Source organism: Tubulanus polymorphus, chromosome 6 (genome assembly GCF_964204645.1).
Source record: "Tubulanus polymorphus chromosome 6, tnTubPoly1.2, whole genome shotgun sequence".
Taxonomy (NCBI): Eukaryota; Metazoa; Nemertea; class Palaeonemertea; order Tubulaniformes; family Tubulanidae; genus Tubulanus; species Tubulanus polymorphus.
The window spans coordinates 8,221,350-8,509,707 of NC_134030.1; the positions used below are offsets into that span (position 1 = coordinate 8,221,350).

Below are 288,358 nucleotides of genomic sequence, written 5' to 3' on the forward strand. Positions count from 1 at the left end.
TTTCTAATGACAGCCGTACGAGTACACCTGTACTTGTATCTTTACTAAGCGAAATCGTTTTTCTTTTTTAATACAATCGATGACAATGAACGCCAACTGGAATATCTCGTCAACATGCATGCGTTCGGAATTCATCACCAGATAAGGCGGGTCCCCCCTTTTTTGTCATTTAGCCTATCCAGCAAAAAAAAAAAACCAATTACGTAAAAACTGGTACGAGCACAATGACAACAATAGACGTTGGGCTGATTCGTCTCATAATAGTATTATCGTCGCCATAGTTGCTTAAAGTCTGTTCGGAAAAAAAGACGCTTTTGACGAATAAACGAGTCGGCAGAACAGAGACGTTCATTCTCATCGGCTTCGGTTTGTAATAATGAAAAAAAACAACCAAACAAACATATCTATGAACAGCGCGACATAATGAGTAAACACGATTTCAAAAGCCGGTCAACGGTTTTGTTTTCAAAGTGAGCTTCGTAGTCGGTCTGGTTTGATTTCGTTCACATCATTGTTTTGGAAAAAAGACACACTACGATACCCAGTTGCCCTAAATCACATCTACATGCGATATTAGTGTTCTCAACAGCATCGTCTTTGTCATCATATACCCACGCTAAAAACCACCGAAAAAACCTCAATTCAATTAGGACGTCAGAGACCCTGTGACTTAAAACCGCAGACCGGCTTCGTTACTACGGGGGGGGGCCCTGAAATAAACAGCGTAGCTGTCTTATAACTGTTATGATAGCTTCGTTTTCCTTTAACAGCTGAAAAAATCTTCTCATCATTTCTTTCCTCATTCGCATAGCGCAAAACATAGACAAAGGTTTTCACAAGTTTCAGATAGTGCCGCATATATATACGTAAACATATATATATATATATATACTCGTGATTATGCATGCATACTTGCCCGTAAATCCGAAATGATATGTAACAACATTAAGGTGTTCTCTGCCGCTGTATTCCAGAAGCTTCCGGCAGACATTTTTCGACATAAATCATTCGGCCTAGCGTTTATAAATCGTGCGTGCCGTGCCAATAGAATCTGTCACAACCTGACCTCGTTGGGTCGCGCGGGAGGCGGTCGTGATTTTCGCTAACCGCTCCGGTTCATTAACATAACGGCCGGCCCATTTTCGAATAAGGCTCGGCTGATGAACATTAGTTGAACATAAGATTTATACGCGGCAGAACAGTAGTGTAAATAACGCATTATTGACAGCTACACGGCAATGATATGTTAATATCGGTGAAACGAAAGGCGGAGCGAACGACTGGCTCCGCCCATTTGTTTCCACGGGGTATCATCACATCTGGAATCGATATAATAAGTTCTCATAGGGATGAACGTGTGTGTAACAATGTGTGTAAGTCAGTGGCAATTCATTTCTAATCATCGATACAACAATTTACACTAAGATACAAATCAATTGAGCGATATTTCGCGATATGAGCGCATTCAGTCGATAAAAGGTAATTTCATGCAGCCAAGAAGGCCGAAAACTTCATCGAGGGCTACATTCTTTTTACATTTATTCTCAGGCTCACGACCATTCATATCAGATATTTCGCTATACAGAGCCACGAAATCTCAATTGTGTAAAATAATAAAGAATAATTGTAGTAATTGTTAACAAATTGACAAAACTGAAATATACAGCTTTCATAGAAAAACTGCAATAGTCATTTAGTAGCAATCACGGGAATAGAATACTAAAATCTAGTAAATGCTGAATCTTAATGTTGTATACTGCACAGAATACAGGCAGCATTGCGACTACAATAGTGCCCCCATCACATGAAATGGATTCACATAAAATGTCAGAGATATCATTATCATTCTATATTTCGCCATCGCATTCATGGCCATTTAAGACAATATTTGGTCATATAAAACATAAAAAACCTTTAAAAAGCTTAGAATGACGGGTTTCAACTATCAGTTAACAAATTCTAGAATTTTAAGGTTGCCCTTTTTCATTGCCTCTGAGTAATATGCTGGAATTGGCAAGTTTCTGTGAAGGGTACACCAAAATATGGCTAGGATACCTAACTTAAATCATCATAAGAAAAATTCTCATTCGATTTCCTAAGCGAGGAAAAACTTCCTCAAGGCAACCGAAAACTTGGTGAAAAATATATCCGACGTACCCGACAGCGGCTTGAGAGGATACAACGAAGAAGTTTCAAATTCCAAGGAAGGAAACTTGTCTTGGAACACGATGAGGCAGATGAAATAGCAGAAGAAATAGGAGTCGTACATAGAAATGCCGGACTGTTTCGAAAAGCGCTTCCACACGCATGGTAAGAAGAACTGTGCATGTGTCCTTGGAGAATTGAACAAATACCACCATATAAGAATAAAGCTTCAACGACAACGACCTGTACAAAAAAACTGACGAGAAAATGAAAATTTTCAGTCAGATACCTAAAGATCAATTCATAACATCGTGCTGTACCATCGTATCATCGTTTCTTTAAGAAATGTGTTGATAGATCATTATTATTAGATTATTCGACCACCTACAATAAAAACCATAGAAAAAACCTTTTTTGACCTCGCTCAAAGCAAAATCATTGGTCGATTGTGTTGTTGAAAGCAAAGTTAACCACAAAACTAAGTGGCTATAACTGCTTAAGCGAGGGGAGGTCGTTCCACGAAATTTCAAATCTTATCTTCTATATTCCGGTCAAAGGAAAGAACGTTTTCCCAAGTTCTTAGCTTTTAAAACCTGGGAACTTGTTAACATTCACTCTTCTAATATCTCAACCATGCTGAAAACTTTACTAACTCATAAACTAACCCTGTAGTCAATCATATGCATTTGACACTATTTTAGAAGAAAGTGCCAAATCAGCAGAGGTTGTAGAAACTGTGGTATTCGTGTACATTGACATTACTTTGTCAGTTGCAGGCTTGAGATATTTATGTGGTATTTACAATCATTATGGCAAAGCAAAATAAGAGATTATACATAGTGTACTTGGGAGATGAAACAGTTCTTAGTTTCTTAGATTGTTAGGGTCTCCCCCTTCACCCCGTAATGCATGGATGGATCTAGGGTGATCATCATAGTGCATATTTAGAAAATGAAACATTCCTTAGTTTCTAAAGATTGTTAGGGTGTCCCTTCACCCGTCCTGCATGGATGGATCTAGGGTCTCATTCAGAGAGGGTAACGCCCCCAAATTAGGACACGTCGTATAATCGAAGGAGCCATCCGGACAGCTCATTCCAAACCATTACGGTAACTCAATTTTGGAAAACAAGCTTATGAATCTAAATCTAATTTAGGTATCAGATCAATATTTTTAGTTTTCCCGTGAAATTTCAGGGCTACTCGACATTTTTAGGGGTACTGAATGCAGTTCAGATAGCGCACAACACCAGAATTCTATTCTATACTATACAGTTACTAAACAGTTCTTCGAAATCTTTCTTACAGTTTTTCTAAATCTATCTTATTTCCAAGATAAGGAACACCATTAGAATCTAAGTCTAACAAATCAAAGTGTCTCCGACTCTTTGTGAGCAGCTCAGTCATGTCATAACAGCTAAAAAAAATATAACATCACGTGCTTTACACCAGAATTTCAAAACTTGCACAAAAATATCGACAATTTTGATGACGAACTCGGATGTGCTAAGGCATTTATTCAAAACGAAATGCAATTCGGCGAGTACAATACAACATGGTTCACTCCACAATCGAACAAACATGTCGATGATTCTTTCTTTATCATATTAAGTACATACCTATAACACTGTTGTCTCTTTCACACCTTCTACGCTCATTCAGCAAACAATTTAACCTTACAAATACCGTATCTGTTCTCAGTACGTGCTGCACACCGCATCCAATTTTCAGTTATAGATTACCTGGTGTATTACTCTCAACCCGGTGCGCGCAACCGATATCTGTGTCTCCTAGCGTTCGATTGCTCCAATTAATTTTGCACTTTTAACTCTTAAAGTCCGACGGGCTATAATCACCTAGCTTCAAATATCCGATAATGATAACCGGAATCGTTTTTTTTCTCGAAATTCACGTTTCTTCGACCTCGTTGAAATGCTATACCCCGAGTCCAGACATACTTAAAGACACAATAAAGCTCTAGATAAAGCTCTACTCAGCGTCTCAGCGTCGACCGGCCAACCCGGACCCGGTTCTATTGCTAATCATTAATCGTGACCCAAAAATTTTTGCGCAATACGATACACGCACACACAATGCACGGCGAACAACGCCGCACTCCGCCGCCGTGCAATCAGTTCATCTCGGCGGTTATTTTTTGAATTTCGAACAAACGAAAAATGAACAAAAAATCCCCTCGATTTTGAACGGCCGGTATAAAATCGAAACCAGGGGGAGGGGGGCCGCGGCGAGACGCGGCATCGATAGTATATGTAACACAAACTGGAATAATCAGAGCGAAAGAATCTATGATAGAATTTATTAGAATCAGATGTTCTGTCTGATGTTCTGAACAGAAATCTTTTTTCAAGAACGAACATCAAAATTCGACAATATCTGGTGCCCTCCCTTACTCAAGGTTTCACAGGAACGCCCTGCCCTTACTGTTCCTTTTTACATCTAACCCTCTGGAAATCGGCCGTCTCCGATCAAAAATCTGATGCCGTAGTTCCGTTCATGACTTGATGTCAATGTTTTCTATCACTGAAAATGTTTTATATCATCAATTACAAAATTGCCATCCAAAATAGATAGGGTAAATCTATTGATAGTATAGATTATGCCGACATAAGGGTAAATTTTAAGTAAATAGTTTTTATGGACAGAGACCCCCAACTCCCTACGAAAGTGTACAGCATACAGCGTATATAGAGAAAACTGATATGTTATAGCACTGCAATTCTGATCTGTAATACCAGATGAGCGACGTGAAATATCTGATTTTTCGATACGAGCAGAAAAAACTGAAATACAAAAGTTAAAAAACACCTTTAAGCCGATGACAATCGCTTCTCATATCAAACGTGATGGAACATGCGCGCGCCCGCGCAAACCGACAACATTATCAACGAAGGTATATTGCCATGGCAACGGAAAACAGAAATCGCTGGTTGGCTGCTTCGAGTGCGTTGACAACTTATTGCGGATTGATACGATCAAGGAACATCAGTTCATCAACATAACGTAACTTATAATACTTCAAATCAGTCTCGTCTGAATAGGTCGCAGGGTGTTGCTAATGCAGGGTGCCCACTTTCCGCCCGTTTACAAATCCGTTCCCCCACCCCAAATTTTCCCAGATTTTCCCATGTGATTATACAAAATTCCCGAATGAATCAGGGCTGCCCAACCTCTAAAAAGTGCTATCAGTATTCGAATTTTTTTTGGTAACATTTCGGATTGGAATATGAACGAAAATATTCAATCAATCAGTAATCAATCAACAGTAAGACCATCAGTAACATCTTTCATTTTTCTGTACATGAATCAAACAAATCAAATCAGTATTTCTCACGATGTAAAATACTTACAAATACTGAAAATCAGGAACAGTTGACAACTGTAGAGAATCGAGAGAAATTTCTAGGTTTAACCATGGACTCTAATAAAATGTTTTTATAGCCATGGTTCAACATAGAACATGTTACAATTCATTCATTTCTCATTGAATCAAGTATCGATAAAGAAACATGTGGTCATTAACATTATCTGAAATCCCATCTGAGTTTTCCAGATTTTTGGTAAAATTTGTCAAGTTCCCCAAGTTTTCTCTGTTTTTTTCTGCCCCCCCCCCCCACATTTTTCAGGTCAGTGGCCACTCTGTAATGCATTTAGGGTGGCAGTAATTGGAGTCGAGAATGACCAATAGATAATGGACTTATCATGAAAACCCAAGTGGCTTTAATACCAGTTAGCTGTCATCATGTTTTCTCTTTTGAATTAAGAACGTTTCGATCAATTCAGGCCCGTATTTCAAAGGGGGGTTCTAGGAATTGGGGACGGACCCCACTCATCGATAGTCAGCCCTAATGTCAGTTTGATGAAAATTTTAGCATCAATCTTGCATAATTCACTCATAGGTGCCACTTTTTGTGAGTTTTCCTTTAAAACTTCCCTCACTCATTTGATTCAATTGCAGGAAAATGAAGCAGAACTTGGCTTCCGTTTTCATTCAGGTGTGCCAGAAGTCATTAAATTGCTTCTCTTTCAGGGCTGGCAACCTCTGAAAAGTGCTATCAGTAACAAATTGAATTCCATTGAAATATGAACGGAAATAAGTTCACATCTATCAGTAATCAACAGTAAAACCCTCAGTAACATTTTTCATATTTTCTCTGTGTATCAAACAAATCAGTATCAGTATTTCTCGTCATGAAATAGTAACAGATACTGAAAATCATGAAGTTGGCAGTCTGCTCTTTGTGTTTGTCAATGTCATATGACGCCATGCACTTATACTGAGTCCAATTTCGTCATTTTTCAACCTCCCCCCTGAAAACAGCTGGCTACGGGCTTGTAATTAATTTCATGATGTCAATCTACTTTCCGAATTCTTATTTAACGCTTGATGAAATCACCGCAGTATTTGAATTTCATTTGTCATCATGGAACAACAATAACCAGCGCGCGCGATACGAAACGAAAACAATGAGAAACGAAAACAATGAGCACCGTCAATTATTCAAACCTAATGTATTTTACGCAATATTCAAAACAGATGGCAGCATAGTCTATGTATACAGACACAATAAACAAGATATAAATAGTTGATTTAGTCATTGATGATTAAAAACTGTGACCTAAACCGTCAACGACTTTTTATAGAAGTACTAATTTCTAGAATAGAATCGAGATCTTTATAGATCATAGACTAGAAATTTCAATACAGCCGACGCTGACCAGGGGCAGATCTAAGCTATATTGCACTGTATTCCAGAATAAAGTCAGAAAAATGAGAATAACGCATTTTCTAGAAGTACCGGTACCTAATCTAACAGGTCCAGAATGCCTTCCAATACACGGAAAATTAGTTATTTTTCAAACTTTTCTCAGGGAGGAACCCCAAATCCCCCTTTAATGAGCTTCGCCGCCGGCGTATATCATTGAGCGATAATTTTGAGGAACATAGTCAAATCCATCGGCTGGATCCATGCCTGAGACGATGAAGACGATGTAACACCTGGCCCCTCCGTTCGTCTGACCGTGGTCCACTACATTTATAGGCTACACCGCAATTATGTAGATTCCAAGCTGACCAATTTAGACGAGAAATCCAAACAATAATCAAGATAGAACCACAGAATCTACACTCGATCGAGATTTCAAACTGAATCCAACTGGAACCTAAGGCACCGGTTTTAAAGACTGGTATTAGCTTATCTTTAACCCGAGGGTTAACTCAATCGAAAATGAATTAAGTTAGCCCCCGGGTTAAAGTTAACACCAGTCTATAAAACCGGGCCAAGGAGTTTAGGCTAACTAGGAATGCTTAAGCCTTCGGTCGAAATTAACAAAGCAATACTTACCCTGGCTAAATTGAATTTGACTTAAATTTCAAAAAACCTCGCGACCTTCGGCAAACCCGAATTTTCTTGGAAGAAGCACTCTCGAGATAATCGGAAAACGACAGACAATTAACAAAACGTTACAACGGTGCCAAGTAAGTACCATCGTAGCATCCATCGTCGACGAGACAATAATTCAGGGAAAAACCGCAATGCCATAAAAGTTTGTTTGCAAACGACGACAACGGCGGATGCCGCAAAACTGTAGTCGTAGCAACAACAACTACAATTGTTGTTCCAACAAACCGCAAAAATGAAACAATCGTTTTGTCTTCCGCGAAGGAGTTCGATGTACTTTAGAGGGGGGAAAAATTCTTCATGGATACAGCGGGTTGAAACGAGTAATGTGGGAGAATCGAATGACAAAATCATTGGAAAAATCGGATATTCTGGATTCGAAGCAACTTTTAACATTATTGAATCCATTCTAAGTGAAATCGATGAGTGGTCAAATGAATCTTATCATTTCGGCGACTTATTTGATAATATTCGCATCAGGAAGGCTAAAAGATCAAGTTCATCTTTTTACCGACGAATAACTTGGCATATCGTTGTGCCATCTGGTGTGTACCATTTCGGTAAGCGAGGATCTGCCGAGGAATGAGTAACACTCGGACTGCTTCTACATTTCAATGAGATGTACCGAGGGAACCGAGGATTCAAATCCTGGCAGGATCGCTAGTGGCACCGGGTTTACCGCGCTAGAATTTCCTTCTAAATTCTAATCCGTTCTTTTCCGATTAGTAAATCGATTTTCAGCGAAATCTGTATCACACACTGAGCGACAAAGGGAATCTTAGTATCCGATGACTGGTTTGATAGTCTTCACATTTGGAAGCCTAAAATTCAAGTTCAAACTTCATCGAAAATGAACTGATTTTTTACAACGAATGACCAGTGTTTTGCGGTGCTATGTAGAGGTGCCGGTATCACCACTAAAACAAATCATTAATGAACACTATGCCAAACTGAAGAAAAAATGCCAACTTGTTTGATGGCTCTTATTGGTAACATACATATCCAGTGTCTGGATTTTAAAGGCGCCAAAAAATTCTGTTCGAAGTTGCTCTAAATGTGTTTTTAAGATTTTATACCATTCAAATCCTCTTTTCTAGACACCACTTTAATCAACACGAGATAAGACGCCTCGATGAAATACTGGAGCAATTTTTGCGATCCACCCACACACTTCACGGACGAGAAGGGGGTTAAACTATTATTAAAATCATTGAATTACTAACAACATTGTACGTGTACATAGCAGCAATTCGACATACCTTCGAATTCGAGACGAGTCGATTCCATCTCATCTGTACACAGCTCACATTTTCCACATTCCACATTCCGCAAGGTGTCTATAAAGTGTGTACTAACAGTCAGCACAGTTACTTCAAAGAATTTTTCATCACGTTGATACGGGCCGTTGACTCGGAGGCTATCGTATATCCTGCTGACAATTGAAATCAAGACATCATTTCGTTTTCAAAACAAAACATAACATTTCCCCTCAAACGCTCATCCCGATTAAAATCTAAACCTAATAAAGAGTTTCAAAAAGCAGTTTCTTAAAATCAAGTCAATAGTTCAATCATATTTGCGAATTAGCTGAATTTTTTACCTCCCTCAACCCTCTTAGGGTGTTCCGAGTTCTTTTTCCGGATTAAGTGGGAAAGGTCAATGCTATAGAGCAGAACAATCGACCCAAAGACTCTGTCGCCACCTGGTTTGACGAGACCATTGAACGATGGTTTAAATCCGTTCTCAGCCACATTTTCCCGCAGTAAATTGTCTATTATGTTCTTCACCATCCTTTCTATTTTTTCTTCTTTTACTCTCCTTTTTTTTGCTTAATTCTTACTCTACGGGAGTGCTCGCAGTGGCGGCCTTTCGGCATAATTGATATGCCCTCATGTGAAAGCCTTCTCGATCTTCTACAGGCGCGTTTGAAGCAATGTTTTATTGCTGCGGCCAAATGCCGATTTTGGATAGATTCTTAATATTGCCGCGGCGAATTGACTTAATTTCTTCAAAAACGTGGTATTCAAAGAAAAAAAACATCATTTAGTAAATTATTGCCAATAGATGCACCAATAAGTGAATGACAACCCTTTACATACAAGAACCTATCAAGAGTATATTTCACTTTGTTCTAACCAGGGTATCAGGGTATATTTTTTTTACCCGTGACACAAAAAAATTGTATTGATGCCTTGAACAGTATCACATTGTAGACAATAAACAATATAACATGAAACAAAATATTAAGGATCAATAACGATATTTTGGATTTGAATAAATCGATAATTCAATTGAATTGACCGGCAACCAGTCCAACCCCGATATAGCCTATCGATAATGAAATGCACATGCTCTCGAAAAATTATCCTAATTTATCAACCAAAAAGAGAAGATAATTGAATGCAGCATATCCATACAGCCAATATATAAGTATCATGCATATTACGAAGATGACCATAAGCTTACACAATTGAGCAAGTTCTAACCAATGAAATGAAATTAAGGGCTTCGATTTATGGTGAAATAAACTAAAATCATCAGCAGAAACCTTGGCAGGCCAGCTTGCTACCATTAATAAGATCAAAACAAAGCCATCTATTTTTGCCTTAACAATCTAAACATTGTTTTATCAACAGCTAATATAAGCTTAGTCTTAAAAACAATTCTCAGTAATTTTCTACCAGGCATTTCTACCTCTGGAATTATTACCAGTAGGCCTAGATCTCAACTTGCAGTCAACAGGGGTGGATCCAGGAATTAAGGATACTTCCTAAACCAATTGCATGGTACATGGAATAGAGTGTACAGTAAGAAATGAAGCCTTGTAGTAGGGGTATGGAGATCCTCCCGCAAGAAAATTTAGATTTTGAAAACATCTATCATTAGCATCTCACATGATTCTATACACATTATATGATGGGAAGGGCCTAATTTCATGAAAAGTACAACTCAAATTGGTGCTTTTATTGTAATTGGATCATGCATTCAATGAAGGACAACTATTCAAAGTTAACCATTCTATGCTTTAAAAATATTTCATAAAACTGAGCTTGTTGCAACAGAAAAAATAGGGGGAGCTCAGACCCCTGAATCCGCCCATTAGCCTCCTCCCTGTGTGACCGATCTAAAAATTGACACTGGACCAGGCTTTTCAGTCATTGATAGGTCTTAATAAAATAAGTTGACAAGTGAAATTAGTAGCCAACTCTGCTGACCTAATGATCATTAAGTAGGGCATGCATGCCATGTTCGTTCGATGATGTTGTGATGCACGAACAATGCCGAAAAAGTAGAGTATTCTCCGAGGCCATTCTTTCCAGTCAATACAACAATTGTCACAACATCTTTTGTGATTCACTCATTCAAAACTGTGTTATGCCTAAAGTCCGAGCACAAATCGAATGGACGCTGACTCACTGGTCAGTTATCGGACACTCGAACACGTGCTCGACCCGATGAGAGGAGCCTCACCACACGCGCCACGCACCAAACTGACACTGACAGTCGGTCAGTGAGTGTAACTAAGAGGCCTTATCAGTGGGCCTAAACTTAAATACAAGCCGCATGGGCATGACCTAACAGTCGGCGATAAGCCTGAATAATCCAGAAATTTTAAAAGTTGAAAGAATTACCGTAAACTGCATCGTTACACAGCCGCCTAAAGAAAACAGACCAGCGTTAAATCAGAAAACCGCGCCGTGATCCATTTGAAGCGGGAGACATGACTCAGAGAGCCGCTTTAGGAGAATTGCTAACAAATCAGTAACACCTTTGCATAGCGTCTGAAATTGACTTGATGATTATGCTCTCTCGCTATTACACAATAATACATTGGATATCGTATGTATGAATAATATGAATAAAAGTAAAAACGTTGCGTAAATAAGTTCAAAAGCGAAATTATAGTAGTACAGTCGGTATTTCAATTCTCCTTACTCGGCTCGCACTAGGTTAGGAGGCGGAGCTACAGTGTGATTGGCTCAGGACCGTGAATGGATGACGTCATTTTACTACGTTTACTACGCCGAGAAGAATGGTGTTCCAAGCAATGCGCCAGAGATCGATGGTTCGAATCCCATGTCGATTCTATTTTTAATCGCAGATAGCACAATCGTTGTCATATTTCTTTTCTGTTAAGTCAAATCGAGAACAAATTGAGAACAAATTTGAAATTTTTGTGATACACTTTCGCATATCTTTATTTCACAAATCACTATTTTACAATGTAGGCCTATGTACATTTTACAGTGTGGCCCTTGACACAAAATTGTTAATTCAATAATTGACATGGTTAATTCAACATCAAGGCCATGGAGAGGAAAAAATCTTCTCAGAAAATAATATCCTACTCTAATTTTCAAACAATCGAAGGAATTGATTTTGATGCGTAGTACTTACTAGCACAGTGAATTCTAATCTGTCAAAAGATGGATGACTCTTTTTGAAATAAAAAAATGCAATTTCAGACTTGTATATTACAAGTGACATAGGGTACATATCAGAATGCAGGGGCTTGAACACCCCTGGATAGGTTCCACTTCATGGTACAGTAAACCACGCATAAGTCTTATTAGGATAAGTTGGATATCAAAAAGTTCATTCTCAAAATCTCATTTTAAATCTTACAGTCCAAAACATCGATTACTGCTTATCATTTGGGACCATAAAAATTCATCCGACTTGCAGCAAATCCGACTAAAGTCATTTTCTTGAATACTAATGAACAGATGGACTCCAAATATTGACCGGATTAGACCAAAATCTGGATAAAGCCGATGCGTAGTAGACCCAACTTTATTGCTAGATTGGTACGACATAAGTGAATGTTCTTCAGTAAATTATATATCCCTACCCCGGCACTAAGTTTTCCTGATACTTGTATCATCCAGCTTACTGATGACAAAAGACAAAACATTACTTCAACTCCACTGTCAAACGATAACCAAATTAAAATGTGGACAATATGTATATATATATTCATATTATGGTATTCACACATAAAACTTCATTCCCGAAATTTACATCAATATCATATATTTTCATATATACAGTATTTTTCCATTATTTCCATTACATTGAACAACCATGTACAGATGAGATGTATGAAATACCATCGTCGCTCTCAAATACAAGTTAGATCATGCACCTATTAAACCTGAGCGTACCATATTCGAGTGAAGTCGAATCAGCTGCTAAGTGTCAAATTCATGTACAATTATTACATGCAGGAGGAAGAAACAACTTGTTGATTTTGCGAATTTCTTATCATCAAGGGGTAAAGCATTCGCTTTGATATTGAGGCATATATCGAATTGTCTTAAAAGGTATTTCTTGGTCCAACGAAATCATAAATTCTTAAAACAATACAGGGACCAGTTTCGACTTAAACTCAATGTGAGTTGACCTCAGGGTAGCTAAAAATCTAACTTCCAACAGTTACTAGTGGCGCTCCTGGATGCTTTATCTTCAATATTTCCAGTATGGCACTCCAACATCCCAAAAAATGGTGAACTGTATTCAAAATTATGACAAGAAATCAATCGAATTAAATCATCGACCGCGGAAGCCATTTTCTTAACCAGTAATGTTAGGTATTCGTCCTAATTTCAGCCCAGCCCTACACTATCTTTTAATAACGTGACTTTTCATATAGGACACACTTATTAATCATTCACATTTACCCACATAAATACTATTTCTGTACATTATATATATACATATACATCAATTAATACATTATTATTATAGTCAATATCAGTTTATAGTTTAATTTGCATTGATTGTGTTTTTTCACCAGTGTTTTCGTCGCTACGATATCTTGCTTAAATCTAATCGGCTACATATCATCAAGATATTCCTAAAATTGACTTGCATTAGCAGTCATTCCACACTACCTAAAACACATACAACTAACACCCTTTTTATAGGCACCACTAGTATTCTAGTAGCTACACTAAGAATCAATGTACACAAATGACGCACAATTCATTAATTACACAGACAATATTTCACCAATTTCTACCCATTTTCCCCAAGGTGCATATGTTATCTTATGAATGAAATAATCAACCTTATGTTCATGGTATTATTCCCATACCACAGCATCATTTAATCAATAATCATTCCATCATAAATTTCTAATGAAAAATAATTGCATTAACAAGACTGTCCTGGCAAAATTCTTAATCAAATTTTGATGACAAATATGTAGGTTGAAATAGTAGCTGCGAAAATGAACCCAGAATGAAATACGACAGTGATTGAATGTACCGTCATACATACCCCGATCATGAACATACAACAGTATTTTTTTCTTTTCACCTCTCATTAATGAATGGAACATAGAATGAAATACTGGCACACTTGATGGCCTAACAAAACATTAGGTCACTTATAGTGAAAATCAGTTCTTGCCATTCTCACTCAAAATATGGTATACATTTCACCGAAAATTGATTTAATGATGAGAAAAGTTGATTATCTAATTATATAAAGAAATTCAAACGCAGTAACCTAATGCCACAAGCGATCCTGGCAGATTATCAATGAATCCTCGCTTCCCTCAGTAGCGTTGCCGGTATCCAATTGAAAAGACGAGGCATACTCTTTTTTATGAATTCATGTTACTCATACCTATCTACTTGATGTACTAATCTAAACTACAATGACAGGGTCCCTACAGATCCCTTATTCCTGGATATAAAGAGTTTGAAAGGGGAAAATTTCAAATTTTGATGAAGTGTCAGCATTTTCCATTTAGAAGACATTTTCTAAGAAATCAAGGAGTTGTAAGGACCCTGAAAGGTACCATTACTGTGATTACCAGCAGTGTATAGTATTTGTACTTAGGTATATTCGTTCAGGTTCACTCGGGAGTTCTATTCATAAGATATGATATTCATAGGATACAAAATACAAACAGTTCAATTAATAGTTCTGATTTTTTCACTTTAGACTTACTCAGTCTTGAAACTAATTTACAATATTACTGTTATGCGCTGATACTTCCACTACACCTTATGTATCGTTATCTTCTCAATTCATTTCACCGTCCAAAAAATCAACCTTAAGCACCCATTTTCACGCGTCTAAAAATCCATTAATCGATAACATGAACAAATTAGAAGATGTATCACTCGATCAATAATATTTACATTGAGCAATGATTCGAATGAAACATAGGTGGTGCCACAAGTATATTCTACAATCATCAAAAACAGTACACGCCCAGGAACCACAAAAAGGCATTTTCTTCCCTAATTAAGACATGAGAAAATCAGGTGGATGCAAGAAGGCCACTGATATCGGTGATTGAAGCGTTAAGAAGAAAGCAAACTTGATTTTGCCATTCGAGTTTCTGGCGTTGAAGCAAAACATCAACGAGCAAATATAAAACCTGGACGAAATCTTATTTTATCACACACAGGCAATAGCTTCGAACAATTTCTCGTGTTCTCTCTTTGATATTAGGCTTGTAGTATCTCTAGTAATGTATATCATAAGCAAGGCACAATAAGAAAGTACGGTACATTCCGACCAGAAATATTTCTCATTATGTCATTTACATTTATTAGCAAACTTTAAGCACCCCTGATGTGCTTTATGTTCAAAATTTCAATAAATACCTTTGTTTTAAGTTCTAATAATAATTACCCTTCAAACTCGATGTCGATATTATTTTGTAATGTTATTCTAGCTCTCATACATCTTCCATCTGCATCAAGTTCACATTCAAATTCACGTTCAAATTCTGTGAAACTAGTCTGATGGGAGAACGATTACTTACTGAGATCACTTCCGGTTGTTACAATACTGTCGTAAAGGTGTCATTTCAGGTGTTAAAAAGATCGCGCGATAAACCTATGATACGTCGAAAACATGAGCGATGAAAAATAGTTACTATAATCTTTATAGGTAAGTAATCGTTTTCGGGACAGAGATGTATTTGATGATGATGATGATGATGATGATGATGATGGCGACGGCGACAATGAAAAACGAAGGAAGCTGATGAACGAAGTTTATACAGACTCAACAAAAAATATGTACATATATTCAGGCCTTAATCCTTTTCGTGAAACAAGGCCCTGAGGCTTAACTGACTTACTTTTCACGAGTTTTAAAGGTTATATACCATAAGGAGGTATAACATAATGCCAGCCAACTGCAAGTCGACTTTGGTTGGCGATTTGCTCTTGACCATCAATATGGACATTATCGGTACGTCCATGACGTCTTAAGGCGCTATGCATGTAATATACATCAATACAATAACAACTATAATTATGTCACTATAAAACCGAAGACCTTGCTACCAGTTGAAAAATGGCTGCCGTTAATGAAAAGCTTGCATTTTTTGTAGACTAGATTTATTTCATCTAATTACATATGGTTGAATATAATCTGTGCAATGTGATACCACAACCCGCATGTCATAATTATACAGTTCCCTGATAGAAAAAGAAGAATGGACAGTCGACCTCTGCTCCATCCTATCTCTAGTGGCAGTTAACAGAACATTAAATACAAAGGAGTATCTTAACTACCGGGTACACGCATAATTGTAAGTCATGCTAAGCAATCTTGCATTCATATACAAAATATATATTATACATGGGGATACATGACCCGGCATGTGATGTAATATACTCATCATACGAATGGATGGTAGTGATCTAGAATATCAATAGCACTATACTTAACTCATGTAAGATTATAATCGAAGCATATTAACTTAAAAAGCCTTAGCATAGCCTATACATAAAAAAAATTTTCGATCTTCAAATTTATCATAATATATCGATCTTATTACATCTCGCGAAACCATAAGCATTTCACAAGTTTAGTTTGAATATTTACAAGCTTCGTTTTTTTTTTGTTTCTAATATTTTTCTTAATGCTCAATGACGTACTGAAAAAATATATGTACTTTTTGTATCTACATTACTGGCACTTTAAAAGGGTCTGAATGCAAAATATATTCGTTCCTCAGTCTACCCTATGTACACTTTTTTGAAAGATGATAGGTTAAAAACATTTATTTTCAGCTGGCATCAAGGTCGACAGGAGAACTTCATATTCGAAAATAAGCAGGTTTAAAAAAGATCGTGCTAATGTATTCGTCGTTCATTTTCATATGGAAGTCTCAGATTTTCAAATGCATGTCGTTAAAAGCCTAGATAGTTTATCCCCATCCTTGAACAACTTAACATTGTATAAATGTATTATTCTGGCATAAAACAGCACAGTAGTACAGAGAGAGAGAGAGAGAGAGAGAGAGAGAGAGAGAGAGAGAGAAAGAGAGAGTTTCAAACATTAGACTGAAGCTGAACAGCTTGTAGCCTAACTGAACAATATAATATCAAAACATTTCAGTTAACAACCTTTCGATTTTCGATGAATAATCTTTAATGTAAGTGGTCCTCACTTTAAAAACACAATCGGTTGCAGATCTTTCGTAGAATATTCACAGCAGTCGCCGAGAGACATTATCTTTTGAGTAAAACAAACTAGGGGTCCAGGGACACCATGCCCACTTGGGAAGTGGTTTCAAATGCTCAACAATCTAACAATTTCAATATTCAACACCCTCTGGTGACCATATACAAAAACCAATGACCTTGAAACTCAATACAATCATAAAACATGTCAGCAGCTACGATTTTGTAATTGATTGTGATAACAAACAATGCCTCGTTGACAATTTAATATGGAAATACTAAGTTATTCTACTATTCAACGCCCCCTGGTGACCATATTCAAAACCCAATAACCTTGTAACTCACCATATTCATAGAACATGTCATGAACTACAACTTTGCAATTGATGATGGTAAGAAAATATGCCTAGGTACCAATATAATAAGGAAATACCAGGTTATTCTACTATTCAACGCCCCCTGGTGACCATATACATTAACTAATGTCCTTAAAACTCACCATAATCATGGAAGATGTCATGAGCTACAACTTTGCAATTGATTACGGAAACAAAATATGTATTGGTACAAATATAATATAGAAATACTAAGATATTGTATTATTCAACGCCCCCTGGTGGCCATATACAAAAAACAATGAACTTGAAACTCACCCCAATCATAGAACACGTTATACGCTACAACTTTCTAATTCATTGTTGTACCAAAATATGCTTAGGTATCAATATAATGTCGAAATCTTTTTCCCACCTACAAATAAGTACTAATGACACCAAGATGGCCGCCAATTGCATCATAATTGGCGGATCAAAAATACCTGTCTCAGGTATAAAACATCCCTTTACAAAGAATACCCATCACAAATTGCAATGAGAAATGGCAAACCAGTAGGAAGCTACAGGACCTAGAATTCTGGCCAAATTTGACATTTTTGGGCACTTAAAAGGTCATAGGACGGCCATCTTAAGTCAGATGGACCCAATTTTTCTTATGCTGATGGGCCCTTGGTAGATTCAAATATAATCGAAAGATCAAGGTAAATGATCAAAGCCTCTTCAAAATTTCCCTCGTAAACTTCGAAAATGTGTAAAAAGTGCTTTTTTTGGCGAACAACAATGGCTGCCAGTCGGCCATCTTGAATCTGACAGGGCCAGTTTTTGGGCTGAAGATGTGTCTAGGGTAGATACATGTATAAACCAAATATCAAGACATTACCTTGAAGCGTCTTCAAAACTTCCCAAAATAACTGGATTCCGTCTACGGACGGACGGACGACGGACGAAAAATGAACGCAATAGCCCGCTGGGACTTAAGTCCCAAGTGGGCTAAAAATGGCACAAATTTATGATTGAAGACCGAATAATTCATCGAAATACTGTATGTATGTTGGTGAAAAGAGACTCCCACAATAATGACGAAAAATAAAGCCAAAAAATGTTTCCTTGAGCTAGTAGTCTATTCAATGTTTCGACTAATAGTCATCTTCAGGTATTGTTGGCGATGAGTATTATTGTGGGATTCTCTTTATATTATCGTCACAACACGGATATAGTGCGCGATTAATGGTGAACTGTATGCTGGCTTTAAAAATTCTGACATCATCAGAATTTAGTGTATTAGGTCATTTTCACCCCGGCCTAACCGATCAACATAGCGGAAAACTTAGATAAAAAGAAATATTTTCATTAAGTACAATCATCACTGCATACATTCATACATACTAACTGCATTAAAAATTAAACACTAGAATTAAAACAAATAAACCAATCGGAAAAGACGCTAAAACGCTTCATGGCAACAAAATTACATGAAAATTCAATAATAACAGGTGTATACGCAGTGTAACTCCAATTCTTTCATCGTACTAACTCATCCTGCATGACTAACTGTGGGTAGGCAGACCAGTCCATCTAGTGGTGTCCAGATCAGCCACTTTCTGCTACTGTTTCACCCGACCTACGAAGCTACGATTAGCAGCTGTTCCTCATTCGAGTCAATGAACTTTGTTTTATTGCATTTCGACGCTGTGAATGATCACATCCATTAGCTGACCACGTAAGCCAGCCGTGTAAAATGTTTGCATCGAAATCGCAAGAATAAAACCGAAGTTCCGTGGTGCTTGAAATTTGTCCCGTTCCAATCAGTCAGACGATCACAATTCGCTATTATCTTACTAATCCCTGAGTGAGAGTAAGCCGGCTGTATGAACGAGCTGCGGCACATCAACGACCCGGGACGCAGTCACCGCGTTCTGCACGCGCGGCACCGGGATACAACCAACCTACTCTTCGTCTTCTACTATGCGCTCCGTCGATGCTATATACAACCCGACGACTGTATCCCCGTGCCCTGAGGCTGACGCGCACGCACACGCTTAGAAGACATTACACAGCTTGTATAGCTGTTCGTCGGTCTGTGAGTTACATGACAGATTCATTATTGTTGCCGCGGCCGATTCGCTGCATAGACTGAAACACCGAGTCACTGATACCCATGTTGCTCTGTCCGGCGGCGGCTCCATTCAGTACCGCGATATTGCTTGACGATTCAATCACCACGTTTTGTTTTAGCGGCATCTGAGATTCGTGCGTGCTCGTGAACGGCGTCATTTGCGTTTCGGTGCGATTCTGTTCTAAGGCTGGTCCCCACTCGGTCGTCGGTTGACTCAAATACTTTATACGCTGGAAAAAATAAAATTTCCGTTGAACTTAGAACAAATTCTACATTACCAAACTAGAGTAGGGAAAATAGAAAATAGAATAATGTATCCGACATAGTAGTCTATTCTACAACAACAAACTAGACAAAAATTTCTAATTGCCTATTGCTCAGAATTGTGAAGGAGTTTCGGGTATTTCCCTCAAATTAAAGGAGTTTCAAGCACCTTTTTATAAGTATTTTCCATAGAGAAGTTAAAATTCATAGAGACCTTGATAATACATTATTGCTAAATCAAAATATCTACACAACTCAATTCCTACCTGCCAAATTGAATATTCTTTATTATCAAAGGTGGCAATTTTGTAGATGGCGACAGCAGGAATGGGCATGATAGTAGTGATTGAGATCATCCAACCTAAAGCGTCTGCCCACACCGGATAAATGTGGTCGCCATATTTTGACGGTTTGAAATCGATCCATGTGAAGATCATGATGAACTGCAAATGACGAATGCAAAATAAGTTAATACCGAAATTGAAAACTAGGAAAGCCTATGTTAGCTTGGTGTTGTTCACATTTTGGTTTTGTATTCATAACTCATTAAATTTTGTAACATGAAATCGCACCTCAGAGGACACTGACAGGGACTTATATAATCTTCTATAACTGTATCAGATTAGCTATTTGAGTAGCTCATACCTTGATACACTAATATTCATAAATTCAGACAACCAATATAAGAAAATTAATGGGAGTTCAATTACCACAACCAATGGAAGCATTTCAGCAAAAGACTAGTCTTTAGCCGAAACGTTGCTCAAATTATACGTTTCTATTCATAAACTTTACAAATTTGGCCGAATCATTGTGGGATTTCTTTTGTTTATTCATCATACATGGATATTGGGTATGTTCCTGACTTATCAATGGAAGCATTTACAGTTTAGAGGATATCTTACTAATATCAGGGCGGGAGTGATGAATTTCCAGCAGTACTTCCACCAGGGGGTAATATTCATATCGATCATCTCATTGATATTTCCATAAAACCTGTTCACACCTGGAAATCAAATATTACGAAATTTAACAACAGATGCAATGAAACAACAGGGTCCCTACAGATCAGTCATTCCTGGATATAAGCATTATTTCGGCGGTTTTGAAATTTTTGGGTTGGGTAAAAAAAATCCTGGTCCCAAATACTTGTATATTGATTTCTTAGATGTATTTGGGACCAGGTTTTTTTTAGAAATTCTAGGTGCAATCTACTGTATCACTATAGAATAACTAGACAAAAATTTCTAAATGCCTATGTTTTTCTCAAAATTGAAGAGTTTTAAAGGAATTTCAGGCATTGTGCTCAAATTAAAGGAGTTTCAAGCATCTTTAAAAGCAGTTTTTAAGCAATCAAGAAGTGTTAGGGACCCTGAACGAACACCGACAACTAACAGTAATACATAAAATCATCACAGATATGCGAGATTTGTGCTAACAAGGAATAAATTTATATCTTTATCGTTAATATACGTCGCTTTTCATTTCGTGGCAGAATCAACATCAAGCTGAACACATACCGTAAACCCAGGCTATCACCATACATTCAGTGAAACCAATAAGCAGCACGGAATATGTCGCGCAATAATTGTCCATCAGTTGTAACATATACATTCCTCCCTGAAATAAAAAGAATTAATTGAATACCTGCATCAATACATTCTTACCCATGAATGTCAGCTCATCGAACAGTTTTAGTCTGTAAATGCAGATGGCAGCACTTCCTATATACAGTTTTTTCATCCATCGCATATTCAAATCATTAAAAATTCAAACATAACAGCAAAAATGCTTGTTTATATACATGTTTATATACTGCGAGCCAGACAAGTCGTTTTAGAATGTAAGATTCAGAGTACCAGTATCGATCTTAGAATATCACGTAGGTCGAGGACTGGTATTATTGGTCTGGATCCTGGTAAGAGTTATCTGGTGGACAAATACCATGGTTATAATACAATTTTAATCGTCAAGTCAACTATCCACTGGTTAACGCTAAACAACATTTGAGCAACTGGCCCCTGAACATGTTTTGAAGGAATAATCATTTAGACGAGAACTCATGATTTCCAAGTATTGCACATTCAAATACAAATATAGCATACCCTCGAACAGCAAGTCAGACCGAGTAAGAAGCAGCCGAAACATATACAAGCCAGTAAAATCTGTGAGCGGCGTCCTTTACGCAGGTGGGTATGAAATGTGTCTACGATAGTCGTATGAACGGTCGTGACAACAGCAAACTGAAGAAAAGAGATACAAATATATGATTAACTTCGACTTACTGATCCGTCACACGATTATCATCGGTATTGAAATTGAGGGTTATTAGACAAGATAAGATGAATAGGAAACAAGCCACAATAGGAGACGACAGTTCTCAGGCTCAGGCTCATACTCCAAAATTGCCATACATTAGTTCCCAATGCATTTTGGATATGCTGTATCTAGGGCCAATAGTAAAATTTTGTCAGGACAATTTTTTGAATTTCGACCCGCTGTTCACTGTTATGAGGTCATCTACAAGTTCACATCGCTGAAAAACAGTTTGAAGAGTCTAGTTCTGCCACTAGGTTGGGCTCATTCTTTGCACTGAACAACTAGACTCCCGTACTAACATTATACCAAGTTTCAGCAAGATCTCCCCCCCTATTAACAAAACTAAGTCCCTGAAAGACAGAAACACAAAACAGACGGTACGAAAATAAGGGTCTCACATTGGAAGCCCGAGAACCAAAAGAAAACAATTGTCCATCATTAGAAAAATTCTCTATATAACCTATGATTAATCGCATTAAGATACAGCTTCCAACAAGCAAAAAACCCCTTCTTTACATTAAAAAAATACAATTTGCCCAGCTGCCGAAACACGTATCACACTTAAGTGCGCGAGCGGGAAGTTAACATATTGCGGAAAAACACTTTTGAAATTACCAATGCCTGCTGATCTCAGCATTTAAAGAAATGACGTATTCATGTTTCATTTCGATTACAAATCATAATTTACCTGTGTACCCATTCCAAGTGTTAGCAACATGGCAAAGAATATAATTGCCCAGAATGGCGATATCGGCAGACGCGTTACGACTTCTGGATAAACAACAAAAGCAAGGCCAGCACCTGAAATCATCCAAATAATTCAATGCTTCATCTAGACTTCAAGGATAGATGTACTTAAATATGTAAGGAAATATGTTTAAACATAGCTTGTTCACTAAAAAAAAGCTAGAAATTCAGGCCAGGACAAGCCAAAGCTTATTAATGAATTTTCTCTGTATTTCTTAAAAGATTTAACGGAAACAGAACTCAAGCTTTGTTTTATGCCTTAATGGTATAGCCTCACAGTGAGGATTATGTTGTGACAGGTGGCAGTCTAGATATAATATCAATCATAAATTGATGGATTATCAGAAGATATACCGACGGTTCGCTCGGGAATAAATTGCTGCATTATATCAGCATTTACAGATTTCCCTATTGATAGTATGTTGAACGTGCCCTGCAGTAGAAATTCAACCGAGTCTAACTAACCTATACAATTATCGAGTGAAAATAATGATCAAATAGTTTCATGCAGGGCACGATTTTATATCTCAAAATCTCAATGATATTAATCCTGTGCCTGTGTTAGTACATAGTAAAATGTAGTGTTTTGTTTAAACCTCCCACTCAGAGCCATATGCGATCTAACTAAACCCATAGATGCATACAATAACAAATCAATTCATAGGGCAACGCCTACACTTCATTATTCACAAATAGTATTTTTTCAAGAAAAAAATAAATGACATCACACATAGAAACATAGAAATTCCAAGCCAATTACTAATAGACGAACAATTTTGCACCATGTCTCCACGTCAACAAATACGCTGAACATGTAAAACACAATCATTCAGAAAGGAAGACGAAATATGAAATTAGATTTTCTGATATGTTTTTTTCTTAGAGCCGCCATAATCTACATATGGCGATGAATTGATCACAGAGAGCAACAGTTGTACACCTGTTTCCATTGTACAAATATATATATATATATATATATATATATATATATATATATATATATATATATATATATATATATATATATATATATATATATATATATATATATATATATATATATATATATATATATATATATATATATATATATATATATATATATATATATATATATATATGGCGAGTGTCTACCCACAGAGAACAGCGTAAACACTATATTTCATAGGCTTTAAAGAAAATCATCCAGCCTCGAATAAAAAAACAATTTAAGAGGCATTAAAACTGACCTGCCAGAACTATAGTAGTGAATATTTACAAGTAAAGGGATATCAGCGTTTTAGTCTCGTGCCCAAAAACACTAATAGAAAGGACAGGCGTTAGGACTGTTGGGCCAGGTACACAATTATGTCTTAGATCAAAAAAATATGTTTCTCAGAATCCTTCAGACCATGAAAGTCCATATGAAATAGTATTTAGTTGTGAAAAACTAGCACTACAATGCATATTTACCATCTTTGGCGACATCTTTGATGCTGACACCGAGTTCATTAGCCATGAATCCGATGATACCGAATATGACAAATCCGGCGAATATACTCGTCAAACAGTTGCCGAGCGACACGACCAGTGAATCCCTAAAAAAGATATATACATATTCTTCGGTCATAAGATTTTCAATTTTACAGAGAAAATGTAGATGCACCAAACATTTGATGATATGAATTATTCAGGTGCGCATGCAATCAACCAAGACTTGTTCGCATTAATTGAATTGATATCAAAAGAGCAACAATCAAAAATTATTATAACATATGGCGATATTAGCCACGCAGAACAGCAATAATTAATTTCTATTTTACGCCATGGTATGAAAACAGGTGAGTTGTTACTATTGTTATTTGGAATGGCAAAATAAAAATAGCTTCACATGGAAATATGCAGCTTAAATTTTCCATGTTGGTATAAAGGCATGTGTATCGATATAGGTTGGATCTGGTTACATTTGCGAATTAAAATAGGAATTATTTGAAAATGAACTGATTTTATACTTGAGGAGTTCGTTTTTATTCACAAATGTGGAACTGGGTCCCGATTCATATATAAACTTATGTACGATCACGTCGAAATCAACCTTGGATTTAATGATTACAATAAAAAATCTATATACACGAAAATCAAAAGATGATTGAAGATCGCAATTACGGAAGGACCTTGGATTGGATTTTTTTTAATTAATAATATAGGCCTGTGCCAACTATAAAACTGTTGCCAGATCGTAGTTGTTATCTGCAGATCAATGTAGATCTAATCTTGAGAACAGTCAGTTTAGTCCTCTAGAAGAGTGACAGACATTGTTGCAATATCGATTGCCTCGTGAAATTTAAAAATGCCGGTGTGCAACATTCGAATCGACCAAATGAAGCTAGAAACCTTTCAGTAATAAAGTCTACTAGCATCAAAATACATCCTCAATAGGCAGGGTTTCAAACACAATGACAACACTTGATTCAGTCTAATCCGCCGAGTGCGAAGATTTGCCGCAATTAAACTTGCGGTGCATATCAGATGTATCATTGTATAATTGTTGAGACAATCTCACGGATAATCTTTAACTGGAAAATCCCAGGCTAAAAAAGAGCAGAATTTCTGATTGGCTGATAATGGCATCATTTAGGCTGCGTATATACCTGCGCACACGGGCTAGTGTGGCAGGGATTAGTTCTATTGCAAGTTTTAATGCCATCAGGTTTGAATTCCTGCCAGGGGGAGTATGGTCAAAATAGAGCAAAAAGATAAATAAATGTTTTTCTGTTTGTGTCACTTCAATGATCGACTATTAACTCAAAAACCAAAATAGCAGAGTTAAAACGTATCGATGACCATCGACGGTCACATACCTGAGGCAGTTGTTGTGGAATTTATTGAAGCTGGCCAGAGTGATCAAACCTCCCCAGCACGGGGACAGTGAAAAGAATATTTGTACAGCTGCATCACCCCAAACCTGGAAAGTAAAAAATCATATCAATGTCATAAAATCTACAAAATAATCAAGAGGTGGCGGGTTCTAATTCAAGGATGTATTCGTTCTACGACCATCGATATAGGCACTTCTACCTACATGCGGACAGATGTTCATTATACAAATCAATACAAGTCAACTTTGCGTTGTATCAAAAGGCATACATGTATATGAAATAGGTAAAATATTGACTATATCAAATCAAACGAATAGATATTATAACGATAAAAGAATATTACACTCGTTTTTCGGGATCTCTTTCTCTTTTGAAATTTTTAATGAACTTTTTTTCAATTTCAATGAGAGTAGGCTGAATGCTGAATACGATAAAAATGCGCATAGATTTTTATGGCGCATAAATCAAATAAATTATACACCAGTTTTCAGTATCAGATGAGAATAACTGCTCATGAACACAATACAAAAATCATGAAATCTATAAATTCTTATCATGAAACAGGGCTTTGTCATCACTTTCTCCCGAAAAATATTTTGCGGAAATGAATTCGATTTTTTCCGGTCGACGACAAGGGCGCCACGAACTGTAAAACGCACCTTTGCACTTTTTAATCGGTGCCATTCCGGAGTGAGGTAGAATAGAATGCCATCGACGCATCCCGGTAATGTTGCGCCTCGTACGAGCAACGCAATCAATACGATATACGGAAAGGTAGCTGTGAAATAGACCGCCTGAAAATATAAACAAAACAAAATTTAACAATCGGGTTCGTTCAAGTTTCGTTTTTTGAAAGTTTTCCAAATGGCTTTACGCCATGAATCAATTGGAAAATATCCAAATGAGAGCTAGACGACCTTCTGATAACATGACTATCAAATAACGATAGTGTACATAAAACGTAGGTAAAAATAGACACCGATTTGACCTGTGGTACTCGGAGCAAAAAAGATGTACAAAGGTCAATAAATACGGTGAGAATCCACAAATTCCACATTAATAATAATATTTACTACCTTATCTTGTTTTGAATTCATCGGTGACAGACTAAAGGTCGTTTGGGCCGTCAACACTTGAGGTTTGAAATAACCCTGGGGTATCGTGCACAAACACTGATAAATCAACTAAGGGGATGGTAAGGGCTCGGTTATTATATAAAGATTATTTTATCTGAGCTCAATATTATCAAAACTGTAATATCTTAGAGTTAAGGCACCAGAAAGAAACTGAGACTGGCGTTTACGTTCAGAAGTGGATAGAAATGAAAACCTGAATGGGAATGGAAATACCGACCTTGCCAGCTGATTTGATGCCTTTTATCAGACAAGCCCCGACGATCATCCACGCCAATAACAAACACAAGACTAGTTCCCATTTAATGCCGCCGAGGTCGTGAATTCCGGGCGTTATATCCAATACATAATTACTGAAAAATTCAACAGAAATTTTAGTTAACATCATCATATTAAATATCTCGTGTAAGTTTTGAGACTCGAACTCCTTAGTCCTGATTTCCTTTGATTTAAACCGCAATCAAATCGTGAGAACAGTAGAATTGGGTGGCCTATATCATTTGACTAGCATTTTCCATGACCATTCCCCGACATGCGTGTTATTTTCCATAATTACCAGTCAAATACGTAAGACATAGACGGAAACTATTTGATTTCTATGCGTGATTTAACTATCTCAATAAGTTTCCCTGATTCTTAGCTTTTTTCTTCTTTTAAAAAATTCCCCGACTATACCTGACTTTCTTTAAAGAGAAGAAAATTCTCTGACTCTTCCCCATTTTCCATGTACAAAAGTGACCACCCTGAAGAACTGAGCACCAAGCATCCCTTAATCTTTCCGATAACTTACTGGAAATACTCATCGGACGGACTCGTCAGTGATTTCTTCTCTTTGCTGGCGACGTCTTCGATTTTAGAAAGGTTTTGAACCAGCGTGTAATTGTGTAACCCGTACTCGGCGACCGTGTAACAAGTTCGATTATACCACGTTCCATTGTGAGTGGTACAGTTTTTCTCGAACGACAGACCCAATAAATTACATTCTGCAATACGAAACATAACATTATTCATGAAGCGGAGAATTCAAATTCATTAAATCTCCATTATCTGATGATGACTGAACAGAATTTTTATATATATACATAATAGAAGACATGTTTCAGTTGCTCCGATCACAGGGCATTTTACAAAAATTTGCAATATTGGCATCCAACCTGGCTTCTCTACTATACCCTCCCTAGTTGGGTCACACTGGCCAACTAATTGCAGACGCATGCAATGAACTAACTATACATACCTGGAGTGTTCCAGTGGTTTTCGCACGTACTCCACGGTACGCCCGGCAGGTTAGAGAATGAGGCGAACAAATAAAACAGCGTCCAAGCTATAATCATATTATAATATATTCCTACGAAAAACGACACTAAAAACATTCCCCATCCTATACCTGAAACGAGAGAAAAAAATTTTAGATATTTTTTTATGTGTGTCACTAAATTCTTAAGCGGAGGCTAATTAACATTAGGGCGAATGGGACCATGAGAAAAGATATTCCAATGCAGTCACTAGGTCTCTCTGTATGGTTGTTTTTTCTAGGGTATCTAAATTCATTACTGCTTTCTAGGAAATACTTATGCCGTCAGTCAGTCAGACAGACATATAATAGCATCCCATTCACAAATTACTACAGATTTTTTTTTAATGGCATTAGCTGAATGAAATACATGTATGTTCATAGTAAGAATTGTGCCAAACAGGCTAATGCCGGGTAACCTAATTCAGCTGATAAATAAAAGTATTTTGCTCGACTGTCTGTACGAGGCTACCCCAAGATTTTCGAATACCTACATTCAAGTCTAACCTGGAGATGGGTATTGGAAGGATATAAGGAGTTTTGAAGGGGCATTAAAAACGAAAATTTCAAATTTCAAGGAAGTGTCTGCTTCCCTTACACATCCCAATTACAGTAGACTCCGCTAAATCGGTGCTGTTTATCTCATTAAACCATGAATTCAGTGGTTTTATCAACAATTTCTATCCTTTACACCACTAAACTCAGTTTCAAATTAGGTAACCGCCTAATTGGGTTAAAAAAATCCTGGTCCCAAATGTGCCAATTTAGACATAGTTAACTGTAAAAGTGTGCAAACATTGCTAAGTGCCCATTTCTCAAAATTGAAGGAGTTTTAAAGTAGTTTCAGGGAATGTACTCAAATTAAAAGAGTTCCAAGCACCTTCCAAAGCATTTTCCATGAAGAAGGGGTTTCAAAGGAATGAGGGAGTCTCAGGGACCCTAGCAAAAGAAATTGAGACTGGATAAATGATAGTCATAGGCATACACAACGGGCACAGGCAGCCACTCCAATGTAACCGGCAGCCGCGAATCTTTTAGTAAAAGTGCCTTATAATAGCGTACTGATAACGTATTTCATTTGCAAGAGGGAAAGAGGATAATGGGCTTTATGCGAAATGACACAAATACGGTACGTTCGATCAGTAAATCAATAAAATCTATCCGCGTTTAGACAAGAAACATCCTCGATTTAGATTATTAACGGAAAGTTATTACATGGATGAACCGACACATACAGTGGTCGTGTGCCATCTCTCTTTGTCACAGCTGTTTTCACTAAAACTACGGGACCCATCCACATACCATTTATATATTTCCAGCTGTATGTAAGTGTCATTGATCGAAATATGAAATTCACATCAATCGAAAATCGGCCATCGGAAACCCTTCCCACTATTATTAACATCACAACCATCTCAAAATTGCCAATTTTCAAATTTCACTTAAAAACGCAGTCAGTCCTCCAGTCTGTGTTTTTCGGCTAGTACCTGTGAGAATTTACGGCACTATAGGCCTACTCTAGCAAGTCAAGCAAGGAGCACACTTTTCTAAAATCAGTCATGCCTGTTCTGGTCGAGATGATAGGAATACAGAGGGGACTAAAATCCACTGGAAATACCATCGATCTAATAATGATGATAATAATATTAATGTAGGCCTACTTAATATAGCCTTAAAACCAGCAAAGCCACTCAGAGCGCTTTTCATCTATTAATGTCTCTGTCTAAAAAGTGGGCATTTTAGCTGCTTCCTAAAATGAACGATGAAGTGATGATGCAAAGGCCAACAGGAATGTTGTTCAAAAATTTTTGGGCAATGTCGGAAAACCTGACGTTAGATGCCGGGTAAACGTATACACGCATATATTTAAAAAAAATAGCTGTGTTTAAGTGTGAGTCGGACATTAGTAAGGGATTTAACGTTTAATCTGAATCTAATACCGCGTTCGTATTGATCAACAACTACGATGCACGTTTTACAGACACTAGGCATGTTCGCTGTCTGTCTCATATGTGTGTGTGTGTGTGTGTGTGCGGAGACAACTGCGCAGTAAACATTACACGACATGACGTCAGTACGCCTCATCATCATCATCGTCTTCGTCACCCGTATGACAGAAACAACAACAACAATAATAGACCTTCTCGTCTTCCTCTTCACCCATACCGTCGCTGCCACCGGTTAATACGATTACGACTAACGACACGCTGCGCGCGCGCTTTTAAAATCGACAGTAATCATTCATCGATCGACCGGAGTCGCGGCGAGCGGATATTGATTGAATCTCGCAGCGTCTTAACTTTCTTCTTCTTCTGCTCGTGGGATTGACGTTGGCACGTCGCCCGCGCTCTCGTCATCAGTTTACTTATTCCGCCGACGCACGTATATCGTGACGGCCGAATAAAAACACGTCTGGCAGACGTCGGTTATCGATGGAAAATCGATTCGAGCGATCAGGTTTTAATAAACATAAACAAGAGCCCCACGGGGCACAATGGCCAGCCTGTCAGATTTGCTTTTTATAAATGATGTAATCTGTGGGTTATATCTATCAATATACACTCCCTGCTCAATATCATTTACATAGTAAAATCGTGTGTTAACACAGACAGCAGGAACGAATGTAATATAGAAATACTAAGTTATTGTATTGTGCAACGCCCCCTGGTGGCCATAAAAAAAACCAATGAGCTTGAAACTCACCTCGATCATAGAACATGTCATGAGCTACAACTTTCCAATTGATTATAGTAGCAAAATATGCTTAAGTATCAATTATGATGTGGAAAAACTTTTTTTCCACCTACGAATGTGTACTGATGACCCCAAGATGGCCGCCAAGTGCGTCATAATTGCCTGGTCAAAAATACCCTCTCGGATATAAAAGATCCCTTTCCAAAGAATAACCATTACAAATTGCAATGAAACATGGCGCACCATTAGAAAGCTACAGTACTCAGAATTCAGGCCAAAATTGACATTTTTGGGAACAAAAAAGGTCACAGTACGGCCATCTTGAGTCCGATCGACTCAATTTTTCACATGCCGATGGGCCCTCGGGGGATACAAATATATACGAATGATCAAGGTTATTGATAAAAGTGTCTTCAAAATTTCCCTCGAAAACTTCAAAAATGTGTAAAAAGTGCTGATTTTGGCGAACAACAATGGCTGCCAGTCGGCCATCTTGAATCTGACAGGGCCAGTTTTTGGCCTGAAGATGTGTCTAGGGTAGATACACGTATAAAACAAATATCAAGACATCACCTTGAAGCGTCTTCAAAACTTTGGAACTCTCACGAACTATCTAGATGGTTATCTGTCGACCTCAATAGCTTCAAGACCCATCTCAAAACAACTTTGTTCCATGCAGCATACCATTAACTCTTGGAAAGCGAATTGTATTTAACATTTTTTGGCAGAATAAAATTTGATAGAATTTGCAATTCGGGCACATGGCTAATTAGCATATCAAGATATATACATATCATACACCCGATTTGGTAAAACCTTTTTTTCGCGAACCTTGCGCAATTGTCAAGGATGAATTTTCTGTAGAGCAAATAAAAATTCCTCCCAAACACCAAATCAACTAAAGATTTCATAGAAATCGATCTTGAAATACAATTTTAAATCTTAAAATAAAACCCGGAAGTAAAACAGTAGACGATACCGCGGATTCACGTGAACACCTGATTTCTGTAAACGAAATGTTGGTTGTGACAAAATTGTTCAGACGGTTTTAGGTGGTAATAAGTACGGAAACGTAACGACCATGGTCGACTTATTCGATGAAATCAGGCCTATGTGATATCCAAATTTTGACTTTTTTATTCTCCAGACCTCCCTGATATAGAAATAAAAAATTTTGGTGGTACGAAAGTGCAATCACAGCGCCGACGGGGACAGAGCCGTGTCAGAGATCGGCGGAGTGAAAATTGAGGTGGACGAACACGAAGAAGTAGGCTATTGCGCTACTTGAATCACGAAAACTCCTGGCGCGGCCCCGACGCTTTTCGTTGATTAAGTAATACAAATATCATGCAATGGGTGTTCACAATCTACCGCTGGTATTTACCGGATTTCAATATCACTCCAAAATTCAAAGAAACCTTGAAATATCGAACCGGAACACTTCCGGTACTGTAGATATCCGCGGCTGCCCAACCGGGAAACTTATTTGTTTCAGTAGATATTGATAGGATCCATCATCTTCACCCGTCAAGGGATTCGAACCCACTAAGCTAAAGCCATGCCAGAATCGGGTCGGGCCAATCACAGCGCTTGTAACAAACCACATTAGGCTTCTGTGGAATTTCCCAGTAAATGGGCCAATCAGCGAACACGTAGCGAACGCGGAAGTATTGTCGCGTGTTGATACATGACGTCATGCGCAAAAGCGCCAGTAATGAAATCGCGAGAAATCACGTGAACAGCTGCTGATATTTTCAGATAAACCAATCACAGGGAAGACACAACTTCCTGATTGGCTGATAAAAATTGAAATTTTCCCGATTTAACTTTCGTGAAAAATGCAGAAAACATTTTTATGAGACCCTATTTCAAAATTCTGCTCGCTACGATTCCGAGAATGGATTACGCTTAAATACGTGATTTGTTCGAATATGCCCTCACTTGGCAAGCAAAAGAGCCTTTTGCGTGGAAACCATGTCATTTAAATTCGCTCCATTTGTATAGTAATAGGCTCAGCCTACGGCTGGCCTAACTAGACAGAGGGTTTCGGGGGAGATTTTCTGAACCAATCTAGCCGTAACAAGATTCAAGGCACGATCGCGCGACGGAGATTTGGATCGGGACGAATTGGCAGGGATCAGGCCCGAGTCAAATTTGGTCCGTGTGCGCGTTAAACATGTTAACCATTCTTAGGATACTTAACAATGCTTAGACAAAGCGAAATGAGTCATTTCTGGAACCCACACGCAATAATCTGACCCGTGCTAAAATTTGGCTTGGGCCTGGTTGGGTCAAATTTGGCACCCATGTGAACAGTTGTTCCAGGCCTTATTTGGCACTTATGATAGCGGCTTTACATCGCAAAGAGCTGTCAAATTTGGTGAACTTCTTACTTTAGGAGGGCGGGGATGAATTCTGAGATTTAAACTGTTTTCATCAGACTTATCGGAAATAGAATTAATAGATAACATAACATCGAAAATTTGAATACACAGAACTGCATGTCATTTTAGCAACGTGTATCAAATAATCGGAAATGCTTTTGTCCTTCGCTATGGCAATTAGTCAAATAGAACTAATTCATGCTGGTCATAATAAATTATCAATTATGTGAACGTGAATGTTTTTCATGCCAGCATCGACGCATTGAAATGCTTTTTTTTGAAGATGTGAAATTTCGTAGTCATCCTAGCACTTAATGAATAAGAATCAAAAACATGAATTGAGCACCAAGGCCATAGGTTTTTTATCATCACCTCTTTCTTACTTCATAGCTTGAAAGAAGGAATGCTCGGGTTGGCCAGTTGGAAACAGCTCTATATATAGTTATCTTATCTAGGGAACTATGTTGTTGTGATGTATTACCTATATATGTATGACATACATAGCATGTAAACAGTCTGCTGCTGCAGTGCTGTTCACCTCACACGTACATTTATACCTACCGGATCTTGCCAGGTAACGGAACAAGCTACAAGTTCTAAACTCGCGAAAGAAAAGTACACACACAATTCCCACCATTACAAGTTGTTTGATAGCAGTAAATAGCATATCATAGCTGCATTATTATCAAAACCTGTAGTACACCCTGGGTCCTTGGAGAATCATACCTGTAATATGTAAACGTACTTCGAGAAGATTGGGAGCTACTGACCTTGGAAAAGGGGACTGATTTTCCATATCGTCACGACGCCTAAACTGGCATACTGTCCGAACGCCAACTCCATGAAGAATAAAGGAACTCCTGCTAAGGCCAACATGATTACGTACGGAATCAGAAACGCACCTGAAGCATCAAACAAGAAAAGATATGTCAGTCGAAAATCGAGCTGGGGGCCGATTGCTCAAAAGTTGGTTATCATAGTTAACTGGTGGACAAATTCCATTATAACAATGCAAATTCAATTGCCACTGTGGCATTCATCCACTGGTTAGCTCGGACCAAATTTGAGCAAACCTGCTGCCCTTACAGATAAAATATCATCCCCCCCTGGATAGAACAGACGCTCTCAATGATTTGATGAGCCGGTTTTGCTCTAAAATCATATATAACGCACCTCCTCCGTTGCTGTAGCACAGGTACGGAAACCTCCATAGATTCCCGAGTCCGACCGCGTAACTTAGACATGACAGTAAAAAGTCTAGTTTTCCCGACCAGTTTCCGCGATCCTTGTTTTCGTCCCCGCTGAGATTCGAGCCAGTGTCCGACACGTTGTCGTCGTTTCCAGGCGTTTCAACGTTGTTGATATCATGGTTTGCTTTCGGGACTGCATCAATTTCACCCTGAAATTATACGAAATCAATATTCACAGTCGAGATACGAGTATACATAGGGTGTGACAAGAGAAGATACGCCAATTGTGACTATGGTATACTGTCACTAAGGCGTTGACTATGATTAATATCAGAAATACATATTTTGTTAATATAAATAAGGCATTCTAAAATTCAAGCAGCAGTCATTTTCTTATCAACTTTGAAATAAAGTTCTCGCATGGCTCAAATACACAACTCAGGGGCCAGTTGCTCAAAAGTTGGTTAAAGATAACCGGATAAATACCTTGATAGTAACAATGAACTTTTAATTGTCGCTCTAACCAACTTTTGAGCAACTGGCCCCCTGCTTATGAACATGAAGCGAATGAATGAGTAGATAGTGTATGGGTTACCAAAAGGGTGTTACATATTCCTGTGGTGAAGAAAAACTATCAGGCCACGTACTAAATTGCAACGGTTTTATGTTCTCCCAGTTTGCAAGAGGTTATTCATATTCGCAACTTGTATTTGCCTGTTCACGAATATGAAGTTTATGCATATAGGCCCCTAATAAAAAATACTATGCATATTATCACTATGCAAAATACAAACTAACAGACTTAGCAGCTTTTTACAAATACGCCTACGTAATGAACCAAACCATAAGGTGCTCTGCATATCAGTTACTAAATATGTCATATCTTGGGTTACATAACTAATGAGCAGGCATGTATATTTCAATGCAACAATGAAATGACCTGCAAACAAACGTCTGATCTAGACTGAAGACAAGTTTGCCTGAGTCAAAGTTGAGACTAATTAATATATGCTAAGCATCATTATCATTCATCTACCCGGAATTAAAAATTCTCTCTGGAAACCATAACAGTTATAAAGGTACACATGGCTGTAAGCCAGAATAAAAACAATATTTGCCGAGACCTAGACAGACAAAAATGTAATAAATACAATGTAGACAATGACTATATATGCGATTATCGCTGTAAACTAGTCAAAAGTTCATTCAATTTTTCTACGGTTTGATACGACCATCCTGAATGATAGAATATCATAGAAAAAACAATATATTTCATAGTTCAGGTTATCACAGATACCCGGACCCTGTTACAGAGTTCAAGGTTCCGATTTGGATCGAGATTTCATTCAGCGAAAATGAACGACAACTCCAACCTCAAGAGAATAAAATCCAACTCACAACTGCGGAACTGGATCAATAACTATACAAGCCTGGTGGAGGTGAGGGGTATACCGCATGAACTGGATCCGGATCAAAAACTAAATACTTAGCGATCACAAAATCTTGACTATGAAACAGGCCCGTGACCAAGAATTTTTAGAGGGGCAGTTCTATTTCAAGAAAAAAGGGCACTTTTTCACCATAAAAAGGAGCACATTCCTACTAAAAAAGGACAGATCTTAAAGACGAGTACCTGAGTCAATAATTTGAGAATGGGTTACTCTTTGTTTTCCAAAACCATGAAAATTATATCCAAATTTTTCAAAACATTTTTCGCACCGACTTTTTGGAAGGCACTTCGTAACAAAAAAATATGAGGGGTTTGTTCACTAGCCTGAACCCCCTGTCAGCTTGGGCCCGAGAAAAAATGTTTTTCATATAGTCGGCAAAGACATATTTCCACCAGTTACTAATAATTGAGATAAGGACATTCGTACACAGCTGACAGTTATCCCATACCAAATTTGAGCAAATATCAGGCTAACAGACCGATAACATAGTCGCCCCTATATTATTAGTAGAGAGTTATTTCAGACAGGAATTGGTTAATATGGCCGCGTTTAATAAATATGATTACTAATTACCAACCACGTATCTATTCTACTGATAATAAATACTGAACTTTTCAATGTTGTCAATCCCGGTTTGTTTACTGTCACTATATCTCAGTGAAGAAGACTCGTAAACAAAATCAAAAATCTCCACCCAAAAATAACTATGAGAGTAAGGCTAGATAGAAACTACAAATGAATTATTCATCAACTCACCGCGTCCGGAACTTTTGAAAACGACACACCCTTACTGATGGTAAGCGATGCCCGGCGCGTGGACGGTATAGCGATACCTATAGACTTCGACATCGTCGCTCCGATATTCAATTCATTTTCGGTCAAAGCTAAGCAATTCGTACGAACGAAAACAACGCATTACTTAAAATACGACTCGGTTTTCTCTAAAAATACACCTATCAGTTCATGTATGTCCGCACTAACAGGTTTGCGAATAACCTTTCACCAAACACTGGCCACTTGATCATAACTACCGGGAGTACTTCACGCTGTGGTTACGTCTCTTGAGAAGAGATCTTTTTATTCGCTAATTGAATCAATTCACCCCCCAAAGATGTTCTCGGCGTATTTGTAAACAGACTCCTCCGCTAATTTCGAGTGAAATCCCAATTACGGATTAAATTGATTTCCCAGTTTGAAGCTAATACGTCTCAGCACCCTTTAAACTCATTCACAAATAACTGGCGAGATACCAGTTATCATCAAGTTAGTGACCCTTATAAATATAAGCGCTTAATATAGTAAAAGATTAAAAACTTTGTCACGCCACCAGGTGATAAAGTTGTGAGTGTAAACAGTTCATTGATCTCATAGTCAGAAATATGACCTATTGAGATAGCTCATTCTTACCCGCCAATCAAAACTGAACTGATAAGCAACGCACTTTGGGTACTAAGAGGGAAACACACTTGGCCGTCTAACGGCAAGAAGCAAATAGGAGTGTAGAAGAAATGAATGAAGAACTGCGTAACCTAATCTGTAATACGCCATACTGAACCAAAAAACCCATTCACATCTAGATCTAACGCATACTTGAGTTCATTCATGGACTTTTACTTCTTTTTTTTGTAACCGCAACACGCCCCCTCTAACATTCAACATTGGTAGATGATCTCTTAATGAGAGTGTTGATAAGTCCTTTCAGTTGTTCATTCGCAGGTTCAGTTATATTTATCGCCACAGGTCTCATTTGACATGTTCAGTTTAACGAGTGGACTGGAAGAAATGGTCCGAATATTGAATAGGCATTGGGGCCAACCTTGTTTTTTAAAATACATTAAAATGCATGTGGACGAGTCTGATTTTAAAGAATTCTATGGGTTAGGTAGGGCCACCAGAAGGTGCTTTGTGGAGACCCAACATATACTCTTTTTCCCTGATGTCTGACCAATAGAAAAATGAAGGATACATCGCTGCAGGTTAACTCCCGATGATAAATCAATTGGAAGAATGGTAATTAAGTGTGGTATAATGGAACAGGGCTTTGAAACGATGCTGAACCCGCATGGAATCATTTTTTCATATATCCGTAACGTCATTTCAAATGAAAAAAGAACGCAAATCAAAACTTGCGCAAAAATAGCGGGAATAAAGATTGATGTCACGATGATGAGAAATGACTGCAGTCTGACGCAGTTACAGGTCACCGTGATCGATAATCTGCCGTCGCAATGATTTCTTCTTATTGGCGCGATGCCAGCCAGCTCTCTAAAATCAATCGATTTCGTACTTGCGCGGCAATATCAATCTTGATGCACCCATCGTTGAATGGCAAGATGGCGATGCTGTCACAGAAACAATTATTCTCAATCGGAATAAACTTAGGACCTAATTGTGTCTCAGGTGAACTTTTCTTGGCATACAAGAAGGTATGTCGTCGTCGCCTTACAATACAGATCACAAGCGTTTTCATTATTGTGGCGAAATATTAATTTCCTTTCAAACGTTTGAAACGATTCCCGCAGACGTGGAATTCCTTAACGATACAATAGAAAATTGGCTTCTACCCAAAATACAATAACATTCCTCTAAACCCGAATGTGACCTTATGTATGTATAGCGATATTTGGCCCCCTGTAGTTTTGAAAATATAGTAAGATTATTATGAAAACTGTTAAAACGCAACCATCAAGCTGAAGAATTTTGACAACTACGATCGAGACAGTGAGACAATAAACCAGGCAAATTCATGTTGTCAATCAATCGAATGTCAAAAATATTTATATAATGTTTGAATGTCGAAAACTCACTGAAGGAAAAATAGATCACGTTCAATAGATTGCCAGGCGAAATAGTTTCGCCCGGCAAACTTATTTTATGATTTTCATAATGATTATCGAAAACGAGCAATTCGCGGAGACATCTTCAACAACAACCTACCTCATTAGCTACATCATATACCAGTTTATACTGGGCCATACCACTACAATTATTGAAGCCACACGTTATCCGAGCAATAACAAAAGTTTGAAAAGTTGATGTGAAGTGGAGACGACGACGACGTATTGAGGTACCATCATTCGAACATATTTTCACAGCGCGCTGCAGGGTTTCCAAGAATTGTCCCTTGCGGTAACAGGTGTCACTGTATACGGGACATTTTTACCATAGATTTATTACATTTATATAGTTAGCACGGCGACAAAACCATATCAGCTGTCTACAGACTACTTCCATACATAGACACGGGCCGGCGGCTGATGGAAAAACAGGCCACGCTGAAAAACTGATATAACGACTGAACGCAACACTACTGCCAGAAGTTTGCGCAAGACAGTAACAATTATGCCGGAAATTTCTGTCTTCGAAAAAACACTGTCACGCTGTATCACTATTTAAATATGGTAAATCATAGCAAATAAAGAATATCGTAATAGAAATCATGAATATACGTAAAATGTCAAGTTATCCTAGTTTCCCATTACAGACGCAACATTATCCATTTACCAGAACGAAAATGTCAGACGGGGATAAAAAGTTTCAAAATGATAATACACGCAGCAGTGAGACCAACTGCTGCTTATTAGTATTCTTCGCACGAGGAGCAGGAAAGAAGAATATCTGTTCACATCTACGAGATGAGGGATGGGAAGGGAGAGAGTTCGGATGGATGGATGGCGGGCTCGTTTTCTTGCAAACACTGCATTACATCTAGCATAAAATATCAGCGCTCCTCCGCAGGCAAACATGCAGACATAAATACTTATTCCCCCACAGACATGTTACTTTCTAAGTTCACCTGACAGAGGAAACATACTTTTTTTCGGTTGCGTATGTATGTATGTATGTATGTTGGTAGGCAAATTCTGTCAAGTACATAGCAACTGGATTTGTTTTCAAAACCTCTCAGTTCAGTGGGAAAACAACGATCGATCTCACTTCTTCGCAAAGTTTAGTCGAATTCTCTTCACATTGCACTCAACGCACTAAAGTGGCCTCAAACTTATTCTCGACTACTAACTCAAAAAAGAAAATTCAACAAAAGAGCTTTAAAAATCAGCGAAGGGATGATAGGACGTTAAATAACTTAGCTTTCAGGACCGTTGGTTCCTGGATAATTCCATGAAATGAGCAGCACCAAAACCTTTATATGAATATGAAATTAAGACTGTTTTCAAATCTTTGTAAATGATGTCCTTATATGATCAGTTTAACAAGTGGTATCCATTTTCGTTCAATCATTTAGAGAGAGAGTTTCTATGTCACTTTATGTCAAAGAATACATGAAAGATCGAGCATCATGTGTACTTTACACGAAGATGACGCATAAGGTCATTAATAGGTCACGTCGATAAACAGTAAAATACAGTCGATCCCGCTTGTTTCACAGTATTCTCAAGAAAAAAACAGGTACGGTACAAGTATGGTAGGAAAAAGCATGTTTTCATCCATGTGGACCAATGAAATGCTATCTAAAATCCTATTTCTTTAGGTAGCAGGTTCAAACTCGACTACATGAACTGCTGAAAGTGCAATGACATGATCATTTACAAGAAGAAATTGGTGATAAATCTTGCTCAGACCAGTTCATAAGGTGTTCTGAGCTTATCACTAAGAAAACCACACTAAGGGATTGTCATCTAAAATGGACAAATAGTAGATATCAGGAATTATCTTTGTTTGGTCAATGACCAATACGACTAGCTCAGACAGGCCTGGTGTTCTTAGCACTATAAACTAGACATAGCATTGTTAACGGCACCAATAATATTGAATCAAGAAGAATTAAGTAAAAACGTTCTCCAATCTTCATTTTGAAAAAGAATGACCATCGAATAAAAAAGAAGGATATTAATTTCAGAAGAAAATCCTCTCTTACCCCTGGCTTTAATACAGCCACAACATAAACCATCTGCAATGATTCAGGCATCTTGTCAACACTCAGCGATCTGATAACGTTTGAGTTTTCTTTTAGATGAAACTGTTCGATTCAAATTTAATAATAGACGTTACAGTATCCGAGTAGAGTAGCCGACTGTAAGATGTCTGCTACGACGACGACGACGACCGCTTGATCCGTTCTGATCCAGACAAGACAAACCGCCGCGTCCTTATTGAGTTCTGAATCCATCAGTCCAGCGTACGTGCGCAGCATTTCAATCTGGGATTATTCAGCGCTCTAAGACAGCAGCGCCAAAACACCGGTCCGCTGTCATCAGGATTTTCTTAATTTTCTACTGATTGTGTGCGATAAATTCAATACCTGTGTATCCTCCCTCGACAGGGATTCGAACCTGATGGCATCGCTACACTCAACCACGACACGAACCCCTGCCACAGGAGACCCCGTGCGCAGCATTGCAGCAAGATAACTTTCGGTGCTAATCAGATTGCTCATTGTATAATCGCCGAGGTAAATTTTACGGAAGAACTATAAATGGGAAAACCCGGGCTAAAATAAAACAGAATGTCTTATCGGCTAATAATGACATCATCTAAGCTGCGCGTGCAGCTGCGCACGTGGTCTAGTGTGACAGGGTTTTATACCGTGGCAATCTGTATGTCATCAGGTTCGAATCCTTGCAGGGGAGGATGATACCTGTGGGATATAGCCACTATATAAAACATCATTTGCATGCTATTGAAAATCTCAACCACAAGACAATAAATCAGTATCCTGGACTTGGTACAGTCAAACCGTTATCGCCGGTACAGCCAAACCATTATCGCTTGAAAATTGTTCAGATTTCGTTATATCAGGGTTCGTAGTGTGTACATGACCAATCTCATTTGACGACTTTCTTGACTCCAATTCCAGGGCTGGTACATAATGTCACGCTTAATGCCAGGAATCCTGACAACTACCAGGCATTCATTATCTAATCAGTGGATTAGTAACAGTGAACTTGTATCTTGTATCTGCAGATGAGAACTAGTGCCTTATGCCGTTCAAGGACCAATGACAATGATTTAAGGAGCCTGATTCCATGATGCTCAAGGCCTTGAATTGACCGATTCCCATTTATGGATTCGAAAACTTTTTTGAGAACCTCGACAACGGCTATGAACCCTAGAGTACCATATAGCCACTATAAAACATTGCTTGCACGTAATTGAAAATGTCAACCAGCACAAGACAAAAAAGCAGTACACATGTACATTCACACTATTGTCGCTTGAAAATTGTTCTTTTTTTTCTTAACAGGTTTTTTCCTATCCATGTTTATAGTGAACTGAATTTCATCGTCCAGGACTATCGTCGCACAGATTCATTTCATGTTTTTAAGATCAAGAAAAGCAGGTTGTTAAAGGCGCCACGTACAAAATTCTATTACTTATTTACCGAAACACGCCACGAAACTAATTTTCAACACCATTTTTCTTTCATCTTCTGTTTCTTCCTTTTCAAATCGAGACATTGCCGTTTCCTAATTTCAATTTAGAATGGATTTCATTTTCGCGAACTGCAAGCTGTTTGTCGAATTGCAAACGACTTTCGAAAATGAATTTGAAATATGAGATATGTAATATGCGCCACCTGTGTTCAATGGGATGACATTTAGATTTATCTGCGAACATACAGGCCACCACTCCTTTCAACACCCACAGCACGGTATTTAAAAATAGAGCCATTAAGATTCCTAGATTTAGGGATATTATTTTCTCGCGAGCATCCGGCAAGTTTATCGCAAATCCAACCAATAAATAAATCAATACATCAAACCAGTCACCGCGCACTGTCAAAGCCCTGCTACTCCGGTTGACCCGAGCACAATCACCAATAGCCAGCGCCAGTCCAATCAAGTCACAGATGGTGACAAGATCAGCCACACGGAGCTGTAGTCGACTTACGCACTTCTGCTATTCTACGATTGTTTGAAATTACAGGGTTCAAGTCGTGCGCGGGTTGTTTTTCTATGCAGATTTCCTCTCATATCATTGCGTTCAAATGGGCTTTATTTTTAAAAAATTACATGAAGCTAACAAAACTTGACAATTTTGATCAGTTTCATAGGCTAAATTTCTAGGAAAGAACACCGATATAGTTGCAAAGAGCTGCAGGGTTCTCAATTATTTTTCTATTCATTTATTGAGCTTTTCTGTATCAGGGGCCAGTCGCTCAAAAGTTGGTTAAAGATAACCAGCGGATGAATACCATAGTATTGTAATCATATATCATAATAAAGTTACCGTACTTGTTTTCCTCTTAAACTTTTTACACTTTGTGTGCTTCAGTCCGCAAGGAATCTAGATACAGTAAAGAGTCTTTTAAGTGGAATTGAAGCATCGTAGGCCAACCTGAGCCCGGCCTAAGAAAGTAGATTTCCTTAAAATTTTCACTCTATCTTCAACAAGGTCTATAGTCGACTCAGTGAAAGATTGTTCCTCCAAGAAACCGTAATTGGAAATCAATGCAATCTAGTTTATTAACTACCATATAATATTGAGGTCACAGGCTAATCATGAATCGGTATTCATGAATACCTGGCGCGTAGTCGTAGTAATCGTGAGTAATAATTTTTCCAGGAAAAATTCGATCGAATACGTAATAACATAGCTAGTCACTGAGCACCACTCAAATCACACTCCGATTCACCTCGTAGAATCAAAGTCTGAGAAACACGTCCTAATAAACATAAAACTTCTTTTTTCCTAGATGTCCTAGATTTCGCCGGTAATTTGTTGACAGTCGTTACTGTTGGCTAGCGAGGTTTGTTTATTGAATGATCGCTACCACCTTGAACAAGAGAGTAGCTAAGGCTAAAATGACTTTTTTAAGGTTCATTAAGTAGTAACATGTAGTAAGGCCGAGACCAAAGGAAGCTCTATATGATAGCCTGGTAATAGTAAGCACTTTTGAAAGGCAAAAGTGAGAGACAGTGTTCTTTCGTCTTCTTAATTCAATAAATCGTAGATCTTCAAACTTACAATGTTAAACACTGGACTAGCTAATTTGGGATATCAAAAGTCTTTAAGTAAATACTTTGATGGCACTTTTTTGAAAATTTTGTAAACAGTGAGCACTTTATAAGGGCCCTACTTTTACTAAAAGCGCTTTGGAAATTCGCTATGAACATGACTCCCGCTCTTAGAAACAACCAACAGCGTTGACAAGAACGTGACATATCAAGTAGGCCCATAAATAGGATAGGTTACAGTCCCTTTCAGAGTTTGATAAATCAATATATATCAATGATAATAATCTAGTAAAAACGTAAATATTCAGAAATCTGATGACAATGATCAGCGGCATAGATCATAATACAGCCTGCTCCACTCGCTCTCATCGACATCAGCGATGACTGGCATTGATGAGAGCCTGGCAATACCCGAGAGGCTGTGTATATAGAAACATCTAAAGATGATTGTTGTGACCCTGGAGAAGCGTTATGGATGACTTACACGTCCGATATACTATATTTTCTAGTAATGAATAACTTCCTGCATCCGTATCACCATAATATTACACGTATTTGGCAGTACGCCAATAAAAATCGATTCTCCACCACGCTCAGCAGACTTTGCTCACTCGCTAGAGTAGCGTGGTCTACATTTCAAACCGATAAACTCAGTTTACTACGAGGAAATACTTACATTAACCATAATGTACGTAATTTCCTTCTTATCGTCCGGCTTATGTGTCATCGTGAAATTGATAAAACGTCGATTAAACAGTATATTTCACCGAATTTAGTAACGCATTTTTAATAGTCAACACGACTGCAGTGTAACGTAGAACTCGTATGCTATAGCGCCATCTATCCCCATGTAGTGCTCTGCAATTGAAAGCGTGAACGAATTAATTGTATCTTATCTGTTATTTCAAATCTAACAATTTTCAATTTCATAAAGTGCGTTTCCTATGCGTTTTTCAATGTGTGTTATTCCCCTCACTTTGGAATGTCTTGTGCACATTCGTATTGAAACTAACAATACAGTTTGAATTTATTTGACACATTCCCGCCACGAATTTTTCTTATGAATGGAATCACCGCGTGACGTCATTTACTACTACACGTCGCCCAGTTTTTCACACGGCACGAAAATACATATAAGACTAATCATTTTGATAAAATAAATACTAAAATATAAAAGTTAGGCTATATTACACGTAATATACTTATTGATTAATTGGTCGTACTTATTTGATGCAAGTAAAAAATATGTATTTATTACTTATACTAATGGCAATGCCATCCTAACATCTAGTTGTCGTGGCCGAGTGGTTAAGGCGATGGACTAGAAATCCATTGGGATCTTCCCGCGCAGGTTCGAATCCTGCCGACAACGGAAATTTTTCGTATAATAGTCTATTCTTTTAATTTAGTTATGGATTCTCCCTGCATCATTGGGGGTTGGGCCCTTTTTACAAAGGCTACAGCGTATTAAATCACTCTCAATTTGTGAAACTTCTCTGAACTAGCGGGGGTGACGCATATTTTGGATTTGGGAAATTTGATAGGTTCCACATAGCTTTTCATAACTCTCACCTAGGCCTGGATACATTGATGAAAATTTAGTTATCACTGACACCAATAGGCCTAGATAAATTATGTTCATTTTGATAAAATGTAATGTACAAACACTATTATCAGTAGTAATGTATAAAATAATAAATTGCCATAGTACCTTGCGATAATTGTTACCATGATATTCATCGCGTCGTTGGCTTTCTTTTTTGCTTTCACAGCGGAGGCTTCCAAAATCTCAAAAAATGTGAGTAAATAACGCTTAATTAAACTTGTATACTTATTTTGTTTTTGACATCTGCGAATTTCACGACGTTGCCACTGGCACAGTTTTCAGATTTGAGTCAAAATTTTGAAGGAACGATAACCATCGAAGATGTGAGTAGAAATCAATATTTTCACATAAAATAATAAATTGCCATAGTACCTTGCGATAATTGTTACCATGATATTCATCGCGTCGTTGGCTTTCTTTTTTGCTTTCACAGCGGAGGCTTCCAAAATCTCAAAAAATGTGAGTAAATAACGCTTAATTAAACTTGTATACTTATTTTGTTTTTGACATCTGCGAATTTCACGACGTTGCCACTGGCACAGTTTTCAGATTTGAGTCAAAATTTTGAAGGAACGATAACCATCGAAGATGTGAGTAGAAATCAATATTTTCAATTTTTTTTAAATAGAATAATTCCAAACAAAAACTAATGATGATCATTCCTTGTTCAAGCAATAAACGTTCTTCTTCACTTAACACAAATCTCATTAGCAAGGTAATTTTATAGACCATTTACTATGGGGGAGCGAACTACGGCAAAGCTAAAATAGAATACGATGGTGCAACAAAACGTTCCAAAATATCCGATATCAATCTTGAAAATTCGGTAGGCGTTAATTACAGACCAGCGCAAATAAATGATTTTAACGAGGTTAGTAGAGAGTTAAATGTAGAATATAGTAATGAAATCGAGCCAACACTCAAATTACTGGAATTCGTTTTTTTAACTATAGGATGTCGCTTATACATTGGGTGACGGTGACGATACTTGTAAAAGGGATACTGATTTATTGCCGTGGTACAGTGATCTGAATAAACCATCGTCAGCCGGGCCATGTTCAACATCCGTTGATGGTAGCGAATGTTCTTTCGAATGGAAGAACGGAAAATGTAAAGCTTCGGGGAAACGGCGCTTCGTTTTTTTCCTTCTGATCGGGCAAAGCATATAATAGTTTTAATTTCTTTCCTCATGCAGATGAGTACAGACTGACGATGGATACATCTACGGGTCTACCGATCGCTTCCGAAATAACGACGACGCAAGGCCAAGCATTCAATCTCTTCCAAAGAAATATCAGGTTTTGAGCGCTACATATTTTTCTTATCAAATATATACGCCATGTACTTGAATATACCCAAAACTGGGTGCTCTCTTCTTTCCAGATACCGCGTTGATAAAACTGGTAGCGATAGGATGTTGCAAATACCGTCTACTTGTGCCACGATCGATAATTAGAAATAAATAAATGTCTGAAAAAATCTACTACCGTATAGGTTTTCTTATGATCTTTTCATTTGGGTCGTGTTATGTTCTACGTCCATTCTCCGTAGTTCTTGGGTCCACATTAGTAAGGCCAAAGCAAAAGTGGGTATAAAAGTGACAATTGCGGCCCTTGCCAATCATCCAAGTCCCAAATAATAATATTGGCATAACACATAATTGCCCAAAAAACCAATCTGGGATACCAAGTCAAATTTAAGTTTGAACACTTTTTAGTATTTTCTTGTGAAAAAAGTAGGCAGTTTTTTTAAGGGCCTTCATCATCTTTCTTAAGAAGGAAGCACTTACGAAACTCACCTATGAAGCTAGTTATAATTTACCCGATGGTTTGGATTGAATGCGACATCGCTGACGAGACCTCAAATGAAGGAGGGAAGGCACTGGAGCATTCGTAGCAGTTATTTTCTACTTTGAGGATATATCACTACTTACAAATACAGTCAAGGAAGTAACACATCATTTGTTTATGATATCATCTATTCATCAATGGATATCTATGGTCACACAAATTTTGAATGACGTACAATTATTCACTTCCAACATTTTTTAAGCATTCACTTTTTGACAACAGATTCTCTGTGAGACCTCTTTCCTTTTGCCTAGACACAGTACGCAGAAAAACATCTGTACGCCTAACACTCACTGTACATGTACTGAGCATGTGACTGGCATCACCCCAGCAATAAATAGCGTAAACAAAATGCAGTCAAGGCTATTGCTAAAAAATATACACCAGTGGAAAAACTGATAACTTGACATTTTAGTATTCATTTTGGCACTGAGATTCTACTAAGTCTATTCGAATATAGCCGAAAATGATTTACTGTTATGAATTCCGGTCACAGCAAATAAGACATTAGAGAGCGCAGACTAATGGTTCCAACTGTCTTTGCTCCAAAAGTGTCCCAATCAGGCTTTTTCAACCAGTTTTCAAAATCAATCTAACCCTATTCGCATAATTGCAATTGTACAGCTGTCAAATAAGTCTTAGTACATCACAGGTCTGCCAACCTCTGAAAATCGCTTTCAGTAACAAAGTGACTTATTTTCAGTAACATTTCATCGAATATGAAAAAGTCTTCAAATTAATCAGTAATTAACAGTAAGACCTTGGGTAAAATCTTTCATATTTTTGTACACATCAAACAAATCAGTATGAGTATTTCCCGTTATGATATAGTAACAAATACTGAAAGTCAGGAATAGTTGGCAGCTCTGTCTGGGTTAAAATGAGTAGCTTATTGATGTTATTTGAAAGACCCACTGGCTGCTGGCCTTGTTACATTAAGTGATGGTTTCATCATAGCTGGGTTTGTGAGAAAGTTGAGACATGACCAGCCTTTATCATGCAACCAGGTCTATATACTCGTATACATGGATACATTCACTCATGAAATAAGCTCCTACTGATTGTTACGTTTTTCAGCTATCAACTTGATTTTTTCAACACAAAAAAATTTAAACATATCTTTACTAACATTACAAAATGGTTACATAGAACAATTCCATACTTAACACAGTAGAGAAACTATCTTTTTTTACAAAACAATTACACGGATGGAAGGTAAAACTTATTCTACTTTCATATTACATACCGGTTAATACTTAAAAATGCGTATACTACGAAGGGGTTAAATATATACATATTCAATGGACGGTCCCCATCACAGCTTCTCAAGTAAATCTAAGAAATGGACTTTAATGTGAACATGTACAACAAGATTCTGCTGAAAAGTTGGATCTGAATTCAGCGATATCCAAGTCCAACTTGGATGATATACACAACACATTTCGAATATTCTCATGCCCTTATAAGTTCTTTCATAAATTTCCTTTTATACCAAGGAGTGTTTCTTTTCTAGAGTATTCACAAATGCAATTGATTTTCAAATGGCTTTCCACGCTACAGCTGAACCAATGACCCGCTCCGAACCGGTTCTAGTGGTTAAATAGTTGCGTTACATAAACATTTTATATAAATTCTATTACAGGTTTTGGCACAATTTCAAAACATTTTCGCACGAACATTCCCGATCAATATAGCAGAGGAAAAGCGATATTCTACAACACCAAATTCATTCTACATCCAATCTACATACATTCAAACTGACGTTACGAAATCATCCTTCAAGATTAATAAATAACTAACGCTACTTAAAACTAAATAATCAACAGTTCACATGGATCAGTTTTCGAAAACCAGACAACAATAAACCCAAGGTTATTGAAATGGCCAGACGTGGCTATTTCTATAATTCACTTGTAAAGGTGCAACTGTATGTGTGCCACCTTGCTAAATGAAATTGACCACAGGCCAAAATCGACAGCACATGTACCGGTGAATTTATCCTGGTTCCATAAATCAGCGCTTAGATCTAAGGCCCTCATTCAGGCCAATTTTACAATTTAACACCAGTCTAAGAATTTAAGATGATCACAAAGTCCTGACTTTGCAACTGGGCCCAGAAACCCATTCTGCAATTGTGGGTTGTCCAATTTTCTACTAAAAAAATCATCAAAAGTGTAAGTAACACTTTAAACCAGATCCTAATTCAATTATTCAGTTCGGTGTTACAAATTTGACTCGTTTACAAATCTTTTTATCCTCAATCATAATAACTGTGGAACTAGGAGCTAATCATTATACATGACCACTGGAACAACATTTTAAGTCGAACATTGAAAGTTTTACAGCGGAGACAATTCGAAAACGAAACAGCTTCGACTATCATTAGTCAGTTGGACTTGGTGCTGTTCATGTCGCCTTTCACTCTTCCGATCAATCTCCAAATATCAGCGTATTCACGATTTTTTGAACGGTAATAATTTATGAGTCCGAGAGATACCCGAGTCTTTCTCGCACAGCTGCCGTGCGCTGAACGTAGATACACCGATCCCGAACGCGGCGGCTAGTACGAGAATTTTCGTGCTCAGATCGCCTTTCGCCGAATTCGATGACGGCGACGCTCCTTGTTCCTGAAAAATAAGTCAAATAGTGATACTCGTGAGAAAACAACAACTTAAAACTACATACACAACAAAATACTAATGTAGACGAAAAACAGATAAAACATGCAGAGTTCGATCTAAGGAATGAAAGCCACTTGCCCGGGGGCAAGCATATCTGAAATTTTGCTTGCCCCCTCCAAAAGCTACTTGCCTTACACAGGCAGTCCGATTGGACTGGTGGCACTTAATCATCAGTGTATCGAGTAGGGAAAAAGCTTTGACATAAAATTGCACTAGGCCGGGGGCAAGTGATAATGATAACCTACTTGCCCTGAATATACTTGTCCTGGGCATTCGGACGAGTGCCTAGTAGTTAGATCGGACCCTGACATCGCCATCTGGATTTATATACTGACCTGAGCTCGTAGGAATGGCATCCCTTGCCTCGAAAAAAATCGAAATGTTGAAGACATGGTTTTGTTGGCAATTAGTGTCCGTAGTACGTGCACTAATGAAATCCTCTCCGTATAATTAGGTGTGGACCTTCCGTCTTTTCCACAACGACGCACTTTATAGTCTATACGCTACTGCTAGCTGAAGAAAATAATGAATCTTTATTAGATTTCCAAAAATCAGACCCTCGGCAAGTTTGAATGGATACAAAGTGACCTCTGGCGCGCCGCCAGAGCGTGACATGTGCGTGTCTACGTAACAGCACTGTGTCTGTCTATTAAGTAGTACAGGCAATAAAATGACTTTAATTGAATTGGAATAAAAGATTCGACCCGCCGGTACTTTTAATCGGTGTTTTATATCACTTACCTCAAATTTCAACTGATCGTGAGTGCAGCCGCAGCTTACGTGATTAATTTACACAACACACCAATCAGTCCAAACAAATACAAAGATTTTTCCTTCTTACAACATGTACAATTACTTAACCACGACCCAAGGCCGCCCAAAGTCATGTGGAGTCTTGAGTTATAAACGAAATGAAATGACGATATCAATACGAATTTTTTCAACGATGCTGGATATGTAATCATTCCCTTTATAGCTTTCACATAAAATATCATATCAATAAATTTTGCTAGTAAATTAGGCAAAAGATAACTCATTTTGTGATGAACAAGATATCACGTTTCATTGAAATATTTCGATTTTTATTTTCGATCACCTGTATACACGCGGCGCCTGATCATGGTTCGGCCGAAATTCGAGTGGTGCAAACTCGAGAATCAAAGAGGTCAATCCTCGACCGATATTTATTGATAAATTCCCCCATAAATTCCTTTACACGACACTCGATTCATACTGATTAATGACGATATCGTTTCAAGGTTGATCGTAAGTTATATTTACTAATTTAGTGAGCTCATTTTTTAATCTGATTTCACTCTTTTTAAGCTATAGACTGATTAAACTGTTAAAAACTAGTAAACGAACAAGTTAAAAATCTACAAATTCAATTTTATTTCCAGCTTTTTTGCATCAATCTAAATCTAAGATAAAGAGGCAGGTGATGTTTTTTGCCAAAGTGGCATAATTCCAGTTAATGCTTTGCCGACAACTGGTTCTGACGAGCCATTGATACCACGGCCCGCGCACACTGAGACTCAAGAGAGTGAGGTGCGCGACTATGTAGGCCTCTACTAACTTGAGTCTAGACTATTCCACAGGCTATGGTATATATAAAATAACTTACGTTGAGTTGTTTGTGAGCGTCGTTAGCCCCCTTGTTATTTTATATATACTATACACATTGTATTAACAGATTATCGTTTTTACATTACCTACAACTCTGATAGTGATACGAGCCCCTGTGGACTATTCAAAGCCGAAGGTGTGGAGATCAGCGTTAAAGAAAATGAGTGGACAACAGTATTTTAACCCAGGCCAGCATATTGCTAGCATCTAACCCTATAACCCTATCACTGGCTGTGGCTCTAAAATCAACCCTCAACCTAAACGTCTGGACCCGTATCCTATGAAAACCCAAAATAGAATGAAATAATGTCATTATTATCTTATTATATAAAGATATCGGCAAAATGGCTTTAGGCCAAATTATTGCAGCATGGGCAAAATATCCACTTTCTAGATAAGATGAAATTAGCACTCTTTTTGTCAGTTTAGTGAATGATTTTCTGAGTAGAGCCGTATAAGCCTACCACAAGATTGCCGTTCTTATGTCATGATGACCTTTCAATTTCCTGACCGACAAGTTTCAAGTTGCAAAAATTAGAAAATGTTTGAACATATGAATATTTTGAGATTGAGATTGAATTTCCTCATAAACAAGAGCTTTAAAAGATTGTAGAGACTGCAGTTTAGGTTTTCTTCATTTTGTATCTAATCATATTTGAATACCAGACATTGTTACGGTTCCCTACAACTTGTTTGGGGTTTATGGTTAGTATTTAGCCGGTTAAATTCTAGACTAACCATAACCCTAATCCATAGAAGCCTTACATGAGCATCACATAGCTGGAAGGTGACCTAAACTGCAATAAGACGGGTGTATTAATGACGCATTTATTTGTCCAATCATTTTCAAATTTTTTGAGTCGGATCTTTTCTCTTTCCAGAGATTCGATATCTCGTCAGGTTTTATGGCTGAACCGAAGACGCAACACAATGTGAGCTTCAGCAGCTCGGTGAATACTGTCGAATCGGACGGACCGAGCGAAAGAGGAAGATCTTCCAGAAAAAAGGATATTACATTCGTAAGGGTCGCAGAGCGTTCGGCGTCAAACAACCGTAATCATGAAATGTTCTTCCCGAAAAGCAGCCACATTCACGTTCCGCACCGGAATACGCGCGAAGGTAATTGCGACAAGATCACTCGATTCGCCAGTCCGACGCGGCACCAGGTGGAAACCGAGGTGATCACCCGCGTGCCGCAGTCGTATCTGACCAGTCTTTCAGCGGTCGTATCGTCAAAAAAAGTAGTCAAGCGACGCGCGTCGAACGATACCCAGGATCCCGACGCGAACGATCAGAACGTCAGCTTCGCGTCGAGTAGCAGCAATAAGTCGTGCGAATCGGATCAGACGCCGGCCGTCGATTACTGGGACGGACGCCGCGGGCAGAAAAAATACCAGAGCATGCCGCACACGATAATGACCGAGCGATTGCACGCGTTGAACAAGAAAACGCAGGAGATCGTCAAAGATCGCAAACAGCGACAGAAAGAGTTCCAGAAGGAACTGTACGACATTCGTGTCGGCAAAGCGTACGATCGCGACCGGCAAATATCGCACAGTATCAGCACGGAATCGTCGCCGTATCGGACTCCGGTGAGCGGCAGCGCGGCGTGCAGTCGCGAACTGCTCTGCTCCCCGGCGCACGTTTCGAATAAAACGCCACCCGACACATCCAATCATCGGCGCGACATTCCGACGCCTCCGCTTAGTTCAACGCCGAATTCGAACGCTTCGTCGAACGCGCGTCGCCAGTTTTTCTCGTCGACACCGGAGATGGCGGCGTCGAAAATCTACCAGTCGTCATCCGCGGTCGGTCACGCATCGAACAAATCGAGTAGCCTCGACGCGGTGGTCGCGACGCCGGTCGATAAAACTGCGATCACCGGCAGCGGTAATAGCGTCTCGTCGGTCGGCGCCAAAGATCCGCGTATTAAAGTCGTCGTAACGACCGAGCACTGCGTCGATAAGAAGACGGATTATTATCGACTACGCGACCGCTACGATCCGGCGGAGGTCGAATCGGACGCGACGACGCGAGCGATGAACGATATGAGACTGACAAGCGACGATCGTCTGAAAACGCCGACGACGAATAACGTCGCGAATAATCATTCAACGGATTCCGACCATCCTCCGCACCAGCAGCAGCAGCAACGCGCTCAATCTCCTAACAGCAATAATAAAAAATCGCTAAGCGCCACGATTAGTAACTTCATACGTAAAATGTCGCCACATTTGCGACGCAAAGGCGGCAAAAACGCGGCGTCCGAAACAAGTGATAGCAAGAAAGACGACGTAGTTTCGGCGAAGGCGACGGAAAGCGATTGTTCATCATCGGTCAGTATCGGCTCGAGTCAGTCGGGTAGCCCGGCCCGTAGTAATAGCAGTAGTAGTAATAAGCCTAGTCGCGGCAAGAAAAGTCCGCTGTCGTCTCCGATCCGTAAACTGATACCGACCGGTAAACGTTCGACGGCCAGTAGCGATTCGGCGACGGTTATAACGACGGCGTCGGACAAGAAACCGGCAACGTCAACGGATTCGTCGTCGTCTTCCGAGAAGTTGAACACTTCGGCGGACAGCGCGACGAAATTGATGCTGAAAAGCATCGGCGACAACGCGGCCGCCGATAAAAACGTTTACTCGCATTTCAAAGAGAAGCACCGCTCGTCGCCGACCGAAATGAAACAGCAGCAGCAGTCGCAGCAGCTGAGCTCGCCGTTACGCGCGACTGATCAGTCAACATCCCATCAACAAACTGGCGCGGCGATGACTGCTGCTGTGAACTGTGGCGCGGCGACCGGTAAACCACCTCCTCACAGTTTGAACGTCCGTAATGTGTCTGTGATGACGAAAAAATTGGTGCATAGTAATATATCGACTGAGTCTATTGGTGATTGTTCACTCGACATAAACATGATGGGTAAGTATCTGATCTGTTTAGATAGCTTGATTGTTTAGCTCAACTTTTCTGTATTAGACTCCAAGGGCCAGTTGCATAGCCACGGCTTAGACTTAAGACTAGTGACCAACTTTATACTTCTATAGCCAGTCTAACAACTTAAGATCAGTCTTAACATTTGAGACAACTTTTGCATTTAAATCACGACTGTGCAACCAACCTCAGGAGCCAGGACCCATATTTGAGTTAGCTCTGATCATGGACTCTAAAAGAGTCCATGCCCTGTCCTAAAAATTCTTTTTTGATGAGTTAACTCGATCTCAACTGCAGACTCGAACTTATAACTATAGAACTGAACTGGATCCAGCAGCACAGATAAAGCTTAGACTTAAGCCCTTCAACAAGACTCAATCTAACCTTTTATTTATTTATTGATTTATGAACTTAAAAATCTTGACTGTGCGAACATGTCTGGATATCTGATTTGAATGTTAGTAGCGGTAGTTAAGTTCCTTTTATGTGGATTGTATGAGAACAATAATGAAATCGGCTTTATGGGAAATCTGACATGCTCGTGCGCATTAAGATAAAAATCTGGATCGAATGGAAGATTTAAAAAATTGACAAGATTTTATCATGCCGGCGTATGTGTCATCGGAGATATTTGATGTTGGATCAGTCGAGGCAACATGATTGATGTCGACTCGACAGGATTTGATACGAGATTATTGACGAAAGATATGAAATTATTCTCGTCTATGTAGAAACGACCAAAATAAGAATATATCAATTTAGTTTCGTGTTCGTTAATGACAGGCGCATATGGTATATATGTTAAATGGTACTTCACACAAGAGATGCTACGATCGTTTTCGAACGTTTGTAGTCGTTTTCATTTTCCCATCTCCCGTCGTAAAATGTCAATTACGTCTAGATTTTCGTATCGCGCGACGTTTCGTAAATCGTCGTCCTACGCGAGACGCTAATTCGATTAACCCTCGTTCATAGTTTACATTCTTTCATCTCCAGTCGTATAATGCGTAACATGTCCTATAAAATGTCTCGTGACAGCTGCTAGTTGACCATCGGACAATTAACTGTGTGTGTGTTGTGGCCGATTTGTGTATTATCGGGGATCGACCGATGATTCAGTGGTCCCTATGAGATTCATCGGGCCCATCTGTCGCATCGGCGTTATTATTGCGTAAGCCCTCCCGGGTTCGTGGAAGATCAGTTAAGGCAGTGTTTTACATTTCCGATTTGTTATTACGTTGTATGAATCACTGGCGGCAGTAGTTCGTGTACGGCATCTCGTGCTATTTTGTTAATAATACGACTTGTAGATATTTAAAAAAGATTTTCAAGAAGTGAATCATGACTTTATAAAAACTTGTGCCTTGTTTTCGACAAATGGATTTGAAAATTACCTAGTAGCCCGTGTATGCAATTTTCTAACAGGGTCCCTTCAACTCCCTGATTCCTTAATAAGTCCTTCTAAACAGAAAATGCTGTTAAAGGTGCTTGAAACTCCTTTAATTTGAGGAAAATACCCAAAACTCCATCAATTCTGGAAAATAGGCAATTAGAAATTTTTGTCTAGTTTACAACTGTACAGTAAACTTAGATCGATGCAGTCGGGACCCGGATTTGTCTTTACCCAATTATGCATGTAACAACTCGATCGCAGCTTTTATCATTTAGAAGGGCAAGATTTTAAGTAGAATTTTTTTGAAAGTTTTTGGAGGTGAAATCAGCATTTATTGAAAATTTTGAAAAAATTTGCCAGTATTCAAAGCCGCGAAAACTCGGACTCACAAGTGACGCCGCTTATTTCCACAATACTAATCGCAGTGACGCGAGTCCACGATGAAAAATACCGAGAAAATCCTTCTCCGAAAACTGATTAATCATTACGCAATGAGATTATTCATGCTTGAATTGTGGCGTTTTTAATCCGCGATGATTTTATTATTGCGAATCATGAATCGCTCTCGGGAGTGCAGTTTTGTAAGTTACCCCAGTGTGGCTGATGCACACACGCAGCTGTCAGCAATGAATATATATCAACATGACTCATGCTGAGATGAGAATCTATCGATTTTCCGAGGCTCGCGCTCGCTCGCGTGTTGGTTTCGTAAATATCGATCGTAGCCGCAGACATCAACCTCGCGTCCAACCTGTGGAGTTTGATTCTCTCCATGATCACCGCTAGATGGCAGCACTTAATACGCTAGCAGAATCTCGGTATGGTTTCAGAATCAGACGCGGATGTAGTAGGGGTGTTGAACGTACGTACGTACGCACGTGTGTTAGTATCAGATCGGTATCTATGACTCAGTCGACATGCCGGTGTACACTGGATTATAATATTGTTGAAATAAAAAATAGAAGAAGAGTTCTTTATTATTATGAATCGGACTGACGAACGGAAAACGTATTTCTCATCGACTCATTCGTAAGGACTGAAATCCGGCGCCGTACGCTACAGCTGTTCTTTCGTTCAGATACAAAGCCAAGGATTTTACTTACATAGATATTTACGGAAAAAGTTGTTCACGTTTTTGAAGGAAAAAACGACATCGATGTCGTCGATAAAGTGTTACATGCAAGGCTGTCTTCAGAGGACGTGGAGATGGACCTGTTGTGGTTCGCAGCGATATTGCTGCCTGTCCTCGTCCGCCTACGCCATGAAAGGTATGGTAATTTTTTTCATAAGCTATATCTGATGTTTTTCATTCTTGCCTCTACTCGATTCCGATTATAGGTATTTGGATTTGTATGTATTCCTTTTGTCGTATTTCCCGATGAAAAATGATGACTTTTTTTCGCCCGGATATTCTTTTGTTGTCTGATGGCTCGGGAGGTTTGTCTCGCGCACACACTCTCGAGGGAATCGATATTCAGGTAACAGCGATGCGTCATTGGTTTATGTCTTTCTCTCGCACTGACGCTTAATTCTCCCATAATGCAGTAATACTATGTCCAAGGACGACTTGACCTGAAGACGACCACGCATTCTGTGTAGTAGATGCTGCAGTGTAATACATTTGATTAATTCGATGTTTCTTTCGACCTGAAGATTCCGTGTGCTATGTGTCATTGGTTTATGTCTGTCTCGTACTGACGCTTAATTAATGCTCCCGTAATGTTGTATAATTACTATGTCCAACGACAACCGTTCTTGACCTGAAGACGACGCTACTATTCCGTGTAGTGAATGACGCTGCTGCTGCAGTGTGACACATTTGATCTATTCAATGTTTCGACCTGACGATTCCGTGCGGTGAATACTGAAGAGCAAGAGATTTGATCTCGTATTCACAGTTCCTGATCTGAAGATGAATGGTTCTTCGTAGTGAATAATGCTGAAGAACAACTAATCTGATCTTAAAATATGAGTCCCACAATCACAAGTTCGAAAGAGATTTTAAAACATCAAAACTATAAAGAATTTATTAAAACCTCGAATTTTCGGTTTTATCCTAAAAAACCATTCTCAAGAGAATGAATGAATTCACTCTTGAGAAAGGTTTTTAGGATTCGAGGTTTTAATGAATTCTTTATAGTTTTGATGTTTTAGAATCTCTTTCGAACTTGTGATTGTGGGACTCCTATTTCATTTGTCTCTCGCGATTTATTGCGTAGTTTTATCACGTAATCTGATCTTCGTGTGTTCCTGTATTAACAGCAATCAGCAGCTCCAACTGACTGTCTCGTCACAGAATGTACATTCATATTTGGATATATGATCGATATGAAGTAATTTTTATGCTACAATATAAGTTACATGTCAACAATACATGTGCAGAGCGCTTAGCCTACCTGGAGATCAGGGGATAAGTCTGAGAATTTTGTTTAAAAAAAGAGCTAAAAATCAGGGAAAAGTTGGAAATTCTGTGAGATTGCTTTATCACAAGTATAATCAAATTTCTATCTATGTCTTACATATTTGGTTGCGTTGATCGATTGGATTCATAGCAGATCAAGTCAGAGAAAAGAATGTGCATGTCAGGCAATTGTCAGGGTTAAAGCAAGTCAAATAAAAGTAGCCAACCTGATGTGTTTTTTGGTTTTATGTGGTTAACTGTTAGCCAAGTGGCTAAAAAGCTTTCGGCCCTTCACAGGTCTTGTCATCAAGGATTGATGGATTCAAATCCGTGTGGTGGCTGAGTGGCTGAGTTCTTACACAGTCTCTGCATGGCACTGCAGAAAAAAAATCCTGAAATAGTAGAGCAGAGCCCAGTTCCATAACGACTTTAATAAAAAAGCAGTCTTAAATCTTTGAGATTGGTCTTAAGTTGTTAGCCATAGAGGACAAAGATGGCGTCAGACTGGTCTTAGGTCTAAGCCATGATGTACAAGATCTCGGGCTGGACGAACAGTCGTAACTCCAAAAGTAGCCTCAAACCTTAAGACTTAGAATGGCTAAAACTAAATTGTCATACTCTTGTCTAAGCCATGCATAGTCTTGTCAAAGCCATGAATATGCGACTGTCCCAAGCAGTACCTCCCTGGGTAGAGGGGTACTTTTTATACAATAAACAGAAATATCCATCAGATTTGTATGATAGATTTGTACATTGTTCTCTGTGGCTGTTGTTGTATAATGATATAAGCCGCTGTTACTGTGAGTATTATCATCGGTTGATTGCGCACCGTGTATCGTTCATTCATCAGGATAGGTCAGTTGTCATAATCTTCTGTTCAATTAAGCATTTATTGCTAGCCGATTGAACTAGTCATAACCTCTGAACTTGATGCTTGAGGTTGGCAAAATTCAGATTAATCCATATCCACCGATCGATGATTAGTTTAGCCAAGTTTTTGCTCTGATGTCGTCGCTGTTCTTGCGTTGGTAGAATCAGTTGAAAATTGGATGAGAAAGATTCGGTATCGCAGGATTTGATTGCATTCATAGTGATAGCTTTAAGTAGTTTTGGTTTTGTCGCACATATCCAGTAGAGGGCCACTCTGAGAATAACTAAATCGGCACATCCAAACAAAGCATTCGGGGCCAGTCGTGGCTCATAATGGTTGCAGGGTTCATAGCAGTCCTTGTAAGTCCTTAAAAGTTTTGAAATGGGAATTGGGAATTCAAGGCCTTGAGCAACGTGGAATGGGCTCTAAAATTCCTAAATCATTGTCATTGTCCTTGAATGGCATCAGTCATTAGTTATCATGTGCAGATCCAAGATTCAAGTTCACTAGTACAGCTCTTAAAATCTATTGATTTAATATAGGAATGCCTGGAAAATGTAGATGTCAGGATTTCTGGCGTTAAGCATGACGGTTAGATATAAGTTTCGGAATCTGAGTAAAAAAAAAACCTAGAAAGTCATTAAATGAGATCGGACATGGACACCATGAACCCTGTGGTTGTCCATCGTGGTAAAGCCGAGGACACACTGGGCGATTTCGTTGGTTTAGACCGGTCTAATTTGGCACGGGCTAAAAGAGCGAACCAGGTCCGGACCAAATTTTGGACAGGTCTTAATATGTGTGTGGACAGTAACTGGTACCAGGTCCTGTCTGACGAAATCGCCCACAACCCAGTGCGTCTGATGCTTAACTTCATTTCTGGTGAACGGGAAATGATTTGCACGGCGAAGTCCGATCAGAATTTCATGCTTGCAGTTCGCCTATGTCGCTGAACGTATTTCAAACGCACAATGGTAAAAAGGATCTAGTTGAAACGCTTCAGACGAGGATAGAACAGGTAATAAATAGTTTTTAATAGCAGGTGTATACGAAACGATCATTCATATACACGGCCCACGGTTGCTGTTGCTGCCACGCACATTTTGCTTACACTTTATGCTCAACGTTCCCCGCATACCTTCAAAGTAAAAAACGAACCGAAGCAAAAATGACGAAGCAAGATTTTATTTTCAGACTATTCTCTGATGATGAGTGATGAAATGTGTATCTGAATTAAGCGCTAGTCTGTGTATATCGTGTATGATATAGCTGAAGGAATCGGCGTTTTTGAAAACCGAGAAAATGCGGTGAAAGAAGTGATTATTGCCCCACACTCCTTGTGACTAATGTGTACAGGGGTGGGAGCACAAAGAACACATTTTCCCACGCCCTTTTGAAAATATGATGGCAATTTTTTCGGGGCACTTTTTCCAGTGGGATCCTAATAAGACCTTGGGGATGCCCTTTTGGTTTCTATATGGTCCCATCAAAGTTAGCCCCTGGATCCGCCTTTTGGAGTATGTGGTTAAAGGTAGCAGTCAAATGCCCGGGTCTACGGTTTCTGGGTTTGATACAAGGGGAGAGAGTTTGATAATTCAGGGATGAAAATCTTCCGACCATAGACGGATTTCCGACCTTTTCTAACATTTTATTTATTCCTGAGAAAAGTGTAAATCACCTCTATCGCGGGCGTCACATCGGAGCGCTCCGTAGTTAGGAGTGCTCCTTAAGACGGTTTTTGGCAGTTGTTAGCACAACTGTAGAGTCGGAGAAACCAATATGGCGTCTCATTCAAAAAGCGGCTCTAATTCAGGCCCAAAGTATTAACATTTTGACCAAAAGGAAGTAAGTTTTTTGGCTAAAAGTTACTGATTTTTGTTCCCCAAAAAAATTCTTTTTTTTTGAAAATATTTTCCGACTTTTTCAATATAGGCCGTTTTCATCCCTGATAATTGATGAAGAACTAATTTTGATTCACAGTGGGTCGTCGAATTCAATTAAAATGACGGTGATGAATTCTTTAAAATGTGCATTATTTTTCTTTCCGGGGGAGGGTGTTGCTTTTCTGTCTTAGATAGTATAAACCACTTTATATAACAAATTGCTTAGATTAAATTAGTATTTACTTGATACTAAACAATGCTTAATCAAAGCAAAGTGGGTCGTTTCCGGTACGAGTGGCGATTCAAATGCCGGCTCGTGCCCATTTGGTACACGTGTGAACAGTTGTTCCGGGCCAAAAACGCTCTCGTGATAGTGATCGATATTTTTGACTCGATATCATCGTACTCGCTAACTATGCCACTTATGATGAAAAAACATCTGAATATCAAATATGTTTTAATCTCCCAGGCATGTAGTTATCAAATATCAGATCGATGTTTGGATGTTTGTTCGATTACATTCAGCAGTAAAGTACGTACGTGCGTTGTTCGGATATGATGATTATAAACTGTGCACCTGTTACACAATCATTCCACAATAAACCCAGCCTCTAGAAATCGTTACAAACAGCAGAACTAAACTGTACACTGTGTCCAACTCATTTATGAATTTCCAGCATTTTCATCATGATTAAGTTCTATTTCTAATCATGAGTGAATGGACACGGCGGCGGCGTGTGAATTAATGAAAAATATTTTGATTGATTACATGATTACAAAATTCCTGTTGTGAATCAACAGAAAAAAATCTGTTACCCCGTTTTTCACTTGATTTTTCAGTATTTCCTCATGATTAAGTACCTTTTCTAACTACGGGCGAATGAATTTAGAAAAAATTATCTTTTGATCGATTAACCCTTTCAGTGTTGGCTAATTAATACCCTATAGTGCTGAAGATAATTTGAAAATTCTGAAAAATTCCACCCTAGTGTGTTGAATAACGGGAATAGCACTATAGTGCGTCTACACCCTGGCGCGGTATATCGTTAGTTACTAATATTTCGCTATGTTTGATAGGTGCTGCCATCTTTCAAGAGAGATAATTAGTAATTACTAATTAAATCAATACACCGCAGTGCGGTGTACTAGCAAAATCCATCACTGATTCGTACGCCGCACTGAAAGGGTTAAACAAGCATTTTCTTCGTGCAAATTTTCCTCTTATGAATCGGAAGAAAAACTTCTTTCCCCGTACAATAATAATGAGGCTTGTATAAAAAAGCAATGAAGGGCTCTTCATTGGTATATTACTTTACTCTCTAGGGCGTTCAATACGACATAATTAAAAACCTGTTGAATGAATCTAAGTTGAATATTTCGACATGTTTCCATTAGCTATTAAAGATTTCACCTCACGCTGACGTTGAGCTCCGATTTAGAGTCTTTATATTCATTCTTTCTCACATTAATGAACCCTGCTGATATCTGATATACTGATATAGGGTTAAGTCGAGCGAAATATGTCTCATGATTACAAGTTTTGCCACAGATAGATGTATATCACGAAAAATGTCGGATTATTAGGACTACGGACTCAAATTTAGATGATTTCATTTCATAGATCAAATGAAAGTAGTCGATTCCGATTGTTCAGCGCTCCGTGAATCTGTGTATGAGTTTTACCTATTAGCACTCAAGCCGCCCGCATCCCCCTCCGGCCTATGAGCACGCCCAAATCCACCCTAAACTTGACACCCAAGAAGTCAGAATTCTGTACAGAAATCAACATCTTCCTATTTGAAATGCTCTAGTATTTGGAGTATGCACGTGACAGATCCGAGCGCTCAATTATATCCAAGTAAGTCTGCATAAATATCAGGGGTAGAACTAAAGGTCATGATTTTGGTGGCCCACCTCATCGAATCTTATGATATCATATGAAAGCCTTGACTATTTACTACAAAATAACATGAATTTGTAAAACATGAAAATCAACTAGAAATGAGCTATTCTGTATCATGATAAATGTGGATTTTCCTATGAATTTTCTGAGGTGTAATAGACACTAGATTGTGAAATTCCTGAGTGCTAATTGGTTAACAGTTGTGTTGTCAGTAGCGCATTCACAGCACAGGTAAATTTGTTAATGACGTTATATTATCAGATGGGTATATTGCCATGGTGTTTGTATTGATCGCGTTACCAACCAGGACGGACGGTACTGTATACACTGATGGTGTGTGGTGTCCGATGTAGAAACGGGGACTAACGTTTCTCTCAATCTCTCTCTCTCTGTTGGAATTCAGCGCGAGGCTGATTGACGTCAATCGCGTCGGCGTAATGAATATTCCCCGAACGTACGTACGTATCGGTCGACCAGTTCGGGGGCGTGAATACAGACTAGCAGACCTGCTGGATTAACATCTCGTTCGAGGCATCTCTTCTTGGAATCGGGTTCTTTTTTCATCGAAGTGTGACGCGAAGATGAAACAATGTTTATCGCACGATGTGAATGGGTAATTGTGATTGCTTAACCGGTTAGAATTAATCGCGCTCGTGGACTTACGCAACAAGTTCTGATCCAGTAACTTAAAAGAACTGAACTTAAGACTTGTGCCTGACAAAGTTGCTTTATTGTTATAAGTAAAGTCGCGTTGTTGTCTTGAGTAGTAGCAGCAACCCTCCCAAATTTAGTTTCATCGTAAGAATTTTCTAAAAAATCGATAAGCGCCAACGACCGCGCGGTATTGTAACGTTTTTCACATAAGTTGCTATGAAGTTTATAGACGTCGTTCGTGGATTGTTGATCGGTTGACACTGGTTTTGTCCGGGTTGTCAGGTTCGCTCGCGCGGCGATAGTTTCTGCGAAATACGCGATCGAATCAATCGATCAAAATGTGAATATAATTCATTTATGAATCGAAACGTTTTTATTTATCCGAAGTTGTTTTTTGTCCGTAGTTGCGCGCGATTAAAAACGAACCGCGACAGGCTGAATTGCGCGAGTGATAGGCCTATTATAAAACATGTTTGAATAAACGTAACTCTCTATTGATAATGGCGTTGTCATTTATTCGTCTATAAACGTAACGTAATAAGCTTTCTCTTTGCGGATCGCGCTTAAAGGTTGTCGACGTTTAATGATCCTGTGAACATCACTTCCGACTGGTGGCGTAATAGCGGGCGCGAGTGTCATCGAGGAAAATTGATATTAGTAATTAGCGTGAACAACAGCGCCAGACACTTAGAACATACATTCCGATATAGACCGTCTACTGAGATATCATCGTGAAGTCTTAGGTGATGGTAACTCTGAACTTTGTTGGATTTTTATTTCTGAAACAGAGAGAAAGTAAAAATTGATAGGAATACGAATCGCTAGCCTTTTCCAGGACAGACCATGCAATTTCTTCGTTTTTTTTTTTTTAAAAACAGTTGAACAGGACAGAAAGTAAAAGTTGAAACGAATATACGTATTTTCCAGCTGAGCGGACTGTGACATTTCTTTGTTTTTGGAGAGAAAAAAATCATTGTTTTTCTTTAAGAAGTATCAGCAGATATGTCTCGGACCTTGGTCCCGTTCTGAATACCTGCTGAATGATTTATTTAGACTAAACGCGATAAAAAAAAGATAACGAGACGACAATGTTCCATACGTCGGGCAAATTCAGTCCTTTGAATCCGCGCAATTACTGGACGTCGGGCAGCGGAGTGAGAGAGCGCGCGAAAACTGCTCATCCCGGACGGACTACTAGGATGATTAAGAGCGCCCCGGTTCGAGGGGCCGGCGCTGCCACCGGTTTGGAGATATTGGGTAAATCGTGTTTTCCGCGAGATATAAAGACAGCGAATTACAAATATAGAGGTGAAGTTTACTTGTTATTATTCATTGCGGATTCTCGTTGGGTTATTTATTTAGTCCATTATGATCAAGAATGGACCAAACGGTCACACTAAGTCTGTTTTAAGTTGGTCCATTCGATTTTAGAATGGACCGAAAGGGTTTGATCTCAGTCCAGGACTGACCATTTCTCTTGTTAGTTAATAGAAACTTAGCTCTAGTCGACTGTCAATCAGCGAGTTGTCTCAAGCTGGACCAGCGGTTATAGCAAATTTCAAAATGCATATGGATGTACAGCAATGTTTTGGTCCACTCTAACTAGGTCTGTCCTCGAAATTGATCAAATTAAATTGCACTAGCGTTAATAGTGTGAAAGTGGCTTCCAGTACAGAATCAGTGTACTTGACAAATTTTGAAAGTACTGCAGAACTTTTCACACTTGCACATTATAATAGACTAGGTCCTATAGCTTATTTTAGATATGCAAGACGGATATTGTGAGAAGTCGAAGTTAGAATTGTTGAATACGTAACTGTAGAGATTGTTTAAATATCCATAAAAGCGTGTGCATCTCTCATCCTCCCCGATAGCTGGGATTTCTAACCTGATGGAATCGAGACTGCCTGGTCCATATGGAGGATGACAACTCTTTGCCGCCGAAAGTGTAGAACTTTGTCAAGGCGAACTAGCATATTAACTAGGGACTGGGCCACATTTAAAACCAGTCAGCAGTTCCAATCTAACAATCTAAGACCAGTCTTAAGATTTAAGCCCACTTTTAGGTCATATGTCGACTATGAAACCAGCCCGATCATCATCATCATCATCATCATGATCGAGGAAAATTTGTCTTGAATTAGTTTCTCATCTTTTATCTACATTCGTATATTTGTCTAGTAAACTATATTCAAACAATGTTTCATTTTATATTCTCAAACAACTAGTACAACACTGAATGTTTGAAAATCATGCAGGTGTTTTTCGTTCTCTGCCGGTATAGAGTTCACCTGGTACCCCAGACTAACAGGAAAAATTCTAAACATTTGTGTTTGCGGTTTCAGACGTAAGAGTCTACGGGGAAATTGTTTGTTGATTGCGGTTTATTCGGATTGATGAACTCTCTTGTAACAGATAGAATTGCACGCTTCGACTGTTTCATCTCCGTCTATGTTTGGTTTGTTACCCATCGTTTTACTTCCAGTTGCCTTTTAGTCAAGTATGTCCGGAATCAAAATTGATTTTTTCGGTTGGACCATTGCATAGATTTGGGACATTATGGTAGGAATATTGTCAACCCAGACCCGTCGACGAATGAAAGTCCTGGTATCATTTTATGAAGAAATTCTTGAAATTTTCCAGGCATGGGTAGATTTTGGTTCTCGGGCTTCCGCGAGACCCTTATCCTCGTACTATCTGTGTGTGTCTGTCTTTCAGCATTCAGCTTCATTGATAATGGGTCTTGATAAACTTGAGAACACAATCTTAGCAATGGGAGTCTAGTTGTGCAGAATGGACCCAGTGACCCACCTAGTGGCAGAACTGGGCACTAAAAACTGACCTTAAAGAGGAACCGGATCGTAATTTAAAAAGTTGTCGACAAAATTTAGTTAGTGGACCTAGATACAACATATCCTAAATGCGATGGGAACAAATGCATGGTAATTTCGGAGTTCACGCCTGAGCCCGAGAACCATTGTTGCCTATGGTTTGTTTTTTCAAAAAGGAAAAAACCGTTTATGTGTGAAACTTAATACCTGCTACAGCAATTATCCTAGAAGCACTTGTCAAATGTGAGAAGAAAGTCTTTAGAACTACGTCGATCTTAATGGAAACATAGCAATTTACGTGTCAAACTGTGCAAGGAATAATTGATGAGAAAGTCAGTCCGGGATAAACAGTGAATTATTCACTGGTGAATTCTTCTTTTAGTGCATTCCACGTTCTTACGTCATCTGCCTGGCGGGGATGTTGAATTAATAAATAACCCGGCGGCCAGTTTCACACCGTTCACATTTCGGTCGGCTTCGTATCGATGTTTGACATTTGTCTGTGTTCGATGAAGATCTAGACTAAGTTACAATTCAATTCAATCTTTATTGAGCGTAAACGTAAAATATAACATGCTCGGGCCTTGATATGAAATTTACGCAAATGGTACCGGTAATAGGAAAAAAAGCAAGGAATTTTTCAGAATGCAAATTTATGTTCACAGTTACGTTGAAAGAAACAGCAGTTTTCAAAATTAATTGACGAGAATATTTCTTGGGATGGGCATTCGTATGTATATTTCAGCGGATATTTAAAATAGCAAAAATATTAGAATTAAAGATATTTTAGAGAAATGATGAATGTCTTATCTATGGATTCAGTATTGGTATTTTTGTAGTGTGAATTTTTCGAAAAATTGTTTTCTAAGAACGGAATTTCCAAAATTAAGGAAATTGAGAATTTTTAACTCTTCCATTAGGCACAACTCGAAGCCTCAAAACTGTGACACTGAGTTCCCCAGAAAATTGCAGGTAAAAATTCCAAGTAATAATCGGAGATAATGCGAACGGCTATAGTAAGGCATTTAATCATGTATTATTGCCATTATTAAAATGGGTCAAAATCAACATCCTGTTTGATATATGCATGAAAAATACGGAAGGTTATGTTTGTATTGTGTATATGTGATGATATTAGTTAGTCACGATCGCTGAACTAAAACCACCACATCCGAAAAATAATCACGAGGATAGGCCGCATGAGGATAGGCCGCTGTAATGATCCTTCGATGGTTTTACGAAGCCTTTTTCGGCAGTAAGTAGTGGGTATTCATCTTATGAGCATGCATTTATGAAAGGTAGGCACGATTGAAGCTAGGCTTATGGGGACTTTATGTAATTTTGGGAATACCCAGGATTTTTCTTATCTTTATTGTTTATTTCAAAGACTTTTTTGAAGCTATTTTACGATAATGTTTATATACATTGATTACATTGATACGTCATCAATACTGGCGTTCCAAATAACAATTAAAACTGTAAATTTTGGCGATAATTTCGTAATTTTTTAACTCTTATTCTATTTTTGATAAATCTTAATAATCATTTTTTGAGAGGATGTGCCCTACGTCATCAATATATCATGGCTAGACTAGTTGCTTGTCAATTCAATTCAATTATCGAAATATTCAATCCAAATAACTTAACTGATCCTTAATGATTAATAGTATAATTATCCTAACAATATGATTTATATTATTGTATTAAGCCATATATGTGTTATTTTTCCAGGCGTCAATAAACTTTCAAGTTAGTTTTCTTGTTCCTTAATGTAACTATGACATAACCACTGAAACAATAAGTCTGTGTTATGACAATATATAGAGAATGCCACGCTGATATTATATAAGATGAAGGTTTCCTTTAAGCTTAAATAATTAATTCATTCGATGTTTCGACTGTAACCTAATCGGGAATCTTCAGGAATGAGATATGAAACCGTGAGACTTACTTACATTTTTACTATGATATTTTATTCATCATTTGATCAATAAAGTGTTTTTTCTAATTCTCAGAAGAAATAAGATCCCTATTTATTGACGGTGTAGCGTAATTCGGAACGATTTTATATTTGCGATGTCCTCTCACTGTTTCCCCGCGACGACGCGACCGGGTTCGAATACCGCTCCCGCGGAAATATGATTCACGTTTCGTGGCAATTAATTGCAGGGGTGGCCTATAGGTCCGATTTCGCGGTATAGTGGGTCTTTTGTGATCGTTTTGAACGCCTTGAGTCACACGCGAGCAATATTACCCTGTATATGTAGTCATATTTTCTCTATTATGTACCCGTGTTTTGTTGTCTACATACCTCCACCAGCGCTGTACACAGAACCCGGCTTTTGCAGTTTGAGAGTTTTTAATCGAAATCTCAGCAGACGACTGGCTTGTGTTACGTCTCCATTTCTGATTTCTGATTTGAGGTGTTTCCATAGCAGAAAACGTCGGCCTGCCATCTTTCGGATTAGCGGCGGCTTATGGATTATGGATTATTTATAAGGACTTAAGTGGATTATCTATCGTTGATAAACAGTCAAATTTGGATTAGTTTATCGGTCCGATATTGTTTTGTTGGTCATTCAATAGCGTATGTGCCAAAACACGAGTTGTATAAAATAGCGCACTCTCTATCTATCTGTTGGATATTTGGTGCGTGGTAATTTTTCGAGAGGAAAAATGAACGACGATAAAGGCTGTTGGGAATTCATCTGGGGCAAATTCTTTAAGAAAAATAATGGCCATCGCCAATCGAAAACAAAATCGTCGAGACAACGACGAAAGAGTAAGCAAGGAAAGGAGAGTAAGTGTCAATTCTGATAACGTATTGTTTTTTCCAATCTGAAAAGCATTGTTAGATTTCTTAATGGTAGTTACGGTAGTTCAGGTTTCTTTGCTCACGGGTGATGGAGGACTTATAGTAGTGGTAGTAGTTGTAGTTGTAGTGTAGTTGTAGGTTGTAGTAGTTGTAGGTAATTGTTGTAGTAGTTAGTGGTTGTAGTAGGCAACATCGTTATAGGCCTAGCCTTTTTTAGACTCATCGCTGATGGAGAGCTCCACTTGAGATTAATCTGTTAATTGTGTTTAATTAGTTGCATTTGTGAAAATCGTCTGTTTTCGTCATAAAACGTCAATTAAGTCTCCTCTATAGTTGATCTGATATGCTCGATTATTTTAGTTCCTTTTCGTGTGATTTCTTGCCTTGCGAAATTCCATGTAAGAGTTTTCAATATTTATTGGGCTATAGGCCTATTCATGGCTGTACCTAGCAGAGGCAGTTACCCCAGCCCCTGAAACTGGAAAGGTGCCCTTTGGAAACTGGAAAGGTGCAAGTATTATTGTTATATCCAATAGAACTGCCCTTTTCGGGATTCTCTGCCCCCCAAATTCAAGTGGCCTTGCTATTCCACGACTGTTCTTCTAATTGAGTCTCGTATGGAGTAAAACCCTTCCACAACTGATGAAATGATCAATGCAGTCTTTGAGAAATCTTGTGATTAAGTCCGAATTAGATGAAAATAAGGATATAAGTGATCGGGATTAAGTGGATTTTACGACAGGCTCGGCATTTTACTGCTCCGCTGTGTGGTACTAGGGTAACGAAGGACTAGGGTTTGGTTATGAGGGAACCGTACAATTACGGACAACTAAAGGGCAATGATTCCGTTTCAGTGGTCTTCACTTATTCGGCGTAGACATCGTTGATGTAGGAGTAAGTTTATAGGTAAGCGTTATCTAGAACTGTCAGGCGACGTTGACATTTCCATCGGTCTACTCTCGTGACATTTCCATCGGTCTACTCTCGTGTAAACACGAAATACGAGATTTATCAACGTAAAATATTCATGTTGAACTCGACATGAACTTAAGGAAATTTTTCTCGTTGACGCGAAGCCGAACGAGTTCGAATAACGAAGCGTAGCTGAACATATTCGTTTATGTCGTACAGAATGAAATAACCCACAGTGTAACGTATTTAACACTGGGCAAGTGCCCGTGAAATGTAATAACACATTCATACATATAGTTGTTATGCCTCGGACGATAAACAGTTCAAAAACTCACTGCAAATGAAATAGATTATAATTCATGTATATATGTATATATATATATAAGAAAAATTATACCTTGTTTTTGTTTTTCCTAATCGGCCGGCCGGGTCATCTTGTAAACTGGAATAAAATTTATAATCAGTTCATTGCTGGGTCTGTTGTGTTTAGCTTGATCATGATTTAGAAAAAAAAAGTTATGTACAGGGTAGATAGGCGCTGGCTGGGAGAAACAAGGTAATAATTCGTTTAGCCCTTATTATCCTTTTCCGCGTAATAAGTTTATAATTTGAAATGCCTGATGTGTTAATTCTGATAGGATGTATCTTGTTTTTTGAGAAAGTTTTCGCAGTTTAGAATAAAGAAATATTTGCTTCATAGTTTTGAAGATTATGTAATCGTGACCGACTTCTATTCAAGGCATTTGGCAAACAAGAAATGAGCAATTTCGTGCAAGTCCAAACACAATGCAGTTCAGATATATAAACGTCTGGACAATTTATTGGCAATTCTCAAGGATTCTTTGAAATATGAATCCTAGCTGACTAATATGTTTACTACAATCACACGAAGCAATGCGTTCTGGTTCCCCCTTGACCCCGGTACTCAAATCTTTTGTTCGTTGGAACAAAAATACGAAATACTGGTTTTATCAGGTATCGTGTAACAGTACGAAAAACATTACTCATCGCAAAAACTGGTTAAAAACGTTCTGCTCAAGTTAGACTAGGTTTACCGTTTTATTATCTTTGTACAGTTGACCTTGCTTGATATAGGCCTATCTCAATTGGGATATCATTATGTCGATGACTTATGTAAACGATGACTTATCCAAATCACGAGTGCTGATTTGAAAATGTAATTGGGAATTCACAGAAACGACTTATGCAAGTTTGACTGTAATCTAGTACGAATGCATGGAGAATGTTACCAGGGGCGTTTCCAGGGGGATTCCAGGGTGTCCAAGTTTTCTTTTGCTTCTAACACTGTTATTCCAAAGCATTGTGAAGAAAATTAGTAGTAGTAACTTGTGTGTCACATAATCTTAAATTTCAAACACCTACGTCACTAAATGCATCTCGAGGCTTCTATTTTCCAGACACCAAACGCCACCCCCCCCCCAAAAAAAAAAATCAGTTGTTACACAGTTGATTAACATTTACTTTGGAATCCCTCCATGTCTAATCCTGGATCTGCCCCCTGCCACAGTTGTTTCCACAGGTGATAATTTCATGTTTCACCAGACTTGAAAAAATCAGTTATGAAATATGTACATTCAGTACTGTTATACACAGCGTGTACTGTCGAATAATTGCGAATTGTTACAATGGATTCTACATTTCTCGTGAAACAATATACATTAAGTCTCTCCGGGGTTCTAGAACACGAACTAACGCTGCAGCAGCGGTTCTCATTACCATATATTTATCATGCAGCCGATATGGCCTTGAATCTGTCAGGGACGTTGCCGCTGACGATGATGAGTACTGCCGTTACACTGCCTTACAGCCCTGTATTTCGTACGACGGCAGTTCGCCTCGTAAACCGGCATTGATAGACGATGACTATTTCACCCGGAACTGCTCGTTTTACCTGGCTCTCTGATAACACGAGAGAACGATGATGAATAGCTCTGTAAATCAACTGTTTGTATACGTGGGGAAACTAATTCAATACGATTATTCCCATCATGTATTTTGAGCTGTATTGATTGAGTGTCGTTGATGGGTGTCATATTTTTTCCCGATGTATGAATGTTTGCTTGGTAGCCATTTTGAAACTATCAGTTTTTCGGAGCATTCTCATCAATTTCTTCGACATTTACTATATAACGTGACACGTATTTTCGCTTGGTAGCCATTTTGAAATCATCAGTTTTTTTCGAGCGTTCTCGTCAATTTCTTCGACATTTTCTTCATGATGTGACAAGTTTTTATCAGCCATTTTGTAGAGATGGCGATAGTACACGGCCTTCGCTGTTTTTATTCGTCTTGTGCCGAGGAGTAACTAGTGCTCATGAATATCTCTCGCTCAACAGCAGATTCAGCAGATTTATCCGATTACCTAGAGTATTATAACGAGAGACTGAACTGAAGTTGAACTGGTTGCAAATCAGTCATCGGGAGAAGAATGGCAAATCATTTAGTCTCGACCCTGGTCTAGACCGATTTATAACTTCTAATGCATTCATGTGAACTGATGAATGATTTGTATAAGTAGTAATTAGTTCAGATAGTGGAATACTTGTTTCTGAGTAGTGTTAGCTTATCTAAAAATGAGCGGTCCACACTCTTTCAGCTGAGATCTGACCACTAGTATACCCATGGCTGTGCAGCTGGCCTGTACTAGGGCAGTGGTCATACTGTAGCAGTAAGCCAATACCTGTACAGGGATGAATTGAAAATAGCCAGTTCTGCATCTGTAGAGTTGCTCATGGAAATCTGTCGGTGTCATTTTAAACTCACAAGGTCCTAGTTTGCTAACTTTTTCCTTCAACAGGTCTAGCTTTTGGGAAAAGGGGGATGGAATATTGGGTCACTACTCAAACGAATTTGTGGCCCGCATAAATGGCACAGACATCATCAGGGCTAATCTGTTGTCTAATGTTTGAAAGAATTAGATCCATTCTGAGCATTTTCCTGGTTTGAATTGAGAACAGTATATATGTATGCTCACAATTTTACCATTTTCTGATCTAAAGTCTTCAAGAGAAAATTCTAAGGTCACTCATCCGTAAAAAGAGGGCGCACTTACCCCACGTGCACCCCCCCTGGATGCTCCCCTGCAACTACTGCCTATATTTTCAAATGTTTCATGTCCATACATTTTATATTTTGTAGGTAGCGAACCGTCAATCGGCAGCGGACAGAGCGGACAGAGCGGACATCATTCATCGTCGATATCGAAGCGTTCGTTGCTCAGTCAAGACAACCTGACGTACGGCAGCACGACGAAGCCGTCGAACGGCACGGCTGCGAATGCCGAACGCAAGAGCACGTCGGAATCGGAAATCAGCTCGATGACCGCGCCGAAACCGATACAAAAACAACCCGTATCGAACAAATCTTCCAACTCGAATACCGATATAGATGGCGCCGCCGACGACGATAATAGTAAATATGCGGATAATAACAATAAGTTCGTTAACTCGAAAAAAGGTGGCGCCGACGATGTCGTCGACAATTGTACACCGAACGATATTCAAATCGAATCGATTCTAAATTGCGCGGATATCGTTAAGAAACAAACGACTGTTTACTCGAACGGTGCCGTTACGCGGACAATAGTCGGCGCGACGACCGACGAGGACGATGTGTTCCCGTCCGTTCATCGGCGCCTCGGCTCCTCCTGCGGCGCCAAGCAGAACGTCGTCAACGCCGTCGATAACGAATCGACCGATATATTCCCAGACAATAGAGATGCGGTGATCGCTACGAGCGCGAGGAAAGCGGCGATCGTCGTTCCGCTCGCTAAACGCAAGGATAGCATGGTCGGCAAGGTATGTATAGGCCTATGAACGCTAGAGGTCTAATGTCTGGTTTTGAAGTGCGCGTTTCAGGTGAAGCAGGGGCGGATCTTGGAGAATTGGAAGGCCAGGTCCAGAAGAAAAGAAAAGGCACTTTTCGAATAATGCAGCTAAATCAGAGGCCTCAATTGGGGTTCCACATGGTTTCGCCCTTGGTTTTAGATATTTTTGAAGAAATACATGTGTACATCCAAAAAGTTGTCATTTCGGAGGGGATGAGTACAAAATTAGCCCATTTTAGAAATCTCTGTCACGACGAAAAGGGCCACCTCACTGGGAAGGCAGGCGTCTGGACAGCTGAGACTACCCCACCCCCTAAATCTGCCATGTGACGTCATGACATAGGAAGTCTGGATAGATAAACATTGGTACAATGGTGGTAAGTTTGTCCCTTGAAAACGTTATCGGTGCGGCTTGTACTATAAAACTATCATTTCAATTTATAGAGGGTAGTTCAAAGTATGTGCGAGCAAGACAAGCTCATTTTGTTCCTCTAACCTAGGACCAGTCTTGATTTTCTGATATATTAAGCGAAGCTTAATCTGTTCCATAAGTTTAAACAGGGATTTTCGATGATGATTTGATCAGTGTAACGTGTAGCTGGCATGATGTCAAATATTTATGTAGAATTCAAAGAAAAAGATTGACGAATCTCATTTCCTGCGTAATGAGCCAATGAACAGTTTTTTCCCTATTCAGCGGGGTTTTTTTTTTTTTGTTCTTTAATCGAGATCGTCAATCTTTCTTCGAAAACTAACACTGCTTTACAAGCGTACCGACGAACGAGAAACCGATGAAGCGTGCCACTTAACATTCTTGACGCGATTACGTTCGTTGCGAAAATAATTTCGTATTTTTGTCCCTTTTCAAATCGAGCTCCTATTGCGGGGTTGACACATCTCATCGGAATCTTTGCCTATCGCTTTAGATATTGGCTAAATTCACCCGGAAATAGTTATATCTTACTAAAATAGAATAGATTTTTTTCTAGATAGCACGGCCTTATATATAATTTGCTCGAGTTTATTCTTGGGAAGACGCAATTACGTCGTAAAAATTTGTTGAAATGAAAGAAACGTCTGTGAAATAATGACTTAGTGTATGGACTCTCCGTGCTTAGTGCAACAGCTTTTTCATGACATTTTACGGAACCTTTGAAGCTAGCTTTGATAAGCCTATTTGGTATACTACCACCACACCGGAAAACTTGTACGTCCTAAATGTTGCGAAATGACCTCATACTACTGGACATTCATCGTTTCTTTTCTGTTTTTAGACTGATAGTAGTCCGGCAGTACATGTATGTATATATGTCTGTGATCGGGGTTTAATCATTGTTGCGTTGTTTTGTTGATCGCGTATCTTTCTAATCGTTCATGAAATTACTATTTTGCCGCTTGAAATCAATGTCGAAAAAATGCTAATTGATTGTGCTTGTGTTATCGATTTGAACTATTCAATGATTATGATTTTGAGTTATATTATGATTATTGTAAATTATAAGCCAGTATACCCCTCGTATATCCGATCAAGCATCATGATTTTTTGGTTTGGATTAATTGGGGTTTTATGTTGAAAAGCCCTACCTGCTGCGTCACCCCAGATGTAATGTAGATTTTCGATCCATTTTTTTTTCTTATCCATTCATTCGAATCAACGTCAAATTTGAACGGATTGCGTTATTTTGTCGTCGTGATGTAATGAGGCTCGTATCTCGGTCTATTAACGTCGTCTCGTGGGCGAGTGATTTATATTCTATCGGGAGCTATAATGATGGTGCAATGGTCTCACGCGCAATACGTTATTCAACACACGTTCGCCAGTAACCTGTCGTCTTATCTATCCTAAAATTCATCTCACCTTTCCAAAACAAATATCCAAGGGCGGATCTACGATTCTTTGATGGCATGGGCCTAAAAATTGGATCGTTCGCTTAATTTGAAAAGGGTAGATTTGGCTGTTTGAGGGTTGCAAGTTCGAAAATTGGAATGGGCTTTGGTGGCAGCAGAATTTAGCACAAAAAGGGGCTTTTCTGGCCTTCACCACGACCCATATGGAATCATTTTTGTCCTTTGAAGAATTTCTTTGCAAATACAGTTTCCAGACTTTTTAGAGGGGACATTCAAGGTTTGACTATTTCTGTTGTAGGGGTGAATGTAACCATGATCAAACTGGCCATGACCTGTGTGAATCACTCACTTTTACTAAAATCCTTTCAAAATGATACTGTCGCAAGTGAGGTGAATCGCAACCAGAACCATTAGCATTCACGCACAATAATTTGAGCCATGCTAGAATTTTGCATGGGTGTGTGTGGTGTGTGGCTAAATAGACCGACTTTGCACCAGTGTGAATGGTTTGGCCCAAAATTTGGTCTGTGTCAAAGTCGCTTATGCGATCGCGTTTATTGATTTAGGCGAAGGTTATGTCATAGAAGTCGTAGACAGAAAGAACTCTGAATTCTGAATCAATTTTTCAAGCGCAAACAGATACAGGGTCTGGCTCCCTCTTCAGAAACATTTTCAAGGACACTTCATTCCTAGTAGGTCTCATGAACAACCCCCTGGATACAGAAATATGAGAATCCGTCAGTCCGCCCATATCTAAATGCACGAACCTCTGTTTAATGGACATTCGAGTTTGTGTCGCCTGTGCATGAGTGTTAATCATATCGCACTCATCACACATGAGAGTGAATTCTCATCATCAGCGGACACAGAACGGCATCGTAAAAACCGAATGATTGTAGATTGTACTATCAAATTATCGATGCTAGTTTTATGTAGCTAATAGTAATGTCTATGTGGACAAAAATGTGCAATTCATTCAATGGTCTTCAGAATAAGCTAATACATCTATTCATTAACTTGAAATTGAAATTCGCCCTATTCAATAGCGCAAAGTAAAAACATCAGCCCCTCCTTTTGGACTTCAGTGATGATGTTGACCTTCTATTCTATTAATGGCCTTGACATTTAGTTACAGACGAGGCTGAAAAGATGTAACGCGGCGAGTACCGTAGCGGTACTGTAATGAATAATATTGAAATGAAAGTTGTTTGAAAAAGTTCCTTTTGAAGTGATATCTCAAATCTGTATCGATGTTCATGGACCTAATAGCGATGTCGTGTTTCCGATGAATGTCGGCAAATTTCTACACGAATTACCACTTCCCGTCGAAATCCTTCAGATCTCTTGGGCGGTATCAAAAGCAATTGTCTGCGCGAAATAATCTCTAACAGTCGGGTGGGTGTGTCGCGAGCGAGATCTCATTCCTGGGCTGGGTTTCATATATGTGGACGCAAAATAATCCCTGGGAACATTTTGAAATTCGTCAGTTATAACCATGGTTTCTCATTGTTACTATGGTGGTTGTCACCCAGATTGAGGTTTTACCCCTAGGAATAATTTTGATACTCAGTCTATGAATGTATAAGATACCCGGGCTATTTATGCCACAATCAATTACCACTGGTAGTTGTTTTGCATTACTATTTCGACAACCATAACATCAACCATACTATCGTGATATGATTTTCCAATTGATATCCCTCATGCGTCCAGATGCTGCAATATTTGATACAAAGCCCCATCGATTGCCTTCATGTTTATTGTGCAAATTCTGTTAACAAATCACCGAAGTAATTGATATCTTGTCTATTGATTGGTGTTGATATGTCATAGATGTCCTGTACGTATGTGTGTTGTTTTACACCAGGTTGATTTTCCAAGTAGTCCGATGCTTGATTCTGATATTCAATTGGTATTTATCGTTTCCCGTATCTAACCATTTGAAAGCAGTTATTTTGACAGGGTGGCCACTGACCTGGAAAACCTGGAGAACTCGGGGAATCGGAAAAATCTAGAAACAAATCCAGGAATTGGCAAATTTTAACCAAAAAATTGGAAATTTGGATAATAATATTGACCACAACTGTCTTTCTTTATCAGTACCTGGTTCAATAAAAAGATTAGTGTATTGTAGCATTTTAAACCTAGAAATTTCTCTGATGCACTCAGGGAATTTTGTATAAAACACATGGGAAAATCAGGGAAAACTCCGGGGATGTGTAAATGTGCAGAAAGTGGCCACCCTGTTTGATTTATTCATATCCAAATAAGGCCTATTTGCTGTCTACTTCAAGACTGGTTATTTCCCCCCTGGGGTAAAAGCCATTCATGGCTGAAGTCATATGGGCTAAAAGATTCCTTCTCATTTTGCTATGTGCCTGAGCGAGGGAGGGAAGAGGGAGGGATGAGGGCGAATGTTTTTGTCAGCTGTTGTAGTGAAATAATACAATACAATCGTATGTATATATGTGCGTCTGTTGATCTGTATATAATGTTAATATGTCTGGAAAATGAAATCAATGTCTGTCAAGTATCAGCTGCATCCGTCTGATATGTGCTACTAGTGCGCACTATCACTGACAGATGGCAGCAGCTTCCATTAATCGAGTGTACTCTCGAGTTTGAATATCTCGATATTCTGTTTTTTGTAGGATGGCCATTATTTCATCGCGTTAACGAATAAACAAAGAGAGTTAATTACTGCCAGGTCTGACAAGGTCGAAGCATATTTACAATCGGACAATATCAATGAAGAAGGTAAGTTTCGTTAGGCTTATATCCAATGTAGAGAAATTCCCACTTCCAAATTTGGCATTGATGAAATTTATGATGTTTAAGAAAACATATTCGTTATATACCGGGGTCCAGTTCCACAGTTCTGAGTTCAGATTTGACAACCTGGAAAACTGTAAAGGGAATTCGTATGATGTTATCGACAGTGTGTTTCAACTAGTTCTTGCCGTTTTTTGTAGCATCTGGTAAAATCCGGGCAGCCATCGGTAAAGCGCATTTGCTCATGTCGCAGAAGTTCAAACAATTCCTCGGTTTATGCGACGACAATCTAGTAAGTGTTTCGAAATGTGATCGATATACGCAAGTTTTACCCGAAATTTCCGCTGATAGAAATTTTGTATTTGAGCTAATTTCTGGTTTCCTGCTAACAGGAACCTTAGTGATTTGTATATGTACATCTTCTTGAGAAATTTGCATCAATTGCTCCATTACTTAATTAGTCATTACTCTCTTGTGGTATCAGGCCTCAAAATAACTACACTGTTTCTTTTTTAGCATCCGAAAGAAGATGGACCGACGACTACAATCCAGGATTTGGCCGGATTTTGGGACTTGGTTTTGATTCAAATCGACGACGTTGAGAGCAATTTCGACGAAATTGAAGAAATGAAAAAAGTCGGATGGAATGAAGTCGACGAAACGCAGGTTAGTTAAAGATGCAGGCCTAATTTGGCTCGGGCCCGATCTGTGCTAATTTGGCCAAAGCCAAATCTCAGTGTAAGGGCAACTGGTTTGATCTCATGCTGGTGAATCTTTGAATCTTTTTCACCTTCGATACATGACCTCCTCAGGGCCAAAACGTTTTTTTTCTCAAGTTGTCGAGATTCAGGTAGAAAAACTAAAATAATCTCTGACCGTTTTTTTAGTTCAAGAAACGAACGTCCAGTTGTTCGAGTCAGAAGTCAGTTAATGGCACCGAAACACCTGAACCAAAAAGTAAGTACCGGGTATTCATCTATTGCGTCATGACTAGTTGCTTGAGAGGACATCAGGTGGCTTAGCTCAATCAGTTTTGTTATTGCATACCTGATTTATGTCTTAATAGGACCAGCATATATGGACAGTTGAACTAAAACATTGATATTTAATCCATTTTACACTGCATGGAAGGATTACCAATTTTCCTTTAAGTGGAGTTGTCTCAAAGAATAGAGGCACCATTTTCACGAGTAAATCAATTTTAACAATGCCTACAAACTGAAGTGTTTTTCAAATCATCTAAATTATGATATGTAGGCAAGGAAACATAGAAAACATATTGCTACATATTTAGATTATAAAGTCACTTTTCTCTATTCTACCCCATTCAAAGAGACTTTGGTGACCCTTTAATGCAGTGTAAAATGGATTAAAAATCAATGTTTTTGATCAACTGCCCATCTATGCTGGTCCTATCAAGACCTATATCGGCTATGAACTACACAGACTGACTGGGCTCGGACACCTGATGTCCTCTCAAGCCAAGTTGATATAGACAGTAGTAACGAAATGAATAAAGCAGCCACTGAATATGAAATTGAATTATTTGTTGCAGCGCCGACGCGAACGCGAATGCCAAAACGACAAATGAAGCCGAAAACGCCGGCGGAGAAAGCGCGAGAAGAGACGGCTCGTAAGACACGCGAGGAGGCGCGGCGTCGATTGATGCAGGCGAAACGAGAAGCGCGTAAACGTCTGCTCAGCGGCGAACACGGCGATAAAGAAGTCGAAATATTTGTCCCCGAGACGACGTCTTAAACGATCCGTGCGATCGATCGAACGAACGGTTTCTAGAAAATGATCGGTTTTTCAGGCGAAGAAATGACGTATGATCGTATATTGGAACCGATCAGCGCATCGGGCAAAGAGTTCTACTTAATGGAGAATTATTTTGTAGGGATTTTTTAAGACGATTGAGTCTGTCCTCGTCGCGGACTGGAGACGCGTAAGAATTGAAAACACGCGGGTGCCCCGGTTTGTTTAGACTGCGAGTGCAAAGAATTATTTTCTCATGATCTTAATCGATGGATGCTATTGAAGTATTATATGAAAAAATAACTTTGTTTTTATTTATTGAGATCGGACGCGATTGGTCGAAGATATTTTCTATCATCGTTCATTTTATCATCATCGGTATCATCTTCATCATCAGTAACTGATTGTACAGACGTATAAAATGCTGTTGTCAGGAATTTGTGCAATTGGTCAATTCATCCGCGTATTGTATCGTGAAATTATTTGGCGAGTCTAAACGGGCGCATGAACGCGTTACCCTGACCTTACCTGTGATTGAATTGTGGAATATTTACTTATACTTTCGCTTAAAGTGAAACTAGGCATCTGAGAGAAATTGGCGATTAACGTCAATAGGTCGAACCCTGAACGCTGGTAATTAGCAATCTAGAGAGTTCGTGATCATTGGAGTTGAGGATAAGTTTTAAAAGCGTCGTTGACTCGACGTGTGATGGTTTGTCGTCGGTCTCGTTGTTTGTAGAAATGTAAAAGCTAAATGAAATGTAATTGATTATTACTGATTATATTATTACGAAATACTACGTGTATAAAGTATTTATGAATAGTGTTTATATAGAAATGTTCATCGTAGAATGAATGAATGTATCGATTGATTGTTTTGTGTTGTTTGAAGATGATAAGCGATTTTACTGTAGGGGCTCCGCGTTCAAGTCAGGATTTAATCAACTAGGATAACTGGTGTTTACGGAAATGTTTTTCTGACCCCATGCGGTGTTATATGTTGAATTAAATTGGATATACCATTCGATGCAGATGTTATTCGAGTCCGACAAATTTCCACTTTCCCACTTTGCAACCAGAATGGAGGGAGTACCTTACTGTATTTAGCTAACTTAAGAAAATGGTGTAAGACCAACTTAGTTCTGTAGTCGATCTAACAATTTAAGACCATTCCTTAAATTTAAGACCACTTTGGGACTTAAGTCTTGACTATGGAACTGGTCCCCTGTTCATTATCATTTGTGAAACTGATCTATTAAGAATTCAGTTCTCATTCGTCAACTATGAATTCACAGTTACTTTCCGTGAAATTTTCGTTATTCTTGATTTAAACTTTAACGACGTCATCAGGGTTTGGATGCCCGATCGATCGAAGCTTTAGTGTAGACACTGCTTTAGGTTGCGGCGGAAATTCATTAATTTTGGTTGCAGTTATTCATCGATGATAGTTGCTCGGGATGTTCAGTCGCGTCGGGTCAACCACTCGAATCGTCCTCGATCAAATCGCATTGGATGTGGTGCTGTGATGAAAGCGATAATCTCGATATAGAGAGCGGCTTATATGCAACTGTCGCTTCAAACCGCCAATTCTGAATTATTTTATATATGGCAAATGCATTTCTTATTTCTGATTGTATAAATTTTTTATGTATATATTTGCAAGTTATGGTTATAAACAGTCCACACGTAGAAATTGGACGCGAATTTGAGTACATGTATTGAATTTGGAGATTCTTGTCGCGCAAATCAGATCTGTAGCCTTGAAAGACCCCTCAAATATTCACCGTTAACCTGTCTGGTTTAGTTTCGCGATCTCATCGGTATCTTAAGCCTATTCGATTATAAAAAGGCAATGATTAGGTCCCTAAATAAGTTTTTGCGTGATTTCTGATTACTTGTGATGTCTGGCATTTGTTGTCCATTTTCAATTGCTGAAAATTCCTGTCTAGAGGTTCTGAACGCGGGTGATATATGGACAATCAAATCATGGACTCTAAAACTATTGGAGTCCTTGGTAAAATTGATTGTCCGAAGGCGTAGTTCCTGACTGCAAAATGGTAGAAGTACAAATATAAAGGAATCAGTTCTAAGCATCATTCCTGGTATTGATAGCGTTTCGAATTGCAATTTGTAATGGTTTTTTGGTATGGACCAACAGGATTTTTAACCGCAGTTTTTACGGTGGCCATGTCTGGTATTTCTACTCGATGAAATAAATATGTATATCGATTAATATATTTGTATACTGTACTGATTGTAAATAGATAATATGTACACGTGTAGTTTGTAAGTATAGTTACTACCGTACGAAAAAATGATTAAATTATGTATTAAGGATAGTTCATAACATTTTATGAAAGGGGAAAAAATCAACTCGTACGAGGAGTGAGATTTGAATTTTTTCGAATGGTCATCGGATTTGATGTGACAACCTCGTGTTTTGTAATTCTGCCAGTTCGAACAGAAAAATGCGGGAAGACCGTGCATTTTCTGCTATATCGGAGTAGTGTCTGTACTAGTGTCGTTTCTATACGGTAAAGAATTGTACATATATAGACAATTCGTGTGTATTTTTCCTCACTTCCCAGGGTGTGCTTTCTACACGCATTGAATTTATACTTCACCTCGCGTTCTGCCACTACTGGACCATGGGTGTCACACAAGGGTGTCCGATGTCCCCCCATTTTAAATCCAAGTTCTACTTTTTTTTTGTTTAAGTTCCAAATTTTATTTCATCACATTCCGGATATTTCATGAATGTTTTGCCTTTTATGGTTCCAGTAAATGCCCCTCTCAAGGTTCGAAATTCGAAAATTAAGACTATTTTAGGACATAAAAACAATTTCAAGGATTCAGAAACGCTTGTTTGCCTTCGGCGTTCGGCGAATAGCTCCGCTCGTGTTCTGAGCCTCCTTAAGAAAATCTTAGCGACACTCCTGCGGAATCAAACGATATTCACCGAATTGTGAAGCGTTCAACTATGTGGATAGCAGCACCCCTGGCATGCTAGGATGCGGTGTATATCATAATCATCTTTTTTGCCTCCGTCCTTCTGTTTTTTAAAATGATGAGAGTTTTCAAGGTATTTTGATCGAGACGCTATCGCCGTATATCGCGCCGTTACCGTATTATTGCTTTTTAGTTAACGGTTGGTATAATAGATTATTTTAGTAATTATTGTCATTAGTTATTCGTTTCATGCAGCCTGTCTCTCGCGGTGTGCTCGGTACATTGTAAAATGTGGTAGTTATCTTTCAAAGTTTACTCGCAGTGATTCCGCTGGATTGGGTACGGATCTGGCGTGAGTTTTGGGGTCGTTAGCCGCTCTGATCACGAACGTTTGTTTGTTTTTGTCCTCGAACAACGGTGAAAAACTATTGTTTATCAACAGGGAGTTGCGAGGAAGTCGCATCTACAGACTTCTAGATGTAATGAAATCGCCGGATCCCTTTCCCGATCCAAGCTTGATCGTTTGGCAAATATTCCAATTGAGTTTCGTCTCCTATCTGCGTTAACGTCGGTAGGAATTTTAAAACAGAGTCTTGGTTTCTTCTTGTTTTTCCAAGAAATCTAGTAGTTTTTTTATAAATTCTAGTGTTTGGGGACTAGTTTACTGACTAAAAACTCCGAAAAATTATGCAAAACAGTTTTCGATGCCTTGCTTCTTTTATGATATCTTTATAGCTGTTTCATTCAGGTCCGAGTTTGTGCCTATGTTCTGATTATCTGTCCAATATTTTATCGAGACTGACTTGCAATTTGCCAAATTACTTACTTCTACTTATAGGTTTAGTCTGGTTTATGATACATGTATGTTGTGTATATGGAAACTGCTGAAACGTCGCGGTGGGTGTTTTTTTTTTCATTTTCATGTAATATTACCAAGCACCAATCATGCACTTCATCTTTTAAGTGAAGTCCTGTTTAATTTTCTTTTCCTTGGAAGAGAAGTTCAGCTTGAATCTTAGATGGAAAAATATACTGCCACTTTGGAAATTAATGTCAGAGCTTCTTGCTTTCTTTGGTGGTAAAATTCTTCAATTATATTGGTTGTCTATGATTTTTCGCATATTTATTCCCCTGATTAGTCACTCATATTTTCTTTGGTGATTTGAGTTTAAGAAGTATGTACTATTCAGCAGCTGAATGTGCCCACCAACTTAGTTTGCTAATTCTCTTGATAAGGTTCCCATACGACATCATGAAAAGGGTCCAATTGCTAGAATTTCTACATTTTGGTACGTGGAAAGGGGCTCTGTATTTGTATCTATTTGTACTGACGCTGTAAAAGATAAGGTTTCTGTACGTTCTTCAAGTGTAACGATATTAAACTATTTTGCCTGAATAAAAACGAAAAATTTGTTATCATGAAAAAATAATTGTCTTCATGTTGAGCCTTGGATATTTTGAATTGGTTATCGGGCAGTCCATCAGTCATACAGCAGGGATGAATTCATAAAAATGTACCTGTAAAACCGATCGCGCCAAACCGTAGCTGAGATGGCCAAAATTACAAATCAGTCAAACTTATATTAGTCCAAATATATAGTTGAACCATTGAACTTATTCTCACTGAATAATGTAGCTTGACTTACTGAAGCTTTCATCTAGTTCTCGAGACTTGTTAGGGTAAGTCGAGCTATATTATCCAGTGAAAATAAGTCAAAATGGTTCAACTATATGAAGGAACCTGTATAGATGAATCTACATAATTCTTTCCAAATATATCTTTAATTATGTACTCCTTAATGTCTCTAAATTCATTAAAAAACGAATGGAAGGAACATTCTAACAGTCTTCAATAGAAATTATCCTCTTTAAAACTAACATTTGACTTTGTCTCGAACTGAAAAGTGGGACGATCTTACAGGACATAACAACAGAAATACAGAAACCTAGAAATTACATTGCTACGTACATGTACACACAAATTATTAGTAATAGTTTGAGTAGTAGACGGTAGTATGTCTATGTCCTATAGTTTTCAATGGAACCACGAAAATCGACGGTTTAGCGAAAAGAAAAAATTTATATTGAAGCACGGATTCGCTTTCGATTGCATTACTCGAGCCCGTAAGGTAACTATTCAAAAGGGCAGTTCTATCATCGTCAAAAAGGGCACACTGGTAGCAAAAAATGATGACATCTTAAAAATCAATGTGAAACAACAAACTAATCATTAATCTATCAAAATCATCAAACTGATCAACAAACTATCGGCCATTGGCCCTTGTATACGGCCTATACAATATATACATACATGGTAGTTACACATGTACGTATATCAAGTAGGTGCGGTCAAACGTTTTAGCGTAAAAACCATTGCGGCTTGTAGAAAAAATATTACAGAATCAAAGATAGTGCACTAACATCGAACCATCTGAGGGTCAGGCCTCAAAATAAGCGTATTTGAGAAATAATATGATTTTCAAAAGTGCGCTTTGCTCAAAAAGTCCGTTCACTCGAACGGGCAAATGGGCCTACTGGCTCGAATACGACCGGGTACGTTAGTTTGTCTACCAGTGCTGGAGATAGCCACACGTAACAACAAAAGAAATCGGCGGATTTACAAACTTCGAAGGTCTGTCATGCTTAATGTGTTCGACCATGGACTCTTTAAACAATCCAATATCAAAATCTATCAAAAATATATTGCAAGTTTTTGATACTGCAACCAAATGCAATGACTAAGACAGACCTTGGTTCTGTGGCAAATGAAACAAATGACGGACGAACTTTTTACGGACGTTCACAATAATGTGTAAAAAGTGCAATCCGATTTCAAGAAAGCCGGGGTCGTGTGTTTGATTTCAACTTCGGGTCTGACGACGAGTTCAGCACTTCGCCAGGTGTTTGACGAGTATCAAACGTGTAGCTTGATCACTGATAGCGTGTTCGATGTCAGTCGTTAAGTTTTCCAGACAAGTCTTTTTATAACAGTTTTTCACATCGCGTAAAACATGCTGAAAAAAACAAGATAATTCGTACGTGTAGGCGGTTAGCGGTAAAAATCCCTTTTCTTCAAAGCAGGTAAAAATCCTCCGCCTTTTAAATGGAGTGCAAGTAGGTAAGTAGATACAATCTTGAAGTCAATTTACCGATCAAAAATATTCCAGGTCGAATTCGGAAATATTACAAATAAAAAATTCACTAATTCTAAGAATTCATTTACGAATTTATCGCAAAGAGTTCCTTGCACGGTTCAAATATTGCAGTTTTATTGCAAATAGAGATTTACCCAGTGGAATTTTACCGACTTTGAAGATTTGGGGATTCTTGCGTTATTGTGAATGCAGCGTCCGGCGATAAATGCATTCAAAACACCCTCAGAAATTCAAAACATATGGTTTGGTTATCAAAACAAGCATTAACGGGTAACTTTCAGTTAACAGGTATACATAATTTTACTTTCTTGAACACATCGTTTGGAATGTGCGTGCACCGATGACGAACGAACCTCGGGTCTGGATAAAATCGTAAATATCAGTTGCTGTCGGGATTCCGAATGATCTTTCGCCAACAACGCCTTTATCTTGTCAGCGAAGTAGTATTCCTTTTTGCGCAAAGCGTCAACTGCAAAACAAATATTTACAAATGCTTCAAATTGAACGATTAAAACCGCGTTTTTCTTTGGATTGAAATGTAGCGCAGTATATTGTCGACCCTGGATGCAATTAGTTAGATTACATCATTAATGTCCATATCTTTGGATAACAAATATCAATGGACTCACTAATAGATGCATTAATTGCGCGTGCATCGCTAAGATCTACTACACAACAGTTACATTTGTAATGGGAGAATGAATCGACAAATATTCCCAGGTTCATTTCTATCCTACCGAGTGTCGTCAGTGTCTGACATTTTTCCCTGTCTTCCCAATAGAATTTCTCCAGTTCAACCGTTAGATCTCTGCCAGATTTCTGTAAAAGAAATTTTCGGGAAGAAATTTTTGTATAGTCGAACATGCCAATAAGCTTATTGGATACTATAGCAGAATCAAGTGACGTGGTAGTTATAGTATGAGAGATGAAGCTGGTAGAAACTCCGAAAAAAAAAACAATTACTTGTCTTTCCAACGGTACCATGAAAGTGCAATCTCTAAAATTTTCTAGCCAACTTTTTGACAGTCATCTTCCATGCTACGTTGGTAAGAACGGTAAGAACGCTTGGTAAGTATACCTGAACGAAACCTTCGAATATATCTCTAAGTTGGATTCTTGATCTCGAAGAACAGGTTCCGAGGAATAACATCTTATTTTCGAAAAGATCGTTCGTTTGTAGTGCATCGGACAGCTCGACAATGGTCTGCTTGACTACGACCAGATCGTTTTCCTCGTCTTGGGATTCAGCGCGCTGTAGAAAACAAGAGCTATGTGCCTTTATTTCATCGAGATCGTCCCGGATATTTTGATCACCCCGGAAAAAGCTCATCGGAAAACATTAACTTATTTTTTGGAAATTCAGAGAACAAGCTTATGAATTTAAAGTTTTTTGGTATCTAGTTTAATATGTTTCTTTTATCCGTAAAATTTCAGGGCAACCTGACATGCTTAGGTGGTGAGCACCCCGGCACCCTCACCTTGGACCCACCCCTGAAATAGAGTAACGAGTTGCCATGATGTTAGTTAGCAGTTCAATGATGCACAATTGTATTTCATTGTAAGCGCATATAACAAGTTATACCGAAAACTAATTGCGATAGGAAAAAACTATGAAGTGTTGTGAAATTGGATTAGGATACCAAACAAAGTTGCACAGCTGCTTTTGAAAGAGGCATGGATCAACTTTTTATGACGGGCGAAATTAAGATGCATATATAATTATATATATATATATATATATAAGTTGAATCCATTCGCAAAAGAGATAAGGCGTCCGCAAACTGGTTCAAGAGTTATTTTCTTTTTATATGCAAAAACCTATGGAGTATAATGAAATCAGATTAAGATACCAAACGAAGTTGCAAAGCTGCTTGTAAAAGAAGCACGTTAAGGTGAATATATGATTATAAAGTTAAATCCATTTACAATAGATCAAGTGTCTTGGAAAAATGGTCCATGAGTCAATTTCTTTTCATATGCATAACGACCAAATCTGGTTAGTGGTAAATCATTTCCATGAGATTGAAATAAAAACCCTAAACCGTCGCATCCTTTCATGTCGGTATTATTAAGAAACCCCGCGCACACACGCGCAAAAAAATCAACGAAAATCAACAGCCAGGAATCATGGTTGCCATGGTTTTCGAGGATAAAATGTAAGTTGGATACTGAAACGAAGCTTTATTATGCTAATAATTGATATTGCTCTCATTCGTGTGCGCTATGTTATAAATTGCTGTTAATTAATCGGACAGGAAACGTACGTTCCACGTTATGAATGTGTGTCCTATTTAAAACAGGACTCTCGTGATCGAACCAAGGACAAAAAGCGTTAGGGAATAAACGGAATCGATAGGGGTGGATCTAAGGGGGGTGTTTTAGGGGTCGCGGTCCCCCGCTCCGGCGTTCGAAAATTTTCTGATAGCGATATCAATCGTATTGATATAATGATGAAACATATCAACAATTCAAATCTTTCGATTCAATTCAAATCTTTATCAATTGCTGTTTCGGCGTCTGCCAGAAATTACTGTAGGTAGGTAATTCACAAACCTTTATGAATGAAATAACTATCGCAAAGTGGCTCCTGAAACTGGAAACCTTTTTATTCAGGAATCCGATGCCATGATGAAACAGCACTGATTTTACATTACTATCGTGAACAATGATGCATCCGATCGAATGATCGATCGATGCATTCCGGAGATTAAGCAGAAGACACGAACAGGATGCGATAAATGATGATGACACGCGAATAAGAGTTTTTAAGTTGAAGAGTTTTTTCCGTGGCAAACTTTTTATTAAGTAGCGGACATAATAACTGTAATAGGGCCTATACACAGCGTTTTACAGAAGGATAATTTGAAGAGGGGTGTGGCCGGTTATGCTTAAGGTTTTTATACGTTTAAAGGGCACATGCCCAATAAATTGTACTTTTCGTAATTAGTAAACCAAATGCTACTTTTGTATACAAATTACAACCTGAGATGTGACTGATCGAAAAAAGATGACAGATTAGCTCTAAATTAGACATTTAATTATTCTTGACTTAGTTTACGTACTTCACCTACATCCCGCAGTCGGCGCTATTTTTGACGGTATCTTTGTTATAAACAAGCACGTGTGTGCTCACAGTGCGCAGTAGCCTATATAAAATCAATAAAATCAACATCATTTGTTTGCTTTAATCACAGCTATATACACCCACTAATATATGTTTATCATGTCATATATGACGGCACCAAAATATACAATAGTTTAGAATTCATTAATTCTAAAAATCTTCCGAGAGGATAAAATGACCTTTGCAATGTCTAGTGAAATGACTGGAAACAGTTAGCTTTCAACAAAGATGACGTCAGAAACACGCACCTGCACACATAAACAATAACAGTGAGCACGTGCTGAAATTGCTGATTTAAAAGTCTTATTTCTCAGAGAAGGCTAAACTGAAATTGAAATCAGTAGCATATTTATAATTTGTGAACATATTACTTTAAAGAATAACTTTTATATGATATTCTATTTAGTGGGCATGTGCCCTTTAAAATGAACACTCAAATAACAGTAACAGTAACAGTTACAGTAACAGTAACAGAACAGTAACAGTTGGTGAGATTAAGGCCGTGTTGGCGATCTTAACAACTGTTTAACGATACACGGAAAACACATGAATGAAAATTAACAAAATTGTCCGAAACAGTATCTGAATGGATTTAGTCATACCTTAAAGTTATAATTACACATTGGAACGCGAACCGTTTAACGGCCGTTGGAAATCATTCACTCTTTATGAGCCCCAGATGGAAATTGTGGAAATTGCTTGTCGGAAATGTCCGATAAAATGACAAATCGCGAATAATATTCACGTGATACACGATATACAGACCTTGCTCAGCAGGGACAACAGTATCTGCCGAATCTCATCGTCTAAATGCGAATTTCTAAGAACGTCCGGCAAGTTCTCGGCCCAGATGTCGGAATATTCTTGTTGTAGCGACGTAAGATTCAATTCTGAGTAGGCACAAATGATCTCTATCACAGAGGTGTAGTCTTTCGTATCCAGGCTCTGTTTTAGGTAGAAGGCAATCGCTCGCAAGCGGGAATTTATGCGCATTGACACGAAAGTTGACATTTCAGGCGACAGTTTACTTTGCGCCATATCCATTAGATTGACACCGAACGCGTGTTCGAACGTTTCGGCGAGTTCTTCGTAATCTGTATCTTTGTATTTGTAGAAAATCGTGATAATCACTTGATATTTATCTGCAACGGAAATTTATCAATAAGTATCAATGCATTCTTGGGCTTTTCAATGAAATAAGTGGACAATTCACCAAATGAATATTATAGTTGATGCCTGTACCAATTTTGAGGTTGGCACTTAACATACCTACGTAGCTTTTCATTTTGTCGAAAATGTTATTTTCTTACAATTTACGCACTTATGCAAAACCCGACCATCTAATCATCTAATTTTTTCGTAAGCCGCGATCACACGGAAACGCCCGGATCAGATCCGAGTCAAATTTGGCCCGCGCCTAATAAGAGAGCGCGTTCACACATAAGCCACTCGCTCGATAATTAACGAAAAGAAGGGAGTCACTTTCGGAAACATTGCATGCAATAATTTGACCCGTGCTAAATTTGGTTGAGGCCAAACAGGCACGGGCCCATTTGGCACCCATAAGAACGGTTGCCTTGGAACTTATTTGGCACGAGCCAAATTTGACCCAGGAAAAAACGCTCGTGTTCATACAAACGCCGCACCTGCCGGAATGAAACAGGGTGTTTTTTTAATCTCAGGGATTGCCCCTCTTATTCATTTGATCGATTTTGATTTGACTTGATGCCCCTTACAAACCAACCACACCTACCGTGGATGAAAAAAGGGGTTCGCATTTGAAATCCGAAATCGAAGTATACAGCATATCTAAACCATAGAACTCAAAATTATACTATGTCTTAACTAAGAGGCTGTCTGTACATAGGCCTAAGGCCTTTTGAGGGTAAATGATGATATGATATGATAAAGATATAGATATAGTTGGATGAACGTTCAAATTTACAGACTTTTTGTATGATATAGGTGCGTATATATAATATAATTAGAAATTTCGGTCCCGGTTCGTTTACAATCTTCCAACAAGCCTGAAAAAGTGATTGAGGTTAGATTTTGTTTGCTGTGAACTTAACACATCCAAATGTGGAAATAAAGGTAAAAGGTCCGTCCTCAAAGCTATTCGGCTAATAATCGGAATCGGTTTCCGACCTCAGTGTACGATCCTCTCGCGTTTCTCATCCCTTCGTTCCATAGTTTAACAGGGATCGCTTTGCCCAAACAAAGCTATCTCTACCTACCTGCTTAGTCATATACTTACTATCGGTGATGGCCTTGTGGAGCTCGACGACCAGACGATCGGCATAGAATGACTTGGGCAAATCGCAATCGCCGAGTTTTGGACGGAGAGGTTTCGCATTCTTATCCGAGACAAGAGCCGACTTTGAATTATCACAACCCATTACTGTTCATTTGCACAGCTGACAATGCAAAATCGATCATATTTTCTATAGGCCTACGTATCGTACATGAGCAATATGTAAAAAAGAAAAAAAATATTTCAGAGATACTATACAGACCCAGCTCCACGCACTTCATAGTGAAAGTGATTTCGGTTCATAAAATAAATCGTAGGATCGGCATAAAATTTTGGATGAAAACATGAAGGCGTGTTTTTATTATAAGAAATATATTCAGTAAGATGAATATTTTCTTAAACCTAATATTAAATGTTACTCGAGCAGGGGCCTCCAATGCATGAGTCTCGGGAAACATGGCACCACTGCTAGGTGCGGCCGGAATTCATAACGGTCGCTCCACGGTCAAAATAACAACAGATTTTGATGGGAAATTCGTAGGGCTACTTCGAGGATTCGGATTTTAGTATACATATTACTAATTGAGTGGTTTGTGCAAGCGGTGATCAGTTGGTGTATATATATGTAAAAAGGGCGCGGAACATGCTAGGAAGATTATCATTTGCACTTGACGCGTCCTTAATTATCATGTGACCTCGGTGATGTTCTTCGTAGATCACATTTCTCATCGTCACTAATATAAGGATTATATCTTCATAACATACCGTCATGCTATGTTTCTCCGTCGTACTATTTGATCAGTCTGATCCGTAATGATTGAATGCGCTGGCTTATCTTAATTATCGGTTGACGTCGCATCAACGGTATTTCACCACTTATCATAGGCGTGTTTAAGCCTAGAGAACCGACTACAACGAGGTGGCAAAAATATTGAACCGTACAAAATGACGTTAGAATTATGTACGAAAATTTGAAACAATTTGAAAGGAGTTTCCTGGTGGTGAAATCATATAGGGAGTTGACCTGTATAACCGATAATAGTAGCTAAGATACAAGATACCCGTGGCCCTCACAAATTTATTCCCATTACCTATATTACTGCTCGTTAAACTGCACTGTTTTATCGATAAAACTATTGTTGTGTCATACTTGATACCATTAGTCAATAATACCCATACGCCATCTATCCGAATTGGCTGTCATTGTCGTTGTATCTGATTTGCTACATGTACTCTACTAGTCGTGCCGGCAAATATGCTTAAGCTTTGCGGAAGAATTTCTTACTTCATTTTTCAATATACCGATAGATTAATTTCAGCTCATACCGACTGGCATAGCGTTGAAGAAACCATGCGTCACGTCAAATTTTGTCTCGGAAACCCCCGCTCCTACTTCCCACTACCAATGCGATAAACAACTACTCATGACAGCTATCGAATGTGTGGAGATTCCTGTGTGTTTTATGATGGGCGTATATTTCAAACCTTCACAATTAGTGAATGGATACTATATAACTATGGCGATGAAAATAAATTCAGCGACGTGTTGATTCAGCATCGTTTTGAAAAAAAAGGTTTCGCGCACGAACGTGTCGTGAAATAATCAACATGGCCGTGTCACATTTCATCCGATGGGAATCCCTGCGAGATGCAGGAAAACGTATTAATCTGGTTTCAGCACCAACCATCAATCACGATAATGGACTCGACACCAACAAAGCCTAGCTGGTTGTCGCGTAACATAAATCATCGATAGTGATCGAGTCAAAAACGATCGATGAATTCCTGCATTTATATTCAAAAAGTGTTCCAATTTCATCGAGCGTTTCACGGCATCGAACGATTGGTTTCAATTCAAATAGCTAATGTATAAAATGTATTTGTACCTCTTTCAACTGTCGAAGTATAAGAGATGACAAAATTGTTTTTTGGCTTCCTTGTGCGTTCTTGACACAAATGGGATCGCTCACCCTAGATCCCTTTTGTAAGAACGCATATAGATCGATAGATAAATTGAATATCTCTTATTTTGTCAAGAATCCGGAACTCCTGATATCTTGTTCTCACATTGATTCTAAACATATATACAAAGAATTTCAAAAAGTGTTCTTATAGAAATGGTAAATTGCATGTGTATATGTATATATATCAACAGGCTAAATAACTTTAAATTGCACTTACCTTTTTGTGTTGAGTTGAGCGCGGCGGCGGCGTCTTTTTGAACGACGACAGACTACTGACGGTAAAATAAACGTTCTAACGTTAAGTCGTCGCTACGGTGACGCCGAGAGGACAAGACGTCAACGTCGGCTTTTAAAACGCTATCGCCGTGGAGACAACGACAACTGCTATCAGCTGTAACAGCGCGACAACATGATAAGTACGCTTTACGCTGCAGGTGGTTACGACGCTGCACTACGTACGTTAGCTGCGTCGACTGTATCAAAAATAACGCTCATTTAATGGGCAAACGACATTTGCTGAAGCCACAAATCTCACGAAGATACATCAAAATTCTTATTGCAGCAAATCCGTATATGTAACTATAAGCAGAATCGTCAATGTCGATATAATATTGTAAGGCGTTGCTATTTTCTGATAGTAAAACCATGGACTATGATTAGATAAAAGTTTTGTGGCTGTTAACTTTACGTGCATAAAATCTAACTCAATGACTAGAACACATCGCAGGGAGGAGCTATAGAATATTTTATTACGACTTGTTTACATAACAAATTCAAATTTTACCCCAAAACCATAAATCCAACGTCGCGTAATGTAGATAGATACGAGTCTACTCCTTGGTGAATTTCACTGGGTTTTCAAAAACGGGATTTTCAATTTTTCGACCGGGCTTGACAACTTTAACAATGTAGAAAATTTGTAGAGCAAGTCCAACGACGGATATAACGAAACAGACGACAGTCAACACGCTGTTGGTATCACCTGATCTCCAGTTAGCCGAAATTACTCCCGATAAGGCGAAAATTACGACAACGTAAGGCGAAAATGTGAAGACCAAATACTTTCTGAGAAATGCGTTAGTAACGACCCAGGCGACTTGCGCGCTTATAAGGATGGACAAACTGATAGTGCTTGCCGTGTGTTGAACGACAGCTCCCGTCGTATAGGAAAGGACTACTGCAAAATTGATCAAGGTCGCTATCGTCACCCATGATGCGTAGAGCGCAAGTCCATTCTGCACGAGAAATCTCACGAACCAGATCTCGCGGCCGAGTCCTTGTTTTTGCAAGGCGTCCTCGTTTGCCGCCAGATTTCGATGCGATATGAATATCGCAGCGTACAGAGTACCGGCCATCAATGCGCTCATTGGTAGCGAAAATTCTGGCAGGGCGCGGTCCCACAATATTATCCATGCCATGTTGAAAAGCAAATTCGCTATGTACCATACGTAAATCGTGATCGGCATGAAATCTGGCTTGTAATAAAGGTGGCCGCCATCGCTGCTTCTGCAAATGGTCGTCACTCCGTATATCAACCATAATACCTGCCAGGTATAGATTATACCCCAAATAGAGAACGTCCACCCTGCTGGTGTGATATCAGTTGGAAATATGTTGGATATACCACCAGTTGTGTTCAAAAACGGAGCTAAAACGAAAAAGCGAGATATATTTGAAATCATGATCTAGATGCACATAGAAGTGCCAATGATGATATATCATTTTTACTTTTAATTTACCATATACGAACATCGGTGACTGTGATTACATGCATACGTATACCATAGGTAACAACATTTCTAAATGCCCTTAATCAATTAACGCTTCTAAGGCCTGTGCGCGAAACTTGCAGACTATGGATATTTGATAATTGTTTCCCGAATTGTAACGTGAAAGTTGCTAATGGATTAATGGTCCTCTAGGTATACGATACGTAGAAACATTTCAAAATTACATACACCCTCAGATTTCATCAACTGCTCTGATATATCCTGGTAGAGAGTTCAGATGATTAAAAATCCATAAAAGAACAAACAGTTTCATTTTCCATATATATATAAATCATGTTGAATAAGTCGAACGTTTTCGGGTTAACATATACCCCTTCTCAAGACAAGTAACAAATGATGCAAAACTACAGTATGTTAAGATATAAGTTTACAGAAACAGGTCAACAGTGGTGCTTCAAATAGCAGAAGATTACATAATATAACCTGGCAACAACCAGACCAGGACGTTCGACTTATTCAACATGATTTATATATATGGAAAATGAAACTGTTTGTTCTTTTATGGATTTTTAATGCTCTGATATACACTACAAACTGTTTTTTGCTTGTATGTACATTTCAACGTTAGAATATTTGTTATATCGGCATTCGAGCTCAAACTTGCATCAATTTCCGAATGCTAAAATACGATTTGTTTTTGAGACTAGCCTGCTCAATTTGCTATTCATAGTTAAAACAGTATTTATCAGAACGCGCTAATCAATCTATGATTTTCATATTAGCTATGCAAAAAAACGAATAATACCGATCAGTAAAACTCGACTTTGTCGATTTTATTACAGTAACAGCTGCGACGTGTGAAACGTTAGATCCGATCGCGATTACAGAGATAGATTTCGATTTTATTCGAAAAACGACGACCCCTTCAGAACGTATATTCGTGCGATACTTTGATTTATTAGATTCAAACTCGTGAACGATATTCATAGCGAATGCCTGGCTGATTTTCTTCAAGTAACAGCTTCCAAAGCGATAAAAGTGAAAAACCCACGATAAGATGAAAAAACTAGGAGAGAACCTGACGTCTCGACTAAAATCTATGAGCCATTTGTGAAATCTTTTTCCTCAAAAAGATCTTGAAAAAGACTCATTTGAGTCGAAACGTTAGATTTTCTAGTTCTTTCATTTTATTATGGATTTTTGAAATCTATGAGATATTTTCGAAATCTTATTTTTTCAAAAAGATCTGGAAAATGGCTCATATATACATTTCAGTCGAAAAGTCCGTAGATTCTCTCCTCATTTTTCATCTTATTGTGGGTTTTTCACTTTATCGTTATCTGACAGTGACTTGTCTATGGAAAACAGCTTCCAAAAGCAATGGTACGACGACGGCTGATAATACTTACAAATCCCCTGAGCTGCCAATGCATTTATAGTGACGGTCACTATAAATGTCAAACAAGTCCAAAATATGACGGAAATCCTTACAATATCGTGTTCTGGCATCTTCTCTATACTAAGAGTGGCTTTATGCCCCGCGTCTTTATGCCCCTTAGTATGCTAGTGGTACGTATTTCTAGAATGACCGCTGTTTGCCAGTCCGATATCAAATAAACCGAATATGTCACGCGAGAGATAAGATAGAATGTGATGTATTGAGCAATCCTGAAATGTCTCAATGTTGTTGAAACGAGCACCTTCGATTGGCCTACAGCCAAATATCATAATAACAGCTGATATCAGCAAAAGCCTTGCACCGAGTCTTATCGCATCATGCCTAAATCTTCCTAAATCCGCATTTATTTCCTCGTTTTGGAAGAAACAGCTACAATCAAGTTCTTTTCGTACTGTGTGCGTGTGTGCGTGGCACCGGATTTCTTTTAGAAATTACATAAGTCATACAATCGCTAAGTAATACTTTTCAGCGATTGTATGACTTAGGCCTTACTACGTACTATGTAGCGCGAAGAAACTCAAACCATTCGAAAAACCTTCAATCTTTATTCATGTGAGAACAGACAAAATACTTGAAAAATGCATTCTTTTCTTTACATTTCTAAAGACTACAGCGAATTCGATGTTTATTGTAGAATTTTACAGAGTTTTTTCGCATAGTGCCGCAATGTCGAAAGAATACGTACAACTGCTTTCTCGCCAGTAAACCCGGGCAGGTGAATACTGTACGTACAAGCACTGTGAATATGGTGACACGTATCGATTCTTCTGTTCAGGATCCCAAAACTTGAATACTTTGAGATCACCGGACATGTTCCATTTCCATTTGTTGTCAGAATATTTCGCGCCTAACCAAAAGTAACCGCGTATTTTCTGAGGCCCTAGAATACAGATCCATACACCCTTATGCTTAATACATCAAGTAGTAAAATTGTTCATAAAGATATATATCGATAATACGAATGAATATAAAACCCTTAACTGTGCAATGATAAATGAAACGGCAAGATAAAAGATTATACCTCGATTCACGAGATTTTGACGTCCGAATAGTCATCACGGGATTGAGCAATGATTGTCATTTTCGATGTAGCCCAATTAATGGATTGAAAATCAAACTTGTTTTGACCGATGATTCAAATTGAAACCAATGTAGACTTGATTGAATTACCGTATATTTCTGAAGCTAGTAGATTATGTTCCGATTCGGTTTCTATTTCTGTCAACTGTGCGCCCATATTTTCGCACCTTTTCTTCGCATCTTCATAATTTTCCGCAACTTCGCTAAAATAGTACAGACTGTTTCCCAGTTTCCACCAACCGTCCGGTCGCGGAAGATCCGGATCCACATCAGGCCCACTATTTTCTCGTTTCTAAAGAGTAGACAATGCTTCATATGCTAAATTCTATATTCGGAGGTAACCGTTCACGGTTAGCATTGCCGTCAACGGTATGGTGTTCTCAATGCAGTCGGGCATGAAGATACGCTTAAAGAAACCTAACTTAAAAGTTTATCGACGCCTTGAAAAATAATACGCGCGCATGAATTATGATTCTATTTCAATATATCGATAAAAAGCATTGAATTGACCGGCAACCAGTCTAGCCCCGATATGTTGATGAAAGTTATCATTAAGATTTATCAAGAATAGAATAAGAATTGAATGAAATATATTTGATTACAAAACAATCGCCAAAATTCTCAATTCTAATTATTATTTTGAATCGCTAACATGATGACCTCTCACAGAGCCCCTCATAAAACACATGATAGGTGTCAATGTATATAAATATTATTTTAACGGTTTTTACGGCGTCAAAAAATACCTCAGATTTTTTAAGATTAATCTTATTTGCTTCGCACTTACCGGTACCTTGATTAATGGCTGTAAAACTAAAAATAAATGAGGAAGGGTCAAACTTTATAAATGAGGATGGGTTAAACTACCGTATATGGTTTAATTAGCCTGAGTGTGGGTATACATCAATCACAATTATCGGTAGGCGAAATCGAAGTAGCTTGTTCAAGTTCGAATTCCCTGTCAAATCATCTTGGAACTACTTATTCGCAACTTACAAAGTCAATGCGTATATATACGTACCAGCGACCGATTGAGAAAAGCATATGAAAAACGAAACAATAACCGCAAAACGAGACAGCATTTTTTCTTTTAGTCTTGAAGTTTTGAATTCGTAGCTCATTGCATTCGTTTAATACGCGGAAAACAATGATAAACATTCATTTCTAATAGATAAGATATGAAAATTAAACCGTTTTATCATAGCACGTATGATGGATTGTTGTGTTCAGACAAACAATACACTATACTTTCATCAGGGTGTTTGGTTAAAAATCCTCGGGTTAACAAAATATTTACAGGCAGTACACAAAACACGTTTGCTCTTCCAGGAACATTCCACGAAACTTCGCTTCATTAGCCCCAAAAATGGTGGTTTATTAGTACACGATAATACATTTTTAAAATTCTAAAATTTTGCATCGGTTATGCATCAATCGTCTCTTTTTAAAATGAAAATTAAAACCCGCTCGCCCGCATAGCTGTATAGTGTCCGACAGTGGTTTTTTTCTGTGGGCGTTTATATGCTCACCGTCGACGTACTCCTGGTAATCCACGGTTGAGATAAGATTGAGATAATTGCTCGTAGGTCTTGGGAAACCAAGATCCAAGCGACGTAAAGCAAAACGCCCGTGGCAATGTTAAAACCGCCGCTCGATTCGCTCAGTACCGTACCCCTGCGCCATCTATGTCCATTCACGGCACGCGAGGTTCAGGAGACGACAAATCACGCGAGATAAATCGCGAGGACGCGATATTTCAATGGGCGGCGGAGTAGGTAGGAAATCGGTATGTTTATCATCTTTTTAAAGCGACTTTAAAAGGTCACCGCGTAACTTAAACCAAATTTTCTTAAATTAGAGGTCGCATGTGTTAGTTTCGGAGTATTTCCTGATCGTTGAAACGCCTAATTTGGGCGTTAAATGACGTTTCAATGGAGCGTGACGTGTCCGTCTACCCCGCCGAGTCGAGTATTGTTGGTAGATTCCTGCTTTTCTCCCCTTGGTTTTGATCACGAATAACCTCTCCCAATCTAGGCCCGAAGTTCGCTATTATTTCGTTGTATGGGTTTCGAGAGGGGGAGGTGGTCAGTGGGGAGCGTTCGGGCTTTTCTCGCCGGTAGAGTCTAAGCTTTCGATACGTCAGATTCAAAAATCTCTATTGAATTAATTATAGATGACAATCAAGAAAACGTAAATTAAGAAAAACAAAATGTCACCCTTTCCCTGGCCACACGTATACTCAGACACACCACATAAAATCGTAACACACACCACACACTTCAATTATATTTGTAGTTTTAACATATTTAAGTCATGGAAGAAGAAGCATCAACAGAGGGTCCAGGGCAGTTTATTAATTACCCTTTTCACTTAGGGCCTACACCTACATGATTGAAAAGTTAGGCCCAAAAACGAAATTTGATTCCAAATACAAATTTTTCCTTACTGAAAATGGGCTCGGTCTCAGATCTGCTGGCTGGCTGTGTGATAATTCTTTCTGCCCTAAAATTAAATGAATTTCTGTCCTGATTAGAATGTTGGAATCATGAAGGCATATATGCTGCCCTTCTTGTGAATGTTATTATTAGCCTTAGCCTACCAGAACTTAAAAAAAGACTGCTCAAGACTCAGTTCTCAAAATTTACTGCTTCGATAGTCTGTCCCCTCCAATTCAGGACTATAGGTCTAAACTAGATAGATATATCGGGAATAGTAGGCAAGTTAACTTTGCCATCTGTATCTAACCGTATATATATAGGCCTAAATGAAGTCCTGAATGATCCTTTAGATCCTTAGAGAATAAGAAATTCAAAACTACGAAGATGGCCTTCCATCAAGATCAAAAGGGATTCTAGTTTGTTACTATTTCTCGGTGACAAGAGTTTTAAATGTCTTTTCTATTTTTTCCAGATATGAAACATAAGAAAGGAAAGGACCTATGATTTAAGAATAAACATCGATTTACGCGGATCGCTCGATAAAGGCCCAATAATGGACGGCGGAGGGAAGGAACGTTCCGTCGATCATCTGACATCGTGGGCGAATCAATCGCAGAATCATGAAGTTGATTATCAAGTAGTGGCGAGTACATCCTCGTCGTCGTCGTCAGCCGCTGCTTTAAATCAACATCTTCCGTATACCTCGTCGCACTCGTTCGTACAGACGTTTTCTCAAGCGCACTTCGTACACGACGGACAGTACGACGCGGTTACCTCGACTTATCGCATCGGCAATGAAACTTATCAGTTAGCCACTCCAGTAAGTGAGGTGTGTATTACTTGTCAAACCAGGGGCCAGTTGCTCAAAAGTTGGTTAAAGATAAATGGCCGTTAAATACCATAGTAACTATGAAATTGTCACCATATCAACTATCCACTGGTTTACTCTAACCAACTTTTGAGCAACCGGCCCTAAGTTAGCAACTATCAGGGGCGGATCCAATGCCTACTTTTTGAAGGTCTTGACGCATTTAAGGACTTACTTACTCCAAAATTTGTTTGGAGTATTTTAGCAATCAAGAGAGCAGCATATTTGAAAATCAGATGAACAGATCAGATGTATTTAACAACATTTCCAATTAAAGAAAACTTATCCTGCCAATTATAGGCCCTATAGAAGTTTATAAGATAACGAGAGAAATCAAAAAAAAAATAGAAAACTAACTTTACTAGGGCACTGAATCATTTCACAAATATTAAGGTTATCAAATCCAGATTTCATGAAAACACTTTGTGAATGATATTGATAATTGCCACTAATTGACTTTTGTATTGAAGGACAGGACCTGCCCCTTTTCATATGTAGACTAAATTATAATGATGCTGGCTTGTTTACACCAGGGGGAATGAGATCCCACCTCCTTCCCCGGGAGTAATGCCTCAGCAATTATTTCTTCAAGTTCATCAAATCCATAATCAAACTTATAATAGATAACACAGCCTTAGCGCTGCTTGCATTGTGAGAACTGCCATGCTTTGTTTTCAATTTCGTGAGAACATCGCAATGCGGTTCTGATGATAGTTTCCATGATTTTCATTGTTGCGCTTTTTACAACATGAAGTTAGAGTTTAGTTTCGATGTTTTAACTATTCATTGACAGGTTTACCAGCCTCCGCATTCAACTTACGAGCGTGTTGTGTCTCCCGACGAAGACGGTTATCCAGAGGCGTCAACGAGTTCGGATACTCTACAACAGTTACATACCCTACAGCCTGATGATGCTGCTCAGATGGTCACTATACAGATGGATAGGAACGCATTACAGAGAACGGCTGAAGTTATGGTAGGTTGTGTAATCATTATAACAACTGGGTAATATTTAGGCCTTTTGGTGGTTGAGGTCCAAAACTTCGCACTAAAGACCTATATTTATTTGTTTCCATAGATATTGTTACTATGGTAGTTATGATTTGGGCTACTGGGCCCAGGGGCCGGTTCCATAGTCATGACTTAGACTTAAGACTGGTCTAAGACTCTTTTAGTTATATAGCATATCTAACAGCTTAAGACCAGTCTTAAGATTTAAGACCATTTTTGGACTTATGTCTCGACTATGGAACCGGCCCCAGGTGCAGTCATGACTTAAGTCCAAAAGTGGTCTTAAATCTTAAGACTGGTCTTGAGTTGTTAGTTTAGCTACCAGAACTAAGTTGGTCTTAGACTGGTCTTATATCTAATCCATAACCACGCAACTGGCCCCAGGGGCTGGTTCCATAGTCGAGACTTAAGTCCAAAATTGAGACTGATCTTAAGTCGTAAGATTCACAGAGTCAGAACCAGGATGGTTTGATTCCGGAGCCTGATCCATTGAATTGCTGTCGGAAGTTGTGCACTTAGCTCGTGGAACTACATACTGAGATATTGCTTTCGTTGTAGGGTTATCCGATGCAAGTTTTACTGCAAGAGCGTCGTCAAACCGATTCTCCGATGTCATCTCATTCTCACAGTTCGCAAATGGATCGCAATCAATCACCGATGAGACTTGTTCAGTCAAACGAAGCACAAAGCGCTAGTCATTTGATGCAACTTGTAAGTATCCAATGGGCAATGGAATTTTCGAATTCTTTGCTGTTGAAAAATGTCAATGTTCTCACCAGATTTAGAGTTAGGGTGTGGGAGTTGATGGAAATTTTGATGGGGTGGTGGTTAAACTCAGAATTCAGGAATCGAAAGCTTTCCAAACATGGTTGTGTTGGTAAGCCTACTTTAGTCTTTGGAATTGTAATAAGGCTTGTTAAAGCTTACCACATGGAGGATATTGCATTTCGAAAATAAACTAAAGTGGAACTCACTAAATTCGGATGACCTGGGACTGCCCAGATTTATTTTGATTAATTAAAATTCGAATTATGAATAACAGTTTGCATGGTTCCAGGTCAAATGGACCAATTATTTCAGCAATATTAAAGGAAAATCGCGATTGATTAAGTGAGTTCTACTGTATTACGAATTATTTTTATTGACAAAAAAGAAGAGTTTGTCCTTATACTAATCATGATTACACGTCTACCTACTGTAAAGCTATTGGCTCACATCCGACTGAAGTCAGTTTAGTTCTGCTGATTGGCGGTTAACGCTGTATTTTAGAAATTGAGAATAAGTTTTGGAATTCTTTTTCAGGCACAACAGAGTCACAATATTTATTCGCCGGCTGAATCAACGGTAACACAAGCCAGTGTGCTTCCGTCGTTAATGAATCAAAGAGGTATACGCATACAGGTTCCGGCGCAGCATAGTTTTACTTCGCAAGCCGAAGTGGCATCGAGTTCGGGTTTAGGTGGACACCAGTCCGACGAAGAGACCGATCAGGCGGTTAGCTCGATAAGTTTGTCGTTTCATCATCAGCAGCCCATTTTGAGTAAAGTTCATACTGTAAGTTATTACTAAATTGATGTTTGAGATAGTTAAGACATAGATGAATCGTTGACCTGTTCAAATGAAGAAACCTCTGGAACAACTAGAGATTTATGTCGGAATTTGTTTATTCACAGCTGAGTGACAACTTTTCTGCCGAGCCTGATACGACTGGGGAAGAACTGACTAACGATTTAGAGCCTCATCAATCAACTGGTACGCATGTAGCGAACTGTATTCCATCTGTATTCTCCATATATTGACAATCACTGTCATGTTATTCACTTTGTTCCCAACTGTGATCGACTGTTCAAAATTCACCCATTATTATTGTAGGTCACTCGCCAGTGTTCGCTAATCAAACTGATGAACATTCGCTAGATTCAACTGTTAACACGTGTCACCTGCTGCCCTCTAGTAGCCACCTCGTCGACGACGGTGTCCAAATGATACAAGGTAATTATCAGTCGTATGATAATAATCCTCAACTAGGTACGTTATGATATTATATATATTTCATTAATTAAACGCTGCGTTGAAAATTCTGCTGCTCGCATTGAGTTGATGAATAGACATGTTAACTTGAAATTCTGTCATTGGCTCTTCTCTCTAATGCAGTTGTTTTATGAATGACTTATAGGCTTTGATGAATTATCAGGGTAGCCACTTACGTGACGATGGGGGAAAAGTCAGCGATTTTTCTTTAATTCAAATAAGTCAGGGAATTTTGTGAAAAAAAAAGAAGCTTGAAATCAGGGAAAAATCGGGGAAACATGTTGAGATGATAAAATCAAACAGTTTCCGTCTATATCTTAGGTATTTGACTTTGTTGATTGATTGGATTCTTAGCATGCCTTGTCAGGGAAAACAACCTGTATGTCAGGAAAAAGCAAGTCAAACCAAAATCATTGGCCACCCTGATAATCACATTTATATGTAAAGCTTTGTATTTGATTACATCGTCATATTGTGGAGCCTCGTCAGGGACCAGTTTTAACTTCAAGGGATGAGATTCAGCTAAATCAATGCCTAATATTGAAATGCGTATTATTTTGTGTTTTCACTACATCGTCTTATCGATATTTTGATTGGTATTTAGTTTCAGGTGGAAATGAAATTTACGACAATTCGCTGGTTTTAGTCGATCCGAATGATCAGGTTTCGCAGAGCAATCAACCGATGGAGATTCCGGTGATTGAAACTAGGGAGGTTAGTACCGACTGAATCCCGTAGACAGGTCTAACGTCTTCATTGTCCATATCTCATAAAACCTGACTTGAAAAATCAATTCGAAAACATTCTGTATGTGTTATACATTTACTTATATCCAGTTGAGAAAGTCGGCACGTTTGACCTACCTGGAAGAAGAACAGTTAAAGTATGTGCCACGACCGCACTATGACCCAACAGTCAATGTTTATAATCAAAATGAAATATGTAAGTTGAAATCATGAGATCTTGGTTCTTTCTTTATCTTAAAATGCGGATTGTCCGTGCTGTTTATTTGGTTGGAAAATTTGTTTCGATTTGGTGTTCCTTACAAACCCACCACACCTGCCCGGAATGATTAAAATGGGTTTTGATTTTGAAATCTTAAATCGAAGTACAGATAGGCCTATAGTTGTGCAACCAGTGGCCGAATTTACAGAGATTTTGGTTACAAACTGAGTAGGTTTTTACTTCAGTCAGATATTGGGCATTTGGTCACTAATCTACGTTGACATGATTTTTTTTAGGGTGCGAGGACTGTATGAAGACTTACACAAATGAATGTCCGTATCATAAACTTACGTTAGTTCTCGATAAAGTAGTTTTGTCTCGGGCTTGGGCCAGTTTGCCGTCAATCCTTCAGATATTTCGTCTCGGTGACAGTGCGGGTAATAAAAAATATTCTGCAGTGATCTTTGAAATAGATATAAGGAGTCTGGATATTGACGATATATTTTTCGATTTCAGATTTGGGTGTATTCGCAAAGAAGAGTATTCCCAAGAATACGCAGTTCGGGCCGTTTGTAGCTAGCATTGTGGACTCAGAAGCAGCTCTTTCTCGCAAAGACTTCATTTTGAAGGTAATTCAAAAAGATCAGACTTGTTGGGCCTATCGAAAACAAAACCTTATACGATCAAATTCAGTTCAGTTGTCATCGAATAATCAAATAATTCGTCATTTGGATAACATTTGGATGTAATGATAATAGCCAAATACAACTTTGACTATATAGTAGCTTAACCAAATAAAAAAAGTCAGAAACGTTGTTGATTTTTATGAAGAAAAAAACAAACTACAGCAAAACCTGCTTAATCCGGATCGGTTTAATCAAATTCAGATTTTGGTCTACCGGTAATGCGGACAATAGTTGCAGTCCATATGTTCATTGATATAATACAAGAAAATGACTTTTAATCCCAAATTATCTGAATTAAGCGGATTCTACTGTATAATAATTCCATAATTGGTCGCATGAAAATGTACGTCACAGGTGTATAAGAACCAGCTATTATTTGTTTCGATGTTTAGATCGATGACTATCAGTCGAGCGGTGAAACGGTTTACCTCGAGACGTCTGACGAGAATAAATGTAACTGGATGATGTTCATACGACCGTCGCAGAGCTACGCCGAACAGAATCTCGTGGTATATCAATACGGCAGCGAATTGTATTTTACAGTTTGTAAACAGATCGACGCTCGTTCTGAACTAAAGGTACTCATAGAACAACACCTCTACGACTCCTTGATTTCTGAAAAAGAAAAACTTAAATAGAAAATGGTGAAGCTCTTTTGCCGAGCAAAATGCCAGAAATTCCTTTAAGGCTCCTTCAGTTTTGAGAAATAGGCAATTAGAAATTTTAGAAGTTGTACAGTAAATAGACAGTTATTGAATTAGAAAGGATAGAAATTTGCTTAAAGGACTAGTTTTCAGAAAGAATTTGGGCGCATTGACTTTATTTTAACGTTTTCGGTACTTATGAATGTTGAAATCTGATCGTATTAACGTTGATTAATTCTAAAATAGGTCTGGTATGCAGCTCACTATGCCCATCATATCGGTGCAGCAGTTCATAACCTGACCAAAGAAGAACAAGAAGGTTTGTATCAAAATTCCAGTCATTAAGTATACGTGTGCTTTGTAGGCGGAAAAGTACACTATTCTTGTTTAATTGATTTCAGCCCTTGACCAGGCGGAAAATAAATGGCCGTGTTTTGAGTGCAATCAACGATTTAAGACGTCAGCTCTTCTGCAGCACCACCTGTTGGAGCACGACGATGACAACACTAATCCTTCCGCGTCGATTCTCAATCCGCAAGCGTCGACCTCCGGTGAAGGCGACTCTAAATCGAAAAAGGTGCGTTTCAATGTTCCACAATAAACCCTTGATGTGACATTTTTCGGCTTTACATAACTTAACAGTCTCGAATACAAATTTTATCTTTCTGTGTATATTGGTTCTTGGGCTTTTGTTATGAGACCCTTATTCTCTGACTTTCGGCTGCTTAGCTTCGTTAATAGTGGGTCGATCTTGATGAAACTTTGGTAAAATGATAGTGTGGGGGTTTAGTTGTGCAGTGCAAAGGATGGGCCCGATGCACACACCATGGCTGAATAAGCACTAAAAACTCATCCCTGTAATTGAGGAACTTGACAAAAATTAGCTTTTGGTCCTAGATACAACATATCCAAAATGGGAACTAATGCATGGCAATTTCGGAATCTGAGACCGAGAACTGTTGTCGCCTATGTCTTCAAGCCGTGTTTCTTTTACAATGAAAAGAGTATTTTGTTATTCTGGGTCTACTGTATACCAATATAGCTTTGTTGAGTTTGTGAATTGAATTTTGCAGGATGGGTCTGGATCAGCGCATTCTTCATTTCAAAACTGGAAGAAGAAAAAGACAAATATATTCTTGAACAAGTAAGTCATTTAAAAATATGCAAAACGCTTAGGTAAATAATGGACTCTAATCTATTAACATGTTCACTGCCAGCTAGGAATGTACCCGTGCTTTACGTTCAGTTACCAGTGCCACTACGAATATATTCGTAGCTCATTCTAGCTATTTACAGTTAAATATTTGCACCTAGGCACATAGGGATGAAACAGTTTCTGATTGTGAACAAATTCAGCTTCACTCTCAATGTTCATAGTTGAATTTCGCGCAAAAGCTGACTAGTTAATTGCTCCAGTGCTGCCCTACGAGTTTGTTTGTAGTGACAATTGGGGCGGCGCTGTATTATCAAGCTGGCAGCAAAAACGATGAATTGACAAATATTATGATATCTCGTTCATTTGTACTTTCAGACATTTGAAGAAGGTGAAATATGGCAATAGCGGTGGCGAAACCTCAAAACGACCTATGAAATCATTGTTCAAGAAAAAAGAAAGTAAAGTCAATGGCGGTGCTCAAGAATGGGTTTGCACTAATTGCGATCTGACCTTCGACAATCCCAGTTTACTGAATCTCCATACGTTGACGCATGCGGCTGAAAATGTCGGACTCGAAGAGATTAAATTTTTGGCCGGTGAAATCGCGAACATCCCGGCCGGTATGGAGAACATGGATTTGACCGGCGACTCGCACACGCCGGAAGGGGAAGACATCAGCACGCTCGGCGGTAACCAAACGATGGAATGTCCCGTGTGTAAGATGCTTTTCACGTCGAAGTTGGAGCTGATCGACCACGCGAGCACGCACGGCAAAGCGAAAAAGCCGCCTGTCCTACGGCCGTATAAATGTAGCAGTTGCTGGAAGGCTTTCCGCTGCGAGGAGAGTCTACACAAACATCTTCTGTGCCACGGATCGGAGGACGCGAAACCGTTACAGTGCGTCGTGTGTTTGAAGCGTTTTATGAATAACAGCGCGCTCTCGTGTCACATGAAGACGCATTCGTCGCGTAAATACTACATGTGTCCGGTTTGTCGAGAGGAGTTCGACGTCGTGTCGAAGCTGCGCGAACACACGGTGAAACACGAGGTCAACGGCCAGTATCCGTGTCCTGAATGCCCGAAAATCTTCGCCGAATTCAACCAGATACGCAAGCACATGCGCGCGTTCCACTCACAGAAGTCGTACCCGTGTCCCGAGTGCCCGAAGGTGTTCCCGCGGCCCGACAAGCTGAAGCTGCACTTACTGCGCCACTCGTCGCATCGCGAGTTCATGTGCGAGCTGTGCGGCCGCCAGTTCAAACGTAAAGACAAACTGAAAGAGCACACGCGTCGCATGCACACGGCCGAACGCGAAGAGAAGAACACGCAACAAAAAGCGCGTCCGGGAAAACGTCGGTTCACACCGAAAGTATCTCCGTCGGATTATCACCGATTCATCTACAAATGTCATACCTGTTTGCTCGGGTTCAAACGACGAGGAATGCTCGTCAATCATCTCGCGAAACGGCACCCGGATGTCAAGCCGGAAACAGTGCCCGAACTGAACTTACCGATACTGCGTACGCAACGCGATTACTATTGCCAGTACTGCGACAAGGTTTACAAGTCGAGCTCGAAGCGCAAGTCGCACATATTGAAAAATCACCCGGGCGCTGAGTTGCCGGTGAGCGGTCGCAAGAAAGACAACGAATACGGCTTGGACGTCGAGTGCGGCACGAGCGACGGCACGTACTCCCAGCCGGTCGGCAGCGTGACGACCGTGCCGCATCCATGCGAGTGCTGTCACAAACAATACGCGAGCAAAGCGAAACTGATGCAACACCAACGCAAGAAACACCCGGGTCTCGTTGCTCCGCCGAAAGCCAGGCGCATTCTCGAAACGTTGAACACTTTGCAAATGCAGCATTTGGCGCCGATGCCCGATGAGTTGCCGACCGTACAGCAAGTGCACGTGCAGGGTCTACACGATCTACAAGCGGCCGATTTATTAACGCAGGCGATGAGCGAACTGACGCAGTCGATGAATGATTTTCGTCAACAGCCGAACGCCGAGTTGCAGGTGCCGCGACAAGCGACGCTGGTTCAGCCGGGCGGCCAGACGACGACGATCGAATTCACCCAACTCGGAGCGGCTTTGGCTCAGTTCCAGCCGCAAGCCGGGGCCGTATCGGTGACTCCAGTCGCGAACGCCGGCCAACAGATGATTCACTTCACCGGAACAACTAGTCAACAAGATGGATCCATTCCGCAAAGTTTAACCGTACCTGTCTCAATTCAGCCGATTCCTCAACAGCAGAAATGGCCCAGTTATACGTACACCACAACTCGCTGAATCGTTATTGAAGTCTTTATGGACGTTTTATCTATTAATGCTAGCAATGTGAAACATTATAGTAGTTACCATGCGTAGTCTTATCACTTTATCGGACGTTTTCTTATTATTCCTATGATAGGCTTGTAGGTGATGTTACTGTGGGTAGTATGCCCCTACTGTTAATTACAGGGTAGATGCGGTATTGTATGTATATATACCACTCGTTTTGTCTTGCATTTTGTGTTGGAAGGGCCTTGAATTGATTAAGTTTAAACGCGGTACTTCATTTGAAGTTAGTGGTGTCTTGTTTAGAAAGATGGATATTTACTGAACCCTGTAATACATATGATAGATTCTCACATAAAAGTTTGTGCAATATCTTAGGTTTTATATATCTGTAATACATAATATGTATGTATGAACATGTAGTAATATTTCATCCAAAACGAATTAGTTCTTGAAGTATTTCCTTATCAGGAATTATGTTACGGTATATTCTTCGCTTTAATAAAACTTTGCTTTAAAAATCGATAACTTTTTCAATTGTAAATAAGCATGGGCGTTACACGTGCATTTATTCACTAGTAAATATGATAACGTAGTGTTTTAATCAAAAAGTATATGAATACCGTAGTGTGAGTGCGTGTTGATGTAAGAAAGGGTGTGATGAAGAGGCTCAGGTCGACTTGCAATAGATATTGGTATATTATCTACTATTATATAGTGGTTTTAGAATTTAGGATTGTCGTAATTGTCATGAATTTTCCATAGTCACGTGTACATATAGTTGGCTCACAACTGGGGTTCTTACGGGTTTTGGAAAAATTGTATGCAGGCCCTGGAAAAGCTAAGAAAACTTTTTCTCTATGTTTATTTAGAAAATCAGAAAATGGTCTCAAAATAAAATTTTCCCTTTTTTTAGGCTACATGCCTAAATGTCTTACTACACATTTGTAAACTAACTTATGAAAACACATGGTTGATGGTATTGATAATGGGAACTTATTTACTTTGAATGGGCCTACATTGTTTGTTCTTGGTTGGCAATATGTAACTTAGGACTATGGACATTTATGATCTGGGTATAGAAAAGGTATGAAAAATGAAATTGGGAGACTCGTAAGAACCCTGAAAACCATAATTGACAACTTTGATGTATCTCCGTGGAAAAGGTTGAAGATATTTCTTTGGATCTTCAAATAAATGACACACAGTATGTACACGTATATTCTATATATTTTCTATCTAAGCTTTCAATTTTTGTCCTTCTAAATATCTTCTCGCTCTTTCTCATCTCATTATAAAAGGCAAGGCACTTTTATTTCCTTAGTTGATAATGCGAATTGAATTTCTTGAAATAATGAAGAATATTTTTGCTGTTTTGTATGTACTGTAGTTAACGGCATACATATTATCGATGTTGATTTGTACTATTTCAGGTCTTCTGTATCAAAAATTTTGAATTTCATTCAGCATCGAAAAAATTAAAATGTGTTATGAATGTTTGAACATTATTTATTATGAGGGTATAACCCGTTCATACTCAGGCTTGAGTTCGTCTGAACGCGCAATGTGTCCAGTCTCTATAAAATTCAACCAAACTTATCCGGCAACAACCTGTTTTATCTGGTTGGTGCTTTATCGTGAAATTTACAGTATTGAGTATTTGCTTTGATTTTGTGGTTACGCATTTTTTTCTATGCAAGGAACGCGCTTATGATAGGTCAATATGATACAAAATATCCGTGAAAGATGAATATACGAATGAAATCCCATTATAATTCAGCCAAAGATGTAAGGTTCCCGAGTAGAAGAGATTTTGGCTAAAGACCGTTAGTAGATTCATCAGGCGTACTGGTTAGCCGAAACGTAACTCAAGATCTATACTCTTTTACTCTAAGAACTTTTACATCATTGGCTGACTTATTGTGGGATTTCTCTTGTATATACATCGTAAGATTCTAGGAGTTCCACCACTGTCGTAAATTCAGTTTTTGATTATTTGCATCGAATTAGGTTCTTAATCTTAGCACTGAACTCTAGGCCTATAACCAGGTCTAGATTTGTACCAGAAGTTTCACACAGAGAATTATGTTATTGTTTTCACTCACAAATTATGAAATTGGTAAAACAAGAAATATATAGATATAATATATTCACTCTTTTGATCCTTAGATTTTTCTTAGCGTCAATTCTCTGTTACTACAGTAAACTTCGCCTTACTCGGACATGGTTAACTCAGAATTTTGACTAACGTGGACAAAAACGAAATCATTTCTGTGACTTGCTAACGTATTTTCCTCTTCCCGACTGGGACTTCACTTACCTGGGACCAATTTTGCCGGTCCCAGTTAGTTCGAGTTAGGCAAGTTTTACTGTACATGTATCTCCTATTATATGGACCATCTATTTTCTCTACAATAGATCAAATTCATCAGTTACTTACTTAATCTTCTTCCACTTGGACCGGTCCTTAGCTGTGTGTTGGAGTGGAAATACATCAGTAGTGATGCTTAGATGATGGAAGAGATTGGATGGAAATTTTTTAGGAACTTGTGCGCGCTTAATAGAAATATGGAAGCACATTTTGCGAAGGCTCTACAGGTCTTGCATGTGATGTCATAGTTTGTTTGCAAACCACTGGTGGACACTTGCCAGGGGATTTAGATACTTCAAGGGTGCATCATTGTTGTCTAAAGGACGTGGATGGCTGCAAGAACTCAATAGATGTGAGGATCATCTGAAGATTTTTCTGCCAAAACTAGAAATATTAAATGGAAAAACTACAAAATCTAAACCAACTACAAGTGATTTTGAAATAATATACAGATTATTTATTCATGGACTTCGGATGAAAATAATTACAAGTAAACTTGTACATTGTATAAAAAGAAAAATACAATTCTTATTGTAAAATACGAAACAATATTGCGATATCCACTTTTTAAAAGGAAATATTTTTCACATCGACCGTGTTACACAATTGAACAAGTCGATTTAAAAACTAAAAGAAGATGTGTCCTCCTACGCAACAAAACTTCTGTTGCTTGAAAAGATTTGATTAGATCGGTATGATAGGAACTAACGGTTTCCGTCCAGATGTCCAATTCGTTCCCCGTCCGTTTCCTCTTCCGCCTCGGTTAGCCGGAGCGCTCGTTGTCAGTTGCCCTACAAAACGAAGAAAAAACGCGTCGCTATTAATATGATTTAACAATTCATACAACAATGAATGTAAATATACTCGAATCTTACCGTCGTTGATATTTTGTACTTTGATTTCTAGTCTACTCAGTTTATTTTCGATCTCATCAATTTCACTGCTCAATTCGTCCAATTTAGAATTGATAAGAATACTGCAAAAAAAGTAATTAAATCGAATAGCGTTAAATAAGAAAATTAGAAATCAATTCGATGATAAAAATCACAGATTTCGAATGAGTTAAAATGCAGTTTTGTAGCAATATACGTACAACATCATGTCGTTGGTTCGTTTCGTTTGGTCCAGATCCACTGAAATTGAAGTGATACGAAAAGGTTTTATGCTTATGCGATGCTACAATTTCTCTCCAAAACGAATACTAAATTAACCCAAAAAATACAATTTTGATACAGATAATAATGAATTGGGGTCCCACCTGGCGAATTGTTTGCTGCATGGTTCGTTGGCGATGGCGCCGAGACATTACTGAAATAGAGAAATTGAATTTGAAAAAGCCAACATATAGGTTGTATAACACTTCGGTAAAAGTTATACGGAAATAGAGCGAAATAACTATTAATTCATAAAATTACCTGTTTATGCGGGGTGTTATACTTTCATCCTAAAATTTAGATATATCACAGATAAACTCATTTTTTCCGGATTTAATTTTGAATCGAAATGGAACACCATGGAAACGTATATTGCTGTATCTATTCCATTCGCAGTCCGTAGAATGCATACACTTACCTCATCGAATCGTGCCACGGGCTTCGCTTGAATTCGGTGCGAAAATAAAGAAGCCAAAATGAACACGAGGAAAACTGCGAATTTCATGACTGTCGTCGATTCTGATCCTTCCTTGCTGACCGGGTACCACGAAATGGACGACTGGTTGTGGTCAATGACCAATGGAAGGTCAATTATCTTTGGAAGGGGTGTTAGAGATCCAAAATTTCGATTACAGATAGCCGCAACGAACATTTGAAGAAATTAAACGGATTCATATTTCTTGGCTAACTGGTATATTGGCATTTAGATTCATATTTTTGTGCTAAAATTGTGCTTTATTGTCATATTTAGTCGGGATACTCAACGATTAATATATGAACGCTAAAATAAAACGGTGGTCAAAGGATTGCACCATCACCCCTTTCGATTTCGATTGTCTCGACTGAAGATGAACTCGCTATCCGTGCCAAGGACAGCCGGCTTTGTCCGATTCATGTGTTAGAATCGTTCGGAAAGGTCGACCACAGACATGCTAACCAGACATATTTTGAACACACACATTTCAGAACAAAACAACTCATTTAATTTCGCATATACACATAATTCTACATACATATCTATCTACATTTTCATAACATCCCATGTCTTGTAGCATGGTGGCTGAATACGAAACATTTTAGTGAAAGACTTCTTACTAAGAGCTTCGATTCGTGTCGGGTATTTTTCTTAAACATTTGCAATTTTGGTTTCTGCAAAGAAGTGTAAACGAACGCGATGTTTTCTGGCGTCTTGTCATCGAGTTCTTCTGGTTCGGCTATTCACGTCCAGAAATTCCGCTCGAACACGGCACCCTCGACTTCTCCGCCGAGCAACGAGCGTTTCACTTTGGCGGCAAAGTCTTCCTTGGGTTCGCAGGACACGATCGGCGAAAGAATGTCGTCCAAATTGGGTTGATAGAATAGATACAAAATTCCTTGAACGAGATCTTCTAGCGTGGCGAGCGGTTGCCATTCTTCCAGCACAGAAACGCACACGTTATCTTCGTCATTGTCGTCGTAAAATGGCAAACAGTTTATGTTCGGGTGGTAGAGTTTAGTCAGACATATGACGCTGGGGACGTTAAACGGATATTTCTCGTCCAAAATAATCTGAAATACAAAAGACAAACCAACAAAATCAATATATATATTCGAAAGAAATTCCATTTCAGCCGAGGATGTAAAGTTGTTGAGAGTGTATATATTCAGGGGTGGATCCAAAGGAAGGGTGCAGGGGTGTGCCTCCCCTTTAAAAGTTCAAGTTGCCCTGAAATATATACATATTACAGGAAAATGAAGAATAATGTACTGATAGCACAATGTTTAGCTTCATAAGCTTGTTTTCTGTGTTTCTTTTAGGGTGTCCTTTTAATCATATGATATCCCTGATATTTCGAGCAACGTTTCGGCTATAAAATAAGCCATCATCCTCTACTCAATAACTTGACATCTTTGGCCAGAGCCATCGGAAGGATTTTTTGAAAATTCAATCGCCGGAGATGCGTTTTGGGGCCATTTCACGGTCTCATTCACAGAAGCATGAGAAGTCGTGTACCAACCACCTAGGAGAACGACGAGCTGCTACGCGGTACAGCGTGCTTTTGAAAAATTGTTTGTTAAGCGAAAAAGTGGGGCGGCTTTGGCCGCCCCTGCCGCCCCTGTTCCGACGGCCCTGTTGGCTGAGATTATTCAGGGAACATACGTATTCATCTTACACGGATATTATGTATCTTCCTATAAAACCTATTATCTCAATCAAAAACAAGTCCTGCATTTGTGTCCAAATACAACTCGAGTTATCAAACTAAAGTGGATTTAGATTGTACCATAGAACTCAAATCAAATCTGATTTGAGTTCTATGATTGTACACAAAGCACGTGTTATCGAGACGATCTACATAATCGATTATTCATAAAATTCATTATTAAGTAGCCTATACAGAGAAATAGCCTCAATATACGTAAATGATATTAATTGTGTCGGGAATATCGGATTCGCACCAATGGCACGGCCCCCATTTTGTTTCAATTACTTACCTTGAACAAGAATGTTCCACCGTGATAATATCCTCCATTTGGTTTAATTTCTACTTTGAATGTGTCAATGCGTCCGTTTTCGAAATCGTGAAATATCTTCGCTTGTTCGTTTGACAAATTGTCAATATTTCTGATTAATTCCATGGTGTCTTTTTGCAGACGATTGTTTATCAAATCCAGATGGTTGGTCCCGGCAACTCCCATTTGCATAAATTTATAATTTGATTACATATGTCGTTAATACGTTTTAGTAATACGGGTAATCATTTAAGAACAATTTGTGACGTTTAAACCAATACATATCAGGTAATGCGCACTATGAACTCAACACTGAACATAACACGTGTTATAGTGTGTAGGCCTATATAATCAATGTCGAATGTGATTGCAACAGCATTACACCAACAAGGTTCTTTTATAGATAGCTCATATAGAACCTTGAACTATCCACACTGATCATGTGACACTAGTGACGCGGTCACTTCTTAGTTTGCTTTCGAAGCTATCGGACGTGTGTGGTCAGCTGTTTTGTGGTGAGTTTTGTCTCCTGCGTTTGCCGATTTTCTGTGGTTCCTTTCCGGTAGCATTTGGTATTTTTCTTTGGAACTTTGTTTGTGGTTTCCTCTTTAGTTTTGGTCCCCTTTTGCCTGGTTTGGAGACTTTGGTGTAGTCATCTTGGATGAAACACTGGGTTTATTAGTTTTAGTGCAGTCATTTTGGATGAAACACTGGAGTTTATTGATTTTAGTGTAGTCATTTCGGATGAAACACTGGTTTTTATTTATTTTTGGTGCGGTCATTTCGGATGAAACACTGGTTTTGTTAGTTTTAGTGCAGTCATTTAGGATGAAGCACTAGGTTTGTTAATTTTGGTGCAGTCATTTCGGATGAAACACTGATTTTGATGTTTTGGGTTATACTGTACCGTGATTTTGGGTTTAAGCACGGGCAGATGGTCTTTTAGATTTTCTGGGATAAGTGCAGTGTTTTGGATGAAGCACGGGAGATGGATTGATAGTGATTTTATTGAGGCAAAATTCTCGGTCAGGTTAGAAGTACTAGGGTACTTTGGTACATTTTGACCGTCAATGACATTTAGGTTACAGTGCTACATGCGTGATTGCTTTTGCCTTTATTGGGACGTGGGTAAATACTGTAAGTCACAGTGCGTGCATTTTGCTAGATTTATTTCATTCATAGGCGCATTTCCAAGGTCTGGATTTGGAATTCTTTTGTGGGATTTCATTGGCTTTTCAAAATTCGGTTTAATCTTACTGGGCGTGTAAAGGCAATCTGGTGACGTTTTACCTGGTCCTTGGTCTCGTTTTGTAGTTAGCGGTAGTGTTGGGTTAGCATCAAGTCCTGTTAGTCAAATCGCTTTTCAGATTTGAGGACAGTTTTGGAGCTCGGTGGTATTATTAGACTTGTTTGACTGTGTATCGTACAGATGAGTTAAGGTGAGTTTTTATTAGTGTATTACTGTCGTATTAGTTCTTGTTTAATTTAAGATGGTGGCTAAGGAAAAATTACGGCATGTGGCCGAAAATTTAACGTTTTTCTGGTCTGGTCACATGTATATATTTTGTTAAACTTTGTCGACGGTTGTTAGGATCAGTTTGCTAATACTTTTAAATTTTATTCCTGGTACGAGGCGGTAGTAATTTTGATGTTCTTTTCGCTTATCTGTTTCAGAGATGGAACCGGTGGTTTTAAAATCGTCAGACGGTTTGAAAACGGTGGACATCATCCCCATGTTATTAAAATTAAGAGGGTTAGATTTGAACGTAGATCGGCCTACAGCCTTCGCTAGGTTCGAAAGGCTTAAGCCACTAGAAGCAGCACCGAGGAAGTATGTGGATGATGCGGTATTTTCTCTGACTGGTAAAAAGATGAATGATCTGTTAACGCTGGTGGACTGGGAGGAGACGGAAGGTCCGCTGCTAGCGCACCACTTGATAATTTTTGCTAACGAGAACGCGAACAAGCTCCCTCAGGTACCAAAGAAAAGGAAGTCTGTGCCCGCACCTAGTACAAGCACGGTCGGTGCGGAGAGTGATGCGGTAACCCCAGATGGGGTTTCTGAACCGGTGAGTGTTTTTATTTTCTCAGTTTTATATCTGTATTTGTAGCCCCCGGGTTTGGTCGGTAGGCCTGGACTGGGTAGATTTATTGGGAAATTAATAGACATTTGTTTAAAACATGTGTAGCTCTGTGCGTTTAAGGTTTATTGCTCTGGGCCTTGCACATACCAGGATTTAGTGGGTACAGAATGGGGATCTGTTTTGGTTAAGTTAGAGGATTTTTCGTTTCCTTTACTGGAGGAGAAAGTTTATAGAGATTAGGTTTTTTAAAAGACAGCTTCTGAAAATGTAAGACGCAAGATGGAATGTAAAGATAACCCATTAAGATGTAGGTAATGGTATGAAGGAGAAGCATGAAACATTTAGGATGATAGATTTGACTATAGATTGTTCGTTAACCGAAATCATGGCGATCTTTTAAACTATTTACTGCGAAGTCATGCTGATTAGTCTATATTTGTATTTATCTCGTGTGTTTCAGGACAAAAAATTGTTAAAGCGTCTGGAGGAACTCGAGAAGAAGGTTACACATCCAGCTCGTTCAGTAGAGAGCGCTCTGATGCAGGTGAGGGCAGCGCTTCAAAGGCCGGGCTCTTTCTTTGATCCATACTTCCTTCTCGGTTGTATGGAAGGCTTGGTAGAGGTGGCAGCTGAAACCACAGATCCGAAAAAAGGGTATTTTGATTCTGTGCTGAAAAGTATCAAGAGAAATATCGATTCTCCAGACTTACCTGCTTTGTGTAGGCGTTTGATTGGCTACCCGGATGATGAAAAAGTGGCATCAGTGGAGGCAAAATGGGCTAAAAAGCCGCACACAAACAATTATTACCCAACTTACGGCTATTGGGGTGGGTCGGGTGTAGGCAGGGGATATGTTGGGCGCCGAGGTTACGGTACAAGGAGAGCAGGGAGAAGTTCCAGGGGGAATTGTTTCTTATGCCGCAAAGAGGGTCATTTTGTTCGCGACTGTCCTGAGAATAAGCAACCACAAGTGGTAACGAAGACTGAAAGTGAGGTTGTCTAAATGAGTTAGAACTTAGAGTTAGATTGAATTTAGTTTTGGATGATACGTAATGTTATATTGTGTTGTTAAAGATGTTAAACAAGGTTATTTTCTCTCCTTTAAATTGATCATATGTTGGATAATTCATTTTGTTATCGGTTGTTTGTGGTCGGTTGGCTTTGTTGTCACAGGCTATCTAAGTCTGTTGTCACGGCTTATGTCGTGCTGGCAACGGGGCTGGACTGATGGACCTTAGTGTCTTTTCAGGATTTTGTTCCGTTGAAGATACCTGTGTGTAAAGACGTGTTTTGGGTTGGTGCTAGAGGTTCATCCGTCCAGTTACCGTTGCCTGAGGTCGTCTCAGCCGAGACCGTTTCGAAATCGGCGGACAAGTATAACAATTTGACAATTTTTGACCTGCCCCTCAGGGACCCGGAGAATTTCGTCGCAGGTGAACTGAGTCGCCATCTGGAGGAATGGGAATTTATTCTACGGCAGTCAGAGGATCCGTTGTCAGACACGATTTTATCTTGGGTGCGAGATGGTGTTCATATCCCAGATTTCTTTAAGAGGTTTAAGGGTCAGTTTAAAGGCAAGACGTATGATTGTGATGCGCCCCCAAAAACGGTGTTCCCGAATTCTGGAAACTGCGAACAATTTGAAGATTTCATTTCTACAACATTAAAAGGTCGGGTGGCTAATGGATCACTCAAGGTCTGGGGAAAGGTTGGGGTCGATCCACCCCCGCATTTAGTTATGCCCTTGACGGTTGAACCCACGAAACCCAGAATGTGCCACGACGAACGATTTCTAAATCTATGGATTCGGGACTCGCCTTTCCATTTGGAAACTTTGGTAAACGTACCTCGCATGCTACATAAAAGCGCGTTTATGACCTCTGTCGATGATAAAAGTGGTTACGACCACATCAGGGTAACACCGGGAAGTGAGGTGTATTTGGGAATCAGCTGGAAAGGTTGGTATTACGTTTACACCGTTATTCCTTTTGGTTTTAAGGCCTCGGCCTATATATACCAGAACACTGGCTTGGTTGCAACGGGTTACCTTCGAGACCTAGGAGTACAGATAACTCAATACATTGATGACCGTTTAAATGGGGAGCTTTTAAGTTCCTCGGCTAGGGGTTTAGAATCCATCACAAAGGCTAGGTTAGCTCTATATATGACTGCCCAAGTTTTAACAAGACTAGGGTATTTTCTAGGCCTCCATAAATGCGTCCTGGAACCGTGTCAGTTATTAAAGCATTTAGGCTTATTTGTTAACACTATAGAGGAACGTTTTGAGATCCCAAATGATAAGGTGGTAAAATTTGCCATTTTAAGGGACAATATTTTATCGTCCGAATTCGTTAACATTAAAACGATTCAGCGGTTTGTGGGTAAGATCATATCCTTCTCGCTGGTTGTACCAGCTGCGAAGCTTTATACAAGGGAGTCAAACTTAGCTATTTCTAAGGCATTCAGAAACTCGAGACTCATTAGGGTTGAGGGCAATCTCAGAACTGAGATAGAGTACTGGAAGATAATTGAATGTTTGCCAAGGGTGGTAAGGTGGCGCCAAGAGTGGCATGTCAGAATTCAGATGTATACGGACGCATCCTCTTATAGATGGGGTGGGATAGTCACGATTGGTGAGCAGAGGTTTGAGCCCTCCGATTATTGGCCACAGGAGCTGGTACAAAAACCCATTGTAATAAAGGAAACCTTGGCACTTAAAAACGTGTTAATGGTGGTTTCTGATAAAATTAGAGACAGTAGAGTAGACGCTTTTGTAGATAATAAAACTATGATTGCGGCATGGGTTGGTGAAGGTTCCAAATCACATGATCTGTCAGAAGCAATTAAGCTTTTGTTTGAACTAACAGCAGAACAAAATGTGTTGTTGAAATTGCATTATGTACCGTCAAAAGAGAATCTAGCAGACGCTCCCTCGCGAATTTTGCGAAAATCGGAATGTATGTTATCTCCGCGTATATGGCAGCACGTGCAACGTGAATATGGGGGTGAAAACGGACACTCGGTTGATTTGATGGCCCTTGATTCGAACGTAATGGTAGATTTGTCAGGCTCTCCACTACGACATTTTACGCCAACGCCATCTACTGATTCTAGTGGTGTAGATCTGTTCGCACAAAATCTATGCGACGAGGTTAATCCATATGTGTTTCCGCCAATTTCTAAGATACCGGCGGTTTTACGATTCTTGGCAGACGCAGTCAAAGAAGCATCTATCGTCATTCCAGAAATCTTTCCGAGGCCATTCTGGTGGCCTTTGGTAACCTCTCGTGCATCCAAACGTCGCCTGCTTGGCAAAAAGGGAGATGTGGGTGTTTTGAAATATCCGACTAAAAAAGGTTTTGTGGAGGATACAGTAGGCATACCGTGGGATCTGTTTGTTTATAGGATAGATTTTGATAGATTAGATTGAAAGATTAAATTGACATGTTTTCCTGAGCGATAACATGGTGTTGCGTAACGGTGGTCTTTATTTTCTACTCTGATCTATGCACGGTAAAATCCGGATGCATAACTCTGCTTTTACGTTAATAAACGTTTTGTCTTTTCTGATATACCTCGTTTATTATGGTTCTTTTAAGATCTGTCATATTTTACAGGATCTGTCTCTGCATCACGAGAACCATTGTGCGGACTGTGGACATCGCTCGCGACAGCACTCAAATTTCTGCTACAATTGTGGTTCAGAGTTAAGCAATGCGGATGGCGAGAACGGTACATTGCTAGCCTTACCATTAAAAGATTTGGATGCCCGGTTAAATTCTATGTCAGTGAGTGAGCGCAACTCTGTTTATGGCCGAAAGAAGTCAAAACTGGAAGAAGATTTGGTCTTGTTCCTCAGGTCACTGCGCCCATCGAGATCCTTGTTGACGGCATCACCTAGGGATATCTGTAGGTTCATGGTATTCAGGGATGCTCGGGGTAAAACAGTAGTACACTCTTTAACCTGTCCGGTACGAGGTTGGAAAGCAGTCTCGAAGGCCTCACCAAGGACCGGTGGTTGTTTATGCCCCAAAAGACTGGCAGCCGGAACGGTCGATTCCTATCTGGGTCAGATAAGGGCAATATTTAACTCGATTGGTAAAATTGGCTGTTGGCATCCCGAGCGCGGAACTGGGAATCCTACCATATCAGAAGAGGTAAAACAATACCTGAGAGTGACTAAGAAGGAGCAATCGGTGGCTATGATCACCCCTAAACAAGCCGTCCCAATGTACCTTAGCAAATTGACGGCAATGATTCTCTCTATTGATAAACGCTTGGCTGTCCCAGATTTACCCGCGGTAACGGAGTATATTTTAGCAAGGGACCAGGCTTTCTTCAAACTTGATTTTCTAACAGGACATAGGGCGGCAGACTTAGGTCGGTTTTTGACAGATGGGATCTCTCAGAGTGACGATGGAAGGGTAATCATTTTAAATCTAACGTTCGGGAAAACACTGCGGGATGGTTCGGTTTTGACATCCGTAGTTACTCGTTTTAACAACCCGGTTCTGTGCCCGGTTTTGGCGATTGAAAGGTATTTTGCTGTTGTAAAGGCGCTTGGAGTTGACCTTGGGGGGGGGGTTACTTATTCCGGATAACGAATAAAGAGGGCGCTATCGTTAATAACGGACTCGACTCGAATGCGGTGGGAAGCCGTTTGAAAACTTACCTAAAAGAAATTTGTATGTATGACGGTGAGACCCCGCATAGTTTTAGGGTTGGATGCTCCGTTATGTTGGCTTCTTTGGGCCATACATCTAAAGAGGTGACTTCTTATATTGGTTGGAAGCATCAGTCCATGGCAAAGCATTACACCAAACATGCTTGTGTGATGCAGGGTAAAGTCTCTGACTCTCTCGGTCAGGCTATGGGACAGTTAACTGATAAAAGTGTAGAATCATATCGCCTGAATAATGCTACAAGCGGGTTTAAACCAATGTTTTCATCCATGTAGGTTCTACGTACGCCAATTTATATCGATAAGAAACTAGACGCTAATACGAATTTTGTATATTAATATACCCGATTTCTAAGGCGGGTCTAAATAAATCGACTGCGGATGCATATTCTGTCTTCTGATTTTTGGCCTCGTTTCACTCGGCCTAGTATAGTTGGGGTTTGGGTGTAGTTGTGGAAAGGTTTTTAGTATTTGTTGTGGTTATCAGTAAGGGGTTGGGTCGTTTTTTATCCCCAATCACTACATAACCGCGGAACGAGAAACCACCGATCAGTGTGGATATTATACTATCCACACTGATCATGTGACACTAGTGACGCGGTCACTTCTTAGTTTGCGGAAGATGGGGAGTCGAGTGTGACAGGTGTGCCTTGTACAGTGGAGGGAATGGGCCAATGAAATACAGGATGGGTTAAGATATTTAAAAAAAAAAAAAAAAAAATACCCAGCGTATGTGGCTACTTGTTCCGGGTTTCGTTTTTTATCCCCAATCACTACATAACCGCGGAACGAGAAACCACCGATCAGTGTGGATATTATACTAAGCGCTTTAGTTCTATGGATATGCAATGGTACTGGGAATTCCATGACGAAAACTTGACGGATCGTTGTGCAATGCATTTGAAGTATTAGATGATAATGAATGTACACTAACCGCATTAGACAAAAATATTTATTTAATCGAGAAAATAGAACTGCGACATTTTTTTCCAATTAACTCAAGAATTAAATGGGTTAGTTGTTCTAAACCTTGGCATGGCATTTGGTATGATATGAACATTCTTATCTGTTTTTTGTTGGAAGGATTGCCAAAAAGTAAAAAATGCCATGCGAACTAAAAATTAAACGGGGTTCGAACCAACTTATGTTTTTGGTGCAAAAACCTTGCAGACCTGGTAACATAAGTACGAAGGGAAATACCATAACAATTAGCTAAAAAGTTGTTGGGACAATAATTTGAACTGATCGTGTGAATTATCTTAGCTCAGATCGGGATTCGAACTAAAAACTTCATGCAAAATCCGTTGCCAGACAATGGCGCCATCATCTGGGCTTGTGTCGAACTAAGAATAAATTTGCATAACAAATGTCGGGATGCAGCAGGTAGTGCGTCGTGTGGTAGATTTAGTGGTTTAAAATGTCAAATTAACGACGTTCACGATGAGATCTGGCGTAACGAGTCAACAGAATCAAAAGGTAAGACTGATACGTCGATTTACGGGGTATTCTGCGCACGGACTGGCGCTATTTAACCGCCGAGTCGTCTTTCTTCACCCTGTTAAGTTCTCTCCTAAATTCTTACTGTCTTCTGCTCGTAGTAGGGATTTCAGGTTGAAAATTTCTATGTGTCCTATGTGTCTTTTTAATAGGTTAAAATGAAGAAGGGGATAGCATAAGGATATAGCACTTTACAGAATCAAAATCGGTCAAGCGGTTCAAAAGTTATAAGCAATTAAAGGGTGGAAATTTGGGGTATATTTGTCATTCGATTGCGCAATACACTCTAGTTCATTTTCAATTAAAGAGTCAGACAGGAAGTGTCTAGGTTTTACTGCTTTTTAGCCTGATTAAAGTAGTAAATTCAACATTAAAACTAATATATCTCCCAAAATTTCTATCCGATTGAAACCAAACTTGCTCAGCACGTTGTTGGTAAAAAGAGTATTGAGATTCTAGAAGTATTTATGCAAATATGTAAATTAGGCTAATTTGCATACTCATTAACTAATTAATACATACTACAATACCATTAATACACTATATGAGAATTTCTTTTTCAAGATAAATGATACTGGAATACATCCAATATCAATTTTGAGGTAAATACAATGGAGACATCGAACAACTAGGTTATACCGGTTACCGTGGTAACCATAAGGTGAGTATTGAGGCGGCCATCTTGAATCTAATTAACTTCCACTGAATTGTAAATAGCTCATTCGATATGGCCTTTAGGCCTATATTGTTAACAATAATTCCTCTTCTAGAATATCTCAATGTTCCTAAGATCATATTCCTGCATTTTGAGATGCTCAGATACTAATAATAATCATTATATTTTCAGATCCTCACTTGCCGCAGAAGAATCAGACAATCATTTGAAGAGATTTATCAAGTTCAGAAAAAATGAATGTATTAAAATGAATGTGTAAACCCTTGTTATTCTTTCAGAGATCCTTAAAAGACATCTCGAAAAAATATCTTTATCATGATATCTCAGATTGTGGCTCACAAGAAGGCGGCCATCTTGTTTTATGTCGATATTTCATCGGAAGTGACCAATTTCAACAAAGTATGTCATGTTTGGTATCTAATGAAAGGTCTTTTTCCTGGAAGTTTCTTCTATTGAATAAGAATGATGACAAACTAGCTCAATTGAATGTATTAGACAAGTATTAGTCTGTAAATATTGATCCCAGAAGATAAGATGCACAATCATGAACATTAGGACATCCGTGTTCACATCTATCATTTCACAACGTAGGGCCTAGCCGATCAGTGAAAATAATCCTAACATAAAATGTTTCACTCATCAGTATGGCCACCCATGAAACATTAGTACCTCATAGTCATCAAAGTCAAAGCTGTATTGGTTTGCCTATTGATGGAGGTTTCGGGAGCCGAAAGTCTTTTTTACTAAAACGCAAAATCTCAAGGCCTTAGTTATATAGTTTTTTTTCTGATTTTGAGTAATATATTCCACAACATCAAGAGGATAGACCTACGTAGGCCTATGAGAGGTTAGATTTAGGTGACCAACATCATTTGGCTCGAAAAACCATTGATTGGGTGTTTTAGGCCTACTGCACTACTGGCGGCAGTTACATTGCAGTGGTAGGCCTAGGAGGCCTCGAGTCAAAAAAGCTCAAATAAGTAAATTTCATTTCAGGAGCTATCCTAGCATTTCCTTTAATTGTGAAGATGAATATTTCAACTTATTAGGCAAAGGAGATTGGGAAAAGTAAATTTTTGCTTGGGAAAAAATTTGCACAAGACAAGGCCTGGATTCTGGTGGAAAATACTAAAGAATTTGCCATTCGATAGCCATTATTTTACTTATACTTGGCCGATTTCTTAATAAAGAATAAATTTATTGAGTAACATTGTCGTTTTAGTTGCTAAATTGCCATTTAGAGTAGCAAAAACGAACCAGGAAGTGTTTTAATTGATCAGCTGGCAGCCGGTGTGGAGCCGGAAGTGACCCGGATGTAAACAATTTTAAGCACCTCGCCAACTTTAGGTCAAAATCCGCGAAAGACTACTAAATCAATCATAAAAGTAATTAAAGAAAATGATTAATTAAGTATTCAATTTTGAAACGTATGGGTGTACTTTTTGTCAATTATTATAATTTTCGCATATTGAAGCTTTGAAATACGTTCATCGCTTAAAAATAGCAAATACACGGCCGGGCAAAAAAGTACGCACCACTACGTTATAGCCGAGTAATGTTTTTAAAATGTTCCGAGGTCAAATAATCAGCCAATCAACAGCGGGCTTGCGGATTTGACCTAAAAAATTGCATGTGGTTTTCACGTGATTGAAAAATGCACGTTCAAACATGGCCGCCATTTTGTTTCCTAGAAATCCGGCGATGCGCGCTGAACTACGATTTATTTCTCTGTAACTACGCAAGATACACTCATGAAATTTACACCACAACAAATAACCGGTAAATTGAGCATACTGAGCAAGTTTGGTTTCAATCGGATATAAAATGCGTTTTTTGTGAGTGAATAAAAATTTGAAGCGAGGAAAACGCTAATTATGACACATTTTGATCACGTGACCTGAAATCCCTACTCGTAGTTGGATGATGATGGATTGTGGATTTTCTAGCTGCGTCACAACGCAATAAACCCATCAATTCTGAACTGGAAACCTTTTTCGTTTTAAAAATCCATGAGATTGAAACCATCAGTTTTTCACAGTGACAGATAGAACTGAGACAAGTGTTGTCAAGTTGATAACCGCGCTGTGTTGGTCTCTTCTGCCTCTGGCGTACGCTAAGCTTACCTGCCACACAAGTTTTGCTGGGTTCATTCAAATTTGAAAAATGATTTAAATGGTGTAGGGCCTCTAAGCATAGAAGCCTATATACATTTATGGAATTGGGGATTTTTGTCATTAGGGTTGTTGCCAGGTTTTCCTTTGAAGCAGAACTCATTTTTTGGACATGGTGTAAAAATCGGGGGTGGATCCATCTACTGTCTGTCACACCTACTCTCCGTGCGACGTTTTGGTCCGTAATTTCGTTAATAATCGGTTTTTCTACCTTTATTATGCATCAATTTGTTCAGCGAGGAATTTGCATTCAGAAATAAACAACAATTTTCACTTAAGTTGTTTTTGTTTTCATTTATGAGCGATAGTTTACTCAGCATACGCTCGCGTAATGCTAAAAAGCCGCTCCGCGGACGCTCGGAAACGTTACAGTGACGTCATCACCTGCTCATTAGCATATCAAAATACTGTAGGTGGCGCCAAGTGACGGGCCATAAAAGCCGTTTTTCAGCATTACGCGAGCGTATGCTAGGTAAACTATCGCTGATAGAAGAAAACACAAACAAATTTCTGCCAGTTCATGATTTATTTCTGAATGCAAATTCCTTACTGAACAAATTGATGCATAATATTTACAGATCAACCGATTATTAACGGAATTACGGACCAAAACGTCGCACGAAGAGCATGTGTGACAGACAGGTAGTCCATGAACGCATGAAAATCTGGAATTAGTAGGGAATTAGGTAACAGGTAGCATTAGTACTAAAGGAAGGGCCCACTGTTTATCTTTGGTGGAATGTGCGCAGGCCCTACAAAAGATGTAAAAGAAGTAACTTGTTTCTCCCCTGAAAATTATGAAAAATAGGCCTCCTACAAGTAATAGACCTGATATTTTCTAGCATGCTTCTGGGAAATCGATAAACCTGGTAGGCCTCGCTGCCTTAAAACACCCAGCAAGCATTTACCTAGATGTCGACCATTAGACCTAGCTGTGATCCCATCAGCCTAACAGCCAATTCAAAATCATATTTTATTGAACCTGTGTTTGAATTCATTTCTTTCCATGAAATTGCTGAGTAATAGTGTCTCCCGTAACCTGCCCACATTCCAGGCACGTACGCAGCCTCTATTTTGGGTGGGTGCGAATTTAATGATAGGCCTAGTGAGTCTAATTAGGTCTAGCGTTTTTAGATACATTTCCGGCCAATATTAGTGAATATTGCATAACAAAATCACTGAAACATCAATGTAATCTGATAAATTTTCTCTGACAAAAATGACAGAATTCGGAACCCCCTGCACCCCCTGGGTACGGGCCTGCATTCTACCCCACATGTATAGAGCCTATACGCGTATGGATCCATTCACAAAGATTCAACCTATATCCGGATTGGGTTACTTAGCAATTACCAGTATGCAACAGGCTATCTGATAGGCGCAAGTCGATTTCAGAGTGGCTGAAGCTGCATAACTATAGGCCTTAACCACTGGGTGCTAGGCCCTAGTTGGAATCCCTGTGGTGGGGTATGTAAGCCTATAAGCCAACTGCTTCAGGATGGAAAAAAAGCCATTTTCGACCGACCAATAATCAGCGGCGTCTTTAAACTAGGCCTAAATGATTCATCTACGTAGTCACAACCGAGAGAGAGATAGAACGAAGCGTTGCTCGCTCCGAATAATCGAGTTAAAAAAAATTACCTATCCAGGGAAAAACAGCTAATTAGCACTTCTGGTCGGGGGTTATCAGATAAATCAGCTGCGGGAATCTTTTAATGCGCCGGATAAACTTTGATGTGTTTACCTCTGGGGGATACGCGACGTTGGCAGATCGGCTTTTAAGCCGATTCGAAAGAAAATGACATCTCGCGGGAGACGTGTGGCTTTATGTAAAGATCTCTGCGACTGCCGGGAAGACTACCTGATTCTTGATGCAGTGGTATCTATAATTTGAGATGACTCGAGCCGAAAAAGGGTTATGAACGATTACGCGCGGTTGTATTTATCGGGAATAAACTTTCTATTCTTTCGTAAAACTAGACTGAAACATATCAGAGGCAAATTGAAAACCTTAAACTCAAAAATCCAGGGACGGGCTCAGGATAACCCTGTAGTTAGTGCTAACCGTGGTTAGGCATAAATGGGCACAGGAAACCGCTGTTAGCTAACCTTGTCTTCGTGTGGCTTCTTATTTCAAGCTGGTTAGCCTAACCACAGATAAGCCACTAACCACGGCTAGGCTAACAGGGTTTGCCTGCGCCTGCCCCGAGCTTCCTCATTCAAATTGTTTTCAAGTGTTTTCAATGCTAATTATTAGTTGATTTGGACACGCTTGAGAACTACCTCAGCTGTGTAACTTCTAAGCTTTCTAATATTTTGGGTATAACTGAGAATTGTTGCTCTGAATTTTGGCATTTTCTTCAATCTCGAATACTCTTTGAAACGTCCTAAAACTCCACGATGATCAAGTTGTGTTAACCCTAAACATCTAGGTGCCTATCCTGATATTTAAGTTGAGAATCATAGTGTTTGTATGCCGGAATTTTAAGGGTATGACGTTGTGGCTGCTGAATTAGTGAGGCTTACAATCCCGCAAAGAATACAGAAACTAGCTTGATTTTGGTTTTGGTGTAGGGTAGTCATCTATTTCTGGTAGGGCAGGCAGTGCAAATATTTTGTAAGGGGTGGTTCAATCCTCCCTAAAATAAATGGGAACTTAAGCTTAATTTTGGTGTAGGGTAGTCTTCTATTTCCGGACAGGGCAGTGCAAATATTTTGGAAGCGGTGGTTCAATCCCCCAAAAAATACAGAAACTTAAGCTTGATTTTGGTGTAGGGTAGTCTCTTCTATTTCTGGTAGGGACAGTGCAGATATTTCATAAAGGGTGGCTGATTTTCAGAATGAATGGAAGTAAAAATGAAATGGGTGGCCACCCCTCTAAAACCTGAACACTGAATCAGCTTTATGTCAAATTGCTGCTTAAATCTTAGGTTGATATTCAGTAGAATGTGTAGAAATACTTTTAATGATAGAGATAATTTATGAAATATTGGATGACGTTAATTGTTCTCATTTCCCCGAAAGACCAGCTTGCCGTCTCGGCGCTTTTTTTAAAAATTGTCTCTATAATTTCTGTTGTATCTATTATTTCCAGTTCAACTATAACCCAGGTGCGCAGCCATTTTTACCGCAATCGGCGTCTGCTATCGATAGCGGTATATCGGATTCAGATGAGACGCTCGCTGGATTCAATAAATCACAGATCATGTTGAAAAATGCCACTAAAAACGGCCAGGTAAGAAACAGTTCGCAGTCCAGTTTCATGCTTTAAAAAACGAGCACATTTCAAATTGCTAATTCATTCGCAGTGCTAAACAGTATTGACACCGACCAACACGAGATTCTGATTGATTGAACATGAATTACGGTTACGTAACTCACCCAGAGCTGCCAACTGTTCCTGATTTTCAGTATTTGTTAACTCTTTTATAATAAGTAATACAGATTACATTTGTTTGATGCATACAGAAATATGAAAGACATTACTGAGGGTCTTACTGTTGATTACTGATAAAATTGAACATTTTCTTTCATATTTCAATGACATGTTACTGCATATAATAGCACCTTTCAGTGGTTGGCACCTGGGACGGGTTACCGGTATACGAACTGACTGCCTTCGCGCTATCGCTAGTTAGTCCGTTCAAATTTGGCCGGTGCTGGAACAGATCAATTTTAGGATGGACCGAATCGATGCTGCGTGTTAACACATTTTAAACTCAGTTGTTGTTTACTGGGCCAGCCCTATATGCAGCACTGTGATTGATAGGCAATTAAAGGAAGGTTTCTATTCACACACAGAAAATTGGTTGGTTCTGAAATTTAAGATGGACCTGGATTGGTCACTTAAGTTGGTTTAAGATAAATGGTCTTGTCTAGTAGACTAAATTCACTATGTATGCAGTGTGAATGTGACACTGTTAAACTAGAATTGAGTTCATAAGAATATATTATAACCCTACAACTTGGATTTCCCTTGTTTGCATTCTGGAATTACTCGTCTTAATTCACAACTCAAAGCCAAAGTAATTTTGCCTCCTTACAAACTTGCTGAATTGCGTTCTATTTTCGCTTGAAACGTTTTTTTGTGATTTTTTACTATGGTAAGCGTCTAACTCAAGTTGCACTAAGTCTAAGATCCGATCCGATCATATGTGATTCAGTCAAGAATACTCATGTTAGGTCGCGATCGGGCCGATACTCATTGGTTGGATCGTAGCTATTCTCAGGTCACCTGAGATCCACGATCTTTTTGGAACCGAACGCTTAAATCACATGATTTATAGATCGCTGTTCATTGGCTACGACCTTACAATCGGTCGTATTAAGTACACTCCGGTTGTATAAGATCCGGTTCCGGTTGTCGTAAAAGATAAAACACTTCCGATCGGCTTGCGACCGGTCTGCGATCAGTCTTAATGATCTTCGGTACAATCACGTTGAAAAAATCCCCCGACTGAAAAATCGGCGTATCTGCTTGTCCTTGATTCCTTTAATGTAGCCAATAAACAGCGAATTTCACGAAAGGTTAAATCAGATTGAATTCGACGAATTTGAAAGCTCTAAGCGTAGAATCAATCGGGAAAGAAATTATTCGAGGTTCTGCCGTTGAAAAAGATAAAACATACTCGATAAATTTCAGATCGACTGACTGATAGTTGAGTGACGACTATTGCTTCGATGCGCTGGAATAAAAGTTCCGTTGACGTCACGCTGAAATGATTTCTGCGATTTTCATCGCGCCGGGTTCGTTGCTATCCGCTGAAAGGTTTCGTCTATGCTCGACGTTTCTGGCGCTAATTCAATTTGTGGAATTATCTGGAATGATTTCTTGTCATCTCTTAAATACGCAAACGGCATCGCTCCCTATATTACTCCGGCTGCTATAGCGTTCGTGTGTGAAACATTGTTCATAACTCTTTTTAAACACGTGCCGCCTTAACCCAATTTCTTACTCGTGTAAGATTTTTCTATAATTTACAAAAAAAGAACAGCATCTTTGTTATATAGGGCCAAGTGTTCTCCGTATACTGGAATTTTAAAGGGACTGCCCTCATTGTTTATTTGTATGGCATTGTGGCTGCTGAAGCAGCATGGTGTGAATAGCCTAAAAAATACAGAAAATGAAGCTAAATTTTGGTGTTATCTCTGGTAGGGGCAACAAATATTTTATGAGGGGTGATTTTTTGAGGGGTTGACGTAAAAATGAAAGGGGTGGCCGCCCGTCTAAAACCTGTTGTGGAGAACAGGGAGGACCTATCCTGAAACAGGGTGGCGCCTTACTTGGAAGTCAGCGATGAGTCTTGGAATTTTGCTTGTTTTGAAAAATTACTTTGTTTTGAGTTACTGGTTTATCGAGATAAACGTTACTGATTCATAAGGTGTCTACAGTTATTGGGATTTGAGATTTATAAGAGAGTGATGCAGCTATGCTTCCCGCGAAATTTGAAATTTTCTCTTTTAAAACTACTTACATATCCAGAAATGACCGATCTGTGTACGGAAGGGATCCTGCATCGACAAAATTCAAACGCCGCCATCAGTGCTGATGATGCGATTGTGTAGGGGGTGACTACCAATAATCGAAGTTTACCGTCGGCGCAAAAAATTGCCGAGGCAAAATAATCGCCGGTTCGCGTCGCGTGGACAAATCGTTCGGTTAGCAATCAGTGCAATAGTCGATCCGCGCGGCGTGTTCGCTGCACGGGGATGGACGACGGCGGCCGACGCAACAGGCAAATAACTGTCGACATATCACCCTGGGAGAAAACTAATAAATCACCGCAAGTGTTCATATAGGCTGTGATTGCACCTTTGAAAGTATTAAGCCGACCTGTCTGTCTGTCTGTCTGTCTGCCTGCCGATGGTTGGTTTCTGTTAAGTCGCTTTGGTTTGCGTACCTCTGATATGATGTCAGATTTTCATCTCGGGAGACGTAAACCAACTGCTGACTTGTAATCGTATCGGAAAAAAACCAATATGATCCGACAGTGAGCCATACACGACTTCGGTATAAGACTCAGTAAAGGCCGTTGTCGAACGTGCGTCTCATTTCGGGTTGATTTCGTACAAATTGGAAAACCCATTGTGATTAGATTATAGACGTATATATGAAAAAGTGACCAGTCAACGCCGTCGGTTTCATTTTGATTAAAACTGATAGGTATTGGTGATATACGGTTCTGTTTAGCGATATTTCAAAATTCATCAGCCAGTCTAGACATATTATATGTAGGTGTAATGAATTACCAGTACCGTTGAAGATCAGAAGAATACTATTCATTGCAATGGCAGATTTTGGGGAGGGAGGGTAGTTCCGGGTGGACTGTTGCACCCCTTTCAAAATTAGAATGTGCCCTCCAAAATGTCTGGCTATTTAGTTTTTGCAAAGGCAATATCTAAAAGTTGAGATATCACACCGAATGGGCCCAGATACGGCCCAGAAAAGCCCTGTTAAATCCTGAATATTCTGTAGGTGGGTTACAGTACCCCCATTATTGTTTGTGCTTGCAGCCCTCGCATTGCTGAATTTGCCTTTTTCAAATTTAGTGCCTATTCCTATTTTCAGGTCTATCCCCTTCTAAGGAGCCTACATCCGCCCTTGCATTAATCATTAAAAAGACTACCACTACCATACCAAACAGACCTATATATATATATATCGTCCATCGTAAGAAAAGATGAACTTTATTTGAGAATTTTAGAAATAAAGCGGAATTAAATCATAGAAAGGCAAGAAAGTGTTGCTATACTTTTTTTGAAGAAGTAAGCGAAAAGGCTCATATTTACTTGTATCTAGAAAACCGATGGCTGTGTCTAGCATAAAATGCCAAACGGCGTTACATCACCGAGGTTTGCGTCGACTGTGAGGTAGATAGATTTATGGCGTCGTAACGCGGTATTTTATCGGGTGTCATCTAGAACGGAGTAAGCTAAATGTCGTGCTTAATGCGTGACCCGGTGAGATTACATTTCCTCCGATGGCTTCGGTTTTTGCAGGCGCGCGCGCCGATTCTGTAACGCGAAGAAATTTCCGGCAATAGGTGATTCCGGTGAGACGGTTTTGCGGTTTCCTTTCCTCAGCACGCGAGGCTATATAATTCATTTAGTTGATAAGGCTGCATTTGACGCCGACGACAATCGAAAAGGCTATTAGTTGATTCGATGCGTTTAGGTCTAGTGGAAGGGAGGGGTGGCTGGTTTGACTCAGCAGCCTGGAGTCCTCCATTTGCAGATATTCACCATTTGTCTGGTGTTTTTTGTTGTGAATTTCATGTTGGCGGAGCTGCTTGGCTTCGTGAAGACAGAGCTGCCAACCATTCTTGATTTTCAGTATTTTGTTACTATTTCTTCCCGAAAAATACTGATTCGATTCGCTCGATATGTACAAAAATGCGAAAGATGTTACTGCGGGTCATAACTGTGATTACTGATGATCTTTCTTATCTCAATGAAATGTTACTGGAAAAAAATGACTGATACTGATAGCACTTTCCAGCGGTTGGCAGACCTATGAGACATTAAGCCTAGCGCACATCGACACTGCGATTGGAGACAACTAGTTGCAAGGCAGTTTTCGGCGCATGAGAGGAACTGGCTGGATACGATCAGTTGCTTGAATGTGTCGATGTGAGCGAGCTTACGATTGGTAAGCGTCGATCTATCTCCAGTTCCAGCCAGTTGCCCATGTTCTACTTTTGAGCAACTGGTTGTACTCAATCGTAGTCATATCCGTCGATATGCGCGCTCTGGATCTCGACGATCGACACGCGCCATGCAGTTGCTGCAACTGACCGGTTGTAACTAGATTTCAATGTGCGCGGGGTAATCGTTCGGTAGCAACTAGTTGTCTCCAATCGCAGTGTCGATGTGCGCTAGGCTTTAGACGTCATTTTGGTCTTGGATCTAGTGCCATGCGTGGTTCTGGCTCTGGCCTATATCATCTGCTTTAAAGACATGATGAAAAACAAGTTGTGCACTGAGCTACCCTGAAAAGTTTATACTTTGTATAAGATCTTGAAGCTGTACACGTGTATCCGGGTTCCTTCGGATATTGATCGATTGTTCCTATATCTTGATATACACGGTGTTAGTCTACCTGGAATCGATTGCCTCTGATTATCAAGTGCCCTCTACGACAATGTATGAAAAAATCTTCCTACTCTAAATCATCGTGATAATTACCTATCCCTGCTTCGACTTGGTCGCAGAATTCACGTACCGCTGTGAGAATTCACCAGGTTCGCTAGCGTAGGGTCTTTATTCAGTATCCCTATGACTCCTTGATTCCTTAAAAAACTTCTAAATGGAAAATGCTTTTGAAGGTGCTTGAAACTCCTTTAATTTGGGTAAAATGTCAGGAACTCCTTTAGAATTCACTCACTTCAATTTTGAGAAATAGGTAATTAGATAGATAAGAAGTTATACGACTTCGTGTACAGTTGGAACCAGGATCTTTTACTTACCCCATTACTGTGTTACCGCATTAGAAATCAAGCTTTTAGTAACTTCAAGGATGAAATTTTGCTTTTATAAAACAATTGAAATAATGGTAAACCGAGATAAACCGTACTGATTGAGGAGGAGACTACCATGATTGGGATGTGAAAGTGATGCGGACACTTCCTGGAAGAATTTTCTCCTTGAAAAATCCTTGAAAACTCCTTATATCCTGCATTGACTGATCTGTAGGGATCCTCCTGTCATTGGTCCTGTGAGATCTGAGGCAAGATGAGCGCACTGTTTTTAAACAGAAGTGAAGGTTATCTCGTTTATTGTGGAGCGACGCGCTGTTAAGCGCGGCCAGCCACTTCCACCTTTACCTATATTGAGAAATGATGGACAAAAAGCCTTGGACTAATGTTTGGTTAATAATGTCATCGTGCGTGCCTCTTAGCGCTGAAATGTGAATCAATGACCTGTTGACTCGATATCATCAACTCCCTGATTGACCTCTTCGATTCGAATTTCTTCTACAAATGACGAAATACCGGTGAATGAGCGACGCGACCACGCGCTGGTTTATACAATGTCGTTGTCTCAGTTGATGATCAGTTGTAGGTATATATACGTACCTCTAAGTCGAACCGTCGTCCATTATCTCGCGTAATTACGCGTTGATGAAGGTGATCGCAACCATAAATTGAAGAACTACGACCCGAGCCGAGTGGCAATCATCGCTTCTCTTCACAAACCGACGATTGCCTGTCAAATAGAACGCATTTGAACGTATTTCATCGATTGTGCTTAACCGCGCTCTCTCTCTGTCTCTCTCTCTGGCTTCCTCCTTCAATCGGCGTGCGGTTGCGCCTCGTCGCCGCGCTGCGTAACAGTAGCGATGTCCCGAAGCGAGGTTAGAATATAGAAGGAAAAAACGATCGCTTCGTGTATAATGACTAGAGGCTTTGTGCTACTTCGGCATGCGGGGATTCTATTGAAGGCAACAAGCGAGTATGTACCGGGGGTCGCTGGAGTGGTGTGTAATTGGTTCATTTGCGCTTCAGATTTCTACATTTCAATTGAAACCCTATCGAATTTTTCCGCGGTGGAGTCTAATGAAACGTATGCTAGGCTTCCAGAGTAGAAAAGTCTATTTTCTATCCTTTTTTGACGCCTTATAAAACGTTACCATTATGAAACCTAAACAATGATAACCATTCAGCGTCATTTTACAAACGACAACCGTAAATCGATGTGAAAAACGTCACAGGTTTATGTGTACACATACAAGCTATTTGGCAAAATATTATTGATAAAGATGTAGAATGGCTCCCTGGGATTATATAATGACCTCTATTTGAATGTCGAAATGTTATATCGCATTGAATATCGTGAGAAGACGTATTGTAATAGTAAAGGATGTATGATTATATCAGGAGCGGCAGGGATAAATAGAAATGATAAGTAAATCGGATTATTCGGTTAAATGGCGGATGTATTCACGATTTGGAAGTCTGATATAAAAGTCAGACCCTGACATGGGGATGCTAGTGGAATGACGAAGCTATCTACGATCTGAGTTGGGCCAGCGTGAATTTCATCGGCGGCTACAAGCGGTCTATATAAAAACGTGTAAACATATAATTTCAATATTCAAATGTTTTAGAAAATATGTTCGATATTAGACGTATGCAGGAGATTAGCAATTTATAATAGCATAGCTGTCATATACGGCTCCGCGTCCACTGATGGCATGTGTATAAGGTGACAATTCAATTCAATACTTTATTGATCCTTATTACATTGAAATTCCGGGATAAAATTCCAAAAATCAATAAATTTGCAAATTTTAAAATAAGAAAATACAAGACACACGGGTAATTCATACAGAATAACATGAATAAGTTATTTAAATGACAATGTCTACTTCAACCCAGACTCAAGTCTAGGATATCAAGTGACAGTCAGACCGGGCCCCAGGACCGGGCTGGCTGGCTACACGATATGCTCAAAGTCATGATGAAGCAGACATCAGAAGAGCTCTTTCTTCAACCATGGAGGCAATGAAGTTGCAGACCAGCTTAGAGGCAAAAGTGAATCGAAGTCACAAGTAAACAATTTTTTTTAAAATTAGACCAGTCGAAGACTATCATCTACCCAATCGCCAAATCTCATAATTCCCGAAATTTCTTTAAACTTCGATTTCAAATTTGCAATTCCACATTAGCTTATACCAGAAATTCTACATTTTTTTCGCAGGCGTCAAATAATTTATTAAAGTTAATTTTCTTGTTTGGTGGTTGGAAGGGAGTAGGGATTTAGGGAGTACCTGAATTTATTCGCTTCAACCATTGGTACTTGGAGGCAGACTATTAAGGCGGGCGTAGGGCCTCACTGTGACGCGATTCACAGCCACTGTCAGCGACTGCATCACAATGACCCACTGACCTATGTACCCATGCTACTGCCAGCGGAGATTGTGTCACGACCCACCAACCTGTCCGCCAAGGTTGCACCTGTCAGAGATGATGGCGTCACAATGACCTACGCGCCATTGCGACATGTTCTACTTTCTGCGACTTGGCCATCTCTCCGTGACGACATACGCTGCTCTTGCGACTGACACCGAAGCCCGGCTTTAATGGCGCCAACCAGTGGTACAGCTTGTAAAGTACGTGATGCGATGTATTTGCATCAATATCGCAGTGTGGTAAGAATGGAAACCACAGGAAGAATTGAAGTTCTGTTTTCTGGTGCTATTATTGAATTATAGATTTCATTGATTTTTTCATGTTATGTAAAGCCCTAGTAATTAGATAACCTTGTCTGTTGCGGGAGCACTGATATCAGCTTATTCCATCACTTCTTCTAGGGATAAGTTAGAAGATGATCATCTTCATCGATTCTCATTCCAATCAAACCATTGTTCAGCCTAGCCGTTCTTAGATAGCCGCGATATCAATTGGTCACTAGACTTTTTGCTGAAGCAACTACCAAGAAGCCCCAAATTGTACATCAGCACAGCTTTATGGAATAACTTTTCTGACTGCAAGATGGCCCCATGCCTGTTTGGCCGACCAAAAACAGATCAGGTCTGAGCAATATTTGAGCAGTGGTCAAATTATCGGAAGTGACAAACCTCGCTTTGTTAATGCATCGTTTAGTATTGAGTGAGTGGTTTACACGTGGCAAAATTTTGACTCGGTGGGGGGCCCCTGTCTGTGCCAATTTTAATTTGGCCCGGGCCAAATCTCTCCGTGTGATCGCGACTCAATATTCCACCTGCTTGGATTTTGTATGTATGCCTCCGAAGTGTGCGCCCTTATGTCCCTATGTGTTGAATAGGTGACAAAATAGCAGTATGACCTTTGGGAATGAATTGTAAGACCTTACCAGAAATTGATGTTTGGCTGCATAAAATCTATTCACAACGCTACTACCATTGAATAACTGTGTAACATCGATACATATCTATAATTGAATCGCAAAGCGTTGGCGTGTCCTAAACTTGATCGTTCATATCGTAGTGACATCGATAACTTTACTGCTGGTTCAATTTTCACCCGAGTAAAGACCGTTGAAGCGAAGACGAAGAGGATCGTCGCCTTTCATGGGCGGAAAATGCGTCTCTTTTTGAAGTCGGGAGAGCAAGTTCGTCGTGTCATCGGCCTCGAGCAGCGGTTGCGTCGGTGGAAGATAACAGTACGGCGAGAATCTTCGTCGCAGCACCGCCGGCCAGTCAGACGTTCCTCTCAATCATCTGACAATCGGCAATGTCAACACAAGCTGGTGATAAATGAACAAAATCGAGTTAACTTTGCTTGGTTGAATTTGATTAAGATAAAGGACAATCTATTACACATAATCTGTGCGCGCGTCTCTGCGATGTCGTCTTCTTCAGACTCGAACCGTAGGAAATATACGCGGCGTATTCTGGCCAAAAACTGACATTATGTCGCCGGCTCTCTGGTGAACCGTCGAATATGAACTAAAGCGTTGAAACTGGGGGAAATTAATTTGAAATTTTGAACTTTTTGTCGCGCTCATTTCCGTAAAATCTGTTTCACTTACCTTGGATATTAAGTAACAGTAAGCTGATTTAGGTCCCTGATAAGCGTTTCAAATGAACAAATACTGAAAATGACTGATATTTCGATTTGGAAAAATAGAAAAACCATTTTAGATGGAGTGACCATATTCCGCAGTTCACCTAGAAATTTGCTCATTGATTTACCATATTCAATGTTCCCCATGCGGTAATTTAATTAATTCTCCGCATTCAACATGTATGGCCATGTACAATATTAGATGGTTTGCCAAAAAGGGAAAAAAATCATTTTCAACAATTATATATCCTGAGTAATTAGTTGTCCGATCCATGGTACCGATTGAGCACAAATGAAACTTTTAAACATGGCGATTTTGATGGTAAATTTGGCTCAATTCTCAATGAAAATTGCGTAATATTCGATGATTTGCTGGAAAGCCAGCGACAGTCGATTTTTAAGATGTCTACGTTTCCGCTTAGATTTCCGTATTTAATTTTAACTGAGGCTTTGAGCTGTCTCCGCGTTGCTGCTGCTGCTGCTGTTGTTATAATCCGTTTGATGTTTATAATTATTTTACCAGTCTGAAACTTTTGTCTTAACGTTTCCGACAAAAACATCTCCGATGAATTTCGGTCAAAGCCGCTTCGCTTCTGTGAAATCGACTAGTAATTTTGTATACCAGTTGCGAACCTATAGCCACGATCGCCCGGAGATGATTTGGCCAAGGTTGAATCGGCACGGATCAGGCCCGAGTCAAATTAGGCCCGTGCCTAATTAGAGAGCGCGTTCAAACGTACTCATTCACGCGCCAGTCTGAACAGTAGTTCTGGCCAAAAATGCTGCGACTGCGGCTTAATTCTACTGATTTGGCATTTAAGTTGTTTTTGTATTGTCTAATAAGAAGAAAAAGATGACGACACCCACTCAGTCTCATCAGTTAAGATTACGCCTTTGTGCGTCCGCGACCGTAATTTCGTAAATAATGCTCATTAAACCTGTAATAAGTCTTGATAAAAGAAAGTCAAGAAAACCTTGTGCGTGTCAAATTTTCTTGAGCCTCGAGTCATGAAACGTGTTCGAATTAACTTTTTTTTTAGATAGATGGCAGGGTGGCCACTGACCTGGTTGATTGGGAAAAAGAATTTGCAAGAAAGGAAAACGTATTCGCAAGAAAATGAGGAAACTCGGGGTTTAATTCAGGGTTTGCTTGACGATACGTTTCTTTTTAATTTCAACATTTTTAACAAAGAAACTACAGATCATCTGCTACAGATTCACTCTTAGGAATTTTGTTTTATAACATGGCTAAATTAGGGAAATATCCTGGAATTTGTAAATGGGGGAACATCGCCATTGTGGATGGGGTGTAAACGAAAAGGAATCGGCATAGTTAGGTCTGAACTGAAGTCTTGAAAAAGTCTCTAAAACTTTATATGGCCGCGCTGTGTATTGAAATAACTATCCGGGGTGTTCGTCTCGTTTCATGATCGTCGTGTGTCTTGTGTGAGATCTGCTGAGAATTGAATCCCTGTTGCTTATTGTCGATTGATTAATTGATTTACCGTATAAGTCTTAGTGTCCTTTAGATAGGTTGATTACATCGCTGTGTACTTAACCTTTCGATCGATAGCTATCACTGGTGACTAGGTCGTCGCTGCTGTATCAATCAAAATCCGGTTAAAGCGATTGTCGTCGTATGACAATCCAATGAAACAGATCGGTTGCTCATTGTTTAATCGCAATCGTCTTCCGGTTAAGTAGGCATGGACTACGGTCCCTTCAGGTCAGAGGCCCCTTCATAAGCGGCGATTTGGCTCCGGCCAAATTGGCATGGACCACGCCCGAAATTTGACTCGGGTCAAACAGGAATTTGGCACCCGTATGATCAGTTGTTCCGTCCTTGGCCCGGGCCAAATATAGTAGATAATGTACATTTTTTATGAACGGCCATTACTTCTCCGGAACTGCCAGCCGTTCCTGATTTTCAGTATTTCGTTTATCCTGGAAAATACTAAAATGCACAGAATTGGCGCTTATTTACTTTGAATTGGCCTACATTGCCTGTTCTAGGTCGACGATGTGTTGCTTAGGGGTATGGATAATTTGTAATCTATATCTATGGAAAAGGTATGGGAAATAATAAAAATATTGGAAAACCCGTAAGTACGCTTTGTTTGAAAATGGAGCGCATTTTTTTTTTTGGTTCTACATGTGTGCACACAGAGGTAGGTCTTATCCACTCTGACTAATGATGAAAAACCTTTTATTTATAACGAAATATCCCCAAACCATCCCCCCTGCCGCCAGTCATGGATAACGGACTGTTGTTGATAATAATAAGTCACACCTGGGTTTCTATTAGGATTGAGTTACACGTGAACCACCTGTATTAATACAGCTCGGCGTTTATACAAGCACACATACGTATGTATTAATTTCACCTTGACGCTCAAACAACCATACACCCAAACACGCGTTACTGGTGAAGTATGTGTGTGTTGTGGATATTGTCGCAATGTTTATATCCAGACGTAAACAGAGCGCTTTTGTGATGTCATTAACGTTGTCTATCAGCGCTGGCGGTACAACAACGTGTACACGGGCTTTATTGCGCGCATAATGCCATTCGGTTATTGGACCTGAACGGTGAGACACACGGCGGGAGAGGCAGAGATACAGCCATACTACAGAGAACAGTCATCCAGTCAGCTGACTGATGTATATACACACGCGACGTAATAAAAACGTTAACGTTAACAATCGCGGAATAAAATCCGGCGAAGACCGATCGGCGCGCGCTTTATTGTCGCGAGTTTAAAATGATCTACGGCATTTCTCGCGATAACGGATAAGAATGACAACTACGCGGTCGTATCGTACTATTCACCCGGTATCTTCACGATTTGATTTCTCGTTCCTCTAATCGGATAACTAATATTTTCACGCTTGTGATATACGACGGATTTTGTTTTTATGCCGGTGGATTAAGTTGACAGGAGATGAATTAGAATATGGTAAGCGATTATTGCGCGTAGCGTGCTCGGATTTCACCGGGCACGTTATGTATCACCAAAGAAATATACCTATCACCGGTTCGATTCGATCGAATTGAATTAATTAACCGGTTTCCTGTCTAGACCCGATATCGATGACCTATAGTGCGCGTATCCACTCTGCGCTACCTTTATAGCCACTTGAATTCGTTAAAAAGACATGAAAATTAATTCAATAAAAGAGAGAGTCATGAAATTTAATTATTTAGATAATAGATGCCAATTATTTTGAAACGCCAATAGTACCCATCGACCAACGCAATACCCCTTAAATAATGCATAGTAATTGGCTTTGTATGAAAATATTTTATAACTGTTTTGACGCGTTAACCCTTTCAGTGCGTCTACACCACAGTGCGGTGTGTAAATCAGTGATAGATTTTGCTATTACACCGCAGTGCGATGTATTGATGTAATTAGTGATAAGTAAATTTATCTCTTGAAAAATGGCAGCACCTGTCAAACATAGTGAAATACTAGTAACTAATGATACACTGCGCCGCGGTGTAGACGCACTAGTGGTATTCCCGTTATTCAACACACTAGGGTGAAATTTTTCAAAATTTTCAGATTATCCCCAGTACTATTGGGTATTTATTAGTCAGCACTGAAAGGGTTAAACAACATTCATTCATCCCGATAATATAAGATGCAATTAAATATGCTACTTAATCGTAGACCACTTATCAGGTTAACGCTCACAATGACCTGTGACCAGTTTCAACTTTAACTTAAAGCTGAATTCTATCTACAAAACTAGTCACTGGTCTCGGTTTGAGAGCCCCATCAAAATTGTTTCATAGAATCGAGTTAGAATGTAGCCACGAACACATGGAGACGGCACGGATCAGGTGTCCACCGTAGTCAAAATTTGGGCCGTGCCTAATTAGAGAACGCGTTCATATGTAAACCACTTACTCGATACTAAACCATGCTCCAACAAAGCGAAGTGATTCACTCCCAGAACTAGTTGCAATTTTACATTCTTGACCCGTGCTTAAATTCGGCTGGGCCCGGTCCGACGTTTCTGGTCCGGCCAAAAATGCTCGCGTGATCGCGGCTTTCGTGACTCACGTCTTCGTCGGGGTCATGTGGAGAGAAGGGCGTGTTATATATTTCATCACTAAGATGGATGTTTGCTAATACGTTTGTTATTTGATGCGCTGCGATGTTACGTATAGCAGGGAGATGCAGCAGCGTACGTGTGCGTGTGTATGTTAGTATGTGTGCGTTTATATGATTTACGAATCGTCTCAGGTGTCCGGAAGACGACGAGGACTGTAGATTCCGATGATATTCAACTCGGCAATCAATATATCTCACAGTAGTAGAATCAGAGAGAGAGCGAGAGCGAGGGAGACGATGGCGATATTTTTATACATGCTCTCGTGAGCAATCGGATGATAGCTGCCTGCAGTTACTTATTTCCTCAATCTAAATTATGATGGTATTTGAGCGTGCGGTTCTTTTTATCGAGACATATATCAGATGAGATTACGCTCTATACGAAATGGTGGTTCTTTTTATGACGACGTAAGTTTGTGATCTATTGGGATATATAGGTAACCATACCCCCTCTACCCCAGAGGAACATCATTATTATGGATTTGTTCGTTACTTCCATTGCTTACGTCGTAAATGCGGCTGATCAATCTTCAGTCTAGAACCAAAGCTCTGAGCGCGTTTTGAATGCTTGGTCATATATCTAACACCTGGCATTTGAAGTCCATTGTTACTTTATTCATCGGCTGAAAAGGGGATGGATGGCGATAAAAGTTGTGATTGTACAGAGACGATTTGGTCCGGGCCTAATTGGCAAGGACCAGGCCTGAATCGAATTTGACCCATGCCCATGGCCCAGGTCAAAAATGCTTGTGTGGTCTCGGTTATAGGGTCGGATATCTGAAGGTCCAGAAGGCAGATCCATAGCTTCTCTAATCAGAAACTTCAATTACGCTTGTATTCAATGCCCTTAGTTTTCTCTTGACTTGATTTTCCTGAAAGCAGACAGGTGTGACAGCAGACCTTGTGCCAACAAGCTGGGAGTCTAACAGCAGATTAAACTTCCCATGAATCCTATTCTGGACTTAAACTCCTAACTGAACCCAATGAATGGGGATGCTCGTTTAAACGACGATCAGAGAGCAGTGTGTACGTTTTTCCATCAAACCTCGTGTGGTCGATCGGCCTGCGAAAACATCCTCCGCTAATAACGTCTCATCTCGGCTTGAACTCGACGGCGTGAGGCGAATACTGTCGGTTTAGTCGAACTGACTACCACTACCTGCACCACCACGGTTTTGTTGATGGTAGATAAAATCTTTCACGGCGTATACGTACGTCATACTCCCGTATAGTCACAGCTTGTGTGATTGAACGAAGGTCTGAGCTGATACCGAACAATCCGTATTGATTAAACATTATTCTCACCGGTAGACGTACGTACCGGCGCGTTCTTCGACACCGGCGCGCTCCTCGCCGCTGCCGTGCGACTATTGTCCGTAAAATTATCGCAAACTAGAATTGTCCGATGATGAAGTGTTATGGATTTTGTAATGGCGCTTTGAACGTTGATTTATCGCTTCATTGTCTCCGTCATCGGATAAAAATTGATTTTGTCCTCTGTTGCTGGTAACGCGGCGGCCGCTCAGCGGTGCTGGTAGTGATTATCTTGGTATTGGCGACGGCGAAAAGTTCAAGGGAAAAGAAGTCTGAATTTGGAGCAATTAGTTGTGATTAACATCAGAAATGCTGTTTTCTCTGTATGCTGGAATTCTAAAGGGGCTGTATTGTGACATCATGGCTGCTGAAGTAGCAAGGCTTTCAAACCCTCAGAAATATACAGAAATTTTAGCTTCATTTTTGCGATAATCTTCTATTTTTTCACATTAAGCTCAAACTGTTTTAAAGCAATTATCGGCATTGATAGAATTGACATCCACTCTGGTAGGGGCAGCGGATATTTTACGACGGATCGCTGATCTTCAAAGGGGATGCAAAATGAAAGGGGCGGCCGCTGCTCCAAAACCTGTTGATGTTGTGGAGAACACTGTTAAATGTGCATGTTGTAGTTTGAAATTATCTTTTCCATTTGACTTTTCCCCTCACCGTATTGCCACCGTAGGCAGAATAGTGTGGATAAGTGTCAATTTTACAATAGATAAAAGGATTGAAGTAGTCCTCGTTGTTGGTATGTTTGGTAAAAACTGTTTTGCGCAGCCAAACATTCTGGCATGAAAAGCGAATAAAGAATAAGAGTCTTAATTCGTTCGCTACGCTGACCAGGTCTTTTTGAATCAGGTGCTATTTTTAACCAGTAGTGGTGACTAATTTATGCGTATTTATAGATATATATACCGGATATTTGAACTCTGGTTTAAATTCAGTCCTTAATACTATTCTGGATTGATATTGATCCCTGAACTTGTGAATAAACTTAAACGCTAGAGTCCATGATAAAACTTATTCATAATATCTCTGAGACTCGGATAGATGTTAGTTTTGAAATTTTCACCATAAGTGTGTTGGTAACTCAGGGTTCTGAAATCTCCGACAGACCACCAAACTGGAAAACCTGAAAAACACAGGGAATCAGAAGAAATATAGATAAAAATCAGGGAAAACTCGGGGGGAAATTGACCGATTTTACGAACAACCTGGAAAACTCAGGGATTTGGATAATGCTATTGACCAAGTGTTTCAATGAAAAATGAATGAATTTTTACATTTTGAACCATGACTTTTTCTGATTATTTCTGGGAATTTTATGTGACCACATGATAAAATCAGGGAAAACTAAGGGGATTCGTGAATGGGTGGAAAGTAGCTACCCTGCGTGGTTGAAACATCGACTAGCTCATAGCTTCGAAGCGCAATCTTCAACGATACTATTACTGCCGATTGATAGAACTACCCAGAGGTGAAATTGAAATACTGCGGCAGCGTCCGTCGTCGAATATCTCTCTCTCTCTCTCTCTCTCTCTCTCTCTCTCTCTCTCTCTCTCTCTCTCTCATGCTGCCGTGATCGCAAGTTGACAATGTAGCTTCTCATAACTGTGGAATTAAATTCTTAAGTCAATATTCGATGCGATATGCGCGGATCGAATAATCAAAACGAAATAGGCATGCACATATGACTATGATTGTCATTCATTTTATCGATCATTTGTGCGCTGAAATGTTGCGTTGTGATTGAACGCTGGGCGAGATGGAGAATACCGACGGTCCTCTGCTAGTCCTCTAGCTGCAATATGTAGATGGTTTATTATATATGTATATGTATATACATATAATTATATATATTTTGAGGTAGTAAAAGATAGAGTAGAATTGGCCCTTGATTATCACTCGTTGATGTAATGATGTAACTGCATGGAATAGATGACCAGTTCATTAGGGATTACCGGCTACAGAGAGGTCTGGGTTGGCTGTCATCGGTTGTTGGTGGTGGTGAAAATTTCTAACGGCATAGTTACCCAGCTAGTTCGTCGTTCTTCAGGGGGGCCGCATTTCTGAGCCTAGTTAACGAATGTCGTGTACACATATGATTTACATTATTTACGGGAGTTGACACTCGGAGGGTAAATGATTAACGGAATATGATATCACTTCCCCGTGAAAATGATGTGAAAATATATACGTGCACATAACAATGGTACGTTAGCATAGGCTTGGGTAATTAGTGCTAAGGTTTGCTATAGTATTCAACGTTCAATGTGTTTGATTTGATGCGGTGTATTGATGTCATAAGTTACTAGTAGTTATCTGTATTAAAAGACAGCAGCTCGTGTCAAACATAGTGAAATATTGGTAACTGATGATACATCGCACTGCAGTGGTAACTAATGATACATCGTACCGCAGTGGTAACTAATGATACATCGCACTGCAGTGGTAACTGATGATATGTCCCACCGCGGTGTAGATGCACCAAAGCGGTATGCCCATTATTCAACACGCTGGGGTGGAATTTGAAAAAAATGGTATTCCAGTACTTTCGCGTATTAATCAGCACTGAAAGGGCTAAGTCTTGATTGTAAAAACTGGTGGTGGTCATTTGTTCCGTCAACCGCAGACAGTCGAGAGAAAGATGATAGGAATGATGGAAGTTGTCGAAGAAGAAATCGGGCGGTGCGTGATGTTGTCGAATGTGATTACGTGTATAAATGGCGCGGTAGCGTAAAATTGAAAATGCAAATGAGGAACGGATTGTTGGAATACGTGACGACTACATGAATAATTCTATTAATTCTGCCTTACAAAATAGAACGTGAATGAAACATCGACACGACAAGGAAATGATAGAAATTTCCTGTCGAATTTTCGTTCGTTTGTCGTTGAGGTTCTGATTCGCGATTTCGAACCGACCGTCGTAAAATGCGGCGTCGTCGTCATCGTTGTCATCGTCGTAGAAATTGTGGTTAACCGATCGTGTATGTTGACAGGAAATGGAATCGTATTGCCACTGTCAAAACGGGCTGCGCTACTAATGGGTCGGAGAAAAAGTCGCAGATGAGCTTTCAGAAAAATTTCAGGAAATGACTTAGCACCGGCCATTAATCTCTTGTATTTTGACTTCTCGAAATGACGTTCCGAATCAGGTTTAGGCCGGGGGAAATATTAGTTAGAAATGCAGTTATATTAATCAGCTCTAGACTATACTCCAGTTTTAATCTTCCTAGATATTTCTTCTTTTGGCTTCTATAGATAAATGTTCAGTTGTTTTGCCCAGTATTAGAATTATTATCCATAACTTAAATTAATGTAGATTACATTAGTTTAGTCTACATTAGTTTAAGTATCTTTGTTATCTAAACCTCATCGTTTCTTTGCTCATCGCCATTTCAGCGATGTTTTATAGCTGAAGAAACAAGTCACTAAATTTTCACGCTACATCCAAAAATGTGGAGGTGTAACGTCTCTGGTATTAACCCCTGAACCCAAGAATGGACATTAGAAATTGGAAACTGATATAATGACATGGATTCTATGAGGGTGTGGTTCTGGGTGTAAGTGTGATACTTGCACTTAAATAAAGAGTTATATTCAGTGGATCCACTGAGTCTCACTACACAACAAGTGACACTTTGTTGACTATTGACATTTAATTCGACGAACAAAGCTCGTGCATTATGAGCAACGTTTCGATTCACTTTCATTATGTATATTTACACGAATAGCGCTTAATAGTAAAAGACGCCGTTCCCACCCCCCCCCCCCCCCCCCCGAGGCTTCGTGATCCTAATTAAACACATTTTTAAACGGGCCGTTTTCGAGCGTCGGTGCCATTGTCATCATCGAGAGTCTCTCGTAAAGATCTCCGATGACGATGATGATGCCAGGTAACGTTCGATAATTGGAACGCTTATATGCCCGGTATACTCGTCGAAGCATGTACTAATTGTTGCTATCCAATCTTTCGCGGTTATATGTCAACATCTCCCGATGACATTAAGCAAGTTCTAATTAGACTACGAGTGGATAAGTTACATATACACGAGACATGTATATACACCGGGGTTCAGTGTAACGAGAGAGAGAGAGAGAAAGAGAGAGCTTACCGAAATTATTTTAGCCGTTGAGGCGACTGGAATAACATTGACCTAAGGCAGCAACTGTGCGCGGCTATGGATTACAGTCAGGTCTCCGGCAACCTGCTTATTATAGGTCAAAGCGCGCGGGTTTAATCTTATTATGTTCATTCGGCTGAAGAAAATATGCAGCCTGAGGAAATTGATTCCGGTGTTACATACAACGGATAGTCATGTTGTCAATATATGACGGTATTACAGTATCTATCTATGTATATAAACCCGATAGATACGTATTTGCAGGTGTGTTCAATCTGCAACCTACGGCCATCTGCGGTATATAGGCTCGATAAAGATAATCAATAGATTATGATAGTAAATACGAAATTGAATCACTTGCTGCTATTGTGGCCTTCTTGACACACGGATCAGTTTTGTCCTGCCATCGTGGCCATCTTGGACTGTCAGATATCAGTCTCCCCCATTGTGGCTATCTTGAATGATAAAATACTAGACACGACTGCTTCCATTGTGGCCATCTTTGTTAGAGATAGTTGGTTGCATATTGTGAAATGAAAGGGATAGTCGTTGGAAATTTTTTGTATGCCAATGATATAGAATGGATTCATATTCTCTATCTTCAGATTTATATATATATAAAAATCAAATACTGTTATTTCGTGCTTTGCGGCTGTCTTGAATAATGAAATGATAGATGTCCTGCTTCCATTGTGGCCATCTTTGTTAGAGATGGTAACAACCTTATGAAATGAAAGGCATAGTCGTGATCAAGTTTTTTGTATGTCAATAATTCAAAATGGATTCATATTCCGTATTTTTCAGATAAATATATTAGAATTACATACAGCACTACAGCGTGCTAGCCTCTCGAAGAACATGACAACAATAGAACCGACCGGTAACAATTGTAATACATCGTCGTCTACATTCTACAGTCCGTGGTCGAACACGAGTCCGGACCACGCCTCGTTCGGACTGGAGAACAATACCACGACGATGGACGCTCACGGACTGGACCGCAGCCACAACAGCGACTCGTCGTTCGGACTCAGTTTGAGCGCTTCGAGCGATCGATTTCTCGCGTTGAACGACCTCGTTTCGAAACTCGTCGACGACGACCAGACACCCGGATTCGGCGACCGTGATGACTCCAGTCGGTCGCGCTCGAATTCTGATATATTTTCATTCAGCGATGGGTATGTATTATTAATTGCGATGTTGTAGTTTTTCTTGACAGTGCAGCGTGGCCACTGACCTGGAAAACCTGGAAACGGCGGGGAATCAGAAAAATCTAGACTAAGTCCGGAAATTTGCTAAATTTTGCAATAAATCTGGAATTTGAACATGTTACCGACCACACATTTCTTTATGATTACACGATGTAACATTTGCATCCAAGAAATTCCTTGGATTCAATCGGGGAAATTCGTATTATAACATGGGAAAGTCAGGGAAAACTCAGGGAATTTGTAAATTGGTGGAAAGCAGCTGCCCTGCAGAGTTACATCTCTTACTGACATAAAGCCCCTTGAAATTGAACTACGGTAGTTGAGTAACCACCATAAGGGAACCTCGCGGATCATCAGAGAATCCTCGCTTGCCACAGTAGCAGTGTCGGTACCCTGTTGTAGCGGTCTCGACAAGCGTTGGAATCCTGCAGAGATTTCATGGCTCTTCTTTGGCCTCTCCCCTCTATAATCGATGATAGGAAACGTTGAACGTGATAATAATGCCCCCAATAATGGTGCTTGGCCGGTGAGAGATGGAAAAAATATAGCAACCATGATTCACGGGCAAATATTCTACCACAATATATGGATGCGATATTCCAGCGCTAAAGGACTCTAAAGGTCATTTAGCTATAATTTATGAAACTTTCGCTGAGAATATCAAACATATTTAGGAAATTTTGCTTTGTTTTAAGAAAATAAGCTTCTTAGTTGACTTTTAAGCGAGAATTGCTGCTCATAAATTAATGATAGGCGAGTGTCTCAGAAGAAAATTCAAGCTCGACGTAAATTCCTGTCTCACTGAGTGTCTATAAGCGTTGTTTTGAGATGAATGGGTTTTGTGTCGTAATCGATTGCAATGAATTATTGATGCGTCATTCGCCGTGATCCATTACATCGTTTAAAATTACTGCTCTCTAAAGCACCTGACTGCATCGGCATCGATGAACGCTAAGCGCTGGTCGTATGTCGCCGTAATTGAAGCCAAGCGACGATCAAAATATTGCCAAAAGTATTAGCGAAAGTTTTAGCCAGGTGATATCGCCGTCGTAGCTGCCTGTATTGTGCCTGATTAATTTGCAGCGTACTAATAGCACTTTGAAATGTAATTAAATCTTACGTCAGCAGTTTATCGTGATTATGATTAATTCAATTTCCTGAATGAATTATTATGTCTCCGCATTGGTGGAAGACGTCTTATTTTAGGCAGTGCGCAGAGCCGTCGGAAGGAATTTTTCAGCGGCGAGGCTTATTTCTGAAGGGGGTCTGGGGGCCCTCCCCTAGAAAAATTTTGAAAATCCAATCGCCGGAGATGCGTTTTGGGGCCATTTCACGGTCTCATTCATAGAAGCATGAGAAGTCGTGAGCAACCACCTAGTACAGAGAACTACGAGCTGCTACGCTGTACAGCATGCTTTTGAAAAAAATTTTCTTAGGCATAAAGTTGGGCGGCTTTATGCCGCCCCCGTTCCGACGGCCCTGGTTGTGCCATTCACTTGAGACTTTTTTAGTACGATAATTGTTGACAATTCTTGATGGATTTCTCCGAAACTTGGTGTGAGGATTGAGGCGGGTAGATGTACACCAGGGAAGCTATCTTGAATTTCTTGTTAGCGCGATTACAGCTTGCAATTCTCGATTGATTTTCATGAAACTTGGTGCGATGATTAGGGCAGGCGAGATGTCCAATCCTGAATATCCAAATATTCTTATGGTAATGGATTAGCAGGGACTGAGAGCAATGCTTGTGATATATCATCCTTAAGTTATCATATTGTTTCAGTCCTGTTAAAAGTCAGAATATTCTACGATCAGTCTTAACGGCTATCATTAATTCTGTCTGATTGAATAGTGGTAACACAGTGCCATGTGGTTTGGTTTCGGATCCAATGGGGATAGCTCCGAACTGGTCGGAGCCATCCCTTTCTCTAGAAATCAACTCTTATTACACAAACTTTGTTTGTTCTGTTTAGTGTTATATCTCTGAATGAGATGAGTTTTAGAGATAGCTGTCTGACGGTGTATATTCGCTTTCAATGTTGAGACCACATCTCTCGAGGGGAATATTATATATGTGTACTTGCCGTGAAGTAATTGTCTTTCAATTCATGATCACCGTTGCATCATGCCTCATCCGACCAATTAGTCACCTCTCCTCCGGTGATGATTACCGGCCGATTCCTCCGAGGAATCTGTTATTGTCGATTCTTCCCCTCTCTCTCTATCGATGACGTACGTCAGCGGTGGACTCCCGCTGAAGACGAGAAACGAACACTGGGGCGGTCACTTACCTTCAAATCGGGAAATGTTCGTTCCTTAAGAATAGTCAGGGAATTCCGTGAAAAAGCTGGGAAATTTGGGGAAATCTGTTGAGATAGCTAGCAATCAGTGTCCATCAATGTCTTACTTGACTGTGTTAATTGATCGGATTCTTAGCAGATCAAGTCAGGGAAAACAATGCGCATGGTGGGGAATGGTCCGGGAAAAGAGAGTCAAATAGTGGCCACGCTGACCACTATCGGTAACCCCACTATCGGTAACCGTAAATGTCATTTATGATTGGCTGTTCGTGCGAATATGGAACTAGATCATCATTATCATTATCCGCAATATAAGTGGCTCTTCGTTATCAATCTAATTATCTTTCACCCTCTGACAAGGATATATATATATATATATATATATATATATATATATATATATATTACAACAGCCCAGCAGGATTAAAACTTGGGATAAGTGGACAGCATCAGCAGGAAGATAGATATATATATATATATATATATATATATATATATATATATATATATATATATATATATATATATATATATATATATATATATATATATATATATATATATATATATCTTCCTGCTGATGCTGTCCACTTATCCCAAGTTTTAATCCTGCTGGGCTGTTGTAATATATACGGCTGTCGGCTGTACATGTCGCGATTGTCGTCACTTTGACGTCAGATTCCGCCGCAGGTATGGCGATATTGCGCTTATAATTCGGTTTATTGATTGATCCACATCAGTAATAACTATGATCGCTGTATAGTCAACCATTCACCGCGTGTACGGCGTATTCGTCTACCGCTTAGCGTCGACGACAATGACGACAAACTGGTTCCCTCCGATCTCGCAGCGATCGCGCGATCAAAAAGGAGTAGCTCGATTTCGAAAAAAATTAGGAACCGCTATCATACCAGCTATCCCACCAAATGGCGTGACAAGCGTTTAGTCTTTAGCTAAATTCATTAAGACCGGCTTAGATGTATATAGATCCCTCCAATAGTATATATAGTATTGTAAATAGTTGATGTATATATATTTTGTTACGTTTTCATTCTCTAAATTTTAATCACTTCAGTGTTGTTTTGTAAATATTTGTATATACATGTGTAATAGTTTTCCTCCATATACCATGGAAATGGTTGGAGTGTAAATAAAATCGTAAATTGTAAATCGTAATCGTAATCGTAATCTTTTCCCCCCATATACCGTGAAAATGGTTCGTGCGAAGATAAATCCCTTATTCCTTAAAAGCTGTCAATATCAGTCCATTTTCAATGAACTTTGGACTGAATTTCTGATGATGTAATAATGACGGTGGTAATGAAAATTTATTTGTTTATAAAGCGCTATACAATGGTTAGGCTCCTGAATTCATACATTATTGCCGGACCCACCAAATCTATACATTAAAATTGACTGTTCTATTCAGTTTTTTTTAATGATTGACTTATTTAAGAAAAAGTTCATTCAGTTTTGACTGAAATGCATAGAAGTAATTGAAGACCGAGTAATCCTAGTGGCACTAGCGGCCCGATAGCACTTTCAAAGGTTGACAGCCCTGTGAACTGTGAATTGCGCTATTTTTCCCCCGGCTTTCGCAGCCCTGGACGACTTAACGCGTGGAGGTTAGGTTAGGTTAGATAATAGAAGTTTTTTTTTCCTGCCGTATGTGGTAAAAACTCGGTAATTTCGTCGAAGGCGGTGTTGACTCGATTCATCTTTGATCATCATTGAGTATCTCTTTGACACATCGAGCGATGGAGGTTGCTTTCATCGTGTGCGTTGTTTACCCGATGATTCGTTGGGAGTGTTATAATCGTGGCGCGAACGTCGGCGTCTTTTGTCGTGCTTGATTATTGGTCACCTCGTCCTCCGCGTGTCTCCGGCGCGGCGCGGCGATGAAGGATCAATGACGAAATTGTTCGGCGCATTGTTCGATACACGATACATGTGTGGTCGCGCACGCGTTCCCGTCGACTTATCCCGAATTCGAGCTTCGTTCGATAAAATATTCAAAGAAACACAATCAAGCGATCGGTAACTTATAACCGATGCCTGATCATGCGTATGTGTCTTGAGTTTCTTAATCTGTAATAGACCGGGTACTGATATCAATTCTCGGGGAATAAACCTAGCTCAGTACATTTTCGAGAGTTAGATTTATCTGATAAGTAAGATAAGTTAATTTTCGATGCTTATGTTTTCAATGGACGTTTTAACGGTCCGGCCAAGTTTGGCCCATTTGCCAGTTGTTCCGGGGCAAATTTGGTGCGGGCCAAAAATAGTCGTGATCGTGGCCGGTGAGACGTAGTTTATTACTATGAAATTTGTTGCCACTTTCTCGCATACAGGATGTGTGTGCACCCTAGAATAAAAAGTAAGTCCTAAAACCCGTAAGTGGTAATACCGTCGAGCTCTCCAACCCTGGATCCTCGTCACTGTTTTATAAGATACAGGTGAAGTGGTAGCAGCAGCAGCCGTGTGGCTCGGTATCGAACGTATTAAATCGCCATCCATCTACGGCTTAAGTTCCAGACGGCTGCAGGTGTGGATGGATATTAGGCGGTGAAATCCATCATTGTCGTCGGCGCTATTGAAAAATTCCGCTCACAATCCGATCTGGAAATCACAGTTTTAATGGCGAGATCTTGTAGAATCGGCGACGATCGATTAGCCGCGAGAATCAGTTTGCCGTGTGAACAATTCATCATTTCAGTCACAGCCTTGTGTTGTTGATCATGACAAGTCATCAATTCTATAGCGTTTTATAGCGCGGCTGCTGCTGGTAGTGGTTTCTTGTTTTGGCGTTTTCTACGCAAATCGCCGTCGAATCGCTGATATTGAGATCATGATTGGATTCGTTTACTGAATAGGTATTTTTTCGGCTCGGTTGTCGGTTCAGTTATAACCTCCGTCACGAGTCGGTTGCTGAAAAGTCGGTGAAAAGTAAACCATTGGATAACTGATGAGAGCCGAGTTCATGCTATGAGCGAGCGTTGTGGGCAAGTGGTTAGAATGTTTGTCTCTGGGAAGCCAGGTCGTGGGTTTGGAACCCCTACATTACCGTATTGTCCTTGGGCAAGACACTTATCCCCTGCCTCTCTCCACCCAGGAGTAAATAGCTACCTGGTTTGATAGATGACTCCTGAACGCCAGCAGTTACTCCAATGTTACTTCTCCCCTGGGAGAGATGACTGATAAATGGTTAGAGCGATAGGCTGGGGGTAATAATACGGATTTAAGTGCCTATGAACATTGCATCAAAATGAAAAAGGACCAAATTGGAACAAACTAAATTCAGACCGTTCTAAATACCGTATAGTGTGAATGTGGCTAGTGAATAGTGACAATGTATATTGTTACCATGGTATTTATCGGGCCCAGAAATCATTTATTTACTCTCTACTGTTTTCCTTGGAGGGTGCAGTAAAGATAAGACAATCGTTTCTATCATCTCATCTTAATATAATACCTGCGAACGTTTCAGGTATCCACCGGTAATTTAGTTTGCGCGTAATCATTTGATTGAAAAAATTAGACGCAACGAAAACTATAAAAATGAGGCAATTAATTTAATGCGTCGTAAAAACACCGTCGCCCGGCGGTAAATCAGCGACGCAAGACTCCGGCACTGTATCGATCGCGAAGACGAAACGAACCGATGCCGGGTTTTAACAACGCGGAGTCGCCCGAGAAATTAATATTATCAGCAAAATCGTCGGGAGATTCGCGACGAGGAGTAAATCTTCGTCGCATTTACGAGTCGAAATGTACACGCGCGTCATCTCATTGTTATTCATTTCTTCGATTTGTTTTCGAGATTATATCGTTTCGCGCGGGGAGGGGGGTTTGGGGGGATGGGTATTTGTTTTTCGCGACGATGATTAGCTATTTACGGCGTAATGGAAAAGAGCAATATAATCTTGATTTATATTTACCGGCGCGCTCGAGTAGAAAAGGAAAGATCTCTAGAGAGAGAATGGCTCCGTACGGCAAATAGTGATGCGGAGAAGAGTCATTGAATTTAATGTAGATTCGCTATGAATAATTGAGACGTTCGAACTATTGGGATTTTTATGATTTGAAAGTTGTTAATGAGGATCCCATACCACTAGCTAACCCGTCAGATGGTGTATCTACCTGTAAGACACGCTGGTGCTTGATCAAAATTTCAATAAATGTCATCTAGATTTTCAGCCTCTCATGAAAATGTCTTCAGCAAATCAAGGTCCTTTAGATTTAGAAGAACAAATTGGTGGAATTTTTTTTTTTTGGAATCCTTGATTGCCAAAGTTCATTGCTGAGTCCTCATTGGGTCCGTAGTGTTGCAAGGAGGATGAAAACTGACAAGGTTCCTACAGCCCCTCTAATTCCGAAATCCATTTTTGAGGGTACAAGATCCTTCAAATTCTAGTGAGACGAGTGTACATAGGTTCTACAATCTGTTGAACAGATGGTTTGCAGTATTTTCATACGGATTAACGTTTTCTCTTATTTCATTGCAGGTCGCCGAGTTTCACATTTTCGTCGAACGTCTGGTCGATGGGAAACGAAAGCACCCCGAAATCGGAGAAAAACTCGGGGTCGTCGTCGTCGTACCTGAGCGTCGACCAGGGCTACAGATCGCATGATTACTGGGATTCGAGTTTGACGGACAGCGTTTCGATCACGTCGCAAGAGACCAACCCCGAAGACGTCAACTTTTCCAACGGCGACGACCGTTTCGCGGGATTGTCCGATTTCGTTCAGCCAACCAGCGTGTCCGATAGTAGCTTCGTGTTCAGCAAGAGTCTGGCCAACCAGGACAAACTGTCGTCGCTGCAATACCTGATCGATTCCGGTTTCGACAACAACGGCAGCGTTCACCCTCTATCGGGCAACGGAGGAAGCAACGGCTCGTTGAAACTGACGCCGAGTCAGTTCGCGGCCGTCCAGCGGCAGTTGTCGCGCGAGAAGGCGCAATCGCAACAATCGCACCAGTCTATCGACCCGTGGCAGCAGCAGACGCAACAACGCAACCACCACCAACACGAACACTCGCAGTTGCAGAAATACTTTCAACAAGAACAACAAAACAGCAGCCAATCATTCTTCAATCAATCGTCGAAAACGTTTCAACCGCGCGAACGATCGTTTCGCCCGATCAAAGCGACCGGCTACGAATCTCAACCGGCGAGTTCGTCGGCATCGGCCGTCGGCACGAAATCGTTCAGCAATTTTATGCAGCCGATACGCGTTCACACGCAGACATTGAGCAGCAGCGGTCAGACGAACAACTCGTTGCAGTCGTGGTCGAATCCGAGCACGCCGAACTCGACATCGGATAGTATGAGCGCGTCGTCGAGCTACGAGAGCACGGGTATACCGGTACCGACGTCGCGGTATCAACTACCGCATCAACAACAACAACACAACCGCCAACAACAACTACCGCAACAACAACCGGTGAGAAATCATCGTAAATTCTCACCGCGTACGAACGGCGATTCACCCGTTTTAAACATGGAACGTCTCGTGATGCAGAGCTTCGCTCCGACGTCGGCGTCGTCGACCGCCAATCAAAAACCGAATGTACCGCGCGCCATACAGGGCTCCGGCGAATTGAAAAGCATTCCCGTCGGCAGTAACGCGTCGATGAACGATCTCGCGAAAGGCATGGCAGCCGTGACCGCCGGTCTGAGCGTTACCCGACAGCAGCAGCAGCATCATCAACAACAACAACCACTGCACGGCTCAAATCAACAGCAGCAGCAGCAGCAGTCGGAGCGCGTGAATTTCCCGAACTCGAATATCCCGATTCCGGAGCGATTTTTAGCAGCCGAGAGACTTTCACCATTCCATCAGCATCTACAACACCAACAACAGCATCAGCAACAACAACAACGAATGATGAGAGAAGAATTACCTCAGTTTACAGCGGCCGATTTCAACGGAATGGCCGGCTTCACGTTGCCTCCGTTCTTGCGTTCGTTTCCGCCGCCTCCTTGCATGCCGCCGCCACCTGGCGCGTCGGCGGCCTACGCGCCCGACGGGATGGAGTATTTCGCCTTCGATCCATCCCTACACGGTCGCTTGCCGCAGCCGGGTTTCTACGGACCGAACGAAATTTTCTACGATATACCTCCTCAGTTTTATGGCTTACCTCAATTTTATCCAGGCATTCGTCCGCCGAAGTAAGTTTAACCAGATCAATCTTGCCTTGCTATCAATTCCAACTTTCCTCATTCCGATTTTGGTCAATTTGATAGATTAAGTTTTTATCCAGTACCAACTGAATTAGAATGGGAGATAATGATTACATTTGAAATATACAGACCTTATTACGACTACTAACTGAGAGTACTTACTACTCTTTGTAAACCATAATTATCAAAATACTCTCAAAATCAGAAAGGTTTCTAGTTCATTTTCAATCAAATTATAGTATGGTCCCTGTCAAATTACTCGTGTTAGTGCTGAAAACTCTTAAATGGAAATACCAGGTAGTCAGGTCTGAACATATCTGAACTTTTTACTTCATTGGAAGTTTATATCATCGAAACTATACAGGTTGAACATATCTGGTAATCAGCTTCTTAGATTCATCTTTAAATCAGGGCAGGGTTTATACTGACTTCACTTCACCGAGTTACGCGCATTCAATTGCGCGATATTGTAACAATTCTTACGAAGAAAATAATTCATCATTCGGGACTTCATTAGAAATATCACATTCTAGACAGTCATCGTTTTCAATTCAAGATAATTTCACAGTCGAGCTGACTAAGTAAAAAGTATTCAACCACGAGTATCCGGTCCGGCTGTCGACGCAATCGGCTTACCGCTGCGCGCGGTAAAACGGATAAAAACAGGAATTTGATCGTAATCGAATTATTAATTCTTTTTTTTCTCACGCAGCAGGCGAACCGGTCCGTCGAACGAATTACATTCGCGTCTCGAAGAATGTTACGAGCAGTTCAAGAATCTCGAGAAAGAAAGAAAAAAGGTATTTTTTTGTCGCGACTTTACGATTACGCGAAGTATGCGTATCGATTTATCGGCCGGGATATGCCAATTAGGGAATTGCGTTTGCGTTTATCGATATTCCTAATGATGCGAGAAATACATCACCTGAAACTAGAATACAGTAGACTCCGCTCAAGTCATTTATTTTAGGAATGTGAAAATTCGTCGGACTACAGCAATGTCTGAGTTAACCCTTAGCCGACATCAAATGAGGCCCATACGAAGATCGTAAGTCGAGGCCGCCGGCTTCGTATGACCCTCTAATCTAGACCGTAAAATACTGGGACCAGTTGCTGAAAAGTTGGGAAAAGTTAATCAGTGGAAAGTTGACATAGTGACAATTAAAGGTTCATTGTTACTATGGTATTTAGCTAATTGCCTTTATTGAGAAAATGCCTGATTTGGGTTAGGACAGATGAGTATAAAGTTAACTTGACTTTACTGAATGCATGAAAAGCGTTGAAAAACGATAAGGAAATTTTCATGTGGAAAAGAAAATTTGAATTTTTCGTTTATAAACCCCTGCCTGGGTCAGTTATGTAGTGAAAAAACGATCTGGCAGTTAATGGGCAACATAACTCAAGATGATCTGGGGATACAAACATTGAGCATGTGGACCCAGTTCCACAGTTCTATGTTAAAATTTGAATCAGAGTTAACTGTTTGAAAATGAACTAATCTTAACTCGGAGTTAACTCACAACTTTGGAACCGGATCTTTCGTGAAGTAAATCAGTCAAACCAATGCGTCGCATGGCTGCAAGACCTCTATTTCAACAGATATCCGAGTTGATCAGATCTGACTGATGTTTCCCTAGTTAATAATACCTTGAACTGGCGAAAATAACGTTTCTTAACCCTCCGGCAGTATTTTGTATCTGTAGTCGACTCGCGATTATATTTACGCATATGTGCGCACGCGCTCGCGGATCAAACGATATTCTCTGTCGCTAAGACACGACGAAGCGGTTTTCGTTATTCACCTGATTGCTTCTTTTCATTAATTAGATTTGATTAAATTTTCATCGTCGTCGTCAACATCGCCCGGATTTTGACTGATTGATCGGTCGAATCGTTACGATTGCTACAAAGACGACGTATGGAGATTGATATAAACTGATTTCGTCGTATATGAAATCTGTGTTTGCGACCGGCGTATGCCGGCACTTAGCGTTGCAGCGACGATGTCGCCGTAATTAGTTCTTAAAGCAGATGAATGCGATTATCAGAAATGACGAGCCTGCGTGCCATTATCGGTAAATATCTGCCCCGATCGACTGCGGTATGTAACTGTCGTCTTCCTCCGCCCGCGTCTTCGTTTGAAAGTAAATAGCATCTTTGATAAAGCCTGAAACGCCATTAGAAACATTCATTGATCGTCGAAATGGAAAATGGAAACGTAAAAGAAACCCGTTTTTCTCTGTAACAATGCCCCCTAGCCGGTTAAAGAAGTATCGATAGCCCTCGTGGCAATAGAATCCTCGTTCCAGATGCGCGGCCTGTATTGAACTTACCGAGTATAGCCGGCAGAATAATCAGGAGACTGTGCTTTAAGTACAGGGTGGGCCGCCCACGTGGAAAACCTGGAAAACTCAGGGAATCAGAAAAATATATAGTGAAAAATATCAGAGAAATTGAGGGAATTTGACAAATTTTGCAAAAGACCTGGAGAATCAGGGAAATGGATATATTTATTGACCACGTTTTCTTAATCAATACTTGATACATGAAAAATGATTTATAACATTTTGAACCAAGAAATTCCTCGAATTTACGCGGGGAATTTAATGTACTAACATGGAAAACTCAGGTAATCTTTAAATTGGCAAAAAGTAGCCACCCTGTGTAGTACATAAGTCCATACCAGTAGGAATAATTACTCCCGACCATGGAAAAAATTAAGCCCCGAACTATCGACGTCTTTAAGCGGTTTGAAAATTAATCTGTGTATCGTCAGGAAGCTCTAGGTGATTTCGTTTCAGCGTTTCAAACTGAATTGCAATTGAAATCGATTGTCGATAAATAGGATTTATATGTTTTAATCATGTGTGTATGAGTGAGTGAGCGATCGCGTTCTGTTTTTATGACGATTAATACACTCGTACTTCACTTCAACGACGATTTCTAAATAGCAGCTGCCGTTGCGGCGTATTTTCTCATTCAACTGGTGTGTCTGGGAATCTAGGAGAACGAACACATCGTGTTGAACGCGGATGAAATTTCCTGATCGTCGAAAAAGTGGTGTTAATTGGTTTTTGCGTTGTCGTGAGGGCGTTCTAGCGTGTCACGTCCCGTCGTCGATACTACGTTCGATGCCGATCTCGTCGCAGCTGTGAATCGGCAGCTTTCTTGACCGTGTAAAGATTCAGCGTGCTCTGTTGATAATTGATGTTCACAAACGCAATTTGCTGCTTAAATGTCAGGCTAAAGAAATGATACCTTGTTTCTCATACCATATTCGGCCGCGTTATTTTGTGAACTGCAATGAAATTTTTAATTAGCTAATTTCTATAACTGCCGTGTACAGGGTAGATACACGTAGATACTGGGTCAACTTTTAGCAGAGCAGAAATGAGGAACAAGGTTTCTATTTATTTTAGCCTTAGCTGTCTTGTTATTTCTTTATTTTCTTGGAGGACGCAACGCGAACAGTCAAAAATTATTCGCTTTCCCCAATTAAGGCATCATCTTTATGATATCAGATATTTTTAAGCCGTAATCAATGTGTCTAGATCTTCGTCTAATTTTGAGAGTGATTTTCATTACAGACTGAAGCCGAACTGGCACGACAAAATCCTGGAAAGAAGATCTCAAGCACTAACAGTATAGTAATCCCTCGCTTGCCATCAAATCCATCTCGAGTTGATCGGCTGGTTGTTGATTCACTCAGGGAACACGCTCGGGTTAGTATAATTAAACGCATGTAAACGTAGATGGATATGGTTTGATTGTGGGAATCGATCCGACTACTCATTAGAACGAAAATCAGCTGGATTACGCAGCTGTGCGTCGTTTGAAAAAAAATGGAAAGTTACAGATGTGGTGGTAAGGGCCTGTTATTCAAAGGTCTCCTTTTTCGATGTGTTAATTAAAGTGTAAAAATACTAAGCCAAGAATCGAACGTATAAAACAGGGCCCCTATGATTCCTTGATTCCTTAAAAACTCCTTCTAAACAGAAAATGGTTTGAAACTCCTTTTATTTGAGCAAAATTCCTAAAAATTCTTTTAAAACACCTTCAATTTTTCAGAAATAGGTAATTAGAAATGTCTGTAGTTGTTTGGAGAACTGCACCTAAACGGATTATTTACTGTATTAGGCCAAATTAGAAACCAATTTGAGTTGGTGTAAAGGATAAAAGTTTACTTATAAAACCACTGGATTAATGGTTTACCAATATAAACAGTAACATTAAGGAGGAGTCTACAGTAATTGGAATATGAAAGTGACTGGGAAGCTTCCTCGAAAAATTTTCTTCTTTAAAACTATCTAGGAATAACTGATCTATGGGGACCCTGTATAATACAATTGTATTTAGATACTGTGGGGTAAGTTAGCATTCGATGTCGCATATCGCCTGCATTCTTGGTCTTATCCTCTGTTCACATATCTCAACCAAATATAAAATCACTGGTATTTGATGAATTGCTTCATATTCACTGGGCACTGGTTATTAATTGTCCATAAGGCAGCAAATTGTTAACCATTATTCGTTTGTATAATTATTTAAAAGGTGATAACGTTGATGAATCGTATGGAAAGTCTTCGCGACGCGAGTCTCCACGCGAACATACACTCGTCGATGGAACGCTGGATCGAAGGAATTCGTAAGGTGCAAGCGCGACGCAAAGAGGAAATCGTCAACGCTACTAACCGTCATCGTAATGGTGGTCCTAAACAACACGATGACAAAGGTAGGTCAAATGGTTAGTATTCGAGTTTTATTATTTTTTCTTTCTTGTTGTTATCGTTAATTGCGTGCAGCTCAATTTGGATCGATCGTCGGCCTTAAAAACACTGGCGCCCCGGTATCCGCGAAAAATCTCAATGAATCAGGAGATCACGATATCAGCGATGAAACGATGAATGTAAAATCCCACATATCTGTTGATAGACTTTTAAGATACTTGATTTATTTAAAGAAACTTGAAATATTTCCACCCGTCCTCAGTCTTTAAATGAACTTTCGTCGGATTTTACATTTGATTTCATCTCAAATTTTTCATTTAGATCCAATTTTCAATTAGTACGACGGTCAAAACTGAACCGTCTTAAGCTTAAACGGCTTCATAAAACCAGGCCCAGTGCAGATATGTTCCGAATTGGCAGCCGAGGTGATAATGAACCTTTTCTGAAAATATTTGAAATAATGCGTTTGGTTATTAGAGTGAGGCGTATTTGTCAAACTGGTTCACCAGTCAAGTACAGGCCTGCTAGATTTAATCTGTTCGATATGTCTAATGCCGAGATATCGAGAAAAATTGAGTCATGTTCATGTTTCATGTTTCATAATTGGTTGGTAAAAAACTTGAAGTGGGGAGATGCTGCTTCAATAAAATGGAGTACCGCTAAAAAACACAACTGAAAACATTGATCTTTTTTAATGGATTAGGAAAAAAGAAACATCATTCGCAATTTTGTTTGAATTGTGGTCGCATGAATATGCATGCGCCATCATGTAAATTTGATTGCATCACACGGTGAAATAATATACCCGATTTCTATTGCGACTATTTGTTGTTGTGTACATAGTTACGAAACAAAACGTGGTTGTGTTATTACTCCATAGTGTTCGAGTGCTGCCACCGAGTAGATAGATTTCAAACTAATGTAACATCATGCTGTGCATACATTATTTTGGCTGTCCATGAAAATGATTCTCGGTAAAACGGGAAGAAAAACACAATATTTCGGTTTCGATGATTCATTCTTGGGCCTACAACTAATACGAATCCAGTAATGACTCGGATTTAACTACCTACTGTGGAACTTGAAGCTCTACTAGGATAAACTGAACTGATAAATTTACTGTTGAGAGAAAATCCACAATACTTCCAACCATTTGACGAGTAATAAACTCTGAATATGGGTGGAAGTATTCCAACCTAAGCCATCAGGTATAAAACAATAGCAGTTTAGATTTATATTGTCGGTTTTCGCTCGATGACATTCAAGACTGGAATAGTCTCAACTATTTAACATGATAGATTTATCTCTAGACTCAAACTGAACCTGCAACTGTGTTAACAGGATCCTGAACTAAAGTTGATAGTTGAGGGGGGACCGTCTGAGAAGTTAATGCGTTGATTCTATTTTATAATAAGTTTTTTTCTCGAAAAATTTTGTCATTTTAGACGTTTTGGCATTGGCAGCTAGTATCAGCGAGTTGAGTAATCACACGCGTATCGCTCGTACGGGAATGTGGTGCGCCTTGCAAATGAGTTCGCAAGATCGTCCGAACGACGATGTAATCCAGGCGGCGATCAAACAAACCGAGGCGCTCGCCACGAAAGAGGCGCAAGAATACGCCGCTCAGTTAGCCGGGGGCGACGGCGGGTCGGCCGCGACGCCGCAGGCGAGTCAAAAGTCGAGCCAAGAAGAAGACCGCAACAATAACATGACACAGAAGAATTAGTTATCTCATCGATTCCTTGTAATTCCTAGTTAAACTTAGCGATCAATATAAATCATACTCGTTATCTATATTTACGATACGCCGTACGTTCGAATAAGATTGCATTACGATACCGATCTGGACCCAGTGCCGTATGTTACGATTGAAATTTGCTGAAAATTTTAGATGTAATACGAATACATGCAAAACTTTGTCGAATGCGAAACTGTCGAAATATTTCTTCGATGCCAAGCGTCAAACAAAAAAAACTCCCGACGGTCCTATGCGGTGTTCGATTTTCTCTTAAGTTGAATGGCGTTTTTCGATCATGTTAATATTTTGAAGAAGGAAAAAAAAACGTATTGTTGTAATTTATTATTGATAATATTATTGTATAATATTTCAAATTTAGATCGTACTACGTTGAAATATTTTAAGGTTCACGCGTGTTTCGTGGTTGATATTAAGTGTGTACCCACTGGCACCGTAGGTGTGTCGTGATACTGCAGCGTATATACGTGTCATTCGTTCTGTTAAAATGAGCTTATAATCATCTGAGGTGTTCACAAATTTCCTGTGCCCGCAGTTCTAGGCGCGTGCCACTCTTGCTTGAGTTTGTAATCGGGTTCAAATCCCTGACGAGGGGGATGGTTGATATCCAGCTGATATGGAAATCCTAAAAAGTAGGATGCTACTAGTGCTAGTTGAGATTGAAGAATGTAGAGTATTTCCTATGGCATATAAACGAAACTAAACGATTAGGTGTATTTTAAACTACCGGTTAAGCAAGCAATATTCAAACAAAGTATAATAGGATGATAACAATTTTATACACGCGTGCAATGATACATAGTCTGTGCTCTTACGATTTTGAAATCAGTTTTCGCCTGCCTACTCAAATCCGTATATTGTTAAATAAGTTTACCCCGATTGCAAAATTATATGTGATAGTTTGATAAAATGATTATCAAGGATCACTTTCTAATGATAGATAGGTGATGATTAGTTGCGATCCTGTGCTACTGATTTTTATGCTTTTTATGTGCGAGATAAAGGTCAACCACTTAGCTACAGTATGCGGTTTTTTCTTCAATCCTTTCATAAACTAACTTTGTACACTCAATGTCGTCATTTATGATAATAATGTCTGTCTGTAAACAATGATGTTGATGATGATGATGATGCACATATTTTCACTATTGATTAGCATTTAAAACTTGGAGAATTTTTTAGGGCGTATTAAAGCGAGTATAGGAGTCTTTTAGGTTTCAGCAGATGATTGTTGATTTGTCATGACGTTTCGAACTCAACGATCGTTGGACTAGTCTCTTAACGCTTTCGTCTGTATCGACTACGGTCGCGCTAACCTCACGAATACTTTCAAATTCGTCTAGCTGCGCGTTTTTTAATGTTCAGACATCAACAGGAAGAAAATAGGCTATATTTTTATTACTACTGCAATTCTGCTTTAATCGAATTAGATAATTATCTGTTACATCGATAACAGAAAAATGGACAAAAACGTCATCTTTATCTGAAAATATATAGTTCATAGTATTCACAGCATAATCGAGATTTGTTTTTAAAAATGCTTTGAAAGGCAACTATTCTTATATATAAAGATTGCGTCGATCGGACGAATGAACGATGATATCGGCGAAAATTGTACTGAAATCTATTATCGCGTATTATCAACAAAACGTGTACATAACGTTAATAATCATAATAAACAATATTTAAATTATACTGTGATATGGGTATTAGTTAGAGTAATTTAATGATGATAAATATATGATATATGATATGCTTTAATTTGATAATGCGCTGAAGGAGAGTAACAAGAGGGTGATTTTACATGTATATATATATTTGATTGCTGACGAGTTTCTTCGAGATGTTTCGGTGTTCAAGTTTTTAGAATTAAGTATTGCGTTTCGTGTTGTGTTTTTTTATTAATAGTTATCCAATAGTTATTCGATAGTTTTCCGATAGATATCGGAAGTTGCCCGCGTAGTGTAATGACTGTCATTTTCGTGGATTTTTTCGAATTGAGAATCCCCGTGCGTAGTGAATAGTTGAAAGCGACGCGTTGCTCTACCGCCGTCGGTCACTCTCTAGTTTTTTAGCTGCGAATTTGAGAAGCTTCGAACATTTATCATACAGTGAGTTTTAAGAGTTGTCCGTTAATCAAAATTTGTAAATTTCCTATATATATATATATATGTATATCGAATGCACGGTTCATATGATATATTTTTTGTGCAATGATTGATCTACTTAATTGCTAATCGATTGAATTGAAATGTGTTCATTGAGTCGCATTGGTTCGTTCCGACTCACGAACGGATATAGTAATCCGTGCGATTGCGAAAAATTTGACGTTTCGTAAACTTCTTAAATAAAGAGCCGTGAGATTTTTATTATGTGTATTTGAGATGGAATTTTCGAAAAATGAGAAACTAGAATAGCATTGTCTTGCTGCGTCGAGCGTCGGTAGATTGCATTATTATAAGCAATGGACTTGTGGCAGAACTAGTAGGGGCTTCCATGTACTTCGATTGTGAAAACAAAAAGTGTACAGCAGTGATGATACAGTATTGATAGGTTGGTTACCGGTACACCAGGCCCCAGTTCCACAGTTGTGAGTTAGAGTTAACTTTAAGTTGAAACCAGTTCATTTTCAATGAGTTAACTCAGAAGAGTCAAATCTTTACTCAGAGCTGTGGAACTGGATTGGTTGTTTTAGGTATTAAAACAGTTGGGATCAAATTCCTTTGCCGTTTTATTCTGTGTGTTTGCGTAATTTTTAATCGTGCTCGTACGTCGTTCGTTCTTCGCTGAAAAAAATCCAAACAACCATGACAGCAGAAGGTGTGAAGATTAGTGTGTGCTTATGACTTCGCGAGTACAATGATTTATAGAAGAGACACGATAAAAAGGATTGAATAAAGTTGTAGTAATTTTTATACGCTGAGTCGTTGCGGTAGTTGTGGGGCTCCGCTGGATTCGGATGATTTCACGATGTTGATATGATAGAAAAAAAATGCATTTTCTCTTTATACGGGACAATTAACGTTAGTAACCGAATACATATCTTAACCACAGTTTCTATATCTGGAGGGTCGCAGATTGAAAAATGAAAATATTTTAGATTATAGGTATTGTCGATAAACTGATTACATGAAATATTAGGATATATATTATTTTTGATTTAGATAACGTAGGTGTTTGCAGTAATGCGGCACTGTTGTTTGTTATTTACGGAATTGTTGTCTTAGTCGGAAGAAGATTTAGAATACTTGCATAATAGTTGAACACAATAATATAACATAAACTCTTATATTCATATAAATATACATATATACATATACATATATTTTGCTGAATCTCTTTAACTATATAGTAAATAACGGTATATCCAACGTAACAGTAGCCATTAGTAAGTGATCGACATTGAATAGTTACTCGTATATAGAATTAGATTATATGGCTATGATTTTAGTATAGTTACCATGGGAAATGATATACCGGGTAGGTCGTATTGGATTAGTTTTCTCGATAACAAATCGTGCTTCTAAGGCGTAGATAGATTTAGGTATAGCTTCATTTTTTCGTGCCGCGTTTCAATTTCCGTGCGTTGAGTTCCCGAAAATAAAGACTGATGCTTATATACGCCGCTTAGGTTATGCATGAGTGAGACTTTTTCGTCTATCAAAGGCCAGTACTGATAGTAATCATAGTGTGAATTTCGATTGTTTCAAGACATCCCTGCCCCTCTTGCCTCGTTGTTCTGCATAGAGACAGCATTTTTACCGCGATATTAAAACAATCATGATTTCCAGTGTCTCGTTTTATTTGTGCAGTTCGTGCACGTACTCAGAATCCCGATAAAACTTGGAAAGATGTATCGCAAGTCAGCGATATTTTTGCATCCCGCTTAAGCAGAAATTAGGCACTTAATCAGCAGAGAAAGTTACATGTAAAGCGATAGTTCTTCTATCTTGAAATGATTCCATTTGTATTGATTAGCTTTTACAAATCAGTCTTATATAAAGGTTGTTACATACATTAGATGCACATTGATGATAATAACATGTACGTTTCATAGATAATGAATTGTTGTTTATGGTAGTTTTATAATACAGTGTGCCGACGATGGGATATCGATATTTGAAGTTGGCTTTAAAAGAAAAAGTGAGTACCTACCTACTTATAGGTTATGTAAAATAACACGGGCTTAATGAGAGATTAAAACTATGTACATGTACATGTAACTCAATTTGTGTACATGTGCATGTATGCATACGCCTATAAACAGGTGTAAGGATATTTTTGCAGCCATTTTCTAGATATTTATAGCGCTCACGTAGTATCCGGTCTGTACTGCGATTAGGGGCGAAGTAGCCGAAATGTCAGTTTATATATCAGATTCGGGATGTTTTTATTTAAAAAAAAAAAACGTATTCGAAAACGATATTTGCCGCAAATTTCAACCAAGTTGCGATTTGAAGGAAAATAGAAATGATATCGTTTTTATTATTAGAGCCGTGTGCAATAGTCATAATCAAAATTATCATTGATTTAAAATCGATACATGATCTGATCTGCGACGCACTGGCGTACACGCACGCGTTCTGTAAAACATAGTCGATTGTTATGCAATATTCCTGGATTTAGTTTTTATTAGACAGCATATAGATGTTAACGTAATTTACTGCTTTATGTTCTTTCATTAATCAATAACTCTAATCAATTGATGATTATTATTACTCAGTGTTTGTGTACTATATATGAATTGTGAGTTTTGAAGTTCGTTATGTATATTACTATATATTTGTAATCAAAATTCTCGATTAGATGCAGAATATTATTATGATTCTTATGATATTGTTTACAATGTATATGTTCACGAATATATATGTGTGTATACTGGTATATTTGGTGATTCGTAGATTTAAGATTGCCGAATGATAATCGCTATTATGATCGAAGATGGTAGGATAGTAGATCGGAAATTATCTTGAATGAAGAATGGAGTAAGATGGTCCCGATCGATGAGTTGAATATTGATATTAAGCACCGTCGAATTTCAGGGATTGATTGGTTAAAGGTCGATTAGAATTAACCATCCAATGAATACGGTGGTGATTAGGAAATTTTAATCGTCACTCTATCAGTTGTCCGCTGATATCTTAACCAACTTTTAAGCAACTGGTTCCTGGATTTACTCAACGTAGGTCAACTGGTTTCGGGTTTCATTTGTAAGTCTTACAAAAAAGCAGATTGAATAGTAGCAGTAGATAAGTTTTTAAAAGTTTAAAGCGAATTCAGAGAGTTTACTTTTAGCCAATATATAGCTATCTTTTTTACGATCAAATTGATAGATTATTAAGAATGTAGCTGGAATTTTCTGATCGTAGGATATTTTACGTTTTTAGTTGTAGTTGATTGCTGTATTTAATGTTACGTATGAATGACTATATATCCCATGTATCACTTTTTCGAAATCATTATCTTATTGAAAACTAATTCGTATTCATATGCGCTTATGATATAAATTACTATGATAGCTGAATATAATTACGGTTATACTTGTGAAAATCGTTTTGATCAGGCAGAGTTCTTAGAGCAGCCGGTATGTAAGGTACTGTGCCGTAATCAAGCTCATTCCAATGATTTAGAGCGATTGAACGGCTTTTATGGACTGAAATCTTCGCGTAATTTATTGAAATTTACATCGAAACTTAGCTTGAAAAATGTAGGAATTTTAGTTGTTCGCAAATCAAAGTTTAAAAACTAGAGGTTGGACTTGGAAATTCCCTTAGAATGAATATCAGTAATTTAGCTCAGATAGATACAGTTGCCTCCCTTATTACGTCAATGATTTGCCATGATGCAAGTTCTCTTCAGGGTTTCCAGGTTTCATATTCAGGTTGTAGATTATTGATTATTATCGACTGTTATATGTAAATATATATATATATACGTTTAAATATATATATTCATACTAGTATTTCATGTAGGTATTAGCGGCGTTGTTCATAGAGTTGACGATTAGTTCGTTTTATATTGTTTTAGGGGTTTTGAGTTTTGATTTTCGACGTGACGCGTACGTTATTAATCGAAATAGTAGATTTGTATTTATTGAAACTGGTTGCATATTTAGAAAAAAATCGATACAAACCGCAATTGTCTGCGATCGTTAGCATTTTAGTTTCGCCGTTAGTTCAAAAAGCATCTTCTGCTCTCCCAACAAAAACGCTTAGCGCAATCAATGTCGTTCGTAGAGAGGAAACTTTTTAAAAAACATTCCATTTTATATGAGATAGTATACAATATATTGATATTAATATGATTATAATAATTATGATGATAATGATAATGATGTACTTCATCTATATGTGATTGTAAATGTATATATGAATATATGAATGATGTTATTGTTGAGAAATGATAATTCGGTCAGAACCAAAGAGTAAAATATCGACACCCCACTCTCTGCATTTGTGCATCGTATCATTGATAATGTACGTGTACGACTTGTGGTTGTATAATGCGTGTTGTGTCTTTCAATATTTTACTGGTGCATAAGCAGCAGCGTCATCATATTATGGGAAATGAGCGCATGTATGAGCCACGATTACGCGGTGAGACAAGATTGGCAGGGATCGAGACGAGTCAAATTTGGCCCGTGCCTAATTATAGAGAGCGCACTCGCACGTAAACCACTCGCTCGATACTAAACGATGCTCAATCGAAGCGAAGTGAGTCACTCCCGGAACTAGTTGCAATTCAAATGCAATCGTTTGTCCCGTGCTGAAATTTGGCTGCGGCCTGGTTCGAAGTTTTTTCGTCGAGCCAAATAGGCACGGGCCCATTTGGCACCAATGGGAACAGTTGTTCAATACGCCAATACGCTCATGTGATCGCGGCTCTAATTATGGTTTTCTGTCAGTTGACGTCAATGTTGTGAGGCTGCGGTATGTCCTTATTGTAGTTCACTGTTTCGGTGTAACAAAGCAGTGTTAGTCTTTCCCGGCGTTAGGACGAGGATGATTCAAATACAAACATCTGCATGAAACGGAATATTTTTTGCTTCCAAAATTGAAGAATCTGACGAAATTCCATGTATCGTTCCGTAGAATTGACAGAATTTTGTGGATTCTCGGGCCAGTGTTTCGAAATGGAAGGTATTGCCCGGGATAAGCTAACATTGTTTTAATAATCACATTGCTCTCATTAACCCTTTGTTTGCTATTTGCGACTTCTGGTTGGAACTGGCCCGAGCATTAACCCCCCATTTCAAATTGCAATTCTTGCATAGTGTTCATTGATTTATCATTTAAACTCTATAAAAATGTGTTGTGTATTACGTATTGTTTTGCTTTTTCTGGTTAACCAAAACTGTAGTTTTTTGATAATTGTACGTTATTTTAGTTTGCTAGTCACTTTGTCACCATTTTGTTTAGTTGTTTGCCGCTTCTTTTTTTGTACCTAGATATTAGTCATTCCCTCCACATTCCATTTTTGTATTTATTCATCTCGCGACGCTGATTGCCGAGAAATTGCAATGTAAAAACTGTCGCATATAGTATTAGAATATCGTCGAAATTCAAATGTGTTGTTCGAAATTTTCGATCGACTGAAAGCGTATATAGCATTTGATAACGCCTGTTGGAAGATAGTCGTTTTCTTATTTAGATTTTTCTGCTTAGATCGTATGCATTTTAAAAGCTATCTTCGAATGTTGTCCGTAGTAGCGTAGTGCGCCCAGCCGCTTGCGATTCAACGTACCGTAGATCGTCGTCGCTGATTCTAATCGCGCCGATGATAAAAATCGATCGTATATAGTTTTCCTGATCTCATCGCAATCGAAAAAACAACCACAGTAATCGTAATAGATATTCGTTCGTTTTATCACTGTTTGTTTTTTGTGCAATAGTTATAATGACACATGCGTAGTCACTTTCACCTTAGTAGTTTATCCTATCGACGTAGTCACTCGAGTATTTATCTTCATCGTTGAATATTTGACTTCTCGAAAATTTTTTAAAATGATCTGTATTTTTACACCGCAATTCCTCCCCTGCAGTGCTTTTCATGTGCTTTTTTCGTACACGCGACAATTTGAAATATTTTTGCTGGTTGTAACAGGGTAAAAATTAACTTATTCATATCAGCAGAGAATTCGGTAGCGAAGCTTGGCGATTCTTTTCCAAGGTCTGGCTTCGTCTGGAAATTTTATCAGATCTTCGCGTCAATCATTACGGTAATACTCCAAATATTGAGGTATTGAGATTTTGTGTATGGCGATGATTGTAAAATCGCCGTATTGCTCAAACTTTCCGCAAATTATAATGATAATTCTACTCATGCAATTGATGATAGGAGAAAAGTATTGTCCAGTTTATAAATCAACGGCAAGTTTTCTAGAATAATTGAAATATCTGTACTCTCGCTCATTGCGCTGGCGCAATTCAGATTACCGTTCAGATTACCGTTATTAAGTGAATCATACTAGCTGATGGTACTTAGATAAATCGGCATTCATTTTATATCAGAGCGTAGTGCAAATCTGTTTTTGGCGGTTTGCTACGCGGCCGTAAAGGTTTCGAACGCTAGTAAGTCGTACTGAATGAAATTATATTTTTTTAAAAGACATAAACAAGAAATAGAACTATGCTATGAATTTTTTGGCCAGTTCGTTTGTGTGCAAATACATTGGGGTTCTTGCTCAAAAAAAAGTTTGATGGTTCATAGGTAGAATTACTGGACAACAGACACACACAACCCTGAAAAAGCTAGTAATGAAATGCACTCAATGATAATAAACGCTCACGCATACTTAGATTTTCGATATTAACGCAAATAATAGAACCCGGTTTGCTCAATGAAACCTTGGGAGGTTTATCGGCCAGCTTTATGGCACCCAAGATGATACCTTTCAAGCACGCTGTTTTAATCTTGTACGTAGCAATAACTAACGGGTAGATATTTGACGGTTTGTAATGTTAGAGCCCGGTTCTGATTAGATCAGGAATCGATGGCACGTTTTTCTGGATGCCATCATTTGTTGATATTATACGTACGCCGATTTTATGATTAAGAAAAAAAAACAGATGCCGATTTAGAAAAGTTCGATCAAAGGTATATTAATCGAATCACAGAGACCGCATCATCATGATATTCATGATGAATGCTTATCGAGTTGTAAATTGGTACTACTTCATATGTCGGACCTACGAGCAATCATCTCGATGATTGCCTCGTAGGTAAGACTTACCACCGAGTCAGAAATTGTAACTATAGGTTGATGTTATCGTAAACAAACATCGTCGTGCACAAAAGTGAAGAATATTAGTTGTTAGTTACGATTGTCATAATTTGCCGCTTTGAAATCCAGCAACCATCAGTTGACATATCACATTTTCAGTGGTTTCGGACATGACATGGTCTGCGCATCCTCCAGTTACTGCTGTATTTCGAGATGCTGAAATATCATTTTTCCTAACGTTAAACTGATAATGATAATGATAATAATATGTCAAATTGGTAATTATTAAGATTCGATTAGATTTTGTGTAACCTTCTCTTCCTCGTTATCTTTTCTTCCTGTAAAATATGAATAAATCATCAGTATTTATAGGGATTTCAAAGCAGCTCTTCTACTATATAATATATGTACGTAAGATGATTAGAATTACATAGTTATTCCCAGTTTCAATAAATACATATTTTCTAATGTATATTGTTAAATAAAAGTATAACTATTATTATTATTATTATTATTATTATTATTAATTATCATTAGGCCTAGATTTTAATGATTAGATTTATCGTTCTCTATGTACATTAGTTAATATTATTAAAGTGTATTGACATGTGTGACTAGTGGGATTATTAGATCATGACAAGTAGTAAGGTTCCACCAGGTGGCGCCTGGTTCACGTGTACGTTTTAAAAATGGCCCCTGTTCGTCGTACTGTTCAATGTCGAGTCTCTGGTTTTATTTTTGCGTAAAACATGTTCACAAACTTCGGAACAGATTCTTTTCATCGAAATTGAGGCAAATAATATCCGGGGTCTTGTTTTATCGACTGGTATTACCTTTAACCCGGGGGGCTAACTCAGCTCATTTTCAATTGAATCAGCCCTCGGGTTAAAGGTAATAGCAATCTATAAAACCGGTCCCAGATTTATAACCACTATTGCAACTAGTGTAACTAGTATATGAGTTGGTAAAAAAAATTACATACCCGGTAGTTCATTCCTGGATGATCAATAGGAATGAACATAACCACAGATTTTTACATATTTAATAGTATATATTTATACAAAACACCTTCCCCGTGTACCACTGTTTCCTCCAAATGTTCACATCTGCATCGAAACTAGGAGTAGGGCGATCTCTCTTGATTTTCTGGGTTTTGTGATAGCAGTCGCATCAATGATGGCATTTTTTGGTGAAATCCCACCTCCCTCCCTGTAAGATGAAGGGAATGGTTCAGATGCCGATGTGAGAACTTTGGTTTAAATTGGCTCTGAAAATGTAGAAAAACCTTAGTAACAGAAAACGACAGGGGGTTCAAGGGAACTAAACTGGCTTATAATATGCATATACTCGGTATGCAAGTAATTGATTCATAAAACTATAATTATTAGTTGTTTTTTATTGGAATTTATTACTATTATATAATTGAATGGTCCATTTTATGCATATGAGTTTCAGAATGATATAGCCTTTATGTAAAGTGTTCACCGGCTTGGTGTCTGGTAGTAGGCGCACGACTTCACAACGTATTTACCAGAATTACCCAAATAATGATTGTCATGTTGTCAATCTTAAAAACAAACCTTGTTTCTGGAAAAATCAATACCTTCTATTGATTTGTGTTACTAGCTACATGTATATTTTTTTATTCGTCCGAAAAATATCGAAAAAGTTAAACGCTAACTTGTGTGGTCTAAATTCGTTTATCAATTCAACTCTTGGAAACTGCAAGTCTTGCAGATTCCAACAGGCCCAGTTCAGAAGTTATTAGTTACATTTCGCTCTATGTAGAGAGTAAACCGATTTTTACCGTGGTTATTAACCGTTAAATCTAACTCGAAATTTCTGAACTGGTTCCTCCTGGTTAAAGTCATTTATCAAGTATGACACAAGCATAATATATATATATATATATATATATATAGATATATTGAATATGAGCAATAGTTATTCACTTCTGAACTTGCTACAAAAATATATCGAAACCCGCTCAAATTGGCGAAAATATGAACAAAGTTAGGCGAGAATCCGCTAATTCAGTTGCCTTGAATCTTTCTGATTAAAATGAACAGGTTTTAATTGAATCGTTGCTCAATAAGAGATTTTCTGTAGTGTCGGCAGCCGTTGAGACACGGAAGTGCGGTGAACACTGATATATTGTCTAATGATTGTCTAATGTGTTTTCATATAAATTCTATTAATTGAAGCACTAATTTTTTCTCTGACTTGAATGTTTGAGACATGATAATAAATAATTAAATAAAAATCCGGTTGCATCTGAAAAAGACCTTGCGAACGTTGTTTTTGTTTCTATGAATGTGGACGTTTCGATCCGATGACCTCAGTCTCCTAATCGTTTCCTAATCATCCTCGCTTGCAAACCCCGGCAAGCATTTCCGAGCACGAAGAAAATATCGAAAAGATGATACGAGCACTGATGTGTAATGCGAGTATTCTATTTTTACCAGATTTTCGTTCCGATTTTTCCGACGACGCACAAGGTGACGAGAAACGCGGTTTAATTTTAGAATGGCCCAACGGATATTGCTGTTATAATGTCGTCTGTCTAGAATCTAGATCACTAAGAATCGGTGTAAATCCGGTTTCGAACTAAAAGACACCTTCGTGTATCCAGTCTATAGAGGCTAAGAATTTCCATTTATCCACAATACAATGAAACCTCGTTATAACGAACTCGGAGGGACATTCATCGGATATAACAGATATAGAATTTCGTCTCTAGTTATAAAATCTAATTAATTACACACTGGATATAGCGAACTATCGGGTTTATAACGAACATACTTTCAGGTCCTGTGTTCGTTGTAACGAGGTTACACTGTAATAATTCATTGATATTCATAACTCACACAGAAAAGCATATTAACAAGTTGACGAAATACAGGTATATAATTATGATTTTTATAGATTGATATTTCATAATGCTCAAATACAAAAGTCATAGTTATTTTGCTCAGCCATGGTCTAATTTCAGTTCAATGTGCCGGTTGTTCATTCGCAAATTTCACTACATTCAGCATTTCAACAATCCGCTCTGTGGAACACTGATGCTCACCTATAGAAGTAAGAAAGTAAAAATGAGTGACTTGATTCATTCCAAAAGTTATTCAATCCTGTAAGAAAGTTATGCGTCTATCCATACGGCTTTAATCATAGTCAATTTAGGAAATTAAATACAGCAGACTTCGCTCAAGTCGGATCCCTTTGGACTGTCTAAAAATGTGTCCGACTTGAGTGACATCCGAGTTATGTATTTCATATAGTGTCACAAAAAATATTCATAAAAACATCCGAGTCGATCGGATCTGACTTGAGCTGAGACTACATCGAGTTTGTTAGAGCTTACTGATTTCACTTCGCAGTATTCATGGACGCCTTCTTTGCCACTGATGAAACAAAAGGAAATACAAGTTTATGACCAAATGACGAGAGCACGAATTTAAGTAAAAACAATTGATACGGATACGTACTATTCGCGACCAATTCCAGATTGTTTGTAGCCACCAAACGGCAACCCGAGCCCGCTACCACTACTTAGCGAGTTTACACTGAAATTAGAGAAAATAGATATTTGATTCACTTCGATGGGTGCAACAACAAGGTTGCTTCTTACACGGCGGTTCAAAAATGTCAAATGATGAACCAGATCATATAAAACTATACGCACCTGTAAACTGAATAATTAAGAGGAATAGGACTGAAATTGCGGATTTATGAATTTGATTTTGGTGAATATTGGAGGAGGTTATCTTTGAGAGTAGTGCAAAAGGATAAGAAAGTAACAAGACATTGATTAGATATCACGTTGTTTTATTGAACTGATGATATGAAGCATTGGAGTTGACAAAAGCAGGATTCATCACGTATGTTGATTGATATTAGTATCCATCTCAATCTTTATTCGTTCGTTGTTTCTCTATTTGCTGCAGCACAGTTCATCCTTCGGGAACGAGATGCTGACCTAAAGTAAAACGAATTACTAAGTGAGCTTTAAAAACTATTGTAGCTGAATTATTCTCTTATTTCCTGTGTCTTAACGATTATTTACCGATTTGACTTCGCAATACTCTGTTACGCCTTCAAATCCACTGAAATTACGAATGGATATTCATTGATGTCGAAGTTTAAGAAATGGCTAAAGTATCCTACGATCTGAATACGGCAAAAACTTCTATTTCACGGTACTCACTAGTCTCGCGCATTGCCCGATTGTTTGTAACCACCGAAAGGTAAGCCCATTTCGTCAGCGCCCAGATGGTTTATGCTATGAAAAGGAGAATGGACAGCGGTCATGGTCGCCGAAATCTGAATCGACTTCGCACATGAATTAGGCTAATTTTTTTCTCCTTTCTGTTGAGCTTAAAAGTTGACCTGGCCGGCTGCCTATCTACCCTGTACATTACTTTTTTTTAAAAATCATGATCAAGTTAACCATAACAAAACCGGCAGCTACAGATTTGAACTGATTATAAATGTTATTGCGGTTTACAAAAGAACCCGGTCTTTTACGAGCAACTATCATTTTTTAGTGCTATTCTCAGATCCAAGAGTGCATTGAATAGTGTCGAAAAAATCAAGAGGGAGATGGTATGGAGGAACAGTACATCTGATAGTGCATTGGTGTGTTGAAAATCAGGCGCAAAATCTTGAAGGAGGTGATCATTGGGGATTAGATATACTTACTTGATAGTTCCAGCTTGTAGCCTGTTGGACACGTATATAGCCGTGTTAATGTCCTTGGTAAATACAAACGCAGCCAGACCATAATCTGTGTCATTAGCACGTCTGATCACCTCATCGATGGTGCTGAACTTGAAAATACTCTGAACTGGCCCGAATATCTGTCGACATATTGATTCAAATTGTCATATTCTGCTCTTACAATCATCAATTTCTTTATTTCGATTTGCTTTTAATTACCTCCTCTTTGGCAATGCGCATGTGATCTTGAACATCACTGAATACTGTTGGCTCAACGAAATAACCTTTGTTACAGAGTCGATTCCCGCCGATCTCCAGTTTTGCACCTTCTTTCTTTCCGGACTCAATAAGGTCTATTACTTTATCAAACTGTACTTTGCTCACCTGTTGGGACAGAAGAAGATCACACATATCGCGGTGTGAGAAATGAAGGTGAAAATGGCTGGCCACGTTGAGGTATTTCGAATTGTACCTGTGGTCCCATTTGAGTTTTTTCGTCAAACGGATCGCCAACTACTCGGTTCTTGGCATATTCTACAGTTTTTGCGACAAACTTATCGTAGATGCTTTCGTGAACGAAAGTTCTCGTTGGAGCGCAACAAACTTGTCCTGTGTTATACATAGCTCCTTCGTGAGCTTGGCAAACGCAGGCATCAACTGTGAAATTTGTTAAATGTGTATGTGAGGTAATGCCTTGTATACTAATATGCCAGAAAATTGTTTTTGTACACAATCATTTGCGGGACTCCACTTACGGTCGAAATCTGGGAACACAATAAGCGGACTCTTTCCACCGAGTTCTAGGGCTACTCGTTTGAGGTTTGTTTCACTAGATGCTTGCTGAATCTTTCGTCCAACCTATGATAAATCGAAAGAATAATCCTCTTTTAGTGCCTTTAAATATATCTCATTTAGAAATGCAGCAAAGGAAGAGTCTTTATTCATCGATGATTATCATGATGCTCCACTTACGATAGTGGATCCGGTAAACGAAACCTTATTGATGTCATGGTGATGGGTAAGAGCTGATCCCGCAGTCGGACCAAATCCAGGAATAATGTTAATGACACCCGGTGGGAATCCAGCCTGAAAAAAGTTTAAAAGATACATATACTGCCGTAATAGTTTTGTTTACTTACATACCAGACATTCTAGCAATAGAGCACGTCTAGACCTGAAGGAAGTTAAATTGATAAGGGTTGACTAATCATCAGTCTGGTCACGAAATATGACCTGATTTCAGTCACAAGAGTACCTATAGACAGTGCCTGTTGATAGCGTCATGCGCTGAATGAAAATCGAAAATCAAAACCTCTTAAAAGGTCAACGATCACGGATATAAAAACCTTGTCACAAAATGTGTAATTATATAATCGAGCCTACCTCTTTAACTAGAGCAGCTAAATGAAGAGCGGTCAGCGGCGACTGCTCTGCCGGTTTCAGGATACAAGTATTGCCCATAGAAACACACGCCGATACTTTCAAAGTATTCATGGCGAAAGGGAAGTTCCACTATAAGAAAATACAAATGTTATTATTAACCAATTCGAGAAAGCTCATTGTAGTCTCTCTATCATTGACTTACGGGAGCTATCAAACCGCAAACTCCAACTGGTTCATAGCGAGTGTAGAGAAATTTACCATCCTCTGGAAAATAGAGGAAGGTTAGGACGTTTTGAGTGGAATGAGACGGGGCCCAATCAAGGGGAATACGTTTAGAAAGGTGTACATGTATACTGAAATCAAAAAGGCAACACCACTGGTAAATTGGGTTTGTTATATATGATTTGATATGAATTTAACCATATGGAATCAAATTGACTGAAGGTAAAAAGGTCGCGAGTCCAAAAGTACTGCTTGAATATGCTAATCAGATTTCATCTTGTTGATAATGAAACTAAGATGATTGCGAAATGTTGTGATATACCTGATGGTATTGTTTCACCGGTCACCTTATCGCACCAGCCGGCAAAATAGCGGAAAGCGTTGATACCGGCTTGAATATCCTCGTTGTACGCAATAGTGAATGGTTTGCCCATGTCTACCGTTTCCAAAGACTGTCAGAATACGAAACAAGAGGGACATAATCATCATTATTAGTTCGTAATGCATGTATATATATATATATGTATTATATATATATATATATATATATATATATATATATATATATATATATATATATATATATATATATATATATATATATATATATATATATATATATATATATATATATATATATATATATATATATATATATATATATATATATATATATATATATATATATATATATATATATATATATATATATATATATATATATATATATATATATATATATATATATATATATATATATATATATATATATATATATATATTATATATATATATATATATATATATATATAAAACCACAATCACACATATTGCGATATTTTATGTTAAAATGTGGTAAAAAACATATATATATATATATATATATATATATATATATATTATATATATATATATATATATATATATATGTTTTATATATATATATATATATATATATATATATATATATATATATATATATATATATATATATATATATATATATGTTTTTTACCACATTTTAACATATTTCACAACATTATGATGAATTTGACCGATATTTTCATGACAATTTACATAATCTATATAGATCGCCGAAAACTTACAGCAAAAATAGCTCTGTCTCGTTCGATGAGGTCTGCTAATTTATGCATCAAGCCAGCCCTATCGGCCGGCTTCATCTGCCTCCATTCAGAGTCTGGATCAAAAGCAGCCTTAGCCGCGGCTACGGCCTTATCGACATCAGCCTGGAGTGTAACAAATTAAGGATTATAAGGCTTCTTTAACATTCTATTTTATATCTTGGCTTAGCAAATTAATTCAAGCAAATGCAAAACCAAATTTTCTATTAAGACGAGGACTTACTTTATCTCCGGCAGCTATTTGAGCAATTTCTTCTTCATTTGTCGGGTTGATGGTGGCGAAAGTCTTGCCACTAGCCGCATCAACGAATTCATTGTTGATGAACAGCTACAAAAACGGGAAAATGATTCATCAACATCTTGATATATATCATATACTAATATATAAAAAGAGAATAGCGAAATTTATTTTCTTCTACAAATGAATAAATCCTGGTAGAATTCTCGCAATATGTGTGATTGTGGTTTTTACAGGCAATCTCTGATAATAACGTCGTTGTCGGTTTTAATCATATGAATGATTTATACCGCACATATTCATTATTCAGCTGATCCTTCTTATTTCATTTGATAATTCAAGCCTACACAGATTAAACCGTATTTCATGTAACTTGCGCGACGGATATCGTAGTGAAAATTTGCGAGTACACAGTGGTGATTGTAAATAGTGCCCTTAAGCTTTTCACCCTGAAAGTGCCCCTTAGAATTTCTGTCATATTCTACCAATAATTTTAAAAGGATTCTATGCAAACTATTTTGTATGCTTGAATATATAACTTCTTGGAGTACTCGGTGAGCCGTCGGTTGGATATTTTTCGGAGGCGCATCCAACACAAAATTGATCTACCGGTAAAATAATTCCTGCGAAATCCAAGAATTTGCTAAGAGAAAAGTCAAATATGAAAATAATCCTTTATTTTCTGGAATAAAATAAGTGAGATTTTGTCTTTTCCATATAGAGCCATCGGACGAATGAATACATAAAATATATATACATAGAACAATCAGTAGGCTTTCATGTTATGATACGGATTTTCTGTTTCGGTCCCAGCTGCCACATCCGAGGTTGCTGCAGGGATTTCATAAAATAGGAATATACATCGTTGACACACTCCTGGCGTGTATCGACTGCCAGCATATCGACTGTCATTAATATATATCCCTTAAAGCATATAGCCTCTGAAATACATTCTTACTGAAAATGTACATATACTGTAGTACCAGTACTTCGAAAGAAGCACCAGGAATACTTAGTGGCTCGACTCGAGTCACTCGGGCCTGTATCACTTTATAAAGCTTTTCTTTTTCATCATAATAAATACCTTGGTATATTTAATTTCGGGGTTTCTGATAGGAGTAGCCATGATCCCGCAGTGTTCTTGTCGCGTCTTCACCGATCTGTCGTCCCGTGTCGTGTGATAGATAGATAAAGTCCTGGATCAGACGTCGACCTAAATCAAACAACAACGCGGCGATGATTGTCGCACGTTATTCGAACTTTGTCCTTTGCTACTATATCGTTCAGCTAGCTGGTGTGCTAGCTAAAATCCCCAGTGCACCAGTGTGGTGGTTTGGAGAACCATTAGTGCGGGAGACTGGGAGGAACTCTATGTTTTATTACATGTTTTTGGGGAAAATGAGGCTTTACGGACAGGTCCTGAACCACCGTTATCAGAGCCCAAGTTCGACGGTTCCTAACGCCATAGAGCCAACGCTTTCGAAATGGTGTGCGTTCACCCTGGGCCATACGTGTGGCTCAAAGGCGCGCGAACTATACCACTGCACTTTTACTCGAGATCTTTCTATAAGCATTAAATACAAGTTGAACACTGAGTGTGTTCTTGGTTTCTGGCATAAGGCCCTGTTTGCATTGATATGCTGCCAGTTTTCAATGGACTTTGAAGCATTCAATATACTATAGCGCACGGTTGTTATGTGCTGGGACATTATCGACATAAATACACCGCACTAGCTGAGTACAGCTTGCTGTGTGTGGAAAGGCTGGTGAACGGCGGCTACAATACTGAGGGTCTCTACGACCGCCTTTTGCCGACGGATGGACGTAGATTCAACTAGATTGCGTCTATAGAATCTTGTTTTAGGTAAGTAGGATATAGAATAGATATTTTATTAGTATGGATGAAGCATGCTGCCCAGCGCCACTGCCACTTCTATTACAGGCATGTAGAGTGCTTTGCAGAAACAACTCACCTACTTGCTGCTGATGCTGCCGCTGCTGCCGCTGCTGCTGCTGATGTTGCTCATTGAAAGTGTTTACGAAGTGCTGCGGTGAAATTCATATTTTCTATGCAGAGTCCGTGATATCATTAAACGATAAACTGTGATTCACGATTGTTTCATAAAACTGGTTTTCAAAAATTTGTTTTAATGTGAAACGATTAGGTTTTAGTTCAAGTGACTGTTATAGATAGAATTCACACCATATTTCCTGCAAGGATAACTGAATTTCCAATCACATCGTAGTGTTTTTAGGATTAGGGACCTGTACTTATGTCACTGAAAGTGCTATTCATGGTTTGTTCATATTTGAAACTGGATGGTCGCACAGGTTAATTGAATGTATATGTTCTGCTTTCATATGGGAATTAAGGATTGGTACATTATAAAGTGAAATTCATATCCGTTAGATTAACGTGCTCCCCTCACTCATACTCACAACTATATCGAGAACCGAGCGGTTAATGACTGTCAATGTTTAATGAACGTGAATACGACTAGTTCATCAAATGTACGCATAATTACCGCAACAGCCTGGTTTTTTTATTCATGTGGCAGATGTTTGGTAAACCCATGAAAACGCTCCCAATCTATAGAGGAAGGAGCTTTTGATTATGTCGAGGGTTGTTGATATGGGGATCAGAAATTACAAGTCATAACTTGGTGAATGTGTAAATGGGCAATACCGGCAAAGAACGGGTTTTATTATCGAACTTGAGATGGGAAAATGCTTTTGTTAAGATTCCTGTTGGAGAATGAATAACAGTAAAAGTCCTTTAATAACGCCACCGTTGGAACCGACGAAATACAGTCTACCCCGATATACGCCTTCCCTTATACCGCCATCCCCGCATACCGCCAGGTTTTCTCAATGTACATCTCAATACTAATACATATAGTGAAACACTGATATACCGCAATACTCTCTAAAACGCCAAAATCTTCTGCACCGATGTGGGCGGTATGTAGGGGGTTGACTGTATATGGCGTTATAACGAATTTGGCGTCATAAAGAAAGGTATTTCACTTGAATTTGAGTTCGATTGCGTACTGAATAATGTTGGTCTTGTGCGCAGTAGCATTAAAGAGACAAAATTGTTTATTGGCTTAGCCGAAGCCATGTCCCATCCATTCCAATTCTTTAGATTCTATGTGCCCCAACGGGGCGACAGCAGAACAGGATCGTTATCCACGTTAACACAAATCTACAAATGGTCATAGAACAATCCGAGAATTACACGAGCATCATTCGGGAAAAGTTATTTTCAAGGGCTAATTTAATTTGGTTTCTGTTGTCGGCGGATATTTTACTTACGAGATTTTCCTTTCAACTCTGTTTCAGAAGCCAGTGATCCAATAAACCATCCAACAAGATGACGATCATTAGCAGAATTTCCGTCAAACCCGAAAACTACTTCGCGTCAACATCGAAGGGGTATACCAGTCGTCAACGCGCTGTCCGAAGTATCAACCGCCAACGGAATTCGACTGCTTCGTCAACTAAAGAGCAACCAGTCGATAGGCCAGTGAAGAAACCCTCGCAACTCCATGAACCTTCAAGCCGTCCCAGTTTACAGTTAATACTCAGCGTTCTTGTCTGGTTTATTTGCGATATGAGCACCAGTAACCTCAACAAATTCGTCTACACTCGCTACAACTTCCCGTATCCTTTCTCGTTCACGTGCATTCAAGTCTTGATTACGATAGCCATGACGACAGTACTCCTGCATCTGACACCGATGTCGAAACACATGAAATCGGCCGGCAAGATCTCGTCAAAGACGATTTGGAAGTTGGTACTTCTCGGCGGGGCTTCTTGTTTCGGTAACGTGTTCGGGAAAATGGCGACGAAGACGATTACCGTGACGTTACTGAAAACCGTTACAGCAGCGCGTCCTGCAGTGACGTTGCTACTGTCGGCTCTAATCACCGGTCGTCACGGAAACGGACTGATGAAGATGGCTTTATTTCCAGTTTGTGCTGGTACGATTATGTGTGTTTGCGGCGATATGAATTTTCACATTGTCGGAGTGTTGGCTGCCATCGGGGCTGTCACTATGAGAAGTCTGAAGTCTTTGTTACAGGGCAAGTAGAATTTCATCAATGATCAATCTCAGTTTTAATACTTCAACGATGTGCTTATGCTTCGTTTAGTCCGGCCACATCCTAATGTATATTTCAACTTTGCTTGCGAGGACATCGGGTGGCCTAGCTCAGTCAGTTTTGGTGGTACATACCTGATATAGGCCTTTAAAGGACCAGAATGAACTGTCAGTTGAACTAAAATATAGTTTGATCCATTTTACACTGTATTGAAGTAGACACTTGACGTTCCGATGGACGGGTTATTGTTCGTGGAATACTCATAAAGTTAATTGCCTATAAAATTTTAATCAGTTCTTATTCGATTTGTGCATTTTTAGGTATTCTACTAGCGGACGATAAGATACCATCCATATTGCTGTTATATCGCGTGTCATTCCCGAGTCTGGCTATCATTTCCACGACGGTGCTGTTCAAAGAACCAGCCGCTTTGACGGACACTGCCACCTTCAGCAACGTGGAACTCCTCGGGGTACTCGTACTGACCGGCATCTTGGGCGCGACTACAAACCTCGTCGTCATGATGGTGACGTCAATGACCAACTACATGACTCAGTCGGTGTTGTCGAACGTCGTTATCATAATGAATATTTTAGCCTCAGTTATCTTATTTCGCAATCCTCTCACGCCAGTAAGCGCATTCGGTATCTGTATTGTATTTTCCGGAGTAATATTATATAATTATGGCAACAGAATATATAAGAGTAAATCATCGCGATAGTGAGTAAAACGTAGTTCTGGGACCAGTTACATGGAAATTCTAAACTCAAGCTTTTGGTTTTATTGTTTTTCAATGTTTTTCAATGCCAGTTGCAACCGCTTAAGCTTAAACATTTTCATGGAACCGGACCTTGCTGATCGTTAAGGATGATTGAATTATATCGTTATATGGGACTCAAACCGCATGTCTTTCAAATCGGATGTATAATTTGTTTACGGCTACAATAAATTTATCGTTTATATATGTGAAAAATGTCGTCTTCAGTTGAAGTAGGTGGTCTCAGAGCGGCTGTCATAACATGGGTAGGCCCGTGAAACGTGGGTGAACATCAATCCCGAAGGGCAGTTAAATCAAACTAGGGTCGAGATAACCTGGTGGTGGAAAAATAATTTCAATTTACTTTATCGGCTGAGGAGTTCTGCCGAACTCCTCTAAGAACAGTTTAGGCCATGCTCCGGGCGCCGCTCCTCCGTCACCACGTCTCATCACCATCCTCTACCTTCCCACCTGTATGCGCGATCGCAGATTAGATGCAGTATCCTCCTTGATAGATGATAGTAAAGTAAGAGACAGCCTGACGCCTTTCAAGTTCAAAACACTTCGGCTTGGACGCGGCTTTACGTTAACAAAAACGAATCAGTCGATAATGAATTAGATGACAGATATTTTGCTATAAATAAGTGAATAAATCAATCGATAATAATAAAAACTAATTTGTTTACCACTACTAGTAATCATCGCGCTTTACATGAAACCACAAAATTATTAAAATGCCATTGCAAAACAAGAACATAAAACACTGAAACAGTAGACATTATTCAATTAATGGTAAAAAGCTTTCCTAGAAAGACGTTTTGAGGTAGGTCTATTCGTTTAAAAGTAGACGGATTGCCGAATAAACATTCCACGGGGCGTTATACTTCATATAGAAAGTAGGCCAGCATCTTCTGGTCTGCCAACTGCGTTCACCATTTGAGGAAATTTACGTTCATTTTATATAATTAAGTCGGTTGATGTTTTTTTGTATTTAATTACGTAGTAACCGTCGGTAAATGGTAAACAAACTTCGTTGCAACCAAGGGTCTGAAAACGACCAGGTAGCTATATCGGTATGTGGAAATTACACCCGCCAGCCCCCTGGTTGGGCCGGTGCGCCCTAAATGCACCCACCCATGTCACCAGTCTTGCCAACTTGGTTTTATAGACCGGTTTTAACTTAAATCTGTGCGGGCTATCTTTATATCCATGTTTTTACCATACGTCAGTCATTAGATGTATATATGGTCCTCTGTTTATTTTGAGGACCCTCAGTTCGAAGTATACTGTGGCAGTCGGTGCGATAGAGTTCATTTACCGTACAGTGCTGCCATCTAGCAATGTTGCGCGCGGCGCCACCTCGTGCAAAATTCGTCCATCACTTCCGTTCCAATTCCTGCTGTTACGAAGACGAGAAAATTTTACTTTCTCCTGTTTTAAATTAGTTCTAAACAGAATTTCTGGTAGGTTCGGTGGTTAGTTGAGTTTTATTTAAAGGCTGTTAACACGCGCGTTGCATTAGACAAACTGTAACTGTTATAAAATCGCTAAATTTTCAACAAATCTGTTTTTGTCATATGACATGTGTCTCGATTCGGCTCGAATTTTTCTGTTGTGTGTCAGTCAGTCGGTGTGTGGCGTAACTTGTGCTTCGAAAAAGAAATAAGGTCATTTTAACTGCAGTAGATAAGCAGTCTATTTAGTATTAGAAATAGATGGTTTGTTGATTTGTTGTATGTGGTTATTCTAATTCTGGTATGCCTAAGTTGTCAATGTTAATGTATTACTATTAGGCTAGTCACTGAATCGCATTCATTGAATCATTGATTCTCTTGAGGAATAATATGATTGTGTTAGATTCGACAGTAGTTTTGAGGTTCCCTTATCTCATTAGCTTTGAGTCCAATGCTTGTAACATGTTTAGAATTGATTGTGGATACATTTTCTTTCAAACGATAAAACTACTAACTATTATACTTTTACTTATTGATATCAATTATACCTTGCCACTTCAGTCCTGCAGAATGGTGACATACCATGAATAGTACTAACTGGTGAATAACGGTTCCTAATTGAAATGCCAATCTCTGACTTTGGATGGTTTCATTCATCCCCTTGTGTAAAAAAGAGCATTTTCCAGTTTTGATAATGTTAGCAATAATATATATTTCTTAAAGACTGCACTCTTCTGTATACATTTCAGCACAGTTGAAGAGTATACAGGGCTATAAAATTGACCAATTAAAACAGTTAATTGAAATATTGCTTGTAGAGGAATGTTATAAACTCAGTTTTAAAAGTAATTAAATCAGTGCAGAAAGGCATGGTGCCCATAAAGATTGAGTGTTGCTTTTATTGGTTTAGAATCGGGATATCAAAAATACTTTCTGAAAATGAGTGGTATATACCTGTCAATGATGTTTTGTAGAATTGCTTGTATGAGTCAAAAGGCAGCAAAACCTATACTATCAGGTCAACGCATCAAGACCAGAAAAAGGGGTAAGAGTTATTCAAGTTATAACACAAAAGACATTGATGAACTTCATTTTGGACTTGAGCATGTATTTGTCTAGATCTACTTTGTATTGCTTCTAAATAAAACCTGAACTTGTTTTCCCTCTCTCGTGTCGCAGATGAAAAAGATAAGATTAAGCAGGACCCGTCAGCATTTCGAGACAGTATCATAGAAGGTTTAAATAATGCCGGAAAGGAAGACTTTGAAGCAATCAATCAGTTCCTAGATTCGGCCGGCTCCAAGTTAGACTATCGACGTTATGCTGAGCCGCTTTTCGATGTTCTTTTCGCTGGTGGTTTATTAGGTACGTTTTTTTTGTGTTTGTTTTTTGATATTGAAGTTTTTGGGTGTTACTCATGTTATTTATGTTTAAAACGGTAATGTTTGAATTATTGACTTCTTTTAAAACGTTAAGTAGCCAATATCAATTAAATCAAGAATTCGATTGTGACTTGTTTTAGGAAGCAGGACCCAGATAATAATCAATAGGCTATTCTAGCCAATTCATCTTCGTCTGCTTACCTTGTATCCTATTTGGTTATGATAATACCTCTTAATCGGATAATGAATTCCATCTAATTGATGTGCAATTTTTCAACAGCTCCTGGCGGTGCAGTAATCGAAGACTCCAATGCGGAGAAATCTCGCACTGAGGTGTGCGTATTCTTTGCTAAGGATGAAGTTGACATACTCAAAGAGTGGTACGATGTAAGTTTCAAGAATATATTTGAAAATTGTCAGGGATGGAATGCAGCAATAGTGAATTAAAGTTGAAATTGGTTAATTTACATTATACTGGTTTCTAGGTGTTCTGGAAGCTCATCCGTCATTACAAGTATTTGGAAAAGGCGTTCGAGGAAGAGATGAAGAAGGTGAGTACAGCTTGCCACAGAGTCGATTGCTTTCGGTTATTTCCTGGTCCGAAGCAAGCTAAGGCTACTGCGCGTATGGCTGTTATATCCGGTACCTTAGCTGATAATGAAATATTCCTAGTATCGGGTACATGATTATATCTGGTGATAGCAAGTTCCATTCTGATATGCATTTACTATTTCTGAAAATTGTAGATATTGAAATGCGTGAAAGGCTACACCCCTGAAGAGCGCCTTAAACTGGCGAAAATTTGCGCGTTGTTCTTCAGTAATAATTTGATCTCCGCTCAATGTCTGCGTTATTTGCAAGAAGACAATCTTGTCAAAGAAGGTATCGTGAAATTACATCAATTGTATCTCAACAGTACAATGAATTCTGACTGCTTTTTACTGGCAGAATGCCTCTCTACCTATATTATGACGTACATACATTGTGTTGATTCGATATTCTCGACTAGGATTCCTGTTGCAGGTCTAAACTTAATTTTGACTATTTTTTTTAGGCTTAGCTCTGAAATTTGTCACTGATTTGTTTCACTACTGGATGAAAGAGAAAAAGGACATCAAAGAAATCAAGTCTACCCTGAAAGCCGGTCAGATGGAAGCTAAGCTGATGGTATTTGTCGTTCACTATACATGCTTGTATTGCTAACAGCTGGTTATATAATCACCTGATGATAACTCACTTGGAAACAACTTTTTATTGCTGCATATTAGAACGCTGAAACTACAAATGTTTAATGCATTTATGAAATCCTAGAGTCCTTTCATAATTTAGCCAGAGGTTGCTTATTGATCAGATCATGAATTTTGATTCTCATTTTACATGCGTGTTCTTAGTCCATTGCGAAATTTTGAATTTCCACGTGCTCATTGAATTGCTTTCTTACTTTAATAGAATACAATACAATAGGATCTCTTCAATAGGCTGTCATTTTGCTTGAAAAAGTTCATTCAAACATACACCCGTTAGGTCATCTATTACTGGTCTTTTATCATCAAACGTCGGCGAGCCTATTGTGCCTAGTTGATGTACGTGATGTCAGGGTTCACAGCAGTTCTTGAAAGTTTTGAAATGGGAATGGGTAAATTGAAGACCTTTGATATTATGGAGTGAGCTCTAAAATCCTGAAAACATTGTTACCTATCATCATTTCTATGGTGTACAGTATATCAGATCATGGAGGGTATATTGTTAGGTCTATACATGTAGTATAGTCTGATGATTTATAATTAACTCAACTCCAATGAAAACAATGATTCTGGACAGTGCAAACATAATGGCAATAGATCTGCACTGACAGGGTCCCAACGTATACTTGATTCCTAAACAAGAGCTTCTAAACAACAGAAAATGTTCTTAATGGTGCTTCAAACGCCTTTGATTAGAGCAAAATGTGTGAAACTCCTTAAATTTTGTGAAATAGGTCATTAGACATTATTGTAGACGTACGGTAATCGGTACAGCTGGGGCCAGGAATTATTTTAACCCGATTAGGTAACTAAATTAGAAAATGAGTTGAGTGGTTGGGGTAAAAAGGATAAAGATTTGCTTACAGAACCAGCGAATTGCTCATTACCGAGATAAACACTGGGAGGAGTCTACTGTGATTGGGATATAAAAAATAGAGAACATTTCCTTGAATAATGTTTGTGTTCAAATTGACTGTCATTTGCATCAGATGCTTATATTTAATTGTAATGAATTTGCTAAATGGTATATTTTTCAATATTTTTTTCATAGAATTTCTTCCCGAGCAATAAACAAACGATCGAACATTTTGAGAAACATTTCAAGGAGCATGACCTGGATGCCATCGTCGAGATTCAGGTACACGTGGCTTGCATACACTTTGTTATTGATAACACGCGTGAGGAGATATTCAAAGGCTTATTTACCGGTTAACAATTCATATTTTTTCAGCGTTCGTATGAGTTAAATGTGATGAAGAAAAAGCTCAAAGAACACGTTGAGGAAATGATCCACGATGAGGAACCAGTGAAAGAGGTTTGTTTATTGTCTGTCTACCACCTATCCATCCTTGCATGTATGCTTTTACATATTTCTACACTGAAAGCGTCCTTCAATTCCAATCAGAATCAATGTCTCGATGTTTAGTATGCTTCCTCGTAGGGCCCATTACGAAGTTGCACTTGGGTTGATCAGATTTACGATGGCTTTTCAGTAGTCTGTTTATGGTCGTATAGATGGAGAGTACAAAAAGTCTCAGGAATTTCAGGATATTTTAATTTTTTTCATTGCAGATAATTGCTTTTGTCAAAGAACAAATGAAGAAAACTGCAAAACTGGTCGAACACGATTTAGTTGTTCAGGTTCGAACTTTTTTTTTGGTCACTTTATACTTTCATTAAATCCGCCTATTTTTCATTTCGCTGGCTTATTTACCTAATAATTAAAATAATATACTGTATTTAGATGTGGAATTGTATTATGGAAGCTTGTGAGTGGAATAAGAAAGAAGAACTGGTCGCCGGACAAGCGTTGAAACATCTGAAAATCTACGCTCCTTTGCTGGAAGCGTTGGCAAACACCGCTCGATCCGAGATGACTCTCATGTTGAAAATTCAGGAATTTTGCTACGAAAACATGAATTTTATGAAAGTTTTCCAGAAGATCATCATTCTTCTTTACAAAGGTAAATGGTTCCTTTCGATTAGTCGTCAAATGGAGCCTAGTGTACATGGGCGAAGTGACTGGAGACCTGTCAGTCTCGTTGCAAGGCAGTTGAGAGGGCCTGGCTGGATACAATTAGTTGCTTGAATGTTTCGATGTGTACTAGTTTACTACTCGCTGGTTAGTGACAATCTGTCTTCAGTTCCAGCCATTTGCCCGTGTTCTACTTTTGAGTAAACTGGTTGTTTTCAGTTCGGTGATATCTGCCATAATCAACAACAAAACATGGCACAGCTGACTAAAACAAAGCAATTTGACATGTGACTTTGGATACCCTCCAGAATATTTGCTACATAACGCATCCCGGTTGCTGTCGATGTGCGCATTGTGGAGCTAGAGATTGGCGTAAGCTACGCAGTTGCTAGTTTCTACTAGATTTTCAGTGTACGCACTGCTCACTAGCAACAGCATAGTTGATTATTGCAATGTAGGCTAGGCTTAGTACTAAGCATACTGAAATATCGTGAAATTTGCGTTTTCAACCACTCTTTTATGTTTTTCTCTACGTAGCGAGGGTTCTTAGTGAAGATGCGATAATCAGGTGGTACAAGAACAGCAGTGAATCGCGTGGCGCATTCTCCTCGAAAGGACTAAGCGTCTTTCTGGACGATATGAAACAGTTCGTTCACTGGTTGGAAAATGCAGAAGAAGGTTAGTATTATCAGTCACGAACGAATGAGGTAGCAGCAACGCTAGTGTGACTAGCGAAATTCCACCGCAATCCACCAGGTTTGCTAGTGTACGGTACGACATCAATGCTGAATATCTTCTCAAATTCAATTAAAATCTCACAATTTTAGAAATTCTATGCATGGCGTTCGAAAATTGGGCCACTTATATAAACTTTTAAGATTAATCAGATCTTCGTCAGTTGTTTGCCTTATTTTGGATTGGAATTCCGAAAACTGAGATCAAAGTTTAACGAAAATGAACCAATTTTGATCGAGTTTATCTGATATCATATCTAAGTGGTGCCATCGGGAAAATCGGAGAATTTCTTTTTGATGAAATTTTTTGCTTCATTTTTTGCAGAATCTTCCGAAGAAGAAGATGAAGATGATGAAGAGGAAAAATAATTGTACATATGTTCACTAGAGGGCAGCTCTGCATTGATGATGATGTTTTGTAGCTTTTTTTTATGCATATGCCGTGCCCGCTCGGAATACATGTGTAAATCATCTATTAGTGTATATATATCCAATATGATATGAATATTAAAAAACATAAGTATGAATGTGCAAACTACGGAGTGCCTATGCTGCCTATAATAACGGGGATATTTTTCTGTCATGTTAATCTATTATTCGCATTCGTTGTTTAGTTCGAGTGATCGGCTTTCATGAGAATAAGGTCTCATTCCCTATACCCTATATTGTCACCTATGTAAAACATTTCACCTTCAATGTACTTTGTACGTAAACGGAGCTGCCAACTACCTCCGGGGGGCGCGGACCCCGAACCGGGTATCTATCTTCAGGGAGGAAAACCGTAGAGATGGTCTCCCGATTATTGTCAAAAAACAATTTGGCGTTCCTGTGATAAGAGCAATAGCTGATTTCTCGTTCGCCTGTCGTGTAGTGTCCTGTCGATTGGTTGTTGACAGCTCTGATGTAGATATCATCAATGAGTGTGTTCTTAATGTCTAGTGTTGAATTAAATGAATTGGTTTTTTTTTTGAAAAGGAAATTAGTTCTCTACATAGGGAAGACTCGTACGCTATTTCACCAGCGTTCAATGCGACGAATTATTGACGCTGTATAGAAATGTACTACGTGTATATATATATATAATTATTGTGTGGGCAGTATAGACACAGACATTTGTATGTTTATATATAAATATATATATGGGCTTACAGGTAAAAAGAAAACAAGAAAACTACAGGCGGTATTTTGATAAATTAGTAAAATCGTCAGTATATTTGTATAACCGTAGCCGCCACCGTCGTTCGTCTCGAGACCGTTCCACTCCGTACACTCACTAGAAAACAAAAGTCCGATACGATCATATAATATATACATGTATTTATTTTTTATGTGCGTGTGTATGTTTGTATAGGTGTTATATGGATTTGATTATCGAACGAAAAAAGGTAGCTAGTTAAATGTGTGTCACAAGTAATACGAACAAAAAGTTGTGTGACGATCTATATGAAAGGGGAAAAATCCAATACACACAGATAGCGGTTTGAATATCCGCGTCTGAGACTGGATCCGAAAAATCGAATGCGGCTGATAGATTCGTGTTATATTATTTAATTATTACTATTATTATCGGAAGATGGAATAATTTTCAGTGTAGATTTTTGGAGATGTGTTTTTGTAATGATAAAGGAACGGACTGACACTCTGTACGGGGAAACGACGTGTTGCATACTAGCAGTGGTCGGTTAGATATTATACACAATATGTGCTGTGTTTATTTCGACGGGAAGGCGTTGTTTTAAAAGAAGAAATTTTACGAGAACAATATATCGTATCTCGTTAGAAGGTTTTCACCACACCGCCTGCGCCTAATTATATCAGACATTTTTTCATTCTCGTTCGCGGGGAATCGGACTACCAGCATCATGATTTAATCCCTGCTGGATGTAGATCGTGTGTGTTTCAGTATTTTTAGTATCGGTGTACTGTGTAGTCGACGTGACAGATGATTCGGAAGATAGTTTTTAAAAACACGGTACTCGTTCGCTCTGTTGAAAATATTAAGATTTGTTTTTCGAACGGAAATTTCCCGCTGTCTCAAGAAATGTTAACAAATTGTCAGAGCGTCGATTTTTAAAGTATATGTAACAACAATCGTGAACGTGAGAAACCTTCCTGAAATTTGGGAGTATATTGTATGAAAATGGATTCTCCTGTAATAAAGATTGAAGTAACGTATTTATCTCGGAATTATGTGTTCTTTGAAGGTGTTGGTTTCAAGTCGCCTGAGGAGCCAGATTTTCGTCCGTTTTTGCGTTTTTTTACTCGTGGAGGCTTGACGTGTCGATGGTTTTTAGTGGTAAAAGTAAAACACTTAACATAATGTTGGTGCAGAAAAAGTAGTGACAACAAATTTGATTAAGAGGATAAATTCATTAAACAAATCATTAAAGTGCCGAGATTCCCGCCACAGTAAGTAAAACTAGCGAGGTCAGATATTGACCGTCTAGTGCTGCTCCTATGTATAACGGTAGCGGGGGAAACGTGAACTAACATAATACTCGCTTGCCAAAGGCCATAGTGGACAAACTATTTACCGATTTGCGGCCCTGAAACTACTCAACTGGCAATTTTTCTATAGAAAAAAAGGGTAAGCTTGTATCGGGATAATTCTGTTGGGTAGAGGGCGAAGGGTGTTGATATTCTACATAGATCTGAAATTAATCCTCGTAGAAATGGATCAGCGAACAAGGAAGTTTTATTTTTCACAAGTTTGACAAATCCTTTTACATCTTTGTAATAATGACGCCATGCACAAAAGCGCCAGGAATAAAATCACACGCGATGGGGCCAAGGGGCTGGTGGAAGCGAGTTCGGGAGGGATACAGGACCGGTGGCATGCGAGGATGACAAAAATCAGGAATTGACTAGAAAAAGAGAAAGTACAATCTATGCTATTTTCGAATTCAGTTAGTTGCATACATAAATCAGGAATTGACAAGCACCCGAGAAAGAAAAACATCAAGAATTTACAAAGAGTGACAAGAAAAACTGTATGTTACTCAAAAATAAGAAGGTTTTACTAAATGTCGATTAAAAAAAAAGCAAAATGAAATGGAAGTCAATAATTGTAATCCTTAACTTCTACCCCTCGGCAGCCATCTTGATGTACTATGACGTCATGCGAAGTATACGCAAAATCCACATTAGTCCAGCCAACGAACATTTTGGTTCTCGGGCTTCCATGGGACCTTTATTTTCGTCCTGTCTGTCTGTGGGTGTATCTGTCTTCCAGCTACTCAGCTTCGTTAATAGTGGGCCGACCTTGATGACATTTGGGTGCAATGTTAGTACACTCTAGTTTTGCAGTACAAAGAATGGGCCTAGTGCGCCAGCTGAAAACCAGGCACTAAAAACTCTGTTCTTCACCGATATGACCTTAAAGATGAGCCCATAACTGAGGAACGGGGTCGAAATTCTAACATTTTTCTCGACAAAATTTAGCTATTAGCCCTTGGTACAACATATCCAAAATGCAATGGGAACTAACGTTTGGGAATTTCCGAGTTTGAGCCTTAACCCGAGAACCGTTGTCGCCTATTTCTAATGACAGCAATCTTTCGAAATGCCAGACGACTGCGATGTAAAGCTGGCATTCCTATCATTCATTTATTCATACACTTATTGAAACAAAATAAATGATAAGAAGAATATTTTCCTACGATCATTATCTATTCATTCAATGATATATTATAAAGACAGATAGATGGTGACAGTAAAAAAGTGAAAACTACACGCTTTTGATACACGATTATAGACGAATTATTTTGACTCATTCGTCCCGTCGCGTTCACGTGAAATGTGTAAGCCTACGAAAACAAAAATAAAAATCTAAACGCCACTGATAGAAAGTTCATTAATAACACCGTCTTCCTGGGGCATTGTGCCGAAGAAGCGAAAGTCAACGTAAAATATCTGAAGCAATAATTCATAGCGCGACTCAAAAAACTCGAAACGTCACATTAATACAGATTGCCCGGGTTAATACGCTCGCGGAAACAAAACCGACGATTCTGATGGATGTATTTTATTGTTGAAATTGTTCACTGAAATATCGCTATTTCAGTTGAATATGCCTTTTATAACTTGCCGACCGGTATTTTGACCAGTTTTTACTTCGAAGACGCCTTTATCAGTTGCGCAGTGGAGTAATTTCAGAGGTTTGTAATCGACGAGTTTTGTAATTTCAGATATTTCCAAGATTAAAATATTCGAGACATTTGAAATACTAAATATTTGAAGTGTATATATTATCTTTTTCTCGAATCATAAAGGCATTTGCATTTGTGATTTGATTTACAGAATTGTGTAGAATAATTCTTACGATGATAATTATCTACAGGCCCGTGCCAAAGGTGGTTTGGGGGTAGCAAACGAACCTTCTAGAATTTTCAAAGTCCCCTTCAAAAAGTATAATGATCAGGTACTCAAGGTACTCACTTCTTTTAACAAAAATCTCGGCACGGGCCTGTCAGAAACCTGGCTCAACGATCGTCTAGGTATACGACCGATCTCGATCAAAACCGTTTATTTCTAGGAAGATAAGATGAATCATTGCATTGTCGGGCTATTGGTATTGGGCGTGGTCGCGCGGTGTGCCGGCCAGTTTCCGCGTAGCGTTTATCTGGACGTCGACGAGACGTTTAAACTAAGCTGGAGATACGACGTGGACGATCGTTCCATAACTTTTGAAATCGAAGCTAAAACTATCGGATGGGTGGGCCTTGGATTGTCTGCAGACGGGCGGATGAACAACAGTGACCTAGTTTTCGGCTGGAAAGACAAGAGAACCACATTTGTCAAGGTAATGTGAATTCGTAACGGCTTTGTATTTTCAACGACTGTCGCTCACTGCTTTTTCAGGGGAATTTGAACGATAATCTAAAATCAAGAATAATGAACATTTTTCCATAGATACTCTGATTAGAACCTGTTTCATGCTAAAGCATCTATAAATGATAATTTTTTTCGAATCTCCGATACAAGGATGCTATTGGTACTGGCAACTTACAGTGGCAGTTAGATACCGATCAGGATTGGAAGGTGAACAATTGGGTGGAGGAAAATGGCTATACGAGAGCAGAAATATACCGAAAACTGTGTACGGGCGACTACAAACAAGACCGAGTAATAGATGTAAGATTTTTTATTTCACATAACGAACGATGAGTTTTTTAACCAACGGTGAAACATTACGTCTGCGTTGTGACGATATAGAGAATCACACACTGATATAACGAGAAATGTTTAAAGTCCGAAAAGTTTCCTTAGAGCTAATAATTCGACGTTTCGACTATAACCTGATAGTCATCCTTTCATGACTATCAGGTTATAGTCGAAACGTCGAATCAATAAATCATTAGCTTTAGAGAAACTTTTCGGACTTCATATTTCTCGTTATATCAGTGTGGGATTCCCTGAGTTTATCTAGTTTTTTTATACTGCATGTATCTTTTCCTCTGATATGAATCCTTGTATTTTCTTTTATCTATCTTCGATGTCTTATTTGCGATCATTCAAAAAAGATATTTACTTCCATATTCTACATACAAAGCGCCTGCCGCTTTTCTCGGCATTTTGTTTTATAAGGCTAAACAAAAATGATACCTTGATTCTCCTAATCGGCCGGGTCATTTTGTACAATGCAATAGAATCTGTTCATTACTATAGCTGCCGCATCTGTTATGGTAAGCTTGATCATGATTTAGAAACAAAATGATGTCCAGGGTAGATAAGAAGCCCGGCCGGGTCAATCTTTAAGCTCAGCAGAAAGGAGAAACAAGGTATCGATTTTTTAGCCTTGTAGTTGAAGACAAATGCATCTTTTACATGCGTTTTCTAGTTTGAAATAAAAAACACGTTTTAAACACTTTGCAATCTACAGAATTCGGCTACATACATGCTTTTCCTGCGCGGCAGAACTCCACCCGAAGACAATAATTTCGACAAGATCACCGGAGTCGTTTGGGGTTCGAGACTTATCTACTTACTTGATCCACCGACACCAGAATTCCATAACACACAAGCGAATCTAGCAACTGCAGATCTTCTCATTAAAGATGTAAATAGCTATCGAATCTGTCGAATTAATCTGAATCGAATTTAATTAAGAAAATTAATCTGATATAGAATCGTGTATGCAGGGGCAGATATAGCGAAATTAGAAGGCCGGTTTTCGAAAGAAAATTTCTTGGATTAAGCAGCATTGTAATATATTAATTTATATTAATATACAATAGTCTGGCAGAAATTGGATTCTTTTCTTTCACTCGACAGGTTCAATACGAAGGTACTTCTTTAGTAGTGTGTCGACTTTATGGTTTAACAGAATTTGCTAATATAGCATCCAAGCACCACATAATCAAGGTAAATAGGACAGCGTTAAATGTTCGGGGGTAATCGCATTATAAATGCGAAAAGGTTTGGTGGAATCCATATGCATTTGCAAGCTCTGCATGCGCGAAGCTTTTTGTGATAGGTTCGGAAGGTCACTAGTAGATTTTGAAAAATTAATTTAAAGCGTTGAGATGCATCTTACCGACTACTTTAAGTGAATATTTCAATAATGTAAATCATTCTTGAAACATTTTACAGCATAACCTTTGATTTTCTAATACACGTACAACTATACATTCAATCACATGAAATCTATGTACTGCTACATGTATATTACAGTTTAGCTCCTGATTCAACTTGGTCCTTTAGTTATGAAACGTTTTCAGTTCTACATGGATTTTCGGCCTACTCATCCAACAGCTTGTACTTTAGTCTACGAAGACAGTCACATTTTGAGGAGGGTTTTAGAACTCTAAAAGAGTATGAAGCGTTTAGATGCATTTCCCGCGGGAAATATGAGAAATGTGAAAACCCGACGGAAATCAAGCGCTGGGAGCTGGACAATCGTCGATGAAAAATGAAGTCTATTCATTTGATTAGTGGAATTCAGGATATTGCGGCAGGGGGAGGGGGTAGCTTAACGAATATCATCAATATCTTACGTGCGTCGGTCTTCCATCTTTATGTAGGTAAGGTGAAGTAAGACGCGTTGTATGGAAGAATTGCAAACTTGCCCTGCGTGCATGCAGAACAATAAAAATTACAACTTCAGAAATAACATTTGAATATACTTTCAGACGGAAGCTATTTTCAATAGTTCAATACCAAAACGTATTTCGCTCTACCAGTGCTTCGGCATTCCCAGTAACAACAACGCCGTGCAAGGTGATTGCAGCGACACTTTTATGTCAGTAGGAGGCACCGGAGAAACGACTACGCAAGTTCTTGCCGAATATCGCGAGAAGTACTGCACTGAGCTTATTGCTACGTTCGGCGAAAATAGCGAGGTCAGTGGCGCTTTCCCTGAAATTGGGGACAGGGGTATTATCTCTATATGCAAAAACGAATGCCATATGATCTGAAAACACATGCAGTCCCCCTTAATCATCATCCATTTAAATGGACCAGCATTCATTCAAATGGATTTAGAGCACGATGGAATTATGTTTTTGAATTGACAATTTATGGAAATTAACTAGGGATTTACGTATGCTTATGTGAAAATAAATATTTAGGGCGATTTTTTATGCGTACGTACACTTAATCTCGTTTATCCTAGGCAATGGTTTTTCCGGATGCCGCCGGTATATCAATCGGGGCGGTCGGTGACGCTCAAAGTTTTCTCCTCGAATTGAACTACCCAAGGGGTGGACAGAAAGGTAATTCGCCTATACGAGTGAGAGATTTCATTATTTCGTGTTACTTGGTACACCGCGCGAATCTTATATTAACATTTAAAAATCAAACATTTAACTCAAGGTGGAACTGATAATTCGGGTATCAGATTAACTTATACTTCGATGTTACGACCCCATGACGCAAGCATTCTACAAGTCGGCTCCACACCAACCAAAAACATGGTAATACCACCGCTCTACTATAACGGCTTTTTCGTAGAAGGTCACTGCACGCAAGCATGTTTTAGTCAGGTAAAAAATCGTAAATGAGCAAATATCCCGGTTCTGGGAACATTCAAAAACTTTTTTCTAAAATAATTTTGTTAGCATTAGGATCCTTCGAAAAGATTTCCTTCGAGAATTTAAACTTATCTATGATATTTGCATGAGGCATCAAATATGTTTCGAGTATCTAAGAGCGGTTTCTGCACTCTATATCGGTCCTATATATCTATCAAGGGATTTGCCGGTGTAAATTTCACTGGTGAACAGGAAGTGACGGTATTCGCCGCAAGTATTGCGACGCATCGAACGGCAATGACGACCCGACTGCGGCACGTGAGGGAGGACAGTATGGGCGTAGAAACTCTCGACAACGAACTACCATTCATCATCAACGATCAGAGATACAATTCTAGAATGCAAATATGGCATCCTCTGTTGAACGTCAAGCTGAAAACGGTAGAATCCTGAACTCAACGAATTTGAAAATAATTCTAAACCTTTTGTAAACGAAGTTTTTAGTATGTAAGGTTTTTTCAGAGTGACAAATTTATCGTAGAATGCAAATACGCGCTGGACAATAAAGTGAAATTTGTAAGTAATTTCTGATATGTATTATCACGCAAAGATTTACCGTCATTCTAGATCAAATATATTGTCATATTTTACCGATTTCAGGGTGGCTTACGCGGAGAGGACGAGATGTGTGTCGGAATGCTGGCCTACTATCCAAAAATTCTGCTGTCTCGTTGTATGACGGCCCCTGAACGATCCGGCATCATTCGAATCAATTTGCCAAAGCCGACAAAGGACCAAGTGTACGTTGACGGTCACCAGCCTATCGTATTCCCACGTGACCTCGATGGATAGTAATCGTGTCTTATTCTTTCTTATCGTTTTCACCTGTAGATATAACGATGTTCAGTACTACTCAGCTCTGATGTACGGAGTAGATTGGAGGTATGTCGGGATCAGAAACAAGTTCCAGTTACTGACGCTCAGAAATGATGCAGTCGTAGTTTGCACCAATTCGAAAACAGGCCAGATCGTCGTAAGTCAAAACGACAATTTTATTCTTACTTTCTATGACGATTAATTAACGTAGCAAAAGATGATCTATATGTAGAATGGAAAGCGTTACTTTGAATCCGATTTGCCAGAAACGGATCGTTATATCTAGATATTTGATTATCATTTTTCTTATATCAGTAGTTTCCATGAATCGATAACGATAGTTTTATTCCTTGCAGCTAAATCGCCTGGTGACTCAGTACCATCGTATTGATAAGATGTACAACGAAACAGATAAATACGTCTGCGTCCGACCAGAAGTGGTGACACCGCGCGTGGTCACGGTCTTAGTAACCGGGAAAAATCCTAGCGGATCTTCTGCTGTGAAATCCGTCCAGGGGCTCGTTATGTGTACACTTTTCTTGGCAATGCTTCAGTTATATTAATCATTTAATAACACGGAACTCCTTACTCTAATACATACGCACAGAAGAAATTTGTACAAACAAATATCACGGCTTCGCTATAAACAGGCTTGTGTCATAGATTCACTGAAACAAAGATCTTTCTTACACCAACAGTACATAAGTGGTGGTACAATAACGTAGAACATGTGCACCTGTACTCGCAAATAATTCGTCCGTATTATAAAAGAAATTCATAGTTTTTACAATAAAAATAACATTTTATTCATGATCATAACTCATTGTTTTTATATTTATACAGAAAGTCAGTACCCAACCCCTCCAACGAGATTTAGGATATGTGAAATCAAGTTAGTTTAAAAAAGCTCAGCAATTGTCGGACAGAGGCTGGGTCTAGAGTCGGTTTTCTCATTAACACATTTTTTGAAACTGAAGTCCAGACACTGGAACTGTATAGCCAGTGCTCTATTATTCATTATTAATGCTAATTTACAAAAACAAATAAGCTATCACAGATTTTGCTTCTTGGAACTCGGTCAGAGCTATAGCATTATGACGGTATGCGATAATAATGGCACAAGGAAAAATATCAGAGGGGAAAATATAGCATGGATTTAAATGCCAGAAGGTAATATGCAGTGAATTTAGCTGATAGATACGTTTATCTTGAAATAGCTTCCATATATGTAATAATAGCACAAAAGGCTTTGCTTTGATGTAATTAATGATAGCAAGCTGTTGGTTTGTTTTTAATTTGATATTTTTCATAACGATAAAAAGAGAACTTTGATTTGATAATTTCAACGAAACTTATGATTCGATTAATTACAACGAAGAATCGTATCAAATTTTTTCACACGCTATTCATTTCATCGTAGATCGATATTTATATTATTTCAGACTATCTACTCTTTAACTGGAAGTGAGCGCAATATGAAGGCACCAGAAGGTCGTATTTTTCAATTATTTGGAACAAGAAGAAATGGAAGGGTGAAGGGAAACATATTTTACAATAGGCGTTTCAAAATGGAAGGGAACAGGAAAAGAATATAAATGAATTGTTTTTTATTTTTTGGATTATTTCTGCATAAAAGATAAAAAAGTTGAGTAGAAATTGTGATGAATTTGATTCAAACGATGGGAGAAATCGAAAAATTAACTTTTATGCAAATCACGAGATTGAAAATTAAGACGAACATTTTAAAAAAGTTGTAAAATCAAGACGGGTATATAACAAAAAAAGATTTTTTGGTTGAAAAATTGTGATGAAAACACGGAGGACTATAACAATTTTTTTCTTATTTGATAAATTTTGCAGAATTCTGGGAGGCGGAAAAATGATAAACAATGACTGCGCATTCGCTATTTGATTTCTTTCAATCTAGATATATGTTATAAAAATTTTGAAATCTTATAGTGCGTCATCTGGTGTAGGTAAGAATATCATGTCCAACGTTTACAAACGCTCATGCTCGCCAATTCTCTGTACATTTCTTTCTGGCATTTTTACCTATCGTATATTTTTGCCTCAAGCATTTTTTACCTATGGAATCTTTAACTCTGGCATCATTACCTGCATTCGATTATCATAGTCGACAACCGCTTTCATAGCCAGGATTTCAACTCATTCCACATTAAGGAATCATATACAAATGCTGACTAATGAGAGGTTATAACACAAATACAGACTTGAATTGTACAAATATTTTCTGTTTTCGTTCTATAAAAGATTATCGGTATGTTGGTTAACACATACGAATCACCCAGCGCCACGCGTTGGTCATCGTGATAAAACTTACCCTACGAACACTAATGTTAACTGGCATCCTCTCACGGCAGGGATTCGAACCTGATAGTATCGCTACACTCAGCCACGGCATGAACCCTGCCACAGTAGACCAGGTGCGCATGTACATGTGCAACGTTACCGCACCAAAACTTGCGGCACCAATCAGATTGCTCGCTGTATAATCGCTAAGATAAATTTCACGGAAGAACTATAATGGGCTAAAATAAAACGGGATATCTGATTGGCTGATAATGACATCATTTAAGCTGTGCGCACACGTGGTTGGGTTTCGTACCGTGGAATCTCGATGCCATGAGGTTCGAATGCCTGCAGGGGGAGGATGGTTGAAGTTTTCAGCCGGCTTTGAAAAAATCAGCGCCACATATTCATACTTATGTGGGCAGCATTATAACAGAGGTGATTTGTTCATCGAGTTCATCCTCTGGATATTTACATCTCAACCATCTTAGCATACTTCAGCATACAATCATTTCAGTATATAAACATATGCAAATGGAAATACTATTTTGGTCACCAACATGGCGTACAACAAGCTATTTTTCTTTTTTTGCTCTGCACCTCGGACATTGCAAACAGCGAACGAACATATAGCGGAGTTTTCGGTTTGAAAATTCGATGTGAATCATATACACGGTTTCAATCACGAATCATTAAGGCACTGCGATATTATGGCGGATGATCAGAAGCACCTCGTTCGATTATTTCTATTTACGCAAAATCTTAGAAGAATCTAAGTCAGGGTAATAACACCCAACTGAGCAGTACAGATATAGTCACTGTCGACGTGAGCCATGCGGCGCTTATTTTTGGCGGTGACCCGTTACAACTGTGCGAGCCGCACATACATAAATACCCGTTCCCCGATCGTTCTCGTCGGCATCCCTCGGACAACAGCAAATTCAGATTCAAATCGTTCGAACACGTCCGTTCTAAAATCAATCGACCTGGAAATAGTAAAAGGAAATGCTCCAATATCACGTGATCTGAACCGCTAGAAAAGTCATTTTTGGCTTGAAATAAACATAGGTCTTGCAGGCTCTAGTTCTATCAACATGGAAAATACAAAAACGTGTATTTGGGAATACGTATATGGATATCAGCATTACTAACTGGAGCATTTTCGTCTGTTAACCATCACGAACGTTCAATATAGAAACGTTGTTACAACGACTGTAGATTTTATGTTCCTCTGAAGATGAGGTTTAGTTTTAACATTGAAACTGTTAGGAAATAAACTGTTCCTACAAATCTACTGTGGGTTTTTATTCGTCGCGTTGTTACAACGTTTCGACGCAGATGTTACGCGGTGTGGCATTCATAAACCCAGATCTAAAGAAGTCTCACCACAAACGAGTAATTGTTTTTAGATCATGAACACGCAGCAGAATATAGAATGATAGATTTTTGAGGATAATATATGAAACTGACTTTTACAAAAGCCAATTGTTTACTATTCATTATACCGCTTGAAAACATTCGACAGATGTTACAAGCCCTGTCATTGATCGCCAGACTATGATCTACCGAAAATGGTGCATCAAATATAATTTTCATGCGCGTAGATCGAAACTTTAAGATAAATGCTACATTTTGTCCGTGCAACAGGGACTACATGGTCATTGTAGGCTTTTAATCGTATAATCTAAATCGATGTTCTAATTCTAGTTTCGACATTTAATCCCCGTAACTTATGTTGCTGAAAACAGCAAACGTGGATCAATCAGATGTTTTTTGCGACCTGGCAACATCAGGTTCACTAATAATTCTTATAGAGTGATCGGTGATGTGTCAAAACCTATAACAACACGTGCTTCATTATTTATTTCGCTTGCACGGCTCAGACCGTGTGTAGAATTGCATGCATATATACATTTGCTATATTACTATCGGTCAGAATGGGACGAACTGCATCTGTTCCATTCGCTGGTCATATCAGAGAACGGCTTATGTTTAAACGCCTCCATAACGTAGTATACCCTCTTACCTCCCCGGTCTGTTTACAGTTTACAGACCAGTCGTACCACTTTGCTCCGAGTTACAGAACCTTCTCTTAGAGATCATATCGTCCGAAGTCATTTAGTGGATGTACCTTTTAGGACACCCTGTGGAATCCCCTGCTTAACCCTTCTGTGCTAATGACATAGAATCCTAGCTTTCAGAGGACAGTTTAAGACATTTCTGTGCACCTTTACTGCAGAGCGCTTTTGATGATAACAATTCTACTTGATTCAAGGCCCCATTAAAATTCATGATCCTATACAATCTTGCCCTACCCACCTTCACGATAATGCGTCCATTTTACGCACACTCCGCCTCGACAAGTTTTAAGGAAGATCTCATCGCTGGTCGTAGAATTCTCAAACGACGAACACGTACTGTTTCCAGCTAATCCTTCACATTTAAAACAGTCTATATCCCCTGCGAAATAACAGTTGTTTTCATTTATTTGGTGAGGTCTGAACACCGATGCACATAATACGTTGAAAATTATTTCTTCATACCCTTCATAGAGTTGAAAGAAATCTAATACGGCCTCACGGTGGAGGATGAATCCTCATGGAGGATCACCCGTTTGAACAAAGTGAGGTACTTCAATCTGGTTATTAGGGAATTTCTAAAACAACCTTAAATTGCGCTTAGACAAAACAAAGGATTTGTGCAATCAATTCATTTTATCTTTATGTTCAGTTGTAAATCACTTTTGGTATGAATAACAAAATTGATCACTTGATATGCAAATTGATTTTCAAAAGGTAGGTATCATTAGATATATTCGTTTTAGGTATTAGTATCAATATTCACTATATGAACTTATTTGATACATGCAAGAACAAAGTTTAATCTTCTTTTTGGTTGGAATTGATATCATTTTGGTCAAATAAGCCCATGAATCTGGGCCTCGTATGCTTTTTGCGTATATGATTGTAACAATTTGATATATAACTTACCTCCATATTCCTGTTGAAATGACCCGGAAGGCATCAACATGAAGACTGCAAATAAACCGAAAGATAAAATGAATATGTTAGCTGGGTTGGCCACTTTAAGTTTGATACCATCGCAGCATTCGTTGACTTTACGTCGACGACTGGTTTCACGACGCGATCGGCGTCCCACTTCCTCGAGATACGCCAAGCGTCGAATGTCTCTGGTTGCCTGGTAGTCCTTAAGCGACACCATAACGTAACTAGATACGACTAATGCAAATAAACAATATTCAAATCATCACATATACACTTTTTTATGTTTCTTCGATTACATCGCGCTGAACAATCACCGGCTGCACGCCTCATTTTTTTCTACGTCTTCGAGTGCACGAATGATCGTCATATACTTCCAAAATGTAATACTGGAATATATAAGACTGGAGCGAAGTCTCTACGAACGTGTGTGCATTATTTATGGACCAGCTCGATGACCGCTATCGTTGCTGGCATGCTTTGCGGATTACTCGAAAACGATACGTGATTTTATTCCGGGCGGTATTCCAGGTGGTGACATGCTAGTCTCGCCGATACTTGGCGGTGACCTGAGAGACTTTTTCGCAGACTGGTGGTGACCGAAGTTAGAAATCAATTTTATGTTGAATTTAAATGACACACCATCGGTTACGAAGCACATCTGTGCGAACGTGGTGCAAAACGTCGAGTCCCACAGGCACCAATGATATCGACGCAAACATTGATATAGTAAAAAGATCAGATATAGTATATCGCCACAGGTTTCTTCAACTTCCAATTCTAAGTCATGCATGGTTGTACGTATACATATGCATGCTCACGTAATTTAAAGGTCAGCAGTTTTGGGGAAGCTTGAACATCTATTTTCTAGCAGAATACTTGTCTCCGACGGGTTCGAAAAGCGAACTTTTGGTAGAGCCAAGCAGAAGTTGAGAAACATCGCTGCAAAGGCGGATCGGGGATGGTGCAAATAGAGGTAGTGCAAATAGATACCCGAAAAAATTTGATGACTTGCTGAAATATCAGCCTAAGAAAAGTAGATAATGCTTCCTTAATCCTTTATCTCACGATAATTGAAATGATTGAAGATCTATTGCATATTGATTATTGTAGCAATATTTGTCTAGAAATTGGATGTTATTTGGATACTCAAATGTTTTTCATTCCTATACATCAGGTGTATACAATTACTGGGCCAAAATGATCTAATATTCAAGAACCAGTAACACTTTTTTAGATGAAATGCTTCGTCGATCCAGTAGGATTATACGTCTTTACAAGACAGTTAACAGAATTTCACAGATGACATAAATGCGTAAAACTCAAGGAGAGAATTTCAATTTCGCCAAAGGTAACGGAGGGAAACATTTCGACCTTGTCACATTCGAAAAGAATATGAAACTCATCTCCGACCCTCAATAAGTATATTTCATCTCATGTCGAGGAATACGAGAAAATCGTAACTGACGGGCCGCCGGCATTTTCGAAGAACCAAGGCGAAATTTTGCCAACCTCGAGAAAAGCCTCAAACCCTTCGTTATAATCCCCAAAACAACATTCATCAAAATGGCTTTTTCAAACATTGAATAGTAGCGTCGATGATCATTTCAAAGGCTCACTTTGAAAGATTGACTAGGCGAAAAAACCACGAAATTTCACTTTCGTTCTATAGAGCGAGTGCATCGGCAATTCTTTTTAGCGTGTGTCAGCTGGTAGTATAAAAGCATCCTACTGATAGTGAGAATATATTTACATATAACAGCCATTTTCGCGCGCTCTGACGTGCTAGTTACAATATCGATACGTACATTCTGCATTGTAAAAACCTTCATAAGCACACTGATTATTCGAATTTTATTGAAATTGAGACCTTTTTTTCTCGTTATCATCTAGACGTCCAGGGTCCACTTTCGTGACTATTGAGCTATAGAATATAATGGAATGTTTACTATAGTCAAGGATAAGAGTAGACATTGTAACTCTATAAGTTTGAAGATAAAATGATGCGTACTAAAGATAAAATGATGCGTACTAAAAAGCAATATTGAGGATAGGAAACTGCCACTTGAAACGATTGGGCCGTGACCTATTATAGAACTGAAAGCTTTAACAGTTCTTTGTGGCTGACTTAATTACAATCAATAGAACTAAAAACACCGCAAATGTCGCTATGAAATTAGTATATACACGAAATAATCTTTTATGATAGCCGTTTAGACCTTAACGAACGGACACAGAACAGTGTTGAAAATGTGCCTCGAATATATTGCATTTATATTACACAAGCAAGCATGAAGTTCATGTACAATAACAAGCACGTAGAATTGATCGTGGTTAATTATTTACTGGTTTTCAGGCGCTTGGCGATTTTTGAAAAATTGTGAAAATGGAGTCCCGTTAAAACCGAACGCACTTTAAACATACATTCCTTTTGAACAGTATTCCCTCCAAATCAACATTCTCAAGATATACATATAGATTTTATCTTAACTGGGATCAATTTTCTCGAAAGCCGCGATTGGTCTGTCCGCAGTACGCTTCGATGTGGGTCCAGCGCCTCACAAATTGCTTGTAAGTACAGCCCTCAAAGGCTTGCGCTGGATCTCTTAGTTATTCCAAATTATGAAAATGACCCTATTTTGTAATGAAGTTAAATGAAAAATAAATCGTTATTAGTATATTGTTACACGGTTATTGTGTATTTGTAAAAATCCCAGATATTCCTGCTTGAAATATCATAAAATATTGAGGAATTATGAATAAACATATAAACACATATACTGATACATGTCGTTATTGCGTTGGAATAGGGCCACATTGAAATACTGGCATGGTTTATATTCCCTCCAGATGGTGAAACGCATTCATTATATACACCGTGATGTTCACTTTTGGTAACTGTATTTTACCGGGTCAATTAGATATATTTCGTGGTTTTATGTATCGAATCGTCTGAAAATTTGTTTTCGAATTTTCGATTTAAAAAATTATTTTTACTAATTGATAAACTGTTTCGTAGAGACGGATTCCCGGCTCGCTCTTTCGAACTTACCTACGAAAATTGCTGTGATGGAGCTGCTGATTGAAAACGAAGTCATACTATCGCTAGAAATTTCATCCTCGAATTCACCGATCAAGTCACTCGTTTAAATCCGCAACATTTCCCTATAAACGTGATAGGCTGGAGATGGAATGTCACGATGGCGGGTCACGAATCCACCCCGTATCTGCGACGTATCCCACGCGAAAGTGTGTCCGTTTCTAAATATTTTCCGCTATAGTAAATTTGAAATATTTATCCCAGCACTTCCGTACAAATTAAAAATTCATTCGTATACAATTTTCAGCACTTGCGGGATTATATTCATTAGACAAGAGCGCGGGTAATAAGAATGCGTGGCGATTTTGTAAGGCGGAAATTTTCGGCCGCAATCCAAGTATGAAATCTCGGGCCATAGCGCTCCATTGTAGCTTTAAAGTACTGCGCCGTCGACGGGCGTTGAAGCACGACACATGTGTAAACCGAATTAGAAGTAATCCCAGAAATTTACACGCGGCGCATATATGCTAATATTGTCGGACTTACCTAGATACGTGCTAATATCAAAATACGAATGATCACAAGTGATTTAACGCACATGATATGTTACTTTTCATGTTGTGTGTATGGCGATGCAGTTGCAATGAATTTTTGATATCGTCAAGTGGTATAGGAATGTTGCCCCTTTTTCACCAGTTATCATTTGAAATCGATTGCTGGAACGTATATGTATATATGACTATATTCGAATTCTATCGAAAACCGATGTATTGCGCGTAAAAACTCGAACACTTTGACAACCATCCATCTGCAGCTGTCCCAATGATATTGATGGAAATAAAAGTAAACACAATGGCGATTCTTACATGCGTATATGTTTTCGCCTGTACTATGATTTAGACCGCGGGGTAGATTCTTTATTCACGGAAGCCACTGATGTCGAATAGAGAATATATAAGAATTGCTGATGAATTAAGTGTTCGAAGGAGAAGAGCTAAATAAAAAAGAAATCGTCTGTTGTGTTTTCGTAGGCTATTGGTAACAATATTTTTGTGATCATATGTGAAATTTTATTACGTACAATTGTAATCTTGACTGATTGAAATTCATAATAAAGATTGTTTCCAGTTTCTAGGCGCAATTTTGTGGCGGTCCCTGGAGATCCCCATTATTGCGATAATTTGCGCTCATTTTTAAAACATATGTTTTGATTGAATATCATAAAGCTCTGCAGTCCCTTGCTTGATAAACTTAATTTATAAACCATTTTAAAGGAACTGAAATGCTGATATTTGATGATAGTAATATTATATTCAATCAAAACTTATGTGTTAAAAATGAGCGCAAATTATCGCAATAATGGGGACCTTGGGGGATTGCCACAAAATGGCGCCTAGAAACTGGAAACTTCTTTATTACGCCAAATAAAGAAATGAGAGAACGAAAAACAAATCAAGCGAAAACGCCTGAACACAGTTGATACTCATCTGCCATCTATGAAGAACCATGCACTGGTAATCGTCAAAAACTCATCTGAGCTATATCATGCGTATTGCTGTGAATATAAATATATTCATACCCAATGATGATGGACTGCCACAGAAACTACTTTGCATAAGAAATGAATAAAAAAAACCCAGTTGTGAAGTGGCCATCATAAAAAACACATGAATATGTATCAGTTCTATTGGTCTTACGTAAAGGAGCGTGAGACAAGATTTTTATTTCTCGTAAAATGTTTTCAGAATTAGCCAAAGCTGAGCTAATTTCTAAGTGGCACATCATGTTCATGGTGATTTTTTCGAGCAATAAACGAATACAGACCCTCAGATCATGAAACTACGTTTAGTATACCTATTTGCTTTTATTGCTATACGTCTATATTCTGCGTAAGACGCTGATGGGTTTCTTTGATTTAAGGAGCAATTACAGATACAAAAACACAATTTCTATAACCCAATTTCTATAACCTCCTTTCACAATGAGACACGGATTATGAAGATTACATTATGCCATCTATACTTGTATTATCACCGACAATGAACACCGACGAACGCGGCACAATAGATTTAACTCGTTCTATTCGCATCACCAACGTTACTGATGAGGAGAGAAGAAACCATCCGTACGACCCCTTCATACAATCGACGGATACGCGCGCTCCTAGATATGCGGATGCTGCGCTGTGATGGAATGTAACAGGTAAGACTTTGCATCAACTTGATTTTCTCGATGAATTATTCATTAACAAGTTTAGTTTCCTCACGTTTATATATAATGTAGAGACAATATTTTAAGGTCTATTTCAATCATTTTCGTGAATAGAATTATATATACGCATACGATGTTTTAAGGCATGGACGCAAGAGGTATGATATACCGTACGTGGGATATATTCAAAAAGGATACGCATTCACGGTTTCGGATAACGATTACGTTACGAAATAACTGTAAGCAGCTCTTAATTGCATAAAGCATCGGCTGACGCCGCGGCTGATAATCGGGCTTCCGCCCGAACGCTTTCGTCAGAACTCTGTTAATGTAGTCTTAATTTGAAACGATAATACGGACGCCAAGTCACCCATGATTGGTTCACTACCTTACAGCCATTTATATTACAAATGTACATAATATGTATTCCGACCCGATGTATATTCCCATTAATTATTATTCCATTCCATAGCAGCTAGTGCTTAATAGCAAATGCTCAATCTTTCGATTGGGAACGTATTTCGATACATCTAATCAGGGGTTCATTGCTTAATTGATATCAGGGGAAACGGCTTTCATTCGGTCGTGGTAAGAACTGGAATATTCCGCGTGATAAAAGGTCATTCATTGGCTATCTCTGTTCATGCTTCACCCTTCTCCCCTGGTCTCATCACGAATCATCGAGAATTATCAACCGATTGTAAACTATTCAACGTTTTCTATTCGTATTTTCACGTTCTTTTTGCCAAGATGTTTTTCTTCTCTTGTTCTGTAATCTTTGCCAGTAACAAATCAGCACGCGCGTATATCGTCGAAAAACAGAAAGCCTGACTTCTTAGACCAAGTGCATGTGTGCGCGAATGATTCAATTCTCAGGGTCTATCGACATTTTCTGTGGAAACCTATTTCAGCCAAGTTGTAACCAATCGTCGCACTAATGGCTAGAATGGCTGGCGTTGTGGTCGTGGCCTCAAGCCGTACAATGCAGTCCAATTATATATATTCGCCTTGGGACGCTATGCCTCCATCTAGTACAAACAGGATCGTGTACAGAACGAATTAAAGGTTGTGGTAACATAATTCAAAAAAAGGTTTTAGTGTTTTGTCGATTGCAATTCCAGAAGAGACCCCAGGCACCACACTTCGTGGTATTGAGCGATGACAGGATTCGGAGTGGATAAAGCCTTGGTCCTTGTCTACCGAATAGCTTTTACAATAGAAGCTCAAAGATTACGACCGTCTCGAATAACACGCTGAAGCACCGACATCGACTTTCTTCTTCCTAAAGAAATGGTATTGACAAAGCAACTCGTAAAAATAGTGAACTGTGAATTTTGGAACAAGCTGTTGACAACGCTGCAGGATGCGCTGCAACACATGTTCATGAGCAGGCCTGCGTTAAGATCTATCGTCTAGCAGAAAAGATTTATAACGTCACACTTGTGTTTTCATGAGTATATTTTTTGATAGGCGTTTGAATGTATCTAGATCATAATCATCGCTTCGCATGCTCTTCCATGTCATTAACAAATTAATGAGAAGAGGAGATAAACATTCTCCCTGTCTTACTCCAGAAACCTTACCGAATTTAAAGTAAAGTACGCAATTGGTGAAATGAATATAATATGTGCTTCACTGTTTTATGCATTATTCCGAGTATAAGTCATTACTTATAAGTTGATTTATTAAAATAGACCCATCAACTAAATCGAAAGCCTTAGAAAAATCCCAGAAAGCAACATGTACTTCGTTACATCTGCTGATGAAATGATTTATTACTGCATTGAGAAAAAACCTTTGATCTATGGTGCTGTACGAGGGTCCACATAGCTACACGCTTAATGCTGATAGCTTAGGGTATATTAGTGACATTGACTAAAATCATCAGACTTTGCTTGTTGTATTAATTAACTATGCCGCCGGTTCGCAAATTAACTTCCTTTTAACTGCTTAAATATATTGACATACCGCATAAGGATTCTCTCAGAGGGGAGCCTTGAGCATTGGATAAAGAGATTGGATATGTTGACCTTTGCTTCAGGGCCCAATCTACCCGTATGAAATCATCCGCGTATTGCCCAGTGGTAAGATTGCTTATGGATTAAGCACGGAGGGATCTTCTTCAATTAGATTAAAGGATCGTGATACCCTGACCATATATAGGGATTCATAAAATTCCTGTTTGTTAATCAAGGATTAATGGGTGAGTATAATATGATTAACGGTCATGCTTCTTATTCTCATAATTCAGTTATTCATAGTCGTCCTTTGAATATTAATGCAAATCACCACTGGCTTCAAATTTAACCCATTGAGACCAGACCGCTACTTGTGACCGAAAGTGACCGAAAATTATCAAACGATGCTTTAGACCTAATTGGCTTAGAAACCTTGGGTTTGTTTGAGGTTCAGACATTTTCAATGAAACAAATTTCGATAATTGAGCGTAATATGTAATATAAAACATAAGTCTGTTATAGGAACGGCGCTATATTCACATTTTCGAAATGTATTCTATCGTATTGAACAGATAATTCAGATATTCTAATTTACGCTTCAAACTATGCTTTCCAATCAGCAGGCCTACTCATTCGGTATACGGTTCCTGTAATGCGATTATGCACATTGACGATGCAAAAATTTAAGAGTTCATCAAAAGCAAACCGAAATTATATAATTGTATAACTGTCCCCGACCTATCGTTCTCCTGAATAAATGACGCTCAAAAGCTTTTCCGTACGAAAATCATTTCCAAAACCGCATATTCCAAAACGATTTCGTAAAATTATCTTAAGTCGTATCAACAATAACTACCTGGATACATTACTATCAGTTTGACACCGAAACTTTTTTATCATTACATTTTTTTTGTGAATTGTTTAGGTATTTTGTTATTTGGGGCACGAAAGGGGAATATCGAATGCATTTACCAAAGGAGACAATGACATTTTCGTGAAATACGTGTACTACATTTTCAAAATTGCTATTTCGAATCGATGAGGATGACACCGAGGTGATCTATAAGTATATATACACTATCGTTCCCACAGAGCTGTCCTCTTCGTCGCTATGTCATTATCATCGCCGTGTGTTGCATAAGCCGTTGTCCAAACACACATCGGTTTTACCTGATCACAAGTCAGGAATCCAATCAGTAAAATAACGGGAATCAATATCACTATGACAGACGATTGCTTGAGGTCCAGGATTACTTATCATCCATCGGGTAATCAGACCCAATACGAAGTGGCCGCGCCCTTCTTATTTCAGAGCTGACGTTGATAAATCGAACTGCCATTCGACGTCGCGTCGTTGGCAGTTCTTCAATATTTATGCGCGACTATTCAAACTTGCGATGGTTTTGTTTTTATTATCGCACGACGCCTGGATGCTACCAGTAGAAAATGCCAACAGGCGAAAGACGTTGGTTAACTGTTACGAAAAATGACATCCACTTTTGGGCCTTTATAGCCTCAACAATAGAGAACCGCAAAACCAGCTATCCCAGCCGAAGGGGTGCGACGAGCACTCAGCCCTGCGTTGTCAAAATTAGTTCATTTTCTTCTCAAGAACTTTGATACTGAATTTTAAGGCTCCCAAATACATCACAGGACCCACCAAATATACAATAAAATCATTTTTCTACTCAGATCTTGGTACAGGTTTCCTGAATAATTGATTTATTTAAGAAAAAGCCCATAGATTCAGTTCTAATTTGAATGTAAAAGAAATCGAACGCGGAAGACCGAGTTACCACTAGCGAACCTGGTGGATCCTTGCCTTTCAAACGTAGTATCCTTGATTGCCTTGATCGTAGCTCCCCATTGGTACGTTGTATTTCGGGCCTTTAGATCGATTCGATTTACAATGCACGTATGAATTGTTATTATTTCTGTTTCATTTGCGATGCTTTTAACGTTTCTACTTATAATGGAAATTACCATATAAAAAGTATTAGTTATCTCGATGCGGAATTACTGTCGAGAATCAACATCGCGAGTCAACATCGGGGATTGAGCGAGCATCGACCGAATTATGAACACGGTCGCGGGATACGTAAAACGAGTTTTTGAACCTAAAAAAACTACAAAAAAGAAACAGTTTCACTTTCAGGCAGCTGCTGATCTGCGCCTATATGTATTCGATATAAGACGATCAAAAATTCATAATCAAATTTCTGAAAAATCCCTGTTATACACACATTAAGATACAGTAAAAACGGAAACGTTTATCGCTGGAAATTATCGACGACACTACGTCGACTTTTACGTTCACGATCGGTAATTACGGCAACGTAGCGGAAGCATTTAATCGAGGAGACGAACGTTAGATTTAATTAACGCTGCCAGCATTTTCGCTCTCATAATTCAAAACGAATAGCGCTCCCGATATAAACTAAAAGCTGGTTGATTAAAGTTACGAGCAGGATTCGTGGGAACTCCTAAAACTTCAGGACGCCGGCACAACCGTATATTGCAATAGCAGTCTTGTGAAAAGGCGATATAAAACGTCAACGCTACCGTAAAGTCGCGGTGAAAAACCGAAGCGATAGATTTTAACTGAAGCTGTTATTGCCATGGTTTTATTGTGTATTACACCACGAAATAGTAGTATAGCTGTGTAAATGTTTTTACGCGCAATGAGATTTTTATCGTGAGCAATCGACAAGTTCGCGTCAGATAAAGACGAAATGATATTTAAAGGTCTGGCTCCGAGTCAAAGGTTTCCATACGACTGGACATCAGAAATTCATAAACAGAGCTGTCTGATCGTTCATTTTATATCGCATTTGAAGTTTTAGAAATAGGAACAGAATCCTGTTATCCAAGGGCTGGTTTTATAGGCTTGTATTAACTTAAAACCGGAGGTTACCTCGATATATTTTCTGTTACAGTAATACCAGTCTATAAAACTGGCCCCAGGATAACTACCTCAACTAAAAATGTTTTTCTCTTCATTTACCCCGATGTCTTCAGCTTTTAATGCTGGTATATTTCAACTCCCAGAACCATTCAAACCATTATCAAAATATCTCAAACTGCAGATCCGTTCGATGAATACCCGCGATGCGCGCGCGTATATACTTATCAATAAACTGTATTCAAACGATCACAGCCGGGTATGAAACCTACCCCACAATCATCGTTTGATAATGTCAGAGCTTTTTAGATGCAGAGAAATCGTTCGTCGATTCAGACTAGATGAAATGATTTCTTGATAGTAAGTATAGCTGCCGTGACGTGCAGTCTGCAATTCATCAAAACGTCATTTACAGAATACGTTACAAAGCAATGCTCACAGGGTGGCTTACGGTAACGTATAAAGTAACGTAAGTTTTTTTAAACGTTTCTTTTGAGATACGCTGGTGCATTATAAGGTTACCGAATGCGCGGTAGGAATTAAAGACAGAATATTATACAGGGAACCGAAGAGATTATGAAACAACGGTTAAATTCATCGCGAATTGCTGACACTGGCGAAAGCAGACTAACAGGATACGGCAAATTATGATATTGGTTAATTGTACGTGGATTTCTTTGGTGGCCTCCCACATCAGATTACCAAGAACGTCATCGGTTTCTTTATATCGATATTCATCTCAAAAGTGGGCATTAATTCATACATAATCAATGCTTGACACCGAACCGGTAGTAAATTTGGTCTCGGAACTACTGTTAATATACGTTTGTACTTAATCTATCAGCGTGTGTAACATAAGTATTACGAGGATGTAAAATAACGCGAGTAAATACGCGGTCTACTATCGGCTAGTGTTTCATCTAACCGCAGTTGATTTTCGTTTATTTGCAATTTGCCGAATCTTCCGCACAACGTTCCTTCGTTTATTTACTCAAATATAACGCGAAAATTTGACATATCGCTTGGCGGAATGAATACGCGCAGGTTACGTATGTTACCAGTCGTATTATTTCCAATGAATTAGACGTTTAATTCCGCTAAAATGCGACGCGGTTTCTGTCCACGTGGCTGGGTAAATAGCGCTTGCGTTCTATCGCGTTGGCTTCCACAACTCGAAACGTTAATCAATGGCGCGAAATTCGCAAATGAAGTTCGACAGCCTATAAAATCTAATTCACATTCACTAGACGTTCGTCGTTTTTGTTCGCTTCGTTAGTCTCTGAGTCCATCGATGGATGTCTCCGAATTTGATTTCAAAACCTACGAACCGCGCGATGATGCATACCGACTAGGCGCTATTTCGACGCGGCGAATCAGCTCTTTCGAATGGCCCGTCGCCTCAAATAACCGTTCTCGATAAATCCATTCGTCACTTCAGGGATAAAAATCGATCGAAATATCCAATTTTTTAACTTTTCCAGCAAAATGAATGCGCGAAGCCTGCATCGGATATCGCGTTCAATACGTAGCGAGAATATTTGATAAAATGATTACTGTTGACAGTAAATGAATTTTTGAAATTAGATTTAGGACGGAAATTTAACCATCGAACGCACTGATCCGATATTTTGGTCAATTTGATACAATATGCACATTTCTGACCGATAATGGGATTCGATTCGAAGCGGAGATGCGTGAACACCATCAGAGGCATCGATAGATTATAATATGCGGATTGCGCGTTATGCAAACGGAATTTCAAATAGGTGTGTTATGCATATATATGATGTTATGATGTTAAACCATAGTTTGTATAAACTCGATAAACCCCCGACGGGATTCTAGATAGAGTGAATGCCAAGCTGAGTCTTACTGCTTCGCGATCATGTAACAAACTGGCCGCGATGAAAAGAGAGGATTAAAGCGTGCGGCGGAGAAAGAAATATTCAATCATATAGATAGACATATTGATATTTTGACGGAATATCAATTAACTGGGAGGTCGTCGTATACGGAATCTACGACACTGGTAGACAAAAATAAGGCGAATTAACGATTTTTCGATTCGTTCAATGTCGATTTAATGCGCTCGTCTCGTGGATTTCGCAGTAGGGTACGCGGTTTGATAATGGGAACTATGTAAAGATGTCCTTGTTGGGCTTCAATGCGTCATCGCTATCAATCATGAAATTCTCTGTAGAGAATCCCCGTGTTCAATTCATTTCACATTCATTGTCTATTTCTATTGAAAATCAATACGTGGACTTTATTTAGAAAGACAACAGCTGTACCAACCACGAATAAACTACAGCACAGGAAATAGCATTTTTTTCCAACGCTTCAATATTTGTAAAACTAAATGGAATGAAAACGAACTTCCACATCGTTTATGTATAGTCACCAAGTCGACGACTTTTCATCGAACTCTGATGTAAATTCTGATCTGGAATCATAATCATTCGTAATATTATCAATAATATTGAAATATTGTAATATTATCACCATATAATCATCAATTCATAGTTAATGTGGATTCATCTGTAGAGTCTGCGCATTACTTCAACCTACGGCACTCGATTCATAATGTTAGTCACACTCAGCCGTGGAGAATAGATGATAAATTCAAAACCTTATTCAGTTCAAACAACCAAAAATTATGATAAATTCACTACCCAATATCTACAAAATTTAAAAGATTATAATCAATTTTTTTCGATCAAGAATTAAGATCACAATACACGACGTAAAATTCGATTTTCATCTTTTTAGATTTTGTTGATAGTGGGTTTTAAACTTATTACAATGTCTGGTTGATGAATTGAATTGTTCATTTCATCAACCCTTGATATCACCCAGTGCTTCTTGGTCGGGGTGAACTTCTAGTAAATACGTATATCCATCGGTTATATATATATTACGTTCGTCAACGTTAATCAGTATCGACGTGACAATGGCGAGTATTAGTTGTCTAGACCGTGTAAACGGGCACGATCAGTTCACAAATATCGGGTCTTCTCCCCGCCATCAACCGCCATGATATTGACGTTCGGCGATCATTAGTAAATGGACGGTCATGTTCTACTACGCTGAAAGAGAGGTGATTAATCACGAAGAGCGAGAGCAAATATCTGTTTACACTCTTGCGCCAATTTTGTCGACTGTAAATGCAACGCATCTGCGCGCAGGATCTATATGGTACGCGAGCTACCGGTATATACGTATGTGATATTCAAATTACGTGTTAATATGTAAACTTTATCTAAAAACCGAGTACCCATCAATACATAAATTCATCAATTTACTTTCAGTGAACTCGGATGATCTTTGTGATCTGCGTGCTGGCCACAAATGCACACAGATCACACTACACTACCCATTCAACACCCGACTACCCACAGCTTTGATATAACCTTGTAGTAATCATTTGAATGATTACTCCAAGATATAACCATCCCTCCCTGAATCTATATAGTACGCGAGTTTCCGGTATACACGTGATATTCAAATTACATGTGTTAATATGTAAACTTTATTTAAACCGAGTACGGTGCCCATCAATACATAAATTCATCAATTTACTTTCAGTGAACCCGGGGAGCTATACAAGAAACGTGTTGCAACCGTTCTAACTAGAACATTTGCGCACCGGAAGTTGCTCCTCGATGGTCCATCGAATATTAGTAAAGTATTAGTACTAGAATAGAATTCAAATTATCATACGATATATGCAAATTATTCCGTAAACGCCATATTAGTATAAGTGTTTAATTATCATTTCGTTATGTCATAAATGTCGCGTAAGACTTTGTATATTTATCTGCACAATCGGTTTCTTCACAGAGTAGTCACAGAGATACAGTGTTTTAAGAGATACAATCGCGTGATCAGCAAAATCTTACAGGGGCTAATATTGGGATAATAATGTCTTTCTCATTGCATAAAATGAACCGACTAATATCTATTAAATTTAGTGACATCGAGTGCAATCAGTTTGTAATAGAAACGGATATCCGGTCTTCAAAAATAATCGTGGTTGTTTATTTTCCCATGTGGAGTAAATTGGTTCTCATAGGAATCGTCATATCTATATAATCAATAAGATTCTTTTCCCGATTGAGTCATTTGACAAGAAAATCAATATCTGTATGATCTTAGAAAATCACTGGAAATGAATTGATTTGTATGGTGGTTCATTCGGGCCACTGCAAAAACTTTCGCTGTGCAATTAACTATAACTGTAAATTTGCACCAAAATCTAATAGTTTTCAATTTTGGTATTTTAACGCCTTTATCAGCGTACCGAAAAACTTTTACGGCGGTCCGAATCAGCCGCCGTAGATTCGAGGTAAGGGGATAGATCGCGAGATTTTGGAAAAACTTGTCACGTCGTTTCACCTAAATGTCTGTGAGGGCTTTTTTCAGACTTAATGGATATCTCGGGAAAATCGAAGACTTTGAAGTTTGTCATCAAAGTATATACTTCCCCACGATGAAATCTAAACGCCCACACGACACTGTAACTCGGGATTTCGTATTCTGTTTCCCAGACTCGCTATAACGACACCAGAGCTTGCGATAGTGTTTTAATCTGCAGTTCTGTCTTTCAGCTACAGCCGAAGCAAACGTCCCTCGACAGTAGCGGCACGTAATCTTAATAAGGATCTATGATGGTTTCATCGCTCGCAAACATCCCCTTCGGTAATCCGTATAACCCACGATTTGCCGAATTCTTCTATCGTGGGATAAACTTGCAATCGTCCAAATTGGTGACATGGTAATGCGCACATACATAACCAACGACCAGCGAATGTAATTCTCGTGCGCAATATTAGTAATAAAGAGAATTGATTGAATTGCGCGCGAGTCATCTCGCCAGTTGATCGCGCGCGCATTCCTAAACATTAGCTGGTGTATTACGATAGATAGACCCAAAAGTCAATTTGTGTCTTCAGCAGTGGATCTAGCCGTGATCGATGTACATTTAGATTTGAGAGTGATGTTTGGTGTGTGTACGTGCGGCGGTGTAGGCTGTTTAACAAGACGATTTCAGAGATTACGGTCACACGATATCAGTTTTTGAAATCAATTTTAAGACTCCGATTGGAACTTGAACCTGCCGCAACCACTTCTTTCCTGAGAGAAATGTCATCGCATTGAAAGCAGCGCTGTAGCCGCGTGAACTTTGAAGGCCAGACGAGGACGACCTACGCGCAATGGAAAAAAATATGAATGTCGGCGCGGTGCATCAAGTAACTTAAATGTCAACGCGGCAATAGACACCGGATATAACTTAGGAAGAAAGGATCGTTTGAAAATTCTATTCTTACTGGTTCGTTGTCGATGTACTTTCTTCTATAACTTAACGGTAAGTCGATTGAGTCACGTGTGAATTTGCGTCTCACGTCTGATTGGCTGGGCTCTAATTATCGTTGGGTCGAAATGGACATGCGCGCGCGGCGTATGAAAACATTTTATCAGTCGAGAATATTGTATTCATCACTCACTTCTATCTACCGGGTATTCCTCGGCAAACACGACGTAATTCACGCTTTTAGTGCAGTTGAATATAAAGAAAAAAAATCTGAAAGCGGACTGCCACTACAGCAGCGTTTCACATTGTAGAATAGAACTCTAATAGAAATCCGATAACTCATAAGAGATGATCTCGACGATTGCACAGTTTATAGTTAAACGCGTTGGCGACGACGGCACTGTATATTACTGGAATTGTGATAGAGCATTCTAAGAATCGTTTGTCGGGACACGAGTTACAATAACTGCGATCGATTGGTTTATAATAATACAGTTATGGGCGAACATGCGTTCTATCTATAGTTGTTGTGATATATATGATATATGTAACATCGTGTGGTTTAGATACTAAAATCTTGGATAGCACGTATCTCATGTATAACTAGCGACGTTTTGAATTACTTTCGAAATGATTCTCATGATTAATTATTGCTGCATGCGCGAAGTGAACACGACGAAACCGATGTTCTACAATACAAGGCAACAGGCTATAATTGATACATTTCGCGGGTCTCCATCTCGATTGAATACTTTAATCAAAGAAACGATTATTGTTGAAATTGTGATGGATTCGGCAAATAAGGGTTCTTTACGGAAACCCGTCGGTGACATGCGTAGATAGGTTTTTCATGACATTCATTTTCACGGTGACATACGAGATGATTTTTTCACTTTATGTCGATATTGGAGTTAATATGTCGTAATTCTAGTTATTATGTAAAAATTCGAGTTTTCATGTCAAAATTCGACATTTTAACTCGAATGTCGACATAACATCTTCAATCTTGACATATTAACTCGAATTTTGACGTAATAACTCGAATTTTCACATAATAACTCGAATTACGGCATAAAGAAAACAAATTATCTCTTATGTAAGCAATTAAATGTATAAATGTCGCGAAAAACCTATCTACGTATGTCTTCAAGGGGCTCTGGTGCTATGAGCTGATTTCACTAGAATGCCAGTCGCGTGACGTTCATTCAGGAATTTTTTTCAAACTTTTGAATCCACCGCGCGGTAATGAAAGATTGAACCAGGCAAAGCTAGACACTTGGTCCTTCTACGTTGAAAAAACGGGGCAATATTCCGAACATTCGTGGGGCTATATATAAGCAAATGGCTTTTCTATCGGTTGCAAATCATTCGCAATACATGTATATCTATATATCTGACAGCGGCAGGTACGAGGCGACTGCAATTTCCGTCAATCAGGACTCGTGTTCAGCCACCGAAGCTGAAGCTCACAAAGCCGCAATACAGACAACTCTGACGCTTCCGAAACGCTTCGACTGATTGAAAAATTCAACAGCAAAATTTTTTTAAAGATAGACTGGATTAAAAACATATCTCGTATATATTTCTAATTTTTCTATCTTTGTAGGGACGTCGGTGGTGTAAACGCCACAGGGTTACCAACATTCTGCGGGTGGTATGAACAATTTTCCGAAAAAGACAAACGATCAATAATAAACGAGGATATGTTGTCGCCGTGTACAAAAGGAATAGCTGCTGTTCGCGACTTGTTAGCTAGAATAACGGCGGCTTTGAGTTTAGAAACGTAAATTATCTTTTCGAAGAAATGAGCTCGTTATGATAGGAATATTTCTCTAGTCGATCAAAATATAGGAAAATATCAAGAGTGAATTAACGCAATAACGCTAAAAACACTATCTGTACTGATGATATTTGGTGAACATGACTGCAATTTCGACCCACGATGACGCAATCGAGGTCATTGAAGTTACCGAAAATTGTCACCAGTGCGCAACGGCTTCCTCGCTCAACGGCCACTTCGCCGAGACTGCTCTTAACGGCAACCATCAGCTCTCGGAGGTCAGCATGCCTTTTTACGCGGCGTTCATCCAGGCGTCGCACAAAGACGGCGACGACAATCAAACTCAGGAAAAATCGGCGTCTAAAGCTGTACCCAAAGCTGTACCGAAAACGAAAAAGGAGCGACGGATCGCAAGAGTGGTGATGATAGTCGCCGCATTAATGCTTGTAGTGAGTGTGCTACTTGTTGGAATCACGCTGTCGATGTCTGGTCACATAGATGAAATGGGTAAGTAACAAGCAAATTGCTCGCACAATACAGCAACCATCGATACCTTTTGCCTCGTTAGGCGGTATATCTAAGAAGGAAAGCCATCGTTATTGCATTATATACTATGAATACCAACTCATTATATCGAACGAGATTTTGAGGATAGGAAAATATACTTCATTTTGATCGAAAGTAAATGCCGTTATCCCCGCGACTAGCGACTGAAATTCAGTCCTCCTCGTATACCGAATATAAGTCCGCCGATGAATACAATTACTAAGTATAGAATCCGCTTAATTCGGATCATTTTGGACGAACAGAATTCATCCGCTTAACGTGAAATCCGGATCAAAGTAAATTTCTTGTATATTAATGAACAAATGGACTGCAAATATTGCCCTGATTGGACCAAAATCCGGTTTACTAAGCGGATTTGACTGTAATACAGTGTCCTCTTATTACATGGGAGCCACGTTGTAATGCTTGATGCTTATCAGATTTTTCGTGCCGTACAATGAATTTATATCTTCGACGTTTCTGCAAGAGGGTATAGGATAATCACAATGGCCTACAGCTCAATAACGTCTGAATTATTAAAACATGGCGGCGTCGTTATTTTTCCAGGTATAATAGATGTATTAGATTCTGGCGTCGTCCGGGACGCTGTTAGGATATTGTCAAGCCATGCGATCTAATCGCTGCATCGTAAAAAAGACCGCCGCGCATTACTCCAGCGCAAAGCTATACCTGCTGCCTATCTCTCGGCATGTTCACCTACTGAGTGTACAACATTGATTCGAAATGTTTGCACCTCGCAGTTTTTAATGCGATAGACGTATACGGTGCACCTGCTCCTCGTCTGTCGGTACACGGGATTATCTCCGTACGTCGTCGCCGATACGAGGTCTCCCGCTCTCCCGCATCGTAATTGAACCAAGTCACTTTCTCGACAAAGGTTTGCCGAGATGGACTTCCGGTAACTGTTTCCGCTATTTCGCGAACGTCATCGGCTAGGTAGATAAGCTTCCCGACGTGTAGAAAGCTAGAGCTAGGAACCCGTGCTCGGGTTCATCTTGCGTCGTGTTCATTTCACCGAATCGAAAGTCAATATGGTAATGGATTGTTCGTGACAAATTCGTTCCGAACAGAAAGTGTCCAGACTCCTGTCCTGCTCAGCCAAATTACTTGAATTGAATCCGAGTCAAAGATGTGTTAAATCTCATATGATACGGCTGCATTGAATACGACGCCATTTTGAAAAAAAATGTTACGGTTTTTTAATGATGGCGAGCATCTACGGTGAACAAAAAAAAGTAACTTGAAAGTTTATTGACGCCTTCAAAAATAACACATATATTGCCTGATATTGCCGACAATAAATTTCATAATATAGATTATATAATACTAAGGATCCATGAAGTTATTTTGGATTTGAATATATCGATAATTGAATTGAATTGACCGGCAACCAGTCTAGCCCCGATATACTGATGACGTAGTGCATATGGTCTCCAAATGATTATTAGAATTTATAAAAGATGAAATAGGAGTCATGAAATATATAATTACAATACAAACGCCAAAATTTACTTTGTAATGATTATTTTTAAAAGGCCAATGTTGATGACGTAGTGCGCATCGAGTCGCACAGAACCCATTGAATCTTGAATAACGCATGCTAGGTATCATATATGAACATTATTGTAACGGTTTTTGTGCCGTCAAATATAGTTCCATCTCTCGGTGACAATCTACGTATGGCCAAATCAGGCGCATCCACACGTCATAGATACCGTAGCGGTTCCACACCCCGCAACGCACTATCGCAATGTAGCCTCCTGAGCACACGAACATCTCTATCACTTCCAAAATATTCTAATTCCCCATGCCATTTCATCAATATCAACGAGGGGAAACAGTGACATCTAAGGATCCACCTGAACGATTTGGAACATGGAAATGTACTTTATCGGCGAAAACAATAATTGGTCAAAAGCTCAAATACATTACACAACTCAATTGGGGTTATATGTCGTCGTATGAAACATTGCCGGAAGAAATGATCAGACGACATGCAGGAAATCTCCGTTATGTCGGATAGTACCAGACCCTAGCCGGAAAAATATCCGTAAATATTCCGGAAGGCTTCGTATCACGTACATTCGCCTGATTACCTCCAATGTCGTAGTATATGTCGAGTCCATTCCTAATCAGTCAATTTGGAGCATGATGTATCGCCATTCAATACATTCCCATCACAGCTTCGGTATTACTTGAAACCACTCTTGAGATATATGTATCCAGTGTATATAGATATCTCCCATAGCGAATCAGTCTCTCCCTCGGCGAATATCCGAGCCTCGTGCATTTCCATTCGAAAGAAAAGTCTTCTAGAATATATATCGATATATGTAATGAATTCACTAAACCGTTCTACAGTTGCTAGCCGCTATTTTGTTAGCGTACTTTTTTAGGTAAAATACTCACCTCAAAATAGCTTTAATGTAAGAGAAAAATGAAGCATTATTACCCAAGGGATTGAAACAATGGCAAACAAATCTTTCTCGTAATTTCTAACCATATCTTTAATCCTATCTATCTCCTATCTAAAAACTTCGTGTTTAAGTTTGTACCTAGTATGTTTTGGTATTAAATAAAATACGTAAGGACTCCTATAAAAAGAGTTATTCCTCCCACTCTCTCCGTTTGTGATTTATATACATTTGTTTTTACGTATTGCTCCTCTATTCAACGACGAACATTTTTCTCATGATTTCTTTATGGGCAAAGGTGTTATGAGCCTCCGATACAGAATGGTTTTATACGTGCTCAGCCTGCACAAGGTCGAGCTGGGATACTGGTTAGACATTGGTGAAACCCTATGCGGCCATTTGTAAGCAGAAATCTTCTATGGTTATTCGCTTATCATAATTTTCCTTTTGATCTATATCTGCAAAAACTCCTTGCAAGGAAAATATTGCCAGTCATTTTCTTCAATACATCATGTATCTATCTTGGTTGGGGAAACATTGGGAACCATTTATGGTATATGTAGGTATGCGACGTCGGTCGTAGCTAGCAAAGTTCTAACAAGCCTCATAAGCACTGGGTTTACCCGTTAAATAAAACCCAATTACACGAAATATTTAGTATCGACCAACGCCATTGAAGGATGAGTCGTCGCGTGATTGCAATTCCTATTATCAGTGTAATTCAGTGGGTCTGAAATCGAATGTAATGACGAACGAGTTCCAATGTGTCGTATGGGTGTAAGTGTAGTGAGCTCTATATGTGTGTATGACTTTCTCACGATCTCTTGAAGTCGACATTGCACGGAGCCTGCGCAACCGAACGCCGAATGGCACACGATAGCGTCTCGAAATCGACACCATGCCCTTAATAAAATTCTTAAAAATCTCTAGATATACGCACTTTTTAGCCAGAGAAATAAAAGAACAGACTTTTATCGACACACTGTATTCATATCTGATAACTCGGTAACTTCATTTTGCTTATGCATGGAAACGACTGCAGTTTAGTATAAAATTTTGTGTTAGTAAATAAGATATAACCTTGGTAGTATGCTTTTTGACGCCCTAAAAACCGTTACAATTATGTTAATATACAATGGTACCTAAAGTACCTTTAGTATGCGTTATTTAAGGGCCTCCGATATTAGCGTTTCAAAATAACAATAAAAATTGTGAATTTTGGCATTAACCTTAGTTATTAATTCACATTTGATAAATTTTGATAATCATTTTTTGACAGGATGTGCACTACGTCATCAGTATGTCGGGCTAGACTGGTTGCCGGCCAATTCAATTCAATTAGCGATATATTCAAATCAATAAACAACTTTATTGATCCTCAATTCGGTATAATCTATATTATGTATTTCGTTGTCGACAATATCAAACAGTGTATGTTTTATTTTTCAAGGTTTCAATCAACTTTCAAGTTTTCATTTTATTTCGTGCATTTTTATCATGCGTAGCATTAATAATGCGTATTATACTAATATAGATGTATTGGTTAATCGGAACAACACTGGTGAGTTCGGGGGCACTCGTTCGAGGAAAAAGAAATAAGTAAACGCTCTGACAATGTTTTAGTATTGTTTTCGGGTCTAGATTACATCAAGCAAGCATATGATATATGGGACAATTTCCCTCGAAGAGAAACACAAGGAAACATTGTAATCCATCATCAAGCTGCAATTGACTCGGTTTTCTGCGTTTACAATGCAAGACACTCGTTATAAACGAGTTTTACACAGAAAGTTTGACGCATACCCCAAGTGCTCTCTTCGCTGGGGAATTTCTGTTTTAATCTAGGAAATTTATTGGGATCTGTTATGTTGTTTTATAGTGATGTTTCACGTCGCAAACGTGTATACGAACAAATTGCTTATGAATACTGAAATTCGTAACTGTATCGCCGGTATTTTGCTACCGGGGTCGAATTCATCATCGAGTGTGTGCGCGGTTTTTATTTGCGGTGGATGACAAAATTGGATAAAGGCAAATAACGTTGCTTGTGCGATACCGACAGCTTAATATGATTATGATCGTATAGCCAATGCGACCGAATGTATATCGAAATCCCATCAAAGTCGGAGGCTGGAGGCCCGGGGTGGTGGTGGTGGGGTATTAACTGGCATGTTATCGTAAAGTATTTAGCGTGTATTCGTCTTGACATTTTAATAGACACTTGGGATCGCTTAAGGTTGGAATAAATCGACAACTAGCATCGCGAGACTGATATAAGATATACAATCTTACTCCGTCTGGGACGAACCTTATACAATAACAACTCCGCGGGAATTCGAACCAGTTGGCACGTATGCTACGAACGCCCAGATTGCTGTCATAAAACCTCAATATTTGAAGACATTTTGATTAATAAATCAATCGTTCTCGTTCGGCTTTCGTGACGAGGTTTTGAAGAAATTAATTCATTCGCGGTTACATGAATGGATGCGATTGGGTGCAACATTGCGCAATATCGTGCTGCTCTAAACTAAAACTATTTTCAACGCCGCGACAACCAAGCCGAACAAAAAAGACTACGAAAAAATTAATTCATTCGTACTGGAATGGATGCGATACGGTGCACAATAGAGTGCTGCTTAAAACTAAAACTATTATTAGATCCTTAATTTCGATTGGAATAGCACCAATACTTTCTGGTGTTTAGACATACTCTTTTCTATAACCCGATTCATGTAATGCGGCAGGGATGTTGCGCGCACGTTATCTTGCCTTGACTTAAAAGCCGGAAGTCACCTTCATCGCTAGGCTGAGTTGATAAGAACGGATGTAGCCGATATGAAACCTACTGATTGATCTACACCAGTTTTCTTCGTGTTGTATTATCTCAATACGTATATACATGTATATCATTACTACTCTATCGTCATATCATTTTAGATAGAATAATATCTATAGTCCATGTAAGTTGACATCGTATAGTTAGTTTCAAATACTTCCAACAATGTTTTTGATCTTGGAATAGGGATTGACCATGTTATTTATTTGATTGGTAGATTTCGTTTGATTTGTTTTGATTTGGTGTCCCTTAGAAACCCACCACACCTGCCGGGAGCGAAAATTAGATTTTGGAATCGGAAATCGAAGTACAGATGTAGTTGTGTGATCGGCAGTAGAAATCACAGAATTCGCTGTTTAAATCGAAATATATAATTGGAAATTTCGGTTCTGGTTCGTTCAAACAATCTTCCATAGAACCAGTCTGGACTGGCAAGGGACTAATTGGGGTTAATTATTTTGTTGGCTGCCTTATTCAATACATCGAGATTTTGAAAATAACTATATATATATATATATATATATATATATATATATATATATATATATATATATATATATATATATATATATATATATATATATATATATATATATATATATATATATATATATATATATATATATATATATATATATATATATATATATATATATATATATATATATATATATATATATATATATATGACATTTGGCTGTATGTAAGAAGCTGCTTTCCCAGGGGCCACTGAAACAGTTTTATAAACGCGTTGCGTTTTGCGACCACTTTTTACTAAAATTTGATTTTATGGTAAGTTATGAATCGATATGTGGACCATAGTACCTGGACGCCGTTGCTATCTTTTTGACCTAATTTTTGTACTTTTTCCATCTTATCTTTCCACTCTGTCTGCTCCAGAAAAAGCTGCAGAACGTAACAATGATCGGAAACGTAACGAATGATTTCACGCAATCTTTGTATTTAAGTCGCGTGACACGGGTCCATTTATTACGAACTTCAAATCGATACATTCAAATGTTCTTTATATTTTACGTGATAAACATTCATTAATTAACATCGAAATTCGTTGTGAATTCGAACAACGTTAAGTGAAAATACACGAGATTTTGTCTTGAGATTTCGAATCACCGTCGACGTCATCAAATGAGACTTTATCGACGAAGTGAATCGGATATTTTGATCAGGACGGGCATTTAGCTCTCGTGCAAATTACACACACGATTATCTTGTCTATCATTGTAACACTAACACAGAGAACTATAGATTCAGTTTTCTAAAACTCGGCATCTCGAAGCCGTATCGACCGGCCGACAAACATCCATTTTAATGTGTCAATAAAACGAACCAGGCATCGCTCGGTTGTAAATCAAATTACAGCAAAATGTTCAGGGATCGGTTTTACTTGCAAATCATACGCAGTGCCTCGACAGCTTTTTTAAGCTATTTGACTACTGTTTTAGAATTTCAGCAAACTCTATGGAAATTAAAGTTGTAAAATATCTGTCCATAGCTAATTTGAGCTACGATGGAATTGAAAGATAAACATATTATAAGGTAGGAACCACGAGAACAACCAATATCGCGCTACCACTGAGATTGTGTTCCTCCAGCAAATAGTCCGGAAACACACTATAGGTTCTCGAAGAGATTTCTCAGGTTTTTTTTCTGATGGATGCAACAAACCAGTAAGAAAATGTGGTTAACGGACACGGCTATTGCAAATTCAATTTGAATATGCGCAACGTTTCGTTTGCCCGCAATGTAATATGTAATACTGTTCTGAAGATTTGTCGTGATGGTTCGTTACGGAGTGTCCGGTCTCTGCTTCATATTCGCGTTGGCGGCGTCGCAGATCTGCGACCCAAAACTCAAGGGGCAAAATCCACCGCAGCTGGCGATGCTCGCGGACACTGGAGGAACAGTTCTGCTTCAATGCTCGATTTGTGGTGAACAAGCGGAACGATCTCGCTCTCCCAGGCTCTGGTACAAATTATCTGGCCACGCCGTGCGCAGTCAGCCACACAGTGACTTATCCGCAATATTGATGAAAGCTGACGAAGTTAAGTACGATTTACACGATGATCCGCGGCTAAATCGAATTACCGTTAGTCCCGGGCATAATTTGACAATCGATCGAGTCCAAATTGGTGATGAAGGGACGTATTTCTGTCGAACCGTCGAGACGGAGCGGCTAGAGACATCCGGGCTGTGGGTTATCAACGGAAAAGTGATCATAATTTATCACGTAGATCTGTTAATTCCGAGCCCGGATAATACCGCCCTGGTATCGGAAAACGGCGTAGCGTATCCGCGACCGAGCGAAGCGGTTTATCATCGCAATGAGAACTGGCACGCGTTTACGCGTTGGGAGGCATGGAGTCACTGTAGCGTGTGCGGGGAGACTGGCGAACGGCGTCGTAAGGGGGTGTGCACGGTCGATAAGATTGACAAGTCGAACGGCGTGACGAATAAGTATATTCAGAGAGTGCTAGATGAGTTCCCATTGGGTGCACCGTGCTTATCAACATTGTTCAACGGGTATTCATTAATCCAGAGCAGAAAGGAAGAAATAATGATCGAATCGTGCAGAGTAGAATGTATCGATATGGCACCAAACATCACCGGATGGTCGATGACCACACCGCCGGAAGTGCGACTGGACAAAATCGATCGCATGGAGAAGAAGATGTGCGATCAGAAAGCGGCGGAGAAGTTCATGAGTTCTGAGCTGAGTATCGGTAGCCACAAAGTCGAGAGTCACAATCTGCGAGCCGAAAAGGGGCAAAATATCGATATATTTTGTCCCGGTGCGTCGATCGATACGTTCGTCCAGTGGTTCAATCGCACGAAACCGATCGTACCGGACGAATTGAAGAAACTGACGAACGGTCGTATTTTCATCGATGTCATGAATATTCTACATTTGACCGATCTACGACGATCCGACACGGGCACGTATATCTGTCGCTACAACGGGCTGGATCGCGGAGAATTTTTCGTGCGGGTCATGTTAACCGCCGTTCAAAAAGAAGACCCCACCCCTTATATCATCTACTTGTCAATTTGTTTCGTCTTCTATTTCATAGTCTTTTTAGGCTTGAGCATCATAAAGCATAAACACAGACAAAAGTTAACCGCTAGGAGTTGGTAGAAAAGCTTTTTCGTTTTTATGCCATACTGTTTAGTCTGAAGTTATAGCGTTACTTTAGACATAAACATCTAAGCAAAATAAAATCACTGCAAGGTTATAAAAATGATCAATTGTTTCATCAATTTGTTCTACATTTCATAGTTAATTTCGACTTTTAGATATAAGAATATACAAAAGTAGTTCGCTGCTGTTAACTGCCTTTGTTGCAACCTGTCACTATAAGTCAGACGGTGAGAAATGCTTTTCAAACAGAACGATTTGTCTATTCGAAAAACAATTGTGTATGGTACTATTGTGATTCACAGTTATAGCAATCTAAGGAACGCTATGCCATGTGTCGATGAAATAAAAACAATACGTTTGGTGTTCTCAGGCGATAGTTGTTCGTGCACTGAAACTGAAATACATGAAGGGAGACTCCGGCTGAAATACTTCTTTTGTTTTCAACCGCGCGCACTGTTCGTGGCAATGCGAGAGTATGGCAACAACAATGCAAAAACGTATGCGTCATGTTGGTTTCGTGACAACGCGCAAACACCTCATAAAACAGATCCATGGCCTAGTTACTAGAAAAAGTTTAAGCCTAAAAAGGCTTTGTTTACGAAAATGCCTTTGTTTTTGGAAATTCTGTTACAGCTTTTCCACAGCAAGAACAAATCGAACTCATGAGCATGGTTGGTTCTATTGCTAGATTCAAGTTAAAGATTTCGCTTCGATTTCGAAACATTGTCAACGCAGTCAATAATGCACGTCTTGAAAAATCACTTCGGACGTCATCGTGACGCCTACAAATCGATGACGTCATACGATATCGAATGTCGTCACGACGACTTCGAAACACAGTAGCATTTCATTTTTGTGCTAATACCTCACTGCGCCATTACGAGTCAGATTACCCCCGTTATGAAGACGTCACGAGTCGCGTTAAGGCCAACGGCTGGTAATAAAACCTTTCGCAAACAAACCGGCGCGAACTTATCATCATTTATGGATGACTCTACGTGATGTCATCACCGCTGCTGACGTCACACATTTTCGATCAGTGACGTCAATACGGGGTTGGTCGTCTGACTGATATTTACCGAACGCGAGATCTGCACAGGAAACACAATATCCGACGAATCGGTTCGCTATAAATGCCATTACGAAGGCATCAAATTGATAGCTTAGTAGTTGATGTTCTATTGTTCTGGCGATTTTTACCGGTGGATGTCTAGTCGGAATGGGTAGTTTTTTTTACCGACAGTTGCGTGGGATTTGCTGTTGTACTAAATCTCTCCTCAAATGTCTGACTTGTGTGCAAAGTTAACAATAATAGCGAATTTATTGATAGATACAAGCATCTGTGGGTGGAAAATGAATCGGTATCAGTGTATTCGCATTTGTCTCTATCATGGCGTTACAGTTGTTTCAAGTTATTGACGATTGTATAGAAAGAGTGGTATTTTGCGATTATGTAGAGGTTTCCAATAAACGAAAATATCAGCTTTGCTTTATATCCATCAATTATGAATATCCAATTTATTCGTTGATCGTGTAGCATATATTTTGCTAATGACTATTTTTCAGCTTTTCTTAGAGAACCTTTTAACATCCTTCTTCAACTTGTGAATATCGGTAATTGAACTTTGTGCAAAAGTATTTCATCTATCTAAGGACCTATTTCATATATGTTTGATGATATATATACTTGGAATAATCCTTATCCGCCATAAAGTATTTCCATGTGCTTGAATGTGTTGTATCAATGTACTTTTTTGATATATAATAACCTAATAATAATAATGACGTAAATGTCAATGCAGGGCATCAGATCACATAATATGATATGATTTCCCATAATGAATATATTTGAAGCAATTTCGTTCCTTTAACGATCCTTTTTCGTTCCTTTTTATTTCTTCTCATCGTCAGTAATAACGAAATATTTTACTATCTATATTTTTTACATTCTAGTGCGGAAGGTGAACGGACTTCACACGACAGCGCGGACTAGTTTCAAATACGAAGACTCATCCCCGGACACGACGAACTCGTCCAGCGGAGGCTGAACGGTCGGCGAATATTTTGACGGACTGGTTTCAAGATAAAAGATTCTAATAACGAAGACGGGTTCAATCGATCAGATTTTGCAATCTTCGCCTACGGGTAACACGTGCATAATATAAAGTTTGGCAATAACTATGGCATTCTGTATTACGTTTTGTAATCCTTCATTTAAACGGTGTTCTTAGAAAGGCACAACAACATATCACGGAAATTCAACTGACATATTTAATCGACCTATGAAGAAGAAAGTATTCGGATAGAACTACATATATACAATACGATAAATAGCAATTATTGGATCATCGTTTATAGTATCTTAAAGCTTATAGAGTCGTACCGCCGCGCGCTCGTGGATCCATAACACATGCCAATAAAATAGCGTACATAGTTTTTACTTCCACTCGAAGCTTCTTCGAACATATGTGCGATTTCCATGTTGAAAGAGATTTTTTTACGTCGAGGCTTTTTCAATACACCTCGAACACTTGCCGATGTCTTTCAAGATTCGAGTGGTTGTGAAGGGGAGCAGTGGTGCACAAAAAGATATTGGAAAGGATAACACACGTACGTATATACACGAACGATGAACATATCGAAACGTGAATATCAGTTTGTGATAAATTTGAATAATATTATTGATGTATATTGCTTAGTATATGTGTATCAAGTGTTACTTTGTACGGATTCTCTATTGATTCATATCAACTTCCGCGGAGACGATATTATAAATACGAGCCGGAGTATAGAGATCTCTTACGTAAGAAATTCAATACTACGAAATAGCGTTTTTCTAACCGGGTCCCATCGACGATTTTTACACGGTTTAAAGAGACGCTTTATTGGATTTCTGTATAGAGACACGACGAACGTGTCTCATCGTCTCATTCATCGCGGTAGAATTTACAGACCGTCCTCGAGTCAACTCGGGTTAAATTAGAAATACAGGGCTTGATGGGATTTCCGCAACGCAATTATTCAAGCCAATCATTCAAATAAGCAGGAAGACGCTGTCGGTATTCGCCCAGAAACTACGCGTATTAAGGAGTTGCCACTGAAAGGAGGGTAATTAGATTTTTGTCCGTAAAACAGGAAACACACAGTTTACTAATTGTTTCATCTCGTTTTGGCACCGCAGAAATCTAATTTGAATCGGGTATAAATCCTCACGAAATTGTTTGAGTTTTACAACATGAACCGTATGAAAAAGATTACGGTCCGGAGGGTGATTCTATAAGGGATTTTAACTAACGAACTGTCGCAAGACCGAGCAGTCAGACAGCTTAGATCGGCCACGATTTGGTTCAATCATGGTCTGATACGTATATGGTATTTACATTCCGTCGTCACTGATTAGAATATTTACGTTTGGTTCGTCGTGGTGAGGTGGTGCACGCACGGTCGTTTCCGAATACAGTAGTCTTCGTTAAAAAGAAAATCACCTTTTTACCGAGAGATCGCGTAGATACCACGTCATCTTTTACCATCGTACATTGATACATACAAAATATTGCAATGCAAATGTACGAAAAAGTATTATCATATCGACGAAGATTACATGCAGATATACTAGTGTTTAAGTTAGAGACTGGTGGATGAATAAAGCTTTCCCTTAGCTGCTTTGTTGTTTATATCAAAAATCACACAGTAGGTTCTTTTGCTCAACACACGACGACGTCACGAACATATTGTAGATTTTGTGTGACTATCGTGTGTACGATCTAAAACCAGATGTATCATATTGTCTACCAGCAGTTAAAACATATCGAGGTGTACCAGTTGTAAATTACTGATGTCACGTAGATGTAGATGAAATTGAATCGGATGTAACATTTTTGCTAATATGATTATGATAGACTTTTTTGTACATGTATGATATACGATTCTAGTTGCAAAATTGTACACTGTATATGTATATGAAAGATGAAGTAATGGTAATTATATGTAACGAATAGTTGTTATTTCATTTTAATAGTTTACAAGTGATACTTCAATAAATGCATTTCTACGTATATTCGAGTCTTATTGGATCTGATCATTTTCTGTCGTGTCCTACAGTCGTCCGTATCCCAACCTTCAGAGTATCCGAATTTATGTTCTGCCGAAACATCTTCACCTTACGTTTATTGGATAGATCCTTTTTTATTTACCCCGTAGTAAACTAGACCAAATTTCTCTTAATGTCTATCTAAATGGAATAATTGCGGTGCATCTTTGTTTGCTGACTAAAATGTGTTGAATGGTCGTCATACGTCAAAGATCTTTCAAAGTTGGCCTATTCATTGGGTGACTTGTATATAGTATTAAGCATAGGCTTGCCAAGAGGAGGGGTAGAGATTAGGGGTACAAACGCTCCTTTGTTTTTTTTAAACAGATTTTTAAGATTTTTAATACACAGATTACCTACTCTACTTCATACTCCGTGCACCAAGACTCTAGCCCCAGCATTTAGCTTCATTTTGCATTGAAAACGTACGTAAGGACAGAGTGCAGAAGAACCTTATGGAGATGGCCCTTTGAAAGAGAAGAGAAATTCGATCCCCTTGAAGATGCTAGGGATGTCGACGATAAGCTTATAGTTTTATGCAGAGTCTCGACCCCCAATGGCAATTCTGGCTACAGAAAAGACATTTTCAGAAAGGTTGTTGAACGAATTCATATATTAGGGGACTATGTATTTTTCTATGTGGTCCGAATCCGCCATAACGGTATCCCCCATAGAAACTAGAACCGGGGAAGTAGAAATTAAGACGTTTTTACAATTGAGTTTGTCAGGAATATTCCGTGCAGATGACATGTCGAGAATTTATTCCATACAACTTCAGTGACACGCAGGGAAAATAAAACAAAAAGGTAGTTTTTGGTGGTAAGATATATTTATTTCACGAAGACGTACAATTAAACTGTGTCTGGATTGAAAACTTAATTCATTGTAAATAGCATGACCGAACGTGAATTTGGTTTCATCATTGATATTTTTTGAACGTGTACCAGATATTGCCATTTCTAGCGTTACCAATCCTGAGTCCGAAATCGGAACTCAATAGAGTGAGGTTCTTTTTAAAAGATTAATACACAATAATCGAACGAAACTGAAGAAGATTTATGATAAATTACCTGCGGATGCCGAGTTTCAGAATATCATAATACAACAAGTCATATTTATATAGATATCGTGCAGCTATGTACATTTTTCGTGTAACCGACGCCATATTGACTGTCGGTACAACGGGGGATTTACATGAGCCATGAGAGATCCCCCCCGAAATGACCATATTATCATATTTTCTAATTAATGACAAGTCTCCAACACTGATCGACAAATAAATCTGACCTCACGGCACGACATCTACGTATCTGACGTTATTGGTGAACAATAAAAGGAATCGTCTGTTATTTCTTAGAATTTTCATTTTCAAAACAATTTGAATGTTTTTCAGTAGTGGTACATTGCAGCCAGTTACATTTATGATCCTCGTGGATTTCGACCGAGATAATTTCCTAAGAGGAATGTATTGCGACAGGCGTTGCCGTTGTCGGGTATAGCGTAGTTATGGAACCGGTAAGCGTCTGTTTTGCGGATGGTTTTCGTCCACTTCGACGCTCTCAGTTCGTTTAGAAAAAACTAGTCGTCGAACAAACTCGTCGGCATCGTATTTACGATCTACTCCGCGTTTTATGAACGTGATTTCGCACGCGCGCATGCAATCGTTGTGAGCGCTAATCGTCGTCTCTATTTGCGACTTCAGTGGCGCCAAATCCGGAAATACGGCCGACGCGTAAAGCAACACTTGCAAAAACTGATCGAATGTGTCTGAAATATGAACGGAAATAGAAGAAGTTTAAACGACTTATTTCATCGATGCCGTAAAAAGCAAATAAGCGAATTATACATAAAAGCTCGTGTAGTACTTCAGATTTAGTTTTTAAGAAACAAGATTTATCTATTCAGAAACTTTTCAAAAGACTTTGCAGCATAACCCCGGGTCCATGAGCTATTACATGGTTCTGTTTTTGTGCACTACGTCTGAGCTCGTGTAGTGCGTCAGATTTAGTTGAAAAAAACAAGATATATTTAGTAACTTTTCAAAAGACTTTGCAGCATAACGGGCCCATGAGAAATTATAGAGTTTTGTTTTTATGCTCTACCTCTAATCTGTACCCCTCAATATTCCCCAAATCCCGTGGGAGGAAATATCAGGACACATCATTCCCCGGTCGATGTGCGAGGAGATATCAAGACTTTCTTCTTCGTGATATATGATAAACATTTTGGGGATGGGACAATATTGTATAGTTTTTTTCGAGACAGATATTCACATACGCCAGTCGTCAGACAAGCGGCGAAGCCTACATTAGGATGTGTTAACATAAAGGCGTACATAAACATATGACGTTTTAAGATATTAAATATACTTCACGTTTAGTTGGTTCAACTGTGGAGAGCTGCGAGAAAAACCTCTCCGGTTCGACTCTTACAAAAAGCCGGTTTCAATTCACATTCGCCATATAATAAGGATGGACGAGATGAAAGGAATTTCTCTCAACGCATTTTATAGATTAATTTTGCAAAACCTTGAAAGGCATCGAATCATTCACGACATTGGTGATGAATAGGGTATTTTGTACTTAACGTATCATGTTAGTAGGAAAGATCAAACTAGCCTACCGATAAGATTCGGTATATCTTCTAACAGCATGGCAAAAGGTTGTATTGTCATTCGGTCCTATTAGATTAGACTACTCTCAACTCAATTATGATATGTTCTTATTCATCATTTCCAAAATAGCCAATCTGTACTTCTTCAATCATATCACCGTATCTGTACATATGAACATACCATACTATGGTGGTTCATTCGGGCTACCGTGGACATTTTGCGGTATGCAAATGAGGCAAACGGAGTTTTGGCTTCTTGGTGCACACCAAAACAAACTACTTTTCAACCACGGTAAAATTATTTTTCTATTTGGTACGTTGGCGAAATAGGTGCTAAAGAACGTCGCCAAAACGAAAATGATATCCATTTCGGTGGGCCAGAATGGGATATTTGTGCATCGGCGTGGGCAGTAAAATGAAAATGACCACGCCAAAAATCTAATTTTTTTTTTGTGGTCAAAATTATGTAGACCAGAATCAGCTACCCTACCTGCTTGTATTTGGTTTTGATTTTGCCAGAAGTGTTTCAGTTCTCTGATGTCGTTAGTTTCGCATTGTTCGACGCAGACGGTCTCCGTGAATGTGACTTTGACGCATAGCGTAATAACCGAAGCCAAAATGATAACAGGAAGTGAGCATCTTTCCCCGGAACTCATGCTAGAAAAAACGAACAAGAATGCATTGTGATTATAGAACAAAAAATCTGTGCAATCTAAAATCTGTAATAGAAACTCAGACACTATAAACTACTTAACTTCATTCACACCGTGTTCGATAAAAAAACATGTATTATTATCAGATTATAATTTCAATATAACTCAGTTTGATATTTTATGATTGTGGTGAATACAATCTCGAGAAAAATAATAACAATATGTTTATTTAATGGGGCCTCTGCATTTACGTACTGCTAGGTTCTCATCTGTAAACTTTTGGAAGCGATCGTAAAAATAAGGATTGAACGAGTGTCTGTGACTATTGGCAACCCCAGATGCCTCAACCAGATTCATTCACAGTAGCGAGAAACGACTGTTAAACACACGAATAGCTACACCATTTCGGATGGAGAAAAGCCCGATATTTTACAGCTGTTTTCGTTGTCTCCCACTTTCTCCGCAATTGTATATTCGATGGGAATTACGGAGTTGCTATCGGCGTTCATTTACATCCCTGCTGTTGCATTCGTTTTGCTCCATTCAAACATCTAACAATTTTTTTCAACGATAGTCGTGGTTAAGAGCTAAATCTAAAGCATTAGAATATAAATACAAACGGTGAAAATAGAAAACAACAATTATTTAACAGAAATGGATTTATTTCATTTTGCAAAATGTTTAGAATCAAATACTCTTGGAAAGCCATTTCCATTTGGGCGCATCGAGCTCGAGCATTTTGTGCTAGGCCGCACATCTATCACAACGTTTCATCATATTGATCTGCCTAAGACTGTATCTATATTTCTTCTTGAACGAGCAATTCTACGTATAAACATATGCATGCTATTAAGATACATAAAGCGGAGTATTTATGTATTTGTGATGCTATTTCTTCTTTCGTTCACATGCACACATCCATCATTTCTTGATTCGATGGTGATTTTTATACATACGTTTCATGTATTCTTATTTTCATGTAGATACTATTTTCCTAAGATCAACATGAAATACAGCATATTTAGAAATAAGTAAAGACTAGAAGGGGCGAATATAGAAATCTGAGCAGATGTGGCCAAGCGCAGTGTTTACCCAGATATACTTTTCTATTTTTTAATGAAAAATGCATTCATGATTTGTGCATTACCCACAGTATTTTCCGGCAGACGCCGAAACAGCAATCGATAAAGATTTGAATTGTGGTTAGTTTCATCATTGATATGATTGGTGTCACTATCAGAAAATTTTTAAACACGGAGCTGGTGAGAACCGCTAACCCCCCTCCCCCTGGATTTACCCCTGACTATATTAACAATAGTTCATAATAAAACTTTTAAGCGGAACGGAAGTAGATAAGAAATGTATATATGCCATCCGATCAGAAACAATTTCAAGAGTGAATTGCAAAACAGCATCGAATGCACAAAACGTCAGATGTCAGTATGCGCCTTGCGAATACATTCTCTTATCTAACTATTTTCGAGCGGTTGGTGACGTTTGGAAAAAAGAAATGCCGCGTTGACGTTATGTTTTATTCAACGTCACGTTTGGCATTTTTATAGTCGTGGAGCGGAAAGCTGTTCACGGAGTTTTGCAAGCAACTCCCACCTCCTTGGTTCGATCGAAGCGATCGGCTCATTTTGTTCTGTTAGTTTTTCGAAATCGTTTGTTAGTTTTAGTTTTTGTTCGTTAGTTCGTGTACGATGAGAATGTCAAGATTCATCGGGCAGCTGTGACGCCCTGACTACCGAATACGGCAGTTCGAGTCGATATAAAATTTTTAATAAGAGATTCTATTTACTCCCCGCAATCTGAAACATTATATTTCTATTCTGGCTGCTGTAAAACTATTCGCATTTCTGGGTTTACCAAAAATTCAACCAATATAATCAATGATTGTGTTAGTACCAAAGAACCAATCGCTACAACCGACGCGAAACTTAACGATAAGAGTATTGTTGCGGTAAAAACGAACTAGCGGGCTCTATGTTGAATCAGAAGAGATAAGTTCTTAAACACCCACCCATTAACAGCAATATTCAGAGCTATCGTTCTTATTTTATAAGGTGGCGTAATAAAATTTGTCGAGCATCGCTCGACTCAATTCTAAAATCGCTCTCCTGAGCGTTATAGATTATTGATACGATGCAATGATAATTCTACCTGTCAGAAATGCTCAGCGTCGATCACGGTTCAAATCTATCATCTTCTTTTTTGTTCAAAGCTGCCGATTATGCAGAGCAACCCGTTAAATATGTTTGGAATCATAATTCAACTGCCACATACCTGTAGTATTTAATCCCCAATACCATCTTCCTTGAGTTATATATTTTGTTTTCGGTCAGGTAAAACTGATAGGTCCTCTTTGAAAGATGCCAGCGCCCGATGTGAGACCAATACGCGTTGGTGACATCACTTTTGCTAGCTACGTCACGGTCATCAATGACCGTTTGGGTGCATGATCCGCTAGACAAAGTTTCGTTCCAACTCCGAACACCCTGACTGCTTTAATGACATCACCATAAATGAAATTTCAAATTCAATATTGCTATCAGCCGCGCGAATATAGCCCGGATCAAAGAGTCTCAACGCCTTTGTGAAATCTCAGCGCGCCCGGCAGACGGTTTCATCGTGGGCGTTGATGACGTCACCGTGATGTCATCAAGATTTCGCATCGAAAAGCAGACGGCAATAAGGACCGAGGTCGTGACTCCCAACTACAAAATGAATCCGGAATAGATTATTCGAATTTAATAACAACCCAGCATCAGTCACCGGGTTATGAAGCTATACGATGTAGGTCGGTATTGTCGGATCCCAATATGTTAAATTGCCATCTAAGAGAGCTTGGCCTTATTCATTTGCGCGTGGTTACGTTTGAAATGCAGCGCCCATTCAGCCCGCTAAACGAAGTTACTTTGCCCGGCGGCTGTATTGTATCATCACCGAGCGCGACGAGTTTTACTTGCTCCATGTCCGGTAGCTGGTTAGATATATGAATTCAATCGAAACGCCCGAGCCATCCAAATAAAACACGATAGACATGCGTGAATTGGCTATCATCTAGTTCTCTATATGACACTGACCTTTGGTACCGAAAGTATTCAACTCGGAAAAATTAGGCTATCTTTACCTACTCATTGGCTTTCTATGCAGGAGTAGGTATGAGATTGTCTCCCGGCGATTTGGGTAATCTTTTAACACGGAGCGACGTAAACAAGTGCCGTCACCCGAAATGAGTAGCAATCATTAAACTTCGTAGGTGACAGTTGAAAATATTGCCCTAAAGCCACGACGGGAAAAACACGACTACAGCGTTGTGTCGTCAACATTTAGCTATTTATTTTTTCTGATCGCGAACATGAGATATGTTGATGCATAACGGCTGGCGACAACCGCGCAGAATATCAGTTCCGTTGGCGGTGTTAAGAGTTTATGATGACGAATACCGTCTACGACGCTGCCAAAAACCGACGATAAATACAACCGTATACTGAAAAACGCCTTATCTAACGTCATTTTACCGGTTGGTAATTTTTCTCCGCGAGAAAAAGAAGCGGAAACACGAAGTATGAATATTTTGCGTAACGACGGATGTTTCATGATTAATAACTAGAGCAAATTTCCTTTTTCAATACTAAAGATAGACTTTTACGTAAAAAAGACCCACTTTATCTGCCTTTATCATCATCGTCGTGAACCAAATTTTCCTCGATTAGGCCTATATGGAATCAAGATATTTTTTCCGACATTGAAATTTTCATGGTATTTTAATGATTTGATTAATGAATTTTCTTTTTACCGATCTTCATAATTTGGCGCAACGTTCTCGAACTTTTCTATCGAAAACAAGACATTTTCTACGCCGCACGATCAGTAAAATGTATCTATCAAAGGTAATTCAACGAATAATGAAAGAAATCCATCTACGCCCATTCGCGGAATCGTTCAGACCAGATGGGGGGGGGGGGTTCTCGCGTAGAGGGCGGTGGCTTCGGAGAAAGGCGCGTGTATTCACATAAATTCACATCCAAACCATTCCAATACAAAAGCGATTAAGAAGATTTGCCAGGGATTTTTGGAAAATAAATATCATATTAATTACCCGCATCCCAGCAGGACTTATGCCAGTCGCATACCGCAGTCGAACAATTAATATCGCCGTTTCTCCTACCTGGCACAGTTTTCAGATGTATATTACTGATGTTGGAACTGAACCAGAGAGTGTGGTTGACGTCTATTCAACAGATCGCAGTGTTCAACTATAGCCGCGATCACACGGAGGCGATTTGACCCGGGTCAAATTGGCACGAATTAGGGCTCGTGTCAAATTTAGCCCGTGCCAAATTAGAGAGTGCGTTCACACGCAAACCACTCACTCTATATGATACTAAACAATGCTAAAAAAAGCGAAGAGAGTCATTTCCGGAACCAGTGACAATCCAAACGCAATCATTTGTGCTAAAATTTGGCTTTGGTCTGGTCCGACGTTGTGCTAAAATTTGGCTTTGGTCTGGTCCGACGTTTTTGGTCGGGCCAAATTTGTGGCACGGGCCCATTTTGCACCCGTTCGAACAGTTAGTTGGTCCGGGCCAAATTTGGCACAGGCCAAAAACGCTCGTGTGATCGCGGTTTATATCTTAGATTCGGAGTAGAAGAAAATTGTGTCATTTTTGCCTCCGTCGAACGCGGACAACTGCGCATAAAATGCTTCGATTAATCTATTATTGGAATTTTATTGCAGCGCAGTTTTTGCATATAATGTACTGATTACTTGGGGAGGAATTTATCCCGGCTTTCAATATCTATGGCGCTAATGTATAAACGAACTCACGCGTATAAGATTTGATTTGCCGGGGGAAGTGTCGCAAACCACGAGGACCGAACCTTTCCCCCAAATCATAATCCATTTAATCATATATGTAACCAGACGAGAAAGATTTATGATGACAAACAATATGAAAAAGGAGATATAAATCGAACTTAATATTCTGTATCCTTGATATTCTTGGTGTTGTTGGTTAGATTTCATATCAGGTTAAATCATCCACATCTATATCGAGATATACATAGAAATGATATAACAAATAAAAAGCCACAGTAGATATGTAGAAAAGTTTATTAACTAACACTTTCGGGGTTTCTCCTAAACATCAGAAACAACTAAAATGATACAATAATGAATTACAGTAATTCAAAAATTCTACGTATCTACTGTGGGTTTTTATTTGTTAACTCTGCACTGAGATAAATATCAGTTCACTATAGTCAGAAGTATACATTCATTTCCTAATATTCTAAACGTTTTTCTATTGTGAAAGAAATAAATTTTTATCTTCAACGGTGAGTGGTTTAAAACGCATACGAGACGGGTAAGAATATTTCGGCTAACACGCAAACCTCCTACATCGATCACGGGGCCATTAGACAATCACGTTACCTTTAAGACCATCGCAGATGTTAGATTTTTTCCAGTATTGTAAAAGACATATATACATTGGTGAAACACTATCAATGCCCGTGTCGTGAAGATGTCTAGAGAATCCCACACTAATATAAGACTAGACCGATGAAGTCCGAAAAGTTTCCTTAAAGCTAACAATTTATTGATTCGACGTTTCGACTATAACCTGATCATCTTCATCTTCGGGAATGGTTTTAGAGTCATTAGAATATTCAACCGTCTTTTTTTTCAAATTTCGCATTAATTCTGATAAAACGAGATGTCTGACATAACGAAGCTATATTTTGAGGTCATCGTTCACTGCCTGAAGTCGGTTGACATTAGTCGTGTCCGTGGCCTGAAATCGAATTCAAATATATCTCAGTCACGACCCGTCGTCGGGGGCGATACGAATTGTTTTCGGCAGTATTTATTCATTATTAACGATGCTGTCCCCCAGACGTGGCAACGAGCGGCCTTTATCTGTTAACGAATAGTTGCGTTATGTGACATTTCGCGTCCAAACAACAAATTGAGAGATCAGCAGTTGACCACAACGTTTTCTCGCCAATAGCCGAGTGATTGATGATATGTAATTCATTACCGAGACTTCTCGACGTGAAGACGTTTAAATGGTCACCGAACCGCTTTAAGACGGCGGTCGCGTCTCGGATGCACATATTATTCGGTAACTTCATATTGGAGGACGTCGGTCACTTTCGAACGAGTTGACAAACAACGATTGCTGATTTTTCGCAAGCACGTTTGTGACCTTTATTTCGCGCTCACGTCTGCCAACAGCTACCGAGTATACATCACATTTCGCGGGGAGCGTTAGAATATGATTCATTCATAGAAATATGTATGAGCTGGTCTGCTTAAATCGCAATTTTGACGTCGTAAAAACCGTAACAATAATGTCTCTATAAACATTTATGCTAATGCGTTCTGTAACAGTGGATGTTATCAATATTGGCGTTTCAAAATGACATTTACAGTTGTGAAATCTGGCATTCATTTTGTAATTAGATATATTCTATAACTCTTAATTCATTTTTGATAAATTTTGAAGATAAATTTTTAGAGGATTGGCACCTTTTACGTTATCAATATATCGGGGCTAGACTGGTTGCAGGTCAATTCAATTCAATTCAATTATGGATGTATGCAAATTCAAAATGACTTTATCGATCTTTAATTCGTGTTTCAAATTTCTTTTATCAACTTTCAGTCGTTAGTTTCCTTGTCTTATACTACTAACAAAACAATTCATAATTGAAACGAGACATCGCTAGTCATCGCCAACATTCATTTGCCATACATCGTACGGCGACGATGCGGCCGAAATCGGATCGGAAGCGTCATCGCAATCAGCAGAAAAGCAGTTCGGTGGTTCACGGTTCGGTAGACAATTGGTATTCAGGTTATGTCCGAAATTGAAATCGCTGAATTAATGAAGCGTCGATAACAGTTATTCAAAGTAAATGCGCTATTTCTATATTGGGCCCGCATACGACTGGATGAACACGCGACAACTACGAGACCGGATTATGATAATAATGATAATAATATTAATCGTAATAACGATCCCGTATTAATTAACGCTGTGTAGCATTCTTGATATTCAATATCGATGAGACGAAAATTAAGCCGTCGTCAACGCTTTTCGCTGATCTCCTTTGACTTATCGTTGAACTGATTCTACGGTCAAATATTCTCTTTCGATCAGACAATCAATTCATTGCATTTCGAATATATATAGTTCCAAATTATGTTTTTCGATGAAATTATACAAAATTCAGGAATGCCGTAACCTCTTGAAAATGACGTTTCGCTTCTAAATGCATTGTTACTCTAAATGCATTGTTACTCTAAAACTCTAATTGATTAAGAACAAAATGAAAAATTAATTTCATATTAAGATACATGATTTTGACAAACAATGAAACAATAAAATCGAAAGAAATAGATATAGAGAAAAGAAATGTTTATTCTACATTCTAAATGGACTCAACAATGAAAAAAAGAACAGCAATGAAAAATCCTTCTTATATTATATATCATATTAGAAGTCTAAAAATCAATTCATGATCTAAAATCTGAACTATTCAACTTACTTGTAGCAGAACGGTCCTCGGTTTTGGTATTAACAGCTGTTTCCTTTAGAAAGAGAAAGTTTGCGGTCGTTTCCTTGTGACTCTTTCTGTCATTGTCGTTAGACGCTAGTGACGCAGCGCAAAATGCATTTATAACAAAGCAATAATCCGAGAAGACAAATCAATTTGACATGTTCAATTGATTATCTTCTATCAACGGCCAGGTCAGGTTTATCAAACGAAAAGTGAAAATGCAGCGGCGTGAAAAACTAATGAGTTTTGGTGACGTGTCGTGGAGATCGTCCGGATTTTTTAATCGACGGGGCGTCGACTGGTTCGGGAATGACGGAGTGGTGGCGTCCTACAGCGTCTTAGAGAGAGACAAGAAAAAACTGCAAGTTTCCGTCGGTTGTCGACGGACGGTATAGCTTCGCACTCAAACGCGGTGACGTTTCAACTCGTGTGCGCGCAGTGACAATTCCGATGCGTCATTATTAGTGCGAACTTCAAAGCAATACGGACGGCTAGCGATCCGAACACGATGCTATTTATGAATTCCGGGAATTCACTTTCAGAATCAAGGAACTTTCTATATGCGCGGCTATTGCGCTGACCACTGTAACGCTTTAAGGCGCAGACGGCTTGGTTCGGCGATAATATACGATTTACCTAGTTAAAAATAACTCTAGGGGGTATGGTTTGCCTGTAATTCGCTTCCTGGTATAAATTGACTCAAATACAACATTAATCAACAACGCAGTTTAAACTTAAATAGTTCCAGTAACTGTCTTACTAATAATGATAAATGTATTCAGAAAGACTTGGCAATATCCTTATCGATTATAAATGTTATTCAATCATTTAAAAAGAGCGGGAAAAAAGCGCTGCCGTTTTGGTCAAAGTGAGCATTCAGAAAATTCCCGTTAACATCCGTTCTCGACCTCATCTTATACTAGAGGGGCTGCTTCGAGCCATGTATAGAAGAAATCCCACATATTTTATTCAATAAAACCTAAAAAAATTGTTTCAATGAGCATTCAAACGAAAAGTAGTTTAAACGGACCAGTTCATGCGCAAGATTTAACGACTGGTTAGCCTCGTACGTGGAATTTCAGCAAGCCCAACGCTCAAGACGCTTAGGTTTAGGTTTAGCTTAATTTTGGGAATGCTCTTTCATGTTAGCTGCTAATTGTCATGTCGAGGCAAGAGACGGCCGACTAATTTCGGCAATTCCCAAATCAATTGACGAGAGACAGCAATAAAGGTTTGATCCTGAAGTAGGCCTATATATAAAAGATAAATATCCCAAAAGCTTATCTTGTATGAACAGATACAAGACTGTATGATAAAGAATGTTTCAAAACTGCGAAAATTCTATTAAAGCTCAATTTATCATTCATTAATCTATGTTTACTTAAGCAAGAATCTAGATATTTGACAGTAAAGTACAATTAAACAATTCATTATATTCATGAAATGATATTTTATAACTTTGATATATTCAAGTAATAGTGTAATATTTCATTGTAGTTCGAATTGGATAAAACATTGTTCGTGGTATACCATTTCGAGCAAAACCGCTGGGTAAATTCTGCCGAATATGTGTCACAGTAATTAAGTTAGCAAACGAAATAATGCATTGAATGTTCAGGATCACTTTTAAGATCGTATTTGTGGTCCTTGGGGACGAAGGTTATTGGTTTGACGTTGTGTCTTGAGATGAACTGTACGTAGCGCTGGATGATTCTTCCGGTAGACCGGCCAAACGGCGGTGGTACAAACGAAATACTCGAGGTCTCAAAACAAAAAAGACGAAAATTAAGAATCCTTGGGAACCATTGAAAAATGTGTAGGCTATCTTTAGAACCGGGGTATTTCCGTAGCTAGCCAGAAAACCGAGATACCACGTTAATCCCATTATCAAAGATAACTTCATAATAATGACGTAGGAGCTGTTTGTTTTTTTCCGTTTCGATTTTAAAACTTTTGCCATCTTTTTAGCATCTCGTATTGCTCGCATTGTGAACCCGAAAAACAATAAATTAAAGACACAAATCACTGCGATGGGCAATAGAAAAGTATAGACGAGTTGGTCAGGGTTTGAGATCCAACACACTTGTTTGTCGGTGTATTTGAAGCCGGAGTTTTCTACCCAGAACGTTAGCGAGCCACATATAGCCAGTAAAACTGCCGGCAGTAGGTAAGCATAAGCGCAATAACGTCTGTAACAACGATACTTTTGGGACTCGTCTCTAATAGTCACGGGACCCCTGAAAGTTCTTAAGGTATCGTAGCTGATGACGTTTGTCCAGAAGAACACGACGAGCCACAGATAATGCACGAACATGCCGACTATCGAACACAGCAGTGGACGAGAGAGTAACGATGGTTGGAAAATCACGGCGTTGAATAACAACATAACGATGAATAAAGAAGCACACATGTTCATCAATGTTTTACCGGGTATCGTACGCAGCGTTCTGAATAATGAATAAGTAACAAGTACAACCGTTAAACCAAACAACGACAACGAGCAAGTGATTATAGTTAGTTTAGTCTCAATTTCCGTCGCAAGATCGTAGTTTTGTCGGTAGAACTCATCCATACAGACAACAACCGAATTACCACTGATCTGTATTTGATCTTCGTTCAGCTCGAGTTTCAAGCCTCCCAGTGTTTCGACTAGGAAAATACCATCTTTCGTTTCGTTCAAGTGTTCTCTGTTGTAAACCTGTCGCCGTCGGCAGACGTCTCTCTCACAAAGAGCAATATACTTTCTTGTCTGATTTTCATCCCGATAATTTCGATAAAAAATTCCCAGCTCACTTCTTACCGGTGTCCATTTCCTCAATGTCGAGTTATCACTCCCGAAGAGTGATATGTATTCTACGCCATTTTGGACCGTCAGGTCAAACGCTTCGTCTCCGTATTCACGTAGATTCTTATCGTTGCAATTTTCCAAGTCACTTATTTTGAAATTTCTGATTCGAAATTCGTATTTTTCGATGGGCCAACAGAAAGTTATGTGTGATACCCCAACCCCGAGGCTGGTTAGAATATGATTACCGACATTCTCCAAACTTTCGTACGTTACGGTATTCAAATCGGTAAATTCTACCGAATAGTAGAAACGATTGCTCCCGATTTCATTTGGCAATAAGCTTATCTTCCACGAAGTGTCCAACTTGAAACGTGCAATAACTTTCTCTATTACGTTGACAACAGACGTAGTTAATCGTTTAGTACATTTGTAAAGCACCTTCACATTTGCGAATAAAACTCTCGTTGCGTTGTATGGAAGAAATTCGGCGTGGAATTCGTCGGAATCGATGCATCTTTTTGAAATCGTGTTGTACAACGTGTTCTTAGCTTCGCAAGTTGGAATTGACTGGAGCTTTCTCTTCGTTTTCGGATCAAGTAGATCTACCTCAGCGATGCCTGGTCTGGACAGATCAAATAGCACGGATAATCGTGGGTTTGAACCCATATCGGTTACGCCATTTTGCGAGCTTTTATGGCACTGTACGTTGCTTGTATTGAAACCGTTGCACAATGCGCAATGTACATTGCGGAACACGCTGTCGGAATCGTTCACTTTAATTGGTTCGGTGTATTTATAACAAGGATGATCTTTACCGTGTACATGCGATGGACATCTCATTACTTGATCTGCGGTTCCTTTCGTAAAACAGGGAGTTTCTGAATCGGTAAATATCAGTTTGAGTACGTGCTTCTTCAAACTCTGAAACACACTTCTCTGATCATCACTTATCCATTGTGAACGTTCAGATGACGGCGGGTCAAACTCCAAGCCCACTTGCCGACTTTTACCATAATTGATATTCGAAAAATGGCAGCGAAGGCAATAGACGTTTCGGAAGAGAATGCCGCTGTATGAAATAGGGATAAAACTTAGTAAATCGGCCATCGTGGAATCATCGTGAATCGGCAGAGGATTTTCACACGCCTCAATCTCTTCGGCGCTGGTTTGCCGTGGACATTTCGCAACTGACCAGTAGTAATAAGTTTTATTTCTCCTGTAGAAGTATGGTACGCGGAAGAGTGTACACGAGGCGAATTGCGCGTAGTTTTGCGATACGGATATACTCATCGGCGTCGTGTAGGTTTGGGTTTTACATAACGCGTAGTAGTCCAAACAACATGTGCCCATCATCACGCACGATTCGTCACAAGAACATACAGATGATCCACCTGCGCTTCCACAACGATCTTTACACGTCAACAAAAGACACGTTAGTGTAGCTGCAGTTAAATTGAACGACATTTCGTAACCTGAAAATTGTAAGCGAATTTACAAATTAGACGAGCGAATAAGCACACACGAAAACATACATTTCAAATGGAAACGTCTGTCGCATTCTATACGTAAAATGAGGAGATTAATTTCAGTTGACACTCGAGTAAAAGTTAGAAATAAGCAGCAACAAATCAAATTACAGAACGAAAAGGATAGTTTCGTGAGGATGAAGTTTGAATGTTTGTGGCAAGTATGCTGAATGAACATTTCGAACAAAAGAACGCGTTTGAAGTGTTTATCGATGACAATTCGTCCGAACGTCGAGTGAAACATTTTACAACATTCCATCGACGTAACAAAGGCGCGTAGAAAATGTATTTTGTCGTCGGGACTCTTGATGGGTACGGTACAAGTATTACCTGGTTCAGCGATGACAACGGTTCGAACGCAAATAACAAAAACCAAAAAGATCAATATCACCGATTTCATTTCTGTGCAGGCTTTCAATGGAAATCTAGATGTCAGTACATGTACAGTTGAATATTTCTTGATTCTAAACTGAAAGGACTTTACTCCGATTGGTTGTTACTTAATTACCTCATGAACGTTGATATCAAACGAAATTGCTATTAATGTTTATGTAACAAAAGAAGATTGTCCACTTCAATGTTAAACCGAGCGTGGGTTGTAGCGTGGGAAAAATTCTTCGTAAAGATCAGATCGATTAGTCAGCAATATGTATATGAATCAATTTTTGATATAGGCCCAATGGATTCGCCAATGCGCCCACTCACTTTGCCGCACGTGAAGCGCATTAAAATCACCCTCCCCATCAGATGGCGTGATGAGCACTCGGTCTGACGATGTCAAAAATTAGTTCATCTTTAATGAACTTTGAACTAAATGTTCACCCATACATTGCCACGATACATACAGGACCAACATACACGTCAGGACCAACTAAATATATAATGTAAATATACATATCAAATTCATTATGATACTTGATACTCAAGTAGGTATTGTAGGTATTACCTCAAGTAGGTAAGTATATATACTGGAATAATTTGTTGTTCACGCTCATGGCCCCGGCAACGCTGCTAGTACGAAGCATATGAATTATATAACCATTGTTCCGTGGATGGATCAGTACTCGTACAGTAATAATAATAAGTCGAGGCTAATTCCTACGACGTGTTGGCTATGATCGTCGTGTCATCGTATTTATTGTTAGGATTCCAATGTGGACGAAGAAGCTAATGAAGGTAAACGAATTTGTTAGAAAATTTCCATAACGGGTAGTCACAGTTAAAGAGAATAGAATGAATTTAATGTTAATTCAGCTTTCAATCCGCCGCGTATGGTTCACGATACTGGTTGCCGTTGGTTTTCTTACCGTATATACAATAACGCTGGACTGGCGTTGGGGTAGTCCGGCAGAATTCGCCGCGATAAAGAAGGAACCCGACGACTGGGCGGTGATTGGAGCGTGGCCATCGAATATCACTACGACAGACAATCGCCTCGTACCGGCGGCCTATGGAGACACTGCTGCCGGCGTTATCGAAGAGAACGGTATGCTACTCGGCTGTAGCCCAAAAATACCGAAGATCATTCATCAAACATGGAAAACGAAAGAGGTTCCGGTTCGCTTTAGCAGGTAAGATACTAATATGTTGTAACGTTAGTTGTCGAATAAACACTATAATCCGTGTATACTGTAGATGATGGTGGTGGTGGTGTCATTCCACCTGATGATGGTTGTTAGTCAACAGCCGAAACGTTGTGGTTCCCTAATGATAAATTTGATCGTATAATTTTAAATTCGAAGTGTGGGATTTCTTCATTTATGTTGTAACGTTTTCGTTTGTTCTACCATTAACCATCTCGATTCATGTAAATCAAACAGTTATACACTTTTCATATGTCGTGCGATATACAAATTGAGCGCATTGTAACTGGTTAAATACAATGAATGGTAGGTTAGTCAGGAAATATCAGTGCTTCTTGTAATAAACAAAGCGCTTGGAACCCTGGACGAAGAGAAATATTCGTCAACCTATCGGACGTTTCTTTTTGCCGGTCGTTTCTTGTAGATATCGGTGACTGGATGACTTGCCTGGGTCTGGTTCGGTTTTTTATATCAAATTCAATTTTTGTTATTTCAGCTGTATAGAAAGCTGGTTAAAGCTGCACCCGGATTGGGAATACTGGTTTTGGACGGATGAACTAGCCGACACTTTTATCGCTAAACACTTCCCGGCTTATATCACGTTATATCGCGGGTACCCGCAGGGAATTATGCGAGCTGACGTCATGCGGTATTTCATACTGTATACGTTCGGTGGTTTGTACATAGATCTCGACACCACGGCGCTCAGAAACTGGGACCGCATCAGGCGCCTTCATACGGCCTTGATACCGCAAGATCACCCGGTACACGTGAACGTCATTTTCAACGCAGATCGCATTCCTCTAAATGCGATCATGATGTCTAAACCCGGACATCTTTACTTTCGAGCAATAATCGAAGGACTTCACGCTCGCAACGACGCAACATGGTGGCATGACGTGGTCGGGAAAACTGGACCATTAATGGTCGAGCACGCGTTGAAGGAATACTCCGAGGCGTTGAAGCCACCGTGTGAGACAGTTTACATACCGAGTCACGTCAACTTCGTGCCGCTATTTGACGAAAATGCAGGCAAATTTAAGTATTTGTTTTTGTGTTCTTTGAGGTATCTTTTCTTTGAAAAATCGAGGACGTGGTGCCAGTACCTTTCAAAAGTGAGATATCGAAACGAGCCGATATCAAACGACGCGTATAGCGTACATAGTTTTCAGCATACATACTATAACCACGCAAAAGTTTCATCATTCAATATCGATGAAATAGCCCCCTTTCGCATCAACATCTCAGCAAAACTATAATTAGCCTTCAAATAGCCTTCGTAACGTTCGTTATCGTCGATCTTTAGATCTCTGGGAACACTCGGAAGCCAGCTCGTGGGTTCGAACCCCGTCCATTTCCGTAGTGTACCCAGGCAAGACCCCCATTGCCTCTCTTCACCCAGGATCAAATGGTAACCTGGTCTGATAGATGGCTCTTCAGCGCCAGCAGCTCTTCGGATATCGATTCTCCCCATGGGAGAGACGACTGATTTAAATGGTTAGAGGCTGGCCCAGGGGCGAACGATACTGATTTAATGGAAAGCTGTAAAATGGCGCTGTAAAAATTTAATTTCTTTTACTTTTACAAACGTGCCAACCTGGTGATCGCAGCATTTTTACTTTTGTCTCAATTTACATTTTCGTTTAATGTTAGCTTTCTGCGAAATATTTGTGCCTGACTCAATGGATTGGAGTCTAGGAGATATGCTAACCGCCCCTAAGAGATGTAACATATATCGACTAATATATAGTGACTAATTGGAATCTATTGTGTTCGTTCGTGGAAATAATCCATAGAAAATAATCCGCATAAATTACGCCGTCCGTTCAAGTTTATTTTCCATTATCGACCTCCTACGTACGAATTCCTGCTCATACGGAATAATATGAAGGCACTTTCGTTTCGAAACGAACGAAATTTCTTCACTCATTGTTTCAGACGGAACAAAAATATTTCAGCCCCCAAACGTGTCAACAAAACCGGTTTTTGATTTTGCATATTTACGACTTATATGGGCCAGACGCGAAATAATAGAGTTTTCAGCGGCTAAACTGGAATACCGTTTGAAAGCAAGTCCACGGCAGTTTCCAGTTCTAAGTGCACCGTATGAATATATATCTATACACATATCACCTATGTATATCTATATATGTATTTCAAATTATATTCGTCACGATTTATACAGATGGTTTTTTTACGTGAATAATGATTATTACGCGGGACGACTCGAATGTAAGCGTGTATACGCGTTGTGAGTGTGTGTCGTATACGTAGCTGTATGAGCGGCAAACCGATACTCTCCGGTAACTCTGTACAGCTCTCCATCAAAAACATAATTGTAAGAGCATGAATATCGACAACCTCGATGTAATTGCGTTGTTGTGATGTTGGAACGCGTAGTTTATTGCGTTTCGTCCGATGTATATTAGAAACGAGTCGGGTAAGTACAATGTGCGACTTTATTTGTTTTTTTTGTCAATCGATGTTATTTTCTTGATTATGCACTTCAAGAAAAGAGATAGAAATGTCAGTTATTTAACAGTTAAACGAAGAAGAAAATAGACTTAATAGTCTCTAGTAATAGTGGCGATTTCGATATGACAATCTTATCACGGGGAATGTCTACTTTATACGTATTTCTACTGAAAATGGTTGATACGTCTTCCTCGATGTCGAAATACGCGCATTGGTAGGTTTATAATTTCCAAACAGTAATAGACGATTGCCAGTGATAGCGTACCTATAAGGAAGCATTTTTGGAAAATAAAGGTAGAAACACCAGTTGATTTGTACATTTTTTTGATTTTCACCAGTGACTTCAAAATATTAGAATGACGGATACGGGAACGTTCGACTCCGCTGAAGACGATGGGTCGATTTTTTTCGAAGAACCAAGTGTTAACGACTTGACCGAAGATAATTCACCGGAGAGTCTGGAGGAGGTGCTGAAAAATCTCGAACTCAGTAATCTACGACCAAATAGAGAAATAGGCTTTCCGCCATCTGGTGTTAGTTCGGAAAGCGATGCCGACAGCAGCAGTGGCGCCACCTCTGCTAAGATCGAAGACGATTCGTCGTCTCGACGAGCTAGTGTCGACACGGGCAGTGTGCGGTCTCGAAATAGTAACGGATCGATAGTAAGCTCGGAGAAAATGGACGAAATCTGGGCCGTGGATTACGCCGCTGTCGTTCCCGGCCAGCAACGAGTCGACGGTACAAATCCTGTTTCGATACTTAAGAAAACCACCGACGCCCAAGACAACGAACCAGTAAGCAAAAGATCGTCGCAAGTTTTCAAACGACCGATGAAAATTCTCGGTAACATCCGCCGCAGAAGCTTGACGAAGCTCGTCGGCAGCAAAGATCCGGTGACAACTCAGGAAAACTATATTGATTATTCTAAGATACAAGTTGACAGCCTTCCGCAGCGTTTCGTGTGTAAATATCTAGGTTATAAACCGGTCCGTGGCCTACATGGTATCAAACACGTTCGCAATCAAATTGACATCCTCGTCGAACAGGTGACCAAACAAACGAAGGGCGAAGAGGTGCCCCTTGCTCAGCTTACAATCTGGGAAAAAGGCATTCAGATCAACGCACACCCGAGTACCAAAAATCTGAACGTCGACAAATGCGTGCGTCCGATTGAGTTCGTTACGTTTTGTGTGCAGGATATCAAATATTTCAAAATCGTAGCGTTTATCTATATCACCGAAATGAGTAAAACGAGTAAGAAAGCTGAATGCCACGTTTACGTGTGCGACTCGCCGTATACAGCGCGACGGTTGGCGCTATCCGTCTCATTGGCGTTTCAACGTTACGCCAAACGACTAGGCCAGAAACGGCCGAAAATGCAAGTGGACTTGCGAACCGTCGACGAAATCGAGCTAGATCTAAAAGCCGAATACGGCAAAGATAAGGCGGACAGCGATGCATGATGATAAAATATCTATTTCGTGCCAGAGAAGATATTTTATTCGGTTCTTCAAGAAAAGTCATGGCGTACATTGGAAAGCTTAAACATGCTACATATTACTAATGACCAGATTTCCTTATGGAAAAGGTGTATTTCCATGTTATTTAATGTCTAAATGAAATTCCTAATTTTTCTCATTTTCAAAATATATTTGCCTCTAATAGCGTTAGAAAAGAGAATGTTTTCTCAAAAGCCCGATGACAAGAAATGTGTTACATTATAACTTACATGTTTTTACATAACGATCATATAAAATACCATCACAAACAGAAAGTATTATTAATCGAAGTGTATATAGTACGCACATGAGCTTCTTTATTTATGTTAATCAAAATATGTCTCCGTTATTATCTATCTGTATAGAATATCGATTGTTATTTGTTTGTTTGTCTATTCACCATATAGATGATTATGCAATTATCTAAATAATCATTCACTGTCTATAACCAGAAATGATCACTAAATCGTTCAATTTCAAAAGATATTGAAGTATAGCCATTAATGCATCAGCCTGCTGTCTACACGCCCCCTCAGACATTCGACGCATATTCATTTTCCCAAAAACATGATCGGCCAGGCGTCACCATCCCCTGTGACAGTACCCCAAACAATATTCTTTGAAAACGAATAAGGGTGTCATATCTGAAGCATCAATTTTAGACAGACATTCGTCCAGACTTCGCCATTCAAACGGTGATCGTCTGACGGGTCGGGTACGGACAGCAGATTGACAGCTGCGCAAGGGAAGGTCAATGGAGCCGATCTTATTTTCAGGAGCTAACCTTTACCTAAAGGATCGAAGGTTGAATGTGTGTGTAGGACACAAAGCAGCGATTTCGCTTACAATTGGTGGAACCATGGACTCTAAAAAGAATTTTGAATTCGTTTTAGAGTCCAAAATGGTGGAACGAGTATAAAGGCAGAATTCCACCGCAAACTTCACTCCCAGTCTTTAAAACCACGGTTTCATCATTCTCACCGCAGACTACGGACAGCTAAGCGCATAAATGAAGAAATCCCACACTTCGAATTTTAAAATTATACGATCAAATTTATTATAATGAAACCACAACGTTTCGGCTGTTGACTAACAGCCATCATCAGGTGGAATGACGATGATGGCTGTTAGTCAACAGCCGAAACGTTGTGGTTTCATTATAATAGATTTGATCGTGTAATTTTAAAATTCGAAGTTTGGGATTTCTTCATTTATCTACAGTATACACGGATTATAGTGTTAATTCGACAACTAGCTAAGCGCATGTCGCATCCAAGACGTTTTGCAAGGCGTTAGTTAAAAGTGAATAATCGCGATTAGTGACCACCACCGTTGGGATTTCATTATTCGATTCACTAAATGCGATAGTCCTAACGACAAGAAATTGCACCTTTTCCTGTCTGTATTTCGCTATGGTTTCGATCTCATTTTCGGTGAGAGTATTAACACTAGGCTGTGAAATAATGACGATATTTCGACTGGTTGCAACTATTTCCGTTTTCAAGGCGTCGAGACCGTGTTGTAAATTTGATATACCATCGTCAGCCTAAAATGATAGATTACTGATATCGTTAGTCTGGCAGCAAATGCTAATCGAGACTCAATATTTGCCGACAGAAGATTTATTCTATGAAAGAGAAGTTGCCTTACGACGAAAGGAACATACATCTTAGCAAAAATACATACGTTGAAATAAGATAAAAACCAACTATGTACAAATTAAAAGAATTATGAAATCGAGAATTTGACAGAATTTGAATTTAAAATACACCTGACGATGATCTCTAGGGTGAGAGCGAAACGTCGACTATTTTATATCTTTTGAAGAAATAAATTCTCGATATTAATATTCTTTTAATTTGCACATAGTGGGTTTTAATCTTATTATCCGTTCACCACGTTGAGTGTGGTTATTGTCCTAATACATATATAGAATGTTTTCGATTTGAAATATTATTTGTAGTTTTTACTAACTCACCGCTGTGATGGGCGAGAAAGATCTAGAGTAATCAACACCCGCACACGTGGTCTTGAACAGTTTCTCACAATTTACGTTAGAATACTTGAAATATGACCAAGTGAAGGCGTCGACCTGCGGCTTCATATCGTAACAAGTTTCCATCATCATTAACGCGAGGTGTAGAGGGGTCGCTGACCACGGTTCGCTGCGGTAGTTTCCGTCGATGAGCACGATCAGATTCACTTCAGTCCAAGAACCAAGTTCAACGCAACCTGTCGTAAAATGTTTTACTTTTTGACGAAATAAGAAATTCCAGAAGGATTTAATCATTGTTACATTTCATTCATTTCTCATTGAAAACTGTTGACACACATATTTCGGTTATCGTAATTTTTGTATGAAAAATTCGCGTATGAATGATGAAATGTACGGCCTTTCAAACTTTGGTTTAATTTTAGATTAAGCTTGAGTGAATGCTATTCAAAAGGAAGATTTATATACTTACTCGGAGTAGACGTGGAAGGTTGAATGGTTTGACTCGGTGCAGCAAGATCACCTGAAATTTTGTAGGCGGGTTTTTAGTACATACGTATATATATATAGTTTTGTAAAAACTTGATAATAAATCAAAGCAAATTTCAAAGCGCTTCAAAATGATTAAATGATTACATGAGATATTAATCTGCCGGTCCAGATGATGCATGTCTACTACCATTAACAAGGGGTGAGTGTAACAGATTTTTGAAGTTACCTCTGGGCTAGCCAACTTTCACTTCATTAGTAAACTAAAGCAATTTGTGCTTGAGATACTTACCTGCTGCTGAGCATATTTCCTGGAGAACTTTGTCAGCTGTTTCGGCAGTGTTTTTGGAAGTCATTTCGAAAGTCGCGTTACTCATACGATGGATTACCGTACGCCGCACTGAACCAACGCCAACCACCATCAGCCGATAACCGAGCTTAACCAACTTGTCTCGTTCGGCAAAGGTCTCCACTCGATATGCCGACCAACCGTTGTAAATCAGCACAACTTGCTTCAATACGGACACATCGGCTCGCATGCCATGTACTGTATCCAGTATTTTTTCGCGAACGTACGCCAACGGCTTGTTCGAGAAACTCATCGTTCCATGGGGTTTTACTTTGGCATTTACGCTGGCAATCGACTCTTCGACGCTTTGAGAGGTAAACGTCTTCAAGGTGAACACGTCTCGAATATCGGAGTAGGCAGAGAAAGTCACAACTGCGTACTGGAAGCCATGCAGGCCCGTAGGCACATTCTGGTTGCCGATTACGTCGACAATGAACTTCTTAGCTACCGGCACGTTCTCGTATTCGAATACCATGGACGTATCGACAACGAAAACAACATCCGCTTTTCGTTTCGAGCAATCGACCACCAAAGCCTCAGTTACGCCAATATTGGACGCCACAAAAAGAACTACCACAATCTCCAAAAACCGTTTTCCCATTTTTCCTTTTTTTAAAGAAAGTAAACACATTTTGAAAAACACATTGAGAAATGTCGTTTAAATAGCATTTCAAATAAATTCAATATGAATAGAAATTTAATTACGGACGATCCGAACGTTTTAGTAAAAATGCGTTCACAATTTCAATCTTTTCAAACTTCGCGAGTCACATTCAATCGATAGAATTAAGATAGAATTATTTTAGTTTCTTTCAACACATCATTCTTACCTCGAGATATTGAAAATGTCTCCATCGTGCCTTAGCTTTGGATAATAGCGGACCGACCAGCCGTTAGGATGTAATGAATGAAGTGTTCAGATTTTGTAGATTTTTGCAATCGATACAGCTGTATTGTATACATATACACGTACATACGATTCATTGTTTTGGGGGGATATATCATATTCGTTCGTGACTGAAATGCTCATTTGATATCACTTAAAACTAATTGATTTCTTCAGTAACCTATCCCACTAGAAAAACATCTCCCATTTCATTGGAATATATCATTACCAGCCAGTTTATTGTCGAAAACAAGTAGTTCAAATTCGATAATTTTCAACATTTGCTTTGCACTTATCTAGATTTCGACTATGTAGCCCTTTTAACGCTCGTGTCCAGTGTATTGCGTAATAGGACCTACGAAAGTTCAACCAATAAACTACTAAATGTGAACATGCAGGTTCGGATCCCGAGTCTAGGGAAGAAGTGCCCACTTCAGAAATCATGGGCCTTTTTGCCAAGCATCGCCGCAATTTCGTTGCTCTAGTACTCAATTATATTCTGGAACTGAAGACAGTCAAAATTGCTACAACGACATTTGAAAGTCTCTCAGTTGTTCAAGCATAATTCAAATTTATCGGAAAAAAAATATATTCAGTCCGAAATTTTAGAGGGTGGAAGTATTAAAAGTTCTTAAAGAATTAAGGGGTGTCCGAACCACCAATGACTAGTGGATCGTCATCATCTTTTTCACAGAGAGCATCGATTAAATGCTTTTATCACTATAAACGCAAACGCATGACACCGATATGTGTGAGTTTTCAAACTACAGAAAACAACAGATGTGTATCCGTCTGTGCATAAATAGGTGGAGTCCGCGTTCGTCATGTATGTAAACTGGGTTAATTTGTGAGATCTAACGCCGCGCGCTCGACTGTATTCAAATACGCACCGTAATCGATATCTATTCCCGTAAAATGGCCGTTGTAATAAATGAAAAGAGTTTATCAATACACTTACTCTGATTTTTCAAAGATGAAGGCCCAATATAACTTAAAATCTAAATGAATTATGTTCACACCTTTCATCGCTATAGATAAAAGAAAACGAAATCGAATAAATTGCTGAATTGAGTAGCGCGAGTTGAAGCGAGAGAATTTATCGGCGGTGAATATCATATCGATTCATTAACAAGATGTGATGTTAATACGGGGCTCTGGAGAAAAAGCTTATAACCAAATATCGGCTTAAAACAGTTATTGCTGCACTACATTATATCGAAGTGCATGTTATCCGATATGAATTACTTTATTGGATATGAATTTCTCTAAAGATTATCACGTTTGCGACGAAAGCACGCTCAGCGAGGTTACGCAAAAGTACGATTTACTGCGAGGCTAAACTAAGCAGATTTTAGATTTAGCTTTGATGTACAACGCTTAATTTCGCTTACTTGAAGAAACGTCAGTATAGGAGCTGTAAAATTAAGTATCGCGACTCATCTAGAAGCGTTTTATGTTAATGGCACCCGATAAACTTCTCTATGAATTTAAGGATTATATCATTCTTCCAAATAATCTGTAGCTACGATTTACAGGGGGTATAGTATCTGTAAGATTGAAGATTGTATACATAAGTAAAGGCATTGCAGGACTAAACAGTTCCGATAGGCTTGGTCGAACGTGAATGGAGTGTACTTGAACAAAACTCGGACCACGGAATTCCATTGGAAATCTATTTCTTGTCGGGCCATATTGAGAAGTCTATAAACTTAGTCTATAAGATTTTGGCTCGGCTCACCTCTACAGCGGAAATTCGTGGAGACATATTTTCAAGGGAAATATATTTTAGGTCACACAACGGTAAGTTCTAGGCTACAATTTTCACTACTACGTACGTATACGAATATAACGAAAAGATATTCGGTTACTATTTTGTTAGCTTACCACAAAAAAATCTATGTCACATTTCTAATATTTGATTAAAATTAGAATATTCGCTTTTACTAAACAAATCTTAAGAATCCTAGTTACTCCCACCCTTCTTCAGTCTAAAATTGAATTTTAGAATTGAATTTTAGACTGAATAAGGGTGGTTAGCAACCACCCGAAATATTACTAGTATTTCAAATGAATTTTTAGTCAGTATATTGAATTCATTTATCGTTGGATTTTACTCGTATTGTTCTATCCAAATATTGCGATCTACTGATTTTTAAATGTCCATGTCAAAATTAGAAAAGAAACCCGAACTTCTATTGATACGGAGGGCATTATCAATCGTCGACCTCACTGCATCCTCACGGTGACATTTCACATTACGATGTGCTGCCATTTTATTATGCTGGTGCAATGAAGAGAAAAAAAGTTGATCAAAATCTCGGTATTAATATTTAACTCAATGGGAGAACTGCGATCGATATGAAAATGTTTTGAATGTCTTGTTTCAGAGCCAGTGCAGTTGATTATCTTGTACTTAGAAAGTGGTATGTTTATGTCAGTGTTTAGCTCCGTGTCGCTAGACGTTCGGTCTGAGGAAAATCATAGACAAAATCTGTTTGCTGTATATCGTCTTTTGTTTGCAATTGTGTCAGATGTTGAAATGTAGCCCAGCTGTGTCAGTTCGTCACGGTACAATAAAATGGTATTTTATACGCTCTCAATGTGGCCTGTAAGATAATCTATAGCAATATCTAACAACTATAATGTCCCCCGTGAAACCAGTTTCATTGTAACTGGTGAATACTGCCCTTGCTTCGAAATACATAAAGGGGTATGCGACGCGATATTCTCTCATAAACGCGAAGAACGTTATCCAAACTGGCTTAGTGGATTTAGATAGAATTTGATATAAACTACAAAACTCTGATTCAAAATGGCGAAGCGCCTCAGTAGTATTATAGTAGACGTTGTTAAACAAGGTGGTATGGGGTCACCAACACCCCTCCGGCAATACGACTGGTAAGACATATACGGACGGTCTGACGTCTGGTTAGATTAGCCTTCTTCCATTCATCATTTCAAGGAGCCGATTACGTTTCTGAGTCCGATCGTGAGGTTTTCATTTGGCCCCTTGGACTATGTTAGTTAGATTGAATTTGATATGTACACGTAAATCTATATCAGTAATCATAAGAAAATTGCGTTTCATTTAGACAAAGATTGCTAGTGCAGAAAGAATATTACGAGCTTCTTATTATGCGAACGCCCATTTGGCGAGTGAGGTTCTTATCTTTGCGAGGAGGATAAATATTTCATGCATTCAAAATATTCACGCGAGTTTCATGCATCAGTCTGAGTGATAAATGTGTGATCAAGTTGTATTAGTCGGAAACATGTTCCTCGGTAACATGTGGGCTAGCCATGCGGGTACAAACAAAAGCCCTTTAACAGTTATATAAGTATATGTTATACCAAACCCAATAAATCTCATTTTCCAACTGGTCACGCATTTTCGATATTTCGCTTTTAACAAATTCACGATCGTTCACATTGGTTTGGTACATCTTGGTTTGGACATTTGAACTCGTCAGTTTCAGGATTTCAGAGAGATTCAAGTATTATCGAGATCTACGTAAACCTTAAACGCAAAAGTAACATACATGTTAACATGTTTTGGTTGTGGGTTTCAATTACGATGTTCACCAGCAAGCCCGTCGCATGATTCTTAAAAGTCATTGAAGGGTGTAATTTCTCATTCTCATATTCAGTTGTTATTTTTTTCAATAATTCTTTTTTTAGGAACCAAGAAGCGGACGATATGCAGGACGGAGAAAGTCCGTTTCTTCTCATTGGGGATGAGATAACGCTCTATTGCGTCGATCCCGATGGATATGTTTTTAGTGACGAATCATGGTATGATTTAACAAAAAAGATTCAATTTACAATATGAAATATTTCTGAAATCTGTTTTTACAATATTCCTTAGGCCGGTTCAATAGACTAGTAGATGTATTGAAATTAACCCGCGGTTAACTGCATTCACTGTCAATATTGAATTAACCCCTGGGCAATGATACCAGTTAGTTTATCAAAGTTAAACCAATTCCAATTTCCAGCAAAAATGTTTTATAGGGATATATGACCTACACCACATAGAAAATCGGCTATATTCATCGGATATACTACGTATTACCTGTGGCAGGTCTACTAAATTCTTAATTGACAATGGTTACCACTTTAAGGTTCTTGTCAAGAACCCTAATGTCTCGAAGAACCCACAATCTGCATTCTACTTTGCTGAAGAACCTTATAGCCTCACCAAGAACCCCTGGGTTCTTCGAAGAACCCCGAACCCATTGTTCTAAGAATGTATAAAACCAGCCCATTTTGTTTAGTTGTATTAGGTTTGCAAGTCTTTGGGCCATACATGTTCTATACGAGACACATATTAAGAATGTCGATATTCTGTCTTATTAACAAACGATTATTGACGACCTACTAAAACTCGAGGCATTTCAAAATTAACAAAAACGTTCATTCGGCTACGATCAATAACACTCGTGTTTTTCGTTTCAATATTTCAGTTCAGCAAAAGACGGCCTGACAATCTTTAACAAACAAGACAGAAAAAAACCGAAGAATATTTCAAATCCTCATGGTGCGTTTTTGTAGTTGAATTCAGCGAATTCTGGGAATTAACCGGCTTAATATTGATACTGATTGCCACCATTAAAAATCTTTATGTAATGAAATGATATTCAAAACATCGTCCAAAAGAAGCACAGTTTTTCCCCATTCCGAACTGGATGAATCAACCAAAGTAACATCATACATTTATTACCAAGTCTTCTGTTCTCACGCTAATTTTTATCCGGAATGAATGCCTACTTCATCAACATCCATAAAATTACCATTAGAAATGATTGTTTTATTATCGTGTTATATCTCGTAGCGTGCATGTTTCAAGTAAGCATTCAGAACAGATATAAACTGAACAAAAAAGCGAGGAATATACAGAAAAAAGCTCTTGGAGAATCCGATAGAGCTGTCACTATTGCGCAGGTATATATGTACTGGCGGATATTGTTTCATCGTGAAATGACTTTTCCATCTAAACGACTGAAATGGTATATTTCTTTTTTCTCAATTTAGGATTCGGCGAAGGCAGAACATCAAGATAATGTAGCAGAATATAACCGTAATATCGGAAAAATTGTCAAATACGGTCAAGTTGTTCAGGCAAGAAATTCTAATGATGGAATTTAGATATTATTACCGTACACATGAAAAAGGAATCGTAATCGAATGCGTAATCAAATTCAATTTTAGCTACGGCACTTGTTTACGGGAAAATACGTTCATGTGAGCTCAACGCAGGGCAGTGTCCGGGACAAAAACAATATGAAAGTCATTCTCTCCGAGCACAACGCTAAACACGCCCAGTTCCGAATACATTCCAGATATAAAGTCAAAGTCGAAGGAGACAATGTGAGCATATATCACACACCCATGCATATAAATGAATTAGTAAACAAAGTACAGCAAAGAAAATGTAATGTCTGAAATCTAGGCAAAAATACGTACGTAAAATTACTCTTGAAATAGAACGCCATAATGAGTTAACGAATGGTATGAATTTAGTATCGTATACATACATTATTATTTCATGGTCTACATCATGTTATATCATCTCTTATGATAAAAAAAAAAGAAATCATAAAACCAGTGTTTGTATCTCGTTCTTTAGTCCAAATTTCAATTTGAATTATGACTATGAAACCTATATGGATTTATGAATACTAATATGAAAAAACCCGAAAGTACGGAATGCGGTGAATTTATTTAAAAAGATAGAAAGACAAACCCATGGAGATGACATGTTTTTTTCTTTTGGATTCTCAGGTGCAGTATCGTGATATCGTAGTTTTTGAGAGTGTAAAATCTCCTGGACAGTTTCTACACTCAAGCGCACCGTGGGAGATTTATCCCGGGTTCACAGGGTAAAATACGTTTTCAATACTATGAAAAATCTTAATGCATGTACGTATACGCATAAAACGATTTATTTCGTGTTGCAGATCAGAGCTGAATCTGGGCATCGAAAGAACAGGATTCGTACTACACAAATGTTACAGCCCTAAACCAGGTGAAAATGACCTCATACGAGTAAGTCACTCCGCCATTTTTGCTCAATAGTACTTGACTATTTGCAATAGAATTAACGCATTCTTTCGAATTTTTTCTACAGAGCGGTTCTATGTTCCGTTTATTCCATCGTGAACTGGAGGCATATCTTATGACGGATGGACTTTTTGTGGATGGCTCGATCCTAACGACCGGTTAGTGCAGTAGTTCTGAATGAGACTGGTAGACTGATATAAATCTCAGTATTCAACCTACAGTTGATTATGTTATTTTCGTTTCTCTGATAATGGGTTTTTTAGATAGAAGTCCGAAACTGTCAGAATGGAATAAATTATCAATTTAAAGTGGGTTTTGTTATTTAGTTTGAACGAATCTACGGGATAAACTGCTTAATGTCATTAGCACTCCATACCCATAGAAGGCTTCATCTGCACTATATCATGTTATTACCAATCATGATAATAAATAATTTACAGAAATAACTCGTATGTATATTTTCTATTTCATCTGAAGATATGTCAAGTGTAGTCGAAAAAGCTGATATGATTGGACTTGCCGATGGAGGTGAGATATGCGTTGGATCGGTGCTATTTGCTACGACTTGCAATCTAGATAAAGGACGCCGTAAAAGAATAGTCTTCGACGAATAAACGTCTTCGATTTCTAGAAAGTCTGGAAAAATTCGGTTTCCCGAAAAACATCCATGTAGCCTGTTTCAATACGGCGGTGTGGCACTACACGCCAAAGTTCTTATTGTTTTAGACAATTTCTTTAGAAATTATTGACATACGGGAATAACAATACGTAACGAAATTACTTGATTCTCATTCAGTTTACCTACGTTTGCGTCCAATAGAACAGCTGAAAAATCCAAAATCACTTATGCCAAGTACGGCTGCCAATACCTATTGGCAAATAGAGGCTGCTTCAAACATTCTATCGGGTGAGTCATAAAATCCAGGTAACATATATCGAGATATCTTAGTAGTAATTAAATATGATCTTTAATTTGAAAAAACGAACATCTTTTTGTTTTTCTTTACAGGCCGACCTATTTACTGGGAACAGCATATTCGCCTGCGTCACGTGACCACCAGAAAATACCTGTTCGTCGACGACTATTTCGACGTGGGTCTGAGCAAAGATGATGATGATCCTCGCACCGTCTTTCGATTCACCCCCGTTAAAACGGTATACAGAACGGAATCGTGTTCAAATCATCTCCGCAGTGTTTGTCACGTTTACATGTCTGATTTACATTAAATATTTTGTGAATTCGAAATAGGAAATTGAGAAGATAAAACAAGGAACGTTTGCCCGAATACAGCACGTTGTATCGGGCAGGTGGCTTCACGGACTGGCCGCCGAGAATCTGAGCAGAAAGTCTAGCATCGACCAAAGAACTAAGAAGAAAGTACGTAAACCGGAATTTCAAACCTCATCACTTTAAGATTAACAACATTAACGGGGCAGTCTTTTTATAGACTAGCCATTACGAAAAATATTCATTGAAAAATAGGATTATCATTGAAATGCCCGTTTTGGCTCTATGGACGTTTGTTGTAATATTGATTTCCCTTGATATCGAAGGTCACCACGAATGACAGTCAACAGTTCGATGACGCGTACGCTCTGCAGGCGGTCAGTGACGTGGACATGAGAAATTGTAATTTCGTCGCTGGTCACACGACTTTTATACGCCAGCTAACGAGATGGGTAAATGAATATAATAATAATAATAATAATAATAATGATAATGATAATGATAATGATAATGATAATGATAATGATAATGATAATGATGATAATAATAATAATAATTTTATTTTATATATAATATCAAATTCAAATACAATATAATGTACATCGAACAGAATTTGCGTTTCTATACATGATAAAATGCTCTTTAAGGCGTTGCTGGGCTTGAGTGATGAAAAATCCGTGGTTATAGGGTCAGTTTCGAAATAAACATGATTGAGATTTTTCAATGAGTGATCTTTATTATAGTTCAACGACCAACGATTCATCAACACGGCTTCCACGTTGAAAGCTGTCCGGGTAGGTGGACATCATGAATCATGGGGGTGGACGAAAGTTCGTGCAAATATCAACTCATAGTATAATTTCTTTAGGTTTTCAACGAATTGGAAGAATTTCTTGTAGTAGATGGGCATCCTGTGAAAGAAAGACAAAAACTCTTGCGTAATTTTAAGGTAGATAAAGGCTGGTTTCACGTTCCCCATTTCCTTTCACAGCAAAAGCATACTCTGTTCCAAAAATGAATGCCCTTGAAAACGATCACAATATGGCCACTGCATGCAATAGCTTTTGTACCCGCAGCTGGAAAGTGCTCGTAATAAACGCGCACTATCGATATTGAATTGCGTTTATCAAGTAAAGCTGAGCAAAAGTTTCGTCTTGGCTGGAAACTGGAAAACGCGTGCCACTGAAAAAGAAGCGGGCAATTGTTAAACTAATCGATCAAAATACCGACCTCGTTATTCGACATATGTAAGTATAGTATCAGAAGACTGATTAAGGCTGCTCGATATTTCAATTGTAGACAATAGACCTGTTAACGAACCTACTGAAATACCCGTTCGTAAAAGGCCCGACTGTACGCGCGATGTCCGAGATCTACCAGAGTGTCTACAGGGTGTTCCACGCGTATTTGACTGGCAACAGCCAGAAGAATGCTCTCTACATGGTTCCGTACATTAAAACGTTTTTCCATCGTCTCTCGAAATTAGTCATTCCGGTATGCATATTCTTGTAGTCACAAATAGAGTTGATCCTCGTTAATACGAATCTTTTGGGCAAGAGTAAAATTAACGTATTAAACGGGCTTCGTATTATCAAAATCTTGATTACTGATGTAGATATGTTACCTGGGAAATGCTGCAGATCTTCATTATAAACGGGTTCCGTCTTAAACAGAATCGCATTAACGAGGTTCCACTGTATTCTTTTTTAAAGGATTATCCATTATAAGACTTTTTTAACGATTTGCGTATGGGGCGACACCTTTCTGCTTATTTGACGTCTATTTCATTTCACTGATCTATCATCACTAAGAGTTTTACAAACGCTTTATTTGAGAAACGCTTATTGATATAAGTCTCACATAATTTACATATTTGACGCAAGCATCAGAATACAGGTCATTAAGATAAAATCCCACTATTTACAGATTAAAAGAATTTAAAAACCAGAATTTATTCATTCAATCTAAAATATATAAATGACACGACGTTTCGATCTCACCCTAGAGATCAACGTCAGGTGTGAGATCGAAACGTCGTGTCTTTTATATATTTTAGATTGAATAAATAAATTCTGGTTTTTAAATTCTTTTAATCTGTAAATAGTGGGATTTTATCTTATCTTCCGTTCACCACGGTTGAGTGTGGTTATCGTTCTACTATACAGGTCATTGTTCTAACCTAGCGGAACACTGTCCTCAGTGGAACCTCAAAGTAGCGATTTTCATGCAATCTTCGGATTTGCCATGGATCGCCACTTTGCTTATTCCAAAATATCTATCGATATAAATGCCTCGCTTTATGGTGCTTGATGAGTGCATCGCAACCTTAATGGCATCATGTTATGTCGCCTCGCTTTTGTAATTCGCATAGGCTGCTGAGAGTAATAAATGGAGACAACTGAAGGAGCATGCGATTGATATCATTAATCAGGTAAGCAAATTCAATGTACCAGTCTTGATTGTCAATTTGTCGATTAACGATTGGTAATGAGATAATCAATTAATGTGTGTATAACCTCAAAATCTGATGTAAGTTTATATTGGTGGGTTGGCATAATCTTTTTTCTTAAGTTGTGAAGATATACGATATCCGCGATATACGCTATACACTTCTACTCAAGAAGGTTACATCTTTTGCTGTGAGAATCTTTTGGTAATTTTTGTGGAAATTCTTTTCTTGTTGTTATTGGTTTGACTTGCCAAAGCAAGCTACATTCAAAAATTACTAAAACTGACTTAATTTCTCCATCATAATATATCAATATTCCGCTAAATACCCCGGGCGGTAACAAAGGTCAAGCGATCGGTGTCTTGTTTCCAAATCTGAGGTAAGCACATTCGCATTAATATTTTTATCATACATGTACGATATGTCGGTAGAAAAAAAGTGGATTGAAATCAATCACGAAGACAAAGACACCAAAATCAACTCCAACAGATTCCGCTCGAATCACCGAAAAGGTAATCTAAGAAGAAATCTTTAAATCTTTCAAGATGATCACGCGATTATTACATATGTCTTGTGAAAATGTTTTAAGGTAGATTCTACTCACCAAATTTCTTCTGCTTCGTAATTTCGCTGCGCTTAATTCTAACTAATACTAGTGCAGTTGTTTTTAGCTAATATAGAATGATTACTGATTAATGATTGCTAAAAGTTCAGTAAAGTTACCAAGAAGAGGAATGCGAACATAAAACCTATTCACGAGAAGGTGACGCTATTATTTGTTTGTTTGCTTTTTTCGGTAGGAAAGCGTTATGTGTCTACTTGGAGAAACCATTATGAAACTGCTCAAAGATAACATGAAACTAGTCGAGAATCTTCATAACGATGAATTGGACCTCATTCTTGTATTGACGAAAAATTCCAAGGTGAGTTTCCGAAGTCATTTTCAAGATGCGAATTTCAATGAAACCTGAGCAATGTAGGGTAGGTTTGGTGTTACCAGGGAAGCGTCCGTATTCCATCTCATCACACTTCCCTGTTTCAACGAACACAATGGACTGCCACACTCGGCAATTTTCAGTATTTAGAAAATTCAGAGATGGACTAGATTGCCCATATCTAGACTGACTCTAGTTTGAATATTTTTGAATCTGTTTCACAGTTCTGAGTTGAATTTGACTCGAGAGTTAAAACATTGAAAATGACCTGGTTTCAACTCAAAGTTAACTCTTAAATCACACCTGTCGAACTGGGTCTTGTAACTAATCGTCGTTCATTTCGTACTATAATTCCTACTTCTATATCTACAATCAGTTCACTTGAAAATTACACGTAATATGAAAATGCTATGCGTAAACATGTCGAAACATCGTGCCCCGTGTCTTGATAAAGTGCTTTTGCAAAACTTTATCAATCATATATATTACTATTAATCTTGTTTTCAATTTTTCTAATAGAATGCAGTATTTCTGGATATGATGAGCGCAGTTTGCGTGTGTGATGGAATGGCAATACCAGACAACCAGAATTACATCGCTAAACACCTTTTTAAAGATGATTATGTAAGTTCGAATCTGCCCAAGCTATAGCAAATACGAAAGCAAAACTGTATCTGTAAAGATTTGATACCTGGTACTTAAAGTTTGTTGAATTCTTTTATGGAATCTTTATGGATTCTTGGACTACGAGAAATGTATCACATGTTCTCAACTTAAAGATTGCCATTCATTTGTACGTTTAAGTAAAGTTTATCGATGTATGTACGAAATAGATATGTAAATATTGTTAATCCTTTTTTGATCGCCAGGTCAACATTCTGAATCTGAGATGCGGCCAGGAACTCGGCCTTCCATACCAACCAGGTGATTTGTACATCCGTATACAAACTCAATACGAACCACTGGATCAGTTCTGTGATGTAAGTTTTGTATACATATTCGATTATCATATTGTGTGAAGTTTGAACGCGAAAAATATCGAATTTTCCTATCGAATTAGAATGACTCCCACGAAACACTAGAACTTCGCACGTCTCATCTTATTTTCATATTTTGATAATTTCAACACGAGTTTCGATATTTATTATGCGTAGTTTGCCATATTCCATCGGTAGTGAATTTTCTGTTCTGTATTTTTGTTATTTCTGTTGCAGAAAAACAGCGAAAAGTACAAACCGGAAGCAATGAACTACCTACTACGTCAGTTAGATCTGATCGGAAAGTTAGCCTACGTGAGTGTAAAACAATATAACGGCATACGGGTATTATTGATCTACAGGAAACTCGCCAATTTTGGCCGTGACCTTTGGTACTGAAGACAAGTAATAGGTCCATCTGAATGATAATATCTGCTACATTTTCAGGGTTGTAATCAATACGTGATCGACTTGGTCACCAACAAGCTTCAACTTCTTACGTGGAATAGAACCTGGACAGCAATTACACGCGAAACTCTACCGGATGACGTGCGGGCAATGTTCTGTAAACTTGTCATAGGTACGTGAAATATATACTTTTTGAGATAACTCAAACGGTAATAACTAGTATAGCAAATACTTTCAGATTTTTTGCTGCTATTCTTAGATATCCATTATCTATTTTCAAGAAAATGATTCCAAATCGAATTACGCACTTTTTTGCGTAATTATGCTGATGGGTGATATCGGCAGTTTTGTGTTATTTTTGAAACGTCATCGATCGTCTATTGTTTGGCCATATATTCCATCAATTACGAAGACCTCATGCCGTGAAAATATGGGCTATCATTTTCCCATTACGTCCAAACAACCGACGGCATTAGAAATCATTCACACCGCGTCCGATACAGCATTCCACTCCAATTTTCTTTGGATAAAAATATGCGAACAAGACATTGACGTTTACCTATCATTTCCTAGGTGAGCATGTCTAATATTACGGAACTCTGCTACAACACTCCGTCATTATACAAGAAACGTTTTCATTATCTGTACGGCATTGGGCCGATCGGAGTTGTCGGCACTTTTCTCAATATTGCCTGCGTCGCAATTTTCTATCGTTCGACGACCTCTTCGGCGTTTCTGACGCTGTTCGTTTTAGCCACGGCAGACATCGGTGTATCAGTGTCGACGGTCTTCTACCACATAGGCGTGATTGCATCCAAGTACATATATTACGAACCCGAAATCGTGTATGAAACCAAATTTGACGATGGGGCGTTTGCCATGTACGTTTTCGCTAATAACTCGATGCAGCTATTTTGGAGATGGCGAAATGTCGTTACACTTTTGGTATCATTCGATCGTTTTATTCACGTTTACTGGCCTCTATCGGCTCGGCGATACTGGAAAATCAATCACTGTATTGTCTATTCCGTAACGTCGTTTCTTCTTTTTTGTGGATTTCACATTTTCTACGCTTTTTACGCTTTCGTGCGCATTCCAGTGACGAGTCCGTGTTATGGCAGACACGTATTGGACAGGAAATATCGAAAATTTAGGAGAGCAGATTTGATATTTATTGTCAATATGATCCATCTTTATCTTCCATCAGCTGGTATTGTGACTTTTACATGTCTTTTAATCTATAAATTGATAACCTACACAAAATCAAATGGAAAAGAAATAGGACACGCGCACGGAAAGAAATCCATCGATGTACAAAGCACTGTCATGATCGTTGGAGCCGCCATTTTGTTTATTTGTTGTAACTGTGGTCAAATAGCCATCGATCTCATCAATAGATTTCCGAACATTTTGGGGTCCGCTAAACCAGTGGATAAAGACGGTTGGCGAGTTTTCTGGACAGATATTTATCTGACCAATGAATACTCAAATGCCATCAATTCTGCCATAAATTTCATCGTGTATTTTATAGTAAGCCGAAGTTTCCGTAGCGAACTAAGCAAGTCGCTACATATATGCACGCCGAAATAGCGTCCTCACCGTGCGTCGATATTTCTACCAATTCAGTTATTCCGTACACTTAAAGTGAACTGTAGTTCTGTCCACAAAACTAAAACGATGAAAAAATTTCTCGAAGTAATTGTGTATCGTGTATATAAAAACTGTTGTTTATAAGTGCATGATGCATGTCGACGCTGTTCAGTACATAATGAAAATAAAGAAAGGATAACTTTTTAGGTTGATCGTGTTATCATATGATAATCCCAAAACGAAATTTGCAAGGATGAAGTTTCTGGGCGCCGTGTTGCCAAAACAAATAAATGGAAATTCATGGAAAATTCATGCGATAGCGAGCATATAGAAAGCAAGATTACTTCAGCTCTCCATCAGAAAATATTAGAAAAATCTAAATTCCGAGTTTTCACAGTAGTACGCGTAGAGTGACAATACATTTTCTTGCAAGATTGATATATGTTCCCGTCATAGTATCGCCTGCTATTTCCAGGGTTATTCGTAAACACCGGTTTATCAACGCCTGAAACCGATCATATGGCGTTGGCCTTCGCGTATGATGAAGTGACGCCAGAAGGTCTCACGCGTGGTTACGTTGACAACGTGAGTACTATCCGTTCTTTGCGGTTATTACCCAGTTATAAATCAGGGCCCAGTTGAACAGTCGTGACTTAAGTTGTTAGATTGGCTACAGAACTAAGTTGGTCTTAGACTGGTCTTAAGTCTAAGCCATGACTATGCAACTGGCCCCAGCGTCTCAATGTTGCTTTATTCTAAAGATGATATACCAACGTTATCAATTCACAGGCTCACCAAGATTTAGCCTATCAGTTTCCAGAGGTGAAAGCTTTCATATTCCAATACATACGAACTAACTCGAAACTCATCGCTACCAATCCCTCCCATAACGAATTTGTAGGAAGGGTAAGTATACGGTCCCATTTATACGTATATGTTTAAATATGGACCCTATCAGTGTTTATCACAAACAGCCATTTGTTGTGTAAACTTTCAGATCGTCGAACTCGTACAGTATCTAATAGAATTTGGATATTTCGTCGAAGTGGAGGACATCAGAAATCTGATCGGACCGATCCTGGAGACGCTTGACGGTCGCGATGATCTGCCATTTTTCGCCAACCAAGAGTTAGGTGAGATGACTTTTGCGCTCTCCCAGTTTATTATAAAACATGTTTACATTTTCCCGTAATCAGCTCCACAGTTGTGAGTTATTACAACTGGCAATTTATTCTCGGCTGATTCTTTGATGATAAGGTTTAGTAAAAACCTCGAAACACAAGTAATCTGCTCACTCCTCATCGATTGTTGGTTCTTTTATCATGTGTTATCCGTAAGGTTAAATGCGAAGTAAAAATCAACTCAAAACTTTTAGCTAGGGACCGACTTTTTGCTCTACTGATTTGAGTGATTCTCATAAGTTTGACTGAGTAAAGGATGGATCTAAAATCAATGAGAATCCAAAATGCTTTCAGATGAAAATTCAGGCGTAGAAAAAGATGTTCAAACTTTTCGAACGGAAAAACGATTTCAGAAAAGTCCCAATAACGACAGTATTATCAGATCTAAGCTGCAGTAAGTTATTTCCATTTCCAGGTTTCGCATTTTTCTGTTTTCATTCAATGAACAGTTTCTTTGTTTTAATTAATCTGATTACCGACTCCTTTGTAAGAGTTCGAAGTAAAGTGAAACCTGCTCGATTTTCTATATACATGTAAATTCATGGACTGATTTGTAGGTGCATGAAGGTTATAAAACTACTCATGAAATTTCAATATCAATCATTAGTTTTGGTAAGTTTCTGAATTATGAAACGTATTTATAAAAAAACGGAAACTGAATAAGGCTAAAATATCTTGATGATGACATGATAATATTTTCGGAAAAAATCTTCAATTGCCTTGTCAATTTTCTCAACGTTCCTTGTCAATAATTACCTTGTCAATTATCCAGGCAAATTCTTCTCATCTCACAATGCTATGTCAGTGACAAGTAACAACTTTGTTCTTATTTGTTCTGATGATGGCAACATGGGTCAGCCTAAACATGTTGATGTCATCGTTGTATGTCAGATACAGCAAAAAATGATAGAAATGTTCGCCTTGGCGTTTTGTTTACTATTTTCGAAAAAATCAAGCATACTCAATAAAATTGTCAATAGCAGATATATTGCTATCTTATCGTGATGATTTGTGGGAATATTACAGGAGTTCCTCAGCTTGTTCAAAGATGTAGAGGATAGGTCACATGTCGAGAAAGACTGTTGTTTGTTTCGAGACCCGCGAAGCGTTGTAACAGGTACCATGTACGGACGTTTTGACATCGACTCTGCTTCCAGGTTAGTTTTGCCACGAATGTACTTGCCTTGACTTTCATTTGACAATTATTCAACTATTTTCAAATATTCAATGATTTTAGCGTAACGAAAAATGCGCGAAAGAAATTGGTGCGTTTGTTCACAGAGAAACAATATTTTGATAAAGAACAATTGACCAACGTGCTATTGGTAAGTAGTCGGCCCCAACTGGAACAATCTTGGTTCATGATACAACTATCAACTATAATCTACTTAATCTTTCAATATATATCATTCATCTCGTCAGGATTGTGCCATGTACGATTACGATGATATGGTTACCGAATCCACTTTGCTACTGAGCAAATTCTACTCGGAGAAAAGTGAAATGTTCGAACGAGCCCACCGTAGTCAGGTAATTAACGAAAATAAATTCAACCATCCAGGTTAAAATGTCGATCATACGGTAGCAAACGTAAACAAATGTAGAAAAAACATGCATACTTGTTGGTATTACGCAATTTAACCTTGATATTACGTGATGTGATTTTGAATTATCGAGCTGAATCATAATTTTATACGATACGATAAAAACATGGGCCCATTAATACAAATTAGACCTTAAAAACATTACTCAGTTTTTCCTGGTCTAATAGACATTACGAATACGTACAAATAATCTAGTGTTAATCATCTTTAAAGGCACGACATTTGACAATATATGATTTGAGGTCTATTTTCTTACTATTTTTCGATAAGATCCTGGTTACCGGGGAGTCACTGCACGTTCATGAACAGTGCAAGGCGTTAATACCAATGATGAAGCATCTGGCTCGTATGAAATGGACTGACGCTCAGACCGAAAAAATCAGCAACTCCATGGACACGCTAAAAGAGTATGTTGACGACTAGTGGCAATATCGAATACGAACATTAACACCAAAAGGAGAAAAGTGACGGAGTGAATCTTGACATTTGAAAAGAAAAAAGAATTTCTGTTTCTAATATAGAGTTTTCCTGGTTTTCTAGGTTCTGTCACTTGGCAGATCGGCCAAGTATGAGACATCCAATAAACCAAAAGATACTCGCGAATCATGGTAAACTTTTCTTATCATTATCATAATCGTCATCATTATCATAACACGGTTACCTTACGTTAGGAATTGAACAATAAACAAAATTTTGTATAGGCTATATCAGCAGTTCATCTGATTCTCGATTTATTTTTGATTGAAACAAACCGTATATTGTAGATCTCGTCGCCGTGATATTCGACATTTTGGCTCAGCATGAAGATCAAGATCTCGAAGATGAAAACGGTTCCGATGCTCATCGCGAGGCGATCAATAAGACATTTCGGTGCCTAGAATACCTGGCGACCGGAAATCCGCTCGTCCAAGAACAGGTGTATCCGCGTCTTGACCGTATACTAACTATTTACGGTGCCACTGAAAGTATGGCGAAATGTCTCACCATGGTACGTAACATATGGTTCGAAAATATTCACTCTTACAACACGGAAAAACAACATTTTCTTTGAGTCCTGCTGCCGAGGTGGATCATCTGCACAATTTTACCTTGCCTTAACATATAGGTTTTCAAAAACAACGAAGAATTATGTCTTAAGATTCCACCTCAGACGATCGAACTTCTGGTCAGACGCGCGGCTGAGGAACGCGAAAACGCACCGTCCATGTTATGTTTGCTACAAGCTCTTACGAAACTTGAAGACGTCGACTTGGCTTTGAAACGAAATCAAACCTATATGATGAAGTTCATTATGCAGTATTTCCACAAGGTCGCTTACGTATTGGACCAACCTCAAGATATCAGGTTCGTGACACAGCATACAGCGATTTTCCTAAACGAATATGCCATTACAGGTACATGAATTCCTTGTTTTCTCATGAACACAGAGAGCAGATTCTTACAAAACGTTACGGCCAAGCTCATCTATCGTATTACATTCATCTAGTCGAACTGATTGCCACGTGCGCTGAGGTAATGTCAACAATATTCAACCAACATGTTTTCAGAACTCAAATATCGGTAAAAAGAAAATAATGTAAATCGTTTCACTATCTTTTCGCCAGGGAGAAAGTCGTTTCATCGAGTCTCTTGGTCAGAAGTTCGTGCCTACGGATCATATATTTTGGGTACTCAATAACGAGCAGGTGGCCAAAAATCTTAAGATCCCATTTCTGCAGTACTTACTGAACATGTACTTGGTAACATCGTCTAGTTCGATGTCTAGTGGTGCGGCAGCCGACCTTTCTCACGACAGGTGGGTAAAAGAGCTCTGCATTGTCACCGGCTGAAGCGCCAATGGAGGAAAGATTATCAAGTCATAAAGCTTGACAAAGTTGATGAGTTATGCTCATGTATGTCCGCCATCGTTCTCCATTTAATCTAATTAGATGTATTCAATTATGAAAAATACGGATTTGAAAATCGCTTTCGACGAAACATTTTTAAACCGTTTTACCATAACTTGATAATTCGTAAATTTTCTACCGTTTCAGTGGTGCTTGGCAACACCTCGAGTCTTGTATAGACGATATCGTTCAGTTGACTAATTATGCAATAAAGAACCGCGAACGGGTCAAACCACTTATAGAATTACCACTGGATGTGAGGTTAGTCCGTTTCTTATTACATATCGTCGCATAAACTCTAATTTAAAAACAGTATGGTTATTACAAGGAGTATCACCAAATTTTGCTGCTAACTAAAAAGAAAATAAAGTTTAAATCATGATTTATTTTTATGTTTTAAGGAAGCTGAATAGATGAGGAATAATGCCTGAATAGTTATGATAATCATAATAATCGCCCCATCCAAACAAAGTCGGGGCTAACCCGACTAAATTTTGATTAGATTTAGGTCTACTAGATATTGTGTGTACCTCAAGGCCAAAACTTTTGATCGCATTCACATACTAAAGCAACTATACAGCCGCTTAAAACTGAACTCATTGATGTGAGCCGTATATATAAGATCAGATATATCAAGAGATATTTGAATCTATCGGTCGAAATACATTAAAGTTTGATAGAAGTGCTTAATCAATCTTGTTTCAATTTTTTTGCAGTGAAGTCCTGGAAAAAAGCGATGATAACGATTTCCGCGTGACTTTGGTCTACGTTTTATTTGGTATTCTACCTTACTGCGAAGTAAGTACACTCACATTTCCATTAGAACCACGTCTAATCATGTAGAAATGCTATAACATCGACTAAGAATTTACCAAATTTCAGGTGTTCTTCAGACGACTGTATGATCCACAACCGACTGCTTACCCGCATGAAGTCGAGATAACTAACAAAATAGGCCACGCTGTCATGGTAGGTACATCTAGGCAGTGTGCTTCAGATCCCGAGTTCCCTGAGCCTTCGTGATATTGATAATTTTTTCCTTTCATCTCTATGGTAACCATTCTCATTTTCAGACATTTAACGAGGCCATGGGTCCCCTGCTGACGAAGCCGAATCATTTAAGGTTGATATGCAGTGCATCTTTGTCTATTGCACCGCGAACCGACATCCCAACAAGTGTAAGGCGATGCTAGTTTCTGATGTTTATTAATTAAAAAAAAAATATCATCAGCTTATCAATATATATCATCACTACCATATTCATATTCTGCGCAAATTGATATTCTATCTTGAAGTGGCACGAATTACTACAAAATTATCCTATTCGACGATGTTGAATAAGCAAGGAAGTTTTTTTGTGGTTGTGGTAGCTTACGAAAGATCGTGGAGTGATTTGCTCCAAATCGAGGAATTGAATCATTGATTTATAAATGTCACTGAATCCTTTATCTGTTTCAGACCATCGAACATTTCTGCTCGGAGGAAAGTTTCATCTTAGCGAGTACATTAGAATATAAACTTTAGTTGTCTGGCCCATTACTAATACTTGCACGCCATCTAACGTAGCGTGAATTCGTCCTTTTCGATATGAATCCTGATATCGACCAAAGTGCCCTAGCATTAAAAGGCTGTGGGCTGTGCGTGCCTCTTGCGTGTTTTTTTAGCATAAGTTGTCAATTCGACTAAAACCTATTGATTTGTACATGCATATTAAAATATCATACTATCACGGCAATTCACACGCGCATATGCCAATGCCTTCATCGCTATAAGCTGCATTCATCTTTCCTCTGCAAAGCACCATCCTCATGGCAAATAAAAATAAGATGATGATAACATTGCTATATCTAATGTTGTAAGATCGGTATTTCCATAGTACCCTCGAGTTATATGGTATGTCTAATCATTCGCTCTACAAAACGAATGTGACGCTAATGTGACGAAAAGACAGACAATCGATGTCTCAAGTCTTGTTATTCAACGTGGCTTTATGAAGTCGTTTCTTTTTGTGGCAGGTGTTAGAAGACTTTCTTGTTAAATGTTCTGTAAATGATGCAAGTCAAATGGTTGAATCGGAAGATGCAGTATACATGGTATGTTTACGGAACATTTGAATATGCCTTCTCGATCATGCACACGGCCATTTTTATCATTTAACGAAATCCGAGCATATCTTGCATTTGAGTAGGTTTTTTTTAAATTGGCAAGATTGATTTAAGTTAATTCTATACGACTGTTCATTATCCCGTCAGGACTTTGAAAACTATTACGAACAAGAAGAAGAGCTGAATGAACAAAGGTCGAATTTCGTGCAACGGTTCAAAGAAATTTACGAAGGGCCGAACACCGTCAAAAGACAACTGGTATTCACTAATGTACCGGCAAGCGTCGCTGATAAAGGTCAGTTGAATTTTAGAGGACAAAGTGTTTGGCTCCGGGCATAATTTTGAGCTACATACTAAGTAAATCAATAACATCTCTCTTAATTTCAAATTTTCGACCGTGTCGGAAGATTTTCTTTGATTTTCCTGTTCAGAATACACCCGGATTGGAGGTAATGAAGAATTACCACTGGGCAGAGATTTCCAGGAGTTCATCCAATGCTTCCGAGACAGTAAGAACCGAGACAAAAAATATCCGAAAGCTGGAATTCTCCTGAAACAACTGTCGTAAGTTAATTGTATTTCTGGTGGTTTGAATAATTTGGCTCGCCCGGTTGCAAGTGCTGGAATGATATTTTTTTCTAAACGATACCTGTTTTAGGTAATATACTTTCATTTTCTTGCGTATACGATAACAAACGAGATTTGTATTTGCCATTAGAATTTCGACTAAGCGCGGTGAACCGAAGGGTGACTTGAAGAGACGAGAACGGGAAGAACTTGACATCAAGTGTTTCAAAATACTTCGTGCCATGATAGTGAACGTTGAACGCCTGCTTCCTGAGGGTTACGACGAATCGCGTCGGCAAACGAAAAAGTATGTTCATTTCTATTCGTAGTTGAAGAGTTGAGAGCCAGCCATTAACTCGTGTCTTATCATGCTGAAATATTATTATGTTTCACCTAGTTCTTGTAGCCCACGACCATAATGAACCAACCAAAGCATTGACAACCCTACAATGTATACTAGTGGCAAATGTAGAGATGAAAAGTTATGCTTCTTTCTTTTATAGAATTTTGCGCAGTTTACGTACGATCCAGGATGAATTCAACAATTTGGACGCAATACGAATTGTTTTACCTCAAGTTTCCCGTATGAACAACATCATCGTCCAAGAAGCGTTGGCGTTCATGTCAGCCATGTTGTTCAATGCTAATAAAACAACCCAGGTTAATGTCATATTGCATATCATGAAAATGAATACATGTATTCTTTGCTAATAGAAATCTTATTTGATTCAGGATAGATGTTACATTGTGTATAATGATATTAAAAGTAAATGTTTGAATTTTTTTTCACAAAGGAACAAGTATACGATAACTTTTTGGCAACAGAACAAGAGACGTTTTTCTTCGCTCTTCGTAGACAAATTAAGATGTCATCGGTTCAAATACGAGAGCGGTATGTGAAATCCTATAGGTTTACATGGGAATATTTTGATTGGATAATGATTATGTATAATCGGAGACCTTCCACCGACGGGACATATATTCAATCACAATATGCATCAAACTCTTGACGATTCGTTTAAAAGTAACTTTCAAATGCATTTTAGGAGGGGCCTCGTTTCTCAGCGGCGCGCCAAAAAAGCAGAGAGAGTAGCCCATGCCAAGACGCTAGAAAGTACATTGCCAGCTGGTCGGCAAGCTCTTTTGGTTTGTATTGTATATGCGCACAGTATACTATCCACACAAACATCTGACAATTTTGTTGGCAATCTTGTTGGCTTTTGTTTATCTTGGCCGAATTTTGGTTTGAATTAATTGATAACGCTGATAATGCTTTACTCGTTCATTCCTAGAAAATTGAACAAATTGAACGCCAGAGACAGCAAATAATTTCTTCGCGCAACAAAGATGCAAGTGCCACAAAAGCCCCCAACGAAACAGCGGCGATACCGAAAAGAGGTGCCGGTGTTTTGGTCAATGGAAAGACGAACCCAGCATTCCAAAGCGATGAAGCCGGAATCGAATTGAAAAATGTCAAGAACTCGCCTGTGACTGTAACGGTAGGTCAAAAAAATATCATGTATATGCTATCGAGACTATTCAAAATATTTAAGTAATAATTCTAGATTAAAAATGACTCTCAAGTTGAACTGAAAAGATTTGCCTATAAATCAGAACAGTGAAACAAGGTCCAGAATTCATTGAAACCTAACAATGAGTACTCTTTTCATCTTTACTATATAATCTTCGTTCAGCCAACTGAAACTACCGATGATGGCTTTTCGGAACTATATAAAGGATGCGACACCGGTATTGGTGCAGTCTTGCAGCTTCTCGGAAAGTTATGCGACGGTCAAAATGTCGACCTTCAGGTAATTCAGTTAACAGCCTCGTTGAAACAAGCAGTGATTCTCTCTACTTATACATTTGTATGTCCCATACGCGCAGGGGGCGAAAACTTGTCTTTGAAATCGGAAATTAGAGTTTAAGTACATATTTAGAAATTCTGGTTCCGGATCAGGTAAATGATTTCTTATCCAGCCTGTGAATTAACACACGTGATAGTGGTAGCCTTATATCATCTAATACCCTAATACCAGAACATCACGAGTGGAAAGAACTAAGATTGCTATGTCCGTTTTTGTAATTGTTTTTTTGGTCATTTTCCACGTACACTAAGCAGTGTTGAGATCGGCAGATCTTTCAGGGATGATCATTATCATTCACGTATTCAAATGAAATGGATTGACAAAAGGAAAATAAGCAAGCCTCAAACGTTCTTGATAAATGTTCGATTGATTTTCTCTTTAACAGAATTATCTTCGCGAACAACCCGACAATGTGATATCTTGCAACTTATTGGCACAAGTTGTAGAGTTTACGTCCGAGGTATACAGCAACATCAATCCCGTCACGATCGAGCTGACCAGTAGAATCCTTGATACTATCAATGAAATGGTGGTCGTAAGTTTTTTTTCTATGGGCGAATCTGTTCCGACGCGTAAGACCCGTAGTATATGTTGCATTATGTATGTTGACCCACTCGACGGTCCGTATATGTTTCCAAATCAAGTTGAAATCATGAACAACAATGGTCATTTCCACACCATGCAAGTTATCACTGCATGGTCCGAACTGATGAAAAACTAGCATAGTGTTTTTATGCTACAAGAAGAAAAAACAGAACAAGCCCAAGGACTCATCCGAATTTCTATCTGCATACCGTTGTAACAAACAACTTAAATGATTGAATTTCTTTTTTCGCCAGGGAAATCATAAAAACCAGATGGTAGCTTTGGACAATAAAATCATCGATTATGTCAACTATATTCTAAGAGCTAAACAGTTCATGTCGTGTTCATCAGAACAGAGTATAGAACTAGTGTCCAATGTAACCGGTCTTGTATATTCGCTTATTGAAGAGAACAACCCACAAACTGATAGAGTTACTAAAGTAAGTAATGCGTGCAAAAGCACATGCTATGCAATTTGGAATCGTTCACCACTAAATCGTATCTTTGGAAAAATGCAATTTTGCACGATTTCTTGTTAAATGATCTCATTAATTTTTTTTTCAGGAATGTGTCGAATCTTTGGATAAAGGAGCTCTTTTGAATTTACTTACTGAATGCTATCTGCTGTCGAAGGTATAGACTTTTATATTACGTATACTGTTATTAGAATAGCCTTTAAACAGAGTTCCATATCTATTTCATTAATCCGCATTTATTTTGGATGTAGATTATTTGTGCAATCTACCACATCAAGCACAAAGATACCTTATTGTACAAGGTTTTCTATATTCTTTAAATTCTAAAGCCTAAACAAAAGATGAATGTCACCAATGTGCTGTCAGCAAAAGTGGACGAAACGCCGGATGATGTCTATTCAGCAAAGAATATGGTGTTGTCGAAAGGAATGGAACCCGACTACATAAGCGGGGAAACAAAAGATTGTCTACACGAATGCGGCACTGGTTTATATCTACTGATGAGACGAATATTCGACATCACTCCAAAATTCAGGAAAATGTGTAGGTTTATACGGGTATTACAACATACATCGCATTACTGTATATCATTTGATATAAATTTTCAAGCATAAAGGTTCTCAAATCCATTCCATCACTACCCTTCCATCTATTTGTCATACACCAGATTCGTTTGATGTACACCCGAGCGAACGGGCAGCGGTGGCACATTACGACGCAAAAAACATATCTTGCGAAGTAGTAAAGGACAACATCTTGCAGAAGGTCAACTTCCTCGTTGACAATACGGTAACGTTGAAATTCGAACTCCTCTGAAAATTTGCGGTACGAGAAAAAATGAGTAAATTAACGATTCAAATTAATGTTTCATTGAAGGCTATCCTGCGAGAGGAGGTGATTGAACGAGTGAAGTGGGAAGTGGACCGTACAAGTGGAGCAGCGAAAATCCGAGACTTAATGGACTGGGCACCGGAAATAATGAAGGATATGAAAGCTCAGCGTAAATTATTGAAATCAAAACTGGCCACATTTCTCATGAAAAACTGGTACGTATGTGGTTGGTAATTTTGGTGTCCTCTACAATGAGAATGCAGGATAAGTTATTCGAACTGTTTTGGTTCGTAATATTTGTTTTCTTTCATAAGGAAATTGTGGAATAATTTGACAGTCGGTTGGTGCATAATGATACAGATATTCTTGCTCGTAGTGTGGAAAGCTGAAGCCACAATAAACACAGTACCTGATCCAAATGCAAATCCACTTCCTCCGGAATTATACGAGTAAGAAAACATTTCAAATATCAATAAAATCATCAATCAATAGAAATAAGGTTAATATGATTGCTATTGATCTATATTATATGGTGTCGTACAAGCATCATTTTACTTGAAATCAAAATGTATAATTTCTACATCATCATATCATCTCTACCTCATTATTTTAGCACGCATACATTTTACAATTACATGACGAAGGAACAATTCATGCCTATATCGTACACTTTGGGTGCCATCCAGGTATACCTGGTAGTGATT

At 38.9% G+C, this 288,358-nt stretch overlaps 19 protein-coding genes and 1 non-coding gene across 23 annotated transcripts in view; 12 read left to right on the forward strand and 8 right to left on the reverse strand.

Moving 5' to 3' along the window:
• Nucleotides 1-11,760: 11,760 nt before the first annotated feature.
• On the reverse strand, nt 11,761-44,520 carry LOC141907503 (sodium-dependent proline transporter-like). 2 transcript variants are annotated; one of them, XM_074797165.1, is made up of 15 exons: nt 44,382-44,520; nt 34,322-34,547; nt 33,919-34,050; nt 28,014-28,163; nt 27,567-27,759; nt 26,997-27,129; nt 26,303-26,437; nt 25,626-25,729; nt 24,238-24,362; nt 22,727-22,839; nt 21,825-21,962; nt 21,240-21,339; nt 20,625-20,725; nt 19,986-20,162; nt 11,761-19,685 (listed from the first exon to the last, which is right to left on the reverse strand). In XM_074797165.1, the coding sequence occupies exons 1-15, from the start codon at nt 44,430-44,432 to the stop codon at nt 19,425-19,427; spliced, it is 2,139 nt and encodes a 712-aa protein (XP_074653266.1). In that variant the 5' UTR covers nt 44,433-44,520; the 3' UTR covers nt 11,761-19,424. The 2 variants fall into 2 exon arrangements, with proteins under 2 accessions (XP_074653266.1, XP_074653267.1); XM_074797166.1 differs by lacking the exon at nt 44,382-44,520 and adding an exon at nt 38,727-38,796.
• A 475-nt stretch (nt 44,521-44,995) lies between these two features.
• Trnas-aga (transfer RNA serine (anticodon AGA)) lies at nt 44,996-45,077 on the forward strand. Its single transcript has one exon. It is a non-coding gene; the product is annotated as a tRNA-Ser (tRNA).
• Nucleotides 45,078-45,434: 357 nt separating this feature from the next.
• Nucleotides 45,435-46,784, forward strand: LOC141907319 (uncharacterized). The gene is made up of 7 exons (XM_074796926.1): nt 45,435-45,503; nt 45,587-45,634; nt 45,854-45,901; nt 46,039-46,182; nt 46,265-46,421; nt 46,507-46,609; nt 46,695-46,784. The coding sequence occupies exons 1-7, from the start codon at nt 45,435-45,437 to the stop codon at nt 46,765-46,767; spliced, it is 642 nt and encodes a 213-aa protein (XP_074653027.1). The 3' UTR covers nt 46,768-46,784.
• A 4,229-nt stretch (nt 46,785-51,013) lies between these two features.
• LOC141907320 (uncharacterized) lies at nt 51,014-84,649 on the forward strand. Its single transcript, XM_074796927.1, has 9 exons — nt 51,014-51,108; nt 52,350-54,387; nt 73,222-73,880; nt 75,184-75,207; nt 78,409-78,514; nt 78,730-78,827; nt 79,046-79,195; nt 79,417-79,486; nt 80,085-84,649. Exons 2-9 carry the CDS (start codon nt 52,374-52,376, stop codon nt 80,285-80,287), a joined length of 3,324 nt encoding a protein of 1,107 aa, XP_074653028.1. The 5' UTR covers nt 51,014-51,108; nt 52,350-52,373; the 3' UTR covers nt 80,288-84,649.
• A 410-nt stretch (nt 84,650-85,059) lies between these two features.
• On the reverse strand, nt 85,060-94,044 carry LOC141907476 (annexin A6-like). The gene is made up of 7 exons (XM_074797126.1): nt 93,948-94,044; nt 91,770-91,964; nt 90,278-90,654; nt 87,467-87,640; nt 87,126-87,207; nt 86,742-86,857; nt 85,060-86,247 (listed from the first exon to the last, which is right to left on the reverse strand). The coding sequence occupies exons 2-7, from the start codon at nt 91,909-91,911 to the stop codon at nt 86,119-86,121; spliced, it is 1,020 nt and encodes a 339-aa protein (XP_074653227.1). The 5' UTR covers nt 91,912-91,964; nt 93,948-94,044; the 3' UTR covers nt 85,060-86,118.
• Nucleotides 94,045-94,519: 475 nt separating this feature from the next.
• On the reverse strand, nt 94,520-97,022 carry LOC141907424 (uncharacterized). The gene is made up of 2 exons (XM_074797062.1): nt 96,870-97,022; nt 94,520-95,378 (listed from the first exon to the last, which is right to left on the reverse strand). Exons 1-2 carry the CDS (start codon nt 96,967-96,969, stop codon nt 94,561-94,563), a joined length of 918 nt encoding a protein of 305 aa, XP_074653163.1. The 5' UTR covers nt 96,970-97,022; the 3' UTR covers nt 94,520-94,560.
• Nucleotides 97,023-99,749: 2,727 nt separating this feature from the next.
• LOC141907001 (PR domain zinc finger protein 10-like) lies at nt 99,750-112,193 on the forward strand. Its single transcript, XM_074796529.1, has 16 exons — nt 99,750-99,785; nt 100,910-101,266; nt 102,099-102,281; nt 102,875-103,027; nt 103,619-103,870; nt 103,990-104,068; nt 104,189-104,344; nt 104,952-105,061; nt 105,184-105,289; nt 105,589-105,729; nt 105,809-105,921; nt 106,371-106,556; nt 106,869-106,941; nt 107,024-107,199; nt 107,696-107,766; nt 108,154-112,193. The coding sequence occupies exons 2-16, from the start codon at nt 100,991-100,993 to the stop codon at nt 110,069-110,071; spliced, it is 3,993 nt and encodes a 1,330-aa protein (XP_074652630.1). The 5' UTR covers nt 99,750-99,785; nt 100,910-100,990; the 3' UTR covers nt 110,072-112,193.
• Nucleotides 112,194-112,872: 679 nt separating this feature from the next.
• On the reverse strand, nt 112,873-114,157 carry LOC141907429 (uncharacterized). The gene is made up of 6 exons (XM_074797067.1): nt 114,003-114,157; nt 113,846-113,874; nt 113,689-113,738; nt 113,524-113,563; nt 113,306-113,406; nt 112,873-113,221 (listed from the first exon to the last, which is right to left on the reverse strand). The coding sequence occupies exons 1-6, from the start codon at nt 114,087-114,089 to the stop codon at nt 113,115-113,117; spliced, it is 414 nt and encodes a 137-aa protein (XP_074653168.1). The 5' UTR covers nt 114,090-114,157; the 3' UTR covers nt 112,873-113,114.
• Nucleotides 114,158-114,564: 407 nt separating this feature from the next.
• LOC141907236 (uncharacterized) lies at nt 114,565-116,415 on the reverse strand. Its single transcript, XM_074796818.1, has 2 exons — nt 116,060-116,415; nt 114,565-115,132 (listed from the first exon to the last, which is right to left on the reverse strand). Exons 1-2 carry the CDS (start codon nt 116,267-116,269, stop codon nt 114,803-114,805), a joined length of 540 nt encoding a protein of 179 aa, XP_074652919.1. The 5' UTR covers nt 116,270-116,415; the 3' UTR covers nt 114,565-114,802.
• A 117-nt stretch (nt 116,416-116,532) lies between these two features.
• LOC141907646 (uncharacterized) lies at nt 116,533-119,204 on the forward strand. The gene is made up of 3 exons (XM_074797360.1): nt 116,533-116,592; nt 117,752-118,146; nt 118,622-119,204. The coding sequence occupies exons 2-3, from the start codon at nt 117,754-117,756 to the stop codon at nt 119,162-119,164; spliced, it is 936 nt and encodes a 311-aa protein (XP_074653461.1). The 5' UTR covers nt 116,533-116,592; nt 117,752-117,753; the 3' UTR covers nt 119,165-119,204.
• Nucleotides 119,205-124,209: 5,005 nt separating this feature from the next.
• LOC141907706 (uncharacterized) lies at nt 124,210-165,445 on the forward strand. The gene is made up of 8 exons (XM_074797443.1): nt 124,210-124,318; nt 130,281-130,421; nt 150,101-150,474; nt 157,313-158,980; nt 159,708-159,792; nt 162,580-162,714; nt 163,544-163,724; nt 165,165-165,445. Exons 1-8 carry the CDS (start codon nt 124,283-124,285, stop codon nt 165,443-165,445), a joined length of 2,901 nt encoding a protein of 966 aa, XP_074653544.1. The 5' UTR covers nt 124,210-124,282.
• Nucleotides 165,446-177,613: 12,168 nt separating this feature from the next.
• LOC141907909 (aldehyde dehydrogenase-like) lies at nt 177,614-183,632 on the reverse strand. 2 transcript variants are annotated; one of them, XM_074797667.1, is made up of 14 exons: nt 183,487-183,632; nt 182,388-182,492; nt 182,129-182,269; nt 181,345-181,474; nt 181,003-181,064; nt 180,801-180,929; nt 180,390-180,503; nt 180,173-180,275; nt 179,890-180,074; nt 179,637-179,801; nt 179,400-179,557; nt 178,187-178,264; nt 178,063-178,102; nt 177,614-177,771 (listed from the first exon to the last, which is right to left on the reverse strand). In XM_074797667.1, exons 1-14 carry the CDS (start codon nt 183,526-183,528, stop codon nt 177,730-177,732), a joined length of 1,494 nt encoding a protein of 497 aa, XP_074653768.1. In that variant the 5' UTR covers nt 183,529-183,632; the 3' UTR covers nt 177,614-177,729. The 2 variants fall into 2 exon arrangements, with proteins under 2 accessions (XP_074653768.1, XP_074653767.1); XM_074797666.1 differs by lacking the exons at nt 177,614-177,771; nt 178,063-178,102; nt 178,187-178,264 and adding exons at nt 178,510-178,677; nt 178,765-178,804; nt 178,906-178,980.
• Nucleotides 183,633-184,115: 483 nt separating this feature from the next.
• Nucleotides 184,116-187,479, forward strand: LOC141907910 (uncharacterized). 2 transcript variants are annotated; one of them, XM_074797670.1, is made up of 3 exons: nt 184,116-184,266; nt 185,748-186,487; nt 186,826-187,479. In XM_074797670.1, the coding sequence occupies exons 2-3, from the start codon at nt 185,776-185,778 to the stop codon at nt 187,224-187,226; spliced, it is 1,113 nt and encodes a 370-aa protein (XP_074653771.1). In that variant the 5' UTR covers nt 184,116-184,266; nt 185,748-185,775; the 3' UTR covers nt 187,227-187,479. The 2 variants fall into 2 exon arrangements, with proteins under 2 accessions (XP_074653771.1, XP_074653769.1); XM_074797668.1 differs by having other exon boundaries at nt 185,745-186,487; nt 186,826-187,478.
• Nucleotides 187,480-188,644: 1,165 nt separating this feature from the next.
• LOC141906866 (eIF5-mimic protein 1-like) lies at nt 188,645-196,226 on the forward strand. Its single transcript, XM_074796311.1, has 13 exons — nt 188,645-188,725; nt 189,691-189,761; nt 189,896-190,081; nt 190,379-190,485; nt 190,584-190,649; nt 190,845-190,980; nt 191,153-191,265; nt 192,394-192,480; nt 192,574-192,657; nt 192,915-192,983; nt 193,087-193,306; nt 193,855-193,995; nt 194,377-196,226. Exons 2-13 carry the CDS (start codon nt 189,701-189,703, stop codon nt 194,418-194,420), a joined length of 1,314 nt encoding a protein of 437 aa, XP_074652412.1. The 5' UTR covers nt 188,645-188,725; nt 189,691-189,700; the 3' UTR covers nt 194,421-196,226.
• A 6,160-nt stretch (nt 196,227-202,386) lies between these two features.
• On the forward strand, nt 202,387-203,651 carry LOC141907326 (DBH-like monooxygenase protein 2 homolog). The gene is made up of 5 exons (XM_074796933.1): nt 202,387-202,462; nt 202,544-202,597; nt 202,682-202,821; nt 202,913-203,054; nt 203,254-203,651. Exons 1-5 carry the CDS (start codon nt 202,421-202,423, stop codon nt 203,458-203,460), a joined length of 585 nt encoding a protein of 194 aa, XP_074653034.1. The 5' UTR covers nt 202,387-202,420; the 3' UTR covers nt 203,461-203,651.
• Nucleotides 203,652-205,431: 1,780 nt separating this feature from the next.
• Nucleotides 205,432-211,857, reverse strand: LOC141907327 (UPAR/Ly6 domain-containing protein qvr-like). Its single transcript, XM_074796934.1, has 4 exons — nt 211,262-211,857; nt 208,198-208,242; nt 207,527-207,667; nt 205,432-206,193 (listed from the first exon to the last, which is right to left on the reverse strand). Exons 1-4 carry the CDS (start codon nt 211,305-211,307, stop codon nt 205,985-205,987), a joined length of 441 nt encoding a protein of 146 aa, XP_074653035.1. The 5' UTR covers nt 211,308-211,857; the 3' UTR covers nt 205,432-205,984.
• A 13,694-nt stretch (nt 211,858-225,551) lies between these two features.
• Nucleotides 225,552-236,710, forward strand: LOC141907674 (uncharacterized). Its single transcript, XM_074797397.1, has 3 exons — nt 225,552-225,620; nt 225,681-225,918; nt 236,342-236,710. The coding sequence occupies exons 1-3, from the start codon at nt 225,552-225,554 to the stop codon at nt 236,434-236,436; spliced, it is 402 nt and encodes a 133-aa protein (XP_074653498.1). The 3' UTR covers nt 236,437-236,710.
• A 14,266-nt stretch (nt 236,711-250,976) lies between these two features.
• LOC141907707 (uncharacterized) lies at nt 250,977-253,568 on the reverse strand. The gene has a single exon (XM_074797444.1). The coding sequence runs from the start codon at nt 253,566-253,568 to the stop codon at nt 250,977-250,979; it is 2,592 nt and encodes an 863-aa protein (XP_074653545.1).
• Nucleotides 253,569-257,272: 3,704 nt separating this feature from the next.
• LOC141907048 (uncharacterized) lies at nt 257,273-259,626 on the forward strand. The gene is made up of 2 exons (XM_074796598.1): nt 257,273-257,653; nt 258,027-259,626. The coding sequence occupies exon 2, from the start codon at nt 258,045-258,047 to the stop codon at nt 259,149-259,151; it is 1,107 nt and encodes a 368-aa protein (XP_074652699.1). The 5' UTR covers nt 257,273-257,653; nt 258,027-258,044; the 3' UTR covers nt 259,152-259,626.
• Nucleotides 259,627-266,655: 7,029 nt separating this feature from the next.
• Nucleotides 266,656-288,358, forward strand: part of LOC141907708 (inositol 1,4,5-trisphosphate-gated calcium channel ITPR2-like) — a 24,931-nt gene continuing 3,228 nt past the window's right edge. The window contains exons 1-58 of the mRNA XM_074797445.1: nt 266,656-266,696; nt 267,368-267,441; nt 267,736-267,845; nt 267,936-268,022; nt 268,113-268,271; nt 268,686-268,783; nt 268,862-268,949; nt 269,032-269,122; nt 269,442-269,492; nt 269,761-269,871; nt 269,974-270,119; nt 270,214-270,342; nt 270,519-270,644; nt 270,936-270,986; nt 271,061-271,141; nt 271,492-271,686; nt 272,564-272,623; nt 273,073-273,153; nt 273,442-273,564; nt 274,096-274,200; nt 274,446-274,556; nt 274,791-274,868; nt 275,001-275,133; nt 277,027-277,136; nt 277,341-277,457; nt 277,549-277,684; nt 278,027-278,126; nt 278,290-278,344; nt 278,759-278,889; nt 278,970-279,057; nt 279,155-279,262; nt 279,607-279,743; nt 279,877-279,944; nt 280,101-280,324; nt 280,442-280,680; nt 280,764-280,848; nt 280,941-281,131; nt 281,370-281,483; nt 281,939-282,020; nt 282,105-282,191; nt 282,296-282,400; nt 283,238-283,315; nt 283,475-283,622; nt 283,759-283,891; nt 284,046-284,201; nt 284,398-284,554; nt 284,689-284,786; nt 284,941-285,040; nt 285,187-285,393; nt 285,589-285,705; nt 286,148-286,297; nt 286,602-286,787; nt 286,912-286,980; nt 287,153-287,366; nt 287,491-287,612; nt 287,700-287,869; nt 287,969-288,103; nt 288,268-288,358. The exon at nt 288,268-288,358 is cut by the window's right edge and continues 59 nt beyond it. Of these exons, the coding sequence (XP_074653546.1) occupies nt 267,741-267,845; nt 267,936-268,022; nt 268,113-268,271; nt 268,686-268,783; nt 268,862-268,949; nt 269,032-269,122; nt 269,442-269,492; nt 269,761-269,871; nt 269,974-270,119; nt 270,214-270,342; nt 270,519-270,644; nt 270,936-270,986; nt 271,061-271,141; nt 271,492-271,686; nt 272,564-272,623; nt 273,073-273,153; nt 273,442-273,564; nt 274,096-274,200; nt 274,446-274,556; nt 274,791-274,868; nt 275,001-275,133; nt 277,027-277,136; nt 277,341-277,457; nt 277,549-277,684; nt 278,027-278,126; nt 278,290-278,344; nt 278,759-278,889; nt 278,970-279,057; nt 279,155-279,262; nt 279,607-279,743; nt 279,877-279,944; nt 280,101-280,324; nt 280,442-280,680; nt 280,764-280,848; nt 280,941-281,131; nt 281,370-281,483; nt 281,939-282,020; nt 282,105-282,191; nt 282,296-282,400; nt 283,238-283,315; nt 283,475-283,622; nt 283,759-283,891; nt 284,046-284,201; nt 284,398-284,554; nt 284,689-284,786; nt 284,941-285,040; nt 285,187-285,393; nt 285,589-285,705; nt 286,148-286,297; nt 286,602-286,787; nt 286,912-286,980; nt 287,153-287,366; nt 287,491-287,612; nt 287,700-287,869; nt 287,969-288,103; nt 288,268-288,358 (6,717 nt within the window). The 5' untranslated portion in view covers nt 266,656-266,696; nt 267,368-267,441; nt 267,736-267,740. The remainder of the gene's footprint in view (nt 266,697-267,367; nt 267,442-267,735; nt 267,846-267,935; nt 268,023-268,112; nt 268,272-268,685; nt 268,784-268,861; nt 268,950-269,031; nt 269,123-269,441; nt 269,493-269,760; nt 269,872-269,973; nt 270,120-270,213; nt 270,343-270,518; nt 270,645-270,935; nt 270,987-271,060; nt 271,142-271,491; nt 271,687-272,563; nt 272,624-273,072; nt 273,154-273,441; nt 273,565-274,095; nt 274,201-274,445; nt 274,557-274,790; nt 274,869-275,000; nt 275,134-277,026; nt 277,137-277,340; nt 277,458-277,548; nt 277,685-278,026; nt 278,127-278,289; nt 278,345-278,758; nt 278,890-278,969; nt 279,058-279,154; nt 279,263-279,606; nt 279,744-279,876; nt 279,945-280,100; nt 280,325-280,441; nt 280,681-280,763; nt 280,849-280,940; nt 281,132-281,369; nt 281,484-281,938; nt 282,021-282,104; nt 282,192-282,295; nt 282,401-283,237; nt 283,316-283,474; nt 283,623-283,758; nt 283,892-284,045; nt 284,202-284,397; nt 284,555-284,688; nt 284,787-284,940; nt 285,041-285,186; nt 285,394-285,588; nt 285,706-286,147; nt 286,298-286,601; nt 286,788-286,911; nt 286,981-287,152; nt 287,367-287,490; nt 287,613-287,699; nt 287,870-287,968; nt 288,104-288,267) is intronic.

What these genes read in the sequence shown, in the direction of transcription:
- LOC141907503 (XM_074797165.1), bottom strand. Translation starts at nt 44,432, where the DNA reads ATGACACATAAGCCGGACGATAAGAAGGAAATTACGTACATTATGGTT. An exon ending in TTACGTACATTATGGTTAAT is followed by an intron (nt 34,548 to 44,381) that starts GTAAGTATTTCC and finishes GTATAATTTCAG; the next exon opens with GGTGAAATTGATGCAGTCCC. An exon ending in TCACTCCCGCCCTGATATTA is followed by an intron (nt 20,163 to 20,624) that starts GTAAGATATCCT and finishes CGTCATTTGCAG; the next exon opens with TTCATCATGATCTTCACATG.
- LOC141907319 (XM_074796926.1), top strand. Translation starts at nt 45,435, where the DNA reads ATGATATTCATCGCGTCGTTGGCTTTCTTTTTTGCTTTCACAGCGGAG. An exon ending in GAACGATAACCATCGAAGAT is followed by an intron (nt 45,635 to 45,853) that starts GTGAGTAGAAAT and finishes CCACTGGCACAG; the next exon opens with TTTTCAGATTTGAGTCAAAA. An exon ending in GAACGATAACCATCGAAGAT is followed by an intron (nt 45,902 to 46,038) that starts GTGAGTAGAAAT and finishes GTAATTTTATAG; the next exon opens with ACCATTTACTATGGGGGAGC.
- LOC141907320 (XM_074796927.1), top strand. Translation starts at nt 52,374, where the DNA reads ATGGCTGAACCGAAGACGCAACACAATGTGAGCTTCAGCAGCTCGGTG. An exon ending in ATGAAGTCGACGAAACGCAG is followed by an intron (nt 79,196 to 79,416) that starts GTTAGTTAAAGA and finishes CCGTTTTTTTAG; the next exon opens with TTCAAGAAACGAACGTCCAG. An exon ending in CGAAACACCTGAACCAAAAA is followed by an intron (nt 79,487 to 80,084) that starts GTAAGTACCGGG and finishes TATTTGTTGCAG; the next exon opens with CGCCGACGCGAACGCGAATG.
- LOC141907476 (XM_074797126.1), bottom strand. Translation starts at nt 91,911, where the DNA reads ATGGGTTGTGATAATTCAAAGTCGGCTCTTGTCTCGGATAAGAATGCG. An exon ending in CCACAAGGCCATCACCGATA is followed by an intron (nt 90,655 to 91,769) that starts GTAAGTATATGA and finishes TTTCCGTTGCAG; the next exon opens with ATAAATATCAAGTGATTATC. An exon ending in TGTTGTCCCTGCTGAGCAAG is followed by an intron (nt 87,641 to 90,277) that starts GTCTGTATATCG and finishes TGTTTTCTACAG; the next exon opens with CGCGCTGAATCCCAAGACGA.
- LOC141907424 (XM_074797062.1), bottom strand. Translation starts at nt 96,969, where the DNA reads ATGCCAGAACACGATATTGTAAGGATTTCCGTCATATTTTGGACTTGT. An exon ending in ATTGGCAGCTCAGGGGATTT is followed by an intron (nt 95,379 to 96,869) that starts GTAAGTATTATC and finishes TTTTCGTTTTAG; the next exon opens with CTCCGTTTTTGAACACAACT.
- LOC141907001 (XM_074796529.1), top strand. Translation starts at nt 100,991, where the DNA reads ATGGACGGCGGAGGGAAGGAACGTTCCGTCGATCATCTGACATCGTGG. An exon ending in CTAGTCATTTGATGCAACTT is followed by an intron (nt 103,028 to 103,618) that starts GTAAGTATCCAA and finishes ATTCTTTTTCAG; the next exon opens with GCACAACAGAGTCACAATAT. An exon ending in GCAAAGACTTCATTTTGAAG is followed by an intron (nt 105,922 to 106,370) that starts GTAATTCAAAAA and finishes TTCGATGTTTAG; the next exon opens with ATCGATGACTATCAGTCGAG.
- LOC141907429 (XM_074797067.1), bottom strand. Translation starts at nt 114,089, where the DNA reads ATGAAATTCGCAGTTTTCCTCGTGTTCATTTTGGCTTCTTTATTTTCG. An exon ending in ATAACACCCCGCATAAACAG is followed by an intron (nt 113,739 to 113,845) that starts GTAATTTTATGA and finishes TCTCTATTTCAG; the next exon opens with TAATGTCTCGGCGCCATCGC. An exon ending in CGAACCAACGACATGATGTT is followed by an intron (nt 113,407 to 113,523) that starts GTACGTATATTG and finishes CTTTTTTTGCAG; the next exon opens with TATTCTTATCAATTCTAAAT.
- LOC141907236 (XM_074796818.1), bottom strand. Translation starts at nt 116,269, where the DNA reads ATGCAAATGGGAGTTGCCGGGACCAACCATCTGGATTTGATAAACAAT. An exon ending in GTGGAACATTCTTGTTCAAG is followed by an intron (nt 115,133 to 116,059) that starts GTAAGTAATTGA and finishes TTTGTATTTCAG; the next exon opens with ATTATTTTGGACGAGAAATA.
- LOC141907646 (XM_074797360.1), top strand. Translation starts at nt 117,754, where the DNA reads ATGGAACCGGTGGTTTTAAAATCGTCAGACGGTTTGAAAACGGTGGAC. An exon ending in CAGATGGGGTTTCTGAACCG is followed by an intron (nt 118,147 to 118,621) that starts GTGAGTGTTTTT and finishes CGTGTGTTTCAG; the next exon opens with GACAAAAAATTGTTAAAGCG.
- LOC141907706 (XM_074797443.1), top strand. Translation starts at nt 124,283, where the DNA reads ATGAGATCTGGCGTAACGAGTCAACAGAATCAAAAG. An exon ending in ATGCCACTAAAAACGGCCAG is followed by an intron (nt 130,422 to 150,100) that starts GTAAGAAACAGT and finishes CGTATTTTTCAG; the next exon opens with ATAAATATATTAGAATTACA. An exon ending in CACTCAGGGAACACGCTCGG is followed by an intron (nt 162,715 to 163,543) that starts GTTAGTATAATT and finishes ATTATTTAAAAG; the next exon opens with GTGATAACGTTGATGAATCG.
- LOC141907909 (XM_074797667.1), bottom strand. Translation starts at nt 183,528, where the DNA reads ATGGCTACTCCTATCAGAAACCCCGAAATTAAATATACCAAG. An exon ending in AAATAGCTGCCGGAGATAAA is followed by an intron (nt 182,270 to 182,387) that starts GTAAGTCCTCGT and finishes GTTACACTCCAG; the next exon opens with GCTGATGTCGATAAGGCCGT. An exon ending in CGTTTACCGGATCCACTATC is followed by an intron (nt 180,276 to 180,389) that starts GTAAGTGGAGCA and finishes GATTTATCATAG; the next exon opens with GTTGGACGAAAGATTCAGCA.
- LOC141907910 (XM_074797670.1), top strand. Translation starts at nt 185,776, where the DNA reads ATGACGATCATTAGCAGAATTTCCGTCAAACCCGAAAACTACTTCGCG. An exon ending in TCTGAAGTCTTTGTTACAGG is followed by an intron (nt 186,488 to 186,825) that starts GCAAGTAGAATT and finishes GTGCATTTTTAG; the next exon opens with GTATTCTACTAGCGGACGAT.
- LOC141906866 (XM_074796311.1), top strand. Translation starts at nt 189,701, where the DNA reads ATGAGTCAAAAGGCAGCAAAACCTATACTATCAGGTCAACGCATCAAG. An exon ending in AGACAATCTTGTCAAAGAAG is followed by an intron (nt 190,981 to 191,152) that starts GTATCGTGAAAT and finishes TATTTTTTTTAG; the next exon opens with GCTTAGCTCTGAAATTTGTC. An exon ending in GTTGGAAAATGCAGAAGAAG is followed by an intron (nt 193,996 to 194,376) that starts GTTAGTATTATC and finishes CATTTTTTGCAG; the next exon opens with AATCTTCCGAAGAAGAAGAT.
- LOC141907326 (XM_074796933.1), top strand. Translation starts at nt 202,421, where the DNA reads ATGCAAATATGGCATCCTCTGTTGAACGTCAAGCTGAAAACG. An exon ending in TGGACAATAAAGTGAAATTT is followed by an intron (nt 202,598 to 202,681) that starts GTAAGTAATTTC and finishes TACCGATTTCAG; the next exon opens with GGTGGCTTACGCGGAGAGGA. An exon ending in CGAAAACAGGCCAGATCGTC is followed by an intron (nt 203,055 to 203,253) that starts GTAAGTCAAAAC and finishes TATTCCTTGCAG; the next exon opens with CTAAATCGCCTGGTGACTCA.
- LOC141907327 (XM_074796934.1), bottom strand. Translation starts at nt 211,307, where the DNA reads ATGACTTCGTTTTCAATCAGCAGCTCCATCACAGCAATTTTCGTAG. An exon ending in ATTTCAACAGGAATATGGAG is followed by an intron (nt 207,668 to 208,197) that starts GTAAGTTATATA and finishes GTTATTTCGCAG; the next exon opens with GGGATATAGACTGTTTTAAA. An exon ending in ATGGACGCATTATCGTGAAG is followed by an intron (nt 206,194 to 207,526) that starts GTGGGTAGGGCA and finishes TACTATTTCCAG; the next exon opens with GTCGATTGATTTTAGAACGG.
- LOC141907674 (XM_074797397.1), top strand. Translation starts at nt 225,552, where the DNA reads ATGACTGCAATTTCGACCCACGATGACGCAATCGAGGTCATTGAAGTT. An exon ending in CCGAAAATTGTCACCAGTGC is followed by an intron (nt 225,621 to 225,680) that starts GCAACGGCTTCC and finishes GGCAACCATCAG; the next exon opens with CTCTCGGAGGTCAGCATGCC. An exon ending in TGGTCACATAGATGAAATGG is followed by an intron (nt 225,919 to 236,341) that starts GTAAGTAACAAG and finishes TTTACATTCTAG; the next exon opens with TGCGGAAGGTGAACGGACTT.
- LOC141907707 (XM_074797444.1), bottom strand. Translation starts at nt 253,568, where the DNA reads ATGTCGTTCAATTTAACTGCAGCTACACTAACGTGTCTTTTGTTGACG.
- LOC141907048 (XM_074796598.1), top strand. Translation starts at nt 258,045, where the DNA reads ATGACGGATACGGGAACGTTCGACTCCGCTGAAGACGATGGGTCGATT.